At 49.3% G+C, this 214,088-nt stretch overlaps 3 protein-coding genes across 7 annotated transcripts; 2 read left to right on the top strand and 1 right to left on the bottom strand.

Moving 5' to 3' along the window:
• The first annotated feature begins 47,064 nt into the window (after window positions 1-47,064).
• TTBK1 (tau tubulin kinase 1) lies at window positions 47,065-160,931 on the top strand. 2 transcript variants are annotated; one of them, XM_054024430.1, is made up of 14 exons: window positions 47,065-47,202; window positions 67,169-67,316; window positions 86,319-86,392; window positions 91,269-91,409; window positions 92,812-92,916; window positions 107,759-107,824; window positions 109,510-109,602; window positions 110,608-110,733; window positions 113,752-113,906; window positions 115,449-115,668; window positions 119,927-120,102; window positions 124,435-124,993; window positions 151,684-153,263; window positions 155,566-160,931. In XM_054024430.1, the coding sequence occupies exons 1-14, from the start codon at window positions 47,095-47,097 to the stop codon at window positions 155,969-155,971; spliced, it is 3,957 nt and encodes a 1,318-aa protein (XP_053880405.1). In that variant the 5' UTR covers window positions 47,065-47,094; the 3' UTR covers window positions 155,972-160,931. The 2 variants fall into 2 exon arrangements, with proteins under 2 accessions (XP_053880405.1, XP_053880404.1); XM_054024429.1 differs by lacking the exons at window positions 47,065-47,202; window positions 67,169-67,316; window positions 86,319-86,392; window positions 91,269-91,409; window positions 92,812-92,916 and adding an exon at window positions 101,505-101,531.
• Window positions 160,932-166,520: 5,589 nt separating this feature from the next.
• DHX57 (DExH-box helicase 57) lies at window positions 166,521-200,278 on the bottom strand. 3 transcript variants are annotated; one of them, XM_054023434.1, is made up of 24 exons: window positions 200,207-200,278; window positions 196,960-197,174; window positions 195,262-195,414; window positions 194,096-194,269; window positions 192,498-193,336; window positions 190,652-190,827; window positions 188,050-188,171; window positions 187,568-187,763; window positions 186,209-186,333; window positions 184,668-184,801; window positions 182,517-182,571; window positions 181,581-181,786; window positions 180,147-180,263; window positions 179,604-179,700; window positions 177,813-177,986; window positions 177,264-177,464; window positions 175,827-176,103; window positions 173,989-174,084; window positions 173,813-173,896; window positions 173,115-173,249; window positions 171,329-171,403; window positions 170,078-170,212; window positions 167,473-167,673; window positions 166,521-167,335 (listed from the first exon to the last, which is right to left on the bottom strand). In XM_054023434.1, exons 2-24 carry the CDS (start codon window positions 197,163-197,165, stop codon window positions 167,192-167,194), a joined length of 4,122 nt encoding a protein of 1,373 aa, XP_053879409.1. In that variant the 5' UTR covers window positions 197,166-197,174; window positions 200,207-200,278; the 3' UTR covers window positions 166,521-167,191. The 3 variants fall into 3 exon arrangements, with proteins under 3 accessions (XP_053879409.1, XP_053879407.1, XP_053879408.1); XM_054023432.1 differs by having other exon boundaries at window positions 190,652-190,836; XM_054023433.1 differs by lacking the exon at window positions 200,207-200,278 and adding an exon at window positions 198,720-198,735 and having other exon boundaries at window positions 190,652-190,836.
• Window positions 200,279-200,303: 25 nt separating this feature from the next.
• Window positions 200,304-209,267, top strand: MORN2 (MORN repeat containing 2). 2 transcript variants are annotated; one of them, XM_054023436.1, is made up of 5 exons: window positions 200,304-200,337; window positions 201,624-201,674; window positions 203,199-203,305; window positions 204,212-204,348; window positions 209,056-209,267. In XM_054023436.1, exons 1-5 carry the CDS (start codon window positions 200,331-200,333, stop codon window positions 209,156-209,158), a joined length of 405 nt encoding a protein of 134 aa, XP_053879411.1. In that variant the 5' UTR covers window positions 200,304-200,330; the 3' UTR covers window positions 209,159-209,267. The 2 variants fall into 2 exon arrangements, with proteins under 2 accessions (XP_053879411.1, XP_053879410.1); XM_054023435.1 differs by lacking the exon at window positions 200,304-200,337 and adding an exon at window positions 200,411-200,763.
• The last annotated feature ends 4,821 nt before the right edge of the window (window positions 209,268-214,088 follow it).

The raw sequence follows: 214,088 nt of genomic DNA on the forward strand, positions 1-214,088 counted from the left end.
ACGAGAGTGTGTAACAGGGAATGTGTGTGGTGGGGGAGACACAGAAACAGGGTGTGTGTCGGAGGGGTGTCAGTGTGCTGTCTCTTTACGTTCACACAGAGCCACCCCGCTCTGCCTGTCTGCCGGGAGAGCAGGATTCCAAATGAATGGTTCTGATTCCCTCCGAGTTCTCCCACAGCCGCCCTGTGAGCTCTCCACGCTGAGGACTGTCAACGCTTCCAGGAGCTTTGAAAGGGGCGGGGCGAGCCGGGTTCAAAACGGTGAGCGGAGCGGTCACATGGGCATTGTGGGATACTGGGGGAGGCCAGTTACGTGGACATAACAAACAGCAGCGGCTACACTGGCGCTTTGTCACTGTAACATAGCTGCAATAAGCGCTCTCGTTGAGGGGGTTTTATTTTGTCGGCAAAACAGCAGAGTTTTGCCCCCAAAAGTCGCTTTGTAGTGCATGCACCTCCCTGTCTTGTCGGCAAAAGGCAGCTTTTGCCAGCAAAACTGCGTAGTGTAGACAAGGCCCAAATGTCTGCCAATAATAGTTTGAATGTTGGAAGTCAAAGGAGGGTAGGCAGTCGATAAACATCGAGTCGAGTTTCCCAGCCAGCCATCTGTCTGCGGCCTGCACGTGTCTCTTCCAAATTGCTATTTTGTCCTTGTAATTAACGAGCTGCGTCTGCACAGTTACTACTTGTGTATTTCAGAAATCTACCTCCCTGCATGCCGGGATTTGTCTGCACAATTGTTCTACTCACAAATCTGCCTCACTGGGTATTGTCTGTTCGCCTCCTGCTTTATCTGGTTTTTGTCACTGCTAAGCTCTCGGTAGTTCTCTCGCCATTAAAACACCCAGTTATCTTACATTCTGTAGAACAACTTCAGTATTTCTCAGCGTCAGTAGTCCAACCCCAGGAACTCCCAAGTCACAGGAAGAGGGAGGAGTAATGGGGGGGATCTATGGCCGAGAGGGACGACAGAAGTCAGGCTGTACCTGAAGGCAGATGGAAACGCAACGGAAAATGCTGCCCATGCCAAGTGAAAGCACCAGTAAACAAGGTAGACGGGTATCGCTTGACTGTGCCTGTTGGGGATATAAGGAGTCAGGACTGCACTCCTGGGGTACCACGGAAGTGGGGAGCTACTCCAAGCAGCCCTGAGTCTGAGCTCAATTCGACCCGAGGCTAGAATACCCCCCAGCCAGCTGCAGACCTGGTTGTGGGGTGGGGCGCGGCGCAGCGGCAGGCTATACAGTTGGCCTACAGACCCCTTTTTCCCTCTGCCCCTACATTGGCAGTGCTGCACCCAGCACACTGGGGGAGCTGGCCCATCAACTGCCAGCCGGACCCACGTTCCTGTCATCACGCCCACAGGCAGCGCCCGTTCCTGATGAGTAGGGCACGATGCACACGCTGCAGCCGGCAGGATCACACCGGGCTGTCCTGTCTCCCTGGATGAGCGTCTTTTGGTTCAAGAGGAGCTAGGTCCCGATGAGGGGACGCCAACAGGGAGTAGAAAGCTCTGCCAGGGCCACCACAGATAACACAGAGCTTCCTGGAGCCTTTGCGACGCTCACAGGGCCCCGCTGAGGGGCAGCAGCACATCTCTGGGAGAACCCCTCCAGCTGCCCTCTAGGCCCAGCTCCTTGTTCCCCTCCGCAGCCTCCAGTCATAGAATCATAGAATATCCGGGTTGGAAGGGACCTCAGGGTGGGGGATAGCTCAGTGGTTTGAGCATTGGCCTGCTAAACCCAGGGTTGTGAGTTCAATCCTCGAGGGGGCCATTTAGGGATCTGGGGCAAAAATCTGTCTGGGGATTGGTCCTGCTTTGAGCAGGGGGTTGGAATAGATGACCTCTTGAGGTCCCTTCCAACCCTGATAATCTATGAAAAATCATCTAGTCCAATCCCCTGATCAAAGCAGGACCAATTCCCAACTAAATCATCCCAGCCAGGGCTTTGTCAAGCCGGGCCTTAAAAACCTCTAAAGATGGAGAGTCCACCACCTCCCCAGGTAACGCATTCCAGTGCTTCACCCCCTCCCAGTGAAATAGTGTTTCCTAATATCCAGCCTAGACCTCCCACACTGCAACTTGAGACCATTGCTGCTTCTTCTGTCATCTGCCACCACTGAGAACAGCCGAGCTCCATCCTTTTTGGAACCCCCCTTCAGGTAGTTGAAAGCAGCTATCAAATCCCCCCTCATTCTTCTCGTCTGCAGACTAAATAAGCTCAGTTCCCTCAGCCTCTCCTCATAAGTCATGTGCTCCAGCCCCCTGATCATTTTCATTGCCCTCCACTGGACTCTCTCCAATTTATCCACATCTTTTCTATAGTGGGGGCCCAAAATTGGACACAATACTCCAGATGTGGCCTCACCAGTGCCGAATAGAGGGGAATAATCACTTCCCTCGATTTGCTGGCAATGCTCCTACTAATGCAGCCCAATATGCCATTAGCCTTCTTGGTAACAAGGGCACACTGTTGACTCCTATCCAGCTTCTCATCCACTGTAACCCCAGGTCCTTTTCTGCAGAACTGCCACTTAGCCAGTCGGTCCCCAGCCTGTAGCAGTGCATGGGATTCTTCCGTCCTAAGTGCAGGACTCTGCACTTGTCCTTGTTGAACCTCATCAGATTTCTTTTGGCCCAATTCTTCAATTTGTCTAGGTCACTCTGGACCCTATCCCTACCCTCCAGTGTATCTACCTCTCCCCCCGAGCTTAGTGTCATCTGCGAACTTGCTGAGGGTGCAATCCATCCCATCATCCAGATCATTAATGAAGATGTTGAACAAAACTGGCCCCAGGACCGACCCCTGGGGCACTCTGCTTGATACCGACTGCCAACTAGACATGGAGCCGTTGGTCACTACCCACTGAGACTGATGATCTAGCCAGCTTTCTATCCACCTTATAGTCCATTAATCCGATCCATACTTTTTTAACTTGCTGGCAAGTACACTGTGGGAGACCGTATCAAAAACTTTGCTAAAGTCAAGATATATCACATCCACTGCTTTCCCCATATCCACAGAGCCAGTTATCTCATCATAGAAGGCAATCAGGTTGGTCAGGGATGACTTGCCCTTGCTGAATCCATGTTGACTGTTCCTGATCACCTTCTTCTCCTCCAAGTTCTTCAAAATGGATTCCTTGAGGACCTGCTCCATGATTTTTCCAGGGACTGAGGTGAGGCTGACTGGTCTGTAGTTCCCCAAATTCTCCTCCTTCCCTTTTTTAAATATGGGCACTACATATGCCCTTTTACAATCGTCTGGGACCTCCCTCGATCGCCACGAATTTTCAAAGATAACGGCCACTGGCTCTGCAATCACATCAGCTAACTCCCTCAGCGCTCTCGGATGCAGCGCATCCGGCCCCATGGACTTGTGCATGTCCAGTTTTTCTAACTAGTCCTTAACCTGTTCTTTCACCAAAGAGGGCTGCTCACCTCCTCCCCGTACTGTGCTGCCCAATGCAGCAGTCTGGGAGCTGCCCTTGTCTGTGAAGACCAAGGCAAGAAAAGCATTGAGTACTTCAGCTTTTTCCACATCCTCTGTCACTAGGTTGCCTTCCCCCATTCAGTAAGGGGCCCACACTTTCCCTGACCACCTTCTTGTTGCTAACGTACCTGTAGAAACCCTTCTTGTTACCCTTCACATCCCTTGCTAGCTGCAACTCCAATTGTGCTTTTGGGCCCAGACAAGCCCTCGATCATTACAATGGGCATCAAGGAGGGCAGGAGGCATCACCCCCCCAGCCCAATGCACTGAGCCCCCAGCACGGAGGAACACTCACTACCCCAATGATGAGTCCAAACAGCCCCCTCCCCCCCCCAAGAAGATGATGCCTGCCCTGCTACTTGGAGGGGGCACAGGCTGGGCTGCGGCAGCTGGCATCCGTCTCTAGGGTCCCCGAGTGGGCCATTCCACCACCTCCCTAGGTAACCCATTCCAGTGCTTCACCACCCTCCTAGTGAAATAGTGTTTCCTAATATCCAACCTAAACCTCCCCCGCAGGGTCACCCTCCTCACACAGGCAGCCTGGGTTTCAGCGCTGCAGGGACTGCTGCTGCTTGACTCTCCAACTGTCTGACCCCCGACTCCGTTCCTCTCAGGGACCCCCATCTAGAGCCATGGTTCAATGCAGAACCTTTGGATAGTTTCAGTCCCTCTCCTGAAAAACATTTCAGCTGGGCACCAAGAGACGAACTGTCTATGGGGAAGGATGTTCCCTGCTGGGTTCTTGTCACCTGTTTGAGCTTTCTTTGTTTCCCTTCCTGCTTGAGGACTCTGTTTACTGCTTAAATGCAAATTGAGCAGAACACACCTTCCTTTGTTTAGGACAGACCTGTTTGCCAACCTCCATCTGGGCAGGGCTGTGGGGTTGGAACATGAATTTATAACACCATGCAGGGGAAATCTTACAACTTCACATACAACTGTGCCACGCTTGTTTTACCAGGACGATACTGACCAGCCAATGGTGAGTTTTCAAATGATGCCTCACACGGCATGCCTGGTACAAGAATTATGTCGTGGGTAGGGTGAGAACACGGGTACATTCCCTCACAGGCAGCAACATCTCCATCACTTTCAGCTGAATCTGAAACTGGCCATCAGCTTTCCTGTCTGTGGGACGCTAGTGCTGGTACCCAAGTAAAAGCTACTTCTCATGAGCTAGTGGCTGGTAAATCTTGGAGAGGCATTTCCCACAGGCCTGGAAAGGATTCTTTTCTCTCTCCCCAGTTGCTTCTACATGAGCACATGGCAAATGAGCAAACGATTCTAGGAGACAGAGAACATCGGTATTTTCATCTTCAGCTATTCCGGACGGTGCACAAGGGCTGACCAGTTAATATGGCGTCCCTAGTATTTCATCAACTCCAGTGCAGTATTGACTATTGCTTTCAATTACAGTGACGTGTTAATAGCTCATTGTTTGCCAGCAAATGACTTCAGAGCTGATGACCAAGGCCATGTCCCTGTCCCTAGAAGTCCACGTGAAGGTATCACATTGGTAAAGTACCAAGCTCTGTGTCCGTCACTAGCTCACATTAAGGTGGGTTACCCACTATCTGTCCCAGCACCTCAGCTAGGGGAACAGGGTCACCAATGTGGTGGCTGCATGAGAGGCAACAGATCAAGGGACCTTATTATCTAGTTTGCATGGAAACCGGCCCCCTTTTGTGCCCCTTTGTATCTGGACATCACCAATGGGGCCGGCTCAGCCCTCCGGCTGTGTTCACCTCTCCTCGGAACGGAGTGCCTGGCTGTGTGGTTTGGAAAAGACGTTTCACACCAGAAAAAGGGAGGCTTGAAACACTGCTCTTTGCCCTCCGGCCACTCCTCCCTCCTGGAACAGTAGCGGAGTGTGTTCCTCTTGTCCTCGCCCGTGAGCAGCGTTGCCTATGACGCTGCACAGAAGGTCTTCGCCGTGGGACCCTTTGCCCACAACGGCATCGTCTGATACCTGTAGGCACCAGTTGGCACTGCAGCTGCTGCCCCCAGGAACATGGGCATGTCGAGACGTCTAGTGGCACAAGAGCGGACGGTCAGGCAGGTTCGATATGAAGGCGTGGCAATGGTGCGGTGACCAGGTGTTACCCCCTGCTCCCCAAACGCGCTTGCTGTGCTGGCTAGGGTTGTTCAGTGTGGAAGTGGCTCTGATGGGCAGCACATACAGTCCTGAGAGGAGACAGTCCCAGCCTGCCCAGCTAAATATCACCTGACAAATGAGGCCCTTTCGGGGCACAAAGCACCAGGTCATCAGGGGTGGATTTCGTCACCGAGCAGGGCAGGCAAAGAAATGCTGTCTCGTGCAAATTAGCCTGCGGCATTACTGATAGAAAGTTTTAGATCTTGGGAGACCCGGGTTCTGGTCCCAGCTCTGCTCCTCGGCCAATCGTTCCTTTCTCTGTGCCTCAGTTCCTCCCTCTGTAAAATGGGGATACTGACCTCCTTTGTAAAGTGCCTTGAGATCCACTGCAGGAAGAGCGGCATGGTGGCGTTACTATTAATGAGAAGCTTTGTAGGGGAAGTGGTTGTGAACACTTCCCAATGCTCAAGAGAGTTGTACTGGCTTTTCAAAGGGCCGAGCCTAGGCAGACAAACAGCATAGGACGGCCTGCCTCTATTTCTGAATGTGGTGGTAGGCCTGGTCTATTGCCTGTTCAGAGGGATGAGCTGGAATTTGGTTACTTAGTACAGATGGTGTATTCAGTAGGTGAGGAGGTGCTCTCAAGTCTAGGTGTTGGATGCTGGCCTCTACCTGCTGTTTTTGGTTTTGTTAGATTTTTATTACATTCCTAATGCATTAAGGAGATTGTCATTCAATTGTAAAGTGGTTTGGTTTTGTTTTTGTTTTTTTTTAAGAAAAAAAAAAAGTCCGTGCATGTTTCTCCTGATTTTGGGGGCTTGCATAACTTGGGTTCAGTTTTGAAATACAATTCAAATCTATGCGGGGTTGTGTCATGAGCTTCCCTCTTTTTTCCTTTCTCCTTCTCTCTCTCTTTCCGTTTCCAGCCATCGCCAACAGACGATACATTAAGAGAATAAATCGGTTTGCAGAGCCCATGAGGGTCTGAACCCCTTCAGTCCTGTAGAGGGCAGCGTCTGCAAGTTCAAACAGGCAAAGCTGCCGGTAGCAGCGGCTACTGGTGTATAAATTGCAGGGCTGGCTGAAAAATGTCAAGTCGTGATTTTTGCAACCTAGTTGTGGAAATGTATCCTCTTTGATGAATGCTAATGAGCAGTTGACTACACCTGAGTGAGAACCTAGACCATCCCTGACAGGTGTTAGTCCAACCTGTTCTTGCACCGATTGGGGAAGATTAGCTAGTGTGAGTGTGTATACACACAGCATCTAGGTGGTCACATGTCGCTTAAAACATCTTCCATGCCTGCTGTGGAACCGAATCATGGGCACGTGCTAAATATCGAAACTAACTTGTCTCGTAATGAATGACCTGCTTCTGTGACAGAAGTTGCGGGGGCACTTGGGAAAAGATGAGTTACCTGCAAACTCCTTACAGTGCTGTATGGGGAGGAGAACTGCAGAAGCCATTTCTCTCCAACAGCTTGGCTAAGCTGTTACCCCCCCGAATGAGCCTGGTTTTCTTGAGGACAGAGTTGAGGTTCTCCCTGAGGAACGTGTTGGTGATGTCCCCAGGAAATAGTATCCCAAAGCAAACGGTTTATGGCAAAACCAAGGCAATGATTAAATGAAAGGGAATGCAAAAAAGGCTGTGAAATGTGTCCAGTGACCAGACCATGGGTCCTCGATCAATCTCTTTTTTTGGGCACAGGACAAAAAATGGTCATCAATATTGTTCTATTTGATATAGGTGCTTATACTGTGCTCATCACTGGAGTATCTGAACACCTTCACATGCGTTAAGCAACGTCCGTCACAGGTTGTCTCTTCTCCCGTCCCCTGCCCAGGGGGAGAAGCAAGTGCAGTGGAGTGACTTGTTTTTGGTAGTGTGTGGATATTTTGTTATATGAATACATCTGCTCTGTACTTACATTACAGGGTCTTGGGGGGAAGGGGCAGCGCGGGAGTGGTGCCTTGATGGGGCAGGGCCACGGTTTGGGAGCCTACGGCCCCATTTTTAGGATGCTTCTGCCACTCCTGGCTTCAGCCTGAGCCCGAATGTCCACACCACAATTTTTAGCCGCCCAGCCTGAGCCCAAGACAGCTGAGCTGGCCAGACATGGCCATGCTGTGGGTCTCTCTTATTCCAGTGTGGACATGCCCTCAGCTATTTTGCCTGGCGGCTGCAAACCTAGTTCTGTTGGCCCAGTCGCTCTGTCTGCTTTGTGCTGCTCCCCAGTAGGGCAAAGCAGCAGGAATGTACCGGTGACTCTAGGAAGAAAGGCTAAACATATACATTTCATATCATGGCTTCAGGTCATTAGAAATATCCCCCGGTAAGATTCTCTTTGCGATACTTGCTTAGTGTTCGGTGATGAAATACTGATTTGAAAAAAACAAACCGATGGAATGCCCAAAGCAAAGGTACGTTAAGATGTGGCTAAAGTGAGAGAATCTGTCAGTAACTTGGAGCAAAGGACAGGACAGGAATGTTACAATTTTCCAAACACAAAGCCTGTAAAGCCAGGAAATACCCAGGTTACTTTAACAGAATCCAAATATCCATGTTGGTGCGGATCTGGGACAGGAGATCGTGTGATCCTGGCCTTGAGCCACACAAGCAGGAGGCCATGTAGGAATCTGCAAAGGTGTTTCCAGCCCTGTACTTCTAGGGATGTTTCTGACATTACGTCCTAGGTCCACTTCCATGGTTCGTCATTTCTTTGCTTCTGTATCAGGCCATCATGTTTTCCAGTTCCCAACTGGACACAGCTGGGTCTTGATTTTCAGAACAGCTGAGCATTCTCGACCCCAAGTGAATCTAAGAGAGCTGCTGGTGCTCAACACGTCTGGAAATCGGGCACAAAGTGTCTCCACTTGGGCACCCAAAGCCATTGGCCATTTTTGGCCACGTTGACCTTAACCTTGGCACTGACCTTTTCAGGGATCTTAGCAGGAGTCTGCCAAATCCAGCCTCCACCTCATAGCTAGCACACTATGACGTCATGGCTAGAGGCTGGAGTTACTTTCAAAGCAACCAGGGGGACTTAGGGGATGCGCTTGGTTGGAAGACTACAACAGGAACAGAGCAGTGAGGCTGGCTTCTCCCCACAGAGAAGCAGGGAGCTGGAGACTCTAGTAAGACGGTAGGGACAGTTCTTCTGCCTGGGAGGGGTTTGGCTTGGTTTCCCCCTCAGCCGAAACTTAACTCTGCCCCAGAGGGCCACCAAGAAAAAACAATCTGATTGTGATTAAGGCATTTTAGAGTTTTGAGGACCCAGATTAGCCTAAACTGATTTTTAACGCCATTAGATTTTCGTTTGTTTCCCCTTTGTGGCGTCACTAGAGAGCAAGCTCAGGACTTGAGGAAAGGTGTGTTCAAGTTGCTGGGGAGCCTGTAATTAGACCTGGCAGTAAATATTTCAATTCGTGAGTTCACCAAAGCCTTGTGGCCTGATCGCATGGTTTCCGGTGCACAGGAGATGAGCTTCCAGTCAGCAGGGCGGGACTGGCCCACCACAAAAGTCTGCCCTGACCCCACATTCATCCATCCCAAGGCTGGAAGGGACCATTGCGATAATCTAGTCTGACCTCCTGGGGAGCAGGAGGCAGCCAGAGACCTGACCCACAATCATTCCTGGAGCAGAGCTTTAGAAAAACAGCCCAACATGATTTAAAAATCATCAGTGATTGAGAACCCACCATACCTTGGTAAATTGTTCCAATGGTTAATTACTCTCCACCACTAAACCTTCACGCCTTATTTCCAGTCTGAATTGTCTAGCTTCAACTCCCAGCCATTGGATACTGTTGGACCTTTCTTTGCTAGACCGAAAACCCCGTTATTAAATATTTGTTCCCCATGTAAGTGTAACCCTTCTGCCCCTCTGAGTTGGCAGCAACAAGGGCCGGGTTCAGTATCTAGGGGTTCCATTTCAATAATGCAATGCAAAACCAGCTCGAGCCCCCACCCAGTGACCTGGGACAATTACATACCACCTCCCGGGTGCCTCTAGGAGGCCATACTTCCCTTCTCTCAAGCACAGAGTCTGAGTGTAGCAAAAGCCTTTTAATAAAGGAGGGAAACAATGCATTATGTTGGGGTAACACCACAAACAGGATTCATAACACAAACCATGAGCAAAAGACCCACCCCCAATAAGTTTGGCAGTATCCTTTTCCCCTCAGGGTCTTAAGTCCAGCAACCCAAAAGATCATCCGAAGTCCCAAAAGTCCAACAACCCAAAAGTCTCTGTCCCTGGTCAGTGCAGCCCCAGAGTTCAAAAGTTTATCTGCAGAGTTTTACCTCCCAGCCTGAGGGGGGGGGGCACAGCAGTGTTAAGGGGCACCTTATGTGGTCTGAGGCCAACTGCCCCACCTCTCCATGGGGTTCTGCTGCAGCCACTCACCGCCAGCCACTCCACCAGCCACTCTGCTCCTCCAGCCATCCCATGAGCCGCTCCAGCTGTTCCACAAACTGCTCCGCCAGCCGCTCTGCTCTGCTCCACCAGCTGTCCCATAAGCCACTCCAGTCATCCCGCAAACTGCTCTGCTCCACTCCACCAGCCGCTCAGCAACATAGCTTCAGGCCCCACTGCACTCAGCGATTTCAGCTTGTAGTAGGGGAGCCTCAGTGCTGGTGCACCATTGGCCCAATGTGAATTCATCTCAGCAGCCTGTTACTAGACTCCTACTAGAATTAAAATTAGCTCTGATATTCTATGAGGAAGGGAGGGAGAGTGTAATTGGCATTTCAAGCTCTCAAAAAGGGCTCCTACCATCAGGTAAAAAAAATACCTATCCCCAGCCCCTCTCAAGTCATAGGTTTTGGAACCCATGTCCCTTGTCTAGCGAGTGCTACTTAGTTGACGGCGAGTCCCTCTGTCATAAAACAGTTTCATTGTCCTCGATTCACATAATCAGGGTAACAACACTTTATTCTTCCTGCCCCAATAACAGAGAAACTGGGGATCCCACAGCAGCAAAAGTGACCATTTGGGCTGCTGTGGGTTCATGCTAGGCGGGGTGGGTGTGCCTATGCAAACAAGATCTTTTCCACAATTCACCACCAGATGTCAGGGTGGAGCTCATCCGGATTCTGCTTACATAGGTACTTAGAGATTGTAATCAAGTCCCCCCTTAACCTTCTCTTTGTTAGACTCAAAGAGCTCAGTCTATTTAACTTATCACTGCAAGGCAAGTTTTCATTCTCGTGGCTCTTCTCTGACCCCTCTCCAGTTTATCAACATCTTTCTGTGGGAGACTATTCTGCAGTCTGCTAGAGAACAACCTCCAGCCACTTCCCCTGGGAATCTCTTTCCATTTCCTTTTCCTCATTATTCCCTGTTGTTCAGCCCCACCCCAGGAAAGTCCTCTCCAACCATGGGGAGACCATCTTCCTCCACAAAAGCCTCTGGCAGGGGCACAATCCTTCTCACTTCAGTACAGCACACACAGACGAGGGGGAAGACATGTATCTACCATTAAGCCTCACAAAGTCAGGGGGCTGTGACTCAGCCCACGCAGGGGAGCGGGATCCTCAGAACTAAGTTACTCACGAAAGATCGTGGTGTTTCTCAAACTAACCCCTGCCTCAGCCACCCCTTTCCCGTGCAGCCCGTGTCAGGAGGCACAGGATCTGAGGGACCCCCTCCCAGGAGGGAGGTGATGCAGCAGTGGGAAAGGGAAGCGTCACATCCATTACAAACCGGTTATTTCTATTTCTTGTCCCATTTCTTCCATCCCTCCAGCCCATCTGCGAGGACACTGTAACAACACGGGGCCCATGCGGAGGCCTGCTAGGATTCCAACAGTGTTATCTGCATTCCAGCAGGCGCAGGGCTTTGTCAGCTGCATGGTGTGAACTTATTGAAAGCGCAGCAGCAAACGGTCCACAGCAGAGTGACTAATAGCAGACGCCTTTGCTCTTGTGAGCTAGCAAGGCATGTTTTCTCATGGCAATACAGGAGAACATCCGAATGGCTATGCTGGGTCAGACCAAAGATCCATCTAGCCCTGTGTCCTGTCTTCGGATTGTGGCCAATGCCAGCTGCTTCAGAGGGAATGAACAGAACAGGGCAATTATCAAGTGATCCATCCCCTGTCGTCCACTCAGCTTCTGGAAGTCAGAGGTTTAGGGAGACACAGAGCATGGGGTTGCATCCCTGACCATCTTGGGTAATAGCCACTGATGGACCTATCCTCCAGGAACTTATCTAATTTTTATGTTTGTTTTAAACCTGCTGCCTATTAATGTCATTGGGTGACCCCTTGTTCGTGTGTTACATGAAGGGGTAAATAACACTTCCCCATTCACTTTCTCCATTCCCTCCGGATTTTATAGACCTCTACCATATCCCCCCTTCGTCGTCTCTTTTCTAAGATGAACAGTCCCAGTCTTTTTAATCTCTCCTCATGTGGAAGCTGTTCCTTACCCCTAATCATTTTTACTGCCCTTCTCTGTAACTTTTCCAATTCTAATATTATTTTCTGAGATGGGATGACCAGAACTGCACATAATATTCAAGGTGTGGGCATACCATGAATTTATATAGTGACATTATGATATTTTCTGTCTTCTTATCTATCTCTTTCTTAATGGTTCCTAACATTCTGTTTGCATTTTAGACTGCCACGGCACATTGAGTGGATGTTTTCAGAGAACTATCCACAATGACTCCAAGATCTCTTCCTTGAGTGGTAACAATTAATTTAGACCCATCATTTTATATGTATAGTTGGGATGATGTTTTCCAATGTGCATTACTTTGCATTTATCAACATTGAATTTCATCTGCCATTTTGTTGCCTAGTCACCCAGTTTTGTGAGATCCCTTTGTATCTCTTCACAGTCAGCTTTGGACTTAACTATCTTGAGTAGTTTTGTATCATCTGCAAACTTTGCCACCTCACTGTTTACCCCCTTTCATAAATCATTTGATAATATGTTTAACAGTACAGGTCCAGTACAGATCCTTGGGGACCATTATTTACCTCTTTCCATTGTGAAAACTGATAGGAAACAAAGGGTAGGAATAAACTATCTTTTAACCAGTAACTGATCCACAAGAGAACCTTCTCTCTTAGCCCATGACTGCCTACTTTGCTTAAGAACTTTTGGTGTGAGACCTTGTCAAAGGTTTTCTGAAAGTCTAAGTGCACTATATCAACTGGATCACTCTTGTCCACATGCTTGTTGAGGCCCTCAGAGAATTCTACTAGACTGGTGAGGCATGATTTATTTCCCTTTACAAAAGACGTGTTGACTTCCCCAACAAATCGTGTTCCTCTTTGTGCCTGATAATTCTGTTCTTAACTATAGTTTCAACCTATTTGCCCGGTACTGAAGTTAGACCTACCAGCCCGTAATTTCCAGTATTGCCTTTGGAGCCTCTTTTTAAAAAAATAGACATGACATTAGTTTACCCTCCAGTCATCTGGTACAGAGGCTAATTTAAGCAATAGGTTAAGTATCCCAATTAGTAGTTTTGCAATTTTATATTTGAGTTCCTTCAGAACTCTTGGCTGAATCCCATCTGGTCTTGGTGACTTATTGCTGTTAAATTGATCAATTTGTTCCAAAAGCACCTCTACTGACACCTCAACCTGGGTCAGTACCTCAGATTTGTCACCTAAAAAGAATGGCTCAGTGTGGGAATCTCCCTCACATTCTCGGCAGTGAAGACTGATGCACAGAATTCATGTAGCTTCTCTGCAACAGACTTGTCTTCTTTGAGCGCTTCTTTAGTATCTTGATTGTCCAGTGGCTCCACTGATTGTTGGGCAGGCTTCCTACTTCTGACATACTTAGAAACTAAACAGCAAATATTTTTTGTGTCTCTTGCTAGCTGCTCTTCAAATTCTTTTTTGGGGCCACCTACTTATATTTTTACATTTGACTTGCAGAGTTTATGCGTCTTTCTATTTTCCTCAGGATTTGACTTCCAATTTTTAAAGGATGCCTTTTTGCCTCTCACCATTTTTTTTACTCTGCTGTTTAGCGATGGTGACCATTTCTTTGGTCCTCTTACTGTTGGTTTTTATTTGGGGGTATACATTTAGTTTGTGCCTCTCTTATAGTGTTTTAAAATAGCTTCCATGCAGCTTGCAGGCATTTCACTCTTTTGACTGTTCTTTTTAATTTCAGTTTAACTCGCTTCCTCATTTTTTGCATAATTCCCATTTTTAAAGTTAAATGCTATTGTGGTGGATTTCTTTGATATTTTCTCCCACACAAAGATTTAAAATTTAATTGTATTATGATCATTATTACCAGGCAGTTCAGCTATATTCACCTCCTGGACAACATCCTGTGCCTCACGTAGGACTAAATCAAGAATGGCCTCTTCCCTTGTCGGTTCCAAGCCTAGCTGCTCCAAGAAACAGTCACTAATAGTGTCTAGGAATTTTATCTCTGCCTACCATCTTGAGGTGACATGTTCTCAGTCAATATGGAGATAGTTGAAATCGCCCATTATTTATTGGGCTTTCTGTTTTTGTAGTCTCTCTAATCTCCCTGAGCATTTCACAGTCAGCATCACCATCCTGGTCAGATGGTCCATGGTATATTCTTACTGTTCTACTCTTATTGTTCGAGCATGGAATTTCTATTCCTAAAGATTCTATGGTACTGTTTGAGTGACCTACAATTTGTACTGTACTTGACTTTACGCTTCTTTCACGTATAGTGCCACTCCCCCACCAGCATAACCTATTCTGTCACTCCTATTTATTTTATACTGTGTCCCATTGATTATCCTCTTTTCACCAAGTTTCTGTGATGCCTATTATATCAATATCCTCATTTAATACCAGGCACTCAAGTTCACCATCTTAGTATTTAGACTTCTAGCATTTTGTATAGAAGCACTTTCATAAAATTTGTCAATATTTAATTGTCCAAATGTCCTGATTTTATAGGGTCAGTCCCGATATTTAGTGCTTTTGCTTATATAGCACCTATTACTCCCCACCCCCGATCCCGATTGTTCACATTTGCTATCTGGTCACCCTACTTTTAAGATTCTTTGAGACACAGACTGATACAGAAGCTGCATTTCTTAATGGACCCAGTCTTCAATTTTAATTCTAACTAATTGATTTACTTGTAAAGGCTCAGAAAATTAATTCTTTACCCAAAGAGTAAGTGCTGTAATTTTGGGAAGTACATGCTTAAATTTTTATACAAAACGGAGAGGTTGAATCCCAGCTTTCAATGCAAAACAAAAGTCTAATCATAACAATTATTTTATTGTTTCTATGTTGTAATTTTTTTTAGTAAAATGACCCATTATGACATGGGGTAAGATATTTGCACGGGGCTTTATTTATGTAAGTGTAACAATGAAACTTAATATTCAAGCAGACTTGTGTTTCATGACTTACATGATATATTTATTTACTTATTTTTACAAAATTAAATGAATTTGTTTCCTTCTGTTACTTGTCTAGATATTCCAAGATGGGGTTTCTGATTCACAAACTTTCCTCTACGTAAAGTGAGAAGGGGCTGAAAATACGACACAGTTACAGAGCTGACGAGGAAGTTCTGAGGAGGCTTGCAGGCAGGATTGCAAAGGATTACATTGATTGACTTGATTGAGCAGGAGACAGGAAATCCCATGCAATGAAAGAGGTGGGGAAAACTGAAGCAGTAGTTAGAGGCAGGATGAGGTTAAGGGTTATTTTTTTGAGGATGAAGAGGGGAAGGAGCCAGGTTGTTGAGGGAGGAGATGGCCACGGGAGGCAATGGACTTAAGTAGCAGGAAGGGATGGGGGTGACTGGGGCAGATGGAGGAGTTAGAGATGCAGAGGAGGCAGAAGACCTCAAGGTCAGTGACGTGGAGAAGGCACAGAAAATGTAGGGGAGAAGGGGATAAGGAAGGGCAGGGGAGCTCAGCCTCAGTAAGGAAGCTGCTGCCAGCTCTGACCCTGGTGATTCCAGGAATCTGCTCCCATAGAGAGAGAAAATGGAGCTATTTATCTCCTGGCACATGTGCATGTCCATCTACGCCATGGCTGAGTCCACATCTACAGGGGCATGGGAGTGCAGAGTCTGTGTGATATCACAAGGTGCAAGGGCTATGTGCACATCTGCACAAACAGCAGCTGTGTTCACATCTGCAGCTGTCCGGGAGATGTGCACATCTCCAGATGTGTGGGTGTGCAAGGGCCACGTGCACCTCTGCAGATGTACGAGAGTGCAAGGACTGGGTGCACTCCGCCGGTGCATGGGAGTGTGGGGGCTGTGTACACAATTGGGGTGTGTGTGCATGGGGAAGTGCACATCAGCTGCAGGTGGATGGAGTTGCAGGGGCTGTGTGCACAACTCCAGGTGCATGGGGGCTGCGCAAATCTGCAGTTGCAGGGGCTGTGCCAATCTATAGGTGTCTGGAGTGTGTGTGTGGGCTGTGTACACACCTGCAGGTGCACGTGGGGGTTGCAGGGGCTGTGTGCACACGTGCAGCTGTGTGGGGGGTTGCAAGGGCTGTGTGCACAGCTGCAGGTTCATGGGGGCCTGTGTGCACATTTGGAGGTGTGGGGGGGTTGCAGGGGCTGTATGCACAGCTGCAGGTGTGTGGATGTGCAAATTTGCAGTTTCATGGGGTTTGCAGGGGCTGTGGAAATCTGTATGTGTGTGCAGGCTGTGTACACATCTGCAGGTGCACGTGGGGGTTGCAGGGGCTGTGTGCACATTTGGAGGCGCGTGGGAAATGCATGCAGGTGTGTGTGTGCAGGTGTGTGTGTGCAGGGAGGTTGCAGGGGCTGTGTGCACAGATGCCGGGGCTGTGTGCACAGTTGGAGGTGCATGGGGGATGTGCCCAGCTGCAGGTGCGTGGGGGGGTGGGTTTGCAGGGGCTGTGTGTGTAGGTGCGTGGGGGGGTGGGTTTGCAGGGGCTGTGTGTGCAGGTGTGTGGGGGGCTGCAGGGGCTGTGCGCACAGTTGGAGGTGCATGGGGGATGTGCCCAGCTGCAGGTGTGGGTGTGTGGGGGGGGTTGCAGGGGCTGTGTGTGCAGGTGCGTGGGGGGGGTTGCAGGGGCTGTGTGTGCAGGTGCGTGGGGGGGTTGCAGGGGTGTGTGCACAGTTGGAGGTGTATGGGGGATGTGCCCAGCTGCAGGTGGCGCGTGGGGGAGGGAGCGGGGGCCGCGCGCACATCTGCAGCCGGGGACTGGTGCCGGTCGCGGCGCAGTGCGCGCGGGGAGCGGGCGGGGGCTGCAGGGGCGGGGCGGGGCGCGGGGGGCGGCGCTGCGGGTGATGTCAGGCCGATGCTGCTGGAGCCGCGCGCGGTGCATTGTGGGCGAATCCCGCTGCCTGCGCCGCCTCCTGCCGCCGCGGATCCCCAGGCCGGCGCGGGAGGATGCTCCCGGGGGGGGGCCCGCAGCCGCAGCCGCAGCAGCAGCGCCCGGGGCAGGCGGCGGCGCGGAGCCCGGCGGGGCCGCAGTGAGGGCCGCGGGGGGATGCGCCGGCCGGAGAACGGGGCGGCGGCGGGGACCAGGTGAGAGCCGGGGCCGAGGGGGCCGGGCCGGGCCGGGGGATGGGGGCGCTGCGAGCCAGAGGACGGGGGCACTGCGGGCCGAGGCTCCCCAGCTCGGGGCGCCCCGGGGCACGGTGGGAATTGTAGTTTCGCCCTGCTCCCAGGCTGCGCTCTGGGCGGGGCCGGCCCGGCGCGGGGACTCGCATTCCCAGCACGCCCCGGGGCAGGGCGGGACAGGGCGGAGTGAGGGGCGGCGCGGCCAATCAGGAGCGGGGACGGGCCGACCGCCGGCCAGGCCCCTTGGGGAGCCGAAACGTGTCCGAGGCGGCTATGTTGGAGGGGGCGGGGTCAGGCGCGGAGGGGGCGGGGCCTAGAGAGGCGGGACTCGGGCTTCGCACCTCGCCTGGCTGTCAGCACGTGGGGAGGGCAGGGCCCCAAGGGCTGCAGCGGGGAGGGGGTAACTCTGAGGGGGGAGCAGGGACTTTTCATGCTGCAGTGGGGAGGGGGTGCCCCCCTCGCGGGAGCGGGGTTCCCTGGGGGCAACGCTGCGAGGGGGTAACCCCTGCGCAGGAGCGGGGTTCCCTGGGGGTGACGCTGGGAGGGGGTAGCCCCTGCACAGGAGCGGGGTTCCCTGGGGGTGACGCTGCGAGGGGGTAACCCCTGCGCAGGAGCGGGGTTCCCTGGGGGTGACGCTGGGATGGCATATCCTGGGGCACAAGCCAGTTTTCTTAGTGTTGTAGCTGTGGGGGGGCAGTGGATTACACTGGGGCATACTCTGGGTGTATCTGGGGGAGCATCACTGGGGTGGGACTCACCGGAGTGGGTTCAGTTGGAGCATAGCTTGGAGTGTGTATATCTAGGGAGGGGAATAGGTTCCCCGAGGCTTTAGGGAGAGGGGTATTCATGGGGGAGGGAAGCTGGTCAGTATGCGATGTAGCTGGGAGAGAATATCCCCATGGAGTGGGGAGTGGGTTCCCATGGGGCATAGGAGGGGGTATTCCCAAGAGTGGTAGCGGGTTCCTTTGGGCTGTAGCTGGAAGGGAGTCCCTGGGGAAAGTTGAGTGGTTCCCTGGGTGTTGTAGCTGGGAAGGACTATTTGTGGGAGCGGCACCTTCCTGTGGAGGCATAATTGGGAGGTTTTTCCTTAGGGGAGGAGAATGAGTTCCCCTGGAGTGGTAGGTAGGGGTATTCTATGATGGTGGTGTTGAGGAGCTCCAGGGAGAGGAGCTGGGATGGGGTATCTCAGAAGGGAAGAGGAGCAGATTTCTCTGGGATGTAGCTTAGCAGGAAATTGTTCCCCTATGGTATATCTGGGAACCAGCTTCCTCCCTCTCTCCCCCACCAGCAGATTCCTGTAGGGTGGTAGCTGGAAGGGATGTATCCCTGCGGGAGGTGGGGCGGGTTCTCCTAGGGTAGTAGCTAGTGGTGGGTATATCCCAGGGGGTGGTACGGCTGGTTCCCTTAGGGTAATAGTTGGAAGGGGGTTAATTTCCTAGGTGAGGTGGGCGAGTTGAGTGTCAGTTTGGGGTAGGGCAGTGTGTCCCACTTATGGTGAATATGGGAGGAGTTATCCCTGGAGGCAGGGGAGGAGGTGGTTCTCTTCGGGATGGTATCTGTGTGGATGGTAACCTTGAGGGTGTGTTTGGGAGGGAGGAGTTCCCGCCACCAGGGAAGCTGCTTCTTGGGGATCCCTAGGCTGGTGTCTCTCGTTGTGGGAGCATAGTGTCCTCTTTATAGACGTGCGCTTGATGCCCTTTTAGTGGGTGTTGACTGAGCCCAGAGCTGGCCTTTGAGCTTGTGTATGACAGTATGAAAGGCTTGAGGCCTGTGGGACTCCACAAGTGAAGGCTGTCAATGTGAAGAAGGAGCTACTTCAGTCCCCCGTTTTGGGTTGGGCCCCGTGGGTCCTGCTGTGCTGTGCACGCAGGGCTTGGCGCTGTCACTGGCAGCACATGGATCACAGTAGGGAGCCTGGACACCTTGTCACTGAGCATAGCTATGAGGAGAGCATCACCAGTCCAGCATGGCAGCCTCTGCCCTGTTGCTCGGGGCCCAGAATTCTGGGGGAAGTTGGATTCTGCTGGAGAAGTGTTGCCACTCCCTTCTCGGTGACCAGGAGCATGTGAGAGGCTGGGTGTTTGCTAGGCAGGTGGGTGGAATGCCCCCAGTGTGTGTGGCATTTGGTCAGGCTCTGGCATGCTTCAGAGCCCAAGCATCATGGAGGGGCTTGCCCAGAGTTCTCAACTAGCTTTTACCAGCTAGCAAGATCCCTCAGTCCTTTCAGAGGTTCCTTCTGTGTCATCAGTCTGATGCTAGACAGGGTGGCGTGGGGCTTCGCTCTGCGCTGGCGTGGCCTCTTGGGGTTTTCTTTTCTCAGGAAAGTATAATTAGAGCTCTGCACGGCTTGTGATGCTCGGGTCTGATGCTGGCAGTTTGGGTTAGTAGCATTCTAAGGAGTGGGATTTTTTTTCTTTTCGGTGCTGTCATAGGCTTTCCGATTCCCCTTCAGAGGTTTTGCATAGGTTTTTGTGAATTATGTACATGAGCTCAGCTATCAAAGAAGGTCTTAGTCACACAGAAAGAGAGGTAACCTAGTTCAGCGAGAGCTCTGGTGATTAGTGCCATGACCTTGAATTGGACCAGTGCTTAGTGGGGAGCCAGTGTACTGATGGAAGCACTGGGGCGATATGCTCCTGTCTGCCAATGTTTCTGAGCAATTGTAGACCAGTTGCATTTTTTTCAGGGTTTGCTTACTCATTCCCAGTACAGTGTGTTGCAGTGATCCAGCCTGGCTGTAATTTATATGCTCTTTATTCATTAATAAATTAATGGAGATATCCCATCTCCTAGAACTGGAAGGGACCTTGAAAGGTCATCGAGTCCAGCCCCCTGCCTTCACTAGCAGGACCAAGTACTGATTTTGCCCCAGATCCCCAAGTGGCCCCCTCAAGGATTGAACTCACAACCCTGGGTTTAGCAGGCCAATGCTCAAACCACTGAGCTATCCCTCCCCCCAAATTTCCCCAGGCTTGAAACGGGAAGTATAGGCAATTTGGTAAATAGAAGGAAAGGTCATCTAGTTTCACTGCAGCACACGTGAGTGCCTTTGCATTCTCTGTTAAAGTGCTACCTTTCTGTGTCTGGCTACAAACTCCTCACTGGATCACAATGGAGATTCTTGAGCCTCCTACAATTACACTGCATTAGGGAACTTGCTGTCTTTTTTTTTTCCCTCTTGAAACATGACAATGGAACGTGTTACACCTGGGGTAGGATGCACTATCTCGTACTGTCGCCACGCTAACAGCTGTAGGTCCTGCACATAAAGAGCAGACCTACAGTGTGCATCACTGCTGTAGTTATTACTGTCATTAGATAAAAAAAATGATAGACACACTAAAAGAGATTAGAATTTATGTTAGGGTTGTTCTTTGAGTTTTTGTCCCCGTGGATCTCTTCTTTGGTGCACTGGTCCAATGCACGAGAGATCAGAATCTTTTGGACAAAAGTGTCTGTTGGGACCGACTGTGCCCTGTGTGTCCTTGTGCAACCCCTCCTCCCCCCCCGCAACTCAAAAGTATGAAGTTCCGAGTGGCTGCAGCTGTCCATCAGTTCCCTTTTACCGTCCGTAGCAGTGAGATGGAGCGTGGTGGTACTCACCTGCTCCCCTGTAGCACACTGTCTCTCTTTAGTGAGGTAGCAGTTTGGGGTTTCCATTCAATTGGCAGACCCCCTTTAGTTCTTAAATTTTCTTTAATAAAATAAAATCCTTCTTTTATCATTTTTTTTTGCCTTGTTCGGCACCTAGCGCCATTACTGTTTCTCAGCCTGGTGGTGGAATCAACCCTTTCAGGTTTTAAGTCATGTCCGTTGTGTGATGATTTCATTCTCCTTATGGATGGGCATAGTTGGTGTCTCTTCTGCTTGGGTGAGAGCCATCTCTCAGAGCGATATTTGGTTTGTCGGTCGTTTCCCACCAGGTCTTGTCCCAGGGACACTTGGCTAAATTCTTCCCCTTGGAACAGTCCGTGAGAGGAGCATTGGATGGCTTTCTGACTGATAATTGACTCTCTTCCCAGAGGTCCCATTCAGTTAGTGTCCCTGGGAGTAGGGACCATTCTCCTAAACTCCTATGAGTGACAAAGGCTGCTTAGCCCTCTCTGCTGACCAGCCTCAGCCCCCTAAACCGAGTTTGGCACCAGCCAGGAGCTTGGCACTAAAGCATGGTATCACCTCTTCACTGAGGCAGGGCAGAATGGACCTCCACTGCAAGGGAGACACTTGGTGCCAACTGACCTTCCCGGAACGGGAGAGGCCAGAGGAACCTAAGAAGAGCCATAGGCCTTCTGTCTCTTCAGCCCTTGGGCCAAAGTATTCTGCCCATGGGCCAAGCCATGCCAAGCAGGCTAAAGAGGCTGAAATCTTGAGTTACCCAGATCTGAGGGGAACCAAATTTACCCTGGCTCTGAAGCCTGGTACTGAGGAACTCTCCCTGGTGCTGAAGCTGCTGGTACCAGAGTTGGCTCAGATAAAGGAACCCTTAACAGCTTATGCCCAAATAAATGTGTTAGTTGCTAAGGTGCCACAAGGACTCCTCGTTGTTTTCACTGATACAGACTAACACGGCTACCCCCTGAGTCCCAGGAGAGTTGCTGCTGTGTGCTGCTGCTTCAGATTATCACACAGAGCCCTTGCACTGACTCAAGCACAAATGCTGAAGGTACTGCAGGCCCCTGCACTGGTACTGACAACTTCTCACCCTCCCTTAAAGAGCTCAGTTCCAGCTTTAGAGCACGAATACTCCTCCGTCTTGTCCCTGGCCCATCCTTGTTCCCTTGAATAAAACCCTCTCCAGTTCCTCTTGACTCTCTTCTCCTAGACGTAGGTCAACCTCCTGATCTCCAATCCCTGATAGAGGCCCCCCAAACTACCTGTTACATAGTCCACTACTCCATGGCAATCCTCTCTGTGGGTCCACCTCCTCAGGTTGTCGAATCTTAGAGTCAACCTCCCCAACTGTTTCTATTACTTTGTTTGGTTCTTGCCATCTGGGTCAGGGCTTGCTTTCTGCTGTAGGCACCTGCACCATTGCTCGATCCCCTGCCTGGAATTTCCAAACCTTTGCTCGACAATTGTAATAGGTCTGTTGGCCCTCCTTTGCTTTTTCTCACGCTAGGGGAGTAATTTGGGCTACTCTCTCCCGCATCTGCATTGCATATTTAATGATGTTATTTCCCTGGGTAGGCCATTCTTCTCAGCCCTCCTTGGCAGTGTTTAATATGCCCTGGGGAGGGTGACCATATAGCAGCTTGAAGGGGAAAACTTGGTGGTAGCCTGGGGAACCTCCCTTATAGCAAATAGGTAGGTTAGCAAGGTATCCCGATTTCTCCCGTCTTGACTCACTACTTTCCATATCATGCTCTTCAGTGTTCTGTTAATGCATTTGACGAGGCCATCAGTCTGTGGGAGGTAACTGAGGTTAGTAGGGCCTGTATTTAGAGCATTTCACACAGATCTTCCATCAGTTTTGACACGAAGGGGATCCTGTGATCTGTCAGAATCTCCTTGGGTATTCCTACCTAGAAAAAACTGGATTAACTCCTTTGCTTTCATCTTGGACATTGTGTTTCACAGAGTATCCCTGGCCTCCAGGTATCGTGTAGCATAGTCCAGAATCACAAGTGCACATTGAGCTCAGGTGCTCAGGTCCATCACTATCCTCTCAAATGGACTTCAGTAATCAGACGGGGTACTGAAGGGGTCCTTAAGTGAGGTTGTGTGCCGCGCAATTGGCATTTTGGGCAGGAGGCCCAATAGTATCAGACCTCCAGATAGACTTCTGGCCTAAAGAACCCCCATACGATTCTATCTAGGGGTTTATCCATCCCTCAGTGTCCCCCAAACAAATGACTATGGGCTAGGTCTAATATTGCCCTTTGGTGTCCTGTCTGGCTTTCAAGATATCAAGAGAGGGAGATTCCACCACTTCCCTTGGGAGTTTGTTCCAATGACTAATTACTTTCACTGTTAAAATTTGTGGCTAATTTCTAATGTGTTTTGTCTGGCTTCATCTTTCAGCCATTGGTTCATTACACCTTTCTCGGTTTAGATTAAAGACCCATTTAGTACCTAGTATTTTCTCCTCGTGAAGGTATTAATACAATGTAATTAAGTCACTTTTTGATCTTTTTGATGGACTGAACAGATTGAACTATTTAAGCCTCTCACTTCAGCCCTTGAAAAATTGTTGTGGCTGTTTTCTGCACCTTCTCCAGTTGTTCAACATCCTTTTCAAAATGTGGATACCAGAACCATGCTCATTTATTAGTCTCACCGATGCCGTAGATAGAGGTTAAATCTCTTACGCACTCTTCCCCTGTTTATTTTGCCTCAGCATCACACTGGGAGCCAATATTGAGTTGCTTATTCATAATGACCCCTAAATCCTTTTCAGAATCACTGCTTTCCAGGATACAGTTCCCCATTCTGAGTGTATTCCACGCATTCCTTGTTCCTAGATGCAAATGACTTTGCATTTGACTGTGTTAAAACACATTTTGTTTGAACAGTCCTTCATCTCTTCTGTGTCTGAAAAGAAACAGGCTGATGTACTTATATCATATGTGGAGAGTGAAGTATTTTCCAGTCTATTTCCATGCGTCTGACGAAGTGGGCATTCACCCACGAAAGTGTATGCTCCAGTACATCTGTTAGTCTCTAAGGTGCCACAGGACTCTGTTGCTTTTTACAGATCCAGACTAACACGGCTACCCCTTTGATTCCAGTCTATTAGTATCCCAGGAGGATGCTATACAACATCGACTAGGGATGACCATTTTTAAATTGGCAGGTCTGCTGAACTTGCACCCAAGAGTCCTAAAAGAGCTGGCTGAGGAGATCTCTGGCCCACTGATGTTAATTTTAATAAAGCTTGGAATACTGGGGGTAGTCCAGAAGACTGGAAGAGTGCTAATGTTTGCCAATATTCAAAAAGGACAAGTGGGATGACCCAGGTAACTATAAGCGGGTTAGTCTGATGTCAATCCCAGGCAAAATAATGGGAACACTGATATGGAATTAATTCAACAAAGAATTAAAGGATGGGGATATAAATAATGCCAGTCAATATGGTTTTATGGAAAATAGGTCTTGTCAAACGAACTTGATTTAATTCGACGATGAGATTATAAGGTTGGTTGATAAAGGTAACTCCATAGATGTAATATACTGAGACTTTTGTAAGGCATTTGACTTGGTTCTGCGTGACATTCTGACTAAACTCTTAGCGCTATATAATACCAACAAAGCACACGATAAACGGATTGAGGACTGGTTAACTGACAGGTTTCAGAAAGTGGGAATTGTCCCTGAATGGGGGCGATGGCACCCCCGACCTGTGTTCTTGTTACACGTGATGCGTACCATTGGCAGGGGCACCAACGCATCAGCACTGCGCCCTCCCAGCAGCAGTGGCGAGGAGGAGCAGCGAGGGCCATTCCACTGCGCACGTAGGTGTGGCTCTGCAGCTCCTCTGTCATGACGGGGGAGTGGCAGGGCCAAAATTGAGTGAGTGACATTGCTACTTGGTGCACTGGAGTTGCAGGATCACTGAGGTTTGGCACTGTGGCCCCACCATCATGACGGGGCCAAAATCGAGTGAGTCATGGTGCAACGTGGTGCCTGGAGGTCTCAATAGCATTTAGGTTTGGTCTTGTCACCCTCCCCGTAATGCAGGAAAGGCTGTGGGGTTACGCCTTGAGTCATCTGTGTTACCTGCACAGTCTAGGGCACCCCACCATGGGGCCCAACCTGAGTGGCCTGTGGGGTGGCCGTCACTGCTCCTCCTCACTGCTCCCGTGTGGCTAGCTCCTGCACCAGAGCTGTCCCCGGCAGCCTGCCCGACATCACCCTTTCCAGCAGCTCACTGTCACCGCCAGGGCGTGGGCAGTCTGACCTAATGGTCTGAGCATGACCTGGGAGCCAGGAGCCAGGCCGGATTGGAGACAAGGTGGACAGAGTCTGAGAAAGGGCAGACTGAGAGAGGTGTCAGGAGACGGCAGGATCGGATACCAGGAGATCAGAGTCAGGCAGCCATAGCAGGTAGCACAATAGAGGTCAGACTATGCAGGGGAAACCCAGCTGCCTTGAAAATTTCCTGTTCCTCTGCTTGGTTTAAATAGAAACAGGGAAGCAATCTGGACCCCTGGAGCTCTGCCAGTCAGAGTCCAGCACTGGCAACTGTTAGCAGGTCACTGGGTGGCAGGTTGTGACTTACTATTGCTGAAGAGCCCTGTAGACCAGGGTTTGAGACCTGTGGTTCCTGAGATCCTCATTCCTTCTGTGCTACTTGCAGGACTCACTCCGCATTAGTCTCAAGAGCTGCAGCGAGTGCCTGCCCTGCCTAATGGAGCCAGCGGGGAGTGGGTTGGTGGGGAGCCCTAGGGTGTACACTGTGAAAAATGTTGTGGGGGGCTGAATTGGGTGTTTCTAGTGGGGTTTTGCAGGGATCAGTTCTAGTGCTGATGCTATTCAACATTTTCCTCAGTGATCTGGAAGTAAAAACACTGCTGAGAAAGTCTGTGGATGACCCAAAGATGGGCAGAGCGGTGAATCATGCTGAGAACAGGGCAGTCAGACTGAGCGGTCTGGATCAGCTGGTAAGGTGGGCCCATTCCAACCCGCTGTGTTAAAATACAGCCACTGGCAAAGTCGCACATCTAGGGACACAGAATGCAGGCTGTCCCTACAGATGGGGAACGGTGTTCTCGAAAGCAGCGACTCTGAAAAGAATGCGGTGGTCAGAGCAGAGAGTAAGTAAGTAGTAAGCTAACAAGTCCCGTTGGTACAAAGGAGATTGAAAGGTGACTTGAATCAGCATGTAAATACCTTCCCAGGGAGAAACAATAGTGATAGCATGGACTCTAGTACCGCGCAGGTGAGAGCTGCCTATCTCATAGAGCTGGAAGGGACCTTGAAAGGTCATCAAGTCCAGCCCCCTGCCTTCACTAGCAGGACCAAGTACTGATTTTTGCCCCAGATCCCTAAGTGGCCCCCTCAAGGATTGAACTCACAACCCTGGGTTTAGTAGGCCAATGCTCAAACCACTGAGCTATCCCTCCCCCCAAGAGGAAGTGCTGGGCCATCTGCAGCCGTGACATAGCCAGTCCAGTGGCATGGAGAGCTTACCTGTGCCTGTGGCCCCAAGGAGGCCATCTTTTAGTGTCTCTGGTGCTGACTCTGTGCTGGGCTGTGATTGTGGGGCAAGCTTGATGCTGGCTGATTTCATAGGTTGTTGGAACCTGGTGGTTACTAGGGTGAGTTGAAAGACTAAGGAGTCTTCGAGGGCAGGCTAGCTTCGGTTGCATGCTGCCCTGGTGGGTTGGTGGGACAACTCTGACCTCTGTTTGGACGAGGTGGCCGTCATACCAGGAGAGTGGAGTGTTGGTCACATCTCCAATGGCCATGTCTGGGCTGAAGATCCGATCCAGCAGAGGCGCCGACTCTCTAATGTACCGGGAGGTGCTTGACCCTTGCTGTGTCCCGCGTCCCGCCCCCACTCCACCCCTTCCCCCAAGGCCTGTTCCTCTTCCTGCCCTGTTCTGCCCCCTCCCCCAAGCGCCCCCTGCCCTCGCTCCTCCCCCTCCCTCCCAGCGCCTCCTGCACATTGTTGAACAGCTGATCCGTGGCGGGTGGGAGGTGCTGGGAGGGAGGGGGAGGATCTGATCGGGGGGGCTGCTGATGGGTGCTCAGCACCCGCCATTTTTTTCCTGTGGATGCTTCAACCCCGGAGAACCCCTGGAATCGGCGCCTATGTTATCCAGCATGTGTGGGTCCAGGAACTGTCTGGAGAATCCAGTGGTTTCTGTGTGGACTGCGAGAACGTGTGCTGCTGTCCTGTTTGTATTGTCTACGTGGGGACTGAGCTCATTGAGGGCCAGAAACCTCGGGGACTCTAGGACCACTGTGGGCAGCAGCTCCGTCACTTCCTCCAGGAAGTTGACAGAGTTTCCATCTGGACGTCTCTTCGCCACAAGGAGTCCTAGGTTTCCCCTGTCCTTCGACTCACAGATCATATATGGATGCCTGAATATTTTGTTTGCTGGGGTTGTCTTCTGCCCCAGAGGCTGAAAAGGAACAGGGTGCCTACTCTGGTGCCTCTTTGATGTTTTTGGTTCATTCCGGGGTCTGTTTGGGCTTGTGGCATACAGAGCATCCTGTGGGGCTAGCGCTACTAGGGAGGTGGCATTGGACCAGATCTCAGTGATGCATGCAAGAAGTGAGGACAGGTGCTTCATCCAAAATGAAATCGTGGAAGGTGCAGGCTTGGTGAGGACTGGTCTTGCATTCGGCAGCAGAAGCTTCAGTCTGTCGTCGTCTTCTTGATTTTGCTGATCAAGGACCTGGCTTTGAGTGTGTTTGGATTTATCCTAGTGCTCTTGGAGGACGTCTCTTCAACCCAGTGATAGTCAGGAGTTGGGAGAGTGGGAGGTATTTGGGTCACAGGCCTTGTGGTTAATCTCTGTTGCTGTAGTATCTGCTGTCTATCTAAGTTCTTTCAGGTTAGTCGCCAGACAGTTTTCACCTATAAGGCCCCATCTGAGCCCTTTCTAAGGGTAACTGAAGATTTGTTAAATTTCAGGAAGTCAAAGCTTATATGGAACCTGGATTTCTTCTCTGCAGCTTGAAGCTTTTAGGGAGCTGTCTGGTGGTTGATTTCTGATTTCTTTCAGAGTATTGACATTTTAGATGTGAGCACAGCTAATTAGTAGAGTGAGGGTCTTTTTAGTTCTGCTGTTTGTTTTTATGAACAAGATGAGAAGATTATTTCTCCATTGGGTAAACTAGGCTGGACCCGAGGAAGCAATTCTGTTTGCAGAAAGATATTCAAAATGCTATTGGGTAACAAACTTACTCTGGCACTATTAAACAGAATGAGGCTATGCTCTGGATAATTAGTCAAGTTTGGGTTAAATCATCTTGCGAAATTATTGTGAACATTTGCTAACCCAGGTACAAAATCTCTTTTTTATTACTTCACTATAATTCCGATTAAAATGAAAAACCTTAAATCCTATTTCTCTGGCAAATAAAAATCTTACTTTAGATAGGAACATGACACGCTTTATTGGAGGCTTTTTCACCCAATTGAATGTTGTGCATCTCTGCTCTTTAATAGGGGTACTTTGATGATTGTGTCACCTACTAGAGCAGGGGTCGGCAGCCTTTCAGAAGTGGTGTGCCGAGTCTTCGTTTATTCACCCTAATTTAAGGTTTCGCGTGCCGGAAATACATTTTAACGTTTTTAGAAGCTCTTTCTATAAGTCTAGAATATATAACTAAACTATTGTTGTATGTAAAGTAAATAAGGTTTTTAAAATGTTTAAGAAGCTTCATTTAAAATTAAATTAAAATGCAGAGCCCCCCGGACCGGTGGCCAGGACCCGGGCAGTGTGAGTGCCACTGAAAATCAACTCGCATGCCGCCTCCGGCAAGTGTGCCATAGGTTGCCTACCCCTGCACTAGATCTACCACAGATAAAATGCCAAAATACATCCGTAGGATGAAACAGTGAATTGGCCATCAGCAACAAACTGCGTGAAAACTAAATGAAGTGAAATTATATTCAAGGGGCTTTTCTGTCAGTGGAGGTATAAATGAAAAGGTCCTGTGTGATGCTTTGAAAGATTTGATGGCATAATTAGAAGATACATGCTTGAGTCATAGAGCTTTCAGAACTTCTTTTGGTGTGTTTTTTTGTGTCTGGTGAGTTTTTCATAGATTTAGGGATGGAAAATAGACTTATCTACATAGGGTCTTATATTGTACTTATTGCAATCTGCCAAGTTTTCATTTGTACTCAGATCTGTTTTTATCAGCTACAGACTGGATGTCCAAACTTTGCAACACAGGGATCTGCACATAATTTGCATATGTATATTGATATTAACAAATGCACACAAACAGTTATAATGTTTACTCCTACTTCTAGATTAATAGAAGTTGTTTGTAGGCTGACTTGTGAGGATATGTGTGCACAGCAAAAGTAACTATAGCAGGGAAGACAGCACAATGTGAGTTTTGGTGCAGGTAGGGACCCTGGGTACGTACTCAGCTCACTAGCCCATGCACACCCTGAAGCCCACACTGGGCTGTCTTCACTGCTGTTGTTACTTACAGTAGCTGGATACAGCCTGTGCCCAGCTCTTTCTGGGTAGAGACACCCTGAAAAAGAAGTAGATCTCCTGAGGCCTGATTCTGATCTCTTTTAATAGAATGTCAGGGTTGGAAGGGACCTTAGGAGGTCATCTGGTCTAACCCCCTGCTCAAAGTAGGGCCAATCCCCAGACAGTTTTTTACCCCAAATGGCCCCCTTAAGGATTGATCTTCCAACCCTGGATTTAGCAGGCCAATGCTCAAACCACTGAGCTATCCTTCCCCCTTCTTGTGCCGGTGGAAATCAGGAGTAACTCTGACAAAGCCATTCTGCCTTGTCTTTGCTGGGTTTTCCCCCCTGAAATTCCTTATCCTTTTTACTATGGATTCAGATCCACCTCTGGTAGCAGCAATGGGAGGAGAGGGGGCAATGGTTCAGACAAGGTGTCATTAATACTTGCGTTTTAAGCACTGTATCATTCAGATCCACTCCGAGCATGGTTAGACAACGTGGTGGTTAAAACGCCAGTGAGTGCCTGACACCCATCTACGGCAGTGCTCCTTCCATCGCTCCAACTGCTGGAGCTGCATTGGTGATAGCAACGGTAGGAAAATAAGGCTCCTTCGACTTGCTCCATTGCTTGCACCTTCTAGGGTCATCTCCAGCTGTGCTGGGGTGTCCAGTACCACTGCCTGTGTAAGCCAATGGAGAATTCTGCTTTGCTGGTGTTTACACCACTCCCTTTGCCCTCAGAGTGCACTTGGAACATCCCTTAACTCTTAGATCTACTCTTAGTTTTGAACTAAACCATTTGTGTTTCTGCTCATACTAATGCTTTTCAGTAAAAGTAAATTGCAGATAATTCCCCAAGTGTGGATCTGTTTTGGGATCTTGCCACAAGCTGCCTTCTAGTGAACAAATGGTACAAGACTCAGTCCTTAAAGAACTCAAGGATGCTAGATACCAATCAGTATGGCTGCGTGGAAAATGGGTCTAGTCCCGCAAACTTGATATTGTTCTTTTGATGAGATCACAAGTTTGGTTGATACAGATAGCTGTATTGATGTAATATAGGTGGAATTCTGTAAGGTGATTGGCTTAGTACCTCACAGCGTTCTGATTAAAAAATTAGCACTAGACAAAATCAATGTAGCACATATTAAATAGATTAAAAACTGGTTAACTAATGGATCTCAAAACATCAGTGTCGGTGAGGAATCATTTAGTCGGAGTCGTTCCTGGTGGGGTCCTGGAGAGATCAATTCCCAGGTGTAATAGGGTGGCTTGCCCCTTTAAAGGTCAGGAGGTCTTTCAGTTAGCCTGTGATGGGGTGTATAGACCCCACACTGGGCCTGAAGGGGTTAAAGGGCAGTACTGGGCCCAGGTATCTCCGCCCCTCCAGCCCTGCGGGGCATGCTCCAACTGGAGAAGGGGTTGAAAAGGGAGCAACCTAGCTCAGAAGGAGGAAGGCTGGTGAGGATAGACCTTCCCTGAAGGCTCCTGACAAGAGTGCTGAGGAAGCCTCTTTGAAGGGAGAAGACAACATGCTGAGCCTGGTTGGGGCTGATGGCTTGGTTGTCTTTTCTTTTTGCCTTGTATCGGACTGGAGGCTGGTGGAGGAAGGCAGACGATAGGAGGTGACCCAGGGAAGGTAACTCGGAAGGTACCTTTGGGACACTGTTGCGCCTCTTAGGGCTCTGGAAGTGGACTGCAAACCCACCCACAGGCAGGCGGCATCAAGGATGCTAATCAGTAGGTCACCTGACCCACCAAGGACTCTCTTACATCTGGTGGAGAATGTGGGCAGCATAGTGTCCCTGGCCTGATAGTAGGCCAGAAAGCAAAAACCAAACCAAACCAAACACCAACAGAGATGGATGTGAAGAAACTGCTAAATTGGGTTTCTGAAAACCAGCAGCAGGAAGCCGCGCAGCGGCAGCTGATTAAGAAGATGGCAGGGCAGTGGCAAGAACAACAGCAGAGACGCGTCCAGCAGATGGCGACGCTCCTCTGACTTCCTGGGGCGGTCTCAGATCTAAACATGGGTGAGGGGATCCAAGCCCACCCATCTGGGTAAACCTGACCAAAATGCGCTCCACAGATGACCCCGAGGAGTTCCTTGTCACATTTGAGAGGGAGGCTATCATGGCCCGACGGCGCACAGAGAGCTGGGCCACCCTTTTGGCCCCCTACTTGACTGGACTGGCCCAGGTGGCATATCGGGGTCTCTCCGTGATGATTGCCTGGGACTGCACTCACATCAAAGCAGCCATCCTAGAGGCCTTTAACATCTCACCAGAAACCTACCGTCTGTGGTTCTGCCTGGAGAAATTCCTTCCCGGCACGCGTCCACGAGTGGTCGTTCAGCACCTCAAGGAGTACTGCTTGCAGTGTCTCCAGCCAGAGTGATGTACGGGGATCCAGGTGGCAGAAAGGATTGCTGTAGAACAATTCAGCCAAATCCTGCCGTCAGGACATCAGTGGGTGGTAAGAAATCAGCCAGAAACCTTGGCAGAGGCAGTGAGGTTAGCAGAGAACTACCTGATGTCCCTCGGGCTGGAGGCAGAAACGCCGAAAGTCAACATCCTTGGAGTACCAATGCTTAAGCTCTGCCAACAGTAACTAGAGGGACTTGAGTGCCCAACCCTAGTGGAGGGGGGCACAAAAGCCAAGAGAAGAGCCTGGAAGTCTACCCCTGCTGGCCAAGAAGGCTCTGCCTGGCCCATCCGAAAGGCCTTATCCAAAGGGATTTTCCACCTTGGGACAATCAACCGAGAAACCAACTTAAGGGGAGAGAGACAATGAACTGGGGTTGGGATCTGGAGGGTCAGTGTGTGTAAGGACTAAATAAACTGGACCCCAGAAGGGGAGTGTTTTAATTACTGTTAGTCTGTGATGTTGAATTATTGAGAAGCCCAGGGAGGAAAGGGAAACTGAAGCAAGGCACCACAGAGCCACTCCTGGCCACCTGGAGCCTCTTGGGGAGGTCGCTGGCCCTGTTACACTGGTCCAGTATTCAATATCTTGATCAATGACCTGGAAGAAAATATAAAATCAGTGCAAATGACACTAAGCCCGGTAATAACTAGAGACGGGGCCAGGTCACTTTGGGGGAGGGATAGCTCAGTGGTTTGAGCATTAGCCTGCTAAACCCAGGGATGTGAGTGCAATCCTTGAGGGGAGCCATTTAGGGATCTAGGGAAAAAAGAAAACAAACCTGTTAGGGACAGTACTTGGTCCTGCTAGTGAAGGCAGGGGACTGGACTCGACACGACTCAATGACCTTCAAGGTCCCTTTCAGTTCTGTGAGATATATGTGTGTGTGTGTGTATATATATATATATATATATACAGAGTGCTTGAAAAGCTGGGAGTGAACAAACATGAGTTTTAATACAGCCTAATGCAAGGTCCTACATCTAGGAACAAATAATTCAGGTCACACGTGCAGGAGGCAGGACAGTAGCAGTGTTAGAGGTGATTCTAGTCTATTCTATTCTGTTTTATTCTATTCTCTACAGGTTCTTATGCCTCCCTCATGACCGCAGTATTGGCGCACTTTCCAGTGGTGCGTCAGCAACATGACTGAGCACTGTCATATGTGGCTAACTAGTAGAAGATGGGCTCCCACTGTGATCTTTGGATGTGTAAATGGGAATATTGAGTAGGAGTAAGGAAAGGGTATTTCCTTCATGTGTCGCGCTGGTGGGACCATGGCTGGATATTGTGTTCAGTTCAGGTGTCCACACTCTGAAAAGGATGTTGAAAAACAGGAGTGAGTCCAGAGAAGAGCAACGTTCCAGGAATTGGAGAGCCTCCCTTACTGCAGAATGCTGAGTTCCGTCTATTTAGTTTTATCCATGAGCAGATGAAAAGGTGACTTGATCAAGTCTGTAAGTACCTACATGGGAAGGAGAATTCTGAGAGCACAGGGCTATTTAATCTAGCACACAGACACATACTGGTGCGGGGCTAGAACCTGGAAGTGTGGGGGCCCAGGATTGCTGACACTCCTTTGTCACTACCAAGGGAGATGGGTGAAGCAGCCTCTCATTAAACTTGAATGGTCAGGCCCCACAGGAAGTTCTGTCAGAGCACCCAAGACCTGTGGCCACCTGATTGGCTCACACCTGCTACTTAAGCCAGGCAGCGAGCTGAGTGGCTGTCTGAGCAATTGTGCAGACTTCCTATTGCTGCCACATTGGCCCTTGCTCTTGCCTGGCGTCTGCAATTCAGATCCAACCCTGTCCTGATTCCTGACCTGTTCCTTGTTCCTAGCTCCTGCCTTGTGCCTGATCCTTGGTTCCTGCCCTCTCACCTTGCTCCTGACCATCAGCTACCAATCGTGGCTCTGACCCCAGGCTCTGACTTCTGATTCTGGCTCTACCCTGGGCCCTGGCACTTAGTATCTGACCCTGGCTCCGATCCTAACTTTGGTTCCTGGTCCTGGCTCTGATGCAACCCCCTGGCTCTGGTAGTTGGCTGTTGACTCTGGCTCTGATCGCTGCTTCTGTTCCCTGGACTGGATGCCTGCTCTGCTCACTGGACCTGAGGCTTGCGCTGGCCTCTATGCCAGACCACCTACCTCCCAGTTCCTAACACATAACGCGTTACAACAACTGCAAGCTGGAGCTTAACACATTCAAACGAGAATGAAATGTACATTTTTAACAGCGAGGGCGATTAGCCACTGGAACAATTTAGTCAAGGCTCATGGTGGATTCTCCATCCCTGGCAATTTTGAAATCAAGATTGGATGTATTTCTGCAAGATCTAGTCTAGCACAAGGACACGTTACTGGGCTCAACGCGGGAATCGCTGGGTGAAACTCTCTGGCCTGTGCCGTGCAGGACGTCAGACAGGTTATCATCATGGTCCCTTCTAGCCTTGAAATCTGTGGTTCCATGAAAATCTGACCCTGGAAGCTGTGGAGCCCTGGTTTACATGCTGATGTAGGTGGTGCTGTGAAGTGTAACAAAAGAGAGGTTCTTTCTCAAGATGGGCTTTTTGCAATCTGGTGACTTGCTCCTGGCTTCTCTCTGCTCTGGCCAGGGAAACTATATTAGCATCTCTTGAGTGCACATGCTTAAAGCATGGTACAGAGTCGTTAACGTTATTTTCCTGGCCTATGTGAAATGTAACTGCTTTACAAAACCAAGTTTTGTCTACACGGGAATGTTACAAACATTTCCCACTGGTGCTAAGTGTGGTCCAGTGGAGCAGTTGGGAGTTCCCGTGGGTATTGTTTTGTAGAGTTCTTAGTGTACAGCTGACCTATAGAATCTATAGCTTGGTTCACTGAAGGAACCTTCCTGGTAGAGCGACTGGACACAACTTTTCTACAGCGTATAGGTGCTGGTCTCTGTCTGGCAGGGAGGGTGATACTCCTGCCTTTGGTAAGCTGCATATGCTACTGCTGCTGCCTTTTGGGCCCTGCAAGCCATTCTCAGGGACTTTAGCTTTGAGACCTGAGTTGGATCTCCCACATGGTCATGTCAGTCACAAGACAGGCCCAAGAATGTTTCTTTTAAAGGAAAAGGACTAACACAGATATCTTTTGGTGTTATTTTTGCCAGGATAACTTTCCCTCTTGTTCTTTCTTTCTCTTTTTTAGCTTGCTGTCCATCCTTATTGCTTCCTCCTCCTCATTAGTTCTGGTTTAGTTTGTTATCGGTATTTCTGTGGCAGATCAGTCTCTGGGCTGGTCTACACTGGGGGGGAGGGGGGGAATCGATCTAAGATATGCCACTTCAGCTACGTGAATAGCGTAGCTGAAGTCGAAGTATCTTAGATTGATTTACCTTGGGTCCTCACGGCACGGGATCGACGGCTGCGGCTCCCCCATCGACTCCGCTACCACTGTTTGCTCCGGTGGAGTTACGGAGTCGACAGGGAGTGCGTTCGGGGATCGATATATCGCGTCTTAACGAGACGTGATATATCGATCCCCGATAAATTGATCGCTACCCACCGATACGGCGGGTAGTCTGGACGTACCCTCTAAGTGCCCGATGTTGTTAATACAGTCTCTGTCTGTATGAAGTTGGGGTATTTAGCTGTAAGGGATGTCTCTCTCCAAATCACCGTAGGGATTTTGCTTATTTGTGAATGATGGTTTGCAGAGCAAACCCTGCAGAGACGCAAACCAACTTCCCACCAGGTTGGCACATGCCCTGTTTGGCTCAGTGGGCCATACCCTGGTCTGTCTATGGCCCCTTTATGCTGCTCTGCCAGCGCAAAGGGGCCGTAAAGCTGGCTTGACCAGCCTTGTGGGGATTCCTTCCCCAAAGGGGGACTCCCTTGGGGAGTTGGAGCTGTGGTGGTGGCTCGGTGTCCCTTCTAACTCCTGCTGGATGAAATGTGGCTGGGGAAGGAAGCATGGCCAGGGCACCATGGCACTCTGGCTATCCCCAGAACAACCTCTTTGGCGCCATCTGGAGCTTAGGGCACCCAGACTAAGTCTTTTCTCAGTTGTGCTGGGGGCCAAGCTGGGTCCAGCTGACTCCCGAATTGGGGAGCCACAAAGTGGTGTAAAGCCACCTTTGCCTCCAGCTATGTTCTTGCGCTGAGCACAGGCCAATCTGCGCAGAGGAGAGGGCCCTGCATCTCCAGGTCGCAAGGGTTGCTTTTGTTACGGTCACACTGTTATGAATTCTTAATGACTCAGGAAGTTCAGACCTTTCAGATATTCCCCCAGATCTGTCAGCCTGACCTTTGATGTTCCAGAAAGTGTTGGCCATGCGTCTGACGAAGTGAGTATTCACCCACGAAAGCTTATGCTCCAATACGTCTGTTAGTCTATAAGGTGCCACAGGACTCTTTGTCGCTTTTTATAGATCCAGACTAACACAGCTACCCCTCTGATACTTGGAATGCTGTGTATCATTGATGCAGAGTTTCTAAGCCAGTGGTCCCTCGGCTTTTTTATTTATGCCCCCCCCCCCCTGTATCTGGTCTGCACTCCCCCGGAAGCCAAGGGTTGGAGTGGGGCCGTGGTTGGGGCGGGGCCGGAGCAGAGCTGGGGGGCAGAGCCGGGCTGGGTGGCACTCTCTCTCTGCTCCCCCTGTAGCGGCTGGTCCATGCCCCGCTGTGAATGTTTCTCCATGCCCCCGTAGGGAGGTGCGCCCCACAGTTTGGGGACCACCGTTCTAAGGCATGGAAAATGACCTCCCCACAGGCCAATGAGACGAGTACATTCCAGAGCAAGGGAGTTCAAGGCACAGCTAGCAGAAATGAAGTAATAAAGAAATATTTGTGGCTAAAAGCAGCCATTCGTCACCTTTCAGGCTCCTGCTGCCAGAGATTCCTTAATAGCACAGGACTGGTTATTTTGTAATTGCTGTGTCCACTTGTGCAGAAGGGATGCTATATGGTTGAAACACATTAGGGTCAGTGCACTGTACCTTATTGATCACCTCGTTTGTTTCCTGCACTCTCATACCATGCTCATTACATGCTCTTCACATTTTTTCCTGTGATATTCTTGGGCAGTGGTGGGATTTTTTTATGCAGAGACTTTAGCATGGTTTTAATACTTTAAAAACTGATATTGTTGAATGTTAAAAGTAGAAACGTCTCCTTGGAAGTGCATGAGGGGCTTAATCCTGAGAGATACTGAACATTGTCAGTTCCCGTTGACCTTCGTGGAGCCCAGTATGTGCTGGTTGGTCAGCTATGGGTTCTTGATTTCTGACTGCCCACAAACCTTTTTGTTGTTTTGTCCCTGTCTTTCAGTTTTTGTGCAGCCCTATCTCAGTGCAGCTGGCTTCACAGTGCATTTTAGGTGGATTTATGTAGAGAAAAGGCTTTGAGTCATGCTTTAATTCTCTTTACAACTCTCTTCTCTTCCTCTCCTTTAAGTTTTAAGGGGGAGACTGCATTCCAGAAATCCACTCATCTTGTTCATCTCACTTCTGTAGATACACAACCAGGTTTGTGCTTTTTGTCTTGCCTGTTGTAAAAGTTGTAGTTCTTGTGGGTTATTTAAAACACTACTAGGATCTAATATTAAGGTGGATCTTTCCTTTCTTGGGGAAACTTTGGTAAAGTGGAAAGGATCCTGGGGTCCAACAGCCTAAATAAACATTGCTTGTTCTAACTTTTCTAATTTATAGGCTTCCAGAGGTGAGGATGTGCCCTGAAATAAAAAGGGATATTGCAATTCTTCAGCAGTGAGCTTAACACACTTAAGTGTTTCCAGGACCTTTGGTAAAATGGTGAGAGACAGACTTCCATAGCTTCGTTCTGCTGTATGAAGACAAAAGTGCATTGGATGAGATTTCAGACTGTTACTGTTTACTTTTGGGCTGTCTGAGCAAATGCTGCTGCAGCGAACCTGAACGGAATGATACTTACTAGAGGAGAGCGGTCTGTTGTACAACACAGAGATTTCAACAAGGAAAATTGTGTATTTAAAGTTTTTATTTTGACAGCATTGAGATCCCATAGCATTTATTGAAGTAGTTTTAGGGGGAAAAACAATCTGAAAACGTTACTTCAAATGAAGGGCTCATTTTAAGTGGCCAGTGCATATAATCAGACTGCCTATACAATACTTCCCAAGTGGTTGTGCATTAGTTGGTCTATAATCGCTACAGAGTACAAGGATTCCTGCTAGTTATTAATGAGGGGATATGCACGAGACCTCTTAGCATGCCCACCTATAGAAAAACTGCCACGTGAGCTGATTGCCATAGTACTCCTATTGGAAAATCATTCTCCCCAAGGCTTTTTATCTGAGCGTCTTTCCTACTGCCTATCCCAGACTGCCAGCTGTTGGATCCGCGGCTCTCTGTGTGTGGCTTTCCAAATCCATACACAGAGTCATCAGCTGCTGCTGATTTATAGTAATTGTCTTCGTTTTCTTGAAAGTCTAACTGAAAAATAGGACCACAGCATTAGCACTTGAGTGCTATTACCTAGTGCAGGATGGAGGTAATAATGACAGAGGAGCGGCTAGACAGAACTGTACTTCAGATCTGATTGAGCCCCTAATGCCGAGGGTAGCAGGAGAAGCACCATCGCTTGATTGGGCATAAGTAAAATAAAGCAAAGTTTCTGCATGATGAGGTTCTGCAATACATGCTGGAGAAGGCATGGCGAGGTTGGAGCTGGGTGGATTCTACCCTTCTTCAGGCTGGAGTTGCTCAAGGAACAGGGTTTATCCTCTCATGCTCTCGTTTCTTTCTCACCATCCTACTCTCCATTCTGGTCACCAGGAAAATGATCACACAATATCTGAACACTGGATTTGAATGCAGTCTTGGCATCTCTTTGTTGGAGTAAACCAGTCCCTTCCTGTCAAGGTGGTTCTTTCCCAGGGGGACCCTTCCTGCTTGGAACAGGGAGGCAGGAAGTCCTGTCTTTTTTTGTGGACAACTTGCAATACAATATTGTGATTTTATGTAGCGTCATTTACTCTCTAAATGCCCCCAAATGCTTGAGCAAGTTCATGTCTCAATCACTGTTCAAAGCCTGCATTTCTCTGAGGGTGAAATTCACCCTGGGTGGAGGCCCAGCACAAGGCCTATGGACTGTTCACGTCTTATTTCAGCCATGTTTTAAAGAGATGCATAGGCCAGGCACGGATCCTCTGCGCAGGGGTAAATTTCACTTGTGTCCACCATCTCCCCAGAGCAGCTCTGGAGACTTTTGTTGTGACTATGTAATGGCATAGGTGTGCGTGACGCTTCAGACACACTGCTCCAAGGAGCCTTCATTCCATGGCTCTGACCCTGCTCCTGCAGTAATAAGTGTTTTATGGGCCAAATTCTCTAGTACCCCAGGGCTGCTGTGCACTGCTCCAGTGATACAAAGCAGCTATAAACTTGGCTCAGCTGGTGGCTAAACTGGGCTTACAATGGCTCCGCATCCCCATACAGCAATACAAGGCAGCCAGAGTAGACTGGTGATTCTTGCCTGACATTTTCCCATCACCATCCAAAGATTAACTAATTCATTGACATTTGCGATTCATTGTAAGACCCCATGAGGTAGGCGGTTATCATTAGCCTCATTTTACAGGTGGGAAGCAGGACTCTTGAGGTTTTGTTCTGTTTCAAAGCATATGACGTATAAAACTTTCCAGTATTTTTAATTTTCAGTGACAGTTAAGGAAACACACAAATATGCCTTGCACCACTTGCAACTCAACACTACAGCCCTGAGAACTGTGCGTGAAACGGATACTGCTCAGGCAGTATACTTCACTTAGGGGATTTGTCCAGCCCAACTTTTAAAGGCCACATCAGTTTTATGCTACCTTTCTTCTCCAGATTCGCTTCTTTTGGTTACAGAGTAGCAGCCGTGTTAGTCTGTATCCGCAAAAAGAACAGGAGTACTTGTGGCACCTTAGAGACTAACAAATTTATTAGAGCAGCATCCGAAGAAGTGGGCTGTAGTCCACGAAAGCTTATGCTCTAATAAATTTGTTAGTCTCTAAGGTGCCACAAGTACTCCTGTTCTTTTGGTTAGTTTGTCACAACTAATTTCTGCTCTAAAGCCTGCCATTTAGGGTGACCAGATGTCCCGATTTTATAGGGACAGTCCCGATTTTAGGGTCTTTTTCTTATATGGGCTCCTATTACCCCCCCCCACACCCATCCCAATTTTTCACATTTGCTGTCTGGTCACCCTACTGCCATTTAAAATTCCCACCTGGTCCAAGCAAAACTTTGAAAAGGTAACAAACAAGATGCATACAAGAGAAAATGAATATGATCTACTGTCCTTGTAAACAGCTATGGGGGAGGGAGGAATACACAATGGTACTTAGGGGCGTCATTGTTCAGCATTGCAGCACCTAACTTTTAGGTGCCTAGAAGATCACAGGAAAAACACTGCGATCCACAGAACCTGAGTTAAGCACCAAGACTCTATACAATGAAGGGATAGAGAGAGAAGCGCTTTAGATTGCAATCCACAAAAGCCAGCGTGGTAGGTGGGGAGTTGTCTACACTAGTTGATGGGAGATGCGTAGGAGAGGGGGGTTCTAAGCACTGCCCCTCACTCGGAGATTGGCGCCTCCCGGCAACCTGGCTTTAGGTGCCTATCTCTGCTTAGTGATCCACAAATGGGAACCTGCCTCCTTAGGCGCCTAAATTGTTTCTTGTGAGATGAGTGGATGATGGAGGGAAGGAGAGAGGAGGCTGAAGGGAAACCTCAAGACTTGCAGATGCAAGTTGGACAAGAGTACTGCGAGGGTAGACTTCTGGATGAAGAAAGTAGCCCATGAAAGCAGGTGACTACGAGAACCAGGCAGAGGACAAGTCTGGCTAGCGATGGGGAAATACAGCTGAGGAACAGGTTCACTGAGTTGGAAAATGAAAGGACGAGGCAGGCAGTAACAGGAGATGAGAGAACAAAAAAGAAAAGAGTAGCTAGTCCTAGAAGGAGAGGGGAAGAGTCAGTGGACATAGCCAGAGTCTGGAGTCTGGGAAGACTCTCAGATTGCAAGGGAGAACAAAAGACAAGAGAACTTGTAGCCAGAAGGAACAGAAGGAGGAAGGCCGGAGAATCACACCAACACCAGGAAGAGATAGGTCGGCTTGATTGAGGACACGCTACTAAGAAGAACAGACAGGCCTGTCACCAGAGCTGATCTGGAGAACAGAAAGGTGTGTTGTCTGCCAGGCGTGGATGGGACTGAGGCTGAACAGGATCCTAATGGGAGTGGGAAAGAATCTACTGTTTGTCCTTCTTGTGGGAACAAATGATACAGTTGGATTCTCACTGAAACATATCAAAGGAGACTATGGCAGGCTGGGAAGACGCTTGAAGAAATGGAGGCTCAGGTGATCTTCATTGGGATTCTCCCTGTCCCTAGACTAGAGGAGGAGGGCAAAGGCGAGATGAGATTGTGATGATCAGCAGATGGCTCAGGCAGTGGTGTATAAGAAAGGCTTAGGAATGTTTGACCCCTGGGAGGCATTCATGGACTGAGGACTGTTCCCATGGGATGGACTCCACCTGAGCAGGGAGGGAAATAGATTTCTGCGATGGAGGCTGGCACAACTGATTAAAAGAGCTTTCACCCAGGAAATCAGAGGCGGCGGTTGGGAGGTGCTCAGATAGTCTCCACACCTGCTTCGAATGCTGAGTGGGAGGAAAATCAAGTAAAAGAGGATACAGCAGTGGAGAAAGGAACAGGGGTAGGAGAATGGACAACCAGAGGAAGCATAGTGCCAATACCAATTACACTAACAGTCAGGTAGGTGATGCTGGCAGTGGAATGACTGCACATCATTGGGCGAGGAATTTGGGCAAAGCCGAGCAGAAACAACTAAGACGTTTGTACACCAATGCAAAGAGTCTGGGTAACAAAATGGAGGAACTAGAACCACTGATGCAGGAAGTGAAGCCAGATGCTGTAGGAATAATGGAAACATGGTGGAATAAGAATCATGACAGGAGTACAGGAAAGACAGATGTAAAGGTGGTGGAGTAGCATTGTATATTAATGACGAGCTAGACTGTAAAGAAATTATCAAACAGAACATGTTTGGGCCAAAATCACTTTGGAGAAGAAAGGTAACAGAGGCTCCACTGGGATAGTGCTGGAGTTTGCGCCACCCTCTTTACACCCTTCCCTCCCCCAGGATCCGATTGGGGTATGGATAGAGACCTCTTTAACATTTTAATGAAATAAATGCTACTGGGAATTGTGTGATTATGGGAGACTTTATTTTCCCAGATGTTGATTGGAGGACAAATGCTACTAATAAAGGCAGGGCCCAGACATTCCTGGATGTGATGGCTAACAGATTTCTTCACCAAATAGTCACCGAACCAACAAGCGGCAATGCCATTTTAGATTTAGTATCGGTAAATAGCAATGACTTCATAGAAGAACTTTTTGAATGGTAGAGGACAGCCTTGATTCGAGTGATCATGAATTTAAACTAAATGGAAGGATAAACAAAAATAGGGCTGCAACTAGAATCCTTGATTTTAGAAGCGCAAACTTAAAAAAAAAAATTAAGGGAATTAATTAGGGAAGTGGGCTGGAGTGAAGAACTCAAGGATCTGAATGTGGAGGAGGTTTGGAACTACTTTAAGTCAAAGTTACAGAAACTATATGGAGCCTGCATCTAAAGCAAAGGGAAAAAATTCATTGGGAAGTGTTGGGAGGCCAAACTGGATGAGCAAACATCTCAAACAGGTGATTAAAAGAAAGCAGAAGGCTTACAAGGAATGGAAGAAGGGCTGGATCAGCAAGGAAAGCTACTTCTTGGAGGTCAGAAAGTGCAGGGATAAAGTGAGAACTGCCAAAGCCGAGCAGAGCTGGACCTTGCAAAGGAAATTTAAAACCCATAGTAAAAGCTTCTTTTGCCATATAAATAAAAAGAAAAAAAGGAAAGAAGAAGTGGGACCACTAAGCACTGAGTACGACAAAGAGGAATTGGGATAAAAACACTGATAGTGCCAGACCACCTTGATCTCTCTTTGAGGAGATAACGGATTTATCTAGACAAAGGAAATGCAGTAGATCTTCTCTACCTGTATGCTTTCAGTAAAGCATTTGAGACAGTTCCACATGGGAAATGATTAGTTTAATCTGGAGAAGAGGGGGTTAATACAAGAATCAAAAGATGCATAAGGAGCTGGATAAAGTGGAGACAACAATGGGTCATGCTAAAAAGTGAATTGTCAGGCTGTAGAGAGGTTACTAGTGGAATTCCTCAAGACTTGGTCTTGGGACCAGTCCTATTTGACATTTTCATTAGTGACGTTGGCACAAAGAGTGGGAGTATGCTAATGAAATTTGTGGATGACACAAAGTTGGGAGGTACTGCCAATACAGAGGAGGATCAGAGTATCATACACGAAGATTTGGACGATCTTGGAAACTGGAGTAAATAGAAATGGGATGAAATTTAATAGTGCAAAATGCAAGGTCAAGCACTTAGGGACTAACAACAAGACTATTGCTGTGAGCTGGGGACGTATCAGTTGGAAGCGACAGAGGAGGAGAAGGACCTTGGTGGATTGGGCCATCACAGGATGACTATGAGCTGCTAACGTGATGCGACTGAAAAAGACTAATGTAATTCTAGGATGGATCAGGTGAGGTATTTCCAGTAGAGACAAGGAAGTATTATTGAGATTGTACTGTCACTGGTGAGACCTTATCTGGAATACTGTGTGCAATTCTGGTCTCCCAAGTTTAAGAAAGATGAATTCAAACTGGAACAGGTGCAGAGAAGGGCTACTAGGATGATCAGAGAAATGGAAACCTAACCTTATGAGAGGAGACTTAAGGGAGCTTGGCTTGTTTAGCCTAACAAAATGAAGGCTGAGGGGAGATATGATCGCTCTCTATAAATACATCAGAGGGATAAACACGAGGGAGGGAGAGGAGTTATTTAAGTTAAGGGCCAATGTTGGCACAAAACCAAAGGGCTATAAACTGGCCATCAACAAGTTTAGGCTTGAAATTAGGCAAAGGTTTCTAACTATCCAGAGGAGTCAAGTTCTGGAATAGCCTCCCAAGAGGAGTGATGGGGTCAAAAAACCTAACTTGTATCAAGACTGATCTGATAAGTTTATGGAAGTGATATAATATATGGAGATATACCTATCTCATAGAACTGAAAGGTCATCAAGTCCAGCTCCCTGCCTTTACTAGCAGGACCAAGTACTGATTTTGCCCCAGATCTCTAAGTGACCCCCCTCAAGGATTGAGCTCTCAACCTTGGGTTTAGTAGGCCAATGCTCAAACCACTGAGCTATCCCTCCCTCCTAAGTATGGTGAGACAGCCTACAATGGTATATGACCCATCTGTGACTGCTATTAGCAAATATCTCCAACGGACAGAGATGCAACACTAGATGGAGAGAGCTCTGAGTTATTACAGAGAATTCTTTCCCGGGTGTCTGACTGGTGGGTTTTGCCCACATGCTCAGGGTCTTACTGATCACCATGTTTGGGATCAGGAAGGAATCCTCCCCCAGGTCAGATTGGTAGAGACCCTGAGGGGGTTTCACCTTCCTCTGCAATGTGGGGCATGAGTCACTTGCTGGTTTGAACTAGAGTAAATGGTGGATTCCCCGTAACTTGAAGTTTTTAAATCAAGATTTGAGGACATCAGAAACTCAGGTTATGGGTCTATTACAGCAGTGGGCGGGTGAGGGTCTGTGGCCTGCAATGTGCAGGAGGTCAGACTAGATGATTATGATGGTCGCTTCTGGCCTTAAACTCTGCGAGTCTGAGACTACAGGTTTCAGAGTGGTAGCAGTGTTAGTCTGTATCAGCAAAAATAACGAGGCGTCCTTGTGGCACCTGAGACACTAACACGTTTATTTGGGCATAAGCTTTCATGGGCTAAAGCCCACTACTCTCTGTCTCTCGGCCCAATGACTATTTAAATATTTATCCACCTCCTCCAGCTGGATTTTGAATGGGAACTGATCTGGTAGGCTGCCTCTGAGCATGCCTACTGGATCAGGCCCCATATGCAACTTCAGCGGCCAAATGCCGACCTTTCCCCAGTTCATGAACCGCTCTGGGGCTTAGGTGGGAGATAGGTATCTGGCAGTCTAGAGTGGCCCAGCAGTGCACATGCCCAGAGGCAGAGGGAACTTTTATCCTGAACTTAGGCCTCAAATAACTTTAGGCACCCACAGGTTTTAGCAGGAGTTTTGTGGATCGCAGTGGAGCCAAAACTGGGATTCAGGCATATAAACCCCAGACTTAGGTGCCTATGTCTGGGGTTTAGACACGTAAGTAGCTTTGTGAATCCCACCCCTACTCCCTTCCCATTGTTCTGTGTTGCTGCCACCGTTCCAAGGCCCAGAGCCTCAGCTCCCTTTGCACTCCCTGAGTGCAGGGCCCGCAGTGTACTGTGTCTGTCCCCTGTAAGTTGTGCTGCTGCCCGATCATGCCCCTTATAAGGGCTGCAGGAGGGATCCTCTCTCTTGTGCCGCTCTAAGAGATGTGCAGCGAATCAGGGAAGGGTGCCGCAGGCCTCACTCAGCCCCTGGGGTGCATACCGGGCCACGTTCAGACCTGGAGTAACTTCATTCAGTCCAGTTGAGGTACAGCAACTCCGCATTAGGCTCACACACTGCAGCACTCCCAGACATGCAGGCTGGGGAGAAGGAGCCTGGGATGGAGCCCAGACTGCCTCCAGCAGTGCAGAGCACTAGCACTCATCCATGAAGCAGGCCACTTGCTGGTTCTCATTGAACAGAACTGAAACTTGGCCTGATGTCCACTGCCCTTTCCTGGATGTTGGAAGAGCTGCTGCCCCATAGTTGACTCTTCATGGGTCCTTGCATCGATGAGAAACTCCACACCCCTTTGGCAGCACGTTCTTCTGCTACACTTTTAAAATATTTATTTTGCCTCTCTCCTCTGTTTAACGATTGGTTTGTATTCTAGCTTATAGCATTGGGTTGAATGGTTTGCAGTCTCCTTTCCCAGTGGCATACAGTTGCCCTCTTTTCTCCTAATCCTTTCCTGCGTTCCTTGCATGTGTTGTCTCTTTGTTTTAGAGCAAGACTCTCTCTCTCCTTTGAGATGCTAGTTGTGTTTTTATTTGGTGATCCTTCACGTGGTATCTTCCCATCCTGCCCACTTTGTGGCACTAACTCCATCTGTGGAACTCACATGTGCAGGTCAGACCACAGGGCTGAGCCTTCCAGCTGCGCTTAGGGAACGACCACCTCTTTTCTCCGATACACAGCTCACTATATTCTGATCATTATGCCAGCCTGAAGAAGTCTAATGGTTGAATGACCGACTCTAACCTTATTTTCTTATTCAGCATGTATGTTGTTAACTGTATTTGATCTCTGCAGAAGAACTTGTTTTATATCCAGAAAGGGCATATGGGCTCTATACCTGGGAAAACAGGGCAGAGCTCCCAAGAAAACTGTGAATCAATGGATTGTGGGCTCTGGGCTAGCTCTGAGGCCAGAAAATAGCCTATAGCGGCTGGTGAGATAACCTCTAAGGTTCCTTTAAAAGAGCAAGGTTAGCACTGATATGAAGCCGAGAGTCACCTTTATGGAGGGATTCTAACCAAAAATTCAAGAACAAAACTGGCTACAGAATCAGGTAATCCGGAACTCATGGATGCGTGAGAGCACCTCGCCCTGGAGACAGGGAGAGAAAGGAGGGGAAAGGAAAGTCGATATTGTATCTGTCTCTGTGCTTGAATTGAACATTTTTTAGCAAGGCTTGTGTGTTACAAGGACTAATCTATACGTGGCTGAAACCCCTTCTAACTGTCCCCTTCTTCTCTGCCTGGCTGTTAGCGGTGTTTGTGACCCTGGCACTGTAGAGGCCGCCCTAGTCCCCTGTGGCTTCCAGAGCATAGTACCTGGCAAGTCTTGGTGATGGGAGTGTTGTATACAGTCATCTGGAAACCAAAATAACAGAAAATGAATCAGCTGCTCTGTTAAAGCAAGATCTTTTTTTTTTTTTTTTTTTGCCTGGTACAATTACGGCTCTTTCTTCGTTGTTCCCACCCTGATACTCAGGCTGTATGCAAGGATTTGGCATTGGCCCAATCTTTGAGTTGCTGGCTATGAGGCCCCAGAGCACTGGGACCCTGCATGGTGTAGCCAGTAACTTGTCATCTCTTCAGTTGGTGCTGCGGACTTGGGGCATGGTTGCTTCTGCCAGGTTTGTGCATGGAGAGAGCTGGGGAGTTTGTAAAGCAGCTGTTGCTTGCTGCGCTCCGAGGTGAGTTTGCCTTCTTCCCAGAGATGCTGTTTCTGATTGGCTCTAAACCAGAGCTGCTGAGATGTAGTTTCACCAGCATCAACCACCTGCAATGACCTGCACTAACTCTTTTTCCTTTTCTCCCTTTTGTTTTTCTTCCCAGATAAATGGCTCATTTAAATTGGGAGCTACTAAAATACTTTCTGGCTGGCAAATGCAGTGCCTAGTAGCAGCTATCAGGGAGGAACCAAACATGAGTGGGGGAGGGGAACAGGTCGACATTCTGCCGGCCAACTACGTGGTCAAGGACCGTTGGAAAGTGGTGAGTAGCTCTGACTCTGAATTTCCATGACTGGCCCAAAAGGCTCTTCTCTGTGATGGGGAAAAAGTGCTTCTTGCTGGTCCCAGGACTGATCAGAGGGCACTGACTGGGGGAATCTGGATCAGGGCATGTCAATCAGACAATGAAAGAAGGTGGTAAATATTACACCAGTTTTTTGAGACGGCTGATGTTTTAGAAGAGCAAACCTGCCAGGGATTTCTGGGTAGGATGAACTGCTGCAGGTGACCTGATTAGCAAAGCTCTCAAACTCTGAGATGCTACATTGCCAGTTTTCAAGTCCTTGCTCTAGAGCCCAGAGGTACTAGAATGTTTCAATTGAATGTTTGTAATCCATGTTTTAACACTGGCAAACACAATGTCTTTTACCCTAACCCCGTCCTCAGAAACCGCAGACCCAATATAGGTGAAACTTTCCAAAATCAGGCAGCTGAAGGTAGACGTTCGGCAAGGAAAATGTTGCCTTGAACACTTTAAGTTTGGCAAAGTTATAAGCAGCTGAACACAGGGTCTCATAATGGAAAGTGTCCTTCAGCCTTAACCATGGACATTGCTACCAGCTCTGCCTATAATAAAGGAATGAGCCGAGGAAGTTGCACTGTCTCTGTCAGCAATGATTGACTCTGACTGGTGTAGAAATAATAATACTCAGCGTTTAAAATGCTTTACTCACACTAATCCTCACAACAATCCTTTGAGGTTAGTAAATATTACCTCCAGTTTACCATTCAGGAAACTGAGGCTGAAGGAAGGGAAGTGCCTTCCTCAAAGCCATAGAAGGAGGTGGTGGGAACGTTGGAGCTTCTGATTCCCAGCTCTGGGCTCAAAGCGCTGGACCACACCCAAGCTGAGTTGTGCACTGAGGGCAGGTTTATTTTGGCAGCTTTGCCAGCACTAGTAAAGCTGATAGATGCGTGCACACACATTTATCTGTATGAAACCCCGTAGCAGCCTCAGCTTGTCCCTACTGGATGTAATGCCTGAATATTGCTTGCAATTAACCTCAAAGCTTTGTTGAGCTCACTGGGAATGTTCAACAGCTGGCTAAGCGTGGGGCATGGAATTAATCACGTGCCTTTCTTGTGTTGTGGAAGGTGCCTTGTTGCAGAAGGACCTATTTAAATGAAGAAGAAATTAACTGAATTTCTTTCAGGGAGGGAGGCTCGCCTTCTCCTGACCTGTGCTAATTGTTTCCCCTCTCACCCTTTGCCTGTCTTGTCTGTTTAGATTGTAAACTCTTAAGGGCAGGGATTGTCTCTTTGTACAGCACCTAGCACAATGGGGCTCTGATCTCACGTGGGACCTCTGGGCACTACCATAATATGAAATACAAATTAAATGGGCTGGAGCCAGTGTTGTAAATGTGGCTTTATTTTGAGGTTCTGGTCGTATACTTTTCTAGTTTGCTGGAAGAAGTGTAATTAGTAGCTGTCCTTGCTTTTCCTCCGCATTGTTTACCACTGCTTCAGAACATCCCATCTACAGGTTAGGGCACTGGTAATTGATGATCTCCATGTGTCCTGTGTCCTGAGGCAGCTGGTAGGCAGATGGCATGTGCCACAAGTTTTCAATATGCCTAGTCACTGGCAAGTGAGTGAACTGGTTTAATGTCTTTTGTAAAGCTCTTCTGTCTGTGTATTACTTCTGGTTAGACCATGACACCAAGATACATTGTGTGACAGAATCTTGCTGCTTTTTATGATTACTGTTTGGAGGGGAGGAAAGAATACTTTAAAAATAATGTGAAGGGCAGCATGGCATTCATGCTATTCAAAGGAATGCATTCAAAGTTATCTTGCTGTGAGCTGTGTTGGGGTACTAGCTTCTCTAAGTCCTTAGCACTTATCCTTTCCGAGGCCTAGTGCACCCAAATAGTGCACTGGTTTAGCTAAAATCAGTTTTTAATCTGATGTAGTTAAGCTGGTGCAGCCCCTTGCATGGATGAACTTAAATTGGTTTACAACTGGTTTATAGCTGGGCTTGGAAGGATTAAATTTGTATTGATAAAATGTTGATAAACGTCAATTTCACTGTATAGCCACAAACTGACAAAATATTTCCATTGATAATTGAAATTTACAAATAAGCAAAAAAAGAGAAAAATGCTGCTTAAGAACTTAGTTTGATTTAAGGATATTGACTTAGTATGTTTTGACATGTGATATTGACAATTGGTGTTTTAATGGCTATAAAACTTTAATATTTTGAATATCAACAACTACTGTCATTAAATAATTGTCTGACCTCCCCTCTATAATTTCCTGCAACTGTGAAAACTTAAATGGATAAGAATAGAGGGGAAATGCTTAAACCTCATAATTTTGGGTGAATTTGAAAATTTGAATAGATAAAAATTGAAAAAAATGCTTAAAAATAAACTGATATTATCCATCAAAACTATTCAAAAAATCAGATTCTGCCAAACCTTCCTGTAGTGATTTGGTGCTACATTAATATAGGTCAGTTGTAAACCGAGTTAAGACTGAGTAAATGTCACCTTGGAATGTGATGCAGAGATAAAATTTCTAGACACCATCAATGACTGCTTCTTGGAACAGCTAGTCCTGGAACTCACAAAGGGAGAGGCAGTTCTAGTTTTAGTCCTAAATGGAGCACAAGATCTGGTCCAAGAGGCGAATATAGCTGAACCACTCAGTAATAGTGACCGTAACATAGCGGGAGTAATACGAAGCCCCTCCCGAAAAAACCGAAATGCAGTAATATTTAACTTCAAAAGGGGAATGACACAAAATGAGGGGTTATTTAAAAACACCATAATAGAGGCTCAGACTAAATGCGTACCCCAAATCAGAAACAAACACTAAGAGGACTAAAAGAATGCCACCATGGCTAAACGGCAGAGTAATGGAGGCTGTTAGAGGCAAAAAGGCATCCTTAAAAATTTGGAAGACACATCCTAATGAGGATAATAGGAAGATGCCTCACCAAAGGCTCTAAGGAAACTAGGTGACCATAGGATAAGAGGGACGTTTCTCTCATGTAACTGGTTAAAAGATTAGAAACAAAGGATGGGGATAAATGGTCAGTTTTCACAATTAAATGGAGGGGTCCCCCAAAGATCTGTACCGGGACCTGTGCTGTGCAACATATTCATTATCTGGAACAGGGAGTGAACAGAGAAATGGCAAAATTGGAGATGATACAAAATTATTCAAGATAGTTAAGTTCAAAGCTGACTGTGAAGAGTTACAAAGGGATCTCACAAAACTGGGTGACTGGGCAACAAAACAGCAGATGGAAATTTAACACTGATAGGTGCAGTGTAAGGCACGTTGGGAAAAATAATTCCAACTACACATATATAATGATAGATTTTAAATTAGCTGTTACCACCCAAGAAGGAGATCTTGGATTCACTGTGGATAGTTCTCTGAAAACTTCAACTCAGTACACCACAGCAGTCAAAGAGATAACCAGGATATTAGGAACTATTAGGAAAGAGATAGCGAACATCATAATGCCAGTATATAAATCCCTGGTGCGCCCACACCCTGAATACTGTATCCAGTTCTGGTCGCCCAGCTCAGACAGGATAAAGTAAAATTGGAAAAGACAGTGGGGAGACAGCATGAGCAGGTGAAAAGGTGATCAGCACTAGGACAGCATGGCAAGGAATGCAGCAAGTTTGACCATTGTAGCAGTGTGTGCAGGGTCCCAGAAAGATTCAGTCGGACTTGTACAAGAGGGGAGGGGAGGGCACATCAAACAGCATAAGGTGACATACACTGGATATCTGCTCACAGCAGAGGGACTGAAAGCAGATCCCAGCAGAGACATGCCAGCTTCAGTGGATGTGAAAGGGGCGCAGCACTTCACAGGAAGGAGACATTTTCTGTCTGTGTTCTGTCACCGCTGGCTGCGGAAACCCGAACCCAGATGTCTGCTCGCAAGGCAGGATGTGTTGTAGGACTGGGCAGACCCCCCAACGGCAAGCACTGGCACACAGAAACAAATGATAATGGTTGCTCCTGTCCTGATGTACTATTGTGGTTATCCTCACCCTCGCACTAGCACCTGCTGCAGCTGTGAGACAGCAGCACCGAACGCTGTCCTCGGGAGAGAGACGGCCAATGGGAGGGCAGCTCAAGCGGGGGTGGGCTTAGAATCCACTCGAAGGGGCAAATGAGGAAGGAGAAGAAGCGAGATGCTGAGCTAACAGATGAACCGGACCCTGGGTAGGAGGGGAAGTGATAGAATAAAAGTAGGGGACTGAGAAATGAGCACGAGAAAAAGAAGGAAAACAGGAAAGGTTTCAGATCGGAAGAAGCAGAAAAAAAGTAGACCTGGGTATGTGAGCAGACACTATTAGAGAAGGGAAGTAGAGGGAAATAAAATCTACAGATGTACCGGAGAGAGGGTATCAAAGGAAAAAAATGAAAGGAAATCAAATTGGTGAAAAAGGGAGCTGATCAGAAAGCTGTGTTAGAGGACAACAGATCCTGAAAATAGTAAACAAGAAGCCCACCCCCAAAGGACCTAAGCAGAGAGAAGGACTATTTGGACATCTATTGATGGAATACAGTTCAAAGATGCCTAATGGACAGGTGAGGGCCCACTTGATGAGGAAACCCACTTGTGGATAAACTCAGTGAAAAGAGATACAGCCACAGAAACATTGACTCAAAGGAGCACTTCAGGCTGAAGAGAAGCAAAGGACAGGACAGCAAGAGTGGCACTAGACTTCCAGCCAGGAGAGGAAAAGTTGATTCTACTCTGAAGTGGCCCAGTATGTTGTAGCGTGATCCCTCTTGTTCTTGTTAATAACAATGCATTTGATACTAACTGCATAGCGTGTACAAGTTCACAAAAGTGAGTGTGTTGGTATCCTGTAGTTTTATTATTATAAGTAGTAAGTGTTTGGTAATGTTCTATATTATTTATGCTCCCGGTACAGTGTTGGGGTTTTTCCTTACAAAGTTCTAAAGATTTTAAATCATCCTTTTTTGCTTTGCTTTGCCTCTGCCTCTCCTCACAGTTAGCCTAGCCTAGCTGGGTCCCCACACTGCCAGCCAGCAGGCCACTGACACTCTAGTATGATGCATCGGAGAAAGGATTGGGTGTAGGTCTTTGATAGGAGCAGCCGGTTGCTTGATATCACTTTCCCGTAACAAATAGTACACTGTTAATTCCATGTAAGTAACTGACTTCTGTAATGCATCCTGGTAATTAACAAATCCTGCTTGTTCTCCTTTGGGCGCTCTGGGCTCCGACCCTAACCATGGGCCTCAAGATGTGACCTGACTCCTGGTGGACTACAAAGCTCATTGACAACAAAGGCAATGATTGCTGAGGGCCTCTAGGTGTCTTTGACAGGATATGGGGAATGTTGCTTCTGATGTGGGGTGGATAGGATCATCTGCTAGATCAGTGAAGGCATGCCAGAGAGAAAAGCTTTCCAGAAGAGATGCAATGAACCTGGGGAAAAGAGCTGGAAGGATTATGTACAGGATGGGTGAGGCCGTTGCTCAGAGCTTTATGAATAAAAACGAACTCCAGATTTAGGGAACAAATCTAGAAATTATTTAACCTTCCAGGATCCCCTTTGATAGCGCCTGAATCCTCCAGGCAGCATCCAAACCCACCTCTTTGGTTAACTTGAAGCATTAATTGCTTCTTTTAAACATTATACTTTTCTATATAACAAGATTCCAGGAGAGTCACTCTGAAGCCACGAATGTCTGTAGAGTCAGTGTGAAGTGATGGAAATTGCTACGCGCATTGAGAGCTCTTTTTGTTCCGAATATCACCGGATTCAATCACCAGTGGTATTCATGGTCCGTTACTGGCCAGTTTAAAGATCTCAGCCATTTTGACTTTATGAATTGCACACATGCTGAATACAGCTACAGTAAGGCATGTATCAAGGCCATGCCAAGAGTCCTAGATAGCCGAGGTAACTCAGCCAATTGTCATCTTTACTGTACAGATAATTTGCAGGCAACAGTTTCATTGGTTGTTTGAGGGAGACTGCACAGATGGGGGATTACTTGACCCAACTGCGACATCCAGGTGACGGCGCAGGCTTTCAGCTACGAGTTATTATTTGTATTATTCTATTGCCTGGGGCCTAATAGAGAGCAAGAGCCCATTGTGCCATTTATCTCTGTAGTTAAACCCTTCATGTCTTACCACACACCGCTGCTCTGTTGCACTGGTCTCCTGGTTTTCATTTCTGTGCTTCATTGTAGCTGCCATCTATCATCCTTCAGATTTAACTCTCATATGGTCTGTGTGTGTGTGTCCAAGTTAATATACTAAAGGTAGGATTTAGTAAAACCCAAGGCATGAAGGTCTTTACACACTTTGTCTGTGGATATGCAGAAAGCCCTTCTCCTGATCATAGGAACGTAGAAATGGCCAGACAGGATCAGACCAGGAGCTCACGTTGGCTAGAGTCTCATCTTTGTCAGTGGTCAGCACCAACTGCTTCAGAGGAAGGTGGAAGAACTATTCAGTAAGTTCCGTGATGGGGTGTCCACCTCGCACAAGCCCTGAGCAGGTTATTGTGGGCCAGAAGGGGCCAGTTAACTTTAGATTCTGCACCTGGAGGGGAAGCAGGGACAGACAGGGCCTAATGGCAGATACATCCCAGCTGGGGGAGAAACTGGGCTAGGAGTATAGAATAGGACATGAGCACGGGAAGCTCTGCAGTCACTCTCCAGAGAGAAAGGGATTTGGCTAGGGACAAGGAGAAGTTCTGGAGAGGAGAGTAAACCCTGGGATTTAGCCCTGGACTAGAAGCCGAGAGGGGGGAGTAGCCACTGAGAGCGGACGAATCTTGGGCTTGTAATCCCAGAGGTGGGCCAGGAGCTAGAGAAGCGAGGTAGGAAGGAGCCCAGGGAAGACAGCAACAGGATCTGAGATTGAGCATATTGCTAGACACAAGATCCCTGGGCTGGAACCTGGAGTGGTGGGTGGACCCAGGTTCCCTTCCAGCTCCTGGAAAAGTGGCACTGGACCGGAAGACTGCCTGATGGCATATGGCCAGTCTGTCCAGTGGAACTCTGACACCCTGGAAGGGGAGGACTAAATAGGATGAAGAAAGGAGCATGCGTATCCCAGAGTAAGAGAGGGGCTGCTGTGCAAGCAACAGACAGAAAGGGGCGCTAGATGGGCAGAGAGCTAATCCTCAGACCCAGCCACAAGGAGGTGTCCCAGCAGTGAGTGTACCCCATTACAGCCAGTTATGAGACAACCTGCCCCAGGGAAAACTCCTGCTAACCCTCAATAGTTAGAAGTTGGTTCGTGCCCTGAAATATGAGGGGTTTTTAAATCTTTTCTTCCTGTTAATTTTTGAGTGGTGTTTACTCTGAGAATGCTGGAGAGTCTCAATATCCATACCAATGTCCAATTTCCTTTTGAATCCTGCTAGGCTCTTGGTCTCAACGGCATCCTGTGGCAGTGAGTTCCACAGACTTGTTACACGTTGCGTGAAAAAGTATTTCCTTTCATCAGTTTTGAATGTGTTACTTTCCTTTTCACTGAAGTTGCCTTTTTCCTGTTTTATGAGACAGCAAGCTCTTTCTATCTCCTGTCCCTCGGCCAGCCATTTCTTTATATACATTTCATCTCTTTTCTATGGTGAACTGTCCCAATGTTTCCAGTTTCTCTTCATATGAGAATTTTCCAGGCCTGACAGCATTCTTGTTGCCCTTCTCTGGACCCCCTCTGATGCTGCTACGTCCTTGCATTTCAGCAGTGAATCAAGATATCCGCTGAAAACTTGTGCAGTTCTCATATTCTGAGTGATACGGTTACAGAGAAACCTCCTTACGATTTCCTTGACTGGCAAGGAATTCACATAAGAACTTAAGCAGAGGAGAGGGGAAGATCTGAAAAAGAGTTTGTGCTTGAGAATGTTGCTTTTGTTAAGTGTAATTAAAACGTTGTCCTCATACACTGATAATTCAAAGTTAGCCGACTTTGACAAACTTTGTTACATAAGCAAACCTGCTAATATGGCGAGCTAATTGCGGGGACAGCTCAGGAAATCTTTGGGGACATGATGTGCGTGAGAGGAAGAGCCTTTGCAACCTCTCTGTATGGTGCTAATTATAGAGACAAGGTGGATGAGGTAATATCTTTTATTGGACCTCTGCTGGTGAGAGAGACAAGCTTTCTTTCTAGCCACACAGAGTTCTTTTTCAGGTACTCCCAGCATCACACCTAAATGTAAGGTGGAACAGATTTAGTATAAGTAGTTAGCACGTATTGTAAGGGAACATTCAAGAGAGTATAGTCTGTTAACACCTCCGCAGTGATAGGACAAAAACAGGGGATTAGTGGGTTACAGATTGTTATAATAAACCGTAAAGCCAGTGTCTCTGTTCAGTCGTCTAGCAGAGTTATGAATTAAGGCCATGTTCATACAGCGGCACAGCTGTGCTGCTACAGAAGTGCAGCGGGAAGGTACGCTGTGTATTCGCTCTCTATTGGCAGGAGAGAGCTCTCCTGCCGACAAAATAGAACGAGGGGCGGTAGTTCTGTCTGCAGGAGAGCATCTCCCGCCATCCACATTGGCTCTTTCCGTCGGTAAAGCTTCTGTCAGTCAGGGGTGTGTTTTTTTTCACACCCCTGACAGCCGAAAGTTTTTCCGATGAAAGTGAAGTGTAAATCTTAAACTCCCAGGCTTGTCGTTTGAAAGTGTTGTGCAGGTTTCCTTTGAGGATGAGGACTGATAAGTCAGCTATAGAGTGATCGCTCTGTGAAAAGTGTTCACCCGTCAGTGATAGGGCATTTTTGTCTGTTGCCATTTTCCTGTGTGAGTTCATTTGAGAGCTTCGTGATTGTCTGGTCCAATAGAAGAAATTACCTCACCCACCTTGTCTCTCTAATATCCTGGGACCGACCCAGCTACACCTGCACTGGTGCAAATTATGTCACGTTCCATGTCTGACGTTCTTCCCCCAGAGCTCTCTCTGCCCCATTGCCCCCTTTCCATGGATTACACACTATCCTCATCACATCCCTCCCTGAAACTCAGCAGAAGTGAGTCAGTAAAGATGTTTCCCTATTTTTTGTTTTTTTTAACAAGTCCAAACCTGCTGCACATATGCCTGGCTCAGTGCCCATGTAAACCCTGGCCTCCTTGCCCAGTGGTTTATTCTGCCTCCCTGCTGTTGTGCCTAAATTGAGGTCGTCAGCGTGGGGCAGGGAACATGAGTTTATCTGCACTGTGGTGCTTCCAGCCCACTTTGGGGGCTGTGAAAGAAAGAAAGAACAATGATTATGTGGCTGCAGCCTGCAGCGTTGTGCTGGTAGCTGATGCCTGACTTCTGCTTCAGCGGATGGTCAGGAAGCTGCTTCTCTCTTTATCCTCAGCAAACTTGCTGACTGCAGCCAGAAGCCCTCTTTTGCCTACCAGTCAACTTCTCCATGAGAGACCCTCACCTGTTCGCCCATGCTGTAAGATCTACATGGGAAAAAACTCCCAAGCAAAATGGGAACAGTCACGGCTCTTCTTCGGATCCCTCTGTAAGCCCGACCTGGGCTGGTCTGTCTGCAGAACTCAGGCAGGGGGTGAGCTGTCACTACTGTTCACTATGAGTAACAGGATGGTTTCACTCTTTCCTCCTCTTTCCCCACCCATCTGCTCGTTGTATTCATCAACGTTGTTAGCTTTCTGGGCACCACTCTAATACAAATAATAATTGCACACAGAAAACTGGTCAAAGAGTGTGAAGGTCATAAAGTCAAGCGCTTAAATGTTAGGAAACATCAGCATTGTGCAACCGAATTTGCCCAACTTGGGCATATGTGTCATGATATGGTCTTTAATCATCACTCTAGTATCTGAGGACTTCACAAAGATTAATTGATTTATCTTCCCAACACTGGGGAGATGAAGGGGTGGTGTTATTGAATAAGAAACTGACACACAGAGAGATTAAAGTCAAAAGTGTCCACTAATTTTTGGTGTCCAATTTGAGACCCGTAGGATCTGATTTTTCAGAGTACTTAACATGATGTGTTCGAAGCAGAGCTCTTAGTGAATTCAGTGCAGCTGTGAGTGCTTAGTGTTTCTGCAGATCAAGCCCCAGGGTTTTAAGTCAGACACCCAGAGAATGAGGGACACACAACTAGAGGCCACGTGTGAAACATCGAAGTGACTTTCCCGGCATCACACAGGAACTCTTTGGCTTTGGCAAGGATAGACTCCAGTTCTCTAGGGCAGCATTCAATTGCCTTAACCACTTCCTGCAATCCTCTCCCTCAGTCATTGCACATTTTCCAGCTTCTTCAGCAAATGAGGCTGGGGACTTAACGACAACAGCCCTGAATCATCCCCAGAGCAGGTGTGTTCTGTGCACTGATTGAGGCAGGGGTCTTGTGGAAAACAGAGTATGTGATCATGTAACTACAAATGGTATATATTGCACATGTACAAGGGAGCCAAATTAAGGTTACCCAGGCAAACTTAATTCTGACATTGCCTAACTTTTGAGTGCTTGACTTTGCAACCTTAATTTTCTTTCAATATAATTTTTTGTATGTCATTTCCTAGGTTTTAAAAAAGCAAATTCCATCATGTGGAATCATATTACTATCCATGTGGTTCATCAGCAGGGTTGTAACCTTTAGATCCACCACACAGACATCTGCCACTTGAGCTAATGATGGAACTGGAGCAATGGTAGGTTGTCATCCTCTGCGCATACCAGCCATTCGAGAGGGACGGGATATATGCTTTGCCCGTGGGGTTCACAGATATTTACTGATAGCGGAGGAATGCTGAGATTCAGGAACCCTGGGTTCCATTCCAGGCTCTGTAAGGGAGTGTGCTTTGCTGGTCACAGACTCTTCTGCCCGTTCGCCCCCAAAGCCTGTGCCAGTCCTGTCTTTTTACCCCTGGCTTCTCATGCGAGACTCTCCATCCCTAGCTCTTGATTCCCCTCTCCTTGCCCAGACAGTCCTAGTCTTCCCGCACCAGCTCCCAGTCCCTTCCTGCTCTATTTTATAGTCCTAGTCTCCCCCTGCTCCTTGTCTAAACCTACTCCCTCTGCCTTCCCCCTCCCTGGTCCAGCTTCTCTTGGGACGTTTCAGCCCAAATAGTTAAAGTTATAAGCAAATGAAAGTGGTTTTATAGTGGACAGCGTTGCCTTCATAATAGGCACCATTGCTACCTCCTCCTCTTAGAGCCATAACGAACATTCAGCTGTAGTCAGCCCATGGTCTCTAACGTGATCTTGTCGGTATCCAGCTTTGTCTTTCTTAGTAATTCCAGTTAAAATCTTCTTTGTTTACAAGTCATTTGTCTGTCAGCACCCCAGCCTTGGGTGCAGATTTCAAATATGGCAGATCCAAGTCTTCGCCACTCAGCCATGCTGCTCTTCAGAGTGCATGTGCCCAAACCATGTGATTTAGTTATTGTGCCATACTGGGGCTTACCCAGACCAGCGAGGGGTCCTGTCCCCACCTGCCTTAGAACGTCGAGTGCCTTAATGCTGTGCTGCCATGGCTCGGAGCCCTGGCACCAGGAGCCAGCCCACAAGCATAAAGGTTTCACTGGGCTGCCGTCAGCCCAGTTCCTCCTTGCGGGATGACCTCAGCAATTTCCTCCAGTCCCAAGTCCCCCCGAATCTGTCTCCTCACGTTCTTAACTACCAGACACTTGGCATTTTCCCTTCTGGTTCGGCACCTCCGAAGGAGTGAAACCTGCCCCAATTATCCGCTCACTCTGGGGAACACCGTTTGCACACCAGAGACCTGCTTGGGGTAAAAATAAATGAAGGTTTATTTAATAGAAAAAATCACAGAATGGAAGATGAACTCGTCAGGGGAAGCAAACGTTTACAAGTTACACAGGAAATAAACAGAGAGATGCAATCTCAGGCTTTCACACATCATTGTTAGCTCAATTCCCTGTTCTGTAAGTTACCTCGTGCCTGTGGCCAGTTTCCCAGCATGCCCTCTGTCTTGGAGGGGAGTCTAGCCTTCCAACATAGCTGATGTCCTCAGTTTCTGGATAAAAATTCTCAAACCCAAGCCTGTATTTAAAAGTTTTTTTCTCTTTTTTCCCCCTCTCCCCCCTCCCCTTTCTCCTGGCATAAAGACTCACGGTTATTGGAGGGGGCAAACGCCCTTCTTTCTCTGTTTTCCAAGATTTGGGTTTGCTTTTCTTATCAATGTCTTTCCGTGAACTTTAATGGTCCAATATTGTGTTTTTTCTGGCTGGACAAGGGATGGGTATTGTGTAAACAAGTAGCCTGGGAGGTGCGCCCCCCCCCCTCAGCCTGATTACTTCACCCCCTTTTGTGAGGCAATGCTGTAGTTGCACCGTAGTTACAATTAAAAATCTCTAGACATACAGATATTCATAGCCATCACCTGCATGCATATCTCCTACTGACCATCTAGTTCGGAGCATGACAAGCTTTCATAAAACACTGGACTTGACATATTTATACACAATCACATGGTATAAGCCAGTTGATTCAATTGTTTGTTCTTTGGGGTTCAGAACCCCTCTTTTCCCCTTAGGGTGTCTAGACCCTGGTTGTCACAGTTACCCTGTCTCTAGCCACTAGACAGGCTCCCTTCTCAGACCCAAGGAGTCATAGATTCACATTTAAAGCCAGAAGGGACCATCGAGTCTGATTTCTTGTATAGCATAAACCAGAAGACCTCACCCAGTGAATCCAGCAATCTAGCCCATCAGTAAGAGAGAGAGCTCAGAATTCCTAATCTCCAACATCCTACTGCTATTTACATAGAGCGGTCGTAACCCCCCCAGCAAAGTCCTCTAGACTCTCAGGCTGGTTCCTAGGTAGTAGTGGGGATGTGACGTTTCAAGCCCTGCTGATGACCCATCTTAGGGAGTTCCTCAGAGCTGTACACGATAGAATTGTTTTTCCAGTTTTCTCCTTTTTTGTAAATGGTTTATTTAATGCTCAGTGCTGTTCCTACTGCTGAAATGAACAGGACACTGGTGTAAGCAGACTCCTAGAAGGAGGAACTGCAGGTACTGAACCCAGTTGAACCAGCTGGGTAAGCACGTTTGAGCCACAGGGTGCTGGAGCCCAGGGTCCAGCTGAGATTGGGGGAGTTGCATAATTCCATCCAGGGAGGCAATGGCCTGATGCCTGAGGGGCCCCCGAACTGAGGCCAGGGAGACGAGCAGTGAGCCGTGAGCACCATCCTTTCACCTCCAACTCCTAACCCATCCTGGCTGCAGGGATAGTCAGCGCATACTGCTGTTGTCGGTAGTGTTCAGGGTTGCTTTACATTTCATCTCCTGCTGGTAACTACTGGGTTCTAGCCTGGTGGCCCCCTACGAGTGCAGCATGCTGAATCCACTCCCTGAACCAGTAGAGCAGTGTCAGGAAGAAGCTCTCCAGTCCTGTCCTCTGTCCCTCTCCCCACTCCTGGCTGATTCAAGGAGCAAGGCTGGCCATCTCTGGGGGCTGGTAGGGAACTAAAGAGAAACGATCTCGAGGGGCTTTCTCCCCAAGCTAGTACCTAATAAGAAGCTAGTGGTTTGCAGGCTGTGCCTGTGACTGATACATGTTGAAGCTTAGATTTCTTTAGCATTGTGTTAAACTCAGCCGGAATTGCTTCAGATCTGCTGCTCCTGATGTGATTAATGGTGCTCTTGTTTTCTATCCAAAGACCTTGAAACCTTCATTTAGTCAAAGATACAGGCTGCAGGTAGTGCCTGGACATTGCTGGACCTTTGATGGAGAGTGGCTGAGAGCTTTCTGAAATCTGAAGCTGAAATGGATTCTTTAAAAACCCTCCCCAGACAGCTTTGCATCTTGTAGAATACAGCCCTGGTTGGAGTGGGTATTCGGTTCCCTTTATACGTGGGATCGGCTGAGTGAGATGCAGACGTTACTGGTCTAGGCTGCTGGAGACTTTAATCCCAGGCACTTTCCTAGCATTTCTGTGTAGAGCTGGGAAAGAAAATGAAGCTGTTAATCTGCCACACATTAGATACCTAGCGACAGGATGGGGACAATACCTCATTCCCTTGAACGATTTTTTCCTTGAATTTTAAGCACAAATGGGTTTCTCTTGTGCTGCTGCTGCCGTTGCCTTGAATGAATTCAGGATTGCACCCCCTTCGTTCCACAGAGGACACCCCCGAGTCCCTCCCCACCAGTTCCAACATGAGATTTGCACAAAGATCTGGGGAGAATACAGTCTTTGGAGTAAACTTTGTTACTTATTATTCAGCACTTTCTTGTCCTACTCGGCATTGCTCAGTGGGGAGTATCCTGCCCGTTTGGTCCTCGATGTCTTAGCTGTTTGGTTTCCTTTGCCATCCTCCTCTCTGTTTCTCTCCCCCTTTCCTGGCAGTGTCTCCTCCGCGTCCACTTCCATTCAGCAACTCTTAATCCCCCCCCTCCATACCAGTGGCTTCTCCCCTCCTCGCTTCTCCAGGGCCTCGCTAAAATGATCAACAATTAGTGAAGGCTGATCGTCAAGTGTCTTCATTGGGCTCTAGCGTTAACACTCCAGTGAGATTAATGGAAGGGCTGAAGAGTTCATGCCTTTTAGAGTTCTTGTTCCAGGTTTTCCACAGGCTGAGTCAGATATCACTGTATCGGGGACTCTCAGGTCACATGTGGAAGGTCTGCTTTGCAGGAGGACTAGAAGTACATGCAGACCTGATGCTTTACAGCCTTGGCCTACACATTAGGACCATGACATGCTGATATTTTTGCTCTGGGAACCTACTTCTGTGCTAGTGAGCAGCTGTCTCTCCTGCTGCATCTCCTCTGTCTAGAAAGACCCAGGGTTAGCTACTTATACGAGCACATGCATCTTTGACACCTTTTGGTTTCTTTGATACTGTCTGTTAAAATCTTGAAAATAAAACTTCCCCCCTCACTGACTGTCTGTCTTTTTCCAGTTCTGACCAGCCCTGGTTTTGTTATCGTGTGTCGAACGGGGCAGAAATGGACATACCTGTTTAAGCACCTCACTTTGTGTAACACCATTTATTCTATCTATTGGTTGGGCACCAGCACTGTACACAGTGGGTTACTGCAAACTGCTGCTCTGCAGGTATTCGGTGGAGGACACAGCGGTGGCATTGGGATGTTTTGTTTTAGTGCTTTGTCAGAATGGACTTTAAATAAATACCTTCAGTGCAACAAAATTGTTGATGCAACAATAAGGTTGAGATGTTATGCGCACCCAAGTTAGAAAATTAAAAATGACATTTCCTTCAGCAGGCATAAACTGGCCCCCTGTGCATTGTAAAAAATGTTTTGTATTACTGCATAGGGTGAAGACTTAAAGGTGACCTACAATGGGGAAGGAATTATTGTTGTCCTTTTTTTCATCTGTATGCTTTTTTTCTGCAAGTTTTTTACATGGTAAATGTAGGTCTGGGCTAACCTGCTTTTGCCAGAAGGCTAGCGATAACTGGAGAACTAGCATGGTCGTCACAGAGAGCGAGGAAGTGAAATCTGAGCAATCGCAGGGAAAGATTTTCAGTTACACTTCAAATGTTTTTGATTTATTTAGCCGCTATCTAATAGAATAATATAAGCAAACCATGGGGAAGAGTGATGTCTTTGTTAAAGCTCCAGCAGCCTGTCAACTAAGAGCAAGGTCCCTGTCCAGTTGTCCGGTCCTACAAGGAGACGTCCCGCACAGACAGGGAGGTTAAGACTTGAGCGTCCTGATATTTCCAGAGCAGATACAAACTAAAAAAAATCAAACCCCAACCAACCCCAACTCCCTTTCAGGGCTTCTCTACTCATTGTAAAGAAGCAAAATGGTTCTGAACCCAAATGGTGTTCTCCTTTGCAGATTACCTGTCAAAGAGAACAAAATAAGGGGTGTTTTCAAAAATCCTTTCTCTTCTCTGCCAGCTCCATGGGGCTCAATCAAGCCATTTTTACTTATAAAAAGCAACAGATGCATCTGAAGAAGTGAGGTTCTTACCCACGAAAGCTTATGCTCCCAATACTTCTGTTAGTCTCAAAGGTGCCACAGGACCCTCTGTTGCTTTTTACAGATTCAGACTAACACGGCTACCCCTCTGATTTTTACTTATCACTCCTTTGAATGGAAGCCCTGGCTGAGTAAGGACGGCAGGATTGGGCCCGTAGGGAGGAAGAGACGAAAGGAAAGGGAAATGCAATATATTTCAGTTTCCTTTTGCTTATGGTCTTTCATACAAACTGTCTTTCCAGGTGCTCTGCCAGCTACAACATTAAATAGAAATGCCAAGCGGGGAGCAACTAAAAGGGGCTGTCGCTGGAGAGTAAGTACGTGTTCAGCGCAGCTTTGAAATGAGACGGAGAGGCAGTTGTAGCCCTCCCAGGGATGCTGACACAGGAGCCACGCTGCACGTCTGATGTCAGCATTGCTGGCAGTGATGGGACCGGCTGGGTAGAGAGCTGTACGTGAAAGAGATATCAAGTGGAACAAGAGGAAAGGAGGCCGAGCGGATAAAAGAGATCAGAAAAGGAGGGCAGGGAGCTGGCAGCAGTTTGTTTACATTTGCAGGGGTGATACTGAATGCACTGGTGCGTACGTTTCTTTAGCACCCAGGGCACCTGCGTGGTTTTTTCCCCTGCGTATTGGCATTCTGCTGGGAACAGCAGAATCCCTTAATGGTGCAAGGAAATGACTTAAGTGACCGAGGTGATATAAGGTTCCCTATGCCCATGTGCTATGCCTCCACAGGGGTCTGGAGGGAGCACCTTTAGGATGCAGCTAGTTCTGTCCCTCTCATAGTCAAGTATTTTGAGCTCTTTCTGGGCTGGGTTGTCTCAACGATTTTTATGTCCATGGGGAATTCTCCATAAAAATAGATAGGGAGATCTGGCCCCTGGGGATGCCAACAGCTTATTATGATGGCTGTAGTTTAAAAAACAACAACCCCAAAAGGTAATACTGGGACTCAGCTGAGAGTCTCAGCTTCTTTCTTCAGTAGTGAAAACGAGATCAACGTTATTCTTTGCTACAGCATGTGGATTAAAGTGAAATCTGCCTGTAGTAGCCGTCAGAGCAAGGAGCTCAAACACATGGCCACAAGCTATCCGCGCCGGCTTGATGTGTTTGTGACCCACTGTAGCCATCCCAGGTTTCTCTCCCGGCTCAAAGCATGCACTGCCTCGCCCCGTCCTTTTCCAGGAGATGTATTTTCTTAACAGAGGTTAGCAAACAAACAGAAAAAAACAGACTTTTAACTCATTCCTTAGCCCTGGGCTTCAGGGCCACCCCTCCCCGGGGTCTCTGGCATGCCTGCTCCTGGCAGATTCCCAGTTTCAGGCAGCTCTTCTCCCTTCCTGGAGCAGCTCAGGGCTGCTTCTCTGAGGCCCTGGCCCCTTGTTCTGCTCTGGTGTGGCTTTCCCTTCCCAGGGTGCAGTCTGTCTCAGTCCATCTCCCCCTCTGACTGCCCACTAGCTGGATTGGATTCACCTGCTCTGGTCCAGGGGCACTGGGCTTGGTCTATCCACAGGGACCAGCTACCCTGTGCGAGCCACACGACACATTCAGACTCTACAGAATCTAAGCTTTACGTTCAGTGTCTAGCCCTTGTGGTTGCAAAGAAAAACCTTCCAGGTGTGAACCAAATGTAATCAATGCAGAGAGGTTTTACTGCATGTGCAGGTACGTTGAAATAATGCCTGGACACCTCCCCCTGCCCCACTAATGTCGTTGGCATGTCCACAATGACACTTCAGTGCTGACATGAACGATTTCATTGCGGATCGTTTTCATGGATGGAATGGAGAAGGGAGTGCAGATTAAGCCTGGTAGCCATCAGAGGAGTGAGGCTCTGGAACAGGAGTGGGGGCAAACCACCTAACCAGCTTGAAGATGGATCTTGATAAGTTATGGATGGGGTTATCTGATGGGGCTGCCTAGGGGAGCAGGGACTGGACTGGTGATTGCTGGCAGGATAGTATTGTGACTTTTTAACAGGGCAGAGCTCAGAGCATTGGGTGTGATCGTGAGGGTGTCCAGCAGCAGAATGGGTTGGTTCTTGATGCAGGCTGAAATACAAACTTTATCCAGACAGTAGTAAGGTTGCTCGTGTTTTATTCTTGCGCCTGGCAATGCTAATGATCGCTCGGCATGAACAGTGTCAGGATGTAAAGAGCCTGTTTCAAAGGAGCCCAGTGGAGTATTTTTCAAGGGTTGTGTGTTACCAGGCCTTGTTTCTACAGGATGCCTTCCTCTCCCATTACTGTCTGTGAAACAAGGAAGCAGCATTGATGGTTAGACCCGTTAGCTCTGCAGTCTTCTTCCCTTAGTGATGTCTAAAAAACTAGGCTGGCTAGAGAGGGAAAAGATTCTCCTGTCTAGGATCTCTAGGAGAGAGGTGGACAAAGTGCAGGACACAAACTTGGGCAATGGAGTCTATGCCTTCCCTCATCTTATAAGGTACAGAAGAATAACACGAGGAGTCATGATATCTTGGGTGCTGTTCCCCATTCTGCCACTGACTTACTGGATAGTCTCAGGCAAGTCATTTAGCCCCTGAAAGTCTGCCTTAGTTTCCCCATCTGTAAAATGAGGATACCATGAACCTTCCTCCCAAGGGATTGGGGAGGTTTAATCAGATAGTCTTGGGAAGTGTGATATATGTGTTAAGTATTATTAATATGGGATGTGGCCTAGAAAGGCTGATCCCAGCATGCCCTGCTCCCTCTTGATCCTCACACTTTCAGTGATGTTATTGGAGGGCAAGGGAAGCTCCAGTGTGAACTGTGTGAAATAGCTCCCCGCTATTTCCTTTCCATTGAATAGAGCGGCACTGAAAGGAACTGGTGGTCCCAGGCCAGATGGTTCTCATTGGAGTCAGAGTCCTGTCTCTAGTAATGTTGGTGTTACGTATTGCTCCACTGTATGGCCTGCAAATTGCTTTCTCTTCCCCATGTCCAGGGAAAATGGGGTATCCCCAGGAGCTGAATGGATGGGTCCATGGGCAGCAGGCATAACTTAGAACAGCCTTACGTCTGTTTTTACTTGTGCTGGGGTCTGGCCTGACTCAAATCAGCCCTAGATTGAGGGAGCACAAAGCTGGCTAAAAGCCACCTTTTCCTTCCCCATTCTTCAGTTGCACATAACAGACAGACTGGAAAGCTAAGCAAATACTTCGCTGAATTCTGATGGGGTGGTCACATCCCAGAGAGGCTGGGAAGCTGGGCTGTTACCTCCCTGGGCAGCGAACGGATGGTGTCAGGGACCGTGGGTCTTGGACCCAGGTCCACGGGACTCATAGGAGCAATCCGCTCCAATCCGCTACCTGCTAACAGCTGCTAAGACAGCGGCTGAACCTCGACAGAGGACTCCAGTCCCGGCACCAGATTGGCGGAATGCTGGGGGTCCCGATTGGTCCACAGCTTCTGTATAAACCCAGCCCAGGAACAGGAAGTCGTCCATACAACTGGGAGAATGTGTTGCTTGTACTCCTGCTCCCCTAGCTTGACTCATTGTATCCCAACCTGGCCTGACTCTGGTTGTCATTAAGAACATAAGAACGGACATACTGTGTCAGACCAAAGGTCCATCCAGCCCAGTATCCTGTCTTCCGAGAGTGGCCAATGCCAGGTGCTTCAGAGGGAATGACCAGAACAGGTAATTGTCAAGTGATCCATCCTCTGTGGCCCATTCTCAGCTTCTGGCAAACGGAAACCACAGTTCTGTCGTTCAGCTCTCAAGTTTGTCTCCTGGTTCTGATCTCCTGGTCGCCTGCTTCCAGGCTCTCGGTTTGTCCTCTGACCTCCTGGTATCCGACCTGGCCTGACTCTCCTAACTCCTGCTTTGACCACTAGCTTAGACCGCTCGTGTCCTGATTGTGACAGGTGGTCATGTCACAGGCAGCCTGGGGAGTGGGCCCAGTACCTCCCTGCGCAGGGAAGAGGCTGGTGCCCTGCTCCTTCCTGCTGTGCGATGGTAAATGGACAGACGTGGTCTCGCCCATTTGTGCTAAGCCCTGCTTTTGTGTTCTCTTTAGCTGAAGAAGATTGGTGGTGGTGGTTTTGGTGAGATTTATGAGGCAATGGATCTCCTAACCCGTGAGAATGTGGCCCTGAAAGTGGAGTCGGCCCAGCAGCCCAAACAGGTCCTCAAGATGGAGGTGGCTGTCCTGAAGAAGCTGCAAGGTAAGATGGAAATGAGCTGGTAACCAACTGCTCTCTTCTCCAGCAGGTGTGTGTGATCTTACAATTGCCATGGCCAGGGTTGGAGGCCAAGTTGGCTCGTACTCTCTCTAACTTTCTCCTTCAGCCTAGCTTAGAGTGTGTTTGTGACATTCAGCTTTTCAGCACAGAGCTCAGTTATGCTCTGCATAGCGCTGGGCTTCCAGAGCCTGAGACCTCTTCCACTCGGCTTATCCAGAGCATCGTGTCCAGTTCCGGGAGAACATTTCCTGCAGGTCTCTGGAATCCAGACTTGTCACTGAGGTTTCTTTATGGGCATTTCATGAAGCTATACCTGAGGTGAGCAGGCTCAGGTGTGGCAGGGTGGGTTAGGGTGAACTGCAAGTCCAAAGTACATAATTATAAATCAGATTATATACCTAGTCCAAAACAGACTAATGCACGAGCATGACATTCTACGTTGTATCACACGCTTTACGACTGGCTTACTGATTTTATGAACCAATCCCTGTATAGATCATGAGCTGTCCATACGCCGCAAGATGTGCTAGTTAGCAAAGCTGCAAGCTAGTCACACGTGCCTCTTCTGCTTACTTTTTATTTACTAACTACAGATGATTTATAAGGCCCCTTGTGAATTCATGTTTTGTGCATGGTTACGCGCTGTTTCCTTACTTCTGTTTTCTTCCACTGTTCACGCAAGGCCTGCCTTTCCACTCCCGTTTTTTTTTCTTTTTTAGTACAGCAGTGTTGGTTACTAACTGTACAACCATCAAAAGCACACTGACTGTCTGAACGACAGGGTGGAGGCTGCCTACTCTTCATAGCCCACAAAGGGTTCACTGCTCCTGCAATGGTGGTGCCTACCTCATGATATTGTTTGGTTCTGAGCTGGGTGATGGGTATCAACTGTTCCAAGTGTGTCTTGCTAACCCCTTGTTTTAGTTCTTCTGTTCCCTAAGCCAGATGACTTCCAAGTCTGTTACTATATATAGCACATGCAGTAGCCTTGAATACCTAACTATTACTCATAGGGATTTTAAGATCCAGGCTTAAGGGAGGAATACTGCTTTTAAATAGGGGGACCAGATGTCCCATTTTTAAAGGGACAGTCCCGTTTTTAAGCCCTCCTCCAGTGTCCCGACTTTTTCTTAAAAACAGGCCAATTGTCCAGTATTTTCTGTCTCCCTGGCAGGTCCTGCTGCTGGCTGGATCCCTGCTCGCCAGCTGCCCACCCAGCAGCGGTCAGTGGGGGGGCGGGGTCCAGTGGCTGACGATGAGGGTGGGTGTGTAAGGCTGGTGGTGGGGTGAAGCCGCTCCCCCTGCTGGTCCATCAGTGCAGCCCCCGCTGTGTGCTGGCTCTTGGCCAGCAGGGCCCAGCCCCCCGTCCCATTTCCGGCTGGTGATGGCGGATGAGTGGGGGTAGGTGCCACACAGTGGCCATTTACATGCTCCCCCTCTCGCTGTCCTCACCCTGCGTTGCCCCTTCACCCTCCCTAGCCCCGCTTCTCCTCCATATCCCCCCCGGCGGGGCACGTCCCGCTCCCAGCGCTGTGCGGAGAACCAGCCCCTGGTTGGATCGTTCAACTCACCAACAGCCTGGCTGGCAGCTCCTTCCTTCCCCCACTGCCTCTGGTTGGGCCGACGCCCCGGGAAAGCCCAAGACCTTCCGGCCTGGGGCGCTGGCCAGGAGGAGCCGAGCCCTGCGTGTGCCAAAGCCCCGCACGATACTGGGACGGGGAAGCCTCTCCGCCTCTCAGCTAAGCTCTGGAGTGGCAGGAAGCGATTTCCAACCTGTTCATGCTCCGAACCTGCAGCTTCACAGCAGCCCCCTCACCCCTTGGGTCCTGCCCCCAGGGAGCATGGAGCTGCTCCGTCCCCTAGGCAGCCTCCCCTGCTGAGCCCCTCGCTGGTCAGGTTCCCTGGGCCCTGGTGCACAACGCATCCTTAGGGCTTAACCCCTTCTTGTCCACACTATAGCCGGGGGGGGGGACAGGAGGCGGCTGGGTTATGTCAGTGGCCAGCAGCAGCCTGGAGGTGTTAGTTGACTTTCGACACTGTGCGGGCAAGAAGGGCCCACCTGCTTCTAGCCACGGGAGACATGGGCCAGGTCATCCCTCCACTGTCCCCCCCCACCGCTGCTGGAAGCAGCTCCCATCGTCCCTTCCCTCCCACACAGGGCCGAAAGGCTGCTGCTGGCCACATTCTGGTGTGAACCCTGGCAGAAATCTGGGGAGGGGGGACATGTGACCCTGTGTGCCCCCCACGTGTTGCCTCGGGAAGATGCGGCGTCAGGTACTGGGAGAGGTGGGTCCGTTCAAGGGGCCCAGCCAGGCATGGTGGGCGGAGAGCGCCAGGCAGGGGAGGGAGGTCAGTCAGTCACACCCCTCCCCTTGTGTGAGAGAGGTTTGCAGGAGTGTGTGTGTGTGTGTGTGTGTGTGTGTGTGTGTGTATGTGTGTGACCTCTCCCTGTGTGTGTGGGGAGGTCAGGCGTGCATGTCACCCCTCCCTGTGTGAACCCTAAAGCCTTAAAAATAAAATAAAAAGGCAAATAAAAAGTATCCGGCTACGCAGTATTTCTTTTTCACGGAGGCTCAGTCAACTTGATGTTAATTTGAACGTTTGAACTGCATAGTTCTGATTGATTGCCGTTGAACTCTCTTGAATACGAGTAATTTTACCAGGTGTCCCTTATTCAGATTAGGGAAATATGGTCACCCTGCTTTTAAAGCATCCTTCTACAGTTACTCTATCCCCTAACAGCTTGTATATTGTGTTTTTATCTATCACCACAACAAATTCAGCACATTCCCTGGATCCATACTGGAAGTGGTCCCCATCAGCCACCATACAACACTTGCCATTCCCAGCATAGGTAGTTTTTACTGCACCGACTTCCCAGCATCTCAACCATACTGTGTGATCTGTAGACGGTGCCCCTCAGAGTGAACCCACATGCCCACGACCCTGTTTGTAAGACATGATACCTCTTAGTGTCTCTCAGGTTCCAACAACAGAACAAGTCTTGGGCTTTCCAGACCTTGTCATTTGTTTGCAACAATATTTGAGGAGGCAAAACAAACTCCTTTCACACCAGGTGGGCTGCAGTGACTTCACATTTAACTTCATGGTATTGGATCTTTGTTCATTTCCTTATCCTGAACCAACTGCTGTCCTCTTTCTTGTACTACAGATTTAACTTTTCTGTGGCAATAAAAGAGGGCAAGTTTTCTTGCTCCATATTACTTAAGGCTGGTTTTACTTTGTATAGCGTGTATCCCCCATACTGCACTCTATTGGAGCACAATGCTTTAATCCCGTACTTCCTTGAAAGCAGTCACAATATCATGTTTATTATAGACCGATAACAAAGCTTAATGAATTCTTGGTTTTGCTCATTCAGTGGGTGTGAGACGTTTGTGGCTGTCTTCTGTTGAAATGCTTGGTCACATTCCCACAGCATCTTGATGTCAGCTTGGTTTCAGAGCGACATGTCAGTTGGAAACAGTCCAGTTCTTGTGCCAGTCTTATTAAGTTTCTTTTGTTGTAGTTGCTGCTCCCCCTTGGACATTTTACACCATTCTAATGTAGACATTGGTATTCAGAAAGTGCCCCAACGGTCAGTGGGCACAGTCCTTTAGGTAACTGCTAATTGGTCAAATTCAATAACTCTGACACATAATGAAATTGAACATTTGTGTACAACATTTCCCCTGGTAGATTTTAACCCTAAACTATGGACCTGTTTGCAGTCTTAGACACTTTAATCTTTTTTGTTTTGTTTGTTTTGACTTACAAAACGCTACCACAGGGGTCAGCAACCTTTCTGAAGTGGTGTGCCGAGTCTTCATTTATTCACTCGAATTTAAGGTTTCGCGTGCCAGTTATACATTTTAACGTTTTTAGAAGGTCTCTTTCTCTAAGTCTAGAATATATAACTAAACTATTGTTGTATGTAAAGTAAATAAGGTTTTTAAAATGTTTAAGAAACTTCATTTAAAATGAAATTAAAATGCAGAGCCCCCCGGACTGGTGGCCAGGACCCGGACAGTGTGAGTGCCACTGAAAATCAGCTCACGTGCCACAGGTTGCCTACCCCTGCACTACCATATAGTTCTTGTGTTTATTCCCTTAGCGGCATTTATTTTACACCACAGTTAAACAAGACTTTTGAATACAATTTTCAACAGGAAATGTTGCCATGTTTGTGAATGGGCAGGGCATTATTCGAAGTTGCTCCATCATCCGTAATTAATAACCCGTTAAAAGAAAACAGGATTTGGGTGGCACTTTCCAACAGTGGTTGGGCTTCACTGCTTATATTTACGGATTTTCCTTGGCTCTGGGTTGGTTTCTCCTTTCAGAGCACATGGCTATCTGAAAAAGAAAACACAACCTGTCAGAGCTCCTCTTTGGAGCCCCCTTATTTGAATTAAGTACCACGTTCACATTTCTTTTCCCCCTTTCACTGGATACATTGCATGTTCCATAGGAATGCCTACTGCTTTCATAAGTAACTTCCACTTTTCACTTGCCAGGACATTATATTAGCGATGTCAATTTAATTATATATAATATATATTATTAATATTTTTTCTGCCACTGTTTCAGCTATTGCTTTATTACTGAAAAAGGGATCCAGCGTCTCTCCTTGTTCTGGCCACCCTTTGAGTCCCTATTTTCATTTACTGCTTTATAGTTAACATTTATAACCTAATTTTTTTTTAAATGTTCAATCATTGTCAAAGCATTGAGGTGCCCAATGTGTTAACGAACAAAGTTAAGGCTGCCAGGAGATGTTGGCTGCTGCCCCCACAGAGTTTGGGTCAGCTTTGCAACTCTGAATGAAAGATTTGGCTAGATTTGTAGTGGAATCTTTTAAAAGCCAATTTATTTCATGCTTACGTTTTACATTTCCTTTTTAAACAGGTTTAAAAAAAAAAAAAGAAATTCTGCAGTCCCTTGCTGTGCTGCAAACAGTTCGAGACCAAATAAATATTTTAAATTTGCTCGGCTTAGCCTTGCCAGCTGAGCCTCTGAACCTTCTTCTCTCCTAAAATGGTTTTACACTCCTGCTGTCTTCCCTCTGCAAATGGCAAGTTATGAGCAGATGCCATCACATTTCTAAACTGCAGTTTTATTTGTATATTTAAGCTTTGCACAGGCGAACGCTTTTGGCCTGGGATCTGATAATTGCTGTATCTTAGCCACATTTTATTTTACTGCCATTTTTATTCCCTTATTTTCCTTCCATGTCTCAGCTATCTGAGACTTTAGTAAGCTAATAGTAACACTTCAATTTTTTCTTTTTCTGACTGGCAGTATTTCTGTTTTAACTTACTACGTGTTTCCCCCATTTTTTCCCCTTACAATCTGTTGTTTGAGTTGATCAGCGCCCCTTGTGTTACTCTAGATTATTTTTCTACACAACTGTACCCAGGTTACATCCACACTAGTACACTCAGAAGCAGTGGAGCCATATAGAAATCCTTATTTCGTTTTTAGTGATTTTGACTAAATCGTCCATAGTCAAATGATCTTGTCTGTCTGCCTGCAGCAGTCATTTGTACTTTATTATTTACAGACCATTACTTTGAGAAAAGGGTTCATTTTCCTTCAGAGTGGCTGTTAAAGGCTCCTGGGGCAAAAACATAGCAGTAATCACCCCCTGACCGAGGGTTCCACCAGTCGTGACTATCCAGAGTTGTACTGACATAACTGGGTTTTATTATTAAACTTTTTAACACTTCTACTTTTAACACTTCTACTTTGTAACACCTCCACAAACCCAACGGTTTAGTTCCCTCCGAGCTATGCAGTGTTAAATGGTGCAATCCCTCCTTTATAACTGCCCATACCTTTTCCTTAAATCACTTACCTATCTCCCAAAGTGACACATTTCTCAGTGATTTTTCTTGCTGGCTTTGAGCTTATCTTTGTAGTCTTTTTGCACATATTCTTTAGCTACAATTACTGCTCCTCCATGGTTGTCCATGGGTCTTAATCTTTAAAGCTCCACTGACATTCAAGAGACCTTTGCTGTGTCCTGCCAGTAATTCTTTTCCATAAATATCCAAATTACCGCCTTCTATTTCTCTTATGTTACGGAATTTTTCTTAGGAGAGAACATGTTTTTTTCCTTCTTATTTTTTTAAAATGTTGCTCCACTTACTGGAGTTCCATTTTTCCATCCGGTCCCAGTCTCCTGTCACTTTTCTGGGGAGTCCAAAGGGTCTGCCCTTGGATTTAATCCAACCCTCCAGAGAGGTACCAGCTTCCTCATACTTTAACCCTTTCAGTTCCATTTCCCTTACTGTGAGCGTTGCTGCCTAACACAAAGGGGTGTATTACTCTGGACTCATCACTGAAGGTATTTTACCTGCTTTAGACAAGTGGATCCTGGGTTCTGGCACCAAAATGTTGGGATTCCCTCAGACCTTTGCCACTTGTCTTATCCAGAGTGCCTCTTCCAGTTCTGGGAGAACATTTCCTGCAGTTTTCTGGAATCCAACACTCGGTTGGAATCCAGACTCGTGGCTGAGGTTTCTTTATTGACATTTCATGGAGAGCTACACGTGATGTGATCATGCTCTGGTGGAGCATGGTGAATTCAGGGGCACCACAACTCCAAAGTACAGCACTGTAAATCAGGTTATATGCCTATTCTAAACAGACTAACACATGCGCATCACATTCTACATTGTATCACATGCTTGACAATTGGCTTATTGATTTTGTGACCCAATCCCTGTGTAGATCATGACCTATCCCTATGCTACAGTATGTACTGGTCAGCAAAGGTGCATCTGTGAGTTTATCACGCATGACCTTGCTTATCATTTATCTACTAGCTATGTATTATTTACAAGGCCACTTGTGAATTCACGCTTTGTGCACTGTTAATCTCTGTTTCCTTACTTCTGTTTTCTTTCATTGTTCATGCAAGGCCTACACATAGGGTATGTCTGCACAGCAAAGAAAAACCCACAGCTGGCCCATGCCAGGCGGTTTCGGCTGCTGGACTATTTTCATTGCTGTGTAGACTTCTGAGATCAGGTTGGAGCCTGGGCTCTAGGACCCTCCCACCTCTCAAGGTCCTGGGTTCCAGCCCAAGCCCAGAAGTCTACACAGCAATGAAACAGCCCCACAGCCTGAGCCCCACGAGCTCGGGTCGGTTGGCACGGGCCAGCTGCTATGTCTAGTTGCTGTATAGGCATAATCACAGTGGCCACTATCTTGCTCACTGAACTTGCACCCCTGGAAGTTTTCGGACACGTAGATGAGCTGATTTGAGACACTGAGGGTTAATGTGCCCCAACAGGCTGTGAGAACAGCAGAGAAAGGGGTGAACCTGAGAGGTGGAGGAGGTGGGTGACCCTGATTACACAGTGAGGAATGAGACCTAAGATGTCTGACCAAGATAGAGAGAGAAAACGCAGCTGCTGTCTCCCAAAGCGCCTGAGCAATGGTGGTAATGACCAAACTCCTGCTGAGGTGTGTAGGGAATTCCAGGGGCTGCTGTCCACTTGAGCACGAGTGGAACGAAAACCGACAGCACCAAGGGCAGTGGTAGGGGACTGGGCAGAGAACGGGTAACTGGCCGATGTCGGTGGCCTTCTCAGAGGTGCGAGGCTTGGCTAGTGTGGAGGAAGGTTTTGGAGTCAGACTATGGCAGCCTGCTCAAATGGCAGGTGACTGTCTGTATTATACTGAGTCCATTTAAAGAGATGGAGTCTCATTTAGACTATGATTGCTTTACAATGCTAGTCTGGCACGATAAACGAGGGGGTCAGGCCCAGCTTCGTAGGTGGAAAATTAGCAGAGTTTGTAAGTCAGAAGGGGCTGATAGGAGGTTTCTGTTAGCTCAGATACAGCCTCAGTTCCACTCTACACATTAAACTGGAGGTGGAGTTGTCCCGCCCCAGGGCTGATAGGGAGAGGAAGGTGAGAGTGAATGTACTAATGTGTGTTTGCATACAGAGGAGAGGGGGGTGAGGTGGAAGGGCTGTCCTGCAGCTCATAAAGATTTACCAGGCCAGTGAGACACAATTTGCTACCAAAGAGTTTGGGGGAGAAGTACTTTGGGTAAGGACGCCGGCAGTGAACCATCAGTGGTGTCGGCTACAGACTGCGATGGCCAGGGAAGGGGGGGAATCAGGAATTCTGAACCAGCTTCCAAGGACCTCAGTGTGGTGTACAGCGATCACTTGGAACTTACGGAACTTGCAAGAGCTCTGCTTTACTCTGTGTCCACCTCCACCTGGCTGTGCATACCAATCACAAGAGCTTCCTCGTGCCCCGCCCACACTCTGGCTGGGAAGCTCAGCCCTTCAAGTCGCAGTCTCCAATATCACGTCTTCCCTTCCCAGCCCAGACTCAGTAACCGTGACCCTTAAAAACCAAAATGAACACACCACACAGCTACAAATATTGATAACCCCCCTAAGTACTAAACTCGCCACCAGTGTTCAACTAGACTTTGCCTTTTGTTCAACGCTCTAGCTCAGTGGTTTTCAAACGTTTTGTATTGGCGAGCCCTTTCACACAGCAACCCCCCTTATAAATTAAAAATGGGGGGGTGTAATTTAATTTAATGGGGGCTCGGGGCTATCAGCCCCACGGAGCTAAGAGCTCACAACCCCCATGTAACCACCTTGTGACCCCTGGAGGGGGTCACGCCCCCCAGTTTGAGACCCCCTGCATGAGTGCGTCTGCAACCACTGTATCGCTCAGGTTTGCAAATCATACCTTTGTAGCAGAAAAAATAATCTCTGAGAATACAGAGGATAGGATGGGTGTGTCGGAGTGAGGGAATTACTCTTTAGCCTGGCAGGGCTAGGCCATATACCTGTGAGGTGGGAGTCCCAGGGCCCGGTCTCCCTGCTCCAGTGTCTCGCTAATTATTTATCCAAAGTAAAACACTTCAGCAAGAGCCCCACATCAGACCATCCCGTAGCCCTGTGGTTAGAGCACTCCCCTGGGAGGGGGGAAACCCCTGTTTAAATCCCTTCTCCCCCATCAGGCAGGGAACCTGGGTCTCTGACATCCCAGGTGAGTGCTTTACTTGGCTAAAAGTTATCAGGTGAGCACCCCCACCTCCTTCGGCTGGGTTTTGAGTGGGACCCAGTTTGGTAAGCGTGATCAGAGGACACCAAGTGGATCTGACGTCAAGGGTAAGCTAGGTGCCCCTCCACCTACCTTCCCTGGTTGTGACTCGTGGTGGGGCTTAGGTGGGAGATAGGGGCCTGGATGCCTGATGCGAGGCGTGGCAGAGGGAACTTTTACCCTGAACATTTAGCCACTGAGTGAATTTAGGCACCTACAGGGGTAGGTGGCAGCCAAGCGAGAGCCTTGGAGATCTCAGTGGGACCTAACCTGGGACTCAGGTGTCTAAGTCCCTTTGTGGAGCTGGGCCTCAGTGCTTAAGGAACTCTCAAGAGAGCTCTCTATTCTGTGTCCGGTTCCAACAGGCTGTGCGTAACAACAAGCGCTTCACGGTGCCCGGCCCAGCCTCTGCCCATGCCCAGCCCCTATGTCACAGTCCCCAGACCACACTCAGAACGGCTCACTCCTCTGTTAATGGAGTGCTTTAATGTCCTTGGAAAAGCAGGTCAGCTCAGCTCCCTCCACAGCATGTCCCTGCCCCCGCACCTGGGCAGCGGTAGGAGGGCTGGGGCTGGGGCGTGCCTGTGGGAGTGTATTCTGGGAGTGGTGTTATCTTTGGCAGAGTCCACTCAGGACTGTGGAGACCCTCCACTCCCAAGGTGGGCCCTGGGGCAGTGGTGGGCCGGAACGATGCCGCTAAGTGGCCGGGCTTCAAGGCTGGGGCAGAGGCAAAGTGCCTGGTGCACACATCCCTATGCCCCTGGCAGCTCCCCTGAAGTCTGCTGGGTTTGAGAGCAGAGCTGTTGCCAAGTTGGCAGGGAGGGGAGCCATCCGCCACTCCTCACCTCCGGACCAAACAATCCTAAGGAAAGACCTTGAAATGCCTTCCAGATCCCAGTCCCTCTCCCACCCCTTCTCCTAGAAGAAGGGCAATCTGGCCTCTAGGTAACAAATACAACTGAACACAGTGATCCCAAAAATAGAGAGTCCAGCCAGAGGAGACGCCACCCTGGGCCGCTAAGGAGAGTCTGATTGATCATGTCAGGGCGATAAGGAAACTTGGTAGCACCCATCCCAGGCTGGGTGAGGTCTGCATACAGTCTGGTGGCATGGGCAAGGGTCTGAGATTTCAATACAGTAAATGAAAAGGAATTAAACCCCGAGTCCGATTCTGCCCTTAGTTATGCACTTGCAACGGCCCTGAAGCTAACGGGGAAGAGGTGAATATGTCTGGCTGGGGAGCCGGCTGTTACCACAGCGCAGCGGGGAGCAGTATGGAAAACAATCCGTGTGAAAGAAGGCTGAGAAATTCTCAGAGGCACGAGGGGCAAGCAGCGGCCAGTGTGGTGTCATGAGGGACCGGGCAGGGGAAATGCCACCGCTGAAAAGGGGAAAGAAAGGAAGCAAACTGAGTAAAGAGCCAATTAAGGCTTGAGAGGAAAAGAGAAAGGTCAGTAAACGAGGCAGGCGGAAATGGCGCTGACAGAGGGCTTAGGAGGTCTAACAAGGGCTCTCACAAATGTAGCCGGGGGAGAATGCACTCTAGTAAACGCACGGGGTGTGAAATTTGGCGGGGTAATGTGGCTGAAGAAAAGTAATCAAGAGATTTGGACAACTGTGAATGAATGAAGAGGCTGTGATTGAGTTATTGATGCAAAGCAGGGAGGGAAATCCTTGAATACTCGTGTGGCACAGACAGTCATTTCTGACAGTTATGTGAGGGGCTGGGGGACAGGAGGGGGCTAAGTTGTAGGGGGTTGAGGGACTGTTTTAGAAAGATCTTAGATTGCGCCCTAGTGATGCAAAGTGGTGTTACTGTCCTGGGGTCAGGCTCTGCTGCTTTTCCCGGTGTCCATAGTGACGCCTGGGGATGGGCCGGGCGAGAGGCAATCCACCAGCTGGCAGCAATGGAGAGGACATGAGGGTGTGGCAGAGGGCCGGGGAGGGATGAGGTAGGGGCTGGCGACATGGAGCTGGTGACAGCCCAGTGGGGAGAGGAGGAAGCAGGCTCAGGATTTGTTACTAGATGTACACAAGGAGTCGTTGAAGGGAAGGCAGTAGAGGTGGGCTGTCTAGGATGGATATGGTATTATAGCTGGGATGCCGCACCACCAGCCACATGGTGGTTCTTGGGGAGGCTTCTGCACATTTCCACTAGTAGGCGGTGTCCTGTAGCCCCCTCACAGCCTCTCGCTCTCCAGACACAAGGGTGTGGAAGGGGCCTGGCACCGGCGCAGATCTCCCCTTTTATCAGCACTCTCTAGTGCCTGTATCTGTACCTGCACAGTCACAGGGAAGGTTCCAGTGGTGTGGGTGATGTCAGTGCGTTCTTCAGGACGCTCAGTGCTATCGCCAGGATCCCGTAGCCCACCTGTCTGTCAGACGGCCTGACTCCAAGCAGGGGGCTGCCTGTGAGGAGGTCACATCCACTACTTTGCCTGCCTAGGGGAAGCATAGTTCTCTCCATAGGGCCTTGCCCCAAGGCCAGGCGGAGCAGACAGAATCTCCTGTAGGCACCACTCCTACAGGAGGAGACCTACTAGCCCTTGGGTTTTGAGGGAAGGCCTTTGTGGGACCCATAAGGCCCTGTCTTTGTCTCTCAACCCCTCTTTAGGGGGCCAGGGGAAAGGCTCTTCTGCCCAAACTGACACCTGCTTCTTGATCTGGAGTCAGGGCATGGGGTGAGGCAAATTCCCCCTCTGGGTCAGTTCTGCTCGAGATGGAGGCACTGTGGGTCAGAAGTTACTCCGGGCTCCTCAGTGCAGGCAGCAGCCTCTCCTGGTCCTGAGAGCAGTAGAAGCCATGCCTGGGTACGACGCTCCAGTGCCAAAGGCTCCCCCAGCATCTCGAGATTCAAGGACCATGATGGATGCGGCAGGGCCACCACCAGGCTGCATGGCCCCCTGACTGCTGGTAGCATGTTCAGTGCTGGGATCCAAGGAGAAATGTTGGAGCTTGGTTGTGACTGTCCAGCGCCAGTGTCTCCTTGGACTCTTCCCACCTCTCCTAGACATGGGGGATCTCTGGTTCCAGGCCCTCTCCAGCATGGTTTGACCTCCTCCTCCTTCTCCCTCCCCTGCCTAACCTGAGTGGGCTCCCTCTTCAGAGCTGGATTCTTCCCCCTTTGTTGTGGCTCTAGGGGTTGTCTGAGCTGGCCTCAACACCATCGGGAACAGATTTTGAAGCTCATCCACCCTGACAGCCCATCTCCTAGATCCACCGGGCCTTACAAGGCCCACCAAATGTTCCATCTAGAGAGAATTCCCCATGGCATTCCTGGCGGGGTTTGCACCTGCCGGTTCCCCTTGGATTTACTTAGGCATCACTCAGACTGTACAAGGAGGGTTGAGAGCCATTCATCTGCTTCCCCCAGTGCTTCAGAGGAGGTGCCTTCTCACTCTCCTGCTCGACTCGCAGCCTCCCAGGCAGCCTGACTTTGGGCAGCCGGCTGAGCCAGTGGGTGTGGCTCTCCCTACAGACGGTGATGTTGTGGCTTCTCCCACCTCACCCACAGTGTAATGCAGGGTCCCCCCTGGCTGCCTGGGACCTGGCAGCAGAGCGGCAGTCAGCGGCGGTGTCGAAGAAAAGGAGGGTAGACACACACACATGATACACAATAGTACATGAAAGTAAAAACCAGCTTGCCCAAGAAGCAGAAGGGTGCCCATCAGGAGATCAGCGAGGGCCCTTGCACGTCTGTGGCATTGTCTTCCATCTTCTGCACTCCTTGTCATGTGCACAAGCAAATCTTACTACTGACCTGGGGGACTGCAAGTTGACCCAGGGTTGGAAGGTCAGTCTTCATGCGAATTCATCCCCATTCCCTGGCAGATGTGCTGTATGGCCTGGGTGGTGCCTTTCTCCTCCTCCCCCTCTTCACGTAGTGCCATAAACCACGGTGGCACTGTGACAGAGTACACCCCTGGGTTCACTTCCTCACACTACTGTAATAATCTTTGTACAGAGTATGCCTCGCAAGGCAACATTTGAAAACTCACCATTGGCTGGTCAGTATCGTCCTGGTAAAATACGTGCGGCAACGTTGTATGTGAAGTTATAAGTTTCCCCTGCATGGTGTTTTTAGCACATGTTCCAAATCCCACGGTCCTGCCCAAACAGAGGTTGGCAAACAGGTCTGTTCTAAACAAAGGAAGAAGGTGTGTTCTGCTTAATTTGCATTTAAGCAGTAAACAGAATCCTCAAGCAGGAAGGGAAGACAAAGGAAGTTCAAACAGGTAAAAAACCAGCAGGGAACATCCTTCCATGTAGACTCTTTGGCGCCTGGGTCTCAGCTGGAAATGTTTTTCAGGAGAGGGACTGAAACTATAAAAAGGAGGGACAAACACCCCAAGACACCCCTCTCTCTCTCCCTGCCCATCGCATTCACTGCACTTGAAAAGACAAAGGAAGCAGCCACTGGACTCGGGGAGGGGTCTGGCCTAAAGAATCTAATGTCATTTGCAGGGCTGGCTCTGGCTTTTTGGCCGACCCAAGCAAAAAAAAAAACTGGGCGGCCAGAACGGCAAAGCAAAAAAAACAACCTGCGGCGCGGCTGGAGCGCGGGTGCAGGGGGACCGGCTGGGGGGGGGGGGAAGGAGGAGGGAGCAGGTGGGAGAGAGAGAGAAGCGGGCGGCCAGGGCTACAGCAGGGGCACTGCCACGTGGCCCCTCCCGCTGCACCGCCTCCTGCCGCCTGCTGCGAGGGCTCCGCGCCGGTCGGCGGGGAGGGAAGGAAGAGGACTGCCTTGCAGGGCGCTCTGGTTCTCCGCGCCGCCGCCCCCTACAGGGTGGCCAGAGCGGAACGAGAAAAAAAAGCGGCCGTGCCGCCTGGGTTTGGGCAGAATGTCACCTCGAACAGTCTGCCGCCCCAAGCACCAGCTCGCTCAGCTGGTGCCTGGAGCCGGCCCTGGTCATTTGTCAAGTTAGGCATCAGTAAACGTTTTATCTTTATTTTTCTTGTAATCATTTCTGGCTTTTACGCCTCATTACTTGTGCTCATTTCAAATCTCTCTCTTTGTAGCTAATAAACTTGTTTCCTTGTTTTATCTAATCCAGTGTGTTCAAGTTAAAGTGTCTGGGTAGCAAGTTGTTCCCATATTATTCCTTTAAAGGAAAAGGAGAGTTAGTGTATCCATACTGTCCAGGAGAGGGCTGGGCAGTACAGGGCATATGCTCCTGGGGAAAATCTGGGACTGGGCGTGTTTGGGGTCATTTTTAAGGCTGGTAAGAGCCAAGGTGTGGCTGGCTGGCGGCAGCACACACAGACTCACTAGCTGGGAGTGACTTACCGGTTGGAGGCTATCTGTGAGCAGTGAGGCATTGTAAAGGGTCCCCCAGGTTACAGGGCAGGGTTGACACAGCTACTCATTAGTCTGGATTGTACCTCAGTACGGCACAGGCGTGCTTATTGCTTTACAGGACCAGGCTTCTGCTCGGCGAAGATTAGTCGGTGTCAGACCCAGATGGCCATCAGCCATGGGTAGGGGAGGGCACGGAGAAGTCCGGAGTTGCAAAGGGAAGGTCACCTCTTGTGCTCCCCTTGCTAGTTCCCTTCCCCCCACGTGCACAGAGCCTGGCTCTGGGGAGTGAGTCAGGGTGAGTTCCCCTGGTCCCAGGGAAGCTGCCCTCCAGAGTTTGCATTGGGCATGTATAAGGAAGGAAAGGAAGGAGCAGAGTTTTCTTTTTCTCATTTGTCAGGAAGGCCCCCGTGACTGCGAGAGGAGGTGACTTTCCTCATTTCCTGACCCTCTGCACCTGCTTTGGAACGCTGGCAGAGGGAGACAGGGCTGCTCGGTGTCGTGATACTTGGCTGTCACTTTCCAGAGCAGATGGGACACTTATAAAATGGCAGCGTTTGTTCTGGAAGGTTACAATACTGAGTCCCTTGGGGCATTCCTGCAGGGGCAGAGTTAAGGGTGTTTGTGGGGGTGTTGTGTGAGAAGCATTACCTTAGCTCTGTTTCCTGACTTTGTTAAATGTCTGGGGTTTGTTGTTGTAATGTTAATGCTGTTTAGGGTTTGCACATGTCTCGAGTACCTGTGCTTTAATCTGACCCTGGTGGTAGCAATCTTCACTTCACTTTAGCTATGTGCCGTGTGTAACCCCAATGGATTTATCCCCTTTGCCCTTCTCTGCTCCTGCGGGGAGGAGCTGCTGTAAACTGTTGGATCAAGCACTATGCTGAGTGCTGAGCCGTTGCTGGGTGGGGCCCTGCTGCAGTGGAGACAGACAGTCACTTTAAGAAGATCCCTTTGTAAAATGTCGCTCTGCCATCCTCTGTGCAGTGAGAAGGAAAGCGTCTGACCCGCCCTGGGACTGCGGCTCGGGGATTCTGAGGGGGTGTTGCTCAGGGCTCCAGGCTTGCTCTGTAGGAAGAGGTGGGACGGATGCTCAGCGAGAGCGGGGGTAGGAGCGTACATGTGTGTGCATGCTGTGTAGGCCGTGTGCTGGGCTCCCTGGCTGTGCCGCTGCAGACTGCAGCTGTGTGAAGCTGGGAGCCATGTGCGCTTCTCCTTGACCTCACACCGCAGGACGCCTGCTCCCATATCTTCAAGCTCCCAGAGTTCACTGTGGCATTTCCCCAGTCCATTCCTTTGGCTCCGGTTAACAATCTCATTACGTAGGCCTCTGATTAGTTTTACTCTGCAGTGCAGGGATCTGCTGAATATTGAACAGTTGTGTGAGGTGCAGACTGTCTGTCATAACCATGCTGTGGTCTGATTGCATCATGATCTGATCACAGCAGGCACTGAGCGGTGGTGCGTTGCCTGTTCCCTGCTCACTGCAGGGGGAGGCAGAGGTGGGGATGTCCTGACACAGGAGGGCCCTTCCGCGGTTTGCCCATTTGTTCCCAGATAGCTGTCGGGTTGCTTTTCGCGATGCCGTCCCCTGGCGTACCTGTGTTGCTTTCATTAGTGGAGAATGCTGCAGTCTTGGCTCCATGTAATTCCGTTCTCATCCCTTTGCAGAGGCTTTTTGTGTGGCCGAATAAATCTGTGTTCTAACCAAGCGTGCGCTGCATGTCCCTGGTGTCGAAGGGGCTGGGTGAGGGATGGATGGAAGGGGATTCAGAATGAGCCGTGCTGAGCTCGCCCTGTTTGCCGTTGTCTGCCATGCTCTGTTTGGGAGTTGGCAGTTACCTTATCTACCAGGAAAACGGTTCAGGTACCGCCCCGTGACAGATGCATTCTGACGAAACAAAGGCACCTGCTGACTTTCTGGGGCCCTCTTCCCTTCTGCTGTAAAATGTGCTTGGCTCCTCTCCTGCTCTGAACTCCAGGGTGGGGTCTTTCTCCCCAGCCTCAGAGAACAGTCTCCTTGACTGGACATCATCTTCCTGGCCATGGAGAGAGAAGATCCTGGGGTCCCCAGCTAAGTTCCCACTAAGCTGCGCGGCTGTGCAGCAGGCTATTAAGGGCCGTGCAGATGGGGAGAGGCGCCCCTCCCCCAGCCTCAGAGCTGCCGCAGCCGGGATGAGATGCTTCTCCCCGGGCTGCTGCGGTGAGAGAGGGCTGGGGGGAGTCCTCTCTCTCTCTCCCTGCCGCAGCCCCGGGGCAGCCTGCACCCCAAACCCCTCATCCCCGGCCCCACCCCCAGCCGGAGCCCACAACCCCCCGCTTCCCCACCCCTGAACCTCCTCCTGAACCCCAAACCCCTCATCCCCGGCCCCACCCCCAGCTGGAACCTGCACCCCCCCCCGTACTTCACCCTCTGCCCCTCCCCTGAACCTCCTCCTGCACCCCAAACCCCTCATCCCTGGCCCCACCCCCAGCCGGAGCCTGCACCCCCGCATACCCCAATCTCTGCCCCACCCCTGAACTTCGTCCTGCACCCCAAACCCCTCATCCCCGGCCCCAACCCAGAGCCTGCACCCCCAGTCAGAGCCCTCCCACACCACCCCTCTGCCCCAGTCCTGAGCCCCACCCCTGCCACACATCACCTCCATATTGGTGCACATAACAAAATTCATTCCGCACATGGATCTAAAAAATTAGGGGGCACGCTGGTCCCCACCAGGGTTGTATTCGTGCTGCTCCGGAATTCTGATAGTCGGATGGGCAGCATAGTTGCCCACGTCCCAAGCCGTGCCTGCTGTACCCCTTGCTCCCACCAAACACAAGCAGGCTGGCTGGCCAGGCATTGGTACCATTCCTTTCCTAGGGGCTTCTCCTGTACAGAAAACAGTCTGTCTATCTGTTGCCTGCTCGACTTGAAAAGTGAGACGAAGATAATAAGACAGAAAATACCCTATTGCCTTTGTATAAATCCATGGTACGCCCACATCTTGAACACTGCGTGCAAATGTGGTCGCCCCATCTCAAAAAAGATCTATTGGAATTGGAAAAGGTTCAGAAAAGGGCAACAAAAATGATTAGGGGTTTGGAATGGCTGCCATAGGAGGAGAGATTAAAAAGACTGGGACTTTTCAGCTTGGAAAAGAGACGATTAAGGGGGGATATGATAGAGGTCTATAAAATCATGACTGGTGTGGAGAAAGTAAGTAAGGGTTATTTACTCCTCATAACACAAGAACTAGGGATCACCAAAAGAAATTAATAGGCAGCAGGTTTAAAACAAGTATTTCTTCAGGGTCTGGTACAATTCAATATTTTCATTAATGACTTGGATAATGGAGTGGAGAGTATGCTTGTAAAATGTGCGGATGACATCAGCTGGGATGGTATGATGGGGTAGTCTCCCCTTAAGGGTAATAGAGCCTAATGGTCAGCCGACCCCATCAGGTGGCATGGCCCTTTAAAAGTTTGAAAAGTCCGACTATATATATACCAAGATCTGGGAATGGCTGGGAGAGAGGAAGCCATCCCGGGAGCAAGAGGGAAGAAATGCCCTTACTGTTTCTTTAAGGGCCTGGGGCCAGGAGCCGTGCAGAGAGGACTAGGGTGACCAGATGTCCTGTTTTTATAGGGACAGTCCCAGTTTTAGGGACTTTTTCTTATATAGGCGCCTATTACCCCCCACTCCCTGTCCCGTTTTTTCACAGTTGCTGTCTGGTCACCCTAGAGAGGACAGGGCAGGACTCCTCTCAAGGGTGACCTGTTAAGCCCCCTGAAAGCCAGGCAGCTAGTTAAAGAGAAGGTCCAGCTGAGGGAGAAGCTGGCGAAGGCCCCAAGCTGGCTAACCCACAACTCGGCTCCCAAGAGACGCTGGGGCTCCTGCTTCAGAAGGGCCAGAGGACGTGATTAGCAGAACCCAGCTCCAGCCAGGAGAGCGGGAGACACTCCTGTCTAAGGAGAGCGTGAGGAACTAGCAAATACGGCTCAGCTCCAAAGAGGAGTTCTGGGCTCGCCTGCTTGAGGGAGACTGAAAGGAGTAACTCAGGGAAGGAACTGGGAAGGGTTCCAGAAACAGACTGTTTACAGGTGAAAAAAGTCTCTTGATGGGAGGAGCCAGAGATTGCTAGTTGGACTGAGCCCAAGATGACAAATGTCCCTGGGTGTATCTGAGGAAGCAGCTCCTTATGGTTATGGGACACAGGCTGTGGTGTCGGTGGGTGGCTAGCAGCTTTGGCCTTGAAGGTTTAATCCGGAGTATTTACTATTCTAATTCTAGCTATTGTTGTTAGGCCAATGTCCTGTTCCTGGTTGACTCCTGCTGAGCTCTTGGCTTCAGTGGTATCCAGTGGCTGTGAGTTCCAGAGGCTAAGTACATGGGGTGGGAAATTTGAGATTCTTCAGTTTCATTGGCTGGCCGAATCAATCTTCCCTAATATCATTCCTCCTTCTTACTATGTAAACTTCTATTGGGTTTACACTTGTTCCTCTTTTAAGATAAACGGTCCCGTCTTTTAAGGCCGACTAGATGTTGGCTGTGAAGCTCTTTCTCTGCAGAAGCTGGGTCTGGTTTCTTATATTATATTGTGTATGTTTGTATTTCCCTGCAGGGAAAGACCATGTTTGCAGATTTATCGGCTGTGGAAGGAATGAGAAATTTAATTACGTGGTCATGCAGCTTCAGGTGAGTTCTGTTCCCTGTCTCAGAGACACCTGGGCTTTGCCGTTGTTCCCAGCCAGCAGGAGAGTGAGGTGAGAGTTGGGGTGATGGCTGGCTGGATGAGGGAGGGGATCTTTTGATGCCTGTTGCTCGTTGGATCCTTGTGTGGCTCAGCCTGAGACTCTCCCCTTCTGTATAGTCAGCACCTCCAAGAGCCCGCGGAGCTACTGGGGCTCTGTGTAGGGCCCATGGCAAAAGCAGCTGTCCCCCACAACGGGCCTTCGCAGGTGAAGAGACGAAATTACTGGCTGGGATTGCGGCGAGGGGAGAAACAGCTGATGGAAGGCCCTCGTGGGGAGGGGGGGCGGGAATAACCTCTCCTGAATGGAGATTTAAAGCAGCACCTTCATCTTGGTAGTGAGCCAGTTTCAAACAACGAGTTAGAAGCAGATTTATATTTGACAACTGCCCCAGAGTGTCTCTCGGCCAGTGTTGGGGGTTTTACAATCACATTTGCCTGGGACAATGTCTGGGACGCATCTGCTCCTTGCAGCTGCTTCTCGACCAGTTCGGGGTTTCTGATGTAATCAGGGCACTTCAGGGTCACAGCTGTCTCCCAGACTTCTGCAAAGCTGCTCCTGTTTTCCTGTCATGGCCCACCATGGCTTTCCATGCCCTGGGTAGCTTTACTGACCTGAGACCATGCCTTTGTCTCCCTCAACTGCCATGGGAGGATTGTGGTTGGAACAAGGCAGCCTTCGATGTGTGCAGTTGTTGGTTTGATTCCTCATGATTCCAGTAGCGTAAAATAAGGACATGAGAGGCCCCAGAAACAACCTCCTGGTAACGGGACAGCTCTGGCTGCACTCCACAAAGCCAGAACAGTCGGAGTGGATAAACAAGCCGTGCTCCCTGTTCTTAACTCGCACAGGCAGAGACAAAGAAAAGGCTAGAAAGCCAGGTGCAGCCAAACCCTTAATACTTCCTTGGTGACATAGTTCTGAGACGGGGCCCGGATGGAGACCGAGGGTGTTTCATTGGGTTTGGGAGTGATCTCTAGGATGCCCGTATGCACAAGTCCCCAGCAGGCACCTGTAGTCCTTTCTAGCCCATTCCTTTGTGAACTTGGCTTGAGTCATCCTTTCTATGTCCGTGACATTCCATATGTTTCTGCAGGGGTAGAGATAACAGGGTTCTATAATATAGTGTTATCAGCACACCACAAATAATCCCTGTGTTTATTGTAGGTCCTCCGAATGTGTGCAATAACACAGTTTGGCCTTCTGCCAAAGGAACTCTTTTCCTAGGTGCTTTTGATCAGTTGATAGCCTTTTCTGATGTTGAAGATTACCAGGAGCGTGCTTCATCAAAAGAATTACACATCTCAACATCCACTTTCTCTTTGCCGGTCAAAAAAGGCATAGGCTGAGTTCAGAAGACAGGGATAAACAGAACCCTGTGATTTGGATACATAGTCCATCCTTAGCTTTCATTCAATTGTCTTTAAAGCTATTCATGAGGGTTAGAACAGGGCCTCTGAAAGACCTGTGGTTTTATAGCTGTAAAAAAGCTTATATAATGACAAGTATCAGAGGGGTAGCTGTGTTAGTCTGAATCTGTAAAAAGCAACAGAGGGTCCTGTGGCACCTTTGAGACTAACAGAAGTACTGGGAGCATCCAGTACTTCTGTTAGTCTCAAAGGTGCCACAGGACCCTCTGTTGCTTTTTATATAATGACAGTAGGTAACAGAGAGGAAGCAGCTACAAAGGGTTCTGAGAGGGAAATTTCATACTTACGGTAGCATTCCCAGAGCAAAAATACATCTCGGTGATACGTATGCCCTAAACTCTACCTTAGCCAGCAAGTCAGAGGCTGTAACTTTCCAGAGAGCAATTGTATCTGACCCAAATCAAACCAGCAACAAGTAGTCAGCTGCACCTAGTATATTTCAACTCCTAAAAACACAGTTTACTCTATTAGGCAGTTTACCTTGCAGTCTTTAGTCTCCTTTGGTCTATTTCAAGTACAGCATCTACTCCCAATCCACTCCTGGTCTAACAGTCCCCCTGTGCTACAGACTCTACAGACTCAGTGCTGACTCAGGTAGCGTAACCGCGGTTTGGAAAAAGGGAGGAGAAAACGTCAGCCATTAGGGCTGAAATGGAAAATTAAAATCTAGTTACCAGCTAGTGAGCAGGTGTCCCAAAGGAGGTTTTGGCTGGAAAGCTGTGCTTCTGTAGTGCCTCTGCCTTGCGGTGCACTCACTGATATTTGAATGGTTGCCGGGGGAGCCCTGCGAAGGACTGAAGCTGGGTGTTTGCTATGGGGCACTCATGGACTGCCAGCACCACAGTGAGGAGACCCAATCCACTGACAGAGTTGCCAGCTCTTGGGATTGTATCAAGTCACACAGTAGCTGCTGTTTTTTAAAGCTGCTCATGATTTTTTCACTGATTTCTTGTGAATTGCTGCCCTTGTTAAAAATGGACACATATCTCATTGCGGCCTGTGGGACTGAAGTTAGGGCATGCTCTAAGTCAAACTAGCTGCCACATCCCTGTGCAGTTTGCAGGTAGAAGTGATGCGGCCCCTAGTAAAGATGGCCACCATCTCCCATAGGGTCTGTGGGATTGAAGCCAGCCTTCCCTTTGGGAAGATGACCAGCTCCTGGATTCTGTGGTTAGGAAATTGCGAAGAGGCAGGAGAATATGGCATGCAGGAGGGACACTTAGGGGGTGGAAGGGATCTTGGGAAGAGACAGAAGGCTGTGGAGGTTAGAGGGAGAGTGGGGCCATAAAGAGGAAGATTGGGTGTAGGAGGGGGAATGATAAAGGTGCAGAGGAGTATGGGGCAGAGCAGGAGAGTGTGAGGGGTAGAAGATGTGGGGCAGGTCAATGAGGAGGGTCGGGGGGAAGAGGACGTTGTGGGGGAGGATATGAGTGAGGCAGGACGCTAGGTGGAGCAGGGAAGGCGGCTGGGTGGCGGATGGGGATAATAAGGGGGTTGGGGGATAGGATGGCAGCTCCCTTAACCCAGGGGATATGAGAGGGGAAGGGCAGTCATTTCTGAGTGTGCGGTGAGGGGGAATTGTGAAACTGAAATGATCACGCACAAACTGGGAATGGTGGCATGTCCCGACAGCACTGAGAGCATGGCGTGCTTCCTTCTTGTTTGAAAACCTCGTGACTTTTAAGCCCATCTTACGATTTTTTCCCCCCTGGAATCTGACTTGTGATTTTTAACCACTTGGGGCTGGATTTGCTGTTGATAAAAAAGGCAAAGGTTAGAAATGTGGGTGATAAATGGTGAGATTTAGCCGAGAATCAGGCAGCTAATCTCTGAGGAGAACAATCCTGAATGCAGGTAACAGGCAAAGCAGGGAAGCAGGGATGCTGGTGGGTAGGCGCTTGCACTGCGTTATGGAGGGAAAGGGTAATGATGAGTTTAGGCTGCATGCGCAGAGGACCAGGTCACAGAACAGAAAGAGGTAAAACCAAACACCAATCCTGCAGCCTGGCAGCACATTCCTGAAACTGGGGCCTGGGGCAATGCCCACAAGCCAGGCTGCCGCACCTGCTCCACACTGCAGCAGCAGCAGGGTTAACACCAGTCCATCCCCCGGGAGGGGGAATGTCCCCTGTGTGGACAGGCATGCTGAGGGGTGGCATTTCTGTCCAGAAGGGACCATTCTGGTCAGCTAGTCTGGACACGGGCAGGGACTGTAGGTTTGCTGCAAAGAGTGGCGTGGAGGCAGACCTGCAGCTTGCCATGTCTGTGCTGGGATTTTACAGCGCATTGGTGATGCCATCTGAAAACAGCTGTTTCTTCTAGTCTGGACGTGGTCATGGAGTGAAGGTGGGGGATGCGGTTCGGGGGACGTGACTGTGGTGGAGAGGGAAAGTGAGGGATGGGGATGTGACTGCAGTGGAGTGGGACACAGATGAGGGGACGTGACTTTGGTGGAGTGAGGGCAACTGTTATCGCTGGGTGCGGCGTGAAGGGGGAGGTGAGTCTATAAGAAGAAAGGCGAGGGAATGTATGAATGAAGGCAGGGCAGAGGGGGAAAGGGCGGAGTGGGAAAGCCTGTGCGTGTGATTACCTATTCCACACACACAAGAAGAAAGCACATCATTTCTGGGGGCTCATTGAAGCCTGTGACCTGGATCTCACCGGTGTGCTTACATAAATATAATTTAGTGGTCATAGTTCAGTATTCTCGTGAACCGGTAGCCTTTACTTAGACTCAGAAATGAACGAAGGTAGAGGCTAAATTACCACTTAGTCATGGAAAAAAATAATCTCTCCAGGAAAAATCTCACTCTAGTAACTCTGTATGTGGCCTGCTTCTTAATACAAGAGCGTTGCTAGGCCTGGACTTGCATGAAACTGCTTACGTGAAGTTCCCACCCCGAGGACTGGGTGTCTTGCTGGGGATTCCTAATGGAATTGGTTCCAAAAGGTGTTAACAGCCTATGGGTGCTTGGCTCATTGACCACCCTTGTGACCGGCTGACTCTCTGGCCTTTCTGTTGAGCTTCCAGCCAAGGGCTGACTATGTCGGAACACTGACATGGGAACCATCTGTGTTCAGCACTCTACCTCAGGGGCTGTGTGTCTGTGTGAAGCCTGCCCTGCTACTGTCCTTCCCAGGCCTGTTTTGAGGATAAATAAATGGGGTGCTTCAGCTTCCAGAGCTGTCAGTCTGGCACCTTTTCTCAGCAAGTCATTCACTGGAAAATGAAATCCAAGAAATAACGCAGACCCAGGTGTTCGCACATCTCCGATCGGGTGGGGATGGGAGAGGACTGTGTGTGTTAAGAATTCTCTGTCTGGATGTGGATTAAATGCAGCCGATGGTACGTGTGAGATGTTGGGGTACACACCGCATGAATTGTTTCAGGGCCGGAACCTTGCAGACCTCAGAAGAAGCCAGCCTCGGGGGACTTTTACGCTGAGCACAACCCTGCGATTGGGCAAGCAGATTCTAGAATCCATAGAAGCCATTCACTCTGTGGGATTCCTGCACCGGGATATCAAGCCGGTAGGTCGTTTTCGAAGCATTTCCCCACTTTAAGATTGAGTCAACGGTCATCCTGGTGGCTGGGACCGTGGGCAGTCTTGGCAGAGGCTACCGTGTTGCCCCAGTCGACACGCAAGAGAGGAGTAGAGTGATGTATTCCCCAGCCACCCCTTTGCTAGAAGAGGCCACTCCACAGTGGGACTGTGGCTCTGGTGTCACACTGCCCCCCTATCAGATCAGATTCTGGAGGCAGGCTGCGTCCACGTATTCCTCTGGAATCCAGACCATCACTGCTAAGCAGCTGTTACATAGGTTCAGAAAGGGCACCCTTCCGTGTGCCCCAACACGTTGATAAAGGTCACGTCCACGCATTTGTCTTTGCTAAAGAAAACCCCCTTTCCGGAGCCATTATTTCACAAGCAGGGATATCTGCATGTCCTGGCAAACAGGCTAGGGGTGCAGGGAATCCTGTGTTGGCTTCTGGGGAGTTCTCCGTGCCGAGCGAAGGCAGAAGGCGAAAAGACAATAGCCTGGCTCCTCTGTCCAGGGAGGAGTGACGCCCCACCCAGGGTCAGGGTCAGCCCACTTCTCGGGGCTTCAGCAGGGAACACACCTTCCATATCCACCCTCCCTTCCCCTAACCTGGGGCTCTCTGTTCCCTACAGGTTTCTACTCTTCAGACCACTTGCCCGAGAGTCAGAGCCTGCTCCAGGGCCTCTTGTAGGAGCCAAGCTGCTTCCTGTAGCCCTCCCCCCACCTTGACCCAAGGACTTCCTGCCAGGCCCTCTCTGCTCCTGGCCGCTTTCTCCTTAGCGGCTCCATCTCAGCTGGGAGCTGGGACAGGGCCGAATTCTCAGCTGGTGTAGGACAGTGTCCCGCCATTGCCTTGCTGTGCCTGTTTACTCCAGCTGAGAATCAGACCCAGCATGGCAGAATTATGTGCAGGATAGCGGACTCTAGTAACTATAACATGAAGAAGAACAGCAAGCACTTTCTGCCTATAGTAACCCCAGCCTGAGTGGGGATGCTCCTTGTTCACTACAGAGCTCTGGATGTGGAGTTTAAATAGTTCCCATAGCCGCTGAAGTTTTGCTGAGTTAACACACACTCTGGTTTTATGGTTATCTGGATTATCCATAGCCACCTGTCTTCAAACTGAATTCTAGGTGGGGGAGCCTGGAACCCCCTTCACTGCTGGGTTTCTTCTCTACTCCTTGGGACACACTTTGAGCCTCTGACTTTCTCTGCCTGGGGGAACCAAACACGTTAGCAAAGAAACTAGGAACTCATGGTGCTGCCTGGACATGCACTGTGTTCCTGCCTGAGACATCGCTCGGTGGGGTGGTCGGGTGAGTTCTGAGTTTGGTGTGAGAATGGCTGTTGCTATCCAGACTGATTACTTTATTCTTTTCCTTTTGGCCAGTCCAACTTTTCCATGGGTCGCCTGCCTTCAACCTACAGGAAATGCTACATGTTAGACTTTGGTCTGGCCCGGCAGTACACCAACACCAACGGCGAAGTCCGGCCAGTAAGTGACACCTTTTCCAACTCTGCTTCCACTCAGGCAAGGAAAGGGGTTTTGTTGTTTTGTTTTGTTATGACATGTATTGGGACTGCTTCTCGGGCTGGGTGGGGGTGGGGAGGGGTTGTGTTTGAGCTGGGTATGGAGGAATCTTGCTGTTGTCTGAGAAATGTGGGTTTTTTCCATGCTAACAGTTTTCCACGATGTGCACGGGCCAAGCAAGCGGGAGGCCAGAGCTGTCCGAGCTGGTGGCCTCCCTCCCCCCGCAGTAGAACAATCCCGTTCATGTCTTTGTCCGGCCTAGTCTGGGGAAGAGAGCTGGGTGTGTTCTTTAGAGTTGTTTGATCGCAATGCAGTGGGAGTCTGAAGAGGACACTGCTCTTCCAATACACTGGGCTGATGTTCACCAAGACGCTGGGCTGTCACCACTGCCAGGAGCCTTGTTCCTTCCCCGCCTGGCTTTGTCTCTGTGCCCCCTTTCCGATTGCTGAGCAGGGGGCTCAGGGTGGGGGGAAGGGGAAGTAACTTGCTCTCCTCTGTGTGTGTGTCGCATCCAGCCCTCTTGCTCAGTAAAGTATCGTGTGGGCTCAGGCAGGAGTGCAGCGCAAGCTCCAGAGATGTGCGTCTCACCTGGATCCCGCTAAGCTGCAGGCCGAGCGCGCCTGGCTTTGCCATCGAATAGGTTGCTCACCGCTCCAGGACCGGGCCTTGGCGAGCTCCAATAATCTGTTTGGCTGGCCGCCCAGTGTCGTACCCTTTGGCTCCAGAGCCTCTTATATCCGTACGCTCTCTGGAAGCCACGCTCCCTCTCCACAGAACCCCACCTAACTCATCCGGAAAGTCCCAGGCTTTGGCCCAAAGCGCTTCTACCCTGAGGCTGGAGCCTGCTGGGCTCAGGGCCTGAAAGCCTGACTGCCCAAACTCTGGTTCAGTGAGTGGCTTCCCCGCTGCTTTGGGCCCGTCTGGCTAAGCAGACTATGGGCAGCAGCTAGGTCCCGTCAGTCACTACCGCGGAGAAGGCAGAACTGGGGCAGTTGTAGGGATGCTCCTCCCTTATCTGATACACCCCCCGGCTCCAACCATGTCCTGCCTGGAGGGGGGCTTCAGCAGTCCCTATGGGCTCTGCATTCAGGAGGTTCTATTAGGTGTGTGTGGGGGGGGCAGACAGGGGCATTACCAAGTGTAGAAATCTACACAGAGCCTTCCCTCACGGGATTCATTGTTATAGCCTGTGCCAGTGCTGGTGTCATCAATAAAGCGTCTTAGGAAATCAAACCAAAGCAGCACAGAATCAAATCCTGTTTCGCGTAAGGGCACAGTTATGGCTGAGCCACGTCAAATTGCCCGGGAATCACCCTTGGTGTGAACACGCTGGGCTTGCGCCAGTCTAAGAGCTGGCCTAGGTTTATCGTGGGTCTCTGCACCATGGTGGCTGTACCGATATTCGAGCAGGACTGGACATTCCCCTGGTAACAAGACTATGCAGAGCTAGCACAGCGAATGTTACCAGTACTTCTGGAAAGGAGATCAGTCATCCTGCTTCAGGGCTTAAACCAATTTCTAACCATTAGAGACCAGGATGAGACCTTCCTGGGGCGAGATTATCCAGCTGTTCCTGTGGGGCTTCTTGCACCTTCCAGTTTGGTTTAGGATATCACACTGCCACCCATCTCCATTGTATCTGGTCATCTTCCATGTAAAACCAATAGCAACAGTGAAATCCCCAGGGGCCTCCATGGAGACTTTGGCCCTTCTCCCTTTTTGGGGTCAAGGCTGTGCTTGGATAGGGAGTTTAGGCTGGTTGGCTGATGGACTTGTTATTGTGGGGGAGATTGGGTTGATGGAACATTGCTGAGGGTGGCCACTCTCCGATACAGAAGAGTAACTTCATGGAGCTCAGGTCTGATCCGGTCTGACAGTTACAGTTTCGTTTCACTGACAGCCACCATTTTCAGATACAAGCTCTCAATTTTTCTGCCCCCTGCCCCCTCAGATCACAGCACTTCAAGGGCCCCAGGAAATGGAGAAGTGTCACCTCGCCCCACATGGTCTTTTCCGGCCAACCATTTAATGAGACTGACATCTGTCTGTGTGCTCTGTCCCCCTACGAAAGCTTTGGCCCTCTTCTTCTCAAGTCAGTCATTCTGCTTTGGTCCCACCCTCACCACGCACGCCTCCCGTCACACCAACTCACCCAAACAGCCCTTGCCCCCCACTCTCTAACTGCCCAAATCGGCCACCAGGAAGGAAATTGTCTTGTGAACCCAATAGCAGCAACACCACACTGGCTCGGCGGAGAGGCTGTGCCAGCGAGATGCTCTGAGGTGGAACATGACTTTAAGGCCTGTCCATTCTGGGGCCTGCCTGCCTTCACTGAGACCCCATTAATAACCACAGGCAACCTAACACACTCAGACAAACTGATAAGAGCTTGCATTATTCTATTATAATCCCATTGAATTCGACTGATTTTTCCCTAATCCCCCTCTGTCCAAGCTTCTTGACTGAGGGTGAGTTGGTGGTGTAGTTTCCAGGAAGGCTACACCCTTCAGCCCTTCTCTTTAGAGGTTATGGGGTTCCTGTCTTTTTGGGGGTGCCTGCAGGAAGTTACCCAGATAGCAGGAAACACAACAAACCCAGGATTGAATGGCTAAAAACATAGAGGAGATGGAATGAAAACAAAACCCAGGGTTTGTATAACCCCTGTAGATCGACACTCCTCCTACGTGAATCAGAGACGGCCTTTTCTGCACGTGCCTTGACAACTGTCCCATCTCAGGCCATTAGTGCAATAACTGGGTGTCAAAGCCAGTTCCTCAGCGTAAATTTCATAATCCAGTGCTTGAAACTAGTCTGTGCCAAACAGGATGCAGGAGGAAGTATCAGAGGGTCTGGTGCTGGGGAATGACATGAAAGGAATTGGAGACCAAGATTTATATAGTGTTTAGTATTTTATGTTCATTATATGCCCCCCCCCCCCCCAGCATCATGGTGGGCTGTGGAAAGGGACTTAAATGGAAGTTTACTACACTATTCTTTCTTTCTGTGAACGGATAGAGTCTCAGAACGCTCACACTGGTTAGACTGCCAACCTCCTGGGGTTCCCCTTTATCCTGAACAAAACCGAACCTTAGCTCAGTTTCCCCCGGAGCTGCCTGTTTCCAGAGTCTTCCTGCAAGACATCCAACCCCTCTCCTGCTTTGGAGACTCTCCACCTTTCAGCCAGCAGAGTTGGAGCTAGTGAGACCCCACTGCTGTGACTATGTGGCTGCCAGGGTGAGTCAGCCGGATAGCCCTGCCGTCCTGTCGCATGCCCCTTAAACAACATCAGCACAGGTAGCTGTTTTCTGCAAAATGCCTACACACTAAAGACGTCCCTGAAGGGCCTTTTGCTCTTAGAGCTGGCAAGACTGATTGTAGCTCAGCTTCCAAAGGTGCGGGCCAGGAGTACAGGACTCAATTTAATATCTCAAAATGCTGGAAAGGTTGTTTTAAAGTGAGGTGACTGAGAGGTAAAGAGAGAGACCCCACAGCAAGAACTATGTGGCGAAATGGCCTTTATGTTATTAAGAAAAAAGAGACTGTGACGGGTTCGGTCACAGGGATCCCCTGGGGACTGTCATCTGATGTGCTGAAATTACCTCTGAGCCTGTTTCTGGGCCTCAATTTCCTTTTCTTAATTCCATTTGCCTTTTGTGTTCATTTTCCTTCTCAGCAACCTGCAACCGCTGCAGTTCCAGCTTCTTCTGAGCTTCGCGCTCACTCATTTTGCTTAGTTTTCTGTCCCTATTTCCCTTACCCGAAATAAGCAAAGAGAAAATAACAAACCAGTAAACACTTTGTCTGTTGTCCAGCCACCACACTTAAAAACTCACTTAAAATCCGTACCAGCGCCTCAAAGCAATCAGCTGTGCACATATCCTGCCGACTATGCCACTGTGATGCATTCGGTCACAGGGACCCCCTTGGGACTGTCACCTGATGTGCTGAAATTACCTCTGAGCCTGTTTTCCCTGCCAGCTTGGGACTCCAGAACCCTGCCTTGTTGAGCCAGACACGCCAGCCTGCTGCAACACAGACCCAGGGTCTGGTCCACGCCCCCAAAGCTGCAGACTTAACTGAAAACAGCTCAGCAGGTTGCCTATCTCCAGCACCCAGACACCCAGCTCCCAATGGGATCCAAACCCCAAATAAATCCATTTTACTCTATATAAAGCTTTTACAGGGTAAATTCATAAATTGTCCGCCCTCTATAACACTGATAGAGAGATATGCACAGCTGTTTGCTCCCCCATGTAGTAATCATTTTCTCTGGGTTTATTAATAAACAAAAGTGATTTTATTAAGTATAAAAGGTAGGATTTAAGTGGTTTCAAGTAATAGACAGAACAAAGTAAGTCACCAAGCAAAATAAAGCAAAAACACGCAAGTGTAAGCCTAATACATTAAGAAACTGATTACAGATAATATCTCACCCTCAGAGATGTTCCAATAAGCTTCTTTCACAGACCAGACTCCTTCCTAGTCTGGGCCCGATCCTTTCCCCTGGTCCAGTCCTTGTTCGTTCCAGCAGACATCTCAGGTGGTAAGCAGGGGTTTTCCCATGACTGTCCACCTCCTTTTTCCTGCTCCACCCCCTTTTATAGCTTTGGCATAAGGCGGGAATCTTTTGTCTCTCTGAGTCCCCACCCCTCCTCCTAAATGGAAAAGTACCAGATCTAAGATGGATTCCAGTATCGGGTGACATGGTCAACATGTCACTGTAAGACCCCTAGTCTCCATTCCCCATGGGCTGGCCCACACCTACACAGGAAGGATTGCAAGTAAATAAACCATTTACAACCAATTGTCCTAGTCACTGGGAGCCATCAAGATTCTAAACCACCATTAGTGGCCCTCACTTTGCATAATTACAGTAGGACCTCAGAGTTATACTTCATATTTCTAGCTTCAGATGCAAGAATGATACATGCATACAAGTAGGAAGAATATATTCAGTAGGTTATAACCTTTGTTATGATACCTTACAAGAGACCTTTTGCATACAGCATATTCCAGTTACATCATAGTCACACTCATAACATATTTCCATAAAACATATGGAGTGCAACGTCACAGAGACTATTGTTGAGCGAATGGGAAACAAACGATGGACAGAAGAATACAGCATGTTCAGTGTGGGGCAATCTGTGTGGACAGCCACAACTCTAGTTTTATGAAGGAAGAAGTTCCAGGTGTGGTTTGAGGCCTGGGTGTGGGCAGAATTCTGGCCAGGGACCAGTGAAACAATGGAGGGATTACACTACCTCAAAGTGAGAGACTGACAACTCAGGGCTTGTGCACGTTACAACTTATGTCGGTATAACTTATGTCCACTCGGGGGGGGGGGGGGAGTAAGCCACCCCCCTGAGCGACGCAAGTTACACCAACCCAAGTGCCACCCTGGACAGCATTATGTTGGCGGGAGAGCCCAAAGCAGGCAGTGAACATTATAGCATGAACTGAATCATACAGACAAGAGGCATAGCAGAATGGAGACAGAACAGACTCACTTGTGTAAAGGAGCCAGCCTAGCCTCCTTATTAGGCATTTGTGTCTTTCGTGTCAGGGCCCTCAGAGTGTTCTTGGTTTGTGGATAATAATGCACTAGCCCTTGATGACGCCTTCAGTTCTGCTGTGGGTTGCCACATCAGCGTGTCCGCCAAGAGCTCCACCTCCTCAGGAAGCCGGGCTTCATATAACGCTCATGTCCTGTAGCTGCTTTTGAAGCCAAAGCGCTCCTGTCCTTTCAGATGCTTTTCTCCAGGATGCACCCCTGCCCTCCCAGGCAGCCAAGTCCTGATTTCGATTTGCAGACCTGTTGTCCTAAGATGGCCAGGCGGATTTATTTTTTAATTTCAGTGTGAGAAAGATTCCTTCTGCCCTCAGCTCTTCAGGGTCACAGTTCAGCCCAGAGTAAACAGGGACATCCTAGATAAAATCCTCTAAAAAGAGGCAGACGTCCAGGAGAGGCTAATGCCAGCTAACTGGGGGTGGTGTAACATAGTATGCTGTCATGACTGTTACCTAACAGGATTTGTAAGTAACCTCGGGGAGAGAAGCTTTGCAGTTATTCAGCATGCTGAACTGCAGGTGTTCAAGGCTGAATTCGCACTCCGTGCGCTCTCTATAGGAACCCGGCTCAGCACGGGCAGTAATTGTGTTCATTTGTGCCTAGTGCCTACGGCCTTTTTAATATAATCGCAGCAAGCTGTGGATTCTTTGCATTTTCCAAAATATTCATTGAAAAATTTTCCAAATGAGCTGTTACTTCACCAGCTCAGTGCAGTCATTTATTGGCCACCAAGGGAAAGGGGGTCTTTTTTCTGGGCTGTAGCTCTCCTGTTTGTCTGAACTGGCAATGTGCTATTGTGCTCTTTTGCTTAGTCAGCTGCAGTCCATTGATTAGATCTGTCTCCTTGTGCTTCAGACTGCACTGCAGTAGTTTCCAGTGCCTTGCTGAAGATACTATATGCAAGTGCGAGGGACGGTCTGTCTATGCAGAAGGAAAGCGTCTTAGGCAGAACGGTACATAGCCTCTTTAGAGGAACGTGGTCAGTGTTGCAGGGCAGGGTAACTAAGAAGATTTTAATTTTCTGACATTAATTTTCAGTGTACATCTATGCTTGCGCTTTGGTGCAAACTCTTAAAAAGAGCCTTTTGTTACTGCAGTGAAAAGCAGACTAGAAATGCACCTAGGTAAAGAAGAAATGGTATTTCCTACAACTGGAGCAGATTTTCTTTCACTTGGAAAGAAAGAACCGTAGAGAAAGACTGTGCATAGAACATATTGTATCCTCCCTCAGACCTGAAATATTTAAATCCAAGCCCAGTGGGTCTGTGCTGCCCACCTTTCACATGAGACATATCAGCTGTAAAAGAGTTAGGCCTGGTCTACACTGCTGGGGGTGTGTGTGTGTGTGTGTCAATCTAAGTTACGCAACTTTAGCTACGTGAATAATGTAATGGACACAAAATCCAGGCACAGTGCAGGGAGTGATGGGCACGGGGTTTGGTAGTTTCAGGACTTTTTAAAAAAAAGTTTGTATTCATACTATAAAAGTGTAGGATGTTGTGGGGGAGTGGGTTGGTACTAGAGATGACGTGGAGGAGAGGAAGAGATTATTATTGTCTGATCTGTAACAATGGTGAATAACTGGACACATGGCAATTGTAAAACTCTACCTCTGAGGGGACAAGTTAAAGCACACGAGTCAAGCAGTGTGGGGGAGTGAAATTCTGCACGCACAACTACAGCAGTAAGCCCAAACCAATGTCAATAAACACTGTATTCTCACCAAGGTTATGTTCATAGCAAGATGTGTTTGGTTTGTACCCTGCTGCTGTCGGATACATCACAGCTTCCATGTCACCATGAGTTTAAATGGTAGACTTGTGAATCATGCTGGAGAACTTGGAGGGTAAGCTACACTGGGGCAGGAGCTGTCTGTTTGTTCTGTGTTTGTACAGGGCCTAGCGCAGTGGGGTCCTGGATGCTACTGCACCACACAACACATCATAACAACCTGAGTAGATTCAGGACAGTCACTTCCAGTGGATTTTTATGCAGTAATACCTCCCTGCGTCAAATTTGTCACAGAGCTTATTGAATTGTTTATTAGTGCTGATTTATAATGTAAGCCCGTATCTCACGCTTTGAAAACAGACAACACAATGATTCACAGTCTATGTACCATATAATGGACAGTGCAAACGAGCTGTTGTGTTTGTCCTCGTTATGGTGAACCCATAATAATCCCTTCTACGGCCACACTCTGACCTTCAGCATACTCCCGTCCCAATCCCCATGCAGAGCCTCGAGGCCGCAAATGTATGGCGCTAGCCAGCCGGCGGTCACAAGTAGGGTGGAGATAGGGCCTGTGGCCCAGCGAGATGGTGGGGGCTGGAAGTGACTTGGTGAGGAGCGGCAAGGCAGCAGCTGGCAGCGTGGAGGGGTTTTCAGCAGCAGGGGAGCAGAGCTGGGGGTTGGATCGGGTGAGGAAGGCAGAGTTGATTTGTCTGTGGGAGGAGGAGGAGCCCCAAAAGGTTGATTTGGTCAATTTATTTCATTTTATTTTATTTCATTTGAGGGGGAGAATCAGAAACACTTGTCTCAGGGAGGGCAGGACTGAAGCCCCCACTACAGCACTTTGGGCACCAGCCAACTGCTGCTCTGAGTTTTATGCCTTGTGTTAGAAATGGCGAGTGAGGAGAAGCTGGTCTCGGGAGAGACCCCAATCCCTCTGGTGTAGAGCTCATGGTGCTTGACAGGCAGTTCACAAATTATGGGTCCTTGTCCCAAAGGGCTGGCCGTTTCAGTGAGCCCCCGCACAGCCAGTGCTGGGGAGTGGGCGTGGGGGCTGACAGCGGCAGCTGAGGAGGAGATGCGTGCATTGGGAAAGATGCAATATTGCTTTGATTTTTAATTCATTTCTATTTAATTTTTCTCCATTTTGTGTTTTTTTATCATGGTTTTCTTTGGGTTTCTCTCTGTTTTACAGTTCTTTTGGGCTCTTCTTTTGAGGCTGTGTTTGATGCGTTGGCTTCCCATCCGCTGCTCGTAACCATCTCTGCCATGAGTTGTGAGTGAGCCATCACCATGCTTCTGGGTTTCATTTTGTTTTGTGCTTTTGTTCTCGATGGAGTTCAGAATTAAGTCTGTTTTTGTTTTCCCTTCATGATATGTTTCTGTTTTTCAGCAGGATTGTGAGAGCCACCTAATCTAATGCAGAAACCCAAAGCTCTTGGGGTTTTGGCCTCAGGGGCGCTTGGGCACTCTGGGGGTTCCAGTCTCGGGAACCTGGGTGTCACTCTTGAGGGTCTGGTGTCAGGGGCAGGGCTTTTCATCCGGGGTATTGTTGCCTTTTGAGTCTGGTTTTCTGTATTCGTTCCTTCCCAACTCCATATGAGGATAAAAGATGCTGCTGTCATCAAGGGTTGAACAAAACACTGCCCCTTAAAAGGGGCATCACTAAATCTCACGGGACAGAGAGTTTGTCTCTGATGGGGCCAGTGCCCCTCACCCCAGGTCACCGGGGCAGCCCACCTGTCGCACGGATCGAAATAGGAAGTTCCGATTATTTCGTTTAAGTTGCTTTATTTACTTGTTTGTTTAGTTAAGCTTCACTTCACTTTGCTTCCTGTCCCACCTTTTCTGGTAAGCCCTCACAACCAGGACCTATTGCCGAGCACTGGCAGAGAGCTGTGGGACCCCCGGGTTCTCCAGGGGCCCTGGCCATGTTTCTCTGGGTTTCCGTCTTGGGTACACACTTTGGAGGAGAAAGGTTCTCCTTGTTTAGTCTGAAGTGTAAATATCAGAATTTAGTAACATCTGCAAAAAGCTCCTGTCACAAGTGAAGAGAAGTCACCATTTCGTAGAGGTCATTGGACTAATCTGAGATTCCACTGCCAAGTTTTGTTAATGATTTGTCTCTAAAATAAAACTCTGCCCTGCCTTTTCTAGTGGATGACGCCCCTGCCTTGTATTCACTACATTAAAACCTCATTTCCCTGCTATGAGATTGGCTTTACAGATCTCTACTCCTGGAGTTCCTTGTTGAATTGTAGCTGACCGGTACCTAAAGAAGTCAGATGGAAGGAGTGTCCATCACAGACCACCATACCCCGGGGCATTTGTCTGGGATTGTAGCTTACATCCCTGTTCAATCCCTGGGGCCTTTATCAGTAAGAACCTCCCTCCAGGCTCTTCCCCTTGAATGTACTTTGGCAGAGGGTGTTGGGTGCACATCATCTCCCCACCAATCATTTTCAGTTTTGACTTCATTGACCCCAGATTTGGCTCAGGTATGAACATCTTCCTCAGTGCCATCAGAGGAGCTGGAAAAGAGTTTGCTGGCGCCATCTGGCATTGCAAAGGGGCTGGAGACACTCTACCAGGCCTGGGGACTTGGAGGCGGCTTCTAACCTCTCCTAGAAGCAATACAGCTTAAGTGCTTAGCGCTGTGTCAGTGAATTCCACATGTACCTCGTCCACTTGGTTGTTCTCAATGTATAGGGATGAACACCTATCCAATAGACTAGGATCATTCCCCTGTAGGGTGCGAACCTAATACAGTTCCCCAAAATAAAGCTCCTTATAAACAAAGCGTACTTTGGGGCACAGGAGGGGATGAGGGCTCTGGTCTGCGCTTACCTAGGGGGGGCTCCCTGGAAGCGACGACATGACCCTCCCTTAGCTCCTAGGCGGAGACCGCGTGCTGCCTTTGCCCACAGGCCCTGCCCCACAGCTCCCATTGGCCACGGTTCCCAGCCAGTGGGAGCTGGGGAGCTGGCGCTCAGGGCGGAGGCAGCACACAGAGCCTTCTGGCCACGCCTCCACCTAGAAGCTGAGGGAGGGACCCATATTGCTGCTTCTGGGTAGCCACGCGGAGCCTGGTTAGGGTAGGGAGCCCACCAAACTCCCCCCCCCAACCCCCTCACCCAGCACCTGCGGGGGTCCTGGCCCCCTCCCCCCCAGCACCAATGGATGTCCCAGGCTGCTTCCCCTAGAGCACCAGCAGCACCCCCGGGCCACCCCTCCCCCAAGATTTAGTCAGGGGTATATAATACAAGTCATGGACTGGTCACGGGCTGTGAATTTTTGTTTACTGCCCACAACCTGTCCATGAGTTTTACTAAAAATACCCATGACTAGAACGTGGCCTTATTTATTGTCTGGACTCTGGCACTTATCCCCAGTGTGCTAGGCATGTCTACAAAAGGAGAAAGACAAATCCTTTCACCTGAACAACAAAATGTATAGAAATCCTAAAGTTTACAAAATGAATCAAATATTTTAAAATTTAAATCAGATTTTTATTTACCATTTTCTAGTTCTTTACTGTCTTCTCATTTGATAGTTTTAAATGGCTAAAGTGGATATTTTGTACTTTTGTCTTCAGTTAGAATTTCCTAATTGTTTATAGCATTTCGGATTGTACATGGAATTTTTTCACACTTTAAAAAATGCACACTTAAAAAAAGTCAAGTCCTAGCCCTTTTTTGAAGTCTTTTGTATCTGAAACACAAAATTGATAAGCAAATGGCCTGTGATATTTTTGCAAGCAGCAGCACCACCTTCTGATCCCTCGTATATCCACAAGTCAAGAAAACCGAAAGGCTTTGACTAGACCGTACTCTTCCTTCAGAGTTTGCAACTGGTGGCCATTTCCTGAATAAAATGTTTCAAGAAGAGAAAACTGTGTATTTTCACAACCTGTCCGGAGAGTGCATGTGTCTTGAGTACAGATGGGAGGTGTGACGTTCATAGCAAACCTATTGTATATGGGACAGCAACTACTGAGGGAGGGACTGTTTGTGTGTGACAAACTAGACATCTCCAGTTACTCCCGTTCTTCCAAACATCTGACCACAATTGCTAGTGATACAATCAAAATATGAGAGAGAATACTAAGTGATCGATTTTGTGATAGACAATGCAGCTAACGAGGCTAAGAGGAGAAGGGGAGCCTTACAAGAAAAAGATGACCTTGGTGAGTAAAGTCTGGCTGTTCTGCACATACTCTACAATTCCTGCTAGAAGACTTGGAAGGAGAGAGTGGCAAGGACCATGGTATTGAAGGCCAGTCTGATCCTGCGATGTGATGCGTGAATCTGGATTCCTGTACCAGTGTGGAGCCCCATTGACTTTTGTAGGGCTCAGGGGGTTAGCCACGTGGATTCAATTGCAGGAGCAGGGCCTGTGTGATGAGTTCTTGCACAATAGCCACTTTGCAAAGACAAGCGTAGAGATGGCCATGTATTTGTGATGCCTCAAGAAGAAAAGTGGAATCTGCATTTGCAGATTGCCTAGAAGCTTGTTTCAGAATGGCCCAAATCAATGAAAATCGGTAAAGAGCAGTGACAGGATATAGTCTCTGTTTGCCAGAAAGTGACAAATATTGGCCTGAAGAGGTTTGCTGAGGAATTGCTCCAGATATTGAAGGCAGCATTGTTGGGACTTGATTCCGAACAGATTCATGAGCTATGGCTGAAGCTGTTGAAGTGTGAAAGAAGACGGAAAAAAATCTTGTGCTGAACTGCAATGAGATAACTGCAAAATGCATATTCTGAAAGCATTATGACTTGTAAAGCATGAAAGCACAGGTTTAACACCACGTCACTTTCCAGCTTATGAAATATTCCCGTGTGTGCCAGCTTCCACTCACAATTTAGGAATCAACACTTGAATACGTAGAAGAGTCTTCTGCTGGTAGTTGAGTTCCATCTACAGTAATTCAACTGCAGGCCAAATCTACATTTCGGAAAGTCATGTTCTCCAATGAAATACTGAAAATGTAACAGCCGCTCACTGGTGGAAGTCTCAAGTAAATGCTCTGGGAGGACCAAGGCTGGATCATGAAAGCAGCATCATAGGTGTTAATTGCTACAGTGTCTTTTGCTGGGACTGAATGAGTATTTTCATCACTCGGGCTGGTGTGCTCCAGGATTACAAACCTCAGGGAGCAGGTGGGGCATCCAGGTTGGTTTTCCTTCTCAAGCACTTTAATTCTGAAAGCCTTGAAATCACCCTCAGTGAATTGGAACAATGGGACTCAGTGGCATAATAGACTTGTGACTTTTGATCATGGATTTTAGTTATGGTTTCAAATGCTGCATTATACATTGAGTATGGATAACTCAATAACACAGTGTTTGCGTGAATACGTGTATAAAAAAATTCATCATTTTGAACTTTGATAATGAAAAGGTAGGCAGATACTCACCGTTAACCCTGAAGTAAATTTGTGGTGAGAAAAATCCAAATAGGCATTAAGAGAACATTTTAATATAAAAATACAATCTTAGGTCCTGATCCTGCAAGTACTTATACATATGCATAACTTTAAACACAGGAGTAAACCCAGTGAAGTCAGTGGTACTATTCACATGAGTAAAATTACTCATGCGCTTAAGTATTTGTAGAATCGGGGTCATAATTTTTCAATATTTTGTTTTTTGCCTACCTCAGTTTTGTGAAATTCAAATAAGATACCCTACCAGCAGTGACATTGGAAAAACCCAGCATTTATCATTCAGTTCATGTTAAATTTTAATCAGAAATTACAATAGTTCAGATTTGGGGGTTGGGTTGAGATTTGGTAACACTGATTTCAATCAGATTATTTAAATCAAGGTTTGAATGCCTGCACCTTGCTGAACAGCTGATAGTCTGAGACCACAAACCACAGGCAGAGGGAGGCAGTCAGAGGATACACAGACATGTATGAACTCTACCAAACTGCCCGTCAGCCAATCCATCCCTGAGCCTTGAGGACTCTCACATTCTTCTCCTGCCTTAGGCCCCTCTCTCACAGCTCTGCAATTCTAGCCCCTCTCCAGGCTGGCCAGGAGGACTGAATAGAATCCCCTTCAGACCAATCAGCACTGAAGGGAAGTTTGTATCGAGGTACGCAACTGAGTCCTCAGGGCCGACTGCTGCCTCCCACGTGATGAGAGAATTGAACTGGCATCTCCTTGCACTGCGGTGCCGAGTGCTCTGACTTCTAAGCACCTAGGTCTGTCTGGAGTTTTTAGGGTGGGATTTTCAAAAGTGCTTGCCCTGGGCTGAACTCTGAGCCCATTTTGGCCATTGCCAACTTCCCCCTGGTCTAACTATGCACCCATTACGTTTGAAAATCCCACCGTTACCCATTATTATTATTATTATTATTTATTATTATTTACATCTGAAAAGCTCCCCATAATCACTTGCCACGTTTCATTATTTTACATGGAATTAGTTCAGAATGATCACGTCTTCCACGGGTGAAGGTGTGCAGACCTGGGAGATCTGTAGAAGCAGCGCTCTCAGCCCCGTCAGCAGTGGGAATAACCTCCTGTGATGGATGCAAGGAGCAGTGCTGACTTGGTCTCAAGACAGCTGTGTCCATCTCCTGGGTGGGGAAGGGCATTTGAGGGGTGAGAGTAAAGAAAAGGGAACAAAGGCTCCAAGAGGAACTCGGAGGAGCCTGGGAAAATAGGTGAACATCAGAAGGTTTTCCACTTGTTAACTCTTAACATGTAGCTTCCATGTGGGCATGTTCAGAGGTAGGGGAGAGTTTTTGACAGCACCTGCCTTGAGGGTGGGGAATAGGTAGGGAACTGGGAAGTTCTTGTCTAGGCACTCAGATACCATGGTGATGGGAGCCATACAAGTACCTGGAGAGGTGAAATGAGTGGGTTTGAGCACTGGAAGTGGGGCAGGACAGAGATATTAGAGACGAATGTGACCTAGTGGCTCCAGTGCAGTCCATCGTGTGGGGGCCAGAGCAGGATGCTCTAGTGTGTGGTCTCATCAAGTGTTCCAGTGGGGACTGCTTGTCTTCAGGAAATGGAGGCATCGGGGAGGATCAGCACCTGCATCTATCCACGGCAGTATCAGAATAGCAAACCACTGGGCTGGCCCTCGGGCACTGCCTTGGGTTTAGCTTACCCACACTGCCCCATTACCAGTTTGTACTCAAAGGAAGGATTGCTTCTGGGCTCCTGCACTCACTCTCTGCTCAAAATGAAATTTGGTTATGAAGGTACAAACCTGGGTGATGCTGACAGCTTTGCTGCCCGGAGCGACTTTACTAATCACTTTCCCCTTAGCGCAGAAGGAGTTTTTCAGGGAAGTGTAGGACTAAGGCACGTGTGGTCTGTTTATGTGCCCACTTGATCACAGGGAAGGCTGTTAAGAAGAGATCTGCAGCTCTCAGGTTTGTATGGCCCCGGGGTAGAGCTGGGAAGTCTTTAGGAGTTTGCTGCACTCTGGCTTCTCCAACACCCTGCTTTGTTTCTGAGATTATGTATTGTCTCCCATCAGCCTCGCAATGTTGCTGGGTTTCGGGGAACGGTCCGCTATGCTTCAGTGAATGCACACAAAAACCGAGTGAGTATCTCCATTTCTTAGGGGTTAAAAGAGAAGGGTTTTCCCACCCCTGCAGTCACGAAGGGTACGTCTACACTACAATAAAAGATCAGCGGAATGGCCAGGGCTGGCCCGAGGCAGCTGACTCTGGCGGTGGGGCTCCAAACCGCAGTGTAGACGTTTGGTTCAGGCTGGAGTGCAGACTTTGAAACCCCACGAGGGGGGTGTATGGCAGAGCCCGGGCTCCAGCTCGAGCCCGACCGTCCACACTACTATTTTTAGCCCTGCATCGCGAACCTGAGTCAATTGACCCGGGCTCTGAGACTCGATGCTGGGGGGGTTTTATTGCCGTGTAGACATAGAGTAGCTCTGCAGCTGCGGGAGGGGTCGGCTGGTGTGAGTTGCTTGTTGCTTACAGGAAGCTGATGTGTCAGATGACTCCAGTGGAGGTGGAAGGCTATTGACTGGATGTGTAAAAATATGAGCTAGTCATTGGCTTTTCTCGACTCGCCTGTCTAATATTTGCTGCTGCTGTTAAGAAAAAATAAAATACAAAATACAAGAGAAACTGAAAGCCATGTCCCTGTGCGGCTCCTGGCCATGGACCCAGGGCCCCACTGCCCCAGCAGCATGCTGGCCGTAGGAAGGCTGTGGCTCATGGCAGCCTAGCCCTGGCGACAGAGAATCATGGAAGATTAGGGTTGGAAGAGACCTCAAGAGGTCATCTAGTCCCACCCCCTGCTCAAGGCAGGACATGGGTAACTCAGAACAAATCCTAGATTTTTTTCCTCCGAAGAGGGACGTTACTTCTGCAAAATATTTGGCCTATTTCGCCCCAGTCTCCCCAGAGGTCTGGTCTTCCCCCTCTCATCCAATATTTGTAAATATTTAAGCAGTTTCCTGTGTTTATGGTAAAATTCTTCTGATGCTTAGACTATGGAACTAAAGTTCCTGCCAGAAGTCCCCTCTGTCCGATCTCATCCTTCCCTCCAGCCTTTTTGCATCCCAAGTGATCTGGCTTTTAGGAGGAGATTTGGAAATGCATATGTGTAATTACTGTAAGCGGTAAAACACGGATACGGCACTTTTAATCTTCACTGGGCTTCCCAGACAGCTAATTAACCCCAACAGTTCTCCCTGGAAATAGCAGATCAGTGTTATTCTCTCTCACAAATTGGGAGGCTGACGTCCCAGAGGCTAAGTGGCTAGCTCAAGGTCACAGAAGGAGTCAGTGTCAGAAATGGGATTAGTAATCACGCTTCGAGGCCGGGAGCTGCATCGTGTTCTGCAGATCCCCCGCAAATGGCCTGCAGACTGCTGAAGAATGGGGATAAAAAGAAGTATTGACCAGCTTCCCATGCATTGAGCATCATCCATTCTGTGCCCTGAATGAAGCAGGGTCCTGTGGAAAAAATAGCCTGTGATTGTGTAATTACACGCACATGCATATGCACAAGGGGCACAAGTTCAGCTTGCACGGATAACCTCCTTTCCTGAGGTCTGGGCGCTTGACTGTACAACCTGAATAATATTTACCCTTGTTTCTGGAAGTGTCCTGAGAATGGAAGTGACACATGCCCAAGGCGGTGTTCACTCCCCTTGACACGCAGTGGTGGCTCTGCACATCCGCACGTGCGCCATCTCCCACACAGCAGGAAAGATGCTGTTTGGCTGGTTTTGCTTTACTTTGTCTTCCTTTTCTCCAGGAGATGGGTCGACATGATGACCTGTGGTCCCTCTTTTACATGTTAGTGGAGTTTGCAGTTGGTCAGCTTCCATGGCGCAAGATCAAAGATAAGGTAGGAAACATGGTGACTGAGGTGTAATGGGTGACGGGGGTAAAGTGTGTCCAGCAGCTGTTCCACTCCCCTTTCCTGCACCTCGGCATAAACCAGAAGCTGTTTTTCAGGGCTTTTCAGAAAGCATTGGACAGAGTCAAGCCCCTGGGCTGTTGCACTGAAACCTTGGGTGTAGGTGTCGGGAACAACTTTCCGCCTGTCTCAAAGAGAGCGCCCCATCCACAGCTGCTGAGTAAACTAACATTTACACTGAATGCACACTCCATCTCGCTGCAGCAATTCTTGGAATACTCTTAAATCACCTTCAAACCAAGGCTGCTCACTAGTAAATCTACCAGTGTACTCTCACGGTGCTTCCTGCCGCTTCCCTAGCTACGTTCATGGGACGAAAGCTGGCTTGTAACATCAGCATCGCCGGGTAGGATTTTGGCTGTACTTTAGCGCACACGCAAACGCTTCCTTCCCCCCCTCTGATCTCCTTTCAGAGGTGATTTTCTCAGTCTGTAACGTGGCCTAAAATGCAGTGTGTGGATTGCTTCCGAGCTGGAAATGAATGGTGCTGTCTCAGCTTGTCTGCCATCACTGACCACCTCAGCCCTGTCTGCTGGCCCATCGTGTCTGTCCTGTGGTGATGAGCTGACGGGTTCCTTCCCGCCAGCCAGCTTCCCAGGAAGTGCTAAATGGGAGTGTTGGCTGGCGAATCAGATTGACTCCGTGGGAGTAAAACAGACCATCCAGGTGTTCCTGAAAGATCCCCCTGGGGGAGGGAAGAGCCAGAGAGCAGCCGCCCCTAGGAGTCTCCACTGAAGGGGCAGCTCCCAAGTGGAGTCCCAGCTTTCCCGCATGAGCAGATCAGCCTCACTTTGCTAGGGAGTGTGTGTAAGCAAGACCCTGGGGGCTCCTGAAGGGTCTGTGCTGCCCACTGCAGACGGGCTAAGGCTGAGGGGTTAGGAGTGTGCACCCAGGAGCGTGATGGGGGGATCTGGTGTATTTCCCTTTCTGCAGGAGCAAGTTGGCATGATCAAAGAGAAGTATGAGCATCGAATGCTGCTCAAACACATGCCGTCTGAATTCCACCTCTTCCTGGATCACATTGCGAACCTGGACTACTTCACCAAGCCCGATTATCAGGTAAGAGACTGGCCTTGTGGAGAGCCTGGTGCATGTCACTGGGGAGGGCTGCTTTGAGTTCACAGGTGGAGAGGCCATTCCTGCGAAGCCGGAGAGAGGCAGGGTCATAGGGTGGTTTGTCACTTCCGAGTTTTTTCCTCTCTCCTCCCACCCCATCAAACAAAAAGCCCCAACCTCTGAGGCAGACAGACCCATCGCCATGAACCTCGGTGGCGTGAGAGCTGTTTGAACGTTGTCAGCAGTCTTTTAAAGGCAATTAAAACATCCGTCCTACATGGCATAGTGACAGTCGGGCCTGCAGGGTGCATAATCACCCTCTTGGAAAATCCAGGTTATGTTCCTCAAGCAGCTGTGTCTGAGCGAAGCATGTTCACACGTCCGCTGCCAGTAGCTGGCTACTCTGCATATGCGTGTCTTCCTTCGGCGTCCCATGGGCCCTGCCTGCAGAATGAGCCCCACCGTGCAATCATGCCGGGCAGGTATGCACACATCTGGTCTGCAGGAGAGCTGAGCTCCAGGCTCTAGGGACGCAGCAGCAAACCAGCGGCATGGTTTAATCAAATCAAGGTTAAAAACGTGCACTTTCTTTTCCTAGCTTTTAAGATGTTTTAGGCAGCCAGTGGGGAGAGGGACAGCCTTGGGAAGCAATGGCTGATGTTCTCTCCGTAACATTTATTTTCTATTCTTGGCACCGTTCTTAGAAAGGAAGGGAAAACTAATCTGTCACTTAGGCCTTGGCTACATGGGAAAGTTGCACCCGTTTAACTTACATCGCTTTTGAAGTTTATTTCGTTAAACCAATGCAAACCCCTGGAGGGGCGAACCAGCCTGCAGATTTGGTGGCTCCATCCCACCGAGATGAAGTGACTTGGCCAAGGGCATGCAGGAAGGCACTGGCAGACCAGGGATTGAACCCTGAGTCCTCGTCCAGAGTGTTAATCACAGTCCATCCTGGTGCTCTGGCAGGGGGAGGGCTCCCCACACTGACCACAGATGGCTAAGTGCCCCCAGCCCCTGTCGTGTAATTGACTCACCCAGCACCAGGCGGGCGGGCTGCGGCAGGGCCCAGGCCAACCCCCAGGTGTCCAGGCCTCCATCCATTGCCTTACAGAGACCATCCTTCCCCCTCCTGCAGCTACTGTCTCACTCCCTGCACTGACCTGCCACCATAGATGACTTCTTGCTAGGGCAATTCAGCCTGGTATCTCACAGGCTGCGGGCAGCAGAGACAAAGCCGTGCATTCTGCCCCTTTACTTCCAAAGGGAGGGCAGCTTAGTGACCGCACCTTGGGCGGTCTCGGCCCAGCTCTGCCAGCAGGCACGTTTTCCTTTCTACGTGAGCAACTTCTCAGTTACCTGAGCAGAGAATGAGGGATCCTCCCCCTGGAGGGTAAGGCTGGAAGGTCTTGGTTAATATTAAGTATACAGCAATACTAACATCAGTCAGTGGAAGAGAAGACTTGCACTCATATCTGTCTAGCTCCTAGGCCAGGTCACCTTCCCCTAGGTGACTGGATAGTTTGTATGGAAGGGTTCTGTCTCAAGGGTCTGTACTCAGTGCTGGTGTTCCATGCATTGCTCTCCGCAGCCCACCCTGCCACTCCAGGGCATCACCTACAAAGTCCAGTAACTAGATCTAGGCTGGGGCATCCTCACGATATTAGCTTTATGGCTCTTACCCATTATTTCCCCCTATCTCCACTCAAAAAAGCATTATAAAAAGTTACAATTTGTAAAAGAGGTCATGTTTGGCAGTGCTGTGTCTCAGGAGACACGTTACCAAATGACCCTAAATGTGCCCCATAAACTCCACTTGGGGCCCTAACTGGGCATTCCCATTTCCAGGCTGAGCTGAGAGGGGACATGGCTTTTAGAACAGGCTGAAAGTTCAGCTTTCTGGAGACAGGCTGATAGAACCTTAGCTACGCGAAGGCCTGTGATACGGGAGAAAGAGGTACCAACTGGAGCTGGTCAGAAGATTTTCATCAAAAGTTTTCTGGCAGAAAATGTTTGACAAATGCAGAATTTTTAATAAAATCATTTCTGCTGTGTGGGGGGGAGGGATGGTAGGGGAGAGACATTTAAAAAAAAATAGTTTCCAAAAGTTTGTTCTGGAAAATGTTTGAAATTTAGTTTCAAAACATTTCCATTTGAAATGTATTTGATGTTATGTTTTTCACTTTTACACTATTTCTATCTAGTAGTTTACATTGTTTCATGACATATAGTAGTAATGCATCAGAAGACATAGCATGTTATCATAGGACGGGGCGTGTCATATTATACACTTTTACCAGTAACGTCGTTTTATGATGTTAGTCATAATATAGCTAAAGTCTATTTTTATACTTTCAACAAGAAAAGAAGGTAAGCACTCAGTATTGTAATAAGAGGAGCAGCTGTTCTCAATCTTCTCGAGAAATGATTCCCGGGTAACTCCAGAAAATTGAAAACAGCTGCTCCTCTAATTAGCACACTCAGCGTTTATCTCATTGTCTAGATCCAAGTGTCAGTGTCAGATTGTTTCATTACAACACAAACAGGAACCACTTTGAGCTAGATTAGAAAATAAGGAGGTTTCAGTGTGTACTAAGTAGCAGCTGTCATTAATGCTTTTTTTTTAATGAAATAAAACAAAAACAAAATAGTATCTTTTGACTATTCGTTGATGTTATGATGCGATGTCACATGCACTACTGCCGATGTCATGAAATCATGTCAAAACTATAAAATAACAATGAAAAAATTAACAGTTTGTTTTGAAACAAAATTGGGATTTTTTTCTGAAATTAAATGTTCAAAACTGAATTATTTCAGAATTTCCGTTTCACAGGAAATTTTTTAAAAATTCAGTTTTTTGTTCTGATTCTGAACTAAAATAAATTTCAAAAGGTCAGAAATCCCCATGAAATGGAAATTGTGAGTTTGAACAAGCTGCGTTTCAGGCATTCTTTAAAGCAGCTGTCAGCTGTTACAGATCCTATACCTTCCTCCTTGTTGCTATGTTTATTCTTCTAGCTGATCATGTCGGTGTTTGAGAACAGCATGAAGGAACGAGGCATTACTGAGAATGAGGCCTTTGACTGGGAGAAAGCTGGAACGGACATTTTATTGTCGACAAGCACCTCCACGCCACCACAGCAGAACACCAGGCAGACAGCCGCCATGTTTGGGTGAGTGTTATGGTCACACCAGTCATGCTGCCAGCAAGCACTGGGCCAAGGGAGAGTCACTGGAAGGGACACAGGCCATGATTGCCCTGGACAATAGGATTAGGTACAGAAGCGTTGTTCATTTGGCTGTAGAGATGAAGTGTGTATAATACGGTGTGCCTAAGTCACTGGACTGCACCTGGATCCCGAGCATTTGTCTTGTTGTTATCACCTTAAATGTTCTACTGGGAACGTTCCCCTGGTTACGCTGTTACATTAGGAGGGTGCTGCACATGACGTGGTGCGTGGCACTAGCCGTTGTGCCAGTGCACATTACACGGTCCCTGGTGCTCGCCAGAGCGAGCCTGTGCTGATACACATTATGCGGTATCTGGCTTTCTCCAATGGGGTCCGTGACTCTGGGACAAAGCTATTTAGATATTTAAAAATGGCCTGGAAAAACTCCTCCGACGGGAGATTGAAAAGATTGGGATTGCCTGTTTTAGCGAGGTGGTGAATCAGAGGGGCTGTGACAACAGTCATTAGAGCAATGAAGGGCTCAGAAAAGGGGGGTGGGATGTTCTCTTCTCCCTGCCTCACAGCATTAGGATAGGGGACAGTCAGTGAAATTGAAAGGTGGCAAATTCATGACCGATAAAAGGAAATGTTTTTTCACAGAATGTGATTAACCTCGAACTCCTCATCACAGGAAGTCGCAGAGGCTGGGAGGTTGTCAGATGAAAGAGATTGGATGTTTATATGGGTGGCAAGAATATCTAGCGTTCTAATAGCGAGTGCTAACATGTTCTGGCAGGGATATTAAATCTTGTATTCTGGGGTTTAAGCCGATCTCTACCTGTTAGAGATCAGGGTAAAACCTGACATGTGGGTAGATTAGCCCACATCTGCCTCTTCAGGATTCCTTCGCTTTCCGCTGGATCATCAGTAGCGACCCCTGTCCAAGACAGGAGACTGGAGTAGGTGGACCCTGACTCGGTCCTGTCTGACACTTGCTTTGAATAGACATGTGCGGGTGGGATGTTTAGAATCTTCCGAGTGGTTTAGCAGCACAATCCAAGAGGAGGCAACTGGAATTTTCTCTGAAGTCACCTAGGTGCTTGTGAGAGTCCTGTCATACCTGGATGACGAGCACCTGCTCCGTCCCACTGGGTAGGACAACATGGGTAAGGTTTATGGAGCCCCATTGGCTTGAGGGTAGGGGGACTCTTCCCCTACAGCAGGCTATTCCCTAATTGTCCATTCTGGGGAGTCCAGCACCTTCTCTGAAGCAGGGGTTCTCAGCCTGGAGGTTGTGACTCCCAAGAGGTCATGTATAGGTCTGGGGGACTCCCTTCCTTTGTTTGTTGCTAGAGGGGAGGAATTTCGTGAACTTGTTGTGGCATGGGTTGCAGGCCTGGGAAAGGTTACGACCCCTGATGCAGCCAGCCTGGCAGCTCCTACATATGGCATGGGGCGCTGAGGCAGGTCCATGGTGCAGGATATATCAGAGTCCTGGTTCTCTCTGTGATCAGAGTCGTTGTCCTGTCTTGATGTCCCCCGTAGGGTGGTTAACGTCACTCCAGTTCCTGGGGACTTGCTGCGTGAGAACACTGAAGATGTCCTACAGGGTGAACACTTGAGCGACCAAGAGAATGCTCCTCCGATCCTGCCAGGCCGGCCAGTGGAAGGGCTGGGCCAGGCTCCTAACATGGCCTTCAACGAGACCGAGGTTTGGGAAGAGACGGACGTGAACCGCAACAAACTCAGGATCAGCATCAGCAAAGTAAGGAACCTTCCTCTTGTCCGGCAGTGAGATGTACGTGCCCAACTCAGGCCATAGATTTAAAACCAGAAGGGACCACTGTGACCATCTGGTCTGACCTCCTGTATAACAGGCAGAGAACCTCACCCAGTGGGTGCTGCCCTGAGAGAATTCTTTCTCCCTGCTTCATGTGTGATGCTGTCTAGCCTAAAAACTTGTGGTTGAACTAATATGTGTCTTTGAGACATCCCATTTTGGAAGATTTGCCCCATGCCTTGGGAAGCTGCTTTAGTATGAGACATCTTCTTCCTTTGTAGGTACTTATAAACCAAGATCAAGTCACCTCTTTGTCTTCTCTTGGATAAGCTGCATAGCTTGAGCTCTGTAAGTTTCTCACTGCTAGGCAGGTTTTCCACACCTCAAATCATCCTTGTCGCTCTTCTCTGAATTGCACTTCGAGTTTTTCAGCATCCCTTTTGAAACCAGAAATGGGCCCAGTACCTGGCAGTGGTCTCACCAGTGAGGTAATATCACCTCCCTACTCCCACTCAATATTCCTTCATGTTAGCCTTATGCCACAGCATTGCACTGGGAGCTCATGTCCACTTGGTTTTCCCCAGGATCCCAAAGACCTTTCATCACTGCTTTCCCAGACAGAGCCCCCATCCAGTAAATGTGACCTGCATTCCTTGCTTCTAGATGAATGACCTTGAATTTTGTTGTTTAAAAACACATATTACTTAATTACTGCCGTCTCATCAAGTGGTCTAGATCACTCTGTGTCAGTGACCTGTTCCCATCGTGATTTACCAGCCCACCAATCTTTCATCATCTGTTCATCACCAAGGCTTTTATATTTTCTTCCAGATCATTAATAAAAATGCCAAATATTTTTGGACCAAGAACCAGTTCCTGCAGGACCCCACTAGAAACTCTCTCATTGGATGATGATTCCACATTAACAGTTAGGTTTGAGATCTGTCAGCCAGTTTGTCACCCATTTCATATGTGCCATACTGATTTTTAGTGCTAATTTTTTAATCGGAGTGTCATGTGGTACTAAGTCCAAGTATATAATGTCAATGTGGTTATCTTTATTAACTGGACTTGTGATCTTGTCAAAGAATGATATCAAGTTCATTTTTTCCATGAAGGCCTGTTGATTGACATGGATTATATTCCCATCCTTTAGGTCTTTGTGGATTGAAACTCATATCAACCGTTTCATGGCTGTGCCTGGAATCAATGGCAGGCTAACTGCCCCGTCGTTACTCGGGTCATTCCATGCATGCCTTTTATATATTGACACGGCATTAGCTTTCTTCCAGGCCTCTGGAGCTACTTAGTATTCTAGGATTTATTAAAAATTAACATCACTAGTCTGGAGAGCATCACAGCCAACTCATTTAAAACTCTTGGATGCAAGTATTGTGGACTGGCATGTTCCCTTTAGAGACTGGTGTGTAGTCCTGGTGTGCAGGATCATACACTAGAGTGGGGAAGCTTTGTTTCCATCATGTCTTACATTCTTATGTCCATATTGTGGAAACCATATTCCACAAAAATCTTGCATCTGAAGAAGTGAGGTTCTTACCCACGAAAGCTTATGCTCCCAGTACTTCTGTTAGTCTCAAAGGTGCCACAGGACCCTCTGTTGCTTTTTACAGATTCAGACTAACACTTGATACTTGACACCACAAAAATCTGTAACTCCTGGTTCCAAAGGTCACCTCAGCTTTTTCTGTTCTTGAGAGCCACCAAATATACTGCAGCTTCTCATTCGGGCCTGAGACGCCCCTGAGAGCCCCGGCACTTGGTGGTTTTCCTTGCGGGTGCTCATTTTGGCTCATGCAGGAGTTATGTCAAAATGTTAGTGTTGGAGCAAATGTTGCTGGTCTCATTTCCCTCTCTGGACTGCTCCAGTTGGCAGCCATAGACATTCCTTCCCGACGGTTTCTTTTGCTCGTCATTCTCTGTATTCCCGCTGGATGGTACCTACAAGGTACTGGGCTTGGAAAACTCGGCTTCCCCTATCATGCCAGTCTGATTTCCTTCAGAGATAGATGTGAGTTACACCAGGAGCCTTCATGTCAAAGGGGGAATTCAGACCTCCTTTCTGCACAGTAATGGTACATCTTGACAGTGCTGAATGCCAGAGCACTGGTGAGCCATGCCGGAAAGCTCACCCACAGATAAGAGAGCCCTCTTCAGGAGCCCCAGTCTGACCAGGGGGACCGTCCATCAGTCTGAGTGGGCTGTTGTTTCTTGCCAGTTTCCAGGAGAAGCAGTTGAGGACCTCCCGCAGGTGGTGAGCACCTGGAGCTCCCAGGGACTTCAACAAAAATTGCAGTTGCTTGACACCAAGCAGGGTTGGGGGCATAGCATCCCGCCCCACGAAACTCAGGCCTCTCCTTTTCTTTCTGTCAGAGAACATAAGAACGGCCACACAGGGTCAGACCAAAGATCCATCTAGCCCGCTACCCTGTCTACCGACAGTGGCCAGTGCCAGGTGCCCCAGAGGGAATGAACAGAACAGGGACTCATCCAGTGATCCATCCCATTCCAGAGGCTGTAGCTGGATGCTGCATGTTTTCAGATGAAAGGACACGGCAGCAGAGCTTTGCAGATGAGTCCTCAGCCCCTGGGCAGGAGGAGCTGCTCCTGCTCACTATAAGTAAGCTCCCAGCGGCGTCGCTGCTTCCAGGCTCAGTCCCAGCCTCCTGTGTTGCTTCAGCACCAGACTGAACGCTGTGGCAGCGTCGGAAGCTCTCCCTTCTCCGCTGCTGTCTGCACCACTGCTGACACCACCACTGTTCTCCTGGGCACCCTGTCCTGCAGCCCTGGGGCTGCTCTGACTCCCCACTCTTGTCTCCCCCGTTCAGGCACCAGCCAGACCTTGCCACTGTTCTCCACATCTCTCAGATCCAACCCTTTCTCTGTCTCCCAGCCAGGCCCTCTGCAGCTCCCCCCTTCAGTACTGCAGCCACCTGCCTCTGGCCTCCCTGCTCCCTTCCAAGCTATGCAAAACCCTGGGCTGAGATCTGCTTCCCCGTCGGCCGTTACTCTGACCAAAGCCTCCCATTGGTCTCCCTTTCTCCGCTGCATCAGGCTCCTGGGCCTACAGCCCTTTGCAACTCTGTCCCGCGTTCTTCCTCGCCGCCCCTTGTGCAGAGAGCTGCCTCCTTGGACTAGCCCACGAAATCACTGCCATCTCCTCCAGACCTGCTTCTCCTGTGATCGCTGCAGGAAATCGCCAGCCGATCCCGGGCAGATGCTCAGCAGGGATGGCAGGTTCATTATTTAGCTCTTCGTTTCACACACAGTCTAAATGATCTCTATCCCCTGGCATATGTCCACGGTCAGACCTGCTCTGCACACACACAGTTTGTACCACTGTCTCTTAGGGGGCTGATTTTTCACTGATGGGGCATACCAGTCCCACCTCAACTGTGGACGCAGGTATGCTGTTAAAAAGGTGCCTTATCCCAATCTGATTTATTCCCATTCCTCTACAGAAATAGCTACACCAGTGTAACACACCGTTACCCGGTGTAGCCGCATCCACTCTGGGGGGCATTATCTGCTGTACAGTTCCAGCACGACAACCTTTGTACTCCTCTTGTCCTCCCTCCCCAGTTCCCTCCTGCTTGTTACACTCAGGTCTTGTGTCGATGGTAAATTCTGTGGGGCAGGGACCATCTGCTGCCAGCACAACAGGGCCCAGGTCAGACGTGGGCCCTGAGCACTGCCAGAAGATGAGGGACTACATAACACCCAGCCCCTGCCAGAAAAGCGCCCTGGTACAGGAGCAGGCTCTGGGCAGCCACGCCGGGGTCCCGGGCAGGCAGTGTGACAGAGATGATTCTCCCTTGCCCACCTCGACTCCCTTAGCTGCTGCAAGAGTGGTTTTTTTAAAGCGAGTTCACTCCAAACACACGAATAGATTCGGTTGAGGACGTGCATGAAGCTGAGCCAGAAAAGATCCTCTTAGTCTGAAGTAAGAGGGTCCACACACGGTGTTATTCCAGGACAGCTGTTCTGCTTTAAAATTCACACCCTTCCTTCACGTGGAATAGCTTTTGTGTTGACAAGCCCCTGCGTTCCTCTGAGCACAGCCAGCACAGGCCGTGAGAGGACAGCTGTGACTGTATTGTTCTGGAAGGAAGAGACGGGGGAGATTCAAACCCAGAGCGAGCGTCCCAGGTGGTGAGCCGTGCTGGGTTCTCCCCCGTGTTTGCCATCAGCTCCTTGACGTTCTCTGTGTTTTTCCCCCATACAGACCCAGTGCATGATGGAAGAGGAACAGAGAAGTGGTGTCTGCCCCAGCTCCCCGATACGGGCGCCTCCAGACTCCCCTACCACTCAAGTGCGCTCTCTGAGATACCGTCGTGTGAACAGCCCTGAGTCGGAGCGCCTGTCCACTGCCGATGGCAAAGCAGATCTACACGAGAGAAGGTTTGCTCACACACCACAGCATCCCTTTCTGCTATGCCCTGGGAAATGAAGGGGGTGTAGCAGGATTTGTTACATATTGTAAAGTATTTTTCTTCAGCCTCAGTTTCTCTCTGGCTGTCGGTACTGTTATTGGCATGACACGCTAGGCAGGGGCTGCCTACGTAGGCTCCTCCTCTTCTTCGCCCCTCTATAAAGCCGCCAAGTCTCTCTTGTGAAGCCTGGAGACGTTTGTGCGGAGGACGCCTGGCTGGTTTGCTAGCTGACATCTTGCTGGCATTGAGAAACAAGCCCCGGATGATGCCAGCTCTTCTACACTCAACATGCTGCCGCTCTCCCAGCTGGAAACTCAGCGAGTCCGAAGGGCTGGCAATCGAGGGCCGGGCCATTCTTGAGAGTCACAGTAGGAGGGTGGCTTCGGGGGGAGAGGTTAGAAGCTCTGGGATAGCAGGACAGGTGTGCAGAGGGGTTGCTGGAGGCTTGGCAACAGGAAGGGGGGATAGGGGTCAGTCGCTGGTGGGGGCAGGGAGTTGCAGGTGGAAGGGCAGGAGGTTTGTTAGAGGAAGGCAAAGGTGAGTCCAGCAACTGGAGAGTGTTCCCAGCCCATGGCTGGCAGCAGGAGGGAGGTGGGAGTGGACCACTAGCCACACAAATATGCCCCACCACTCTGAGAGTTAAATGGGACACACCTAGACTGGGGTTTACCTTGCTGTCCCTGAACGTGCTCGTTTCACCAGTTCACCTCCTGGCTGGGGGAGCGCAGAGAAGCGTGCTTGTGTGTGCGCACAGCACACCGGGAATCTGGAGCGCAAGCCCTGACTTCAAGTGGCAAAGGCCACAGGAAAACCTGGTGTGAGATCCGTGGGGAACGAGGCCACACTGGCCGTGATGAGGAAGTGGAGCAGTTTAGGGTAGAGGTAGGAAATGAGTGTGCCGTGAAGTTTGGCACTGGGGCCATTCTGGTGTGGCTTGGATAGAAATCTGAACCCGCTGATGACACAAGGACGTGTGGGATCACCAGGATTCAGACATAAAGAACAGGAGTACTTGTTGCACCTTAGAGACTAACACATTTATTTGGGCATAAGCTTTCGTGGGCTAAAAGCCCATCGGATGCATGCAGTGGAAAATACAGTAGGAAGATATATATACACAGAGGACGTGAAAAAAATGGGTGTTGCCATACCAAGTGTAACGAGACTAATCAATTAAGGTGGTCTATTATCAGCAGGAGAAAACTTTTGTAGTGATAATCAGGATGGCCCATTTCCAACAGTTGACAAGAAGGTGTGAGTAACAGTAGGGGGGGAAAATTAGCATGGGGAAATAGTTTTTACTTTGTGTAATGACCCATCTACTCCCAGTCTTTATTCAAGCCTAATTTAATGGTGTCCAGTTCTGCAGTTTCTCGTTGGAGTCTGTTTTTGAAGTTTTTTTGTTGGAGAATTGCGACTTTTAGGTCTGTAATTGAGTGACCAGGGAGGCTGAAGTGTTCTCCGACTGGTTTTTGACTGAATTATCACACTGGCATCAATATTTCCCTCTCTGGAAGAGGGCACATGGTTTGTGGCTCTCAATGTGGAAGACGCATACTTTCACATGCACATTCACCCAGGTCACAGAAGGTTCCTCGTTGGTCAAGACCTTACCAATTCAGAGTCCCCCCGCACTAGGTCCATAAATTTCATAGAAGTGACCTTGGACTTGACTGCAGCAAGAGCCTATCTACCTAACAAAAGATTCCATGCCAAGGAGACCCCATAAACCAGGTCACCCTCAGACCTTGGACTGCAGTAGTCCAAAGCTTGCTCCTCCTTCCTTGGCCACAAGGTCTCATGCACACACATGAGGCCATTTGCCAGGCTCCATCTCTATTGCTGTCAAACCTGGCTTCCGCCAGTCTCCTCACCAGCAAAAGTCAGCATCATTGCCAAAGTAATAATTCTGTCCAGAGTTCTAGCCTCTCTGGTCTGGCGGACAAAACTTGTAGAAAGTTTGAGTGGGGACTCCTTTCCTCACACCTACATCCTGAAGGGACTTCTTAGATCCTTCCCACCATTAGTGAAGCCAACCCCTCAATGGGACCTCAACCTCATTCATTCATCTCTCACCAGACCTCCCATCGAACCTTTAGCCACATGCTCTGTGTCCCACCTCTCGGTGAAAGTTGCCTTCCTAGTTGCCATCACAACAGCTAGAAGAATCAGTGAACTAGGAGCACTCATGGCAGACCTACCATATATACCTTTCATAAAGGAAAGATCCCTCTTCACCCCCACCTGGAATTCATCCCTAAAGTAATTTCAGAGTTGCACATGAGAGAAAGAACCCACTTACCAATTTTTTTTTCCAAAACTACATGAGTCTGATAAGGAAAGGCCGCTTCATTCTCTAGATGTCTGAAGAGTGCTGGCCTTTTATCTACAGAGAACAAAAGCACTTAGAAAGATGCCTAGACTTTTTGTGTCAATAGCAGAGAAATCAAGGTGTCAAGCTCTATTTGCACAGAGACTTTTTAAATGGATCTCTGGCTGCATTATCCTTTGCTACCAACTAGCTCGCATCCCTCTCCTGGAGGGAGTGAGGTCTCATTCCATCAGAGCACAAGCAACCTTTGCTGCATGTCTGAGAGACGTACCTCTACTGGAGATATGTCGGGCAGCCACCTGGAGCTCCTTGATCATTACGCTTTGGTCCAGTCTTCTACGACAGACACAGCTGTGGGGACAGCAGTATTCCAGTCAGCCATCACTTCTGTGCCCTCGCACCCATCTTCTGTTTGACTGTTGCTTGCAAATCTCCCATGTGTGAACTAGACATAGGGACCAACAGACACTGCTACTAAAAATCTCCAGACTCAGGCTCATGGTGCACATGCGTAGTCACATGTGGAAGACAGATAGGGGCCACACATCTTGAAGGGGCCACACATCTTGAAGACCCTCCAGTTACAGATAAGTAACCTCCATTTACTTGCCCTACACAGTAACTGGAGTTCTTTGAGATGTGTCCCCCCTGTGGGTGCTCCACTACCCAGCCTTCTTTCCCTTTGCTTTAGAGTTTCCTCTGAGGGACTTTGGGGTGGAGAAAGAACTGAGGGGAGTTCACCCATGCAGCCCTATATGGTCTCAGTGTAGGGTATGAGGATGTGTAGGGCGCATATGCGGGCCAAATGAGCATTGCTACTGAACATCTCTGATCAAACATGCATGGGGCGCATGCGCACCTGAAGTCAAACTCTCATAGACTTTAAGATCAGATGGGACCATCGTGATCATCTAGTCTGACCTCCTGCACACTGTAGGCTACAGACCTCGCCCACCCACTGCTGTAATAGACCATAACCTCCGACTGAGTTACTGTAGTCCTCAAATCATGGTTTAAAGACTTCAAGTTATAGAGAATCCTCCACTGACACTAGTTTAAACCTGCAAGTGACCCGTGCCCCATGCTGCAGAGAAAGGCACAAAAAACACCCCCCAGGATTTCTGCCAATCTGACCCGGGGGGAAATTCTTTCCTGACCCCAAATATGGCAATCAGTTAGACCCTGAGCACGTGGGCAAGACCTGCCAAACAGATATCTGGGAAAGAATTCTCTGTAGTAACTCAGAGTCCTGCCCATCCAGTGTCCCGACTCCAGCAGTCGGGGATTTTTGCTACTGGCAGTTGCCGATGGGCCACATGCCATTGTAGACAGTCCCATTAGTTGGGGTTGGTCCTGCTTTGAGCAGGGGGTTGGACTAGATGACCTCCTGAGGTCCCTTCCAACCCTGATATTCTATGATTCTATGATCAGACCATCCCCTCCATAAACTTGTCAAGCTCAATCTTGAAGCCAGTTAGGTTTTTTTGCCCCACTGCTCCTCTGGGAAGGCTGTAAAAAGCCCTGATATGAAATGAGCATCTAGTATTCCCTCTGTCTTCAAGGCACTTTTGTAGTCTGGGTTAGAGGACTGGTCATCAGGTTACAGGAAGCATGGGGCCAGGAAACTACGGTGCTCCTGTAAACAGACTGACCAGAAGGAGAGCAGCCTGAAGGGGTGTTTCCCAGTGGTGTGTAACTCCCATAGTCTCCTTGTAGTCATTTAAAAGGAAAAGACATGAAGTTGGCCCTAATCCTAAAGCAATTTGTAGGGGATTTCTTTATATCATTGTAGGTTCTAGTTACATGTTTTGGGTTAAGCTGGGTTATATATTGCTTGGGTGTATGGCAGAGAATTGGGAAGGGATCACATGGGTTTTCTGAGAGACCACCTGGGTTATGTGTTGGCTCCTAATGTCCTTGTGATCCTAAATCTTGGCTCAAATCTTGGTTTCTTTGTCTTGTTTTCAGATCTCGCGTGGACTTACCTTGTTCCCCTTCCCGGCTGGTGTGTTCCTCCCAACCAGCACAGATGCTGTCCATCGACACTGGCCAAGTAGACCGTCAGGCGAGCGGCAGGATGGATGTGTCTGCTTCCGTGGAGCACGAGGCCCTCAGCAATGCTTTCCGCTCCGTGCCGCTGGCGGAGGAGGAGGACTTTGATAGCAAGGAGTGGGTTATCATTGATAAAGAGACAGAGCTGAAGGACTTTCACCCGGGTGCTGAGCCGAGCACTTCTGGAACTACAGACGAAGAGCCCGAGGAGCTTAGGCCGATTGAAGAGGGCGAGGAGAGGAGGCGATTGGGGGCAGAAGCTGCCGTCCGGCCGAAGGTCCACGATGGGAGAACATGGGGGATGCAGCCTGTGACGGAGGAGGACAGTTCACACAGGCACGAAGGACACTGTCAAACGGTATCTGACACCAGACCCGAACAGCAGCCAGGAAGCCCGGCCCAGTTATCGTTACACTCAGCACCAGCTCTCCGACAGCACAGACGGGAGTCCGAACCGACTGGTCCTCAGAGACAGGTAAGACGTGCAAATGAACCGCAGCTCACCCACTGCGCTGGTCTCCTTCTCTGCCCCGTACCCTCCTTGTCTAGCTTAGGAAAGGCGCCATCTGGGCAAGCCCCTGCTGCACTCGGGTATTTTGCTGATCCCAGCATTGGTGCCTTTGTAAACTCGCCCTGTCCAGGCTGACATGCCAGAGGTGCTCCCAGTACTGGTCAGATCACACCAGTGCTCAGCGTGTCTTGTGACCATCTCCACCTGCTCCGGGTCCGTTGGAGCCGTGTCAGGGCAAGGGCGGGCGGAAGATGAGGCGCTCGTCATGGCAGCTGGGTGCGTCAGTGAGAGCAGGCAGGGTCATCTCTCAGTCCCCCGCCCTGGACCTAGGCAGGCCAGAGGCAGCAGCGGTGGTGCTCAGACGGTCTCGGATCTGACCCAGGGCCGGCTTGGGGCAGGTCACAAAACAGCTCTTTGAAAATGAAACTTGGTTAAGAACACGGAAGTGTGTACGTGAACTCCCCTCCCCCCGGTAATCACCATCTGTCTGAACAAACACACACCTGCAGACATACACACGCATACACACACGTGTCTGCATGCACATACACACCGCAAAGCAGATGCCCAGACCTGTTGTTGTTAGGGGTGGGTTGTTTGCAGGCGTGCTCGGTAAGTGCCCTATGTCTTCCAGACGTTCAGGAAAGGGCTGTCCCCACGCCAGGGAGAGTACAATGCTAGGGACAGATGTGCGCTTCTGCCAGGGGCTGGTATTCGCATGGCCGTGAGGCTCCCCGAGCAGCAAACTGACCCAGGGACGCTCCCAAAGACATGCCCAGGACATAGTAAGACCACATCTCGCCCCATGGGACCCTCCATCGGGCCAGCGAGCAGTCCCAGGTGACCCATCTTCTCCCAACCCCTCGAGGCCCTGCACAGTGCAGTCTGCCGGGCTGTACCTGTGGACATCTGTGTGCTGCTGTGTGGGGCTGTAGCCACTGTGCGTGGATAGAACCACTGGAAACAGTCACAGGACAAACCACGTGCAGGGGGCCAGGGACAGGCGCACGTCGAACCTGTGTCAGCTGCAAGCTCTGCTGTGCATCTGCTCCCGGGAGCTGGGCCTGCAGTTATGGGCGAGGGCTCGCCAGGGACAGATACAGCAGTGGCAGGAGACCCGGAGATAATGGGCTTGTGGGTAACTTGCCAGGCGGCCCCAGTCTCCAGCGGGCTGCCAGATGCAGTCTTCTCCCATGTTCCTTGTGCACCAAATCGCCCCTTCCTAGCCGCTCCCTGAGTGCCTGGGCTTGGATCCAGGTGCGTGGCCACTCAGCGCTGCCGGCCAGGGCCGGGTTTGGTTGAATGGTTGGTTTTCCCTCTCACTTCCAGCCATACTTTGCTCCTACAACTGCCTCTCGGTGCACCGCACAGCTCTGAGGGGAGGACCGTGCACTGGGCAGTCATGCAGCCTCCACGGACTCCTGCGTGAGAAGTGAATGGGTGGGGAGGAGGACGGCAGCTGGGAGGAAAGCTCTCCGTGCCAGCCCTGTGGTGGAGGAAAGGAGCTGTGTAGAGCTAAGGGCCCTGAGCCCCGCATGCTTTTATCCAGCCCTCCCTCAGAAACATCTGGTGGGACTTGGCTTGCGCCGGCCTGGCAGCTGGCTGTTCCAACAGCCCGAGCAGCACTTGGTGAGTGGAGGGGCTCCGTCCGCCCAGCACGGCCTGCGTGCCGTGAGCTAAATCCGGGAATCCTGAGAGTCTGTGAACGCTCTGACCAGGCAGTGTGCATGCGAGTGCATCTGCTGAGCCGTGCAGGGTGTCTGCGGAGGTGCCACTCACTGCAGGACCGGCTGGCGATAGCCACAGGTGTTATTGTGTAGATACTGGACCCACTCCTGGTCCCACTGAACTCCCTTGGACCTCTGTGAGCCTGGCCTCCAGTTCTGTTTGCTCCTTACACGTGAGATTAGCTGCAATCCTGTCTTCTTATAGCAGTACCTTCCTGGAGTTATCCATTTAGCTATCGAACTACCGTCCTGTCCCAGCGTCTCCCAGGTGTTGGAAAGGATGGCGGTCTCTCGCTCCTCCTCTCCCAGGGGATTAGACTGCCCTTACGAATGACTGAATCTATCAGAGTGTGGTTGCTGCTAGTGTGTGTGTGTGTGTGTGCGCGCGCGCCTGGCTTTCTGTTACTGAAGCAGGAAGGAGCCTTTATCCAAACCCAGATAACAGAGTCCAAAAGTAAAAATGTCTCAAAGCAGCAGGTTAATTTCACGGACAGTGACTACAACCTTCCAGTTGCTGCCCAGGATAGAAACACAAATGCATGTGTGCTCCGGGATTTTGGCTACCGGTCCCCTCTGAAAACCTTTGCACACTTTGCCATTTCTTGGAGCATGTACCTCATTCTTGCCAGCGTGCCAGGCGCTGTGCACTGAGTGAGGCATGATCCTGGGGAAGAAATAGTGCGTGCTCATGTAACTAAAGGCCGTCTCCTGGTGCGTGCACACAAGGGGGCAGCTCTGTATCTGGCATGTCATGAGTTTCAAGAAGCGGATAAAAACAGTCCCTGTCTGAGGAACTGACACAGAGAGGAGAAGACACTCTGCATAGCCCGTGGTGCTGTTAGCTATTCTTCTTCATCTTCATCTTCCCCAGACACATGTCACTGAGTTGGAGAGGGATTTTTCCTGACCTATTTGGTCCTGCGTTGAGCAGGGGGTTGGACTAGATGACCTCTTGAGGACCCTTCCAACTCTGATATTCTATGATTCTATGTCTCTGGTCTCATGGCAGAATTGATTCGTTAGGACAGGTTTGAATGAGCAAGAGGCCTGGTACACTAGGACTGGGAGTTTGGTCAGGGCACGGGAGCGTGATGGAAGGAGGCACAAAGCCATGGGTAGGAGAAGGAAGAAGGGGGATAAAATCATTGCCAGCACAAAGAGTACAAGGTAGGATGTGCCAGGAGGTGCAGGCAGAGCTGTGCATCACCTAGACGGAGCGGATGAGCCGCTGAGCTCGATGCTCAAAGCAAGGGGGAGTCACGGGAAGGATTCAAAGAGGAGAGGGATGAGGGAATCGGGTGGGAGAGGAAGCTGCAGTAATCACAGTGGGATATGCCCAGGGCAGGGACATGTCTGAGCTGCTGGGATGGAAGGGAAGGCTCCTGGAGGGAGAAACAGCAAAGCTAGTAACAGCTAGGGTGGGAGGGAGGAGCTGAAAATGCTCTCAAGTTCTTGGCCCTGCGAGATGGCGAGGAGCGTGGTGGTGATGGCAGAAGTGGGGAGTAGGTTGTGGAGGATAGGGAGCCCTGTTTTAGCCGTGTTGAGTGTAGCCTGGCCGTGGGCTACTCAGGTGTTGTCAGAGAGACGGGCACAGGGCTGGGCAGAGGCAAACCCGTGGCTGAGTCCTCAGCACCAATATGGTACCATGGCTGAATCCGTGCAAGCAGATGAGGCCACTCCAGAGTAAGATGTGCAGCTAGATGATCAGGGGACCAAGGACAAAGCCTAGCGGGATCAGAGATAGGACCTACTCAAGGGATGCTGGAAGTACCGTCAAAGAGGTGAGAGGAGAACCAAGGGACGGCAGAGCCATGAACGCACTGTGCAGTGTTGTGTGCACGGTTAATAGCAGCCAACCTTCACCCTAGAGGTGGCTGCAGTCAAGCACTTGACAGGTGGGAAGTGCCAGGTTTATGGTGGTTTGTGCCACCTTAATTCTGCCCCTTGGTGTGCCTGTGCTGTGCACTGAGTGAGGCATGATCCTGGGGAAGAAATAGTGCGTGTTCATGTAATTAAATAGTGCGTGCACACAAGGGGGCAGCTCTATATCTGGCCTGTCATGAGTTTCAAGTGCTTGGCCCTGCAGCCTGGTTATCCTTCTTTTGACATCCCCTTTTTCTGGAATGTCCTGGGTTATCTGTAAATGGTAAAAATAAACCCCATTGTGTGCAACTGTAGCGGCAGGGTTTGAGCCCCAGGCCTGGAGGCCCCAGCACAGCCTGCTGTCAGTGGAGCTACAGGGCTAGCGGCATGAGACGGCTGCTTTCCCAGGAGGAAGACGGGCCTCTGGTGCCCCGTGGTGTGTCTGGAGCATAGTCAAGAGGATCCCAGTGCAGCGGTGAGAGACTCTTGCCCCACATGGTGGCACCAGAGTGAGGTCTGGACTTCCCTCTCTTCCCTCTGCCCCTGGGATTGGGGGACTTCCTGCCCCTTGGGGTGCTCTCAGAGTGGGGCATGGGCTGCTGGGGCCACGGGCCAAGTCCAGCGTGGTCAGATGCAGGGGAACATAGTACGGGTGGGTCACTCCCTCCCACTCCTGCCGCTGCAGTAGTTGTGACAGCTCCCAGGCGTTCCCAGTGCGTGCTAGGCATCCTAAATACCGGAGCCCTTGCTGGCTCCCCATATGGTCCATACATATCTATATAGACAGACTGCACACACCCACAAATCATGACACTGCTGAAATGCAGCCACGGCCAGGGCAGTGAAACGGGAAAGCTGTTTAACATGCCTGGAAACAGCAGGCATCGGTTTAGGACAGGAAGTGAAGGGATACCGTGGGCAGCTAGAACTGCAGGGGGAAGTGAGGATGGGAGAATATAATTACCCTATTTGGAGCTTTGTCAGGACCGTGGGGTGCACCCAACTCTTGTGAAATGTGTCTCCGGCCCTCTAATGAGCACGCCGAGAAAAGAGAGGAACAAAGGAACTGGTGGGCAATGCCGTGCAAGCAGGAAGGGACTTGGGTAGGGGCTTCTCTTGTGAGCAGGACTCTGCGCATTCCCCGGCTTTCCTCTGACCTGCGTCTGGGGGGATTTTCCTTGGTGAGCTATTTTCAGATGTTGGTCAACGCAGTCAACATACCTAGTCAGCCAGCCCCTCCGCCTGCTGGCTCTGCCCAGACCCCAAGAGATTTACCTTCTTTCTATGCACTTGCACCGCGCTGAGCTGGCCAGATAGTCTTCACTGGAAACCGCAGCCACGGGGCAGAGGCAAGAGCAGGCCCCCCCAGGGCTGGAGCAGCCCCTGCGGCGCCTCCTCCCCCTCCTGTCCCTCTGCCCCCCATTCAGAACAAGCCTCCACTGCCTCTGACAGGGCCGCTCTGTACTTGTCTGCCTCAGTAGGTCTGATAAAGGCTTTTCCTGCAGAGCCTCTGCTCCAACTGTCCTGTTCCTTTGCTCGTCCCGCAGCCGTTTGAGTTTGCCCGTGGCTGGCGGGCTGGGGAGGTCATACCGGGTGCATCCTTGAGAACGGTAAGCCGGGGCTGAACAATGTAGAAAACGCAAGTTTTTAACAGCATGCCTGGTGAACAGTGTCGAGGAGCAGATGTTTGGCCGGCGCGGGGGGCGGGGGGCTCATGCCTCACCCCCCAGGGCTGCTGGGCCCAGCTCAGCCCACAGTGCAGGCCACATGGAGTTTCTATAGAGCCCTGAGGGCGGCCTGAGCTTGTGCCTTTGAGCGATTGCAGCAGCTCAGAACAGCCAGGGCACAGGAATGTCCTTCCTGGGCCCCCTTCCTGCCTCTGGGGGCGCCTATCCAAAGGGCTTCCCACTCCTAAGGGAGGTGCAGAGCCAGCGCTCCACTCCCACAGTGGACCTCCCGCAGCAGGGCTGTTCCCTGAGGGGGAGGGGACTCGTGGACTTTGGCACACTGCTTGGGCTGGCACAAAGGGGCCGTGGCACAGAGGTGATTTCCCAGGGCTTCCTTGGTGGCTAGCAAAGGTACTAACGAGGAGGGTTGCTGCTGTGCGTTGGGGTCTGGGAGCGAATTCCCGTTTCTAGACACGGATGTGTGAATCTCCTGGCACTTACATGCTTTAAACCCACCAGAGTCACAGCTTGGAAAGCAGAGGGGGCCCTGCCCAAGTGCACGGGGAACCCCAGTGCTCACAGCCAGCCCCAGCTCTCTGGATGCCACAGAATTAACAAACACTGACAGTGCTCCACCATTGCTCTCTAGGGGTCTCCTCCGCACCAGAGTAAGCTCCCATCTGCTCCCTGACCCCAATCCCCAGAGACAGCCTGGGAGAACAGACAACTAATGGTTTGCCCTACAGCTCCCCAAATCTGGGCTCTGCCAAACCACCGCTAAGGAACCCTCCCCCAGAGCACCCTGCGTCTCTCCCTTTCCACTGCGAGATCATTGCTGAGTGATCAGTGGGGGCTGTTCTCCCCCAGGCTGTGATGACCATAACCACCGTAGCATCGCATAGGGAAGGGGGTGTCTCTCAGGTAGCCAGGACCTCCGTCATTTAGGGCTTTATTGATCACAACCAGCACCTTAAACGTCACCAAGAAATCATCTGGTATCCAGGCAAACTGTGGGCTGCCCAGGAGTCCCCTCCGCAGAGCCTGGACACCACATTCTGCATTAGCTGCAATAGCAGGAATCAAAACTTGCTGGGACTAAGAGGCGGATAAAGGGCCACGCTTCCAGAAAAGGCTGGCTGCTCCCTCATTCGACACCACTGAGAAGCCACGTGGAGGTCTCGAAACGGGGTGACACTGAAAGTACTGAAGGGCAGGCGCAATCCAGCCGCCAGGGGTGCTGAGAGAACTTTGGTCACTTCCGCTTACCTCTCCCCTTCTCTGGGCATTACAACTGTCCTGGTTAGCCTGGGCTCCTTTGGGCACTGAGTTATTCCACCAGCAGGGTCAGGCATCAGCTAGGACTGTGTGCCACCAGCATACGGAAGACCTGACATTAACCTTCTTGACAACCCCATCTGCATGTTAACCAGAGGGGGGACAAGACAGAAACTTGTGGTGCTTTGCTAGGGGCTGCGAGCAGTGGTGCTGAAGACAGCTGGTAGTCTGGCGAGGACTGGCATGGACACGTTTATCTTCATCCGCCACTGGCAGGAAGTTATCAGCCAATTCTCTAGCAGAGTTCCTGTACTATACCCAGTGCTACCACCCAGCTCTATGTGTAGGTATATGGGTGTTGGAGTAAGGCAGGGGTGGCCAACCTGAACCTGAGAAGGAACCAGAATTTACCAATGTGCATTGCCAAAGAGACACAGTAATACGTCAGCAGCCCCCCGTCAACTCCCTCCGCAGTCCCCAGTGTCTCCCACCCACCAGCAGCACCGCCGATCAGCACCTAACCCTCCATCCCTGCGCCTCCCGCCCGCCGCGATCAGCTGTTGGGTGGTGTGCAGGAGGGTTGGGGGCGGGGGGGAGGAGGAGCAAGGGCATGGCAGACTCAGGGGAAGGGGCAGGGGCCTTGGGGGAAGGGGTGGAGTGGGGGGACGGGGCTGTGGCAGAGCCAGGGGTTGAGCAGTGAGCACCCCCGGCCCATTGGAAAGTTGGCGCCTGTAGCTCCAGCCCCGGAGTCGGTGCCTATACAAGGAGCCGCATATTAACCTCTGAAGAGCCACAGGTTGGCCACCCCTGGAGTACGGAGTATGTTGAGGGGATTACAGACTGGGGTTAGCGCAGGGGCTCTCTCTGCAGCCTCTGCCTATGGATGCTGGTGGAACAGCGCTGGTGCATAAATGATGATGCCCACACCCGGAACACTGCGTGCAGATGTGGCCGTCCCATCTCAAAAACGATCTATTGGAATTGGAAAAGGTTCAGAAAATGGCAACAGAAATTATTAGGGGGATGGAACGGCTTTTGTATGAGGAGAGATTAATAAAACAGGGACTGTTCAGCTTGGAAAAGAGACGACTAAGGGGGGATATGATAGAGGTCTATAAAATCATGACTGGTGTGGAGAAAGTAAACAAGGAAGTGTTATTTACTCCTCCTCATAACACAAGAACTAGGGATCACCAAATGAAATTAATAGGCAGCAGGTTTAAAACAAACAAAAGAAAGTATTTCTTCACACAACGCACAGTCAACCTGTGGAACTCCTTGCCTGAGGGTGTTGTGAAGGACAAGACTATAACGGTTCAAAAAAGAACTAGATAAGTTCATGGAGGATAGGTCCATCAATGGCTATTAGCCAGGATGGACAGGGATGGTGTCCCTAGCCTCTGTTTGCTAGAACCTGGGAATGAGCGACAGAGGATGGATCACTTGATGATTCCCTGTTCTGTTCATTCCCTCTGGGGCACCTGGCATTGGGCACTGTCGGAAGACAGGAGACTGGGCTAGATGGACCTTTAGTCTGACCCAGTGGGGCCGTTCTTATGTTGCTTTTCTTTTTCAAGTTTGTTTTCTGGAGAGTTTGTTCTGGGTGTGGTTGAGAGCTGAACGTGATGTATGCTTTACCTGCAGAGCAGGGGCAGTGCCGCCTTGCCCCCCCACCCCTCCTCCACACCTTGCCCTCGTGATTCCTAAAAGTCCCCTGACTCTACCTCGTGCTCTCACTACTTCGCATCTTCTCTATCACTCTTGTGTCATGCAGCAGGTGCCTGCCTGGGAAGTGGGGTGTCTGAAGCAGGCGTGTGGAGCGCTGACTTTCCGTCCGGGTTGCCGTGCAGACGCATGCCCAGTCTGCGACTGGTTCTGTACTGTCGAGTGTAGGTTTGAGCACCTCGTAGTGCAGGCTGGGAACACACACTTGCTGGTGGGTTTTTTTGTTTTTAGCTGCCTGTGTTGGTTCATTGGAATCTCGGACCCCGCTCTGGGACAACATTCATGGGAGGCTAAAATCGAGTCACCAAAGAAAAACACCCAGGCCTGACGCTGAGGCCTAGTGCTGCCCAGTGTGGTACCGCCGCGTGGCCTCACTGAAAAGGCTGGGTGGTGCTTGTGCCGTATCTGTGATCCACCATGTCTGGCAGGGCACAGCTAGGAATGGCGAATCTAGCCAGAGCAAATCACCTTTACTGCTAATGCTCCAAAGATCCCGAGCCCTCTCTGGTGGACAGAGCTCTCGACAGGTACTGCGAGTAGCATGGGTGAGAGACCCAAGGGAGAGCAATCGCAGCACCAGACAGTGCTGCTTTCCCTACTTTCGCTTTCTGTGGGGCCTGGCCTGATTGACGCCGGGGGTACCTGCTGTGGGGCTGCAGCCCAAAGCGATTCTGTCCACCTGCCCAGAGAGGTGCAGGGGCAGGGCAGGACTTTCCCTGCATCGCTCCGCCCAGTGTCTGGGGGCCTCTGTGGCTGCAGGCACCAGAACTGTGAGCAGAGAGACTGTCTAACCTCCCCTGCTGGCGCCCCGGCAGTATGGAGGAGGGAGCTGTCTTGCCAGAACAGACGGGGGAGAGGCTAAGGGTGACAGGGGCAAGTGCGAGGAGGGTCTGGGCAGGGGGGCCAGAGCCTGGCCGAGGATGACAGGCTGGAGGGGGCAGGGACATAGGGGACAGGTTGGAAGGGGGCTGGGCAGAAGGGGCAGGCAGGGAGGGGGTGGGGCAGTACCAAGGGACCAGAGCAGAAGAAGGGAGAATAGGATGGAGGGGCAAAATGTAGGAGGCTGTTTCAGACTCTCCTGCCCCTGCCCCCTTCCCCTGCTCCAAAAGACCCTGGGAGCTCTGTCCCCCACGGCCTGCCCCTCTGGTCCCTAATATCTTCTTCTGGGTCCCACAGTTCCCTGCTGCTACTGGCTATGAAGGAGGGGCTGGTGCCTTCACCGATGCCCGCCCCTCCCCACTGCCCCGGGGCACCCCATGGGGGCCTAGGGAACCATTCCCCCCTGGGGAGAGATGGGCTGTGCTGTGCAGAGCACGGGCTGCGTGGATGGGAAGCGGGATGTACCCACGCTGCCCCAACTTGTGTAAGTGCCACCAAGCCAGACTAACGTCACTGAGTGGAGAGAGTGAGAGCTGGGCCTGGGCGTGTGCCAGCTTCCCCCCAGTCAGCGGCAAGCTGTGAGTGTAGAGCCAACCTCAGAGGCCTGAGTGCCTATAAGTAGATAAATACAGTAGATGGCCAGTGGGCGCATATATATATATATATATAACACACACACACACACAGAGAAGGTGTATCTCTTCCAAGAGATCGTGCCTGTGAGAAGAAGCTCTTTGGATTCTGGGCTCTATACGTGGAACCAAATGGTCTTTGCAGTAGGAGGCTCAGGGAAGAAAGACAGCAATTTACATAAAGTATAGCTCATTTACATGTATTAGTGCTCTGGCTCATGGCAATCCAGACCTACAGTTCAGTAGTAGTTACCCGACTAGATTCCTTTAAGCCATACCATAGCCTGCTGCATTCTGCCTCCTCCCTGCCCCTTGAGGAAAGGCATACTGCACACAGGTCTGTCCAGAACAGAATTATACGACAAGCCCTAGCACCAAGTGGCAGGCAGTGAGAGACCATGTCTAACAGATATCAGTGAGACAAGGTAGGAGCGCCTTCCCATCCATTAACCCCGGCATAAATTCCATAAACGTATTGGGTCCTTGGGTCCTCGGTGCTTTGGCGGTAGAGTTCAGACATTAGCGAATCATCCAATTAAAGGAGACACTGCTTTACTCCCAGCCCACCCCAAAAGGCAGCCATACCTCATCATGCGTGATGGGTATAGAAGGGCACCTCGGACACTTTGTATGGGCTGGAGGGAGGAGTCCCTGGGTGAGGGTCCTTGGCTTGTGTGATGCAGGAGGTCAGACTGGATGGTCTAATGGTCCCCTGAGAAGCACTTATAAGCCTAAACGCGCTCCATCGCTGGCAGAGAAGGGACTCTGAGTCTGCCAAGCACAGAAAGCAGGAGTCGGAGCACTAGGGTGAGTTGAACTAAATGAAGGACATGCCCAGTCATCTGTACTTTTACAGCAGGTACCCAAACGGGAGATTGGCTCCTGGGTGAGAAAGTGCATGTGCTGGCTGGGATTTGTCGGTCTTGGCATTTAGATAAGGTCCCGTCCTCAAGAACTGACCGTGTAACTACCAAAGGGATGTGGGAGGGGAATATTGGAAGGCCATGTGATCAGGTGGGGGAGCTCAGCCAGCATCTACGTGTGTGTGTTTGCGTCAGGAGGACAGGCTTGGCATAGACAAGATGCAGCTGAACCAAGTCACGATACCCTCCCACACCCCTTTGCTCAGATTGTGCTGTCAGCTCTCCCGGGGAGTGCCGCGTCCTCCTCCGAGAAGTGTCTGTCCAGGAGGGGCACGAAGGAGGAGAGGATAGAGCCTTTACTGGGAAGGATGCTGCTTTGAGGGCCTTCTGGCCGCCGGTGGCCTGACGGCTGTCAGTGGACTTGAGAGACAAGCGTGCTCCTCGGGGCTCAGGCAGACAGCTGTGGAAAAGGGAGGAGCGGGTTAGTATTCCCAAGTCCCCTTAAGCTAAAGAACCAGGGAACGTGGCTGGAAAGCCTCCATTTCCCTCAGCACACGGGGAAGGCTGGGCGCTGTTCCTGAAGGAGTGTGTCGGTTTCCTTAGCAGTCAGTGGTGCGCTGAGGTCCCGCCAGCATAAACCAACATCTTGTCATGGGTGAGTGGGGGCAGAGGGGCACGTGGGGCAGGAAGAGGCCTGTTGGAGGTGGACTGGGGCAGGGTGGAGCGACAGCGAACCCGAGCGTATCTTAGAACTCCCAGGCTCCTGGCCTGCCCAGGGTCAGAGAAGGGGCTTACATCTCCCTCCTCCCTGGGCTCCATTCTAGACAGGCCCTTTAACTTCCTTTGAGAAATGGCTGCAGTGGTCACTCCGCACTGACTGCCTTCCAAGCAGCCCCTGATTCTCCCTGTGCCCAGGACCGGTGCCCCAAGCCTGCACCTGTTGGGGCGACGGGCGGAGGCAACACACTGTGGTTTCAGCGGCATAGGCAAGAGAAAGGACTGAGCTGTCCGCTCACAGGAGGGTTCATTTGCGAATCCCAGGGGCCAGCCGTCGAGACCCTGGAAGGAGCCTGCCACCAGACCTGGCTAGCCAGGGAATGTGATGGTATCGGGTCTTAGCAGAGAGTTTCCAGCAGTGCCCCGCTGTTGGCTGTTACCTGTACGCAAGGTGTCTGTCTGAATGGCCTAGCTGCAGTGCCAAGCTGAATGATGCAGAGGAGCAGGCGATGGAGGTGGCTTGCGGAGCCAGTGCCTGGCAGCTGGGGCAGGGGACTGGTGTGCAGGAGTCCTCCGCTCCCTCTCTCTGTCACGCTCCCACGTCACTGGGGGAGGCAGGACGGCCCCGCTCCCCTGATGCAATCTGAGTGCAGGTGTTAGTTGTCCCGTAGGGTCTCCAGGCAGCCTGACACAGTTTACCAATGCAGAGCAGTAGGTAAGGTCAGCCTAGAACGAAAGCATTTGCCACCCGCCAGCGAAGATGTCTGCAGCATGCGCAGCACAAACCAGGAGCGAGTACCTGACACCTTTTCCTCCACTCTTCTTGGTCTTTTTCAGTTGGAGGAGGACAGGCATTCCCAGCACTCCCTCCCGAGGTACAGCCCCCTCAGAAGACTGGCGTCCTCCGTTTTCTCCTCCTCAGCCCTGGAGACAGAGCACTACCCTCAGCTCGGTGGCACTTTCATACAGCGCAGCCGGTCAGCGGAGAGCAGCCCCGTGCGCATGCCCCACCGCAGGCACATGCCCCTCACGGCAGGAAACCACAGACTCATGCCTTCTGTCCTTCGCATTTCCAGGTCCCAGCTCCAGCAGGTGTGGGCCCGCTTCACCCATAAAACATAGCCCGTACGGAGGAGCAGCAGCCTCCGTAATGCAATAATAACGCCCACCTCCCCACAGTGCGTCACCACTTAACGCAATACTGAACCCCAGACAACATGGCCTAAGGTACTGTAACTTCCAACGCCCCCTCAGCCAGACCCAGGCGAGAGAAAACCCAGACTGAGAACACCGGCCGCTCCAGCCATCCGACACGCCGGGCGAGGCTGCATCCCGGCTGAAGATAGATGGGAATAGCCCCGGTGAATATGACATGTATTAGTGGGCTGGCTCCAGAGCTCCTCTGCTGGGCTCCGTAGTGGTATCGTGCAGCCATGGGGTTGTGAGTTCACGGCTGCCTCACGGAACACGCGCACACGCCAAACATGTTTTCAGGTTAGGCCCGGAGTGGAGAGGCAGTGCAGGTTCAGAGAGCGCCCACGCTCCAGTAAAATCCAGGTCAGGTTTGTCGTCATTAGTCTGTTACACTGGGCCAAATCTGGGGGCCGTCTGACTTGGCCTGGATTCAGGGAGAGTCCCCCTGGACGTTTGGCTGAGTTAGTCCCTCAGGATTTGTCTCTCTGTGGAGTCCCGGTCACCGTTTCTCTGTTGCTCTGAAATCCCAGAACATTTGTTGCAGTCTGTTTTTCACACGATGACCGCACCTTTCTGTCCCCTGTGACTGTGTCTGGTGTGTGACAGTGAGCCTGTTTGTCTGTTCTCCCCTCCTACAGCTGCTCCAAACCTACCTGCGTTGCCCCGGGAACGCTGCCCAGTGTAGTGGGCTAGTAAGGGTTTCCTTACCGGCCTAGCTGCAGATCGCTGTATTGAAAAATCCCTGAAACTTCAGGCACTCTGGCTTTTCATAGGCGAACCAGCACAGCCATCTTGCCTTGCCATGTCCGTTCTTGTGATAGCTCTGATTTTGCTTTGGTGTGTTTTGTCAATGAACGGGTGAGCATACGGAGTCCCAGGATAGCTGTTCTCAGCTGTCACGTGAGGAAAAGAGGAAAGTAACTTCCAGGAATTCTAAGTATTATTTTGCTGCTTCTCTAGAGACTCTCCTGCCTGGCACATGCTCCTGGTGCCCGTGGAGAGCCATATCCCAAGGCATGCCAGTTTGCTTTCTCTTACTAATTAGATCAGGTTTCTTGTGGGCCTTGGACCTCAGCACCCGCTGCACGGAGCCCCAGGAGACCCCATCCGAAACAGTGCCTGGAGTTTGAGGGGCTCTGGAACGTCAGGGGTGATTGACATTGTCACCAGAACCCTGGTGTCATCTGTCAATGTTCTCTGGGGACTATTGCGCCTCCCGGTGTAGCTGCAGTGTACGGACAGGCTTGGATTACAGCCCACTGTGGTTAAGTGAATGCAGTATTTATCGTCTCTTGAACTGAGCCCTGAGAGAAGATGCAAGTGAGTGCTGGTCTATGAAAGGAGAGGGCACTGGTGAGGCGTAGGGGTTTAGAGGGACGTGAGCCCAGAGGAGAGGACTCTGGAGAAGGAACCGAGCCCAGTTCTGGGGAGCTCAGATAGCAGAGAATGTGCTGATGTGACCAGGCAAGACCGAGCTGGGTGTTAAGAGAGAGATGCTGAATTCTAATATTGACATTGTACTGCATCAGAGAGCTGGTTCAGACTGAATCACCAGGAGTGCTTCCTTCTCAGTTGTGGGCCATGCATGTCCTCACAGGAGTCCTCCGTTCATCTCTTTGGATTTGTGATGTATGCAGCCTTTTGTGATAGTTCAAAAACTTCCGCTGCAGTTTGGGGTTTAGTCCTATCATCAGCAAGGCATTGGTCCCTGCCAGAGTGGGGAAACCAGAGTAGAGGGACCAATGTTCTAATTCAGTTTGGCACCTCCTATGTTGCTAGGTGTAGAAACCAGGGAAAAACAAGCTTTCGCTCCCCTCGAGAATAATGTTCTGGGACATGATTTCTGAAGGATTGATCAACTCTGATTTTTTTTTCTTTGTATTTTCATAACATTTGCTTTTACTGGACAGCATGTTCCTGAACATACAACATTTACTAAAGCTATGCATGTGAAAATCAGCCACACTGGAGAACTCCCACTCAAGAGTTTTAAAGGAGTTGGCCAAAGAGCTGTCCAGATGACTGATGTTAATTTTTAAAAGTCTTGGAAAATTAGAATAGTTCCAGAGGATTGGAAGAATCCAATGTTCTGCCAGTTAATAAACGAGAGGGCTAGCATAATTACAAGCCTTTAATTATCAGGGCTGGATTAACCTTTTGTGGGCCCGGTGCCAAGCATATTTGTGGACCCCCATGGGGGCAAAGGAGAATGGCGTGGGAAGGTCTTTGTGAAGTCAGACTTTGGTGCCTTCTATCTGTGTGCATTAGCAATGTTTAGGACCGGGAGCCGGGGGTGCTTGTTTCCTGAATGAGCAGCGTTCTGGTATTGTTGGCCTGTGCCGCATTCTGCACAGCACGTGTTCCCTGTCGGTATTTACCGCTCTTATTCAAAATAAGCCCCACTAACATTGTGAGGCCACAGTGGGGTAGAATCCAGTGCAGATCAAATTGTATGATATCTGCAAAAACCCTCCTATCCTATATCCTGGTTTCCATGTGCGGTCTGGGCCCCCTCAGTTCCTTCTTTTCTATGCCCAACACCCATAGTCTTCCATCCCTTCGTCCCATAGCAAAGAGCTGATGAGACCTTGACTTCTAACCCCTCTCTGTGAAAACTTTGCTATCAATGCTTGAGTGAAGCTAATTTAGGAAGCTCTAGGCAAAGGTCTCCAATCTCCCTCCTCCATTGTCTGGATCACACCATCCTTGGTGAGTCATTGGCCCTCGTTTGAGCTGGTGAATTAGTCTCCTGCAAAGACCTTCTAGAGCGCAAGGGCAAGCTCTGAGCACTGTCACGGGAAGCGCTCTCCCAGCCCTTGCGTGCTGCCGTTAGACCAACACGGGCTCTGTGGCGCTCTGCTGCTGGGGACGTTAATCTTTGGTGGCCTGCGTCAGAAGCAGGTAAACAAAAGCCAGCAGCCAAAGAGGCTTGGCAAGGAAAAGAATATCAACCCTTCACCCGTTTGGGGTGCTTCCCCCCACGTTTGTAGTCGTCTTCTGCCCAGGGGCTCTGCTGCTTTCATCCCTTGCCCAAGTCCCTTTTAGCTGCACGGCTGATAGGGTGCAGGAGAGGAGTCCGTTGTGGTAGTGAGGTGAATGGCACCCCCCCACACACACACACACAACGAGCATCTCTCACTCTGTCACCCTTCCCTGCCTGCGGGGTAGGACCAAACGACATGGTGATGCCCGAGGCTGCTGCCAGGGGTGTTCTGAAAGGGGCAGACCTCGCCAGTTTTCCTGTGTGGGGCAGGGGAGGGCCAGGCCCCCTGGATATGGTGAGTTCCAGACGCAGCTGCAGCCTTCCTCCCAGCATCCCCTTAAAGCTGTCTCTCCTGGCGGGGAGGGGCACCAGCCAGAGGCATCTGCCTAGCCTAGCCATGCTGCAAGCCTAGCTTAGGCGCCACCAGTGCATTGCCTTGCCCATGACCGGAGGGATGGGCGAGGCATTTTCCTGCCAAGCTGACACTAGTCCAAAGATTCAGACAGATCCCTCTGGCTATCGCTGTGGATCCAGGCATAGACTGGAGGGTTATTTGCTTTCTGGTTTGTGAACTTGGTGTCCAGGGTGGGTGGGAGTAATTCAGGGTCAAAATTCAATCTGAGATGCACATGCAAAAATGCGGCCTCCACGCTGGCTGCAGAGCAGGGCTCCCTCGCTCGCCATCCCTCTCTCTTATCACTGGCCTGTCTCCCTCCCTTGCCCGCTCAGTCTCCTCCCCAGACATTCCCTCCTCGGTGCTCCCTGGCTTCCTGGCCTCACCCCACAGATTCACCTGACCCTGCACAGTTCTTATCTGCTATCCCCACATCCCCCTGCATCCCCACAGCCTGCCCCTTACCCCCACATTCCCCTACACCCCCCCAGCCTGTCTCCTGCCCCCCACATTCCCCTGCATACCTCAGAGACTGCGTTCAGAGGTAGGGGTCTAGGAGACTGGCTTTATGCTTTGTAAACTCGCTCTCTTCCCTCGCTGAAGTGGAGAAGCTGTTTAAAGGGCATTTTCGCAGCTGGCACCTCGCTGGGGAGGAATGTCTCTTCACACTGGGGGGGGGGGGAGATGCACAGCTCCTCCGAGCCACTTCCCTGTTTTGCTGACACCGCCCACGCGTTGCAGTGCCACTGAGCTGATGCGAAGGCCTGTTAATAATCCTCCTCATTTCAAAGGGCGCTCGGTTGTGACAGCTCCCATATGGGAAACAAAACTAAAGCTCCAGCCGGTGTTTGCTCTGTGCTTCAAACTAACCACACCACTTCATCCAAAGGGTTCCCTGGGGGCAGTGCCCGACTCTGTCCCCCTGCGCTGCCGGGTGCTGGTGGCCTTGAGGATTTGACCTATCCATTATCTTTGGTGGCACAGAGCAGTTGTCTGGCAGGACATGGCCGTGACAGTCGCCTGCTCTGAGAGCCGGGGCCTTTGTTTCAGGCTTTCTAGTTAGACTAGAGGCAAGAAGTGACCCTCGGCACTTCAGCCTTTTCTCCATTGCATGGGTTTCCTAAGGGAATCGGGGTGAGGGACCGGGGCACTGCACTTTTCAGACAGTTTGTAGCAGAGCAAAGCCATTTAGAGACGGGGAACTGGAGAGCGCTTCCTGTCTGATTGACCGGTAGTTCTCAGAGCTCCAGAGAGAAATTGGAAGTCTTTCATTCGTCTGAGCTCTAAAAAGCCCATTTCAGAGTTTATTCAATAATGTTAGAGTGTTTTACCTTTCGGTAGCACACGCCATCCCAAAAGATCCCAAAGCACTTTCCAAAGTGTATGGATATGTAATAGGAATCACTTCTCCTCCCATGTAAATGCCTGCATCCCAAGAGATCCTGACCTAAGAAAGAATTTGACACTGCAGGGAGAAGTTCAGGAGGCAGAGTGTAATTACCCGAGCTGGAAGAAGCCAGACTGGGACACTGGGGCTAATACCTGGACTATCCCAAAAAGCATCCTGGGGTTTCACTGGTCGCTGGTGTGTGTCTCATACAGAAATGCACTACCCTGAATCCAGAGCCATGATCCTGGGGCAAGGAATGAGTGAAAGAAGAAATCGTTTATATTTTAGATTCTTTCATGTTAAACAGCTGACTAATAAATAGGCTACCCACCAGCGTCTTTGACACTAGCACTGAAATCAATGCCAGGTCATTCCCCCCTGCATCGTCATTTTCTGACATGCTTCCTCCGCGTGTTATTAGCACTTAGTTCACTTTGACATGTGTGTTCTGCATTTAAGTGCTCTGTGGTGGCACAAGAGTACTCTAGCAAGGATAGGGTAGGGTTTCTATTGCTCATGAACATGGCCTGGGGAGGAGATCCGTCACGTAAAGTCATTCGGTCCAGTGAAATATGCATCTCTTCAGTGGGATAGATGGAATCTCTGCACTTCCCGGCCACATGAGCAGTACTGTGTTAAGACTGTATCGTTAACCTGTAATGCTTTTTCTGCTAGATAATATGAGGTGTAGTGGAGAGCCTTGACCTGCCCCAATCAGATCTTTACCTTGAGCTGAGGCACTTTCTACGTAGCTTGCACTGCATAGCTGAGAGCCCTCTTATCCTAGTGCATTCAAGGTGGAAATCTCTTTGGTGGTCAATGAGTCTAGGGAGATAATTGCTGGCCAAACTCTAGCATTGCTCAGGGGGAAGAGACAGAGCTGCCTGCCAGGGTATGTCTACGCTGCAAGAAAAACCTGCCGCTGCCAGTCTCAGCGTCTGAGTCAGCTGACCCGGGTCCGTGCCGTGGGCCTGAAAATGGCCGTGTAGATGTTCCCGCTCGGGCTGAAGCCCAGGCTTCAGGGCCCAGGCAGGAATGTCTACTCTGCTGTTTAGCCCTGTATCATGAGCCCCATGAACCCCGATTAGCTGCCCTGGGCTCTGAGACTCGCTGCAGTGGGAGTGGGGTTTTTGCGGTGCAGACGTGCCTTGAGAGGCTTGCTGATAAAAGCGGGGTTGTGTTTTCTCCCGGACAAGGTCTGAAGCCCTGAAAATCCCTAAACGCCTCTTTCTGTTTCTAGTAAACAAACAACCCCAAATACTTCTCAACTTGAAAACATGGGGTGCCTTTCTTCCTAGCTTGGCTGCCCTCCATCTGCCCTCCCGCCGCACACGGATAGGCGGGTACGACCGGGTCACTGGAGAGGCTGGCCAATATAAGCCAAATATGCCCCCCCCCTTCTCACCCTTGCCCCATGGTGACGGTGGGGTTTTTTGCTGGAGCTTCCATTGCTGATTATATGGCAGTTCTGCACGTGTCTGTGAGCCCTGACAGGAGTGTGATGGGCCAGGTTTATCACAGAGGCATAGCACGGGCTTTCTGTTCTGGCAAGGCCAGTGGGCCTGTGTCCATCAATACAAGTACCCCAAGGGCTATTGCAAAGGAGAACCTCAGTGGAACAAAGGGCCATACCCTTGTCGTGTCTTGTTTGAGTGGATTATCCGGCCCTACGTATGTATGCAGATTAGAGCAAAGGGCCTGGCGCCTAGTCCGTCCCAGTGTCTCATAGCACGTTTCTGTTTCCATTCATCTGCAGCTGTTTTCCAATGACAGAATGCTGTGATGGGGAGGGCCCTGCTGTCACTTGTGAGCGCTGGGGGTTGAGTCCATGAGAATGTTTTTTGTGCACTGTTCAGTTGTTATATACAAAGAGTAAAGGCCGATCGGTGTGCCAGTTCCTTCCCTTGCTGCATTCTCGTACCGTGTGCTCTTTGTCTGGGTCACTGTAACGTAGAGATCTGCATTGGCAGTTCCACACAACAGCACAAAGATTCATGTATAGGAAATGTTTCTAACTCTCACTTGATGTATTGAAATTCCTTCTTTGTACCACAAAAACCATTGTGGGAAGTGATCTTACAATGAATGTACATTTTTTTAACAAGCTGCTAAACCACATAAGATGGTGGTGAAACTGACCTCCATGCTACATTCACTTGCATGCATCTTAACATCCAGAGAGAAACTCGCTCTGTGTTGGGAGGTTTTATTTTTTCAGGGTGCAAAAGGCGTTTCATGTTGGCTCCTGTCACCCAGCGAACCTGGCTTGTATCTTCCTTACAAGAACTCCCAGAACTTCCTCCTCATCAGCTTCATCACAGCGCAGGCAGGTGATCGGCCAACATGAAACACGCTCATTGCAAACGCTGTTCCACGCGCCCAGGTGAATAAAGGGGGTGCTCATGGGATGCCTGCCCCTTCAGCTTGGTCCTTCCTGAGAAAACCACGTCAGGCTCCTGGCCAGCACTGCTAACGTACATGGGCTGTTACTGCTTGGGGAAGGGATTGGCTTTGCAGGCCTTTTTCTTCTTCCTCTTTCTTGCTGCTATCACGCTGCTTTCGCAATCGGAGACTAGAACACGTTTGGCATCGTTTTCCTTCCACTTTGCTCGCCGTTTCCTAGGTCTCTTGTGGCTAGTGAAAACAGTCCTTCCCCATCGGTGCGGCTCCTCAAGCAGAGAGCTGGAGGCAGACTCTCCCGGGGATGGTAATCGCAGGAGAAGTAGGGAGTTCGGGGGCAGGGGCAGGGACATTGGCACGTCTTCACAGGTCTAGCACGTCTTGCCAAGGGGTGTGAGGCAAACCCGAAAAGCGCACACAGTGAAAAGCTGGGCACACAGCTAGCATAGCGATGGGTGTGGCGTATGCACCTCTAAAGATCAAGAGGAGGACAGTGTAGCTTCCAGTGGTCAGACACTGGGAAAGGAGATCATCTCCATGAGACCGGTGCTGCCGAAGCTTGGAGTAACAGGCGTCTGCAGACTAGCATCGCAGTCCTACGGGATTGTATTCAGTGAGGGCACCTGCTCCGGGTTACCTCCTGGGGCAGCTGGCTTGGAAGGAAAGCTGTTTCAGGCACTCAGATGTTGCCTCTCCCCCTCGCTGTAGTAAATTCTGCCGAGTTTCCCAGTCCCCAGTGAGCTCAGTCGCTGCTGGCAGAGCATAATGTCACTTCCAGGATATGCTGAGGCCCCAACAGTTGAAAGCTGTTACAGGGAAGACTGGACTAAAACTCTTGCTGTCTATTTGCTATCTGCATTCCTCAGGACTAAGGCCTCTTCCCGTTCCCAATGCAGTGCTCTGAGTCGCGTCGGGAACTTGCTTTCTGTTCTTGGACCTTCCAGCTCCCATGAAAAAACTCAGGGACCAGCATATCCTTCCTTTGCATTATCTCCCACAGCCAATGGCTCATTGCTGCGCGTCTGTCGCTGCTAAGCCAGATCGAGTCCAAATCAGACAGCTAAGGTGCGCGCGGGGGGGAGGGGGGAGAGTGTAGTTGTCGTTTCTGTTTCAAGCAGACAGAATTCGATGGTGCCGATGTACTTATGACATGCGGTTAGCCTGGACACAGTGGTGCTGAGTGTAGATGAGCTGCCTGGTTTGCTGTGGAAAGTTCAGTTTTGGGGTCTGGTTCTTGAGAAAGTCCCCTTTATGCAACCCTCCAGGCTAGTGTCTTCGCGGAAGCACATTCGACAGACTCACGTTTGTCTGACAGCAGGTCTTGCCTGTCGCTGTATTCAGAGGAAGCCCATTGCAGTGGGGGAACTGCCTGCTGGAGCTTAAAAGGTGATGAGGGATTGGTTTGGAAGGACCAAGTTGTCTGAAGGGGTCCAAAGCTTGTTTTTCCCTGAGACTTTTTATTCTTCCTGTGTCTAATCCCTTTAGAGCCTAAGGTAAACCCCTCAGCCTTTTTGTACTGCAATAACACTGTATTATATGCTTGCACTATTCTCCTGGGCAGACCAAGCATGCAAGAAACAATTTAAAGCCTTTTTTCAGAAGAAAAGCACTGTATTATTGTGTATATAGAGATCCTGAGAGAGAATTTGAATTCTAACTCCTGTATAAAAGCATGCACTGAATACCTGTATGTAGAACACGCTGTAAATGCTGCCGAGTACTGTAAGATCCTACACTTGAAACCACAACAAATGAGCAACTTCATCTAAAAAACAAAACAGAAGCTGTGCAATGGATTCTGTGCCTTTTTTAAATCCATGTATGTTAACCCAGACAATCGGAAAAAGCTTGTGTACTACCAAAACCTTATTAAAGAATCAAAGGCACAACCCTGGTGATGGTGTTTTCTTTCACCCCTTCTCCTTTAAATCTGTTGGAAGATCCTTCTGTGATGTGTCATGCTGACCGTTAGCAACAAGTGGAAGAGCTCAGTTGTTAGACAGACAGGGCTTACTCCTTTTCAAGAGCTTCTCTGTGAACCCCAGGTAAGCTGGGCTGGACTGTCACCCAGCTGAGTTCACTCTGTTTTCCCAGGAGGCGCAAATAATAAGACCTCTGGTTTCCAGGGATGCAGTGCTGGCAGTTGTTCATGTTGCTGGTGCTGGAGAGTTGTCAGCGCTGCTAGTGCAGCTGTTCTCGGAGCTCCGGTGTTAGCCGCACAAGCAGAGAATGCAGACTGCTGATTCCGCAGACCTCGAGTTACTCATCAAGAAAGACCACAGGCTCGGTTTGATGGCAGAGGTGCTCGGCCAGGTTCATTGTTGACAAAGCACGGTGCCGGTGCCCCATAGGAGCTACAGATACACTAACACGTATGCCTGTGCGAAGGTAACAGTTCTGTCCCCTAGATCAATACAAAGATACCCCTTCTTCCACTCTCCTTTTGTACATCGATACAAACAAGTTACATATTACATTCCATACGCTTTTCGATATCAGCCTGTACCTTGTACCTGCGAGTTCGAACCAAACATTCTCATCCGTTATCCTGCCATCCCCTGCTTCTCTTACGAGGGGTCAGTGCGTTCCTGTACCAGCTCTTGGGAGTTTGTTTACGTAGTTACTCGGGGTGTTCTTGTTCCATCCTCGCAGGTCAGGAATGTGCTTATTTGGTTAGATAATCCCTAGTGTGTTACTGTTCTGCCAAGGGCGGGCCTGCTTTGGTTCACTTGTCAGCTCTGCCTGGGGCTCCAGGTTCATGTTTAACTAGTGAGCTAGGGTTGTGAGCATCTCCCCACTCCGGGAGCTCACTGAGATGTCGGAGGCAGCCAGTGTTTCATTCAGATTTGCGATCAATTCTCAGTAGGCCTGAAGGGATCAGAGTTGTCGACTTTCAGCTGATAACCTCAAGCAGGCTTGCCATGACGTGAAGAGTTTGGAGAAGACAAGTCAGAGAGAGTCTGCTCCCAGTACTATGGGGAAGGTGCGCTTACCTACCAGCCCAGGGCTGAGTTCTAATCCCACTCCTCCCCTGATGGCTGCAAATACCTCCTCACCTGTATTGTGAGCCAAGGTGTCGCTGCTGCCTTGGCAAGGTAACGATCGCTCACCAAGATGACATGTGAGAATTCGCACCAAGTCACCGCAGGTAGAGCTGGGCGTAGATCCAAGGTCTCTACTCGGACAGCACATCCCATGGCTCTTGGTTTACCGCTCAGGGTACCTTCCCCTCGTGTGTGGCGGGGACGGTATCTGTCACACATAATGACTATTTTACCAGCGGTGCAGGAACGTGTGACTAACCTGCACCAAGCATGTGTTCCACGCTGGCAGTGTGATGCTTGGCAGGTCAGCTGGACACTGTGTGTTGTATCTCCCCTGTAAGGCATGGTCTACCCAGAGGAGAAGAGCGTTCTTTTCCTCCGGCTAGCGGCTCCTAGCCTATAGCTGAAGTGACTGCGGTCTGTCCTATAAAGCTGCAGGCTGTGGGTTCAGAACCTGGGGCGGAGAGTTGATACAAAGCTCCATTGTGTTGGCATGGGTCAAACAAGCTCCTAACTTGGCCTGTTTCTCTGAAAGACTGTGTGTCAATGTGTATGAGATTTGGCTGCTCTATTAGAGACCAGGTTCTGTCCCAGCTCTGTATAGAGAGACTTCTTGTAAGCTCCGCTACCTGGGAAAGGGGCGAATGCTAAATTATCCCCAAGGTGGAGGCTGTGATAAGCCATCAGGGACAGAGCTGAGGCTGGAATGCGTGGTCTCCGGGCTTGCAGTGTAATGTGGGAGTCGATCCCTCTGATTTTTGCCTCGCCGGGATTGCTCGACGGCTGGGAGTTTTTGGACCATTGTGAGATTGCCTGTAGCAGAGGCTGTGTCACTTGTGGTGACTTCGTTGTGCACTGGGGGGGTATGGGGTTACACAGATCTATGGCTTTACGCTGTATTTCCTAGGTTTGTCTGGCTTTGAGTCCCTTAGCAGCCTGCTCTGTCTCTCACAAAGTGTTTCTTCAAGATTGAATTCCCTGTGGTTTCCAATGGTTGAAATCAAAGAGATTGAAAGGAGGGTATGGCTTGCAGCCCCAGGGAGACTCAGCCAGGCTTCTGGCATGGAGCATCTCCCCTGCACAGAATCTCCTGGCATGGGGAGCTTTCTGGAGCTGAGCAGAGGCAGGAGGAGGCATAACAGAGACAGATCTGCACCCTGGCAATTCTTTATTGCTGTACTGCCCAGAGGGACTCTGGCAGCAGGAGGCGCAAGCCAGGGCAGCCTCCGGGCTGCTCTAATCTACACCTGGGGCTGATCCATTCTCCTTCGGCCCCAGCAGCGAGAAGGTGCCAAGCCTCCCTTCCCAGTCCCAATCCTGAGCCTCCTTCTTCCCCCCAACGTATTGGAGAAAATCCAGACCCTTTCAGTTCCATCACCCTTCTTTGCCGAGGAGACCTGGGCTCCCTGGGTCAGGTCCCTCCGGGCTGCTGTGCTGTGCGTGGGCTCTGAGGAGTCTGCCTTTTGCCCATAAGGTTCTGATGGAAGGTGAGACTCCCCAGGCGGAAAATCGGGAAGAAGGGATTTTTGGAACCACTGTAACTCAGCAGCTACTGTTGGAATCAGAAGCGTCTCTGAAAATTCAAACAAGCTCAGATTTCTCGTTCCAAGTAGTTTTTCTCAAAACAATAGAACTCAAAGATTGCAATGGTCCCATTGAAACAGAGCTGAAAAATTGCAGTGGTCCTGTTGAAAGGAATCGGTGGTGCAATCTCTGGCCTGGTCTGCACTTGATCGGGAGTGTGAAAAACCCTGTCTCCGGCAACAACCCCCCAGTGTAGACACAGCTGTGGGGATGGAAGAATGTTTCCCTCATCGTAGCCACAGTCACTTGGGGAGAGGCTGTAGGCTGTGTTATCCTACAGGGCTATGCCAGCATAGCTACGCTGGTATAGTCATGGTAGTGTAGACGTACTCTTAACCACGGAGCTGCCATCGGCACCTCCCGCATATAGACGTCTGCCTCCCTAGATCTCAAAGGGCTTTGCAAAGGTGGGTCACTATCATTAGCCCTGCTTTCTAGCTGGGGAGAGTGAGGAGAAATGACCCACCCAGGGCATGCAGGTTTAGAAGCCAGGTCTTGGTCCTGCACCGTGGTCAGGCCTTGCCTTCACGGCTGAGTTAACGCACGCTGTTCCTGACTCCCCTCGCAGCTGAGTCCATGGTGCGTTCAGCCCAGGCAGGGGCGCTGGAACACTTTGAATAGTGGGGATGCTGAAAGCCAGTCCCCTTCCCCTGTCCGCCCCTGCCCAGTGCTAGGGCCGGGAGCAGGGCCATGTCTCCGGGAGGGGGAGGGATCTGGACCGGCGTAATGGGGCCGAGGCTGCGGCCACAACTGTGGGCACGCATGGGGCCAGCAGCAAGGATCCTGGGCGTGGGGGGGCAGTGGAGCCCCGCATCAAACCTGGCAGTGCTACAGGCCGCCCCCCCCCCCGCACTCCTAGTTCCCGTGCCTATGAGCCCAGGCTGGCTGCGGGGGTGGGTTAGAGCTTGAGTGCTGCTTTCTCGTGGGCTGGAACCCACCTGGCTTTGCAGTGAGGACGCAGGCTAACTCACGGAAGTGCCAGTAATCCTCCAGTGCCTTCCCACCCTGCAGACAGAGGAGCTATCCAACAATTCACTGGGAGAGAACTGCACAGGAGCTCAGCTGTCTGCAGCCCTAAGAGCCACGGCGAAAGTCCTAGCACCACACCCGGGGGGAGCACGACCCCAGGGCGGACACGGTGTAATGTGTGTGTGGGGGAGCTTTGCAGTGTGGGTGCGCGGCCCCGGCCTAGGCTAACCCGGCTGCTCAGAGCTGGGGGGCCGAACAGCCTCAGACCACAATTCCTTTGGGATGTCTTTCTTTTACCAAGTCCAGGGAGTGAGAGTAACACAGGTAAGGACGTGGGTGTGCTAAAAGGACATCTCACCACTCTGTCCCTGCAACCAAGGAGTTCCACACGGCCGTGCTCCCCTGCGGTCTGGAACCAACTCGGAGTCTGCTTCCGATGCCTCAGGTGCACAAAAGAATGAAGGGTGTTGACATTCAAGGCACGTTATTCTGTGCAGAGCTGCTGCCTGTTTGCCAATTCCCAGCGCAGCTCGGCAAAGAATTTGAGATTGGATTGTTCAAGTCAACAGCTATCTTGACACTGCCCCCCCCCCCCCCCCCCCCGTAATACAGCCAGAAGAGATCCTGGACTCTAGCTTGCTGAATGCAACTGGGTATTGCAGGATCTTTCCAATGATTTAAACCGGGGGGTGTCAAAAAAACATCAAAGCTTAAACAGCAAAGCCCTCCGGGAGTGTTAATAGTAAAACCTACCGAAGCCTTCACTAATTGCTGATCATTTTAGTGAGGGACTGGGGAAGGAAGGAGGGGGAGCCCATGGTGGGGGGAACTAGGAGTCACTGATGGGACGGGGACACAGATAAGACAGCCAGGGAAGGGGGAGGGGAGGATGGGGATGGAAAAGCAAAAGGCCACGGCAGTGGGGCTCTAACTGAATGGTGCTGAGTGTGACAGTAAGGTGCTGAACACAGATAATAACGAAGTTTACTCCAGAGAGGCCATATTCTCCCTTTGCTCTTTGTGGAACGAGGGGTCGGAGCGAGGGGGTATTCTCTATGGAATGAAGAGGGGGTGCGGTCCTAAATGTATACTGGGCTGTCATTCAGCCTGGAAGTGCCCGGCTGTAGAACGAGTTGGATGCCCTAGGTGACACTGACGAGCAGGCGTACAGGAGACTGCCCGATGACAAGGACATGGTTTTGGAGGGTTGCTTTGCCTCTCGCCAGTGCCCTGTGCTAGGGGAGGCTGGTTCATGGGCATGAAGACAGACATGTCACATGACCCTTCCCGCCGTGGTTGATGTTGTGACATTGATACTGTTTTCTTTTTTACGTCTCTCTTGTTCCAGGTGTTTACACTGAACCCTTTTGAAATGAATGGTCTGCCCAAGGCGGTGCCTTTAAATTTGCCTTATCAAGACTTTAAAAGGGATGTGTCAGACTCTAGGGAAAAGCCGAGGTTCCTCCAGCGGATAAAAAAGGTCGACTTCTCAAACATTGTCTTGACCGCTCCTTGCAAACCGCCGGCGCCCCGTCTGGAACTGAACGGGGAGTGTGAGGAGGAAGAGGAGGAGGAGGATGAAGAGGAGGAGGATGAGGAGGAGGAGGAAGCTGGTTATCTGGGAGAAGAGATTGACATGCACAGTAGCTCCAGCAGCGACGTGAGTCAGAAAAGCACGGAGCGCAGTCAGGAAGGGGCGCCATCCACTCTGCTGGCCGATGATCAGAAAGAATCCAAGGGCCGTGCTTCCATGGCCGATGGCGATTTAGAACTGGAGGAAGGCTCCAAAACGCTGGTGTTGTTTTCCCCGGGTGACATGAAGAAGTCTCCACTCACCACCGACTTGGCGCCAGACGTCGATCTGGGGACACTCGCTGCTTTAACGCCTCAGAGCGAGAGGCCCCAGCCCCTGGGCAGTCAGCTGGATGTATCGGAGCCTGGGACCCTGTCCTCCATCCTGAAGTCCGAACCAAAGCCTCCAGCAGCCGTTTCCACGACGTCCTCCCCCTTTACCAAAGTCGAGCGCACGTTTGTTCATATTGCTGAGAAGACCCATCTGAACGTCATGTCTTCCGGCAGCCAGCTGGTGAGGCACGAGGAGTACGGCCCTCCGGGCCAACTGGAGGAGATCAACCTTGAGGAGGCGCTGGAGGAGAACCTGGGTTTGGTAGAAAATGGGAGTGCGAATTCTGGTTTAGAAGGGGGAGAAATGGAAAGCTGCGCGCTCTCGGTCAATCACATCGAAACCTCCTCGGAGATGGCAGGGGAGCCGCTGACGCTGCCCAACGGCGTGGCCCAGTCGCCGGAGGAGAGGCTGGAGCTTAAAGGCAAAGCCGCGCTGGCACTGGATTTGGAAGAAACTGGCCGGCTGGTTTCAGGAGAGCCTAGCTTAGAAAAGACCATGCTGGCGACCGAGCGCCTTACGCAAGCTGAGGCTCTCCTGGGAACGGTGAAGCAGGGCCCGAGGAAGCCTCTGAGTGCCAGATACAGAAGCCGGATTCCCATCTTGTTCTCTGAGGAGGACACCGGCTCAGACCTATCAGCCTCGCTCTCGGCCAAAGAGAGGCTTCACAAGAGGGCCAAGCAGCCTGACTTGGTTCGCCTAGTGATGGAGAGAAGGCAAAGCCGCATCCTCAGATTGGCCTCTGGCGCCTCCTCCTCGGCCTCCTCCAGCGATGAGCGGAGACGTGCCTCGGAGACCCTCTCAGCCACCGGCTCGGAGGAGGACACCCATGACTCAGACGACTCCGTCCCAAGGAGGACGGGGGAGGGGAAGGCATCCCACCCAGGAAGAGAGGGGAAAACTTTAAGCACAAAGAGCAGAATCCCTCGGCCCATCGTGCCTGCGAGGACGTTGCCGGCAGCAGTGAAGTTTGGGAGCCCAGCAGCATCGGGCAGCTCGCCGCTCGATGCAGTTCTCACCGCCAGGTCAGTCACCGGCATGGCCCTCGCTCCTCACCGTGCAGGTCTCCCATCCCCTGTTCCCTCAGCCTGGCTGTGGAGTCCCCCCCCCCACAACCACCCATTCCCTTGGGCTGGCTATGGGGTACCCCCCCCACAACCACCCATTCCCTCGGCCTGGCTGTGGGGTCCCCCCCACACAACCCCCTCATTCCCTCGGCCTGGCTGTGGGGTACCCCCCCCACACAACCTCCTCATTCCCTCGGCCTGGCTATGGGGTACCCCCCCACACAACCTCCTCATTCCCTCGGCCTGGCTGTGGGGTCCCCCCCACACAACCCCCTTATTCCCTCGGCCTGGCTATGGGGTACCCCCCCCAACTCCCCCATTCCCTTGGGCTGGCCGTGGGGTTCCCCCGATCCCCCGTTCTCTCAGCCTGGCCGTGTGGGTAACCAACTCCACGTTCTCTTGGTCTGGCCGTGGGGTGTCCTTCCACCAAACCTCCTTCGCTCAGCCTGGCCATGGGTGCCCCCCACCAGCCCCCAGTTTGCTCGGCCTGGCTGTGGGGTTCCCGTCTCCACTCGTCTCCTTTCACATGGGCCGTTTCTGTTCAGGGCAAACCCAGCTGTGTTTAGCTCTCAGCTCCAGCAGCCCGGGCCTGGCCCTGGAGCCGAGTGGGGCGGGGTGGCTGCCTATGGAGAGTCGCCAGGTGTCCGGTTTTAGACCAGAACCCCCGGTCAAAAAGGGACCCGGGCGGCTCCGATCAGCACGGCTGACCGGGTCGTTAAAAACCCGGTCGGCGGCGCAGCAGGGGCCCGGGGCTAAGGCAGGCTCCCTGCCTGCCCTAGCGCCACACGGCTCCCGGAAGTGGCCGCCAGGTCCCTGCAGCCCCTAGACGCATGGAACCGCAACCAATGGGAGCGGCGGGGGCGGCACTTGCGGGCGCGAGGGCAGCGTGCGGCGCCTCCCTGGCTGTCCATGCACCTGGGGGCTGCAGGGACCTGGCGGCCGCTTCCCAGGAGCTGTGGTAAGAGCCATCAGCATCCCACACCCCAAACCCTCTCCTGCACCCCAACCCCCTGCCCCAGCCCAGAGTCCCCTCCCACACCCTGAGCCTGCACACCCCCAAAACCCCCACACACACTCCAACTCCCTGCCCCAGCCCAGAGCCCCTTCCTTCACCCCAAACCCCACATCTCCAGCCCCACCTCAGAGCCTGCGCCCCCCAGCCGGAGTCCTCCCCCCCCCACACCCCAACCCCCTACTCCAGCCTGGAGCCCTCTCCTGCATTCTGAACCCCTGAGTTCTGGCCCCACCCAGAGCCCACACCCCCAGCCCAGTGCCCATACCCCCTCACACACGCCTGCCCCAGCCTGAAGCCCTCTCCCACACCCCAAACCTCTCATCCCCACCCCCACCCCAGAGCCTGCACCTCCAGCTGGAGCCCTCACCCCCACCCCCCACATCCCAACCCCCCTGCCCCAGCCCAATGAAAGCGAGTGAGGGTGGGGGAGAGTGAGCGACGGAGGGAGGGGGGATGGAGCAAGCGAGGGTGGGGCCTCGGAGGAGGAGCGGGGCCTTGGGGCAGGGCAGAGGCGTTCGGTTTTGTGGGATTAGAAAGTTGGCAACTCCATGTCTGTAGTGACTAGAGGGCCACATCTGCGAGGGTCCAGCACTCCCCTTGGTGCTACGCTCACCAGGGCCTGGCCTGGAGCCTGCCCCGGACCCTGGGCAGGGGGCCTGGAGCTGGCCTGGACCCCTGGACCCTGTGCTGGGCGCGGCCGGGGTAGAGACCAGAAAAGGGCAATGGGTCGGCGCCCTCTTCTCTGATCAGCACTGGGCTAGTGCCCAAAGTGCCAATGGGCCCTGTGGTGCTGGCTGCTGCCTGAGGGAGGCCAGGTCTCTGCCCAGAGAGCTGGCAGCCTTAGGAGAAGCGACCTGGGAAAGGCTGGGGAGAGAGCAGCGGCATGGACGCAGATGGCTCTTGTCTACCTGCCCGTCCCACCATCAGCCCGTTTCTCCCACCCACCTACCCCGTGGTCCATCTCCCCTGGGCCTGGCCATGAGACGCTGGCTGGTTCCCTGCAGGGCTCAGCGATGGTACAGGGGTGTGGCTGTCAGGTCTGAGGCAGTTCAAGAAAGAAACGCCAGCCTGCGGATTGGGCCCCTGCTCTGGGCCGCAGAGACACGGCCATGTGCTGCTGGCCTCCCTGTGCGCTGGCACTGGCTGGCGTGCCAGTGAGAGCACCAGGGGATTGCCTGGCAAATAGCCCAGAGCCTTGGGTTTACCCCCCTCATCTCCTCTCCCCTCTCCTCTCTCTCCCTGCAGGCTTCAGAGGACAGCTGGGACTGCGCCCAGTGACTCCCCACTGAAACAGCTCCAGAGCCGGCTCCCTTCCTCCCCGAGTCCGGCTCCTCCTCCTCCCCCGTGGAGCTGTGCTCCCCCCTGGAGCCCCAGCCTGCCCCCACGCAACCTCAGTGCTTCCCCCAAAAGCCAGTCACTGTCCAGACGGGAGAGTCCTTCGCCCTCCCGGCAGCATAGGCCAGGGGCTGCCCTGCAGCGAGTTCAACCGTCTCCCCGCCCTCAACCCCGAGTCCTGGCGCGGGGGCTGCTGGGCGATCCCCTGGCCTCCCCAGGCCTGGCCAGGAAAGGACAAAGAGGGAAAACCCAGACTCCGAGCCCAGCAACCAAAGGAAGGCAAGTGTCCGCGGAAGGCAAGGCCACGGCCAGATAATGATCTTCTGCCGCCAACCCGTCAGGCTGGCTAACTCCTGCGTCTAGTGTACACTGAGCTGCCGTACACGCCGGAGCCACGAGCGGCTCGCAGCTCGCTGCACTTCAGCGCTTCACTCCCTCCCACGCCCACGCCGGCCGGAAACCGCTGCCCCACCGCGGGCTCGGCCGCAGCGCACGCTTGCTATTGCAAACCACCAACCAGCGCCTCAGGCAGCCTGCCTAGTGCCTGACCCCCCCCCCGCCCTTTTCTCCTGCTCACTTAGCAATACCAGTCTCCACTCCAGCGCGCTGACACGTGAGCTTTAGAGAGCAGCAGTCGAAGTCGGTGGAGAGGGGACCGGCGTGGGCGCTGCGCCCACTGGGAGGAGAGGGCTCTGGAACTGTAGGGAGCTGCCCCCCCCCTCCAGTGTGGTGTTCCAGGAAGCCCCCCCGCCTCGCCTGCTGTACTTGCACTGACAGTGGTTACAACCCACCTCCTGCCCCGCGAGCCCGGGAGCGCCGCTCGCTGAGCAAGGAGAGCAGGCCAGGCGGAGAGGAGCTGCAGGTATCTCTCAGCAGGCGGGCGGGGAAGCGCACCTTTACCAGCTGCTGCAGGGAGCCGGGCACCGGTGCTCGGTGACGCCCCCAGGCCAGTCTGTCTGTGGCGGCAGGTGGGTTTGTGTGACCAAGCCCGGGCTGCACTGACAGCTTGCCAGGGGCCCAAGGGCTAGGGGGGCAGATTGCAGCCCCCTCCATCTGGGATAGCAAACTGTGCCCCATGGAGACTACCGGGCCCAGCATGCAGCAGTCCCGGTGCAGCCGAGGCGGGGGGGGGCGGGGGGCAAAACAGCTTTTCCTGCTGTCGCCAGCTGCAGCTCCATGCTAAAGAGGTGGGTGTCACTGAATGCCTTTTGTGCGGGTGCCCCTGCCCCGAACTGCCTTGTGCTTTGTCGTCACACTGCCAGGTGGTGGTGGGGTGGGGGCTGCACAGTGGCTTTACCACTGCAGGGGGGTGACTCTTGTGTACTGCAGCCAGAGATGGGCCGGCCCGTTACTGATACACTAGCGTAGAACTAGCTGATTTGGGCAGGTGGGGTTTATGGCTTCCTCCGCCTGCACTCTCAGCCCAAACTATGTGAATGTAGTGGCAGGGTCAGATTAAGGCTCCAGTTCTGGATGTCACGTGACCCCTGCCGACCCCCAGCTCTCATTTTAAAACCCCTTTACCCTTCATGGCTGGGAAGCAATGCTCGAAAACCATGAGCCACACGTAACCGATGCCGCCATGTCTGCCTGAGTCTGCAGAGAGTCGGAGAGAGGCAAAATGTTCCATTCATCTCCACGGGGGCAACGCCAGGCCCCACGGCTCTGGGGAGCCCTACCTGCGCCACACCAGCACTGGGGGCTGAGAGCGGCAGAAGAATACAACACGTGCTGCCCGCCCAGGCCTGCAGAGGCGCCCAGCTGCCGGTGTAAAGATTCGGGGGGGGGGGGGGGGGGGGTAAAGACTAATAAGGCCAGGGCTGGCCTACAGCGCGCTCTGGCTTACAGGATAAGGGAGCTCACTGCAAGAATAGGCATTCAAAACAGCCAAATGCAAGGTCATATTCCTGACAACCAAGACTGCAGCTCACACTTCTAGGGGTCATGCAGGGCTAAATGGGAATATCAAGTAGACACAGGGGGTGAGCTGACCTCTCTGTACAGCATGAGCAGAGTTGCCAACACTTGCAATTTTAGTGTCTCTCCCTCTCTCATTATTCAGGGTTTTCCTTGAAGCCTCTGTTGCTGGAGCCATGCAAATCTCGGCCTCCAGAGTTTTTTAAGCTGAGCGCTAGACCTCCTGCGTAAAACCGTAACCCAGCGGCTGCCTCCAGGCCCAGGCCCAGGCGGCCCAGGGAAAGCCCCACACCGAATTGTTTAGTTAAAGGTCAGACGTAACCAAACCCTCCTGCTTTTAGGCTGTGTGGGCTTCGGGACACAGCATCAGTGAGCCTATAACCGGCCCCTGTGCCCCGGGCTGGGGGGGGCCACACGGCCAGGAGCTGTTACACATTGGAAAGGGTTCAGAAAAGAGCCACACACACGTTTAAATGGCTGGAAAACCCTCCTGCCAGCACCGGGACTGAGCGGCAGGCTGGCACCATGCTCCTTCCATAAACCCTGCCTGCCCCGGAGCGCCTGCCTCCTCCGGGCTGGGAGAGACACGACGGGCCTAGGCAGGGGGACATGGGGAGGGAAATGCTCTGGGTGAGGGGCAGAGACGGCCCCAAGGCTAGGAGAGCAGAGGCAGCACAAAGGGCCCTGAGGCTGGCCAGAGGGAGAGCAGAAGGGCGGTACACAGAGACTGACCTGATTTCTCCAGCTGGGCAGGCAGGCAAGGGCACATTTGGCTGGCTGCTTTGCAGGGCCAAGGGGGTCCGCAGCACAGCACAGAGCCCGCTGGAGCTTCATCAAGCCAGTGACATAACGAAGGTCAGCAAATGGGCCTGCTGCAGACAGCGGAAGGTTCTGTGGGGCTCCTACTTCTTGAACCCACCTTGTACCATGGTTGCCACAGCAAAAGGGGCTCGGGGGCGGGGAGCGTGGTGAAGGGTCTTAGCCATACAGAGCGTTACCTGCTGCCGTGAGTGTGAACGGAGAAACAGCCTACGTGTGCACGAAGGCCTGTGAGCGGCCATGGGGCAGCAAGGGAGAGGTACTGTGGGCAACGGCAGCACCAGCCGGGCATTGTATCTGTGCGTCAGGTGGTTGGGGTCAGGCGCCCTTTGATCGCCCGGCCGCAGAGCAGGCAGTGTGTGACCATAAACGGGGGCAAACTCGCTGCCGCCTGGGCCGTGATACCTCACGTTGATGCCAAGGGCCGGGGGCTGGGGCCCTGAGCCTGCTGCCTTCTCCCACTGCTGTCTACCCCTCGTAGCTTCTCCAGTCCCTGCCGTGCCCCTGGGCCCGGGCCGAATGCAGGCTGGACACACCCACCCCGTTAGGAGGCCTTGTCTACACACACATGCACTGCTTTAGTTAAGCTGGTGCAGTCAAACCCGTGCACACGCTGCCGTGGACACGCTTGTTTTGGTTTAAGCCCAGCTTACTGGGGGTTCACATAACCTGTTCCCAAGCAACTTTAGCTAACTGGCAATAAGCCCCTTTTACCCTGGGTGCTCCACCTCGGGGCTGGCACTGATTTAACTAATGGGGTTCCGTTTACACCTTTAGCCCAGTGCACCGTCTCTCTGTATTCACACCCTGACAGGCACAAACGTAACACAGCGTGAAGGCCAGTTTGAACCACGAGCTGAGCGTCTGCACCCTCTCCCTGCCTCAGGTTAGACGCCCACCTTGGTGAGCAGAGCAGGCTGAGGGGCTTCGCTCACCTGCAGGGGGCCAGCCGAACGAACAGGCAATACACCCATAGCTGGGGCTTCTCTGCAGGCCCCCCACTGCCTCTCCAGCGTTGGGGCCTAGCCTCAGGTACGCCCCTCGCTGCCCCGTACCTGCGAGCGCTGCCCCGATGCAGTCCCCTTGAGGAGCAGTGGAAGCAGCTGTACTGGTGGAGCCCAGCCTGCATGGGAGGGGGTTTGCCCTGCTCCAGGCTGCCTCCAGGCCAGTAACAGTGGTGATGGCGTCATTGCCCCACAGCATGAGGAAGCGCACAACACGCGGTGATCCCAAGTGCCCACCGCTGGCCAGCGCTAGCTGGGGGCTGCTTTTTATCTGGCCCGGGGGTCACACCAGTGCAAAGCTGTTAAAAGTGGGGCTAGTTCCCCCTCAGAGATGGGCTCTGCGTCCGTGTGGTGGCTGGGCTGTGGCTGATGGCCAGAAGCCGGTCCCGTGGCCCCCACCTTCTGTGCGCTATTCACTGCATCGTTCCCTCCTTCTAGCAGCTTTGCTCCTGGCGGGGCCTGTCCAGTCAGTCCGTCTTGCTGTCTCGGGGTTTAGGGGCTGTCAGACCCTGCAGACCTTTCTGGGTTAGCCCCTCTAGCCAGCCCCTCTAGCCAGCACTGCCTGAGGGGGGGGGGGGGGCGGACCTTGCAGAAAGAACAAGGATTTTTCCTTCCTTTTGTTCACACACCTGTAAATAAACAAAGTCACACGCTGTACGTTAATGCGCCCTCAGCCCACGGCGCGGAGCCACCGGTGAGGCTGCTGCTGAATTCAGGGCTCTAGTCTCCCCTTTCGACCTCAAACCTGTCCCACCAGGAATGGAGGTGAACGCGCTGCCCCTGAGCCGTGAGATCACCCCCACACCAGCGGGCCTCTAGGGTGCTTATGGGGCCCCTGCGGTGCTCACTGGCAGAGACTGGGGGGGCTTGCGCTGTCCCTTACACCATGGAAACGCTCTCCTCCCGCTTACACCCACTTTGCACTGGAGTCAGCGGCACGGCCGGCCCTGTATTCCTCGAGTGCCGGCAGGGAGCATACATGGGGCTCAGGGGGATTGTGAGGGAAAGCCAGGGAAACAGTATCTTTGGAAACAGGTGTCACTGCCCCGGTGCTGTATTACGTGCTGGCACCTTTGTCGCGCTCTGTCCGAAGTGATGGCACCTGGCTCTTAACTGCAGACGCTACACCTGGAGCAACTCTGTTAATTTCCTTCTCAGCCAAGCAAAGTGTTCTGACTGGGAGCCAGGCCTTCTGCTCCCCGGTCCTGTCTGCCCGGCCCTGCTCCCGGGGCCCCTGGCTCCACCTCCATCAGTTCTGCGCATTCGTTAGGAAAGCCACTCTAGAATGTTTACACATCGCAACTAGAATGTACAACTACCATCAAGGACGGCGAAGCTGGGCTAACTGCATGGCAACCGTCTCAGCCATCCAGCCTGGCATGCGTCACAGAGACCCTGCTGTGTACAAATCCACCTGCCAACTGCCGGATCATGTCCTGGACCAGCTGATGATGCATCAGACGCAGCTGTCATAATTAGATTTGTTCTGAAAAGGGGATTGTCAATCATGCCATTAAAAGCCTGCCTATCTTTTCATTGGTGTCTTCTGCCCTTTATTTGATTTCATGCAGGTGATGTGCTGTTAGGGAACGGAGCCCATCTCTTCACGTGACAGCAGAAAGGTACCTCTGGGAAAATCCCATTACATAAAGTTACAGGTGTTTCAACCGGAGCCCGGAGTGGTTTCCCAGTCCTCTAGCCAGGGCCACCTCATGGCAACCTGCCCCCACTGCATCATTCCCAAGTTCCCCAGAGAGCTCAAAGTTTTCTGATTCCTCTCGAGGTCTCCACAACGGTCTGTTCTCCCCTCCATACTGCACCCACTCTCCGCTGTACCCAACCAGAGCATTCCCTGAGTCCCAGGCTTTGCTCAATGGCCCCACTCCCTACCTATGGGGACTCTCCTTAGCCCCTGCAGGCCCAGCCTTGGGTGAGAGAAGGGTCCTCAGGCCCTGGCCGCTCCCTGCTGGGTCCACTCTAACCTATGCTTCATGACTTTTCCTCCCCAGCATGCCCCAGCAGACGTTGCTCCTCTGCAGACCGTATTCCTTATGGGGAGCAAGGCTGACGGCCCAACAAGGGAGGAGAGGGGTTTGAAAGCCAGAATGATTCTGAGATGTCTGGGGGAAGGAGCGTGGCAGCAGAGTCAGAGGCATGGAAAGCGAGGGCCTTTTAGCCAGCAAGCGCACATCCGTCTGCGATGCATTCAGGTGGAGGAACCAAGGGCTGGTAGAAGGCGTCAACAGCCCATTGACACAGTGTTCTTCAGAAAGCCTTAGACCATGTTCCTTCACCAAAAGCTTGTAAGCAAAGTGAGCAGTCCTGGGATCAGAGGGAAAGGCCTCTCTTGGATCAGTGGCTGGTTAAAAAAGAGGAAACAAAGTCTAGAAGTAAAAAACAGAGGTAAATAATTTGCCAGAGAATGTTGTGAAGGCCACAGGATGGTGTCCCTAGCCTGTGTTTGCCAGAAGCTGGGAATAGGCGACAGGGGATGGATCACTTGATGATTCCCTGTTCTGTTCGTTGCCGCTGTGGCACCTGGCATTGGCCACTGTTGGAAGACAGGATACTGGGCTAGATGGACCTTTGGTCTGACCCAATATGGCTGTTCTTAAATAACAGGGTCCCTCAAGGAGCTGTACTGGGACCGGTGCTGTTCAACATACTTATAAATGATCTGGAAAAGGGGGTAAACAGGGAGGTGGCAAAGTTTGATACAAAATTACTTAAGTCGAAAGCAGGCTGCGAAGAGCTACAATGGGCTCTCGCAAACTTGGGTGACTGAGCAACAAGATGGCAGATGAAATGCTGTGTTGAGAAATGCAAAGTAATGCACATTGGAAAACAGACTCCCAACTATTCATATAAAATGACGGGTCTAATTAGCTGTTACCACTCAAGAAAGATCTTGGAGTCATTGTGGGTAGTTCTCTGAAAACATCCACTCAATAGGCAGCGGCAGTCAAACAAGTGAACAGAATGTTAGGAAGAGGCTAGATGACGGGATGGATCACTCGATGCCTTGTTCTGTTAATTCCCTCTGAAGCGTCTGGTCCCGGCTGCTGCTGGACGGCAGGACATTGGGCTAGATGGACCATTGGGCTGACCCAGTCTGGCCGTTCTTATGTAGCTTCAAGGCGGGGGTGGGATCAGAGCATGAGTCCTGGGTGCAGCGCTCAGCCCCGCACAGGAGGCGGCGGGGAGTGGGACATCCCACAGGGGGACAGAGGACAAGCTCTGAGCTGGGGGGGTTCCCATGTGGTAAATGGGAAGGAATGAAAAGGGGATGGTTGGAAAAGCAGGATTCAAGACATGTAGGCAAGAGAAGCGCTAGTAGTGGCCTGCTGCAGGGCAGCGCCCCGTGCCCCTCTCCAGCCCCCCGAAGGGCCTCAAACCGCTCCCGCCCTCTGACCCTCAGCCTGCCTCACCTTACAGAAGCATCCATCAGTCTCCTGGCTCACACTCCCTGGCCCTGCCTTGGAGCAGAGTCCGATGGCCCCGCACAGTGGCAGGCGTCACACAAAGCTGCCTCGGACCCTGTGCCATACGTCCTGGCTTGCTTTGTGGCAAGACCAAGTTGCATGGCACTGCCCTTCCCAGGCCTGGCTGCCGGCGCTGCCGTGTTTCCAACACTGGGACTGGTGGGGATCAACTGGCTCAGCTCCGGGTGAGACGCTCTGGGCCAAGCCAGCGGCTGGGTGCGCGCGTTGAGGGCCTGGGGGTTGCTGTCCTTCCCAGAGGGGTTACATTCCAATGTGGGCAGACGTTTGGAACCTCAGGCCATGGGGCGCTCACAGATCAGTTGGCTACAGCGGGTTGCAAGCACTAGGTGCATAACAATACAGTAAGGAACCAAGCTTCAGTGACTGCGCAATGTGGTGACTGCAGCCTTAACCCAAACGGGTCTCAGGTCCCACCGATTCCCCATCACCCACAGGCTCAGCTGGTTCCAGTTGGCAGCTCCCAACCCCGGGCAGCGACAGCAGGCGGCTGTGCCCATGGTCCTGCCAGCTCCCGGCAGGTCTGTGTGATTCATGTAACGCCACTCGGCAAGCGGGGCTCAATCCTGCTCTCGGTGAGCTGGAGCCGGAGACCTACTAGGACCAAGCAGTGATAGGGGCTGCTCCTGCCCGCAGCCCCCATTTGGCTTGGCTGTCTGCTCTGGCCTCCCCTTTGGCCTGTGAGCTCTTGGGGGGCAGAGCCTGCCCCTTACTGTGCTGCCCTCCCCCAGCTCAGAGACCTAAAGGCCAGGAATTCCCCTTCCCCCGAGCTGCCTCCACCTGCGCTGAGCCTGCAAGGCTCCTGCGGAAGGGAAGGGTCTGGGGGGCAGGGAGATACAGGGAGAGATGAGAGGAGGGGACCAGCTGCTGTCCCAGGCTCAAGCTACCGAGGGGAGAGCTGGGGCCGGGCACCAGCCCAGACAAGGTGCCAAGCTGGACCCAGGCCTGAGGCTCGCTCTGTATACGGAGCAGGGCGACAAAGGCGCTGCAAAGGTGGGGGCTGGTTTATTTGCCGGCGGCGGTGTTGTGGGACGGGGGAAAGAAACAGCCCACGCCAGGCACCGCGCCCGGACCCAGTGGGGCTGCCCCAGCAAAGGCGATGGGGCGGGAGTGAAGCCCTGGGTGGGCAGGGCAGCCGGACACACCCCATGAAAGGGAGCCGACAGAGCCGGGACACTGGGACCCTTTCCTGGCAGCGAAGGCGAGGAAGGGTTAATGGGGGCGCTCTGGGCCACAAAAGAGCAACTTGATAAAAAGAAACTGACATGAAATTTAGACTAGAAAAAAACCCAGATTAATGGTGCTGGCAGAGCACAGCCCGGCCTGGGATGAGCTTTCCACACAGCGCTCTGCCAGTGCCCCTCACTCCTGACCCTGCTAGCCCCGCCCTGGGCTCCACTCCCTCCCCACTGCTCTGCCAATGCCTCTCAGGCCTGACTTGATGCCCCTGGCCCTGGAGTCATCCCCCTCCCGCAGCTCTGCTGATGCCCCTCAAGTCCGACCCGCAGTTTTCCCTATTACATGGTGTTTACCAGCCTCCTTGATTACTAACTGCCTAGAAAGTGTTGCAGCAGCCTCACGCACTAGAACCTCACCCTGCTTCTGTCCCAAAATATGCATTAAACGCCTGTCAGACAAACCTCAGCAGCGCCATGTTACGTCACAGCTCATGCCCCCAACCTCTGCAGCCTTCTGAACTGAGAAGCCTCAACGCCATAGTCCTCGGAACGGAGAGTAACCACATGGTCAAGCTCTCAGCAGGCTCTTCTGAGCTGGGAGAGGCCAGCTCTGCTCACATAAGATCTTTGTGTTCAGAGGATCCCCTTCATGTTATGACCTTATTTCAAACCAGGACTGAGGCCTGGAGTAAAATTCTCCAGTTAATTCTTGGTAACCAGGCACTGCTGCCATGCACGGAGCAGGACCTCTAGTGCTCTCACTTTGGAAGGCAGCTACTGGCTCTCAGCGCTCTGTCACAGGCCGGCACAAAGGTTCAGAATCTTCCTCTTTGCCAAGGCGTACTGGGTTCATCCAGCCGTTAGAGCCTCTCATGCTAGCCCGGCCCTTCTTCACAGCGGTGGTGGGGCTGCAGTCACATAGGAGCACACAAGTCATGCTAAAAGAGAGGACGAGTTCTGGAAAGCGAGACGTGTCTGTGGCCAGAACTGTTACACGTTTCTCCTTCCAACAACTCTGACGCTGAAAGAATCCAGCTGCAAGTGGCCCCCTGGACCCCTAAGAGTGCAGGATGTCGCCGCTTGGAATTGCAAGGTACCAATTCCAGCTCCAGGGGACAGCCCCACACTAGCTCTGATCATGGGAGCTCACCGAACAGCAGTGGTGCTGCAGCAGTGCATGTCATGGGAGGGACTGGAAGTACCTCAGGTGGGATCGGACTCGGCAGCTAGCCCCTCTCCTGCTACTCACACCACTGCAGCAACACGTCTATTTTTAGTGAATTCACTCGCTCCGAGCTACCCGGGGTACGTCTCCTTGCGCCGCGAATCACAGCCCTGCTCCAGGTGCCGACACACCCTAGTCAGTAGGGCTATTGGCCTTGAATGACCCAAGCAAAACTTTGTGCTAACTCCATTACAGACAGGAGACCAGCATGAAAAGGGACAGAGCAATAATCCTTTAGCCTTCACTGCAAGAACACAAAATGGGAGGGGGAGCGGAAGGACACCAGCGGTGACAGCAACGTCTCCATCACTTTCAGCTGAATGTGAAATGGGGCATCAGCTTTCCTTTCTCAGCTCCAGTTGCGGGACCCTAGTGCCGGTACCAGGTAAAAGCTGCTTCTCATGAGCTAGTGGCTGGTAAATCTTGGAGAGGCATTTCCCACAGGCCTGGAAAGGATTCTTTTCTCTCTCCCCACTTGCTTCTAGATGAGCACATACTGCGAATGAGCAAACGGGATTTGTCTGCACAACTGTTCTGCTCACAGATCTAGCTCCAGGGGCACTGTCTGTTTGCTTCCTGCATTTTCAGTGTTTGTACTGCTACGGCCTCAATGGTTAGCCTGTTTTCCATGGAGGGATATGTCCACACTAGAACTTTTCTTGGTATAACTTATGTTGCTTAGGGGTGTGAAAAAACCACCTGTGAGTGACCTAAGTTACACGGACCGAAGCGCCCGTGTGGACAGCGCTGTGTCGGTGGGAGACGTCTGCTTTATTTAGTGCTTAAGGAGAGCAGGTGGTGCATGTGGAGGAAGGAATGAAGCCTGAAGCTTGCACTGTCTTGGCTCTCTCTCCGCTCACCCGCTGATCATCAAGGAGGTGCTATAGCTTTTGAGTCAAGAATGAACGATGGGGACTGCCCCAGCTCGTCCCTCATCCCCAGTTCTGCCCCCATCTCTGCCTTCAGCCCAAGCTCCTCAGCTGTGGAAGCCTGGGCTGTGCAGTAATGGGTGGGGGGGCATGGACAGATTCCATTACTGGTATGAGGGAGAAGTTTGGGCACCACTGCTCTATAACAATCGTGGTGCAACCCCACTACACCCGGGCAGGATACGAAATCCTAGTGGGACTTGTCAGAGCCAGGTTCAAACAAGCACAAACATTCAGCTCAATGAATAACTAGGGGCAGACCCGCTTAGCACACTGATGAGGGACCAACACACTTAGTTTTAAAGACAATCCACTAGTTTAATGACCAACTCACGTACCAGTCCTTAAATTGAGCTCATTTAACATCTGCTGTATCCTAAAATGATTGCTAAGTGCAGATATCAGACTCAACAGCGGGGGGAGGTACAATTCTTGGCCAAGTAGTTTATACTGAATTTAGAAAAGTTCTGGGCAGCCTGACCAGGTAACGCGCGCTCTCTCGCTCTCTCCGCCCAGGTAATTATGTTGCTCCAAGGGCAAGCTGCATGGCACGTGATTCCTTGATCTTCCGCACAAAAGTCAGCTGAAAGTGCTATACCGGAAAAAATACAACACTGACCAAAATGAGACTACATAAAACATATTCCCAGCACAGAACAGAATTCATTTTTTTTTTTAAAAACAAATTCTAGGCTTTTCTTCTCTGATTTGGAGTTTTCTATTACTATCACGAGAATTGCCAGCTTCCCACTCCCTAGTTTGTTCTGTGAGCCCTTTCATTTTTGGCAGAAGCCATTTTGCTTAGGTTTATTTCTTTGACTATTTTCCGAAAGCTAAAATGGCATTTACCAGTTTAGCTCTACCCGGATCAGCGCCACACTCTGACAGTACAAAAACATTGCGGTACCAGAATCCATTTCCGAGCAGCAGTTAGCAGTGGGTCTTTAGAAAAGTGCTTCTCAGATTACTGGGTGGTCACAAGCTTTACAATCATACTAATGATACGGGATCCTCGCGGGCACGTGCATAAATCCATGCTGGGATTCTTGATCTTATCCTGGAGTAGCTGGTCTAGTTCACAGCGCAGTTCTTTCACCAGCTCTGCCACCTGAAGCAAACAGGGAAACACCCCCCCAAATATCATGAAATGACTTCTCCTCTGTACTTTACACCTGCATGTTCTGCGTGTTGCAGAAGCAGAGCAAGGTTTGAAGCACTCACAATCTTGCTCGTGGGTTTCATTACCTGGTGGGAGGCTGCTGCGAAACGAATCCATCCGTCATCAAGCGAAATGACAAACTCCCCCCGTTGCAGCTGCACATGGACCTGCCCTCCTCCAAACAAGACCAGCGGGTACACCGACACCATGCTGCAGTCCCGGATGAACACACGGCTGGTTTTGATCTTCTCGTGGTACACCAAGTAGGGGCTGTCAAAGTGCCTGGTCTGGAACATTCAATGCCAGAAGATAGCAGTCAGTTAGGAGTAAGAATGGTGATTACATTAGTGTCACTGAGCGCACATGTTCAGTCAGTTAAGGAATAAATCTGATTCCCATTCCCCTGCAGATTACGGGCTTGCTCGCTGCCCTGTGCGTATAAAACATCATATACAATTTATTTTTATTATAAAAAAACAACCTTAAATGTTTTAGGAACACAAACGTCTCTTATCAAAACATATTTCACACTTAAAACTACAGGGTTTATTAAACCGAGGGATTAACTGCAGTTACTGAATTAAACTGATTATTTCACATCAGCCTGGGAACATTTTCAAATATGCCTAAACAAAAGTGACTGGCACTTCAGTTCTTACTCGCTTGTCTCTTGAAAAAGATCCAGTCTCCTAAGTTACTCGGGCTGACCTATTGTGCCATATTGATAAAGCTTGGCCTCAAACGTTAGATGTTTTCCCCAATTCTTTCTTTATACAGAAAAGCAGCCTCTAACTCAGTGTTTGTGATAGAAGCTCATAGAGTCAGTATATTTATTTTGTTATTTCAATGTTCTAAGGCAGTGGTTCTCAAACTTGTTCCGCCGCTTGTGCAGGGAAAGCCCCTGGTGGGCCGGGCAGGTTTGTTTATCTGCCGCGTCCGCAGGTTTGGCCGATCGCGGCTCCCACTGGCCGCGGTTCGCTGCTCCAGGCCAATGGGAGCTGCAGAAAGCGGTGTGGGCTGAGGGACGTACTGGCCGCCGCTTCCCGCAGCCCCCATTGGCCTGGAGCAGTGAACCGCAGCCAGTGGGAGCCGCGATTGGCCAAACCTGTGGACACAGCAGGTAAACAAACAGGCTCAGCCCGCCAGGGGCTTTCCCTACGCAAGCGGCGGAACAAGTTTGGGAACCACTGTTCTAAGGGGTAAGTTTAGGCTTTAACATATGCCAATGCCAGGTGTCCCGGGGGAGTGAACCTAACAGGTAATGATCAAGTGTTCTCTCTCCTGCCATCCATCTCCATCCTCTGACAAAGAGAGGCTAGGGACACCATTCCTTACCCATCCTGGCTAATAGCCTTTAATGGACTTAACCTCCATGAATTTATCCAGTTCTCTTTTAAACGGTGTTATAGTCCTAGCCTTCACAACCCCCTCAGGCAAGGAGTTCCACAAGTTGACTGTGCGCTGGGTGAAGAACTTCCTTTTATTTGTTTTAAACCTGCTGCCCATTAATTTCATTTGGTGACCCCTAGTTCTTGTATTATGGGAATAAGTAAATAACTTTTCCTTATCTACTTTCTCCACATCACTTATGATTTTATATACCTCTATCATATCCCCCTTTAGTCTCCTCTTTTCCAAGCTGAGAAGTCCTAGCCTCTTTAATCTCTCCTCATATTGGACCCGTTCCAAACCCCTAATCATTTTAGTTGCCCTTCTCTAGTGCCAGTATATCTTTTTTGAGATGAGGAGACCACATCTGTACGCCGTATTCAAGATGTGGGCGTACCATCGATTTATATAAGGGCAATAACATATTCTCCGTCTTATTCTCTCCCCCCTTTTTAATGATTCCTAACATCCTGTTTGCTTTTTTGACCGCCCCTGCACATTGCGTGGACGTCTTCAGAGAACTATCCACGATGACTCCAAGATCTTTTTCCTTATTAGTTGTAGCTAAATTAGCCCCCATCATATTGTATGTATAGTTGGGGTTATTTTTTCCAATGTGCATTACTTTACATTTATCCACATTAAATTTCATTTGCTATTTTGTTGCCCAATCACTTAGTTTTCTGAGATCTTTTTGAAGTTCTTCCCAGTCTGCTTTGGTCCTAACTATCTTGAGCAGTTTAGAATCATCTGCAAACTTTGCCACCTCACCTTTTACCTCTTTCTCTAGATCATTTATCTCATATGAAGAAGTGATACTGTGCATTTCAACAGTGAATTATTTACAAATAAAGTATTTCAGTGGTAGAAATATGAGCCCACATATTCAGTCAATTTGCCTGTGTAAAGATGCTACATGCATAAACAGTTGCCATTTCATGCACAATTCCTGAGATTGCATGGACAATTGTGGTGGTCCTACAGGCACAACCCCCTCCAATTGTGGTAACTCCGCATGAATGTGTGTTCTTGCAATTGTGAAAATCTGGGCCATGAAGTTGCTTGACCCTACAAACTTAACTTCATAATTTGAGTTTCTGTCGTCTATTGTAACAGAGGTTCTTACTTGTGATCTGTGCCATTCTTTAAAACCCACCACTGAGAGGATTTCAATCATGCCGTTGCTGTATTTTTAAGACTGGTCAGTGCTCTAGTTCATAATCCAAGCAGCATTTAGTTGAAGTAATGTCTTTTTTTAAAATGTAGACAATGTATTTTACTGAGTTGGAAAAAAATCCTTACTTGATAATTCACCGAGGAAGGATGAATGTGAACGTAACCGTCATTTTTTGTAACGAACTTCAACTCCTCTGCCTTTGGGTGCAATTTAACTGCTCCTGCACTGGTATACTGGTATTTCCCCTCGGGGGTTTTCACCTAAAAATGAAGATAATAAATAGTGACAAAATAAATCTCTCTCTTTCTCTCTCACACCTCCTGCCCCAAGTAAGCAGTCTTTCCCCACGTCTATTACTATGGCAACACCAACACGAATCATAGAATATCAGGGTGGGAAGGGACCTCAGGAGGTATCTAGTCCAACCCCCTGCTCAGACCAGGACCATCCCCAACTAAATCATCCCAGCCAGGGCTTCGTCAAGCCTGATCTTAAAAACCTCTAAGGAAGGAGATTCCACCACCTCCCTAGGTAACCCATTCCAGGGCTTCACCACCCTCCTAGTGAAATAGTGTTTCCTAATATCCAACCTAAATCTCCCCCCTTAGTATTACAGTAGACATTAAGAAAGGCTTCTGTGTTGCATTCCAGCTCGCAGCTAACCCAATATTTTCAGTTGCTCGTAACTCTCAAACAAATGCCTTTTAGGATATGGTTTTGCTTGGTCTCATCCCAGAGGTGACTTTGGAAGCATCTAGACCCCATTACCAGAGTACTGTCAGCACTCTGCAAAACTACTCGATACAGTTTGGGGGTCGGTTTTAAAACGTTCCAGCTTTCGTCCCAGAATTCATTTCCTTCTGCTCATGTTCAGACTGTGGCGTATGGTGGTTCCTGATGCATGCGCCTGGTATCTTAAGATCACTCTCAAAATAGAAGTCTTGGAATAACAGCAGTAGCCGGCTACATGAGTTTGTAAACGGGAGTTCAGTTGCCAAGGCCTAAAGCAATAGGGGCAGCATGCTCAGTGGAGGTATCATAGCCTTAAACTGGAGGCAGTCTGTCTCCTGCTGAGAATAGCCCACCTTGATTGATTACTCTCGTTAGAGTTGGTATGGCAACACCCATTTTTTCATATTCTCGGTGTATATATATATATATATCTTCCTACTGTACTTTCCACTGCATGTATTTTCCATTCCGATGAAGTGGGTTTTAGCCCACGAAAGTTTATGCTCAGATAAATTTGTTAGTCTCTAAGGTGCCACAAGTACTCCTCATTCTTTTTGCAGAATCAAAGCATTCAGTACAGATCTGCCACTCAAAAGGGAGCGGGACGCAAATGAAGATGGAAAAGGAAAAAAGCACCCTCTTACCTGGACAACATTGGGATACAGAGCAGCACATAATATTGCTGATATCAACTTGATGTTCTCTGCATTAGAGTTTGCCTGTGAAATAAATACATACAATAAGTACTACAATTCCAGGTTACTACCTACATGCCTTATACCAGTGACCCTTCAATGAAAACCAGGGATCTCTTGATTCACTATAGAACATGACTTCATATTAAAACTAAATTACTGACACTGTGGGTATCCTCCTTTTGAGCCAACTATGTAACTTCATATCAGGAGCAGTTAATGGATTCTGCACTCTTGACTATACTTTTTTTTAACCTTTAATTAAACTAAATTGCCAATTAATTTGCAATAGTTAATATGTTTGTCAGCTAATCTGGACACTCCTCAAACATTTATTCCATGCTACTAAGTAGTTGATTCCTAGGGTAAATCACAAACCATCCCAGGTCCGCACGATGATGTAGTCTCACCATTCTATGCTTGGTGTCCTGCTCCAGACCTGCCAGTCGGCATAAGGAGATTCCACAGCTATTAAAACCTACATCAGCTGTCTCTACTGCTCCATGCGGCCTGCATGATCTCCTTAGCAAAGCACACTCCTGCTTTCATAGGGCTGAAATGCCCTCAACCACATCTAATACCCAGTATCTATCTCCTGTGCCCAAAATGAGAGTTGCATTAATTGCAACATTTGGTATCAGTGCACAGATAATATGGCCATGAGTGAGGTATATGAACATATCTAGAATAGGTCATTGCTCCAGGTTGGATCCATGCCTTCACACTGTTTGGAATGTAGGCCATAGACAGCAATCTAGTGTGCACCAACCTGGAAGTGGGTTACTTTACTGACTTGGTAGGCTAAGATCACATCTGCACATGTGCCCAGAAAGAACAGACAAGTTATCCCACAATATGCTGTGAAAGAATTCACAAGACAGCTCTGATTAGAGCATGGATATGAACCATGAGCTGCTAAGAACCATGGGAAATGCCTCCAGAAGGCCTAGCACCTGACCTAACTGAGTGCAGCACCAGTGTGGATCCAGCAACTCGAGTGTGATTGCTCTCACCTCTCACTCGGGCTGGGCCAGTTTGAGTGGTCACACCAGTGTGCCAGTCACTCAAGTGAACTGTACAGCGTGGACAAGGCCTTAACTACTCCAGTGGTTAATTCCTTCAATTGATAATTAACTAGAGGTTAAAAACAGTCGGATGGTGCATACCAGACATTCGGTTTCCTTGGATCTATTATGCTCCCTGGATTCACTCATAGCGCCTTCCACCCTACAGAACTGGCCAGGAGAGCGCAGCCATCCTTTCCAACATGGACCTCGCAACAGTCATCTACACCTCTGTCCCGTTGTGATTACAGCTCTCATTAGGGCTATACTGGAAAGCCGCACTAGGAGAGTGCAGAAAAGCGACCCACCTCCAATCGCACTGCCTGTGCGGATCCACGCTGTGGGAATTGCATGTCCTGCCACAGGGCTATGGCAGAGTGGTTATTCATTAGACAGTGTGCATGCACCTCAGATTTGTTGCTGTAGAACCAAGAGTATAAAATCTCCCAGTGGCTAACTCCCTCAGTGTCTGACCCCAGACGTATATTACAATACGAGTCTCCAAAGTAGAAGGGAGGAGGGATGGTAGATTGAAAAAGAAGAAAATGGCGACCACTAATCACATTGGATAGTGAGACAAGCCAGCTCCAGCAAGCACACCACACCGAACGTTGCTACAAAGGCCGATTAGAGACCAAAGCAGCAGTTTAAAGCACTAACGCTCCAGTTACCTCTTCTCCTGTAGCATCCAAAACACCGTCTCCTCGAGACCACCTCTTCTCCATGTCCCTGGCTCTTAACCCCTCCTTCACAAATCCAATGTCCGACAGCAGCTCTGTGAATTGCCTTTTTAGGCTCGCCATTTCCTACAAGTCAACAGAAAGCCTTGAAGAGTGCCACATGCACATGAGGTTAATTCACACCAGATTCCCCAGTTAAAACACCAATCACAAGGACTATCCTTTGGCATCTCTCGCCATCACCTATGATCACTTTGGTTGCTTGCAGTAAGACAACCAGCGGATATGTGAGAACTCCAGGAAATGGCACCCATTTGAAGACGTTATCCAATCAAACAGAGTAGGGAGAGCTTGCCGTTAAGGTTGACAGGTTCCCAAACCCAGCTTTTGCCATTGTTCAGAACTTTCTCGAGCCAATTCCTTCTGAGCTGAAATAGTCCAACATTGGTCTGAGCCTCGGGTTGATTTTGAAGTTAAACATATCTGGTTACACTAGGATTACAGGCTCTGACAGTTGGCTGAAGTTACAGTCAGTAATATTTCCCAGCTCGCGGCTGAACTTGGAAGAAGATCTGAAGGATGGGGCAGGGAGAGGAGATGAAATAAAGAGGGATGTGATGGACAAGATGATGGAGATTACTGTCTTTTTAAAAATAATCCTGAAAAATACCGAATCAAAACTGACTTACTTGAAGAACTCTTCCTGATAAGAAGTTCTCCCTGCAATAGCTGTAGCTTGCACGAGAACTCTCTTTGGTACTCAAGCGCCATCCCTAAATAATGGAAAAACCAAACTTTATGAATGATGCCTTGAATTTCAGAACACGGACACACTTTGGATCTGGGTCACTGATTTTTAGCTCACCTTATAAGCCTGGAGAAGAGCCAGGTAATCACTGTTTCCTATTGCAAATTCCAGCTTTTTTTTGTTCGCTTCCTCCCTTTTATCCCATGGAGACACCTAAATAAATAGATGGACACATTTCATCTCTGCTTCTCCCGTCGTTGCTCAAAGCAGGTGCTTTCTCATCGGGGAGGCACGTTGTCTTTCTTACATGACCAGTAAGCTACTGATTGCAGTCCTCATATCCATGAGGAAATATGTTTCCTAAGCAGTAACAGAAGTCATCTGGGTATATTGCCTACGCAGACTCCGCTGTCGGAGTTGCATGCTGTGATCCACTGGTCCCAGAACCATCCCTAAGCAATATATTCATTAGGGGAGGAATGCATACTGACCACAGATTTGATATTATAAAAAGCTTCACTTCCAGAACAGTCCTAAGCAACTCTGTTTCCCCTACTCTCAATAACGTAACTGTCAAGAAACAGAAGGAGGGAGGATCAGGCTGCATCTGCAGAAGCAACATGCTGGGGAACAACCTTCCTTTCTCTTTCAGAGAACGGCCCCTGCAGACCTCATTGGAGGAGATTAGGAAGCATTAGAAAGGCCTCGTCTACACTAGAGAAAACCCTGAGCCTACCACCTTCCCACTTCTGACTGGGAATGAATGTCTCACAGCCGTAACACTTGAGAGGGGAATGCCCCTGCACCAGGCCCTCCATATGTCAACTGGTGGCTCAGGAAAGAAAGAATTAAAAGCAGAGCCCTGCTCTGGATCTGCCAAAACCTATCAAAACCATATCTTTAAAACCCCTAACAATTTCATTCAGTTAAAGCTAAAAGGAGAAATGTACAATGGAGAAGGAAAGAGGAGGGAAGAGAAAGTCTGAAAGCCATCTATCTTCTATGGAAAGAGAATGGCTATGGGATGGGGCATTTTGGAACCATGATTCAACAAAACAGATCTGCAGCTGACGTATGGGCACCAAACACAGTTATGCCGCTCTAATACATTCCAGACTTACGCAACTCCGACGCTGAGGGATTTGCAGAGGCAATTTCATGATTGTATTGTCCACAATAGAGACTGTTGGTACCATTAACTATAGCTGGCAAAACCATATACTGAGATGGAATGCTCAGTCCTGATCTTTGCGATGAGGTTGTATACTGCTTTAGACAGATATCTAAAAACTACAGAACAAACAGCTGATTTTACAAGCTAAGCGGACGTGCACAGACACAGCCTGAGATCAGGAATCGACATTATGTTCAGAGCTCAGAACTGTCAGCTTCATAACCACCACGAACACTAACACCACTGCTTCCAAACACAGGTTGGCATAGGATATGTAAAGCACACACCTATAATTTCACGAGGACTATTCATTGCACACACATTCATAGATTGTATTTCTGGACTCAGCAAGAATTAAAAATTGAAGCTTTATGTACTCGTTAATATTTATAATCACTTCAAGCTTTGATCAATTTCATACTCTTGAACAGGACTGCTGTTCTCTTGGTGTTATTTTGGCCTCTACTTACATTATTTGAAAACAATAATTAGTTATTCTGCTCAAAAGAATTCCACCCTCCAGTCAAATATTATGTTCTTTTTATTAGGGATCAAACTGTTCTTGATACTTCTGTCTCTGCATGTACTTATGATATGAATATTTCCAGTTCAGACACAAAAACATTTCAAACTAACACAAAGATGCTCTGTGCAGTAAGTGGAACTGGTAAGAAATTTAAGATTACTATGTTGCAGTATACTGCAATATTCACTTATGAATACAACACATTACTTTCAAATTTTGACACACAGATGTAGTTTATTAGAATGGCATACTTACAAAAGGGGACTTAAAGGCCAGACTTGCTGCTATCGTTAGTGCAGGATCCAGACAACGGAAAATGGTGCCAAACAGCATTAGTTTTCCAATCCGCACATCCACAGGCAAGGAGGCCAAGTGATACCCCAAGGGGGTGAGCTTTTCATCTGGAGTTAAAGCGCCCAAGTCCTGCAGTCGCACTTTCGATGCACGCAGAGATTCAATTCTTGGCGGCTCAATCAGGCGGGATAAGACAGATTGAAGGTCATGTGCAGAAAACATATCCAAAATCTTAATTCTTAAGGAAAAAGACGACAACTCAGTCTGCTGACATAGGACAAAGCCGCAAACTTTTTCCAAATCACTGAGAATGCCCTCCCCATGGCCTGCTTTCTAGATAGGCATGTCAATGGGACCACAGCCAACCAGTCCTCCATGGTCCACACTGGCTCCCTACTGACTTCCTGATCCTTTTCAAGATACTGATCCTTATCTTTAAAGCCCTTAACAGGCACTGGCTAACCTATCCCAGATGGCCTCTTCCCCACCCTTTGCCACTGCAGCTGCAGGGGCTGTGAGCTAACTAATGACTAGGGAACCTGCTACTACTGCAGATCAGGACACGCTCAGATCCGATGACGGTCACAACATGGTGCAAGACCCATCTTTTTGTACAGGCCCCTCGAACCATAAATCTAACAGGTTGCCATTCCTCCTGGTCAAGAGCCAATAAGGCATAATTCAACTTGGGAAGCGGCCCAGAACAATTAGGGAAGAGTTTTGATCCCACAGACTTGATTCAGAGCCCATTCAAGTCAATGCAAAGACTCCCATTTACATCACTGGGCTTTGGCTTTGCAAAAGTACCTTCTAATCCTAAATTACTGGCATTGTTTTGCATCCTAGAAGACTCCATTTTGTAAAGGAATGTATGGAATGAGGTCCAACGTCAAAGGCCTCCCTCTTTAATATTTATATTGCAGTAGTGCCTAATTGGAATTGAACGAGGCTGCGTGCAAACACGTTAGAAGACGCAGTAGTCCCTCTACCTCCAAAAGAATTTGTAATTTAAAAAGACAACAAACATGGGGCTGCAGGAAAGGAATGCAACATACCAGCAAAGTGCTCAGAGGAATATCTTGTTAGCACTGCCTTTGTTTATAGGGGTGGGGCCAGCCAAGGAAATGGTGAGTGGAGGATGGGTTTGAGGGAGAGGGTAAGCAGTAACATGGTGGGTGGGAAGACCAAGGTCCTGAAGCAGAGGTAGAGTGTTAGTCAGTGAGAGATGAGAGCAATCAACAGCCAATCAACAAAACAAAAGTGACGAGAGGGGGGCTTGCTGGTTCCCATGATGTCAGGAGCTTGGTAGGGGTGTGACAACTCTGCTGCTCCAGCCTGGAGAGAGAGGACCTCCTGGGGGCCGGCCCTTTAAGACCGATGACATTGATAATGGTTTACCTGAGACAGAGCTGTTCCAAAGGCACTCTTTGTATTTCGGGTAACTGCTGCTTTATAAGCTGGTGATTGTAGTGATGGCTACTGAAAAGATGAAAGCAGACTCCAGAGGCTACGCGCCCTGCCCGCCCTTTCCTTTGCAATGCATTGGCTTTGGACACAAATGTGTCTTCCAGACTTTCCATTCCTTTGCTGGGGTCGTACCTACAAGAAGAAACAAGTCAAAATGGATGAGGATGGGAGTTTCACTTCAAGCAGGCGAAGAGCACCGACACCAAAGCTCAAGCAGAGAGGTACTGCCAACTTTTGGAAGGCCATAACTACCAACACTATGGATGCACGTCTGTAACAGGGCCGTGCATGAAACTCCCACGGAATCAATGGGAGCTTTGTGCACACAGTAAGCTGCAGAACGAGGCCCTTTCAGATTTTCTCCGGCTCTTTAACAGATATGAATTCAGACTCTGATGTGTTGGACAGTTTTTTTAAACAGATACCATGCAGAACACATCATTCTCTGAGATCACAGTTCCACCAGAATAATCCCAATACCTTTTCTCTTTCATTTTCCCAGAATCAATCACAAAGACCACATCATCAATGGTGATGGACGTTTCTGCAATGTTCGTAGATATGATGACCTTGGTAACTCCTAGAGGGGGCTTCAGGAACACAGACTGCTGGTCTTCACTGGACAGTGAGGAATGGAGTGGATAAACAACACACCTAGAAGAGAAAGACGAGAGCATGCTTATCTTTGCCAACCTTTCTTCCTACCAACATCCGTCCATTCACACAAGCTTTAGCCCAGAGTATCGTAGGTTGTACATTCCCATTCTCAGAACGGAGCCCATGTGCAGCCCATGCCCCTTGTCCTGCTACAACTTCAGATTGGGACTCCAGGGGCCATGGATTACGGAAAGGACATGTTCCTCGCTACATCTCACCATTAGTTCTTCTGGTAGATACAATCACCCAGCAGAATGCAGCCCACAGAGTTTACTTGCAAATATCCAGTAATTGGATTTGGCTGCTGACGGAGAAGTGAGCCTGGGACTCAAAAGGAGCAAAGAAAATGAGACCCACCCCTTAAGAGTCTAACAGCGACCTTGGTTTTCTTGATTCTCTCCACAGTCCCATCAGCCCCTAGACTGAACAGATCCAGTCCCTTAAGTGGCGCTGTGATAGGGTTGAGTACCCTACCGTGCACAGGTCACAGGGAGCAGGCCTTTAAAATATTCTCAGGGGGGGAAGACAGGGTTTCAGAGCTGGGTTGCAGTCTCTGCTGAAGGGTCCCTGAGAGCAGAGCTCTTCTGAGCAACTAAGTGGGAGCCCACCTTCTTTCCCCAAAGCCGGTCAGGGATTCTGCCAAGATTTCTGCCTTGTAGGGTTCTGCTGTCTTTCTAGCCCCATAAGCTCCTCCCCCATTTACTCACCAGAAGGCTTAAGAAGCCCGGTAGTGATAGGGTCTGCATGCCTAAGTCGACACATGTCCTATGATTCGCTATTACTGGCCAAGGGCTTAGCTAAGTGCTTTTTGAAAGATTGAAATTAAAACAGTATGTACAACCAAGGCTGCCACCAGATTTACACAAGTCATTCTGTGGGCGTTACTCTATTCTGCTGAGAAATTTGGTCACCACAACACATCAGGCTAAGGTCACTCAACCTAACCAGGAGAATTCCTTCTTGTTTAAATGCAACGTTCAGATCGTGATCTAAATATGCATGGGACAGCTCCCCTCCAAGTATAAGCTTATTTTCCCTCTTTCTTGATTTTCTTCCTGCCCATTCCCACAAAATATAGAATGTTTTACCTTAGAAATACCCAATACTTCACAGCGCTAAAAATGCAGATTTTTTGAAGTGCAAAACAGGGTAAAAGATAAAGTTAGATTCTTCATTTTTCAGCCTTCCATTGGCTCGCTTTAGCTAGTGCGTGAAGACCCACTGCAGATAGCACAGAAAGACTATCTAGGTTCTTATACCACACCCATTACCGTGGTATCTGACTGCCTCCCAACATTCTCAAGTTATATTTATCTTGGTCACCAAAACTGCAACTTTCCCTTCTCCAGTTTGAGGAAACGGGACTAGAACTTACATGGCAAATGTGCTAAGTGCATGATGGTTGAGCCATTGTGCTAACTCATAAAGGACCTGTTCCAGATAATGGCATCTAAGCCTTCTCCATCACCTGCTGTCTCAAACAATAAGTAATCTGCACTTGTAACTGGAGACAGATATCAGAGTTTGAGTAGAAGGTAACTTTTTTTTAAATCAGTTTCTTTACCCTTGATTTAACTTCAACACGCTAATGGTTTTGGGACACTCTTGACTTACCGTTTACTGTGTCTATTATTGAAAAGGGCATTAGACTGTAGCTGTTCATAAAGCATCTTAATTTCTGCTAGACCAGGCAAAAATATCAGTACAGCACCTGTACATACAGGGGAAAGAAAAGAGTCAATAGAAGAGTTAAGCTAAAACGTAGTATTACACTTTGATTTTACCACAGTGCACAAAGGCCCCCAGTCAAAACTGGAGCTCCGTTTTGCTACACACTATATAAAATCACCAGCAGCAATGACCCCATGCCAAAGAATTTACAATCTAACCAGACAAGACAGATAAAGATGTCAGCATACTGTCAAAAGTTCATCTCTTTGCTACAGTTTTTGTGCTGGCCCGGTGTACCCATCTGCCCCCCATCCCCACAGAAATTAGGGGCCTCCCCACTCCCATCGACTCAAATGTGCTCAGATAAATTCGGAAGTTATGGAAATGATGTTTTGGATGAAAGCGGCAACTTGGCACAATCTATACAAGCACATAACTGTTGCATGTAGTCCCTGTTATACAACCCACAATGGACAGTCAGGTTACCTGGTGGGTATGAGTGTTTGCCACTGACTATCCACTCCAGCAGGGACTCTATTAATTCCAGATTAACTTTGTCTAAGTCCATGGCAGCCATCGTTTTTAACACTGATTTACTAACCCCTGAAAGAGAAATGAAAGCAGGGTAGGAGCGTAGGTGAGTTGGTGTCTCATCAAAGAGCAGACATTATACAGTTCACTGAGAAAATGGCCCCACAGAGGATCAGCACCCTTTCACTAAGCAGGATCCTACATCCCTGTTAATACGGCTGAAGGGTACAGTAAGTGTAATACCTCTGAGTGCAATCTATCCCCCCCCCCCCCCCCCGCATTCATTCTTCCCCACTTGACATCTCCTCATGAACTCTACCACTCCTCCCACTCTCCTCTCTTCTCACTCACACCCTATTGGGTCTCATATACTCCCAATGCACCACACTCCCCGTGTGCCAAATCCAATGAACAAACACACTGGTGCCAGCCCAGCCCAGCTCACCCACACTGGTAGCAGGCAGGAGTCGGGAATGCCATGGGGGCAGCCGAGGATTGACACCAGAGGTCTCCAGGACCCTGCACACAAACTCGGTTCTGCCTCCTCCCAGTATTTAATTTCTTAGATACAACAGACCCTAAAAGTCTCTTACCCATTTGGGCTACTACAATCTTCCCCCCATCCCCACCCTTGAAGATACAACCCCAGAGCTGTACATGAAGGATTACAATGAAAAGAAGGCTGGGTGGATAACATAATGCAGCCTTATCGGATCACTATTTTGCACGTCAATATACACCCCAGCGAAGCCCTGGAACGGGAGCTTCCCATCTAGTCGAGCCCCTGTGCTGATGCAGGACCAAGTAAACCGAGACTATCCCTAACAGATGTCCTTAAAAACCTCCAATGATGGGGAGTCCACAACCTCCCTTGGTATCCTATTCAAGTGCTCAACTACCCTGACAGTTAGAAAGTTTTCCATCTATTTAACCTAAATCTCCCTTGCTCCAGATGAAGCCAATTACTTCTTGTCCTGCCTTCAGTGGACATGGAGAACAATTGACCATCGTCCTCTTTATCAAGTCACTCACAAGCCTTCTTTTCTCAAGACTAAACTTGCCCAGTTTTTTTAAAAACCTTTCTTCATAGGTCAGATTTTCTAAACCTCACCATTTTTGTGGCCCTCTTCTGGGTTCTCCAATTTGGCCACATCTTTCTTACAAGGTGGCACCTAGAACTGGACACAGTGCTCCAGCTGAGGCCTCACCAGTACCGAGTGGCGTGGGACAATTATCTCCCATATCTTACATACGGCACTCCTGTTAATACCTCACAGAAAACTGAACTTTACATCATGAAGCCCCAAATTATGAAAAGACGTGTAGTATCCAGAGTACCTGCTGGGCGTGTGAATATGCTTTTTGGGATGAGAGAGAGAGAGAGATTACCTTTGTACCGTAGCAGGAGCTGTTTAAAAGTTAATTGCTGGTCTGGGACTGAATCCTTGACAATAGTGTCATCCTCTAGGAGGCGAGCACATCTTAGATCTTCCTCTACTTCTTCTAACGCAGTCCTCTTGCGCCTTGCTTTAAGTTTCTCTTCTGGACCTCGTTTCGTGTTGTTCATGTACGGACTACCATCCTCTAAGACATACCTGAACATGAGCAGAAAGAATTCAGTCATAGGGAAAGCAGTTTGTACAGTCTACACTTTAAATTAAGCTGTCAGGGTATTATGCCATGCCCATCACCATGGTACCTACATGCCTTACAAATTTACATAAAGAATATCAGTGGCTAATCATAGCCCTGACTTCTCTCTTCTGTCACTCTTTCTAGCAGCAGGTAGGAGTGCTGGGAATTTCACTCTTAGCATAAGTAGTTAGCACATATTGTAAAGTTTGAATGGTCCTTTAGAATATGTGCTAAACAATCTGTTCCACCTTGTATGTAGCTGTGATGTTTGGAGTCCCTTTCCCAGGCCTGAAGAAAAGCTCTGTGGGGCTTGAAAAACGCTCTCACCAAGAGAAGTTGGCCCAATAAAAGATACTGCCTCACCCACCTAGTCTTTCTAATATCCTGGGACCGACACAACTACAACTATGTTGCAAACAACAATGGAACTACTGGGGGGAGGGATAGTTCAGTGGTTTGAAAATTGGCCTGCTAAACCCAGAGTTGTGAGTTCAATCCTTGAGGGGGCCACTTAGGGATCTGAGGTAAAATCAGTACTTGGTCTTGCTAGTGAAGGCAGGGGACTGGACTTTATGACCTTTCAAGGTCCCTTCCAGTTCTAGGAGATAAAATAAATAAATTAATGGAGATATCCTATTTAACTTTTCCAAAGGGCAGTTACTTGTGAGAATGCTGTCAATGATTTCATACCTTGTCACTGCAATTACATCTTCCAGAAAAAACTGATCCACAGGGAACGTCCGACCTAAAGAGAAAAATTAGAATCTTAAAGCAAAATGCGAGCTACCATTTCAGGAGTGGAGGTCAGGGGAGGGATAGATAATTTCTCACGCTGGTGTTTCACCACTTCACCCCTTGTCCCACCTTCGTGAACTTAACGCGCTATGTGGGTTCTTTTAGAACTATACTGCAATCAGTAACACAACTTAGTCCAGAACAAATAGCTGACGTTTTTCAAGAACACTGCTGGCATTCACTCAGTTTACACAAGGAGGATTCCTGGAGCAAGGTAATTTGGTGCAGTATTAGAATGATAGGAAGCAACGTATTTCCATCTAGCTAGGTATATATATCATGCTCAGTGTGATATCTGAGCACTGTATAAATGTGCGTACATCCAAATGGGGGCCTACACGTACCCCTGGATACTCGAGCCCCTCCCCGTTTACCAGAAGAGAAGGGATTGTTTTTTCCTGTTTTGGGGAAGCTATGTCAGAGAGCTGGGTCTTGCAGATAAAGTTTTTTGCCATTCTTGGCTCTTGTGGGAGATCCAGAGCTGTAGGCCAACCTCCGAGAAGGCTCTGTCTCCAGGTCCCCTTGGCATAGAAAATTCCATCATTCTGAGGACTGCAGCAAGGTCAAGCTGTCTCTGAAATAACTCAGGGGCAGCACACTGAGTTTTGAGGATCATGATCAGCACCTTAAACTTGATCTGATATTTGATGGGTAGCCAATGACCAGTGATAGTCAGCAGGTGGGTTGCACCAGCTGGAGTTTTAGTAGCTATGGTTTCATTCTCATATATAAATATGTTGCAATACAGAAGGTCACATCTGGCAGAGTGGGACAATTTCTCCTGGCCAGCCAAAGGGGGTAAAAGGCATTTTGTGCTGCTATTGAACATCCAGTCTCAATGGGGAGCCCAAGAGGACAATAAATCATGCACACTTGGGCAGACACCCACTACTGTGAGTGGCACTACGGAATAATGCAACTCTTCGAAACATGTCCAGTAGTATCACCTCTGCTTTATCTGGATTTAGCTGCAAACACCTGCTCTTCATCCAGGCACTGTGCTTACTGGGGAATATCATCTGATAAAGGAGCAAATCATCTCCAAAAAGGCTCCAACTAAAAAGATGAATTGCTTGTTTACCAAATTCAGGTTTTTAAAACAAAAAAAATTACAAAGCATTTTAATATTTACTCATTCTCTATATTTTAAATGAATTTAGTGAACCCTGCAACTAAATCCCCATCTTCGTATCTGATCTGAGAAGGCAGTGGCTGAGGGCATGAGTGGATGCAGCACACCGGTCCTAACAAAGGAAGGGATTCTTGAAGTTGCTGTAAGCAGCAACCCCTGCTGTCCATAAAGCAGCAGTGTTAATAAGACTTTGGAGGAAATCCTTCAGCCAGAGGAAAATGTAGATGGAATGAGATCTTCCTGTCCAAGAAAGGACATTTTTAGAGACAAAATAAGGCTTCATGAATGCACATAGGTACGACCGCAGCCTAGGACAGTGTTATATGTCCTGAATTCCTCTCGTCTGCAAGAACTCTTCTATGGCTTCTGGAAGAGAGGCAAATGGAAACTGTCTGGCGTGGGGAAAGCCTCATGCTAGAGATACATCGCTAAAAGATAGAAAATGAACAAAAAATAGCACTGAGCTCAGGTCAATGGAAGACAATGCTATTTCCCAAATGTAATAAAATATATTGATGTTACATATTTGTAAGTGGGTCTTATGCCAAACTATATGTGACGGTGCTTTATTTGATGGACAGATTCTTGTAGGCAAACAGACTTGCAGTTCTATAAAGTAAAACTAAACAAATGGTACATTTATTCTTTAGGTTCATGCCTAGGCTGCCCTTTATAGCCTGTGGTACGATCACCATCAGGTGCTGGGAAAGCCTGACACGCTTGCCCCTAAACCAATCAGACATTGTTTGTAACCTCTGTCCCTAAGCTAAACAGTGCTATTATTCATAGGTAACATTGTACGATACACTAACAGAGAAACACTCCCCACTCTATTGTAAAATTACTGGACTAAGCTGAAACCAAGCCTGTAAAATAACTTGTAGTGGATAATAAAAAAAATAACCGTTCTTCACCTGGTATGTTAATAACTGGACAGGAGTTAAAGTACTGAGAGAAAAGCTCTGCATTCAAGGTGGCACTCATTAGTATAATACGCAGGTCTGGCCTCTGAAACATAATATCCTTCAAAACCAGCAGCAAGAAGTCACTGAAGAAAACAAGCAAAAGACAACTGAATTTCTTCAGTGTTAATTTCCAGATCTCCTCTCTCTCTAATCTGCTCCCTTTCCTGGTGTCTCCACCAGCGTGGCAACACCACCATGTCAAGCTGCACTCACAATAGTGCCTCTCTGGCAATGGCCTTTAGCTAGGAATTTGGTAATTTACTATAAGTGACCTTGGGTTATAATTACCTACTTTTGGGCTGTCCCTTTCCAGAATGTCTGGATTCCTTCGTATATTTACTTAGATTTAAACAATACAAGCTCTTGGGTGCCCTAACAGTTAATTAAGCTGATGATAACATAGTAACCGCCACCCAACAGTATTAAATAACCGCACACACATATATTAACTCAGCCAGCCAGTAAATCAAAGCAACAGACAACCCCTTTTCATCCCTCTCCCCATGGGAGCATTCCCACCACCTTCACCAAAAAACATGTCAAGTACATGGCTTTTGCAGGAGGCCTAGAAGGTCATCAAGTGCAGCTAGTTTTTGAACTGGGGGAAAGCCAGGTGGAAGGGAAGGGTGTCCTGTCCTGTGCGCCCCACCCCCAAGGAACACCCTTGCCAGCAGCCCCCTCTCCTTTAGAATGAAGTGGCTCGAGCATCTCCAATGACTACAGCAGTGGCAGTATGTTGTAGGGAGAGCGGTGGTCGCAGGCAGGCAGGATCAGGATCAGGCAGGCAGGTCGCAGACAGTTCAGAGCTTTCCAGGGTACGACCAATGCTTTTAAGCTTACCCAGAGACCGTCCACATAGCTGCAGCTGGCCAACAAGTACTAAAAGCATCTTGCAGGTCCCTTCTTCTCTGCTTTTAGAGTTACCAACAGACCTATCCCCTTCCAGAGCACCAGCTGGTAAGAGAGGTGTGTTTGGGAGAGGTTGGATTACAACAGGGTTGGGAGGGGGAAGAGTAAGGAAATTCTGAACTGGGAAAGCCTCATTTGGGGTGTTCTACTTGGGATGGGAGGGGGTCTTTAGGGCTTCCAGAGGCAGCATGTGGAGCATTAGGGTAGCTGGAGGACAGTGAACTGAAATAGGGAAGAGATAGTGACCTAAAGAACCCACCTCTCTGTTGTCCCTCCTGTCCCATCCTAAAACTTTCCTTAAAATGTGACTGCAACTGTGATGGGCGACTGGAAGCGGGAGGGTTGACCGATGTGCCTTCTCCTCAAGGAGCTGCCACAGCACAAACAAATCCCTTAGTCCCCAGGGAGAAAGAGACCAGGAGCAGTAACCAGAATCTCCCATATGGCCGTGCATGCAGAGTGCTGCCAGTAGCCCATCACACTGGCTGGAAGCAGTTTGACTTTAGTCGTTTGTTACTCAGTCATCTCAGTGCTCACCTTCATGTATTTGCTTTTCAGTTATGGAATAAGGAACTATTTACCTCTCTTCTGTTCTTTCATGAACTTCATCAACAATAACATGGGTGATTCCCTGTAAAGTCATGTCTCCTTCTAGTCTTCTCAGCAGCACTCCAGTAGTGCAGTACAGCAGCCTGGTAGCTAGTGACTGGAACAGTAAGCAAGGACACAAAACATTCAGTGAAGTTTTAAAAGTTTAACAGCTTTCCTAATACAAAGTCTAGTAAGAGCACGTTGCCATACGCCACTCGTGTCCAACCTGAACAGTCCTTGCTTCAAGCAGGAGCAAGCAATTTTTCCTCTCACCTTACCCTTAATTCAACTTAAATGCAGTTATCTGGTGCTTAACAAGGAGCCCTTTTGCAAAAGGACAATGACATATCTAAACTATCTCATCTTATTCTTTCCTGCTTCAGTAGCTGCATGTTAAACGCTTGACCATTTGTCTCCGTCAATGAAGGTGAGAGCTATGGAAAGGGTGATGAGACTAGCTCTGGAGGAAGAGGGTTGTCTGTGTTTCTGATCTCTATTTGATTGACTAATGAAGGTTTATATAGAATCGTTCATGAGTGATGCATATTTTGCCCTATGGGACAGAATGAAAAGGTGTTGCAATTGTGGTCAACAGCAGAGACAGAAAAAAAGAGCAAGGCTAAAATTAAGAAGGGACGGACAAAACAAACTAAAAATCAAACCCTTTGCAAAACAATTGGTAGCCATTGTAAACTAATCTGTTTTGTTTTTCACTCAAAACTTATTTTACAATTTGTTCAATCAACTTTTTAGCTTCAGATCCTTGACAGTCTTTATTTTAGTTTTGACTTTACTTCTGCAAATTGTATTGATGCAAAATTTGTCAAATGTGGATGACAGGAGAAGTCAAATGACAGAAAAAGCTTTAAAATACTAAGTCTGCTTTATCCAAGAAAAATGTTAGAAAAGGGGGAATGGATGGCCTACAGAATATCACTAGTAGGAAGTTAGCTCAATTCAGCCCACATCACTAAGGACTGAAGTGCTGGACTTTGATTCCTGCTTGGTGACTAATGGAAGTGGTTTCATTCCAGTTTCCAGAGGACAAGTATTCAGATCACAAAACCCACTACGGGTACTGATTTCTTTGTTGGCCACCTCAGCAGAGAGGCTACCCAATGAACGTACACTAAGACTACTACTACCTTCTCATCCTAGAAGGTGTGCCTGACAGTGTGGCTTGAGGCAAAATGGCAGGGTAGCATGGGGAAGCTCGCATTGCTCTGGTCATACTGTATGAATTCTGTGGATAAAAGGATTACATCTCTAGGACAGTCAATCTGCACCTTTTACAGCTAATACAGACATTTTAAAAGAACTAGATGAAAAAACAGGGAAAGCATACAAACCTTTACACTTTCTAAGCGGATCTGGTATCCCACAGTGACCCCAACTCTTTCTGTTCTCTCCTTGGCTACGCGTTCAGCTACAGAAATGGCAGAGATCCTGCGAGGCTGAGTGCATATGATATTGGCTACCCTATTTGGAGGACCCCTCAGTGAAGCATCCAAAATAAACTGAGGAATCTGAGTGGTTTTCCCACATCTGCATGACAAAAAAATTAATTAAATGTTTTTAAAATGTCTTGTCAGAATGAGTTAGGAGGTTGGATTCCAATTTGTATTTCCTTGCTTTTATTAGTTTGGGTCACACTTCATGTGAAATTCCTTAATAATTCAAAATTCATCTACGACTGCAGTAATTTAACATCAATGAATTATGCACCCAACCACCTGATCATTCCAGAACACAGGCTGTATAATTAAACTTTAGATATGCCTTCCCGTGTATCGTTTGATCCTAGAAGTGCATGTGTAAATCACATCCTTACCCAGTCATGCCACTCACAACAAGCACCTGATGCTTAGTCAGCAAATCAAGAATGGTTTCTCTTTCTTCCCACGCAGGGAGATTCTGTCTTTCTTGCAACATGGACTGGAAGTGCCTAGAAGACTGACAAACATAATGAAGAGAAATTGATCTCTCTGGTTAAGAGCCTCAAATCCTGCCCTAGATTCACAGATTCAGATGAGAAGGGACCATTATGATCATCTAGTCTGACCTCCTGCATAGGACAGGCCATAGAATTTTACCAAGTCATTCCTGCATTCAATCCATATTTTGTGGCCGAGCAGGAGCATTTCTTTTAGCAAGTCATCCAATTTTGATTTAAAGACTTCAAGTGATGGAGCATCAGCCACATCCCTTAGTAAGTTGTTCCAAAGGTTAATTACTCTGTTAAAAATGTGCACCTTATTTTTAGCCTGAATTTATCTAGCAACAGTTGCTACGCAAGGCAATCTTTCCTTAGTGCAGTTTAAGTAAAAGGAGGGCTTAAAAAAGTTTACTCTCTCATAGGAAGTGGAAAGCTTCCTGTGGTGAGCATGGGGGCCCAAATCATCAATTCCTGCAGCATTTAAGGTTTCATTTATAAAAATATTAGGGTCAAAATTTTGCAACTTTCAAAGCTGTGAGCAGAGTGACAAAACTGCATTTATTTACATTCAGTTTGCATCAGGAAGATTTATCTTTACAGATAAAAGCTAGAAACTTAGGCCGATGTTTTCAAACCTGGGGGGCCCTACCCCTTAGCCACTTTTGAAAATTTTACCCTTAAGCTATATTTAAGCTCTTAATCGAACTGGCATGTTTTTCAAAGGTGCCAAATACCTCCAGCTCCCATTAACTCCAAATATATAGTGCTTCCTTCCTGTTCTCTCATAGGCATTCTGCCACAGTACATGGTCTTATCTTCTAATGTTGATGATGCATTTTCTACCAGGGGAAGTTTACGGATTTGTTAACTTATGCCTAACAGGAATTGTAAATCGTAAGGATTTCCAAAAGAGAAACTCCCACATGCAGTGTATTGGCTACAGAGGCATTTCCGCAACTGTACTAGTTACAATATTGGCCAACACCTATTGCTAAAGCAGTAAAATTTACTAGAATACTGGTCACCATATTACCTCGATTTCAAAGAAAATCGCCCTCTTCTTTAAATAATGCAAAGTCAGAAACATAAATCCATGAAAATTCAAGTGCTCTTACTGCCTGCAATGGTGTTACAAACGTCTAAAATGGTCGTTCTCAAATTGTCGTCTGAGGATCACCTGCTGCAGGCAGAACCTTCAGGTGATCCACAGAATGGAGGATTTTGGGAGGCAAGCAGTGTAGGCCTGGGATAATGGGGAGAGAGGATCCTGAGGAGAGCTCTACTGTAAGTATACAGAATTAAAGAGCTAGAGAACCACTGGCCTAACAATAACATGATCTACACTGCATTTGATAGTAGGTAAGATATGGCTTCCCAAACAGTCCAGGTCATAGGGAGCCACTGTCATTCACACAGCTGGGAAGAATTAACTTAAGCAGATTTTCCTTTTCTGAAAGACAAGCACAGAACTGTTGCAAAACAAAGCTTCTACACTCTGAAGTCCCATTATGAAGTCCTGTGGAGCAGTAGAACTCAACAAGTCACCCCTTGTTAACATTCAAAAGGAAATGATTATACTTCAGTACTCAAGCTATTGAAGATTCTGAGCTCTCTGAGGCATGGAGAGCCTCATACCGTTTCTGTCTGCACAACACATAGCACAATGCAGCCAAAACCTAGCTGGGACCACTGGATTCGATTCTATTGCAAATGTTAAATAACAGTGTAAAATTCCAGTGTAATTAACTGTGCACATACATAGCACAGCAGGAAATGTTATTCTTGTTTATACTCTCAAGTATGAGGATAGATTCCTTATAAACCTAGCTGTAGAACTGCATCTGCAGTTATTCAACAAAGAAGTCTAATCTGTTTTCTAACAATATAGTAGAACCTCAAAGTTACGAACACCAGAGTTACGCACTGACCAGTTAACCACACACCTCATTTGGAACCGAAGTACATAATCAGGCAACAGTATAAAAAAAAAAAAGAAGCAAATTCAGCGCAGTTCTGTGTTAAACTTAAACTACTACAAATATAAAGGGAAAGCAGCATTTTTTTTCTGCATAGTAAAGTTTTAAAGCTGTATTAAGTCAATGTTCAGTTGTAAACTTTTGAAAGAACAACCATAACGTTTTGTTCAGAGTAACAAACATTTCAGAGTTACAAACAACCTCCATTCCCGAGGTGTTCGTAATTCTGAGGTTCTACTGTAGGTGAAAGTGTTCTAAACAATCTGTTATCTTATCTTAGGGTGACCAGACAGCAAATGTGAAAAATCGGGACAGAGGGTGTGTGTGTGGGGGAGGGGTAATAGGAGCCCATATAAGAAAAAGACCCAAAAATCGGGACATTTGGTCACCCTATCTTATCTCCTAGCAAAATAACTAATCTTACACTTAGCTGAATAGCTTGATAGGCAGTTTGTCATTTAAAATAAATATCACAAAGTCAGAATACAAATGGATCTCTTTTTTTTGTTGTTGCACTGTACCTGCTTTATTCGAAATTGCTTGCAGATTTTAACATTTTCATTATACACAGACTTTGCCTGCATGTCATATTTTCTGGAAAGCTTCTTCTTGAGGTTCACATAACTCTCATTCTCCACAACAACTGTTTCAGGCTCAGGCTCTTCCTCCTCATCTTCATCACTCTCAGGCTCAGACTCTTTTGTAACTCGAGAAAGAAAAAAGCATCTTAACATTCAACTCTGCAAAGATTGAGACGAACATTGGTTTGAGGCCTGGGACTTCCTGAGTCCTGGACCACGGTCCAAAAAAGCAGTACTACACCAAGTAACCAGTTGGCCCTAAGTTCTAAGATCCAACATTTCAGGAGTGGGTGGGTGAGATTCTGTGGCCTGCATTGTGTAGGAGGTCAGACTAGATGATCATAATGGTCCCTTCTGACCTTAAAGTCTATGAGTCTATTACCAGAGCTAGAAGCAAATGTTCTATAACAAAAAAGCTGATTTGAAATCCACACTAAGATTCAATTTCCTAAACCCAGTCACATCTACATTTGTGCTGTTTAAAAAAGTAATCTTGTTTTTAAAATGTAAGGGGAAGGTTCCGTTGCCACTGTCCATGCGCTCAAAAAACGGTGTAGTAGTTTTTGCTCAAATTTCCCAAGAAAGTTCACCTTCGAGAAGAGACCAACACTGGAACATTCCATCTCAACAAGTGAAAGTTTTGGAAAGTTATGAGTAGCTCAAGACAGGGGACTAGAATACAATCTTTACTTATAGGTAGGGCCTTGTGCAGATCGCAATTTCACAGAGTGGGCAGAAATCCACACTGCAGTTTTTCCAACAGCAGGGATGCAGAAAGGGGCATCTGCACATGCTGGTCTTGTGCTCAGTGCAGCTTGCAGCAGAATTGGGGCGGGGAGGGGAGGAAAGAAAGCAGGATGGATGGGGACTTGGCATCTGGTTTTATGCAAGGCACAGTAGCCAGCACTGCTGCCACTTGGACCACACAGCTGTACTGAGCACAAGACCAGAGCATGCTGATGCCCGTTTCCACCTCTCTGCTGCCTGAAAAAAATTGAAGCAGTGTGGTGGGGGAGGGAGGAGAGAGGAACAGACTCAGTGGCCATGCGAGGCACTGCAGCCAGCATTGCCGCTCCTTGGAACATGAAAAGCCATGGCCTCGGGAGGAGGACATGGGGAGGCAGAAGCGGCCATCTGTGCCTACCAGCCTTGTGCTAGATGCAGCTTGTAGCACACATTCCAAGCAGCAGCACTGCTGGCTAGAGTGCCTAGCAGAAAACAGGGTGCTCAGCTCGCCCCCAAAGTGCTGCTCCAACATGGCACTGCCACGCACTACGAGCAGGAGACCAGTGCTTCTGCCTCTCCGCTGTTGGAAATGTCGCAGCAGTTTCAGAGGGACTCAGCAGCCGTGCGTACTCTATGAAAAAAAATCGATACTTTCCCGTGAATCTTCAAAAGAATATCCAGGATTTCCACAGGGCCTTACTTATACAGGGCGGCTGCCACACCTGTGATAAATAATGTGGCCCGACGACTCTCTCCTCGGAAATCTGTTTATAGTTACTGCCTGTGTAATGTATCCAGCAGTATGGAGCAATATTACAAACGAGACACATCATTAGGAACGTTATAAAACTGGGTGAAACCACCCGCTCAGCCTTAACTCCAGCTTTATAAAGTCTTTTTATTTTTTGCCTAGGAATTTTTTCAGTTTTTAAATGTTTCAAAATTGGTCAGTAACAGAAGCACTGGGACAAGCAGCCTGAACGTCACTCCCGGCCTTCGCTTTAGCCTCTAGACTGTACTCCCACCATCAAAAGAAAAGCCTTTATGTCGCTGTCCTTACCTTCTAACATGCAATTTGAAACAGGTGAACTATCTGGAAACACTTGTTTATGACCGTCTGTATCGGTTCTTGTTGAGGGCATGGTCAGCAGGGACATGGGAGGGACGCTATATTTGTGGGAAGTATTAGTAAGTAACTCGGTTATCTCTGATTCATCCTCCAAACAGGTTATTAAAGAATACACAACTGGTTCATTAGCCTCTGCAGACGTCAAGGCCTTTCCATAGAGGAATTCAGCAATGTGTAAACGACAAGCCAGAGGTAGATTCTCATTGGTGGAATAAAATGCCACAATGGGTGCCTGATAGGGGTATTTGTTATCCTCAGGAAATCTGATTTCAAGTTCGTATAAAGGAGAGTTATCGCTATTAGATCTGAGGTGAGCGTCATCCACAGAATTCTGTAACGTTCTTGGCAGGTGCTTTGGAGGACTCTCATGTTGGAATTTGCATCTTGAGCCAAACTTGCAGCCTCCTTGAAGGTAAAATTTACAGACTTTGTTTAAAGTCTGTTTTGCCACATCTTTGGCAGCACTATCCCTTTGTTTGGATTTGCTGACTTTATTTGTTAAGTGTTCCAGTTCCAACCCAAACGTCCAAACTCTGTTTTTAATTCTTTCTACAAAGTTTTCTCCGTAGATTGAACAGAGAGCAAAAGCCTCTTCTTGCCTTTGTTCCAAGCATTCTTCTAGACTGGCCTGAACAGCTGCTTCTGAGATTTGCATCCTCGCTCCGTATTTTTCTGAAAAGCACTGCAAGAGCAAGTGTTCCAACGATGCCCCAATGTTACCATTGCAGGATCCTAGTATTGTCCGACAGCGCTCATTATCAAAGCCATACCTGCAGCAGAATAGAGAAAAACAATTGCAAAAGGCAATGACATAAGAGCAATGAAATATGAAGTAACTGCAGATCTATTCAATTAAACTAATTTAATATAAGCTTATATGGAATCAGACATCATTACTTTTCTGTCTGAAATATTTTGAGAGAATTTTAGTGCTCATGGGAGGTGCCAAACTGGCAGCTATGGAAACAGAAGTCCATTATTTAGCCAGTCCATGACAGATTCACCCATTCGGTGAACCTTCCACATTTCAGAAAGTAACACATAACAGCTACAGGATTATTAAACCATACAGTGCAAAGTCAACTCTTCAGAGAAAGTTTAGTTAGAGATAAAAAGCTTCCACCTAAGAAAAAACAAAAAAAAACAAAAAAAACCAAACTCATGACTGCTTACAAGGTACCATGTGTGAACTATAACGACAACAGAATTCTACATGGTATAGAAATATTTGATATTTGCTCATTGGAACTGCCAAAATTGAATGCAAATACTTTCCAATTCCATTAACTATCCTGAATATTTGATTTTACAGTATCTATTTCTGTTTCTTGGAGAGACAACTGAAACCACCAAACGTAGCAAGGCTGGAATGATTTAAGTGTTATTTTAAGCGCATTCACAAAAGGGCTGATTCTGTTAGTCCTCTGCATGCAGAACTCCCACCAAAGTCAACGAGAGTACCAAGCACTGAGGGCTTAAAATACAGTTTCCAGGAGTGCAAGCATTTTATTTATTATGAATGGAATCACCTGGAAAGTTTATGCACAGCAAATGAAGACACCTCACTTTCCACCATTTTATGTTCATTTGGTTCAGAAACCAGCCCTGTAGTTACTTCAGAAATCTCTTCGTCTGCTGACCAGCATTGCACATCATCAAAATAATCAGGTTCATCATCATCATCTTCGCCTGATGCAGCCATTCTGAAAAAGAGAGATCAAATCATTAATAGCATTATACATTTTAATTAGATGCATGTCTGTGTGATTCAAAATTATGGTGTTTCAAATAAAGGGAAAATTGAAGAACAACATGCTGCTTTTATTTAGAATAGCCTGTCTGCTAAAATGTTACACATTACACATACCTGAGGTATGGACACCATTAACTGGCAGAATGCAATTTCAAGAGCAAAAATACTGTACACAGCCAACATTTGAAATGATTATTTTTTTAAATAATTCTTGTCCACAGCTTAGGAATCCTGGCTAAGTTTCCTAGAGAAGTCAAGTCTTTCTATGGATCTGCTACAGGCGTGCAAAGAAACCAAAAACCTTCAAGAATGACCATCAGCAAAACAGGGAAGATCAAATTTGATATTCCTGATAATTCTAAAGTTAATAAAAAAAATAAGGACTTCTTTATACTTCATAAAGCACAACAACAACAACAACGAAAAAGGAACAAAGCCATTTTCTGCTCTTCAAGTCAACTTTAAAGAAATAAGGGAACAAGCAATTACTTTTGGAAGTGGTGGTAAATCAGAGAGCTTAAAAGCATTAGAATGGTGCACATCGTCTAATAATTTACATTTGGATAGTTCCTTTCATCTAAAGAAATCCCAAAGCACTTTAGACACCACACAATGCCACAGTGAGTTAATGATCTCTGGTGTGGAACATAGTAGCCATTTCATAGCAACAGTAATATTACACACCAGTTTGCCAAAAGGAAAGGAAGAAAATTTTTTAGGAAACCTATTCCAACATAGCAACTATGGAAATATATAGTACAGATGAGTTGTGGGTTTTTTTGGCTCCCGACTTTAAGGCACATCATTACATATTACAACAGTGCCCAGTTAATGATGGAAAAGGTTAAAGGCTTTCACATGCAAAATATTTCTCCTCTAAGCAAAGGTACACATGTAAAAAAACTGATCTAGCCAGGAATGGTTTTGTTTGTTTAAACTAACTCTGAACCAGCTGACAGCTCTTGTCCCTGGAGTTCTCGGAGAAGTTCTTTCACCCTTTGCTGATTCTCAGATGTCATATGTATGGTCTGCAGAGGCATCCTCGTTTCAGGTCTCTGTTTGGTTTGCCCTCCTCTTCTGATAACGCAGCTTGATCTAAAAATTAAAACACCCACACACAAATTCCATGTTTATTTATGTAACTGAAATTATACAGACTAATCAGATTCCAACATCAAGAATCCAACAGAAGAATTAAAGTGAGGGCTCCTCCAACACACAAGCACAATGGGACACTTGATTGTGTTTGTGCGTCAGAGGGTCTTTAACAACAAATGTACTTTTTTGGGTCTTATGTCAGATCCTCAGTGTTTTCAAGTTATTTGGCTAGATAAAATCATCAGTAGTTACAATACAGCCAAGCATGTTTAAGTATAGATTGGCTAGAATATATTTTGGATTAAAAAAACTGACAATAGCACATGCACACTTAGATTATACCATAAAAAGACTTTTTGGCAGACCAAAAGCTATCATACATTTGCATTAAAACACGCTTTAAACTTGGAAATGTAAAACTTGAGGAGGAGAAGTTAGCTTTAAAGGACTGGTAATTCAATACGCAAAGCAGAACTCTTTGCCTGTAATTATAGATTTTTATTTTAACATGAAAATTCACTCTTTCAACATTTACATTTTAAATGGAAGCTGATTATAAGGCCTGTCCACTCTTCTTTCTAGAATTTGTACCATCTATTGTTATTTGCCAGTAAAAAGACTGCTACAACTTAGTGTTACATAGTTGCTGTGGTGAAAGTAAGTTGTACCAGAGAGAAAGAGTGCCACTAAGCCACTGCCCAAAAGCAGCAGGAAGAGTGGGAGGTATGTGTGTGTAAATCCCAGGGAACTGGGCACAGGCTTTGGAATCAGAGATCCCGAATCCTATTGTGCTTTCCCAACTCCTCTCTCAACTAGCCTTAAGTCTTAAAAATTTACCAGCATTTGCTGAGACATCCCACTACTCCATGCTGCGATTTATTTGATGGGTCACTAATTTCTGTAAACCTCACTTACCCCCATGTGTGAAATCAAGTTAACTTGCTCCTCCCTCACCTGAAGGTCAGACTAGAACCAGTGTCTGGGACTTGAAAGCTAGCAATTACAGGCGAAGTTCAGCACCAATCTGGTCATCTTAAAAGCTCCATCTAGGCACTATGATTTCACTGTGCATAACAACTACTTGGGGGTTTCCATCTTACTCTTTTCTGAAACATTATCTTCACTGGCTCACTGCAATGAAAACTACACTGACAATTACTCAGGTAACAATGCTCTAAAAAATGCATCAAGAACTATCCAAACGTGCCTAATCGTGGCAAAATCTATTACAAGAAATCCAGGCCTTGATTTACAGGTTAAAGGAGGCTTTTACATTGGTGCTAACTTAAAAGAGAATAAATACACACACAAAAAGTATTTGAAGAGCACTTGTCTGTGTTTCTTTTAAAGTTATTCTATGTGTATGTGCTTTAATCTAAGCCGTTTACCCGGGTTTCTTATTATTAAAATATGTTATCTGGAAACTTTCCCAAGTATAAGAATGCCTATTCTCTTTACATTTCCAAACATTCAAAGGTGTTCAAAAAGGGGATTTGAAGTGTCCCACAAATCTTAGTCACATAGAAAATGAATAATACTGACCTGGATGCAACTGGCGGTTCCTCAAAGCAGCAAAAGTCATCCCCATCATCCCAAGCTTTGCTTGACCCTTTTTTATTTCCACCAACATGAGATTTGTTACATTGTCCTCTTCCTCTGCCTCTTCCTCCTCCTCCACCTCCGCCTCTACCTCGCCCTCTTCCTCCGCCTCTGTTCGGCCTTCCTCTTCTCTTCCCTGCTGAACTCATTTTCTCTTACTAAGGGGAAAAAAAGTTTAAACAAATATTCTTATAATTATGCATTACAGTCCATGTTTCTTGGTGCACATCATACTCTTATTTATATGGTACAATAAAGAGTATTGTTAATAAATGGTCTGTTAAAAATATGCCTTGTCTAATTCATATGTCCAAGAAGCAAGTGTACTCTTCTACAACAGTTGTTGTAAAATACAAAAGCTAGTCTAGTCCATTGTGATAGCAGGTTTTTGCTAACGTAGCTGTAGTGTTGGTGCTTTCGTTTCTTCATCTGAAAAATGAGCCTAGTAACAATGCTTTGTGCTTACCTCTTTTCATCAGTAGATCTCAGAGCACTTTAAAAAGGCGGTAAGTATTATTAGCCTGATATCACAGGTGCCCCACCTATGGCCTCATGGAGATTTAGAATTCACATCCATTCAGCCAGAGTCCATCGGTGCTGACCCTTAAGCATTCATGAGCGAAAGCTGGTGTTTGCACCAACTGAGCTCATCAGGAATTACCCCTGGTTGAAATATACAGATCCGATGGATCTGCATTCATTTTAGGGGGATCAGTGAGAGGCCACAGACTTCTGTGAGGAGTTGCACGCCTCTTTGGCAGCTTTGGCCCTACTCTTTCGTACTGCAATTCTAATGGGGACACAATGATTGAACTTTCTAGGGCACAGATGACCCAGGATCAACCCTTACAGGGGATCTCCACTGTGGAGAGGTATCCAGTCTTTATTACTTTTCCACCCGAAAGTTTGCAGGGCTGGGGAGGATGAGGATGCATGTTCTTTAAAAATACTCTACATGAGGCACTGTAGTCTAGTGGAGAAGACATGAGTCTAACTATACATCTCAACCTTCAATCCTGCCATTACATGACACAAGCCATTAAAAACTTATGACAGAAGACCAAAATGTGGAACACTGTATTTTGTTGCATATCACAACATAAAGTGGTTCGGGTTCTGCAGTTTCCACATCAGAGTGTTTCTCTTTTAAGACTTGGCCTGCTAAACCCAGGGTTGTGAGTTCAATCCTTGAGGGGGCCATTTAGGGATCTGGGGCAAAAATCTGTCTGGGGATTGGTCCTGCTTTGAGCAGGGGGTTGGACTAGATGACCTCCTGAGGTTCCTTCCAATCCTGATATTCTACGATCTATGATAATTAACAGCCTATAATAGCTTTTCACTGTAAGACCGATTTTACAGGATGTTTTCTCATTGTGGAATTCAATAAACCAGATTTTAAAATAGAAAAACAGCAAAGACAAATGCCATGATATGGGAACCTTTACTTGGCAAAAACAACAAGGAGTCTGGTGGCACCTTAAAGACTAACAGATTTATTTGGGCATAAGCTTTCGTGAGTAAAAACCTCACTTCTTCTATGCATCCGAAGAAGTGAGGTTTTTACTCACGAAAGCTTATGCCCAAATAAATCTGTTAGTCTTTAAGGTGCCACCAGACTCCTTGTTGTTTTTGTAGATACAGACTAACACGGCTACCCCCTGATACTTTACTTGGCAACTATCCAAACCAATGTTATACTGTACCAATGCAGCACATCTGATAAGATGCTCCATGTCGATGGGAGAGAACTCTCCTGTCAGCATAATAAAACCGCCTCAGTGAATAGCAGAAGCTATGTCAGTGAAAGAAGCTCTCCTGATGACACAGCGCTATGTACTCGAGCGCTTATGTCAGCATAACTTATGTTGCTCAGGGGGGTGGTTTATTCACACCCTGAGTGGCATAAGTTCTGTCGACATAAACTGTAGTGTAAACACAGCCTTACTCTACAACAGAGTTTTATAACAAGTCGCTGTCTCAGCAAAACAGAGGCTGTTGCCCCTGCACAGTGGAGGAGGGAGTGCGTATGTGGGCAGCATTGCTGCAAGGCCACGCTAGAGAGGTACGAAGCCTGAGCAGCGCACCCAGCAGGGGCACTGGGTACAAGCAAAGGTGCCTGATGCTGGTCACAGTTGGGGCTGACATATCAGTGGGTTAAGACACCTTCGGGGGGGGGGGGGGGGGGATGACATCCAGCACAAGACATAAAACCAACTTAATCATCCCCTAGAGACACCACAGCCCCATTTGGGACCAAAGCCCTCCACCACGACCCCACCCATAATACCCCCTGCGGGGCTCCCTGGCCTCCACAACCCCACCCATAACACCCCTACCACCTGTGATGCCCCCCACCACAGACCCACCCATAACACCCCCTACCCCCCGTGATGCCCCCGCACCACAGCCCCACCCATAACACCCCCTACCCCCCGTGATGCCCCCCCACCCCAGCCCCACCCATAACACCCCCTACCCCCCGTGATGCCCCCCCACCCCAGCCCCACCCATAACACCCCCTACCCCCCGTGATGCCCCCCACCCCAGCCCCACCCATAACACCCCCTACCCCCCGTGATGCCCCCCACCCCAGCCCCACCCATACCACCCCCTACCCCCCGTGATGCCCCCCACCACAGCCCCACCCATACCACCCCCTACCCCCCGTGATGCCCCCCACCACAGCCCCACCCATACCACCCCCTACCCCCCGTGATGCCCCCCACCACAGCCCCACCCATACCACCCCCTACCCCCTGTGATGCCCCCCACCCATACCACCCCCTACCCCCTGTGATGCCCCCCACCCATACCACCCCCTACCCCCTGTGATGCCCCCCACCACAGCCCCACCCATACCACCCCCTACCCCCTGTGATGCCCCCCACCACAGCCCCACCCATACCACCCCCTACCCCCCGTGATGCCCCCCACCACAGCCCCACCCATACCACCCCCTACCCCCTGTGATGCCCCCCACCCATACCACCCCCTACCCCCTGTGATGCCCCCCACCCCAGCCCCACCCATACCACCCCCTACCCCCTGTGATGCCCCCCACCACAGCCCCACCCATAACGCCCCCACCCACCGCGGGACAAACCCTCTCCCCACAGCACGCCCACGGGGTCAGTCCGCCCCCCACGCCCGTGGGGCACACGCCGCCCGGTGGGGATACCCCCCCTCCTACCTGTCACAACAGGCTCCGAAGCCGGCCCAGCGCAGGCAACCCGACCCGGAAGTGAACTCCCTTCTACTTCCGGTGCAAGAGTCAATCTGTCTCCATAGCAACCACAAGACAGCGCGTCCCAGGCATGGCCGGTGAGAGCCCCTGCCCCCTGTCAGAGCGCGGACCCGCCAACCCCCAACCCCCCCGCGCCAGAGCCCGCTCGGCCAGTCACAGAAGTTGACGCTGGTCCCGTCAGGCCGTTTTGGGAACGCGGCGCCCCGGAGCGGGACGAACGTGTCCAATGCAGGCCGGGCGAGCCCTGACCCCGGGCCGGGCTGCCAACCCTCCAGGATTGCCCGGGAGTCTCCAGGAAGGGAAGACCACCCCGCCATTAAAAATCATGTCATGGGAGGAAACCTCCAGGAATGCCGCCAACCCGAGTTGGCAACCCGAGTCCCAGGGCAAGGGGACACCAGCAACGCGGGACTGGATGAACACAGAAGCCGATTCCTGCTGGGGCCTCTGCGCAGGGTTGAGTCGCGCTGCAGCTTGTTCAGCAGAGTGCCCCCTAGTGCTCGGTGTGTCATATCATACACACATACATTGCCCTTACCCTCTGACTGGCTGTATAAAGCCTTACACCATCATATAGGCAATGGCTATATTTACTATCTGGTGTGTGAACCTCAGTCTGGGCCATTCCAGGGTTGCCAGTTTGGGGGGGAAGCTTCGTCACATGCCATAATGTTTAATTAAAGATTAATCTTCAATTCCTCAACCCCGGAGCATTGGCAACCCTACACGAAGCCCACCTTTTAACCATCCCACAATTGCATCTGATATCTGCAGAAGGCTGTGCCTTGGTGGGTCCTAAAGTGCGGAACTCACTGTCTGAAACATCTGTGTCTATTCATCTCTCCCCGCATTTCAGAAAGAAAAAAAAAACCCTCAACTTTTTTATTTCAAAGGATATTTTATTATGACTACTATTGGTCCTATGTTTATTACATTTCCCCAACTATCTGCTTTTTCCCTTCTTTTTGTACTGGATGCTGGTCTGTCCTGAATGTTGAGTGTTTCTTTTCTTCTTGTATTTTAATTAGTTCTCATTAATTTGTATAATAGAATCATAGAATATCAGGGTTGGAAGGGAACTCAGGAGGTCATCTAGTCTAACCCCCTACCTGAAGCAGGACCAATCCCCCGACAAACTTTTGCCCCAGATCCCTAAATGGCCCCCCTTAAGGATTGAACGCACAACCCTGGCTTTAGCAGGCCAATGCTCAATCCCTCCCCCCACCAGTACCCTGCGTGACTTGGAGGACGAGGAATATGGACATTTTATAAATACAATTATATTATTGATTGATTCTAGTTTGTTTAAAGGCTTGGATTCCAAAATGAAAGTAAAATAATGACACACATTTTCTTTTAACAGGTCCTGAAGTTTATAGAATATCTTTTGTATTTCCCAATAATGACAAATATGGTAAGAAATTCTTGAGAGTTAATGCTTACTCATTCTTGTTGACTGCAATTTAAAAAACTGATAAAATAACTCAGAACTAGGGTGACCGGATAGCAAGTGTGAAAAATTGGGACACTTTTTTTGGCAAGGGAGGTGGTATAGTTGGTTATATAAGACAAAGCCCCTAATATCGGGACATCTTGTCACCCTCATTAAAACTGAGTTTGTGGTATCAAAAATGTACTATATGCCAACTTAATTGCCGTGACAGAGGTCAGATTTTTAAACCAAAATGCTTTCTTTACTACATGATGCAAAGCACATTCTCTGGTAAGGCCTAATTCTGCTTCCATTTAAGTCAGCAGTGAAAATCCCATTGACCTCAATGGTGCAAGGTTAGGCTCATAGACTCAGGTGTGAGTCCTTTGTTAGTCCATACTGGTCAAGGGAGTGGAAGAACATATCTGAGAATTCAATCTGAATTTCCTGCATGGCAGCATAGAACTTTATTATTGTAGGCCACCGGATTGTCCTACATTTGAGTGGCACTGATAAGCGAGAATATAGAGACATAAGAGTGGCCAGACTGGGTCAGACCAAAGGTCCAACTAGCTCAGTATCCTGTCTTCCGACAGTGGCCAATGCCAGGTGCTTCAGAGGGAATTAACAGAACAGGTAATCATCAAGTGATCCATGCCCTGTCACCCATTCATAAAATTTAAGGCCAAAAGGGACCATTCTGATAATCTAGGCCAGGGGTGGCCAAACTTTTTGGCCTGAGGGCCACATCGGGGAATAGAAATTGTATGGCGGGCCATGAATTCTCACAAAATTGGGGTTGGGATGTGGGAGGGGGTGAGGGCTCTGGCTGCGGGTGCAGGCTCTCAGGTGGGGCTGGGGATGAGGAGTTTGGGGTACAGGAGGGTTCTATGGGCTGGGATCGAGGGGTTTGGAGAACAGAAGAGGGATCAGGGCTGGGGCAGAGGATTGAGGCATGGGGAAAGGCTCAGGGGTTCAGGCTCTAAGCGGCACTTACCTCAAGTGGCTCCCGGAAGCAGTGGCATGTCCCTTCTCTGGCTCCTACCCAGAGGCACGGTCGGCTCTGCATGCTGCCCCATCGGCAGGCACCGCCCCTGTAGCTCCCATTGGAGTGCTTAGGAGCCAGAGCGGGGCCATGCCGCGGCTTCCAGGAGCTGCATGGAGTGGCTCCCAACCCTGCGCCCTGTCCGGAGCTGGGCCCGCCCACCTGGAGCAGCCCCCAACCCAGCGCCCTGGCTGAAGCTGACCATCTGCATGACATGCATGACCCCCCACATATCCTGTAGGAAACAATCCTGCACAGGGAGTGAAATGGATTAAATAATAATAACAATTGTTATCTCTGACCTAATAGGTCTTTTGCATCTTTAACTTCTAGAGATTTATTCTAAGATTTAAGTTTTTTGATTAAATACTGCCTCATTCAAATGGAAATGACTGTTTGAATTTCAATATATTGAAAGTAACAGGGTTTCTCTGACTACTCTTTTGCTTTACTCATGTTAGATGGTGAGTGTATAAGAACACCTGATGGTGCTCTTGTGAGGCATGGAGATGGAGTTCATACCACCCCTGATGGAATTACTTACACAGGAAACTGGAAAAATGATAAGGTAATTTAAAAGTTCTCTATTTAAAACATCTGTGGAGCTTCCAGTTAACATTAATGAATATTCGATTGTTTCCCACTGGTTATCTAGTTTTAAATAATAAGCCTTGGATTGTCTTTCGGAATTACTGAGACAAAATGAACACATATAGGAAAAGTTGGTTTTTGTTGTTGTTGAGAAAAAAATTGGTGCTACAGAGTGTGTAGCCCCTGTAACTAGACAAATAACAATGCAATTAGAAGGGAGCCTCTCCTGGCAACACTTAGTTTGGCATGTCATTCTTTTTAGTCTGTTGGTGTTTTTTTAAAGATAATTCAGTAAAAAAGCTACATTAAAAGAATTTTAAACAAAGGGAAACTGACTTATCGATTTTGATTGTCCAAGCTGAGAGAAATGCAAGAGTAAACAGAGCATCAACAGCAACAAGTAAACTGTTAAGGTTGTGTAGTAGATGCAAGCTTGATGAAGCTGAGGTGTGTATGGCTTATGGGGTGTGTATTGTATTGCTTTTGGGGTATGTATTGCTTGGAGTGCATTGTTGACACCATTGTAGGCACTATGAAGTTAGAAAGAAATGCACACGCCTTTTCCCTTAACTTCTTATTTCCATTCTGTTAAGGTTTGGGATGAGAGTTTAAAAGCTGAGGCTCTCTGCTGTATGGACACAAAAGATCCCATGACACTTTTCATAAGAGGAGGGTTTACTGTATAGTTACCTTGGCCAAAAACTTCTGAGACCCATCTGAAAACCTTGCACAACTGAGAGCCTGGGCATCCCTAAAGAGTATTAGGTGCCCTACCTGTTTATTTAATAATAGAGTACATTCAAAGAAAATTATCTGAAGACACTGGTATACATCACTGTTTTAAGAATAAGTATTAATCCTCTTAACTCCTTGTTAAACATAGATGAATGGCAGTGGAAGGCTTGAGCATCCTTCAGGAGCAGTTTATGAAGGCGAGTTCAAGGACAACATGTTTCATGGACTAGGAACCTATTCATTTCCAAATGGAGCAAAGTACATTGGAAATTTCAATGAAAACAAGTAAGCTTAACACCAAAGACACAAGAGTTGTTTAGGCTGCTCCCTCCAAGCATGTGGGTTTTAATACTGCAAGATACTAAATCTCCACACAAAGTTGACCAAACGTAGGAGTCGATTTCTCTTGCCAGTGAAGGATGAGGCCATTTTGAAATTTTTCATTTCGTAGGGTGTCTCTTAATGAGCATTTGCAAGTTGGGGTGTAAATCTGCATCGCTGCAGCACACTGCGCACGAACTGTCCATATGGACCCTGCTTCCGTGCACTAAAAGTTCCTTAGTGTGCATTGATGTGCAGCAGTTTGAAGCTGTGGTATTAGGAAACTTGTAATGGGCAGGAGCAGGGTCTACACAAACCATTAGTGCAGGGCCCACTGAAGCCTTGCAGATGGATACCCCAGCTTGCCGCACACTACCTGCTCATTTAGACAAACTACTCGTACAGCCATGGCCATAGATTCGTAGTGTTTAAGGTCAGAAGGGATTAATGTGCTAGATTAAAAAGACCTTTAGCACCCAGTATTTTCTCCCTGTCACAGTACTTATACACATTGTAATTAAGTCACCTCTCAGTTTTCTTTTTGATAAGCTAAACAGATTGAGTTCTTTAATTGTCTCACCGTAAGGCATTTTCCCCAGCTTAGAAATAATGTTTGTGGTTCTTTTCTGCACCCTCTTCAATTTTTCAACATTCTTTTTAAAATGCGGACAGCAGAACTGGATGGTGTATTCCTGTATCGGTCTCACCACTGCTGTATACAGAGAGAGTCATCTTACTATCCTCCTCCTCCTCACCACTCCCTTGTTTACACAGCCAAGGATAGCATTAGCCGTTTGCCAGAGCATCACACTAGGAATTGGTGTTGAGTTACTTCTCTGCTATGATCCTTTTCAAAGTCACTGCTTTACAGGGTCCATTCCCCCAGTCAGTGCTTAATTTGTGCCAGGGTTTGCCAGCACCTCTAGGCTTGAAAGTTCATAGCCCCAGTAGTGGTGGGCTTGCTGCATCAGTTACGAATGTAAAAAGATTGCTTGAGCCCCAGCCCCTCTTTCATAACAAATTAAGCATTGCCCCAGTCCATAGGTATGGCTGCATTCCTTATTCCTAGATGTTTTAAGATAGAAGTTTAGATTCCAAAGTGATGAGGAAATGCTCCATCTGGAGGTATTTTTTTTATCATTCAGATGAATGGAAAAGCTGTAGTGCTGACCTTATAAACCATCAGCTGAGTCTGTTGATGCAGGGTTGTGAATGAGGGGTTTTGTATGAGGAAAAGATTGTATGTCCCTGAAACAAAGTGGATTTTGATTTCATAATAAGTGAATCTAATAAAAAAATTGACTTTAAAACTGACGTCAACAGTGTTCATATTCATTCTCCTTAAATGAGTCTTGGCAAATTTGCTCAGGTTTGAAGTTAATACAAGATTATTTTTTTTAAACTACCACCTCAGGGTAGCGTCTGAAAAGCGAGCTGCATTTTTTCTATATTGTTAACAAACAATGAAGAATCTTGAATCAGAATACAGTTTTGCTGGTGATGCACAGAGAGAACTGAATACACCAGTGCTAGAAATGTGACCAATGATTATGATATTTTTAAGGCATCAGTCCCTGCTGTCAGAATCCACTCAGATACCAAATACAAATCTATATCCTAAAACCAAACCAGTATTTTTTTTAAAAGTAATATCGCATTTATTTTAGCGCTTTACAAGGAAAATCCATTTAAAATTACACTGCCCAGCATATGTATTTGCTGTTTCAGAATTTGTAATTTTAAACTCTCTTGTAGGGATTCTGTGTGACCTATGATATAAAACACAAGATGTAAGCATTCTGTGAAAACAAACAGTGAGTGCCTACCATTTTGGCAAGAACGTTTGGAAATACATCAAGATGGTGGCTCCCGTGCGTTTTCTCTCAAAAGCCTGTGTGTGCGTTAGGCCAGCACAATGCCTATGCACCTCCTATATCCCACTTAAGTGAGATGTAAGTGGTACATCAGTCTCCTGCTGGCCCTTTGCAAGGGAGGAATATCACCAGTTGTGAATATGTGGTCAATCCAGTATGCTCTTAGCCACAGGAAGGATTGTGTGGTGTTGCTCGGGGTCCACGTGTCAGTGTTGGATGAGTAGAAATTCACAAATTTTTATTAGCAATATTCCTTGTTCAGACATATCAGGGATCACTGTGTGAGCAAAAAATTTGTGAAGGGGAGTTGGTAACAAAGCTCCTGGAATATGATCAGTTGACCAGTGGTTGGCTACTCCGCAACAGAAGTTAGCTGGTTAGGGTGCCCAGACAACAAGTATGAAAAATCGGGACGGGGGTGGGGGCCTATATAAGAAAAAGACCCAAAAAATCGGAACGGTCCCTATAAAATCGGAACATCTGGTCACCCTATAGCTGGTTATCTCCCACCATATTATGAATCTTCCTGGCATTCAAAGAATCTATTTTCCATGCCACCGTCTTTAGAGTTCTCTGTAATGCTTGAGGCTAGCTTGCAATTCTAAATACACTGTGGTCCCCGACAACCCTTTCTAGGTTTCAGAGTAGCAGCCGTGTTAGTCTGTATCCGAAGAAGTGGGCTGTAGTCCACGAATGCTTATGCTCTAATAAATTTGTTAGTCTCTAAGGTGCCACAAGTACCCTTTCTAGGTTATCTCAGGATTCCTTGAGAAAACTGAGATACCACTATGCCACTATTTCTCATTCACTTCTCAAGAGGAACAGGTCCCCCAGGACTGTTTTTAAAGTTTAATTTTCCATTGCCAAGGCATATTGGAGCATAGACATTGCTTCATTGACGGAATATTCAGATATTTTGACCTTGAACAGAGCTTTAAAATATCCACAGAGACCTGCTTTTTTGAGGCGTGAGTCCAAAATAGCTGTTCCAGGAGTCTATAAAACACAGCACTTTGTCTTGGCGCACCATAACAAGGAGAATTGGTAGGGATGGGGAACGGCTAAGGAAAGATACGTTGACAGCAATAAGATCACACAGTAACTTGCTTTATGTACGTGTGCATCTTATGGGTGCCACTAATAAAAATCAGGGTAAGTTCCATGGAGCTTAGTCCAACTAACTTCAGATCACTGCTGGGCAGTGAAGGTGTGCCTTCACAGGCCACCTACTGTGAGGAAGTGTAGGGCACCCACTAGGCCGGGGTGGGCAAACTCTTTGACCCGAGGGCCATATCGGGGTTACGAAATGGTATGGAGGGCCGGGTAGGGAAGGATGTGCCTCCCCAAACAGCCTGCCCCACCCCCATATGCCCCCTGATTGCCCCCCTCAGAAACCCCGACCCATCCAAGCCCCCCTGCTCCTTGTCCCCTAACCGTCCCCTCCCGGGACCCCCTGCCCCAACCGCCCCCCAGGACTCCCTCCCCCCGCCCCTTTCGGAATGTGGCCCTGCGAACGCGGGGGGAGGATTCAGGAGGAGCAGGGGCAGCCACGCAGCCAGAGAGAAGCGGTGGTTTCCCCTTCAAAGCGCCACTTCTCTCCGGCCGGCTGCGCGGCTGCCCGGTGCTCTTCCCGAGTCCTCCGGCCGCACTCCCGCACCACCCGCCTGCTCCTCTGCCCGCGCAGTGCAGCCCCTCCCCCCTGCGGGGGGTGCGCCGGTGCTGAGCTGTCCAACTGCCCGGCCCTGGGGCCCCCTGTTGTTGGGGGGGGGCACCCTGTGTTCACCCCTGAGCTGCGCCACCTGGCCAGAGCCAGCCACGCCGCCACACGGTGAGCTGAGGCTGCGGGGGAGGGGGGCTCAGGGGCTGGGCAGGACAGGACAGTCCCGCGGGCCATAGTTTGCCCACCCCTACACTAGGCTATTGGGAAGGGAGGTGTAGCCTGACGGGCCCGCTTCTTTTGCCCTATGTATTGCCCCTGTTGAAGACTTTGCGGCTCCTAGGCCAGGGCTTTTATAGCTTATAGTCATGGAGTTTAAGGCTAGAAGGGACCATCCAATCATCTAGACTGACCTCCTTTACATCACAGGCCACACACCACCCTGTGCCCACAGACTAAACCCAACAAAGGAAATAGACCAAAGCACTCCAGCCCACAGGCAGAGAATAGGAGAGACCCAGGTGCACCAATGCCCAGGGCCCTTGCAATGGCAGGGAGTTAGTTAAGTGAGATCTATTCAGACAATCCAGCAAGTGACCCAAACGTGCTGATGAAGGCAAAAACACCCCAAGGTCACCGTGAGTCTGACCTGGGGGAAAATTCCTTCCCAACCCCACATGGTGATCAGTCCCTGAGCATGTGAGCAAGAACCAGCCAGCCCAGCACCTGAGAGAGAGAATGCTTGTTGGTGCCGCCTCAGTGCCCTGGCCCACCCCAGCCAATGTCCTATTTCCAGCTTAGGCCATCCCACATGCTTCAGATGAAGGAGACCAAAAAAAAAAAAAATCCAAAATATATCGGGAGGAAAAGATGCCTTCCTGGCTCCTGAAGCATGAGTTTTCGGAACATCAGACAAACTGGAAGGGGTTCCTGAGACTACTGAGGAGATAATTATCACATGGGAAAAAGTTAGGGGAACTGCCCGCTCTGTAAGGCGGGGCAGGGGGAGAGCGCTGGATTCTGGTGCCCAAACTCCGGCTGGTCTGTTGATGTACCTAGGCATTTCTAGAGCTCTCATCATTGTATTCACAGCACGTTGATCGCAGTCTCCATTAACAGATTGGTTTTACACTGTTACAGGCTGGAAGGGGAAGGAGAATTTATAGATACACAAGGCCTGGAATGGAGTGGCACATTTCATTACACAGCAGCACCAGGACTGAAGCTTAAGCTGGAAATGTAGCTATTTTGCACTAAAGGTAACATGTATTAAATACTGTTCTTATGCTGCATTTTGACTTAATAGTTGTAAGCAAGGTTTACAATAGCAACTGATGTCTGAACATATTTATTAGAAATAATTTCCCAGGCTACCTACTGTAAATAAAATTAACCAAACTAAACATTCCATTGTTTTTCTTTTCATTATGAAGTTCTGTTTTAAGAATGTCTAACAAATGATGTGAAACAATGGGGTGAATTTAAAACCAGAGCAGTTAATGACTAATTAGTTTTTAAAATAATTTAGTTATTAAATCTAAGGGAGACTGTATCAGGATTTCAGAAAGTTTTGAATTTCAAAAGAAAACAGGACTCTGAAGACACCATTCATCAATGAGAGAGGCCCCTTTTATGCTTAATTTGTGCAAGTTTCGGAGAAAAACAGCAACTCTCACACACAGCATAACTGCACTTGCACGAAGTGCCACTAGTGCACCACTGCAATGCCAGCATATGCAAGTGTAGCACTTCAGTTAGTCCTCTCGGTACAATCCCATAATGCTCCTGACCACACTTCAGTAACAGCTCTGACAGCTCAGCGCTTTGGCTCCGTCACCTGCCAAGCTACTCACCTGGCAGCATACAGGCCTTGGAACAGATGAGGCAGCATGTAGCTGATCTCAATGCCGCCCTGATCTCTCATGGAGTTCTAGTACAATGAAAATTGTATTTTACATTTTTATTTGGCTTTGATCCGCACCGAGCTCTTTGCAGAACCATACACAGTTTGGTTTGCACTTTAAAAACAGAACTTTGTTCTACAGTTAAAAAGAGAAATTTTGTTTAACTTTTTTTTTTGGTGAGAGCGAAAAGACTCTTCAACACCTGAAAAAACAAGAGAGCTTAATAAGCTCATGCCCTACCTCCTCCTGCAGATACAATACACTACAGCACATGAATGCTCTTACCTTATGGGGGCTGGGAGTGGCATCTCAGTGAGGCAGCTGCGTCTCCTACCCCTGAGCAGAAAAAGGCACACTGAACAACAACACATACAAGACAAACCCCCAACCCAAGAACATCCCAGTGTTCTCCATACCTCTCCACGACCCCCTTGTCCCCAACGATCTGGGGTTTCCACTGCACGAGGTGGGGCAGAGGACGTGAGGGTGGAGATAGAAACTGACACAAATGGACAATGTTTAATCTCCTGCGGGAGCCAGGTCCAGACCAAACTGCCAGATCAGCTGAACAACCATACAGACTAATCCATCAATGAAAGAAATCAACAATGGAGAACAATTGTGTACCACAATGCCCGTACATAAAAAGAGCAGCAGTAGGTAACTGACAAGGTCAGAAAGAGACAGATCCAGGAAAATATCAGATCAAAATGTATCAGAATGCTGTTCCTTGCTAAAAATCTAGTTTTGGAGCAAATTCATACTTAACTTGTTTTGAAAGCCCAAGCTCTTTGTCAGCTGTTTGCAAACAGGACGTGCGGATCTGGGATAAAGCACAGAGGGGTGCCACATTTTTGAAAATGTAAAAACCCTATTGACTCATCTCCAGTCCTGGTGTTGATGGTATTTCCCAAGCTGTAGCCATATCAATAGATGTCAGAAGCGGTACTCTCAGTGGGCTGCGACTCCAGGTCTATGGCTCTGATTGGCTGCCCGTAGCATATTATTCCAGAGGGCTTTCAAGACTCCAAAGCCAGGTTTGCTCAAATAGAGAACGTCTGGTGAGCTTCTGGGCCTTCAAGAGAGTTGCCGGGTAGTCCAGCTAGTGACAGACCCCAAGCTGCTCATTATGCTCACATACACCTAAGACCTGGACAATGTTCCCCTTAGATGCCAAGGATTGCTCATGTGCCAGATGTGATTTAAACCTACTGCACAATAAGCACCAGAGGAGCCCAGGGGGTGGCTCAGACTTTACTGAGGAGCCCTGCTGGCCACTAGATTTTCCAGGAATTGGAATGATACGGAGAGACACATGGGGCCTGCTTGCTTCACCACGGAAATTAGAACGGATTCACAAAGCCTCTAGTGCTGATCCACAATTGCAAACTGTATTCAAGTGTGACATAAGAAATGGCTGGCTCAGTTACTTACCAGGCGTCTTGCACACAGCCCAGGACCTTCTCTGTAACCAGAGAGGCACTCACTGCAGCTGAAGGCCAGGTTACCTATGCCGTCTGATAAAGAACCATTTTTAGGAGACAGCTATTTGTTCAGAAAGGTCTCCAAAAAAGGCTTCTGGCTCCCCCAGGAGCTTTGGAAATAAGGCATGCTTGTGGCAGGGCGCTTATACTCAGCAGTGTTGCCAACTCTCATGATTTTGGGTGTTTTACTCAAAGCCACAGCTCCTGGGGAGAGGTGATTTAAGTGAGAATCTCAGCTTCCATTAAAGCACAAATGATACTAAATTTTTAGCTGTTGTGGCTGTGGAGAAAGGCTGGATAAATATGACCCCTAAAGCTCAAAAACTAGAAGGTGAATGAAAACTAACCAACATTGACCATTTGTTAAAAGTCTCATCATTTCTAAGCAAAGCTTGTGATTTTTGGGGCCTGGCTCATCATTTATGACGGCTCAGGGCTGGTGATACTGCAGTTCTTATCTCGGGGCCCACAAGGGGCTCTCTGTAAAGGATTCCACAGCCCTCTTCTTTGTGCGGTCTCCACATTTCTATCTTGATGCACAGACATGCAGCCGTCAGTCTTGCCCAACAGCTCGTAGACTGTGGAACTGCTGACTAGAGTTTCATCAGAAAATCCCAGTTCGTCAAACCAGAAATGTTTAGTGGAAATCTCTTGAGTTGGACAAAACTGTTGTCAAATCACAGGCAGGGTTCCACTGGACTCCTGGCTTGTTTCCTGGAGGGCCACTGGAGACCCTGGCTTCTAGGCTTTGCAGCTCCAGGGCTGCCCTGGAGCTGGAGCCAGTGGGAGCCCTGGCAGCTGAAGACTGAATTAGACACTATTCTTGTTGGTTTCACCATTGCTATTCACTAAAAGCAGCCATGAAACTGACAAGAATCTTGTCAGTTTCATAAGTCGCTGCCAAGATCTAGGGATGCATCAGTGTTTCTGAAACAAATACTAGATGGAATTCCCAACTTGTGGTTTTGGACCGAACTGGAACGAGACCAAATATCACAATATCCGGCAAATCGGGAGTTCTGTGTTTGGGCCAGCTCTACTGCTGACGTCATCAGGCTCCCGAGTCTGTGAGTGTGCTGTTCCCTGAGGCTGCTGGAAGTGTGTGGGGGGATTTCTGAGGCCATGTACCCCCACGTCCTAGCTTTGTGGGGATTGGGGCAGAAGAGGGCTCACCTACCTGCTGCTCATCAGTACTGCTGGCAGTGGCTTCTGCTAGGCCTCTGCCAGCTGGAAGATGCTCCCCCTGGGAAGTCCATGCAGTGCTTGAGCTCCAGGCTACTCCTGGAAGCATTTATTCTGCTATGCACCAGCTGCACCTGGGCCCAGCAGCAGCAAGTCTCTGTGTCCTACATTCTTGAGTTAAGAAAGGCATCGTCTTTTTGCAGGCCTGCTAATGGGAGTCAGCCTCTCCCTGTCCTTGGGGCGGTTTATCTGGGACCCTTTTTCACTAAGCCACTTACTTTGCTCCACAGTGTTTGTACTCAAGTGGGCTGCACAGTTCTGAATTTCAGTTACCTCTGCCTGCAGGGGGCCTCTGGACCAGACTTCGTCCTGTAGCTGCAAGAGCAAGTTCTTCTTTTCTTTGTTGTTCATCGCGCCTATCCTGGGCATTGTGGCTTTTACTCTGGCTACTCCCATGGAGTGACTCACTGGAATAACAGAAAACCTTTCCTGATCCCTTCAGGTTTGAGAGGAGTGGTCCCCCCACCCCCAAGCGTCCTGAACTTCGTAGGGTCTCTCGAGCGAGTGCTGCGGAGCCGTAATGGGGCAGAGGTGGAGCACTGCGAATCCCGTCCCCCTTCACTTTTTTCTCTTGGAAATTTATCACAGTCTAAGGAGAAACAGAAAATAAACGGTCGCTGCTCCCGGGCTGCCACTCGCCCTGCTGGTGCTGCCCTCCATCTTCATGTCTACACTGCAATTAAAAACGCACAGCTGACCCATGCCAGCTGACTGCAGCTCACGAGGCTCAGGTGAAGGGGCAGTGTAGATAGCTGGGGTCAGGCTGCAGCTCGGGCTCTGGGACCCCACTAGGGCCACACCTGCCTTTGCGTGCACAAACAAGGGAGGAGAAGATGCAAGGAGCCTCTCCTGACCTCTGCACCCCCAGGAACAACAGGAGATCAGGCGTGGCACAGAGTCAGTGCTACTGTGGGGTAGAGAGGAGGCTACCCCACAATGTCCAGCCAAGCTGGAATGGAGGGCATGCTGCACCCTCTAACCCTGGTGGAGTTTTGCAGCCCCAGACAGAAACAAGGCTGTTGCTTCAGGCCCTGGGTTAACACACTTTCCAGTGCCACAAAGAGTCCTTCCATTGCTGCAAAAACGTACAATTCTAATGTAAAAAAAAAAAAAAATCAGCATCGTCTTCTGCCAAACACACAGTCCTGAGTTACCCCCGGGGATGTGACCTGGAGCTTACATAATTAGAAGGCATTTGTTATGCCTGCGTTTAAAATGAGTGATTAGCATGTGACAGTCCCATTCTGGGAAACATCAGGTTACCAAGTGTTCATCTCTCTTTTTTTATACAGTCCCAACTCAGACAAGCACCACCACGGAAGGAGCTTTTACCTAGCCTTGGGTAAGTTTAAAATGTCCTGAGCTTCGGGTCTAGAATTGTTTTAATAATGGCATTTTTCATGCTAGTGGGAAAAGCTAGTGGCATGTGTTTATTAGGTGTTGGATTTGCAGCACATAAGCAGGTAGTTAAGATATTTTCTAAGAGCAAAAATCATTCCTCAGTTGTTTGATGCACTGCAATTATTTCTGGCTAATTTCTTTT

The sequence above is a fragment of the Malaclemys terrapin genome, chromosome 3 (assembly GCF_027887155.1).
Source record: "Malaclemys terrapin pileata isolate rMalTer1 chromosome 3, rMalTer1.hap1, whole genome shotgun sequence".
Taxonomy (NCBI): domain Eukaryota; kingdom Metazoa; phylum Chordata; order Testudines; family Emydidae; genus Malaclemys; species Malaclemys terrapin.

Excerpts from the sequence above, each read along its gene's own strand:
- MORN2 (XM_054023435.1), top strand. The coding sequence starts at position 200,487 with ATGCAGGCCGGGCGAGCCCTGACCCCGGGCCGGGCTGCCAACCCTCCA. Across the intron at positions 201,675-203,198 it reads TCCCAATAATGACAAATATG|ATGGTGAGTGTATAAGAACA; the intron begins GTAAGAAATTCT and ends TACTCATGTTAG. Across the intron at positions 203,306-204,211 it reads GAAACTGGAAAAATGATAAG|ATGAATGGCAGTGGAAGGCT; the intron begins GTAATTTAAAAG and ends TGTTAAACATAG.
- TTBK1 (XM_054024430.1), top strand. The coding sequence starts at position 47,095 with ATGCAGTGCCTAGTAGCAGCTATCAGGGAGGAACCAAACATGAGTGGG. Across the intron at positions 107,825-109,509 it reads TGAATGCACACAAAAACCGA|GAGATGGGTCGACATGATGA; the intron begins GTGAGTATCTCC and ends CCTTTTCTCCAG. Across the intron at positions 153,264-155,565 it reads GATGCAGTTCTCACCGCCAG|GCTTCAGAGGACAGCTGGGA; the intron begins GTCAGTCACCGG and ends CTCTCCCTGCAG.
- DHX57 (XM_054023432.1), bottom strand. The coding sequence starts at position 197,165 with ATGAGTTCAGCAGGGAAGAGAAGAGGAAGGCCGAACAGAGGCGGAGGA. Across the intron at positions 195,415-196,959 it reads GAACCGCCAGTTGCATCCAG|ATCAAGCTGCGTTATCAGAA; the intron begins GTCAGTATTATT and ends TTTAATTTTTAG. Across the intron at positions 181,787-182,516 it reads GATGTAATTGCAGTGACAAG|GTATGTCTTAGAGGATGGTA; the intron begins GTATGAAATCAT and ends GCTCATGTTCAG.